At 36.8% G+C, this 268,219-nt stretch overlaps 21 protein-coding genes, 1 long non-coding RNA gene and 11 pseudogenes across 30 annotated transcripts; 18 read left to right on the top strand and 15 right to left on the bottom strand.

Moving 5' to 3' along the window:
* Positions 1 to 1,694: 1,694 nt before the first annotated feature.
* LOC117909111 lies at positions 1,695 to 12,962 on the top strand. Its single transcript, XM_034823012.1, has 15 exons — positions 1,695 to 3,274; positions 3,398 to 3,499; positions 3,753 to 3,952; positions 4,075 to 4,285; positions 4,409 to 4,643; positions 4,762 to 4,909; positions 5,073 to 5,375; positions 9,193 to 9,298; positions 9,434 to 10,663; positions 10,827 to 10,928; positions 11,185 to 11,384; positions 11,507 to 11,717; positions 11,839 to 12,073; positions 12,190 to 12,337; positions 12,501 to 12,962. The coding sequence occupies exons 1-15, from the start codon at positions 1,978 to 1,980 to the stop codon at positions 12,804 to 12,806; spliced, it is 5,034 nt and encodes a 1,677-aa protein (XP_034678903.1). The 5' UTR covers positions 1,695 to 1,977; the 3' UTR covers positions 12,807 to 12,962.
* An 8,620-nt stretch (positions 12,963 to 21,582) lies between these two features.
* Positions 21,583 to 25,559, top strand: LOC117908935 (receptor-like serine/threonine-protein kinase SD1-8). Its single transcript, XM_034822791.1, has 7 exons — positions 21,583 to 23,143; positions 23,267 to 23,368; positions 23,626 to 23,825; positions 23,948 to 24,158; positions 24,282 to 24,516; positions 24,617 to 24,764; positions 25,006 to 25,559. Exons 1-7 carry the CDS (start codon positions 21,847 to 21,849, stop codon positions 25,312 to 25,314), a joined length of 2,502 nt encoding a protein of 833 aa, XP_034678682.1. The 5' UTR covers positions 21,583 to 21,846; the 3' UTR covers positions 25,315 to 25,559.
* A 9,327-nt stretch (positions 25,560 to 34,886) lies between these two features.
* On the top strand, positions 34,887 to 36,062 carry LOC117909112 (S-locus-specific glycoprotein S13-like). The gene is made up of 2 exons (XM_034823013.1): positions 34,887 to 35,984; positions 36,052 to 36,062. The coding sequence occupies exons 1-2, from the start codon at positions 34,970 to 34,972 to the stop codon at positions 36,060 to 36,062; spliced, it is 1,026 nt and encodes a 341-aa protein (XP_034678904.1). The 5' UTR covers positions 34,887 to 34,969.
* Positions 35,980 to 38,638, top strand: LOC117908949 (G-type lectin S-receptor-like serine/threonine-protein kinase SD1-1). The gene is made up of 7 exons (XM_034822813.1): positions 35,980 to 36,152; positions 36,490 to 36,615; positions 36,706 to 36,830; positions 36,931 to 37,141; positions 37,288 to 37,525; positions 37,604 to 37,754; positions 37,871 to 38,638. Exons 1-7 carry the CDS (start codon positions 36,062 to 36,064, stop codon positions 38,177 to 38,179), a joined length of 1,251 nt encoding a protein of 416 aa, XP_034678704.1. The 5' UTR covers positions 35,980 to 36,061; the 3' UTR covers positions 38,180 to 38,638.
* Positions 38,639 to 40,513: 1,875 nt separating this feature from the next.
* Positions 40,514 to 41,092, top strand: LOC117909114 (S-locus-specific glycoprotein S13-like). Its single transcript, XM_034823014.1, has one exon. The coding sequence runs from the start codon at positions 40,514 to 40,516 to the stop codon at positions 41,090 to 41,092; it is 579 nt and encodes a 192-aa protein (XP_034678905.1).
* Positions 41,093 to 45,621: 4,529 nt separating this feature from the next.
* Positions 45,622 to 49,199, top strand: LOC117908941 (G-type lectin S-receptor-like serine/threonine-protein kinase At4g27290). Of its 2 annotated transcripts, XM_034822805.1 has the most exons (7): positions 45,622 to 46,942; positions 47,278 to 47,400; positions 47,467 to 47,588; positions 47,684 to 47,894; positions 48,041 to 48,278; positions 48,357 to 48,507; positions 48,652 to 49,199. In XM_034822805.1, exons 1-7 carry the CDS (start codon positions 45,649 to 45,651, stop codon positions 48,958 to 48,960), a joined length of 2,448 nt encoding a protein of 815 aa, XP_034678696.1. In that variant the 5' UTR covers positions 45,622 to 45,648; the 3' UTR covers positions 48,961 to 49,199. The 2 variants fall into 2 exon arrangements, with proteins under 2 accessions (XP_034678696.1, XP_034678697.1); XM_034822806.1 differs by lacking the exon at positions 47,278 to 47,400.
* Positions 45,628 to 49,947, bottom strand: LOC117908953. Of its 2 annotated transcripts, none has more exons than XR_004650296.1 (3): positions 49,289 to 49,947; positions 47,668 to 47,817; positions 45,628 to 47,577 (listed from the first exon to the last, which is right to left on the bottom strand). It is a non-coding gene; the product is annotated as an uncharacterized LOC117908953 (long non-coding RNA). The 2 variants fall into 2 exon arrangements; XR_004650295.1 differs by having other exon boundaries at positions 47,668 to 47,820.
* Positions 49,948 to 52,923: 2,976 nt separating this feature from the next.
* LOC117908951 lies at positions 52,924 to 57,225 on the bottom strand. Its single transcript, XM_034822816.1, has 3 exons — positions 55,898 to 57,225; positions 53,163 to 53,940; positions 52,924 to 53,055 (listed from the first exon to the last, which is right to left on the bottom strand). Exons 1-2 carry the CDS (start codon positions 55,905 to 55,907, stop codon positions 53,405 to 53,407), a joined length of 546 nt encoding a protein of 181 aa, XP_034678707.1. The 5' UTR covers positions 55,908 to 57,225; the 3' UTR covers positions 52,924 to 53,055; positions 53,163 to 53,404.
* A 1,205-nt stretch (positions 57,226 to 58,430) lies between these two features.
* On the top strand, positions 58,431 to 59,009 carry LOC117909115 (S-locus-specific glycoprotein S13-like). Its single transcript, XM_034823015.1, has one exon. The coding sequence runs from the start codon at positions 58,431 to 58,433 to the stop codon at positions 59,007 to 59,009; it is 579 nt and encodes a 192-aa protein (XP_034678906.1).
* Positions 59,010 to 60,348: 1,339 nt separating this feature from the next.
* LOC117908952 lies at positions 60,349 to 63,513 on the bottom strand (annotated as a pseudogene).
* A 4,363-nt stretch (positions 63,514 to 67,876) lies between these two features.
* Positions 67,877 to 80,784, top strand: LOC117909116. The gene is made up of 15 exons (XM_034823016.1): positions 67,877 to 67,925; positions 70,924 to 72,126; positions 72,493 to 72,609; positions 72,744 to 72,868; positions 72,948 to 73,158; positions 73,242 to 73,479; positions 73,549 to 73,699; positions 73,814 to 74,114; positions 77,168 to 78,469; positions 78,807 to 78,932; positions 79,023 to 79,147; positions 79,248 to 79,458; positions 79,605 to 79,842; positions 79,921 to 80,071; positions 80,187 to 80,784. Exons 1-15 carry the CDS (start codon positions 67,877 to 67,879, stop codon positions 80,493 to 80,495), a joined length of 4,857 nt encoding a protein of 1,618 aa, XP_034678907.1. The 3' UTR covers positions 80,496 to 80,784.
* A 9,406-nt stretch (positions 80,785 to 90,190) lies between these two features.
* On the bottom strand, positions 90,191 to 94,265 carry LOC117909117 (receptor-like serine/threonine-protein kinase SD1-7). Its single transcript, XM_034823018.1, has 8 exons — positions 94,187 to 94,265; positions 92,556 to 93,797; positions 92,335 to 92,436; positions 91,864 to 92,063; positions 91,495 to 91,705; positions 91,139 to 91,373; positions 90,892 to 91,039; positions 90,191 to 90,650 (listed from the first exon to the last, which is right to left on the bottom strand). The coding sequence occupies exons 1-8, from the start codon at positions 94,263 to 94,265 to the stop codon at positions 90,342 to 90,344; spliced, it is 2,526 nt and encodes an 841-aa protein (XP_034678909.1). The 3' UTR covers positions 90,191 to 90,341.
* An 885-nt stretch (positions 94,266 to 95,150) lies between these two features.
* LOC117909118 lies at positions 95,151 to 109,067 on the top strand. The gene is made up of 21 exons (XM_034823019.1): positions 95,151 to 96,418; positions 96,756 to 96,881; positions 96,977 to 97,098; positions 97,199 to 97,409; positions 97,556 to 97,793; positions 97,872 to 98,022; positions 98,140 to 98,418; positions 98,486 to 98,628; positions 100,645 to 100,704; positions 100,825 to 101,017; positions 101,142 to 101,246; positions 101,338 to 101,434; positions 101,594 to 101,727; positions 102,014 to 102,400; positions 105,722 to 107,069; positions 107,140 to 107,247; positions 107,337 to 107,551; positions 107,669 to 107,879; positions 107,958 to 108,195; positions 108,323 to 108,470; positions 108,553 to 109,067. The coding sequence occupies exons 1-21, from the start codon at positions 95,215 to 95,217 to the stop codon at positions 108,859 to 108,861; spliced, it is 6,027 nt and encodes a 2,008-aa protein (XP_034678910.1). The 5' UTR covers positions 95,151 to 95,214; the 3' UTR covers positions 108,862 to 109,067.
* Positions 100,788 to 102,630, top strand: LOC117908950 (translation initiation factor IF-2-like). The gene is made up of 5 exons (XM_034822814.1): positions 100,788 to 101,017; positions 101,142 to 101,246; positions 101,338 to 101,434; positions 101,594 to 101,727; positions 102,014 to 102,630. Exons 1-5 carry the CDS (start codon positions 100,868 to 100,870, stop codon positions 102,431 to 102,433), a joined length of 906 nt encoding a protein of 301 aa, XP_034678705.1. The 5' UTR covers positions 100,788 to 100,867; the 3' UTR covers positions 102,434 to 102,630.
* A 2,083-nt stretch (positions 109,068 to 111,150) lies between the features above and the next one.
* Positions 111,151 to 113,520, top strand: LOC117909119 (annotated as a pseudogene).
* A 1,430-nt stretch (positions 113,521 to 114,950) lies between these two features.
* On the top strand, positions 114,951 to 118,782 carry LOC117908944 (annotated as a pseudogene).
* A 356-nt stretch (positions 118,783 to 119,138) lies between these two features.
* Positions 119,139 to 133,646, top strand: LOC117909120 (annotated as a pseudogene).
* Positions 133,605 to 136,963, top strand: LOC117909121 (annotated as a pseudogene).
* Positions 136,960 to 140,080, top strand: LOC117909122 (annotated as a pseudogene).
* Positions 140,081 to 140,194: 114 nt separating this feature from the next.
* LOC117909123 lies at positions 140,195 to 143,858 on the bottom strand. The gene is made up of 6 exons (XM_034823020.1): positions 143,585 to 143,858; positions 142,185 to 142,397; positions 141,973 to 142,133; positions 141,349 to 141,411; positions 141,076 to 141,219; positions 140,195 to 140,221 (listed from the first exon to the last, which is right to left on the bottom strand). Exons 1-6 carry the CDS (start codon positions 143,856 to 143,858, stop codon positions 140,195 to 140,197), a joined length of 882 nt encoding a protein of 293 aa, XP_034678911.1.
* Positions 143,859 to 145,660: 1,802 nt separating this feature from the next.
* On the top strand, positions 145,661 to 146,706 carry LOC117909124 (annotated as a pseudogene).
* Positions 146,554 to 158,681, top strand: LOC117908947 (annotated as a pseudogene).
* Positions 158,682 to 159,243: 562 nt separating this feature from the next.
* Positions 159,244 to 171,091, top strand: LOC117909125 (annotated as a pseudogene).
* A 2,720-nt stretch (positions 171,092 to 173,811) lies between these two features.
* On the bottom strand, positions 173,812 to 178,027 carry LOC117908936 (G-type lectin S-receptor-like serine/threonine-protein kinase At4g27290). The gene is made up of 7 exons (XM_034822792.1): positions 176,724 to 178,027; positions 176,164 to 176,310; positions 175,625 to 175,782; positions 175,128 to 175,338; positions 174,566 to 174,803; positions 174,334 to 174,484; positions 173,812 to 174,263 (listed from the first exon to the last, which is right to left on the bottom strand). The coding sequence occupies exons 1-7, from the start codon at positions 177,994 to 177,996 to the stop codon at positions 173,955 to 173,957; spliced, it is 2,487 nt and encodes an 828-aa protein (XP_034678683.1). The 5' UTR covers positions 177,997 to 178,027; the 3' UTR covers positions 173,812 to 173,954.
* An 11,706-nt stretch (positions 178,028 to 189,733) lies between these two features.
* Positions 189,734 to 190,528, bottom strand: LOC117909126 (G-type lectin S-receptor-like serine/threonine-protein kinase At4g27290). Its single transcript, XM_034823022.1, has one exon. It carries the CDS (start codon positions 190,526 to 190,528, stop codon positions 189,734 to 189,736), a length of 795 nt encoding a protein of 264 aa, XP_034678913.1.
* A 1,021-nt stretch (positions 190,529 to 191,549) lies between these two features.
* On the bottom strand, positions 191,550 to 196,998 carry LOC117908943 (G-type lectin S-receptor-like serine/threonine-protein kinase At4g27290). The gene is made up of 7 exons (XM_034822810.1): positions 195,622 to 196,998; positions 195,375 to 195,506; positions 194,937 to 195,091; positions 192,961 to 193,171; positions 192,294 to 192,531; positions 192,064 to 192,214; positions 191,550 to 191,984 (listed from the first exon to the last, which is right to left on the bottom strand). Exons 1-7 carry the CDS (start codon positions 196,886 to 196,888, stop codon positions 191,700 to 191,702), a joined length of 2,439 nt encoding a protein of 812 aa, XP_034678701.1. The 5' UTR covers positions 196,889 to 196,998; the 3' UTR covers positions 191,550 to 191,699.
* A 193-nt stretch (positions 196,999 to 197,191) lies between these two features.
* Positions 197,192 to 201,330, bottom strand: LOC117908940 (G-type lectin S-receptor-like serine/threonine-protein kinase At4g27290). Its single transcript, XM_034822804.1, has 7 exons — positions 200,039 to 201,330; positions 199,640 to 199,783; positions 199,229 to 199,371; positions 198,737 to 198,947; positions 198,126 to 198,363; positions 197,890 to 198,040; positions 197,192 to 197,817 (listed from the first exon to the last, which is right to left on the bottom strand). The coding sequence occupies exons 1-7, from the start codon at positions 201,300 to 201,302 to the stop codon at positions 197,521 to 197,523; spliced, it is 2,448 nt and encodes an 815-aa protein (XP_034678695.1). The 5' UTR covers positions 201,303 to 201,330; the 3' UTR covers positions 197,192 to 197,520.
* A 4,599-nt stretch (positions 201,331 to 205,929) lies between these two features.
* On the bottom strand, positions 205,930 to 210,832 carry LOC117908942 (G-type lectin S-receptor-like serine/threonine-protein kinase At4g27290). 2 transcript variants are annotated; one of them, XM_034822808.1, is made up of 7 exons: positions 209,021 to 210,820; positions 208,610 to 208,741; positions 208,192 to 208,334; positions 207,520 to 207,730; positions 206,891 to 207,128; positions 206,656 to 206,806; positions 205,930 to 206,582 (listed from the first exon to the last, which is right to left on the bottom strand). In XM_034822808.1, exons 1-7 carry the CDS (start codon positions 210,285 to 210,287, stop codon positions 206,286 to 206,288), a joined length of 2,439 nt encoding a protein of 812 aa, XP_034678699.1. In that variant the 5' UTR covers positions 210,288 to 210,820; the 3' UTR covers positions 205,930 to 206,285. The 2 variants fall into 2 exon arrangements, with proteins under 2 accessions (XP_034678699.1, XP_034678700.1); XM_034822809.1 differs by lacking the exon at positions 205,930 to 206,582 and having other exon boundaries at positions 206,714 to 206,789; positions 209,021 to 210,832.
* A 638-nt stretch (positions 210,833 to 211,470) lies between these two features.
* LOC117908937 lies at positions 211,471 to 232,912 on the bottom strand (annotated as a pseudogene).
* Positions 232,913 to 238,013: 5,101 nt separating this feature from the next.
* LOC117908938 (G-type lectin S-receptor-like serine/threonine-protein kinase At4g27290) lies at positions 238,014 to 244,802 on the bottom strand. Of its 5 annotated transcripts, XM_034822794.1 has the most exons (10): positions 244,476 to 244,802; positions 244,241 to 244,374; positions 242,899 to 242,961; positions 241,453 to 242,829; positions 240,745 to 240,882; positions 240,339 to 240,493; positions 239,444 to 239,654; positions 238,787 to 239,024; positions 238,555 to 238,705; positions 238,014 to 238,479 (listed from the first exon to the last, which is right to left on the bottom strand). In XM_034822794.1, exons 4-10 carry the CDS (start codon positions 242,720 to 242,722, stop codon positions 238,174 to 238,176), a joined length of 2,469 nt encoding a protein of 822 aa, XP_034678685.1. In that variant the 5' UTR covers positions 242,723 to 242,829; positions 242,899 to 242,961; positions 244,241 to 244,374; positions 244,476 to 244,802; the 3' UTR covers positions 238,014 to 238,173. The 5 variants fall into 5 exon arrangements, with proteins under 5 accessions (XP_034678685.1, XP_034678687.1, XP_034678686.1 ...); XM_034822796.1 differs by having other exon boundaries at positions 241,453 to 242,961; positions 244,565 to 244,802; XM_034822795.1 differs by having other exon boundaries at positions 241,453 to 242,961; positions 244,241 to 244,370.
* Positions 244,803 to 248,734: 3,932 nt separating this feature from the next.
* On the bottom strand, positions 248,735 to 252,619 carry LOC117908945 (G-type lectin S-receptor-like serine/threonine-protein kinase At4g27290). 2 transcript variants are annotated; one of them, XM_034822811.1, is made up of 7 exons: positions 251,358 to 252,619; positions 250,917 to 251,057; positions 250,577 to 250,731; positions 250,042 to 250,252; positions 249,501 to 249,738; positions 249,267 to 249,417; positions 248,735 to 249,191 (listed from the first exon to the last, which is right to left on the bottom strand). In XM_034822811.1, exons 1-7 carry the CDS (start codon positions 252,538 to 252,540, stop codon positions 248,886 to 248,888), a joined length of 2,385 nt encoding a protein of 794 aa, XP_034678702.1. In that variant the 5' UTR covers positions 252,541 to 252,619; the 3' UTR covers positions 248,735 to 248,885. The 2 variants fall into 2 exon arrangements, with proteins under 2 accessions (XP_034678702.1, XP_034678703.1); XM_034822812.1 differs by lacking the exon at positions 248,735 to 249,191 and having other exon boundaries at positions 249,312 to 249,400.
* Positions 252,620 to 257,226: 4,607 nt separating this feature from the next.
* Positions 257,227 to 258,728, bottom strand: LOC117909127 (G-type lectin S-receptor-like serine/threonine-protein kinase At4g27290). Its single transcript, XM_034823023.1, has 3 exons — positions 258,541 to 258,728; positions 257,609 to 257,759; positions 257,227 to 257,526 (listed from the first exon to the last, which is right to left on the bottom strand). The coding sequence occupies exons 1-3, from the start codon at positions 258,726 to 258,728 to the stop codon at positions 257,227 to 257,229; spliced, it is 639 nt and encodes a 212-aa protein (XP_034678914.1).
* Positions 258,729 to 259,672: 944 nt separating this feature from the next.
* Positions 259,673 to 264,255, bottom strand: LOC117909128 (annotated as a pseudogene).
* Positions 264,256 to 268,219: the final 3,964 nt, after the last annotated feature.

Raw genomic sequence — 268,219 nt, forward strand, 5'->3', positions numbered from 1 at the left:
GAACACAAACCTCTTTTAAAGAAGAGAATGTAAAGATGATTATGAAAAATTAGGTGTTTGTTTTTTTAATTTTTTTTATGGAAAAATTATTTTGTTTTAGATTTCAAATAGTTTGTTTTTGTACATTTTGTTAATATATTACTTATTTCTTAAATTTTTTTAATATAAAAAAAGATATTTGACTTTTTCTTGATGCTAAAAGTAATTTATAGGTTTTTTTTTACTTCTTAAATATTTAATAAAAATAAAATATTTTAAAAAACAACTTAATAATTAACGTTATTAAATACTATTTAGTTTTAAATTCAAATTAAAATTAAGTAAAAAAAGAAAGTAAAACCACCTTAATATTAAATTTGGTTGAAAAAATAATCTCTTATGTTTTTCCTCCACCCATAAGTGACTTTGTGCCAGCGTACAAATAAGTAATGTGGGCCTAATGGGGGATTTTTGATATTTTCCTTTTTTTTAATAAGATATTTGTAAAAAAAATAGTAGTTATATAAATGATTTTAGACAATGTTGTATCCTAAGGGACCTATTTCCATATAAAAAATGCATGTGGTATTCTTTCAATTATTAAATTTTATCTAGCGAAAAGGTCAACGTGAAATTAAAAAAGGAGAATTCTCATTTAGGGTAAGCTATACCCAAAAGGGTCACCATATTTATAAATTCTTATCAAGAACTTTGAAAAGTTGATCATTTGAGAATTCTAATTGTACCTTTTTTTTTTTTGCATTTTCCCTATTATTCTCATTTAATTTTACCTTTTTTTATTGTTTTTCTTTTATACTTCTTTACACATTATTATGATTAATGTTAATATTATTATTTATAATATTAATATTTTGAATTATTCATGTTATTTATTAATATCATTCTTACTAATATTATTTATTTTTATGATTATTATTCATATTTTAAAAATAATAATTGAAAAATAAAATAAAATGAAGAAAAGACAAAATAGGGAAAAGGCAAAGTAAGGATAAGCTTGACTTTAAAATAAAAGACATAAGGGTATGTTTGAGTTTTTATATTTTAAAGCATATGAAAGATTATCAAGTTGATGACTCATTATCAATCAGAGCCCACCATCTTTGGTAATTCTCGTTTTGAAAAATGATAAATGAACAAACGGGTCAAACATTAGTAGTATGGAGCCCACCATCTTTGCTAATTCTCCCTTTGAAAAATGATAAATGAACTCTTCCGTGTCATACCTCTCCAATTATAATAAAGTTGCATCCGGTCAATTTCAATTTTTTGACCATATTTATTTTATTGAATTAGAATTATAATTTAATAAAAATGATAAGAATTATAACAGCCAATTCTATTATTTAAAGATAAATTGTCTAAATAAGATTAAAAATTAAAAATTAATCCATCTAACAACAAATTTAAAATGGATTTATATATCATAAAAAATCATGACCGAAGAAACCAATAACCATAAAAATAAAAGTAGAAAATCATCTATAAACAAATCAAAGAAAAAAAAGAATTTTTTTTTTTATGTTTGATTAACTCTATGAGTTGGATATCTTCCACAACAGCTGCAATGATGAATGTAAAGAGAAAGAAGAGAGACAAAATGAAGTATCAAGGAAAGTGAGGGCCGGTTATATATATTTTCATTTTTAAGATGCATGGTGAAGATCTCATCTTGCACATCCATTGGCGCAAGATATTCTTCAATTGCTACCACACAGTGCTGTAGAATTTTCCTACGGGAGGTCAGTGCAAAGGAGACGTGCAAGATGTTCTTCTATTGCTACCACACTGGTGTAGAATTGATATTCTTCGATTGCTACCACACAGTGCTGTAGAATTTTCCTAGAAGATATATTGAAAGGGAAGTCAGTGGAAAGGAGATTTCGCCTCACCAGTCGCTGGGCCACAGGTCTGCCACTGCCTGTTTTGGATGGCCATAAGATTATTGATGGGCTGCTTAAACGCTGCTTATGAGTAATGGGTAACATGAAAATTTCAACCAGAAGGTGGTCTGCTAATCTCGTTTTCTTGCTTATTTCTTCAGGCTTTCACTGGCAATTTGTTGATGCCTTTACAGATACAATCTTACAAGGTCAATCACTCACAACCTCTCAGACCATCATATCTGCTGGTGGTAACTTTGAATTAGGATTCTTTTCTCCTGGAAAGTCCACAAAATATTATGTGGGGATATGGTACAAGAAATTCTCAGAGCAAACCATTGTGTGGGTAGCTAACCGAGATTATTCGTTCACAAATCCATCCGTGGTTCTTACTGTCAGCACAGATGGCAACCTCGAGATTTTGGAGGGGAAGATTTCGTACAAGGTGACAAGCATATCATCAAACAGCAACACTAGTGCCACCCTGTTGGATTCTGGAAATCTTGTTTTGAGAAATAAGAAGTCAGATGTCTTATGGGAGAGCTTTGACTATCCATCGGACACGCTTCTGCCCGGAATGAAACTTGGATATGACAAAAGGGCTGGAAAAACATGGTCATTGGTGTCATGGAAGAGCAGAGACGATCCCAGTCCAGGAGCTTTCTCCATAGAACACGACGCGAATGAAAGTAGTCAGATTTTTAATCTGCAAGGACCCAAAATGTATTGGACTAGTGGGGTGTGGGATGGGCAGATTTTCAGCCAGGTTCCTGAGATGCGTTTGTCCGACATGTATAATTACAATGCATCCTTTAATGAGAATGAAAGCTATCTGACTTACTCTCTTCGTTATCCCTCCATTCTGACCAGAGTGGTGCTAGATGTGTCAGGCCAGGTTAGGAAACTGAATTGGCATGAAGGCACACATGAATGGGATTTATTTTGGCTTCAACCAAAAACAGAGTGTGAGGTTTATGCTTACTGTGGGCCTTTCGGAACCTGCACTCGGGATTCTGTTGAATTTTGTGAATGCTTGCCAGGTTTTGAACCTCGCTTCCCTGAAGACTGGAATCTGCAAGATAGATCTGGAGGGTGTGTGAGGAAAGCAGATTTGCAGTGTGTCAATGAAAGCCATGCTAATGGGGAGCGAGACCAGTTTCTTTTGGTGTCTAACGTGAGACTGCCCAAGTATCCAGTAACACTGCAAGCAAGGAGTGCTATGGAGTGCGAATCAATTTGCCTGAATCGCTGCTCTTGCTCTGCTTATGCTTATGAGGGAGAGTGTAGAATATGGGGTGGAGATCTTGTAAACGTGGAGCAGCTACCAGATGGTGACAGTAATGGTAGAAGTTTCTATATCAAACTTGCTGCCTCTGAGCTAAATAAGAGAGGTAAGAAAAAAGAGTCATAGTTGTTATTGTAGGAAGACATAAAGCATATGGGTCTTGTTTTATTTTCAATATAAAAAGGCCCTCGATTAAGCTAAATTTAATATGATATATTTCCTTCTACAGTTTCAAGCAGCAAGTGGAAGGTATGGCTAATTGTTACACTGGCCATATCTTTAACTTCAGCCTTTGTCATTTATGGTATATGGGGAAGGTTCCGAAGAAAAGGTCAGTATTTCTCATGGACAGACGTATGGCCAAGCAATTCAACAATTTTTAGGTTCCATCTACAAATACAAAACCAGTTCTTTTCTGAAATGAGTTCATTACCACTGTTATTGAATAATTAAGGTAACATTAGGATTTCATGTTCTGATTACATGTAAGTATGTATGTGGATCCAATGTGAAATAATTTATTCCCATGCCAGAATTCCTACATTCTTATGATATTTAATGTCTGTTAGTTCTTTACCAAGCAGGGGAAGATTTGTTACTATTTGATTTCGTTAATAGCTCAGAAGATACCAGCTATGAGCTTGGCGAGACAAATAGACTTTGGAGGGGCGAGAAGAAGGAAGTTGATTTGCCCATGTTCAGTTTTGCAAGTGTATCTGCTTCTACAAATAACTTCTCTATTGAAAATAAACTAGGAGAGGGCGGTTTTGGATCTGTTTACAAGGTGAGATTACAACCCCTGACAATAATGTTCCACAATAAGTCCTGGAATGTAAAGGCCCACTTGATATACACCAAATTTCTTTTACCTGGTGTAATTGTAGTCACTTGAAATTCCCATGACAGGGAAAGTCACAAAGAGGATATGATGTAGCTGTGAAAAGGCTCTCAAAAAGATCTAAACAGGGATGGGAGGAGTTAAAAAATGAAGCCATGCTTATAGCCAAGTTGCAACACAAGAATCTTGTGAAAGTTTTGGGATACTGCATCGAGCGGGATGAGAAGATATTGATTTATGAGTATATGTCCAACAAAAGCTTGGATTTCTTCCTCTTTGGTTTGTAACTTCCACATACATATACTTCCAGCTACTGTACATTCAATGAGAAAACTTTACACAATTATCATTCTTCACCACTTATTTGCTAACATCTATTTATTTGGTGTAAAATGGAAATAGATCCTGTAAAATGTGGGATTCTGAATTGGGAGACGCGAGTTCACATCATTGAAGGGGTTGCTCAGGGACTTCTTTATCTCCATCAGTATTCTAGATTGAGAATTATTCATCGAGATTTGAAAGCTAGCAACATTCTTTTGGATAAGGACATGAACCCTAAAATATCAGATTTTGGAATGGCAAGAATTTTTGGAGGAAATGAATCAAAAGCAACAAGACATATAGTTGGTACTTAGTAAGTGAATCCTAACGCATTGTAAAATATATGGATTGTCTCACAACTTGCTTTTTTCTGCATATATATATTTGTAATCATGCAGTTACTAAATAAATTGTTTTAATAATGAATCCAGTGGCTACATGTCCCCCGAGTATGTTTTGCGAGGTCTCTTTTCAACTAAATCTGATGTTTTTAGCTTCGGGGTCTTATTACTAGAGATTCTAAGTGGCAAGAAGATTACTGAATTTTATCATAATGACTCGCTCAATCTTCTTGGATATGTAAGTAACACAATTTTCCTCTTATGTAGCTAAAGTTATCATGTTTACTACTATATTTCAAGCTTTAAGTTACTTACTTGAATGCAATTGACCGAATTAGGACTATATATCTGTTTTTCTTTTTTTGGGAATGTGCATCAAAGCATAATTTTCTTTCCTTTAGGCATGGGATCTGTGGAAAAACTATAGAGGATTGGAGTTGATTGATCCAATACTGAATGAGATATCTTCGAGACATATTCTGTTAAGGTACATCAATGTAGCCCTTCTTTGTGTTCAAGAAAGTGCAGATGATAGGCCCACCATGTCTGATGTTGTCTCCATGCTTGGCAAGGAAAATGTACTTTTATCATCTCCAAATGAGCCGGCCTTCTCAAATCTATGGGGTATGAAACGACATGCATCTCAAGATAGGCTTGAAATTTGTTCCTTAAATGATGTAACACTTTCAAGCATGGGAGCACGATAAGTGTTCTAAATTTCAAATTGCATATGCTTAAATGTCTTCAGCATATTGTCTAGTATTATATCGGCCATCAAGTTGATTGTTGATGTACTGAACATGTGAACTTTTGTATGTATTTTTCTTTCAATGCAGTTCAATAATGTGCTTAATTTTACTCAATCCTCAAGGATTCAGACCTGTATCTCATCTTCCCATCTGTAATCATAGTTTAAAGTTGCGGTATTGGTCATTGACTCGGGAGGTCCTGAGGCACATTGGTCTTGGTATCTCGGATCGGTATCGGGTGATACGCAAAAAATCTAATTTAAGAGCTCAAAATTATTTTAAAAAATTATGAAAATGATTAAAAAGTTAAATACAAATAAGTAGAGTAAAAAATTAATAAAATAAACTTCTATTGTATTAAAATTATTCAAATTATAATAAAAGCATACTTTTAGGATGATTTATAATAATATTAAAAATCTCTAAAAATATTTTAATTTAATCACTTGATAATAAATGTTTCTTATTGAAGATGAAAATAATAAAAAGTAATTTTTTTTATATAAAAAATTGTTTAAATTAAATATTTTGAATTTTTAAAAAAATATTTTTAATTATTAAAAAAATAAAACTGTGATTCATCTTTAAAAAAATAAATATAATTTTTTTATAAAATATATTCATTAATTTTAATTTTTATATAAATATTCATTTCCTATTTATTTGATATAATTCTAATATTCATTATTCATTTTTTATCATTATAATTTTCATCAAATTATTTAAAATCCAAATCCCCACCAAATACTCATTATCTACTTAAAAAAACAAATACATACTATTTAAAATTCAAATCCTCATCTATACCCATAACCCTCAACCGGCAGTCAAACACCCATCACTTTCTCCTCTAAACCCACGAGTCTCCTCCGCAGGCCCGCTTTCTCTCTTCTCCCACTTTCATCAGCCACCTCATCGTCGTTCTCCGTCGACAACAACGATGTCAAAGTCCGGCGACTCTGCCTCCTCCTCATGTCGCTCAGTTCCATCTCTGGCGGGAACTTGGGGGGATCTGAACAAGCAGGCGTGCTTCTTCGACCTTGTCGGCGACTCCAAGATGCAGGGTTTTAACTCTCTGTAATATGTATTTTTCATTTTCATGGGTTTTGATCCTCTCATCTTCTCCACCATTTCTACTCCACTGATTTTGTTCACAAGCTAACAAAATATCCAACTTGGGTATCGGTCCGGTACCGGCCATGGTCGAGGCGGATATGACTTGGTCGAGTCGTACCGGTATCGACTGAGATTTTGAACCCTGTCTGTAATTGCTATTGAATCTACTTTTATGCATTTCCAATCCAAACAGTAAAATACAACCCTCAGAGCTCACTGCAAATATTCAACTAGTACTAGGAAAGACGAGCTTTTCCGCATGCTACGGCTAAGCATAAGTACTAATTAACATATAGGCAAGAGGGAAAGTGAGGAAGGAAAGCATTTGTAGATTTTTTTGCCTTTTAAGCTGTGATATCATCTAACATTTTTTTAAGAGAAGAAATATTATAATTGGAGGTTTACGTTGAGTACTCATAAAACCTTCTTTTCTTATCGGACATGGTTTCAATAAAATCCATTTGGTTGCCAAGAAATCTGAGGGAGTTCAAGATGTGGATGAGGAATTTGAAGTCTACCCTCGTCCCTATAGCTTAAAATGAAAAGGCATAGTTACAAACTAAGTTTACATCGTGGCAAAAACGTATATATTCCTTAGTGGGGCTTGCAGTAGGAGGTTGACCCAGAAGCCAACCAGAAAAGACATGCATCTATCGTTTAAATGATTTTCTAAACTTATTAAATTGATTTTCAAAAACTTGATAATTAAATACCTCATTTCTGCAATAAGGTGATTTCAAACGTTAGAAAACAATGAAGGAAAATGTGAAATCACTCTACCACCAAGCATAGATGGACACTCGAGAATAAATAGTAGAGCTGGATTTGAACACAAACCCCTTTTAAAGAAGAGAATGTAAAGATGATTATGAAAAATTATGTGTTGTTTGTTTTTTAATTTTTTTATAGAAAAAATATCTTTGTTTTAGATTTCAAATAGTTTGTTTTTGTACATTTTGTTAATATATTACTTATTTCTTAAATTTTTTTAATATAAAAAAAGATATTTGACTTTTTCTGGATGCTAAAAGTAATTTATAGGTTTTTTTTACTTCTTAAATATTTAATAATAATAAAATATTTTAAAAAACAACTTAATAGTTAATGTTATTAAATACTATTTAGTTTTAAATTCAAATTAAAATTAAGTATAAAAAAAAAAAAGTAAAACCACGTTAATATTAAATTTGGTTGAAAAAATAAATCTCTTATGTTTTTCCTCCATCCATAAGTGACTTTGTGCCAGCGTACAAATAAGTAATGTGGGCCTAATGGGGGATTTTTTATATTTTCCTTTTTTTTAATAAGATATTTGTAAAAAAAAAAATAGTAGTTATATAAATGATTTTAGACAATGTTGTATCCTAAGGGACCTCCTTCCATATAAAAATGCATGTGGTATTCTTTCAATTATTAAATTTTATCTAGCGAAAAGGTCAACGTGAATTTAAAAAAATAAGAATTCCCATTTAGGGTGAGCTACCGGTGATAATGACCCAAAAGGGTCACCATGTTTATAAATTCCTATCAAGACCTTTGAAAAGTTGATCATTTCAAAATTCTAATTGTACCTTTTTTTTTTTTTGCATTTTCCCTATTATTCTCATTTAATTTTACCTTTTTTTATTGTTTTTCTTTTATACTTCTTTACACATTATTATGATTAATGTTAATATTATTATTTATCATATTAATATTTTGAATTATTCATGTTATTTATTAATATCATTCTTACTAATATTATTTATTTTTATGATTATTATTCATATTTTAAAAATAATAATTAAAAAATAAAATAAAATGAAGAAAAGACAAAATAGGGAAAAGGCAAAGTAAGGATAAGCTTGACTTTAAAATAAAAGACATAAGGATATGTTTGAGTTTTTATATTTTGAAGCATATGAAAGATTATCAAGTTGATGACTCATTATCAATCAGAGCCCACCATCTTTGGTAATTCTCGTTTTGAAAAATGATAAATGAACAAACGGGTCAAACATTAGTAGTATGGAGCCCACCATCTTTGCTAATTCTCCCTTTGAAAAATGATAAATGAACTCTTCCGTGTCATACCTCTCCAATTATAATAAAGTAGCATCCGGTCAATTTCAATTTTTTGACCGTATTTATTTTATTGAATTAGAATTATAATTTAATAAAAATGATAAGAATTATAACAGCCAATTCTATTATTTAAAGATAAATTGTCTAAATAAGATTAAAAATTAAAAATTAATCCATCTAACAACAAATTTAAAATGGATTTATATATCATAAAAAATAATGACCGAAGAAACCAATAACCATAAAAATAAAAGTAGAAAATCATCTATAAACAAATCAAAGAAAAAAAAAGAATTTTTTTTTTTTTTTTATGTTTGATTAACTCTATGAGTTGGATATCTTCCACAACAGCTGCAATGATGAATGTACAGAGAAAGAAGAGAGACAAAATGAAGTATCAAGGAAAGTGAGGGCCGGTTATATATATTTTCAATTTTAAGATGCATGGTGAAGATCTCATCTTGCACATCCATTGGCGCAAGATATTCTTCAAGTGCTACCACACAGTGCTGTAGAATTTTCCTACGGGAGGTCAGTGCAAAGGAGACGTGCAAGATGTTCTTCTATTGCTACCACACTGGTGTAGAATTGATATTCTTCGATTGCTACCACACAGTGCTGTAGAATTTTCCTAGAAGATATATTGAAAGGGAAGTCAGTGGAAAGGAGATTTCGACTCACCAGTCGCTGGGCCACAGGTCTGCCACTGCCTGTTTTGGATGGCCATAAGATTATTGATGGGCTGCTTAAACGCTGCTTATGAGTAATGGGTAACATGAAAATTTCAACCAGAAGGTGGTCTGCTAATCTCGTTTTCTTGCTTATTTCTTCAGGTTTTCACTGGCAATTTGCCGATGCCTTTACAGATACAATCTTACAAGGTCAATCACTCACAACCTCTCAGACCATCATATCTGCTGGTGGTAACTTTGAATTAGGATTCTTTTCTCCTGGAAAGTCCACAAAATATTATGTGGGGATATGGTACAAGAAATTCTCAGAGCAAACCATTGTGTGGGTAGCTAACCGAGATTATTCGTTCACAAATCCATCCGTGGTTCTTACTGTCAGCACAGATGGCAACCTCGAGATTTTGGAGGGGAAGATTTCGTACAAGGTGACAAGCATATCATCAAACAGCAACACTAGTGCCACCCTGTTGGATTCTGGAAATCTTGTTTTGAGAAATAAGAAGTCAGATGTCTTATGGGAGAGCTTTGACTATCCATCGGACACGCTCCTGCCCGGAATGAAACTTGGATATGACAAAAGGGCTGGAAAAACATGGTCATTGGTGTCATGGAAGAGCAGAGACGATCCCAGTCCAGGAGCTTTCTCCATAGAACACGACGCGAATGAAAGTAGTCAGATTTTTAATCTGCAAGGACCCAAAATGTATTGGACTAGTGGGGTGTGGAATGGGCAGATTTTCAGCCAGGTTCCTGAGATGCGTTTGTCCGACATGTATAAGTACAATGCATCCTTTAATGAGAATGAAAGCTATTTGACTTACTCTCTTCGTTATCCCTCCATTCTGAGCAGAGTGGTGCTAGATGTGTCAGGCCAGGTTAAGAAACTGAATTGGCATGAAGGCACACATGAATGGGATTTATTTTGGCTTCAACCAAAAACACAGTGTGAGGTTTATGCTTACTGTGGGCCTTTCGGAACCTGCACTCGGGATTCTGTTGAATTTTGTGAATGCTTGCCAGGTTTTGAACCTCGCTTCCCTGAAGACTGGAATATGCAAGACAGATCTGGAGGGTGTGTGAGGAAAGCAGATTTGCAGTGTGTCAATGAAAGCCAGGCTAATGGGGAGCGAGACCAGTTTCTTTTGGTGTCTAACGTGAGACTGCCCAAGTATCCAGTAACACTGCAAGCAAGGAGTGGTATGGAGTGCGAATCAATTTGCCTGAATCGCTGCTCTTGCTCTGCTTATGCTTATGAGGGAGAGTGTAGAATATGGGGTGGAGATCTTGTAAACGTGGAGCAGCTACCAGATGGTGACAGTAATGGTAGAAGTTTCTATATCAAACTTGCTGCCTCTGAGCTAAATAAGAGAGGTAAGAAAAAAGAGTCATAGTTGTTATTGTAGGAGGACATAAAGCATATGGGTCTTGTTTTATTTTCAAAATGATATATTGTAGGAGGACATAGTTGTTATTGTAGGAGGACATAAAGCATATCGATTCAGCTAAATTTAATGTGATATATTTCCTTCTACAGTTTCAAGCAGCAAGTGGAAGGTATGGCTAATTATTACACTGGCCATATCTTTAACTTCAGCCTTTGTCATTTATGGGATATGGGGAAGGTTCCGAAGAAAAGGTCAGTATTTCTCATGGACAGACGGATGGCCAAGCGATTCAACCGTTTTTAGGTTCCTTCTACAAATAAAAAACCAGTTCTTTTCTGAAATGAGTTCATTAGCACTGTTATTGAATAGTTAAGGTAACATTAGGATTTCATGTTCTGATTACATGTGAGTGTGTATGTGGAATCCAATATGAGAAATAATTTATTCCCATGCCATAATTCCTACATTCATATGATATTTAATGTCTATTTGTTCTTTACCGAGCAGGGGAAGATTTGTTACTATTTGATTTTGGTAACAGCTCAGAAGATACCAGCTATGAGCTTGGCGAGACAAATAGACTTTGTAGTTGCGAGAAGAAGGAAGTTGATTTGCCCATGTTCAGTTTTGCGAGTGTATCCGCTTCTACAAATAACTTCTGTATTGAAAATAAACTAGGAGAGGGCGGTTTTGGATCTGTTTACAAGGTTAGATTACAACCCCTAACAATAATGTTCTACAATTTGTTCTGGAATGTAAAGGCCCACTTTATATATACCAAATTTCTTTTACTTGGTGTAATTGTAGTATGTTGAAATTCCCATGACAGGGAAAGTCACAAAGAGGATATGAGGTAGCTGTGAAAAGGCTCTCAAAAAGATCTAAACAGGGATGGGAGGAGTTAAAAAATGAAGCCATGCTTATAGCCAAGCTGCAACACAAGAATCTTGTGAAAGTTTTGGGATACTGCATCGAGTGGGATGAGAAGATATTGATTTATGAGTATATGTCCAACAAAAGCTTGGATTTCTTCCTCTTTGGTTTGTAACTTCCACATACATATACTTCCAGCTACTGTATATTCAATGAGAACTTTACACATTCATCATTCTTCACCACTTATTTGCTAACATCTATTTATTTGGTGTAAAATGGAAATAGATCCTGCAAAACGTGGGATTCTAAATTGGGAGACGCGAGTTCACATCATTGAAGGGGTTGCTCAGGGACTTCTTTATCTCCATCAATATTCCAGATTGAGAATTATTCATCGAGATTTGAAGGCTAGCAACATTCTTCTAGATAAAGACATGAACCCAAAAATATCAGATTTTGGAATGGCAAGAATTTTTGGAGGAAATAAATCAAAAGCAACAAAACATATAGTTGGGACTTAGTAAGTGAATCTTAATGCATTGTAAAATATGTGGATTGTCTCACAACATGCTTTTTTCTACATATATATTTGTAATCATGCAGTTACTAAATGAATTGTTTTAATAATGAATTCAGTGGCTACATGTCCCCCGAGTATGTTTTGCGAGGTCTCTTTTCAACTAAATCTGATGTTTATAGCTTCGGGGTCTTGTTACTAGAGATTCTAAGTGGCAAGAAGATTACTGAATTTTATCATAGTGACTCGCTCAATCTTCTTGGATATGTAAGTAACACAATTTTCCTCTTATGTAGCTAAAGTTATCATGTTTACTACTATATTTCAAGTTTTAAGTTACATACTTGAATGCAATTGACCAAATTAGGACTATATATCTGTTTTTCTTTTGTCGGGAATGTGCATCAAAGTATAATTTTCTTTCCTTTAGGCATGGGATCTGTGGAAAAACTATAGAGGACTGGAGTTGATTGATCCAATACTGAATGAGATATCTTCTAGACATATTCTGTTAAGGTACATCAATGTAGCCCTTCTTTGTGTTCAAGAAAGTGCAGATGATAGGCCCACCATGTCTGATGTTGTCTCCATGCTTGGCAAGGAAAATGTACTTTTATCATCTCCAAATGAGCCGGCCTTCTCAAATCTATGGGGTATGAAACGACATGCATCTCAAGATAGGCTTGAAATTTGTTCCTTAAATGATGTAACACTTTCAAGCATGGGAGCACGATAAGTGTTCTAAATTTCAAATTGCATATGCTTAAATGTCTTCAGCATATTGTCTAGTATTATATCGGCCATCAAGTTGATTGTTGATGTACTGAACATGTGAACTTTTGTATGTATTTTTCTTTCAATGCAGTTCAATAATGTGCTTAATTTTACTCAATCCTCAAGGATTCAGACCTGTATCTCATCTTCCCATCTGTAATCATAGTTTAAAATTGCGGTATTGGTCATTGACTCGGGAGGTCCTGAGGCACATTGGTCTTGATATCTCGGATCGGTATCGGGTGATACGCAAAAAATCTAATTTAAGAGCTCAAAATTATTTTAAAAAATTATGAAAATGATTAAAAAGTTAAATACAAATAAGTAGAGTAAAAAATTAATAAAATAAACTTCTATTGTATTAAAATTATTCAAATTATAATAAAAGCATACTTTTAGGATGATTTATAATAATATTAAAAATCTCTAAAAATATTTTAATTTAATCACTTGATAATAAATGTTTCTTATTGAAGATGAAAATAATAAAAAGTTTTTTTTTATAAAAAATTGTTTAAATTAAATATTTTGAATTTTTTTAAAAATATTTTTAATTATTAAAAAAATAAAACCGTGATTCATCTTTAAAAAAATAAATATAATTTTTTTTATAAAATATATTCATTAATTTTAATTTTTATATAAATATTCATTTCCTATTTATTTGATATAATTCTAATATTCATTATTCATTTTTTATCATTATAATTTTCATCAAATTATTTAAAATCCAAATCCCCACCAAATACTCATTATCTACTTAAAAAAACAAATACATACTATTTAAAATTCAAATCCTCATCTATACCCATAACCCTCAACCGGTAGTCAAACACCCATCACTTTCTCCTCTAAACCCACGAGTCTCCTCCGCAGGCCCGCTTTCTCTCTTTTCCCACTTTCATCAGCCACCTCATCGTCGTTCTCCATCGACAACAACGATGTCAAAGTCCGACGACTCTGCTTCCTCCTCATGTCGCTCAGTTCCATCTCTGGCGGGAACTTGGGGGGATCTGAACAAGCAGGCGTGCTTCTTCGACCTTGTCGGTGACTCCAAGATGCAGGGTTTTAACTCTCTGTAATATGTATTTTTCATTTTCATGGGTTTTGATCCTCTCATCTTCTCCACCATTTCTACTCCACTGATTTTGTTCACAAGCTAACAAAATATCCAACTTGGGTATCGGTCCGGTACCGGCCATGGTCGAGGTGGATATGACTTGGCCGAGTCGTACCGGTATCGACTGAGATTTTGAACCCTGTCTGTAATTGCTATTGAATCTACTTTTATGCATGTCCAATCCAAACAGTAAAATACAACCCTCAGAGCTCACTGCAAATATTCAACTAGTACTAGGAAAGACGAGCTTTTCCGCATGCTACGGCTAAGCATAAGTACTAATTAACATATAGGCAAGAGGGAAAGTGAGGAAGGAAAGCATTTGTAGATTTTTTTGCCTTTTAAGCTGTGATATCATCTAACATTTTTTTAAGAGAAGAAATATTATAATTGGAGGTTTACGTTGAGTACTCATAAAACCTTCTTTTCTTATCGGACATGGTTTCAATAAAATCCATTTGGTTGCCAAGAAATCTGAGGGAGTTCAAGATGTGGATGAGGAATTTGAAGTCTACCCTCGTCCCTATAGCTTAAAATGAAAAGGCATAGTTACAAACTAAGTTTACATCGTGGCAAAAACGTATATATTCCTTAGTGGGGCTTGCAGTAGGAGGTTGACCCAGAAGCCAACCAGAAAAGACATGCATCTATCGTTTAAATGATTTTCTAAACTTATTAAATTGATTTTCAAAAACTTGATAATTAAATACCTCATTTCTGTAATAAGGTGATTTCAAACGTTAGAAAACAATGAAGGAAAATGTGAAATCACTCTACCACCAAGCACAAATGGACACTCGAGAATAAATAGTAGAGCTGGATTTGAACACAAACCCCTTTTAAAGAAGAGAATGTAAAGATGATTATGAAAAATTATGTGTTGTTTGTTTTTTAATTTTTTTATAGAAAAAATATCTTTGTTTTAGATTTCAAATAGTTTGTTTTTGTACATTTTGTTAATATATTACTTATTTCTTAAATTTTTTTAATATAAAAAAAGATATTTGACTTTTTCTGGATGCTAAAAGTAATTTATAGGTTTTTTTTACTTCTTAAATATTTAATAATAATAAAATATTTTAAAAAACAACTTAATAGTTAATGTTATTAAATACTATTTAGTTTTAAATTCAAATTAAAATTAAGTAAAAAAAAAAAGTAAAACCACCTTAATATTAAATTTGGTTGAAAAAATAAATCTCTTATATATGTTTTTCCTCCACCCATAGGTGACTTTGTGCCAGCATACAAATAAGTAATGTGGGCCTAATGGGGGATTTTTGATATTTTCCTTTTTTTTAATAAGATATTTGTAAAAAAAAAAATAGTAGTTATATAAATGATTTTAGACAATGTTGTATCCTAAGGGACCTCCTTCCATACAAAAAAAAATGCATGTGGTATTCTTTCAATTATTAAATTTTATCTAGCGAAAAAGTCAACGTGAATTTAAAAAAATGAGAATTCCCATTTAGGGTGAGCTACTAGTGATAATGACCCAAAAGGGTCACCATGTTTATAAATTCCTATCAAGACCTTTGAAAAGTTGATCATTTCAGAATTCTAATGGTACCTTTTTTTTTTTTTTTTTTTTTTTTGCATTTTCCCTATTATTCTCATTTAATTTTACCTTTTTTTATTGTTTTTCTTTTATACTTCTTTACACATTATTATGATTAATGTTAATATTATTATTTATAATATTAATATTTTGAATTATTCATGTTATTTATTAATATCATTCTTACTAATATTATTTATTTTTATGATTATTATTCATATTTTAAAAATAAAATAAAATGAAGAAAAGACAAAATAGGGAAAAGGCAAAGTAAGGATAAGCTTGACTTTAAAATAAAAGACATAAGGATATGTTTGAGTTTTTATATTTTGAAGCATATGAAAGATTATCAAGTTGATGACTCATTATCAATCAGAGCCCACCATCTTTGGTAATTCTCGTTTTGAAAAATGATAAATGAACAAACGGGTCAAACATTAGTAGTATGGAGCCCACCATCTTTGCTAATTCTCCCTTTGAAAAATGATAAATGAACTCTTCCGTGTCATACCTCTCCAATTATAATAAAGTAGCATCCGGTCAATTTCAATTTTTTAACCATATTTATTTTATTGAATTAGAATTATAATTTAATAAAAATGATAAGAATTATAAGAGCCAATTCTATTATTTAAAGATAAATTGTCTAAATAAGATTAAAAATTAAAAATTAATCCATCTAACAACAAATTTAAAATGGATTTATATATCATAAAAAATCATGACCGAAGAAACCAATAACCATAAAAATAAAAGTAGAAAATCATCTATAAACAAATCAAAGAAAAAAAAAGAAATTTTTTTTTTTATGTTTGATTAACTCTATGAGTTGGATATCTTCCACGACAGCTGCAATGATGAATGTAAAGAGAAAGAAGAGAGACAAAATGAAGTATCAAGGAAAGTGAGGGCCGGTTATATATATATTCAATTTTAAGATGCATGGTGAAGATCTAATCTTGCACATCCATTGGTGCAAGATATTCTTCAATTGCTACCACACAGTGCTGTAGAATTTTCCTACTGGAGGTCAATGTCGAGATGAGAATCAATTATGATTTTTCCACTGATTTTCATTAACGGAAATAGAGTACATATACACAAAGGAATAACAAGATCACTCCTAAATACAAGAGGAAGACCTAGTCTTAAGGAAGACTCAACTACTCTGCTATATACAAAGAAATATTAAATACAAGAGGAAGTCCTAGTCTTAAGGAAGACTCAACTACTCTGCTATATACAAAGAAATATTAAATACAAGAGGAAGTCCTAGTCTTAAGGAAGACTCAACTACTCTGCTATATACAAAGAAATATTTGAATTTGAATAAAGATCGGATAATAGATCTTTGTTACATGCTGATATGCCCCCTCAAGATAGGCCACGTGGAAAGAGGCCAATCTTGACTTGTAATTTTTGGAATTGAGAATGAGGTAGAGGTTTGGTTAGAAGATCAGCAAGTTGGTCTGCAGATGAAACATGAGCCATGCGAAGAGCACCAGATTGAACTTGATTACGGAGGAAGTGATAATCAACTACCACATGCTTCATTCGAGAATGGAAGACCGGATTTGAACTTAACTGTGTTGCACCGACATTGTCGCAGTAGACAATTAGGGGGCTGACCAGATTGATGCAAAGTTCAAAGAGCAAATAGCAAACCCAGCAGAGTTCAGCAGCAGTGGCAGCAATTGAGCGATATTCTGCCTCAGTAGAAGAACAAGCCACATTTTCTGCTTCTTAGAGCTCCAGGAAATGAGATTGCTGCCTAGGTAAACAAGGTAAGCACCAGTTGAAGAGTGGTCATCCTTGTTACTTGCTCAGTCAGCATCAGAGAAGGCATGAATCGAGTTGGAGAAAGCATGAAGGGATAGCGGTGAGGTGCGATGAAGAAGAAGGCCATCATTTACGGTGCCACTGAGGTAACGCAAAATTCGTTTAACCAGAGTCCAATGTTCATCTGTTGGTTGATGCATAAACTGAGACATTTTGTTAACACAAATGAAATGTTCGGACGAGTGAGAGACAAGTATTGAAGGCTGCCCACTATAGTTCTGTATTCCGTGGGGTCAGAGAGAAGTGATCTAGATGATAACTTGATGGAGGACGAGCTGGTTGGTAAAGGTGTATGAATTGGTTTGGCAGCTTGCATATTAGTTCTAGTGAGCAGATCCTTTATATATCTCCTTTGTGAGAGTAGGAGGCCATGACAATGAGGAACAACTTCTACACCAAGAAAATATGATCGAGGGCCCAGATCTTTGAGAGAAAAACGCTGAACTAGACACTCAACAACTTAGGATACAAGATCATTACTATTCCCAGTGATTATAATGTCATCAACGTATACCAACAAATAGAGGAGGTTGGTTCCAACATGTAGAATAAACAAAGAAGTGTCAGAGTGAGAGTTCTTGAACCCAAAATCTATAAGAAATTGGCGCAATTCATGATACCAGGCCCGAGGAGCCTGTTTGAGACCATAAATGGCTTTGTGAAGCTTGCATATATGAAGGCGGAAGGCATTGTTTACATCTAATTGGCGAAGGGACCAGGAGGTTGTGCCATATATACTGTTTCTAATAGAGTACCTTGGAGGAAGGCATTGTTTACATCTAATTGGCGAAGGGACCAGCCATTGCTTATAGCAATACTGAGCACAAGTCTCACAGTAGTTGGCTTGATTACCGGACTGAATGTTTCAAGATAGTCCACACTTGGTCGTTGATGAAAGCCTTTGGCTATAAGACGAGCTTTAAACCTGTCAATAGAACTGTAAAAGTTTCTTTTAATGCGAAACACCCATTTACAGCCTACAAGGTTGGTGATGTCGGTTGGAGAAACAAGTTCCTAATCTCATTGCGAACAAGGGCATCATACTTCAGACATAGCTTTGCGCCAGTTTGAGTCTTTGAGGGCCTGAGCAACAGATGTGGGTTCAGAACTAGGGAAAGAGGCTAGGTGTGTGTGGAGATTGGGTTATTGGATAGGTTTGGTGATGTGGTTTTTGGCGCGGGTAGTCATGGAATGGCGAGGAGTTGGTGTAGAGACTTGTTGTGAGGCAGGTTCTAGTTGTAGTGTAGGTCCTGGTTGATGGGGTGGTGGAAACATGTGTGAGATGTGATCTGTAGCAGGGGCCAAGTCCAGAGCTTGTACTTTTGGAGTGTAAGAAGGCGGTTGTGTTGGAGGAGGAATGTGAATTGTGATAACTGGTGGAATCCAATTAGAAACTGTAGTGGTGGTAAAACGTGGTTGCTGAATGTTGAGTGTGGTGTAAGGAAATATCGATTCAACAAATTGGACATGATGAGAGACATATGTTTTAGAGGTGGTTGGTTCAAAATAGAGATAGGCACTTTGGGACAAAGAGTAACCAAGAAAAACACAAGGTGTGGACTTGGGGGCTAGTTTGTGGGATGAATAAGGACGAAGCCATGGATAACATAAGCATCCGAAGATTTTGAGTTTAGCATATTTTGGTTTTGTTTTGAAAATTAATTCAAAGGGAGTGGAGAGGTTGAGAGTAGGAGTGGGCATTCTATTAATTAAGTATACAACAGTACTGAATGCTTGAGGTCAAAAGGTGAGAGGTAAGAAGGCATGAGAGAGTAAGGTGAGGATAGTCTCGACAATGTGACGGTGTCTTCTTTCAGAGTAGCCATTGTGTTCGGCTGTATGAGGTGGACTAGTTAGATGAGATATACCAGCGGTAGAAAGGTAATCTTTGAGGCCCAAATATTCTTCCCCATTGTCAGAATATAAAGTGACGATTTTGTGGTTGAAGTAATTTTCAACAATGGTTTTATAGCGTTTAAACACTTCGTGAATATCTGATTTTCGTTTGAGAGGATAAAACCAGATATATTTTGTAAAGTGATCGACAAATATGACATAATATTTAAAACCAGTGGAAGACATAATGGGAGAGATCCAAACATCAGAAAAGATAATTTGAAGAGGGTGTGTAGACACAAGTGATGAAGTAGAAAAAGGTAATTTGTGACTTTTATTGCAAAGGCATGCAGTACATGAGAAATCTTTTGGCATAGAGGAATATGATTTTAAAAAAGAATTAGAGAGAATATGTTGTAAGATTGGAAGAGTTGGATGTCCTAAACGATGATGCTAGTTGATAGATGTTGTTTTGGTTATAGAGAATGCTAGAATCGGGTTTTTGGGAGCCGTCCATTCATACACTCCATCCTTAGTACTGCCCTGGAATAGAATTGCCCCCGAACGAAGATCCTTCACAAAAAAAGAAGATGGTAATAATTCAACTGATGCATTGTTAGTGATGCAAAATTGAGAAATGGAAATTAAGTTTTTTTTCATGGTTGGGACACAAAGAACATTAGATAAAGTGAAAGTTGATTGTGGAGAGGAGAGAGTAGTGGAACCCGTGTGTGTGATGGAGAGACCTGTACCATCCCCGATCATAACATCATTTATTCCGTTGTAAGGTGAGTGAAGGGACAGATTGTTTAGATCAGCTGTGACATGATGAGAGGCGCCACTATCGAGTAACCAGGTCGGGTTTGGTGATGTGGTGCTGGCAGCAAAGTTAACTCGTGGCTGCCAAGGAGCAGTTGAGTTGTTGGCGGATGAGGGTGCAGTGGTAGATGGTTGAATGGGAAACACTTGAAATGAGGGACATCTCTTGGTTGTATGTCCTTGGATGCCACAGATTTGACAGAAGCCTTGATAAGGTCTAGATGGAGGACGGTTGCTAAGATTTTGGAAGCGTTGATCTGAGTTCATTGGTAGACGGCCATTATTGGGTGCTAGTGGACGCCAATTCTGGTTGCCAACAGGTGCATGTGAGGGAGAGGGGGTACGCCAATTATTTGGTTTTTTTGGGCGCCATTGGTGGTTTGTTTTGTTTGTTAGATTGGCAATAATTGGAAGTGAAGTTTCTGAACTTGTGATTGCAGGTGCAGTGGCTTCATAGGAGAGTAGCTTCTTGTGGAGCTCATCAAATGTGATGGAAGTGTCACGATCTTGTACCACACGGACCAATTCCTTGTAGTCGTCGCCTAGGCCATCGAGGATCTTGTTGGTGAGGTCTTCAGGATCCAGTGGTGCACCTAGGATGGCTAGTTCATCAGCACAAGCTTTGACAGAATGAAGATACTCGGTTACATTCTGGCTGCCTTTTATTGGATTCTTAAGTTTGGTTTTGACTTGTTTGATGCGACCACGTGAGAGTTTGGCATAGGTATTGGAAAGGATGGTCCATGCTTCTTTGGCAATCTTGGTTTGGGTAATGAAGGGAATGATAGTAAGGGAAAGAGAGCCAATTAAGGCATTTAGCAGCAGTTGCTTTGATGAATCCAGAGTTTGTGAGAAGGATTGGTTGTGGCAGTGTTGTTTACTGTGATGGTGGTGGAAGGACATGATTTGGATCCATCGATATACCCAATGAGGTCATATCCAATGAATATAGTTTCAAATTGCAACTTCTAGGATAAGTAATTTGTGGAGGTGAGTTTGAGTGGTGCTTGAGCCGATATGTTGATGGTGATAAGAGGAATTTCAGTGTTTGGAGGACTAGCGGTAGAGGTAATGTTAGTGGAGTGTGGTGTTGTCATTGTGGTGTTTGATAGCAAGAGAGTAAGAGGGAAACAATAGAGGAAAGAAGAGAAGAAGAAGAAAAAAAATTAATGGGGAGGAATCGATATGGGCTCTGATACCATGCCGAGATGAGAATCAATTATGATTTTTCCACTGATTTTCATTAACCGAAATAGAGTACATATACACAAATGAATAACAAGATCACTCCTAGATACAAGAGGAAGTCCTAGTCTTAAGGAAGACTCAACTACTATGCTATATATAAAGAAATATTAAATACAAGAGGAAGTCCTAATCTTAAGGAAGACTCAACTACTCTGCTATATACAAAGAAATATTAAATACAAGAGGAAGTCCTAGTCTTAAGGAACTACTCTGCTATATACAAAGAAATATTAAATACAAGAGGAAGTCCTAGTCTTAAGGAAGACTCAACTACTCTGCTATATACAAAGAAATATTTGAATTTGAATAAAGATTGGATAACAGATCTTTGTTACATGCTGATAGTCAGTGCAAAGGAGACGTGCAAGAAGTTCTTCTATTGCTACCACACTGGTGTAGAATTGATATTCTTCGATTGCTACCACACAGTGCTGTAGAATTTTCCTAGAAAATATATTGAAAGGGAAGTCAGTGGAAAGGAGATTTCGACTCACCAGTCGCTGGGCCACAGGTCTGCCACTGCCTGTTTTGGATGGCCATAAGATTATTGATGGGCTGCTTAAACGCTGCTTATGAGTAATGGGTAACATGAAAATTTCAACCAGAAGGTGGTCTGCTAATCTCGTTTTCTTGCTTATTTCTTCAGGTTTTCACTGGCAATTTGTCGATGCCTTTACAGATACAATCTTACAAGGTCAATCACTCACAACCTCTCAGACCATCATATCTGCTGGTGGTAACTTTGAATTAGGATTCTTTTCTCCTGGAAAGTCCACAAAATATTATGTGGGGATATGGTACAAGAAATTCTCAGAGCAAACCATTGTGTGGGTAGCTAACCGAGATTATTCGTTCACAAATCCATCCGTGGTTCTTACTGTCAACACAGATGGCAACCTCGAGATTTTGGAGGGGAAGATTTCGTACAAGGTGACAAGCATATCATCAAACAGCAACACTAGTGCAACCCTGTTGGATTCTGGAAATCTTGTTTTGAAAAATAAGAAGTCAGATGTCTTATGGGAGAGCTTTGACTATCCATCGCACACTTACCTGCCGGGGATGAAGCTTGGGTACGACAAAAGGGCTGGAAAAACATGGTCATTGATGTCATGGAAGAGCGCAGAAGATCCCAGTCCAGGAGATTTCTCCCTGCAGGTCGACCCTAATGGAACTAGCCAGATTTTTGGCCTGCAAGGACCCAACAAGTATTGGACTACTGGGGTGTGGGATGGGCAGATTTTCAGCCAGGTTCCAGAGATGCGTTTCTTCTACTTGTGTAAGTGCAATATATCCTTTAATGAGAATGAAAGCTATTTGACTTACTCTCTTCATAATCCCTCCATTCTGAGCAGACTGGTGCTAGATGTGTCAGGCCAGATTAGGTCTCTGAATTGGCATGAAGGCACACATGAATGGGATTTATTTTGGCTTCACCCAAAAACACAGTGTGAGGTTTATGATTACTGTGGGCCTTTCGGAATCTGCACTGGGGATTCTGTTGAATTTTGTGAATGCTTGCCAGGTTTTGAACCTCGCTTCCCTGAAGACTGGAATCTGCAAGACAGATCTGGAGGGTGTGTGAGGAAAGCAGATTTGCAGTGTGTCAATGAAAGCCATGCTAATGGGGAGCGAGACCAGTTTCTTTTGGTGTCTAACGTGAGACTGCCCAAGTATCCCGTAACACTGCAAGCAAGGAGTGGTATGGAGTGCGAATCAATTTGCCTGAATCGCTGCTCTTGCTCTGCTTATGCTTATGAGGGAGAGTGTAGAATATGGGGTGGAGATCTTGTAAACGTGGAGCAGCTACCAGATGGTGACAGTAATGCTAGAAGTTTCTATATCAAACTTGCTGCCTCTGAGCTAAATAAGAGAGGTAAGAAAAAAGAGTCATAGTTGTTATTGTAGGAGGACATAAAGCATATGGGTCTTGTTTTATTTTCAAAATAAAATGGCCATGGATTCAGCTAAATTTAATATGATATATTTCCTTCTACAGTTTCAAGCAGTAAGTGGAAGGTATGGTTAATTGTTACACTGGCCATATCTTTAACTTCAGTATTTGTCAATTATGGGATATGGCGAAGGTTCCGAAGAAAAGGTCAGTATTTCTCATGGACAGAAGGATGGCCAAGCAGTTCAACAGTTTTTAGGTTCCATCTGCAAATACAAAACCAGTTCTTTTTTTTAAATGAGTTCATTACCACTGTTATTGAATAATTAAGGTAACATTAGGATTTCAATGTTCTGATTACATGTGAGTGTGTATGTGAAATCCAATGTGAGAATAATTTATTCCCATGCCAGAATTGCTACATTCTTATGATATTTAATGTCTGTTTGTTCTTTACCAAGCAGGGGAAGATTTGTTACTATTTGATTTCGGTAACAACTCAGAAGATACCAGCGATGAGCTTGACGAGACAAATAGACTTTGGAGGGGCGAGAAGAGGGAAGTTGATTTGCCCATGTTCAGTTTTGCGAGTGTATCTGCTTCTACAAATAACTTCTCTATTGAAAATAAACTAGGAGAGGGTGGTTTTGGATCTGTTTACAAGGTGAGATTACAACCCCTGACAATAATGTTCTACAATCTATCCTGGAGTGTGAAGGCCCACTTGATATATACCAAATTTCTTTTACTTGGTGTAATTGTAGTCACATGAAATTCCAATGACAGGGAAAGTCACAAAGAGGATATGAGGTAGCTGTGAAAAGGCTCTCAAAAAGATCTAAACAGGGATGGGAGGAGTTAAAAAATGAAGCCATGCTTATAGCCAAGCTGCAACACAAGAATCTTGTGAAAGTTTTGGGATACTGCATCGAGCGGGATGAGAAGATATTGATTTACGAGTATATGTCCAACAAAAGCTTGGATTTCTTCCTCTTTGGTTTGTAACTTCCACATACATCCACTTCCAGCTACTGTATATTCAATGAGAAAACTTTACACATTCATAATTTTTCACCACTTATTTGCTAACATCTATTTATTTGGTGTAAAATGGAGATAGATCCTACAAAATATGGAATTCTGAATTGGAAGACACGGGTTCACATCATTGAAGGGGTTGCTCAGGGACTTCTTTATCTGCATCAGTACTCCAGATTGAGGATTATTCATCGAGATTTGAAGGCTAGCAACATTCTTTTGGATAAGGATATGAATCCTAAAATATCAGATTTTGGAATGGCAAGAATATTTGGAGGCAACGAATCAAAAGTAACAAATCATATAGTTGGGACTTAGTAAGTGAAACTTGACAAATTATAAAATATGTGAATGTTCATACAACATTTGAAATCATGCAGCTACTGAATGATTTTTCTCATTAATAATCAAATCCAGTGGCTATATGTCCCCTGAGTATGCTTTGGAAGGTCTATTCTCCACTAAATCTGATGTCTTTAGCTTTGGGGTCTTGTTATTGGAGATTTTGAGTGGCAAGAAGAATACTGGATTTTACCAAACCGACTATCTCAATCTTCTTGGATATGTGAGTAACACAATATTTATTCACTTACATAACTATTTATGATGTTTTGATATGCTAATTCCTAGTTTTCAATTCCCTTGTTATATTACCTATCCGGTTGTCTTGGGATACTAGTAAATTTTCACATTATGTCTACCACTCAGTTTCAAGGCTTATTTTATATTGTTGGCTGATATAAAAAGAACTTTATTATCTTTTACTTTTCGGGAATTTGCATCAATGGATAATTTTCTTCATTTAGGCATGGGATCTGTGGAAAGACAGCAGGGGGCAGGAGTTGATGGATCCAGGGTTGGAAGAGACATTGCCAACACACATTCTGTTGAGGTACATCAATGTAGGCCTTCTTTGTGTTCAAGAAAGTGCAGATGACAGGCCTACCATGTCTGATGTTGTCTCAATGCTTGGCAATGAAAGTGTACGTTTACCTTCTCCAAAACAACCGGCATTTTCAAATCTGAGAAGTGGGGTGGAACCACATATATCCCAAAACAGGCCTGAAGTTTGTTCCTTAAATGGTGTGACACTTTCAGTTATGGAAGCACGATAGTGGTTCAGAACTTAATAAATAATATGCTTAAATTTCAGCATATTGTCTTGTATTGTTCTTGGTGAATTCATAGCTCATATACTAAAATAGACAAGTGACCTTATGTGTGTATTTTTCTTCCAAATCAGTTTAATAATCATCTTGTACTCAACCCCCCTATGGATTCAGACCTGTGTCTCAGCTTCCTATCTGAAATTGCTACTAAATCTGACTTTATCTGGTCAAATTTGGATTTAGTTTGAAAATGATCTGTTCCATTGTCGATCCAAAGAATAAAATACAACTTTTTTCATTGCTTAGTAGCTAACAAAAGGTGCCTCTGGGGCCAATCCAGCTATAGAGAATCAACCACCCACCTTCCACTTCCTCTCTTATGGATGTTTCTGAATGCCCTGGCATATGTATATCATGTACATATACACCACCAATTTGGCCTGGGATCAGTTTCATCGAGTATTTCAGGAGACAACATAAAACAAGTCAAAAAGTAGATAATTACGAACTAATTGGCCATCCAGCACAGAAAATCCATCACCCAATGGGGCCTTAAAGCACTTGAATTTACTGTTCTTTCCATCATTATTTTCATTCTGGGCATGGTCTAGATTGAAGAAAGGTCCGATACAAATTGGAAAAGTCATAGAAGGAAATATATCTAGGAGGGAATCCTAACAAAAGGTCTTTCAAAACTGCTACACCTTGCTTTGAATGGTAGCTGGTATCTACATTGAATGAGTGTTTTTCCTATGTCCCACCATTAAAATGAATGGGAGTCTTGCAAATTACATAGATTTTTTTTTTATAATGTATTATTTTATAAATTTCATAGAACTATTAATTTAGTATTTTAGCCCCAAAGTCCCTAAAAAACATTATTTGCTTGAGGGGTTCATATTATCATGCATTAATTTATTGAAATTCTACTATTTTTTCCTTAATTAAAAAGTGGATTTTTTATTTTATTATTTTATTTTTCTTTAACAAAAAAAGTCACTTTTTCTCTTTTTTCTTTGAAGTCCTCTAACTTCATAACACTTGAACTCATTTTCTCATACAAAATAAAATTAATCGAATTCAAATTTGAAACATTGAAAATTAATCAATAACATAAAAATGAATTTATATAATCAAAAACCTTAATTACTATCAAATTACTAACTTTCTAACTATTTACATGATTAATCATTATAAGATTTTTATTATGACAATAGATTTTGGTACTGATGATCTACAACCCTGATCTGTAGACACACAAGTCCCTGTCATCAAACCCTGATCTAGAACAGTATTTGACATCATGGAAATGCACTGATGATCCATCCACTAGAAACTTCACTTGGAGATTAGATATTCCCAGGCTGCCTCAACTGGCTGTTGGCATGGGATCAGTCAAAAAGTACCGCACAGGGCCATGGAATGGAGTTTGATTTAATGGTTTACCAGTGTTTCCCAATGAGGAGGTCTATTTACCATTAATGATTTTTAATGAGGAGAATGTATATTACTTGTCTCAGGCTGGCAACTACTCTGCTAATCTGAGAGTCACCATCAATCATTTAGGCTTGCTGCAATGGAATATATTGAATGAAAGCAATGATGAGTGGACTACTATGTACACTGTTACCATATGACCTATGTGACAACTATGGACAGTGTGGTATGATCTATGTGACAACTATGGACAGTGTGGTGCTAATGGCATTTGCAGGCTTTCCAGCATGCCAGTCTGTGAGTGTTTGAAGGGGTTCACCCCCAACTCAAAAGGAGAATGGGAAATGTTTGATTGGTCTAGTGGATGTGAAAGGGCAGGGACCTTGAATTGCAAGAGCAAAGATGACCTTATGAAGGTCTTAGGGGTGAAATTGCCTGACTTGTTGGAGTTTTGGTTGAACAAGAGTATGAGCCTCAAGGAATGTGAGGCAGAGTGCTTGAAGAACTGCTCCTGTGTGGCGTATGCGAATTCAAACATTAAAGGTGGAAGCAGTGATTGTTTGACCTGGTATGGAGATCTGATTGATATTGGAGGGTTCACAGATTGGAAAAGTGGGCAAGACCTTTATATCAGATGTCCAGCTGGGGAACTAGGTAAGAGTATTCGACACTCTTTTCACTTCCAAGCTCTTTTATTGTTCATCCATGAAGGTTTAACATGCATTGCTATCCGGATTGCATGGTTGATTATTTTCTCTAGGTGAGTTAGGATCTTTTTCATTTTTGGGATATGAAAGAAAGTTAGGATTGTTTGTCATATATCATAGTGGGACATTTTGACATGGAATAGCTAGTATCCTCAGTAATGGTTTCTATCTTTTAACTAAAGGCACAGAAACAATTGATGGCCAACTCTCTCTGCAGTAAGGTGCAGACAAGACTGAAGCAAGGATTTGATAACAAAAGTTTTTAGCAAAATGATTAAATTTCTTCCCATCTCCTGTTTCAGGGTCAATCCATGGTTCAAATAAGAAGAAAAAACTGGTTGCTGGCCTAGTTGCATCGACCATTTCTGGAATGCTAATCTTGGGCTTGGTGTTCTGGTGCATAAAAAGGAAAAAAAATGAGGTAATCCTAATTATTGGTCCATTCAGTGTTTCAACTTTCATCATTGAAAATCTATATCATACAACTGGATCCTGAGTACAGTAATGAAGTAGGCACTATCTCATCAATAGGCCTGGAAAGTGAGATGGAAGATTTGGAGTTACCTTTGTTTGATTTGGCTACCATTGATACTGCTACTAACAACTTCTGTGTCATAAATAGAATTGGCACAGGCAGCTTTGGTCCTGTTTTCAAGGTAACATTTGATTGTAAGAAAAAGTGTGTTTCCTATGAGACTATGCAGGGTAGTTTGTCAATAGAACAAGAAGTAGCAGTGAAGTGGTTGTCAAAGAATTCAGGACAGGGTCTTCAAGAGTTTAAGAATGAGATTTTTTTAATTGCCAAACTCCAACACAAGAATCTTGTGAAGCTTTTAGGCTGCTGCATTCAGGGACGAGAAAGGATATCACTCTATGAATATATGCCCAACAAGAGTTTGGATTATTTTATTTCTGTTTGAAATTCTCAACCCTTTATATCTCTTTGGACTGGTTTGGGTACATGATCATCCATACCATGCTCATGCATCTATAGAGTACAAATAGTTATAGTCGCAAAATTTGCAACGGTTGAAATGATGTGCAGATCAAAACAGAAGAGCGTTACTGCCATGGAAAAAGTGCTTTGACATTGTTATGGGGATCTTGCAAGGACTTGTTCATCTCCACCAAGATTCTAGACTTCAAATCATTCACAGGGATCTCAAGGCAAGCAATATACTGCTAGATGAAAACCTGAACCCCAAAATTTCAGACTATGGCTTGGCAATAATTTTTGGAGGGGGATAAAATGGAAGCAAAAACAGAGTAATTGTAACATAGTAAGTTCTGTACTTCAACTTTAGAAATGATGTGCTTTTCCCTTGAAATAACCTACATTTGAAATCTTCATGCAGTGGCTACACGTCCCCTGAGTATGTGATTGATTGCAAATCTTCTGTTAAATCCAATGTCTTTAGTTTTGGTGTGCTTCTGCTGGAGATTGTGGCTTGTATAAAGAACAGGGGGTTCTATCATTCAAACTGCCACCATAATCTTCTGGGACATGCAAGTAGAAAGAAAGAAAATCCACCTCTGTCACACACACACATCAAAGACGCATGCCCTCTCTTGCTTTTCTGACAAAGTATATGGCTTCCAATTGCTTTAGGCATGGTTGCTTTGGAAACAAGACAAGGCCTTGGAAGTAATGGCTGCATGTTTGGAGGACTCATGTATTGAATCCCAGCTACTAAGATGCATACAAGTCGGTTTATTGTGTTGAAAACCTCCCAGAAGATAGACCAGCTATGTCATCTGTGATTTTCACGTTGGGTACTGAGGGAGCAACACTACCTTAACCTAAACATCCTGGTTTCTTCACAGAAATAAGTACGATTGATACAGATGCAACAACAGGACGTGAAGAGTTACCTTCAGAAAATGTAGTAACCATCTCAGTGCCAGAAGGTAGATAAAGGATTCAAGCACTGTGTCAGCATGTGCAGGGTGCATCCAAGGTTTAATTCATGTAGGATATAGCACTAGGCTCTTCAATGGATGGGCACCAATTTCCTTAAGGTTGCAAAACTAGATTACAGCTTGGCCCCAAGGAGGCCAAGGTATTGGATTTACTGCACTAGAACCATATCTGCTGGGCTTCATAATCCTCTAAATGTATGAATAAAATGTGCTGGAGCGTGTCCTCTATGGCAGCTCAGGGCAGTGTGACTTGTAACTTAAAACTCACTAGTACAACTTTTGAAATTCATATTTTCACAGGATCAAGTTGGGTATATGCACAAGAATGTGGATTCTGCAGTCAACTTGGCTGCTTCACTTTCTTTTCCTCAGAGTTCACATTTATAGGGCTTATATAGATGCTGAGCTATACAAAAAATCTTGATTCGAAATCTCAACAATTTCTAGAGGTGTTCAAAATCCTTTGAAATGTCCTTGGGAAGTGCAATGAGCTTGCAACAAATTGGAGTGAATGGAGTTAAACAAATTGAAAATCAAATGAGAGGATTTGAAGCTTAAACAAATAAACACCTTCACATGATAAGGTGTGAATCTCTACTGTCTCTCTCAAGTTAGACATCTTTTAACTTCTTTTCATCTTCCCAGAAGCTTCAAAATTTTTTGCAAAACATTAACTTGAATACTATACAGTGGCAAACCTTAGTGGGAGCTTTCAAATTATTTAGGAGAAAGAATTCAAGAACTATGTAACAGATGATTCACATAGGTTCTTTCCTTAGGACTTCTGGTGCAAGGGCAAACCTGCCAAGCAACCATTGAGATGCTGCAAGCTCAATTCAGATAGTTTGATCTTGCAACATTTTTTCCAATTAATTGAGGGGGCATAAGAGAAGACACTGATTTTACATCTTAGTAACTTGTTTTTCATTGGAATTGGAAAATTCCAAGTTACCCTGTTCAGACAATTCTTCCAATTGAAATGATTGAGCCCTTGAACTTGCATATCACGGTACTCTGTTAAGATTCTGGAGTCTTTGAAGACTGCAACGTGATCCACTTGATGCTGTGTCATGGTTCTATTAACTAGCTGGTCATGTCTTAACCCCCAGTCATACCCCTAAAAAAATCTCTGCTTTAATTAGAATCTCTTACTATATTCTTCCTAAACATAATATTTTAAAAGAAATTAACATATTCCTATATGAAAATATTGTCATTGGATACCTTTTTTAAAATAATAGAAAATTTCTTACAAAAAATATATCTTAATAAGAAAATATCAAAGACTTACATGTTGACTCAAAAACAAATTTGATACACTTTCCACCACATGCTTTATTCAAACTCAAATGTTCTTAGCATACATATGAACACGAGGGGAAGTGAGGAATGAAGCAATTAAACCAAAGTGATTTAACAATATTTTTTTTTTGTGGAGAAGAATTTAGCATTTTAAGCTTGACTTTGACTCAAAACCTTTTGGTCATTTGGGAAAATTGAATGTGAAGCTGCCCATAAGCTAACCAGAAAAGACATGTATTTATTGTTCCTTTAATTATCAATTTTATTTTGGGCATGACCTAGATTGAGAAAGGTCCAATAAGGCTTATATATATAGAAGGGGATCTTAATATCCAAAAGTGATGGATGAAGTTCATTCGTCCGCATGAAAAGGAGTAAGATCCACTTCTTAATGGGAATTAGGTGGAGAATCAATGATGGCCATTTTTGCTACCTACCGCATTAGATTGTGCTTAAGGCTCATCTAGGAAAGGTAAGACCATTGCACTTTACTATGATCCACTACTTCATATTCGTCTGATGATTATGGTACAGGTGACACTTTTAATGTAAATTCAATTTTTTTGAATCTGTATCATTTATATAAAATGATGTAAAGTGTTTTCTCAAAAGACGCCTTTAAAAGTGATAAAAAGTATTGTAGATTTGGAAATAGTTTTCATTATATTGTATTTTAAAAAATTAATTTTAAATTCATTATACAATTATAAAAAATCTGATTGAATGTGGTATTCTTCCAATTATTAAATGCATCCAACGAAAAGGTCCAACGTGTTGCAAAAATCATAAATAAATGAACAGATCAAACTATCGGATTAGCCGTTAGGGTAGGGCTTTTTTAACTTGTACGGATATTTTAAAAAATAATTCTTCAAAAATGGTAATTTGAAAAATAATTCTTAAAATATGGTAGGTACAAAAATATTTTCAAATCTACGCACTTTTAGCCACTTTGAAAGGTGTTTCTTCAAGAGACACTTTCTATATTTTTCATATCAACCATAAATGTAAAAATTAAAAAAAAAATTGAATTTACACTATAGGTGTCTCTTGAAGAGACTCCTTCCGTATTTCTATAAAATTGAATTTATGTTAAAAGTGTCTCTTCAAATGACACTTTTCCATAATTTTTTTATTAGTCATACATATTAAAAAAAATTGAATTTATACTAAAGAAATATCATTTCTACAATACCATAAAATCAAATTAATACTAAAGATGTCTTTTGAAGAGACATCTTTGATAATTTTCATATCAGTAAAAAAATTGAATTTACATTAAAAGAGTCTATACAATTCCACAAAATTGAGTTTATACTAAATGTGTCTTTTGAAAAAACACTTTCCACAATTTTTATATTAGTCACCTATCGAAAAAATTAAATTTATAGTAAAAGTGTCTCTTGAAAGAAAACCTTTTAATATAAATTTAATTTTATGAAATTGTGAAATGTGCCTTTTGAAAATACACTTTTAATATAAATTCAATTATTTTAATGGATGACTGATACAAGAATTGTTGAAGGTGCCTCTTTAAGAGACACCTTTAATATAAATTTAATTTTGTGAAATTGTAAAAAGTGTGTCTTAAGAAGACATTTTTAGTATAAATTCAATTTTTTTATTATGCAACTGATATGAAAATTGTACACTTTTAATATAAATTCGATTTTGTAAAATTATAAAATGTGTCTTTTAAAGAGGCACTTTTAATGTAAATTCAAATTTTTTTAACGTGTGTTATATAAAAATTATGGAAGGTGTCTCTTGAAGAGATACCCTCAATGTAAATTCAATTTTTTTTATCGTGTATCATTTATATAAAAATGATGTAAAATATCTTTTCAAAAGACCTTTAAAAGTGACAAAAAGTATCGTAAATTTGGAAATAATTTTCATTGTATTGTATTTTAAAAAATTTATTTTAAATTCATCATACAATTATCAAATTAATTGTTTCAAAATAATTGTATTTATTTTAAATGTTTTCTACTTTTTTCTTCATTAAAAATAAAACTTAAAGCAACGTCATATTTTAAAGAAATAATTAATATTATAAAATTTGTTTTAGTAAAAAACAATTATTTAAATAAATTGACGTTCCATTTGAATAGTTTTTTTTTTTTTTTTCTTTACTTAGTTGAAAGCTAAAATTGAAGCAAATCATGATTTTTTGAACAAAAAACTATTATAAAAATTTCATGAAATATAAAAAACTTCTCAATAAAACTTTGAAACAACCTTTTTAAATACTTCCGTATTAAAAATTCCCTTCAAGGCCAGAAGCATAAAAGCTCTTATCGAGATTTTAAAAATAAATTTTAAAATTTTCAAAAATTGATCCAAATAGAACCTAAATTAAGAATATGTTTTTATAAAAATAAATTTTATATTTCTGTTTTAACTAATTTTCTTAAAATGTTAAAACTTTCTAACATAAATATAATTGATAATTAGTTGCATATTATGTAAAAAACATGTTTTGTTGATTTATTTGTTCTAATTTTTTTTATTAACTCAATCAAACATGATTTTTTTTTAAATAAAAATTATTTTCCAAAATTCAGTTCCCAAATACTTTTTTTTTTTTTTTTTTTTTCTGAAAACACTAAAATATGTTGTTCAAAACAATTTTAAAAAACAACAACCATAACCCTTAAATTTTATCTATTATATTATAACACAAATTGTGAAGTGTTAATTGAAGTTTGATATATATGTTATTTCTGTTTTTATTTTAATATAATGACAACAAATTTATTATTGAGAAGTAAAAAAGAAAACAAAAACTTTCTTTGTTTTCTTTTCTTTTCTCTCTCTCTCTTTTTTTTTTTTTTTTAAAAAAAAAAAGTGACATTTTTTTCTTTCATTCTCTTCTTTTACAAATGTACTCCTTTTCTTCTATATATTTCCGTATTTTACGCAAGTAAATGAAGGACAAAAGAAATAGATTAGGTGATAAAAAAGGATGAAATAAAAAACAAATTATTATCCATAAGAAAAATGTGTATCTTTTAAAAAAAATTCACAAAGATAATTATATTAAGGGTTATTTATATTATTTTATATATTTATATATTATTTCAATTGGTTTTAAAATATATAAAAATATTTTCTTTACATAATTTCCAAACAAACTACCTTTTTTAATAATGAATATATAAAATAAAATTTCAAATTTAATTTAAATTATTCAAAAAGTTTGAAACTAATAAGGTAATAGAATTATATAGAATGGTACAAGAAATAGAAATATTATTAATATGAAAGAAATATTAATATAAATAAAACACTATTTTATATATATATATTTGAAAACAAATATTATATATCTTATAAATATTTTTATTTATTTATTAGACTAAAGTATTGTAAATGAATATATTTTTATATTAAAATAATCTAGTTGATTAATTATAAATATATCATAATATTTTATAAGAAATGCACCTATTTGATGATAAATGCATAGAATGAGGATTCTGCTGTCCGATGGATGATGCTGCAGTCCCTGTTTCAGGGCTGCTGTATCCAATATAGCAAATCGATCTGTGGAAAAATTAATGTTTTATTGTTTGAGAGCCTTCAATTTTATTCATACTTCTCACCAATCTTATGGTATATAATCCTGTGAAGTTATCAGTTATCACTGAAAAGTACTACCCACCAGAGTATAACAGTCATCCAATCTTATACTAGTCAACAATGATTTACATGATTCCTTCTTTCGGACTACCATTGAAAGAATTCAGGTAAATGGAGATAGATGTTTATCAAATTAACAAAGACAAACCAGACATCGAGATTGGCATGCCAAGCAACCATTGAGATGGTAGCTACTTCCAGGCTCTAGAACACAAACTCATTTCAGATAGTATGATCTTCTGACATTTTTTTCAATTGGATTAGGGAACATTTGGGAAGACTCAATAATTTTGCATTTTGGTAACTTGTTTTTCATTGGAATTGGAAAATTCCAAGTCACCCTATTGAGACAGTTCTTCCAATCGAAATGCGCTACTCTGTTGGACTTGGACTGAAAGCCTGGCCAAGTCAAAAACTGCAACCTTATCCTCTTGATGCTGTGTCTTGGTTGCTGAAGAGGAGCTGTCTGACAAATTCTAGGAAAAACCTACGTTAGAGAAATTTTAGTATTTATTTTAACTAGTATATAGAAGTCTTCTTCTCATCTGTGAAAAACGTCGATGGAGACCCATCTTTTCTTCGCCTTCTTTTGTGCCTGGATTTGTCTCTCAGTTCCCTTGGAGTTCTGTATTGCAGCTGATTCCATAAGGATGCACCAATCCATAAGCAATGGTGAGACTTTAGTTTCCTCAGGCCAAAGCTTTGAACTAGGCTTCTTCTCTCCTGGAAACTCCAATAATTGGTACTTAGGAATATGGTACAAGAATACACCCCAGACAGTTGTATGGGTTGCCAACAGAAACAACCCCATCACAGATTCTTACCGAGTTTTAACCATCATCAACAATGGCCTTGTTCTTCTCAACCGGACAAAGAGTGTAATCTGGTCTCCCAATTTATCAAGGGTACCAGAAAATCCAGTTGCACAGCTCCTGGAGACTGGAAATCTTGTTCTTAGGGACAACAGTAATGAGAGTTCTAAAAGCTACATATGGCAGAGCTTTGATCATCCATCAGACACACTGTTGCCAGGCATGAAGATGGGAAGGAACTTAAAGACTGGTGTACAACGAAATTTGACATCATGGAGAAGTGCAGATGATCCATCCCTTGGAGACTTCTCTCTCAGAATCGATATTAATGTGCTGCCTTATGTTGTTCTTGGTACGGGATCGAGCAAAAAAGTCCGATCTGGGCCATGGAATGGAATTGAATTCAATGGTCTTCCGGCGTTGAAAAACGGGGTTTTCAAATCAGTTTTTGTTTACAAAGAGGATGAGGTATATGCGTTCTATGAGTCTCACAACGATGCGGTTTTTACAAAACTAACATTGAACCATTCAGGTTTCGTCCAGCGTCTTCTATTGAAAAAAGGGAGCTCTGAATGGGATGAATTGTACTCGATACCTAATGACCTTTGTCAAAATTATGGGCGGTGTGGTGCTAATAGTATTTGCAGAATGGGCAAGTTGCAGATTTGTGAATGTTTGACGGGTTTCACACCGAATTCAGAAGAAGAATGGAACATGTTTAATACATCTGGTGGATGCACACGAAGAATGCCTTTAGATTGCCAAAGTGAAGAGGGATTTGTAAAGGTAACAGGGGTGAAATTGCCCGACTTAATAGATTTTCATGTGATTTTGAGTGTGAGCCTTGGGGAGTGTAAGGCGTTGTGCTTGAACAACTGTTCTTGTACAGCATATGCCTACTCAAATCTTAATGGAAGCAGTGGCTGTTTGATGTGGTTCGGGAACCTGATTGATATCAGAGAGTTAACTTCAGAAAAACCTGCGGAGGACATCTATATCCGCATACACACTTCAGAGCGAGGTAAGACACTTGATTTTATGTAAATCACTTTTTGATTGTAAGCTATTGGGGTTGTCTCCAATAGCCTAAGCCCTAAGTTATCCTGGTAAATCAAGATGCAGAATTACTTAGATTCCAAAGTCAGAGATTCAATTTCACAAGAAGATTATAATCTAGTTAAAACCAAGACCCTATATTATATTCCAGAAGAACCATAGCTGTTAGGATTCAGGTTAACTAATGATGAACTGACTTGTAATAACCCTAACAAGCAGAAAGCAAACATCCAATTCATTTTCTGAAGAAACAGGGGAATCTGGGGAAATGGTTACTTCATTCTTGTTACTGTCCGTTCCAGGGTTAAACACTATTCAGAAGAAGAAAAAACTAGTGATCATCCTTGTTATATCTTCCTTTTCTGGAATCCTCACCTTGGGCTTGGCAATCTGGTTTCAATTTTGGAAGAAGAGAAGAATGGGAACAGGTATGCATACTTATCGACCTTGATGATTTTATTGAAAACCATGTGGTAGTGCTTTAAAAGCAGCTTCTAAATTATTATCCCATTTAACAGACCAGGAAAGCAAGAAGGAGAACTTAGAGTTACCTTTGTTTGACTTGCCCACCATTGCAACTGCTACTAATAACTTCTCTAACACCAACAAGATTGGAGCAGGTGGCTTTGGGTCTGTGTACAAGGTATGCGCCCTCTTATGCATCATTGCATCTTGGTAACCCAAAAATGATTTCAAAAGAAAGAAGAGAAAAATATCTGCATCTTACACATCATATTTTGCAGGGCAATCTACCAGAAGGAGTAGCAGTTGCAGTGAAGAGATTGTCCAAGAATTCAGCACAGGGTGTGCAAGAGTTCAAGAATGAAGCTGTTTTGATTGCGAAACTTCAGCACAAGAATCTTGTCAGGCTTTTGGGCTGCTGCATTCAAGGAGAAGAAAGAATATTACTCTACGAATATATGCCTAACAAAAGCTTGGATTATTTTATTTTTGGTTTGAGCTTCTTATCCCTATCTGTTAGGATTAGTTTCACTTTTTGATCACCCATATTACACCCATTCGTGTTCAACTCAATTCACACATCTAAGCAATGAATTAGGCCTAATAAAAACTTTTATAAAGGTGAATGTATTGTGCAGATCACAACAGAAGAGCATTATTGGCATGGGATAAGCGTTGCGAGATTGTTATGGGGATAGCACGAGGGCTTCTCTACCTCCATCAAGACTCTAGATTTCAAATTATTCACAGGGATCTCAAGACGAGCAATATTTTACTGGATGACCATCTCAACCCTAAAATTTCAGACTTTGGCCTGGCAAGAATTTTTGGAGAGAATGAAATGGAAACGAGAACAAAGAGAATTGTTGGGACTTAGTGAGTTATAAACCTTTATAATCTTATAAAATGGAATTTATCCCTTCAAAGAACTTATACTTGAAAATGTTGGTGCAGTGGCTATATGTCCCCGGAGTATGTGATTGATGGGCACTTTTCTATCAAATCAGATGTCTTTAGCTTTGGTGTTCTTTTACTAGAGATTGTCAGTGGTAAAAAGAACAGAGGGTTCTCTCATCCAGATCACCACCATAACCTTTTGGGACATGTAAGTAGAAAGAACGCAATGGTGTTTACTCTCTCTTTCTCTCTCTCTCAATTTGTCTCTACTCTCTAGCTTTTTCTGTCTTTTGTGAAAGACAATAAATATGATTTTTTCTCTAGGCATGGCTGCTGTGGGAACAAAACAAGGCCTTGGAATTAATGGATGCATGTTTGGAAGATTCATGTGTTGCATCGCAAGTATTACGATGCATACAAGTAGGTTTACTATGTGTTCAAAACCTTCCAGCAGACAGACCAGCAATGTCATCAGTGATTTTCATGTTGGGTAATGAGGGAGCAACATTGCCTCAACCTAAACATCCTGGTTTCTTCACAGAAAGATCTTCAGTGGATACAGATACAATGTCAGCAAAGATAGAGTTACATTCAGAAAATGCAGTAACCATCTCAATGCTAAAAGGTAGATAAAGAATTCAAACATCTGCTTAGTGAATTATTTATGCAGGTGCCAGCTTCTCTGACTAAAACGGGCTGCAAAGGTTCCTCTGTTGCGGCTCAGGGCACTGTAATCTGCAACTTAAGACTCACTAGTAGAATTTCTAAATTCAGATTCCCTCTGGATCTGGTTGGTAATAAGCAGAAGAACATGTATTCTACAGTCACCTTATGTGCTACTGTCTCTCTGTTTTTTTTTTTGTCTCCTCAGGGTGCATAGGACTTATAATTTGGTTCCAACCATTTACTTTCAATTATCTCGAGAATTTTTGAAGTTCTAAAGTCCTTTGAAATATCAATAGGAAGTAAAGATCAGACAATAAAAGCTAATCAAATAAGGCTTCTACTTGTGACTGTTATAAAGCCATAGGATGGTGGCTTGCAATAATTTCAGGTAAATAGGGGTAAGAATTGAAAATCAACAAAGACAAGTAGGAATCAGATGACTTCATATGAATTCTGTTGTCTTATTGTGTATACTGAAAATTACAGTTTACTCAGCAGTAGGTAATGTGCTTCTGCAAGATCTCTCTAACATGAAACTAAAAGAGTTCTTCATCCCAAAAACACACACGCACACAGAATCTTCATGTCCAAATGACAATTTTTCTTCAAGTTAGTATTGTTGGAACCAATGATTCATTTAATACCGAGGCTCAAAAAAGAATTCCTTGCAATGGAGATCAACACAACTCCCATACACTTAAGATGAATTGACATTTGTGAAAAATTTAAGAGGAACCAATGTTTTGAAAACCGGACCGTGGACTGGCCATCTCTCTGGTCCGGTTTGCCCCAGGGAACCGTTTTCATGTTAAAACGGTGTTGAACCGCTGAACCGTCCAGCTTTCTAAGAACCGGTCAAGCCCAAGCCTGGGCCAAACTTCCACTTCCCCTAGAAGCCCAATAGGGGCTACAGCCAGACACCCATTAAAAGCCCAAACCAGTTGAGCCCTAGAGGGTTTAAAGGAGGGCCAAAGCCCAATCCAATCTCAAAAGCCCAAACCAGTTGAGCCTGTGCAGAGATTTGATCCATTGACTCCAGCTTTAAAAGCAAGGGTGAGGCCATTGAGCTATATGACATGCTAATAAAGTAATAGCGTTGTAAAACTAAATATATAGCAAGATTAATGTTTTTTTTCAAAAATAATAATAATAATCAAATTAATATATATATAATTCATATAATAAATTTAAAATAATAAAATACAAAAACAAGGAGATAAAATTAGATATTTTGATTTTTTTTTTCGTCTTAAACATATCTTTATAGTTAAATATTATACATGTTCTTTTTAATAAAGTTTAACATATATATATAGTATGAAATTAAATATTGTTAAAATTTGTAATGATATAATTTAAATTTCTTATATTTATTTTTTTATTTTATATAATATATAAATTATATAATTATTACATCATTAGTTTGATTATAATTGAGTCATTGATTCGAATCGAAAATCAATAACGTTTTTTATTCAATAATCCATCCTATTCTAAAAACATTGGAAGGAACTTAAGAAGTTGTATCCCCTAGTTTGTTTTAAGAAACTTATCTACAACCAATTTTGTTAACTATTTTGCAATTTAAACATGCTTGAATTGGTCAAGTTGAGAAGTGTGGCATCCACGCACCTTAGTAGACTTGACATTGGACACACTGGAAAGTCCAAGTGATCCCTTGTCAGTTTTACACTGACGGGATGGATTCTATTGACCATAGTATGGTAGTTCTGCCACATGCTACACTAGAAACTACAGAATTCAATTATCCTACTTCACTTGTTCATGATCTATACCTATATATTTTCATCCATCTAATAAAATCTATCTTATCTGCAAGTAGAAATGTTGATAGACAACCGTATCATCTCCGCCTTCGTTTTTGCCTTGATTTCTTTCTTAATCCTCTTGGAATTCTCGATTGCATTTGATACTATAGTTAAGAGTCAATCCTTAAGTGATGGCGAGACTTAAGAATCCTCAGGCCAAAGCTTTGAGCTAGGCTCCTTCTCTCCTGGAAAGTCGAAGAATAGGTACTTAAGAATATGGTATAAAAGTACCCCACACACAGATGTTTGGGTTGCAAAGCAGATTCTTATGGAGTTTTAACTGTCACCGATAGTGGAGAACTTGCTCTTCTCAATCAAACAAAGAGTGTACTTTGGTCTTCAAATTCATCAAAGAGTAGCAGAAAATCCAGTTGCACAGCTCCTACAGACTGGAAACCTAGTTCTCAAGGATGATATTCAAGAGAGTTCTCAGAGTTATCTATGGCAGAGCTTTGATCATCCAACAGACTCAATGTTAGCAGGAATGAAGATAGGCAGGAACTTAAAGATTGGCTTAGAACGATATTTAAAATCATGGGAAAGTGTTGATGATCCATCTATCAGAGATTTCACTTACAGAATTCAAGTTCGTGGGCTGCCTCAAATGGTTGTTAGCATGGGATCTGAAAAAAGGCATCGCTCTGGGCCATGGAATGGAACTCAAAACAATGGTCTCCCAATGGGCCAGCTTTTGTATTTGCTGAGGATGAGTTGTTTATACTGCATGAGCCTAACAATGAACCACTCAGGTTTGCTCCAGCGTCTTGTTTTGCACCCAAGAAGCTCTGAATGGGTTGTCATGTACTCAAATCCCGATGACCCTTCTGACAGTTATGGGCAGTGTGGTGTTATTGACATTTGCAAAATCAACAAGTCACCAATTTGCGAGCGTTTGACAGGGTTTGCACAAAAATCACAAGAGAAATGGAAAGTACTTGATGCATCTGATGGTTGCATGCGAAGAATGTCGTTGGGCTGCCATGGTGGAGAGGTGTTCGTAAAGGTTGCAGGAGTAAAATTTCCCATCTTGATAAGAGTGTCATTTGCATAAGAGTATGAGCCTTAAGGAATGAGAGGTGGAGTGCTTGAAGAATTGTTCATGTACAGCATATGCTAATTCAAATTTTAATGGAAGCTGTTTGATGCGGTTGGGTGACTTAATCGATAACAGAGAGTTGACTTCAGAAAAGAGTGGTTATTCGGTTGCTTGGTGGCTTGGTGTGTGCAGGTCACAGATACTTGGGGCGTTGCTCATTTTTTTATGCGGTTCAATTTTCATATGCTAGTTAGGGAATGTTTGGTTTAGACGAGTGCTTGTTAAGATATTTGCATACTGTATTTGAGGGTATTGAGAAGGTTTATGTAATTTGTATTTTATCACAAAATGATTAAAAAAAAAGGGAGACTATTGGCACATTAGGCTATGTAGCTTAAGATTTGCGTACAGTTTTGTTTTATTCATTAGGATTTAAGATCTTTTTAGAGTGTCTTATTTTTCATTTAAGACTTGAGGTTGCTAGCTACTTGATTCAACTAGGGTGACACAGATAAACATAGAAAGTTTCGAAAAAAGGCAACTCAGTGATTGTTAAGGTGTGGGATACACCTAGGTTTTAAAATTGAGCTAAAAATTATTTTCCAGAGGACAGAGATTCAACTTCACAAGAAAATTATAATCTAGTTAAAAATAATACCCCTATATTATGCTCCTGAAGAACCATAGTTCTTAGGATACAGGTTAACTAATGATGAACTGACTTGTAATAATCCTAACAAGCAGAAGGCAAATATCTGATTCATTTTCTGAAGAAGCAGGGAAATCTGGGGAAATAGATACTTCATTCTTGTCACCGTCTGTTCCAGAGTCATACACTAATCAGAAGACCAAAAAAAATAGTGATCATGCTTGTTATATCCAACTATTTTGGAATCCTCGCCTTGGGCTTAGCAGTCTGGTTTCTATTTCTGAAGAAGAGAACAATGGGAACAGGTATGCATACTTATCCACCTTGATGATTTTGTTGAAAGAAAACCATGTGGTAGTGCTTTAAAAGCGACTTCGAAGTTATTATCCCTTTTAACAGACCAGGAAAGCAAGAAGGAGAACTTAGAATTACCTTTGTTTGACTTGCCTACCGTTGCAACTGCTACTGACAACTTCTCCAACACCAATATGATTGGAGCAGGTGGCTTTGGGCCTGTGTACAAGGTAATATGCGCCATCTTATGCATCTCGGTAACCCAAAAATGATCTCGAAACAAAGAAGAGAAAAATATTTGCATCTTACACATCATATTTTGCAGGGCAATCTACCAGAAGGAGTAGCAGTAGCAGTGAAGAGATTGTCCAAGAATTCAGCACAGGGTGTGCAAGAGTTCAATAATGAAGTTGTTTTGATGGCGAAACTTCAGCACAAGAATCTTGTCAGGCTTTTGGGCTGCTGCATTCAAGGAGAAGAAAGAATATTACTCTACGAATATATGCCCAACAAAAGCTTGGATTATTTTATTTTCGGTTTGAGCTCCGTATCCTTATCTGTTTGGATTAGTTTCACTTTTTGATCACCCATATTATGCTCTGTCGTGTTCAGCTCAATTCACACATCTAAGTAATGAGTTAGGCCTAATAAAAAAATTTATAAAGGTGGATGTATTGTGCAGATCAAAACAGAAGAGCATTATTGGCATGGGATAAGCGCTGCGAGATTGTTATGGGGATAGCACGAGGGCTTCTCTACCTCCATCAAGACTCTAGATTTCAAATTATTCACAGGGATCTCAAGACGAGCAATATTTTACTGGACGACAATCTCAACCCTAAAATTTCAGACTTCGGCTTGGCAAGAATTTTTGGAGAGAATGAAATGGAAACGAGAACAAAGAGAATTATTGGGACTCAGTAAGTTATAAACCTTTAGGCTATGTTTGGTTCCCGGAAAATTTGAGGGAAAATGCGAGGAAAAGAAAATACAAAGGAAAAGTAGAAGGAAAGAAAAAGTGAAGGAAAATAAAAAATAGATTAAAAGTTGATAAATTATTTTTTTTGTTACTTCAAACTCATTTTATTTATTTTAACTCATCAATATAAAGATTAAATAATTTAAAAATATATAAGTTTTTAATTAATTTTAATTATATTTGATTTTCTTTTATATTTTTTATAGGACAACCAAACATGAGAAAATCATTTTCCTTAGCATTTTTTTTCTTTCCTTTGTACTTTCCGGGAACCAAACATAGCCTTATAATTTTATAAAATGGAATTTATCCCTTCAATAACTCGTACTTAAAAATGTTGGTGCAGTGGCTATATGTCCCCTGAGTATGTGATTGATGGGCACTTTTCTGTCAAATCAGATGTCTTTAGCTTTGGTGTTCTTTTACTAGAGATTGTGAGTGGTAAAAAAAACAGAGGGTTCTCTCATCCATATCACCACCACAACCTTCTGGGACATGTAAGTAGAAAGAATGCAATAGTGTTTCCTCTCTCTCTCTCTCTCTCTCAATTTGTCTCTACTCTCTACCTTTTTCTGGGTTTTGTGGAAGACAATAAATATGATTTTTGCGCTAGGCATGGCTGCTGTGGGAACAAAACAAGGCCTTGGAATTAATGGATGCATGTTTGGAAGATTCATGTGTTGCATCGCAGGTATTACGATGCATACAAGTAGGTTTACTATGTGTTCAGAACCTTCCAGCAGACAGACCAGCAATGTCATCAGTGATTTTCATGTTGGGTAATGAGGGAGCAACATTGCCTCAACCTAAACATCCTGGTTTCTTCACGGAAAGATATGTTCAGCGGATACAGATACAATGTCAGGAAAGATAGAGTTACATTCAGAAAATGAAGTAACCATCTCAAAGCTAAAAGGTAGATGGAGAATTCAAACATCTGCTTAGTGAATTAGTTATGCAGGTGCCAGATTCTCTGACTGAAACGGCTTGCAAAGGTTCCTCTGTTGCAGCTCAGGGCACTGAAATCTGCAACTTAAGACTCACTAGTAGAATTTCTAAATTCAGATTCCCTCTGGATCTGGTTGGTAGTAAGCAGAAGAACATGTATTCTACAGTCACTTTATATTCCACTTGTTGTAGAAGCCCAATTGGGGCTACAGCCGAACACCCATTAAAAGCCCAAACCAATTGAGCCTAGAGGATGAGTGCCAAAGCCCAATGCAATCTCAAGGCAAGGTGTTTGTACCTTGCATTTGATCCACTGAGCTTTAAAAGCAAAGGTGAGGCCATTGAGCTATATGTCATGCTAAAGTAATAGCGTTGTAAAATTAAATACATAGCAAGATTAATGGTTTTTCTTCAAAAATTTTTATGTGAATATTTACATTCATGTTTATTTTTATAATAATAATTATCAAATTAATATAATAATTTTAAAATAATAAATACAAAAATAAAGAGATAAAATTAAATATTATGATTTTCTTTTTGTCTTAAACATATCTTTATATTTAATTATTATATATGTTCTATTTAATAAAGTTTAAAATATTAATATATTTATATTTATCTTTATAATTTAATTTGGCATGTGTAATATAAAACTAAAATATTATTAAAATTTGTAATTATATATTTTAAATTTCTTATAAATTTTTTTTTGTATAATATATAAATTATATAATTATTACTTTACCGGTTTGATCATGGTTGAACCATTGATTCGACCAGTGAATCGTGAATGCAACAACCTACATCCAATCTCAAAGGGGTTCTCACAACTTTAAAACATATTTACAAATTAAGAACTCATACATATATAGCATCAAAATAGAGGAGAAAGTTCCTAATACTATATAAGTATAAACTCTTCTTAACTGCGAAATTTTAAAAAATTTGTTGAAACATTAACTTGAATGCTAGACAGTGGCAAACCTTAGTGGGAGCTTTCAAATTTTTTAAGAGAGAGAATCATGGTTTAAATATTGGTAAATATGGAATATTTGTACCTAAATTTTACTGATATATTGGAAATATCGGTGAATATTTTGACAAAAATATTGGTAAGACAAAAATTATTTAAATTTTATAAAAATATTTAGAAAAATTAAAAAAATGATAAAATAAATAAAAATATACATGTTAAAGTTATTTTATAAACATAATTGATATAGATATGATCAAATAGAAAAATATCGATAAGTAAGGATAAATCAATCTTAATAATTTATTATTTATCCAATCAAATTAATTTTAATTTATAAAATATTAGAATTTTATTATTTTTTTAATAAATTTATATTTTTAATATTTTAAACACATATGGAAAATATCATCAATGGATACTTTTTAAATAACAATGAAAAGTTCTTACAAAAAATATATCTTAATAAGAAAATATCAAAGACTTACATATTATTTCGAAAAGAAATTTGAAACACTTTCCAACATATAAAGTGCTTTATTCAACCAATAGTAACAAAGACGAACTTTGACTTGGACTGAAAGCCTGGCCAAGTCAAAAACTGAAACCTCATCCTCTTGATGCTGTGTCTTGGACAAATTCCAGGAAAAACCTACATTAGAGCAATGTTAGTATTTTTTTAAACTTGTGTATAGAAGTCTTCCTTTCATCTGTCAGAAGCGTCAATGGAGACCCATCTTTTCTTTGCCTTCTTTTGTGCCTGGATTTGTCTCTCAGTTCCCTTGGAGTCCTGTATTGCAGCTGATTCCATAAGGATTGACCAATCCATAGGCGATGGTGAGACTTTAGTTTCCTCAGGCCAAAGCTTTGAACTAGGCTTCTTCTCTCCTGGCAGCTCCAAAAACAGGTACTTAGGAATATGGTACAAGAATACACCCCGGACAGTTGTATGGGTTGCAAACAGAAACAACCCGATCGCAGATTTGTATGGAGTTTTAACCATCTTCAACAATGGCGCACTTGTTCTTCTCAACCAATCAAAGAGTGTAATCTGGTCGCCCAATTTGTCAAAGGTACCAGAAAATCCAGTTGCACAGCTCCTGGAGACCGGAAATCTTGTTCTCAGGGACAGTAGTAATGAAAGTTCTGAAAGCTATATATGGCAGAGCTTTGATGATCCATCAGACACAATGTTGCCAGGCATGAAGGTGGGATGGAACTTAAAGACTGGTCTACAACGAAAATTGACATCATGGAAAAGTGCTGATGACCCATCCCCTGGAGACTTCTCTTACAGAATTGATATTAATGTGCTGCCTTACATGGTTCTTGGTGTGGGAGCAGGCAAAAAAGTCCGTTCCGGGCCATGGAATGGACTTGAATTCAATGGTTTGAATCCGTCGGAAAACTCGGTTTACAAAGCAGTTTTTGTTGCCAACAACGATGAGGTATATGCCCTCTATGAGTCTAACAACAATAAGATCATTTCAAGACTAACATTGATCCATTCAGGTTTCCTCCAGCGTCTGGTATTAAAAAAAGGGAGCTCTGAATGGGATGAATTGTACTCATTTCCCAGTGAACTTTGTCAAAATTATGGCCATTGTGGTGCTAATGGTATCTGCAGAATTGGCAAGCTGCAGATTTGTGAGTGTTTGACAGGTTTCACACCAAAATCACAAGAAGAATGGGACATGTTTAATATATCAAGTGGATGCACACGAAGAATGCCTTTGGATTGCCAAAGTGAAGAGGGATTTGTAAAGGTTACAGGGGTGAAATTGCCCGACATGATAGACTTTCATGTGATTATGGGTGTGAGCCTTAGGGAGTGCAAGGTATCGTGCTTGAACAACTGTTCTTGTACAGCATATTCCTACTTAAAAGCATATGCCTACTCAAATCCTAATGGAAACGGTGGCTGTTTGATGTGGTCTGGGAACCTGATTGACATCAGAGAGTTAACTTCAGAAAAAGCTGCGGAGGACATCTATATCCGCATACACACTTCAGAGCTAGGTAAGACACTTGATTTTCTGTAAATAACTTTTTGATTGTAAGCTATTGGGGTTGTCTCCAATAGCCTAAGCCCTAAGTTATCCTGGTAAATCAAGATGCAGAACTACGTATTTTCTGAAGTCAGTGATTCAAATTCACAACAAGATTATAATCTAGTGAAGTAAGACCTTATATTATATTCCAGAAGAAACATAGCTGTTAGGATTCAGGTTAACTAATGATGAACTGACTTGTAATAACCCTAACAAGCAGAAAGCAAATATCCAATTCATTTTCTGAAGAAACAGGGAAATCTGGGGAAATGGTTACTTCATTCTTGTTACTGTCTGTTCCAGGGTTAAACACTTATCAGAAGAAAAAACTAGTGATCATCCTTGTTATATCTACCTTTTCTGGAATCCTCACCTTGGGCTTAGCAGTCTGGTTTCTATTTCGGAAGAAGAGAACAATGGGAACAGGTATGCATACTTATCCATGTGGTAGTGCTTTAAAAGCAGTTTCTAAATTATTATCCCTTTTAACAGACCAGGAAAGCAAGGAGAACTTAGAGTTACCTTTGTTTGACTTGTCTACCATTGCAACTGCTACTAACAACTTCTCCAACACCAATATGATTGGAGCAGGTGGCTTTGGGTCTGTGTACAAGGTAATATACGCCATCTTATGCATCAGGATAACACAAAAATGATTTCAAAAGAAAGAAGAGAAAAATAATTGCATCTTACACATCATATTTTGCAGGGAAATCTACCAGAAGGAGTAGCAGTAGCAGTGAAGAGATTGTCCCAGAATTCAGCACAGGGTGTTCAAGAGTTCAAGAATGAAGTTGTTTTGATTGCGAAACTTCAGCACAAGAATCTTGTCAGGCTTTTGGGCTGCTGCATTCAAGGAGAAGAAAGAATATTACTCTATGAATATATGCCTAACAAAAGCTTGGATTATTTTATTTTTGGTTTGACCTTCTTATCCCTATCTGTTAGGATTAGTTTCACTTTTTGATCACCCATATTATGCTCAGTCGTGTTCAACTCAATTCACTCATTTAAGTAATTAATTAGGCTTAATAAAAAAATTTATAGAGGCAGATGTATTGTGCAGATCAAAACAGAAGAGCATTATTGGCATGGGATAAGCGTTGCGAGATTGTTATGGGGATAGCACGAGGGCTTCTCTACCTCCATCAAGACTCTAGATTTCAAATTATTCACAGGGATCTCAAGACGAGCAATATTTTACTGGATGACAATCTCAACCCTAAAATTTCAGACTTTGGCTTGGCAAGAATTTTTGGAGAGAATCAAATGGAAACGAGAACAAAGAGAATTGTTGGGACTTAGTAAGTTATAAACCTTTATAATCTTATAAAATGGAATTTATCCCTTCAAAGAACTTACACTTGAAAATGTTGGTGCAGTGGCTATATGTCCCCAGAGTATGTGATTGATGGGCACTTTTCTGTCAAATCAGATGTCTTTAGCTTTGGTGCTCTTTTACTAGAGATTGTGAGTGGTAAAAAGAACAGAGGGTTCTCTCATCCAGATCACCACCATAACCTTTTGGGACATGTAAGTAGAAAGAACGCAATGGTGTTTACTCTCTCTCTCTCTCTCTCTCTCTCTCTCTCTCTCTCTCTCTCTCTCTCAATTTGTCTCTACTCTCTAGCTTTTTCTGTCTTTTGTGAAAGACAATAAATATGATTTTTTCTCTAGGCATGGCTGCTGTGGGAACAAAACAAGGCCTTGGAATTAATGGATGCATGTTTGGAAGATTCATGTGTTGCATCGCAAGTATTACGATGCATACAAGTAGGTTTACTATGTGTTCAAAACCTTCCAGCAGACAGACCAGCAATGTCATCAGTGATTTTCATGTTGGGTAATGAGGGAGCAACATTGCCTCAACCTAAACATCCTGGTTTCTTCACGGAAAGATGTTCAGTGGATACAGATACAATGTCAGGAAATATAGAGTTACATTCAGAAAATGCAGTAACCATCTCAATGCTAAAAGGTAGATGAAGAATTCAAGCATCTGCTTAGTGAATTATTTATGCAGGTGCCAGCTTCTCTGACTAAAACGGGTTGCAAAGGTTCCTCTGTTGCGGCTCAGGGCACTGAAATCTGCAACTTAAGACTCACTAGTAGAATTTCCAAATTCAGATTCCCTCTGGATCAGGTTGGTAATAAGCAGAAGAACATGTATTCTACAGTCACCTTATGTGCTACTGTCTTTTTTTTTTTTTTGTCTCCTCAGGGTGCATAGTGTAAGAGTTTATACATGATATATTCAATTCAATGAACACTTACAACATGAATTCAATCTGTAAAAGACTTGTAGTCCACTTACCTCCAGCCATCGGATCAAGTTGCTGGAATCGGTTCAACCTTTGGTTTCCAAACTCTGATGATCTCCTATGGATGGTGTATTACTGAATAATGAAGATGGCAGATATCGAGTTCGGGACCATGAGAAATATATAACCGTGGCCTCCCATCATACCACGTTTCTGCAGATTTGCCACACCCTCTTTAAACGCAGCGGAAAAGTGGGATCATGGTGGAGGACGTGGGTGTTGGACCACTTCAGGAGCACCCCTTCATGGTGGTGAACGTGGAGACGACGTGGGGTGATAACATTCTCCCACTTGGTCCACACCTTTAACTTAATGTCCTATCTTAATCCATCAATTATCCGTATTAAGTAACAAATACTTGAATCATGGCGATAAGTCCTCTATATAACGAGTGTTATCTTCCATGTATTACAATGTATTCATATCTTAACATTTTACTTTATGAGGCAATATTACTTAATGAATAAACCCTATGTTCATTCTTGGTCCAATGAAGTTGAATTTTTTCTCAAAATTAAATAAAGGTGCACATCAATATGAGAAAACATCATAATAAGAGTCTGTACAATAAAAACTACATAAGGGAACTAAGTCCCATGTTCATTACATGATCCTTGAATTTCAACGGTGGCATGCCCTTAGTCAAAGGATCAGCAATCATCAATTCAGTGCTAATGTGCTCAATGACCACTTTCTTTTCTTTAACACATTCTCTTATGGCTAGATACTTAATGTCGATGTGCTTGCTTCGACTTCCACTTTTATTGTTCTTTGCCATAAAGACTGCAGTTGAATTGTCGCAATATATGCTCAATGGCCTAGATATTGAATCCATAACTCTAAGCCCCGAAATAAAACTCTTAAGCCATACACCATGTGAAGTAGCCTCAAAACAAGATATGAACTCAGCTTCCATAGTAGAAATAGCAGTCATGGTCTGCTTAACGCTCCTCCAAGATATAGCTCCACCGGCCAATATAAAAATGTATCCAGATGTTGATTTACGTGAATCAACACAGCCAGCAAAGTCTGAATCTGAGTAGCCAACAACCTCTAAATTGCTTGTCCGTCTGTACATAAGCTTGTAATCTTTGGTTCCTTGAAGATATCTCATCACTTTCTTTGCAGCTTTCCAATGGTCTATACCTGGGTTACTCTGATATCGTCCTAACATTCCAACAGCAAATGCAATGTCAGGTCTTGTGCAGACCTGAGCATACATCAAACTTTTGATTGCAGAAGCATATGGAATGTTCTTCATCTGTTCCCTCTCAAGATCATTTTTCGGGCATTGGTCCAGATTGAACCTATCACCCTTCACTATAGGAGAAACACTAGGTGAACAATTCTTCATCCGAAATCTCTCTAAAACTTTATTGATATAGGTTTCTTGAGACAAACCTAAGATACCTTTAAATCTATCTCTATGGATCTTAATGCCAATGACATAAGATGCCTCACCCATATCCTTCATGTCAAAATTTTTAGAGAGGAATTGTTTCACCTCATGAAGTAAACCGTTATCATTGGTTGCAAGTAAGATGTCATCCACGTATAAAACAAGAAAACAAACTTTACTCCCACTAACCTTAAGGTATATGCATTGCTCCATAACATTTTCAACAAAACCAAATGAAGAAATTATGTTATGGAATTTTAAATACCATTGGCGGGATGCTTGTTTCAAACCGTATATGGATTTCTTAAGCTTACAAACCAATTGCTCACCATCACTAGAGGGGAATCCTTCAGGTTGTTTCATGTAAACCTCCTCCTCTAGCTCTCCATTAAGAAATGCTGTTTTCACATCCATTTGTTGCAATTCCAAATCAAAGTGGGCTACTAATGCCAATATAATGCGTAAGGAATCTTTCTTAGATACAGGAGAAAAGGTTTCCATGTAATTGATTCCTTCTTTCTGAGTGAACCCCTTTGCAACAAGTCTGGCCTTGTATCTCTCAATGTTGCCTAATGAGTCTTTCTTTGTCTTAAAAACCCATTTACAACCAATGGTTTTTACACCATTAGGCAACTCAACAAGGTCCCAAACATCATTGCACTTCATGGAACTCATCTCATCCTTCATGGCATTATACCACAATTCTGATTCTTTGCAACTCATGGCTTGTGAAAATGATTCGGGATCATTTTCGGCTCCTATATTATAGTCAGATTCTTGTAGATACACTACATAATCACTAGGAATTGCTGACCTCTTAGTTCGAGCAGACCTTCTTAAGGTTGCACCAATATCTTCCGAGGAAGTATGAGGTTCAACTTGTTGTTCAGAAGTATTAGGCAACTCCTGATCAACTTGGTCTATTGGAATATTGTCAACAACTTGTGGAACTTCAATGACTGGTTGAACTTCATCGATTGTTCGTTCAACACCGGTTTGTACTTGAGGGGTGTTATGAACAATAAACAATCTATCGTTTGAAGTGGAAGGTTGAGACTCTGTATGATCAATATCAGAAACTATGTTTCTAAATTGATCGCTCCCACTGACCAAGTCATATTGAAGAAATTTAGCATTTTTTGATTCCACAATCCTAGTGCTGTGAGATGGACAGTAAAACCTATACCCCTTGGACTTTTCAGCATATCCAATGAAATACCCACTAATAGTCCTTGGGTCCAGTTTCTTCTCTTGTGGATTATAAATTCTCATTTCAGACGAGCATCCCCAAACACGCATATGTCGCAAACTCGGTTTCCAACCTTTCAATAACTCAAATGGCGTCTTTGGGACAGCCTTGGTTGGAACTCGGTTTAATATATACACAGCTGTCTTAAGTGCTTCAGTCCACAAGAATTTAGGAAGTTTTGAGCTGCTAAGCATACTCCTCACCATGTCCAATAAAGTTCGGTTTCTTCTTTCTGCTACACCATTTTGATCTGGAGAACCAGGCATGGTGTATTGGGGAACAATCCCATGCTCTTGAAGAAACTTCACAAATGGCCCAGGTGATTGTCCATCTTCCAAGTATCTACCATAATATTCTCCACCTCTATCTGATCTCACGATCTTAATTTGTTTACCATATTGTTTCTCTACTTCTGCCTTGAAGACTTTAAAGGCATCTAAAGCTTCATTTTTATTATGAAGTATGTAGAGATACATGTATCGTGAGAAATCATCTATGAAAGAGATGAAGTATTTCTGACCATGAGAGTCCATGTCAAGACTACATATATCAGTATGTATGATCTCTAGTATGGTGGAACTCCTAGTAGCACCTCTCGTTGACTTATTGGTCTGCTTACCCTTAATACAGTCCACACAAGTCTCAAAGTCAGTAAAATCTAGAGTACTAAGTACCCCATCATTCACCTATCTTTTGATTCTATCTATGGAGATATGACCTAATCTCCGGTGCCACAATGTAGAGGAATCCTCTTTTACAACACATCTCTTAATGCCAGTTTGGACATGTAATGAATTATGAGCGGTATCATTTTGTAAGAATATACAATAAAGACCATCAGACAAGATGCCATTCCCAACACATTTAGATTTATAAATCAAACTGAAAAATGTTTCTGAAAAATGAAAGGAATATCCAAACGGTACAAGTCTAGAAACTAAAATCAAGTTTCGTGAGAAACTTGGTACATAAAAGGTCCTTTGCAATTCCAAAATAAAACCACCATATAAAGTTAAATAACATGTCCCTATTGCTTCCACATGTGAGCCCATCTTGTTTCCGGATAAGATGAATTGCTCATTTGTCACTGGCTTCCTTAGGTTTTGCACACCCTGCAAGGAATTTGAAATGTGGATTGTAGATCCAGAATCAATCCACCATGTGTTGGTGTTTACATTAACCATATTAGATTCATAACAAACAAATGAGGTAGGGTTACCTTTCTTCTCAAGCCAATTCTGAAATTTCAGACATTTCTTCTTCACGTGTCCTTTCTTTTTACAGAAAAAACACTTTTCGTCTTTCTTAATGTTAGATTTGGGAGGAATTTGTTGCTTCCCTTTCTGACTAGCTTGAGATTTTCCTTTCCTTTGAGTCACCAGCATGGCACTTTTTCCCTGTTCCATCAATAACCTTCCTTCCTCTTGAACACACATGGTCATCAATTCATTGATAGACCACTTATCCTTGTGTGTTGTTAGAGATTTTGAAAGGTCCATACTGAGGTGGAAGAGTGTTAAGGATAAAGTGCACCAAGAAAGATTCAGACATTTCTACCTCGAGTTTCTTCAATTGAGCCACTATGTCCCTCATCTCCATGATGTGTTCGCGCACACCTCTTATACCAGTGAGCTTCAAGGATGTGAACTTCATAATCAGGGTGCTTGCCAAGGCTTTGTCTAAAGTGACGAATTGCTCGTCAATAGCCTTTAGCAATTCACAGACATTCTCATGTTGCTCGATTGAACCACGTATACCAACACTGATTTTTGTCTTAATGTACATCACGCTAAGGCAATTAGATTTCTCCCAGCGTTCGTACAATAAAATTTGTTCAGGTGTGCTGGTATCAGTGATCTTATGTGGTTCATCTTTCCTTATAGCATAATCTATGTCCATGCACCCTAATTGAAGAAGAATTCTCTCCTTCCATATCTTAAAGTTATCTCCTCTAAGTTCGGGAACCTCACAACGAATATCAGATATGCTAGGTAAAACTGCACAAAAGGATTACAAGCTTATTAAAAATTTGAGGCTTTAATATAAATTCATGCTTTACCCATGTAGAACATGCTTAAAATTGAATCTAATTTTATTAAAAATTGCCTGTGGGCTAAATCTTTAATTCAATCAGATTAATTATCTTTATGATAGACTTTATCAAACTATTTTATTGAATTATGAAATTTATTATGAATATAGTTTGATATTTTCTGTCTATAATCTTTATGATAAACCTATTAAATTAATTATTCCTAACTCCTATGGGTAAATTAGGAAAAATTAATTTTAATATTTTATCCTAATTAATTATATAAACATAATGAAAACCCTGTGGGGTAAAATCATTATATTTATATAGTTAATTACAATTAATGTCCATAATGTGATCCAGATTTACTTAATATATAATTTTTATATAATTAAGGTCGCTGTGGCTATTCCTTAATTATTAAAAAATTATATGGTTCACTAGACATTAAGATTATATGATATATATATTTTAATATATCTAACTAAATTTTAGGCAACAATTGCATGCATTAAAAGCTACAACTTTTAATTTATCAAACTCAAATTTAGGCTACATTTTTACACATACAAGCATATAAATTAAAATAAATAATTTAATTTGCATGTATAAAATCACATATAATTTAGAACAATTTAAAAGGTTTCGAATAATGAATGGGTGCCTAAACCCAGTAAAATTATTTCAAACAGGTCATAATTGCCTAAATTGGCCCAAATTTCACAATCAGTTACAAGCCCAATCATAATAATTTAAACCGGGCCATAAGAACCTAAATTGACCCAATTTTAAAGCCCAACACTTAAAGCCCCTTAATTCAATAAAATGGGCCACTGCCATGCAATAAGCTTCATAGGCCCAAAAGTCACTTATACCAAGGCCCAAAAACTTAGTAGAACCCAATCTCTCTCTAGTTTTATTATTATTATTATTATTATTATTATTATTATTATTATTATTATTATTATTATTATTATTATTATCAACTGCAACGAAAACCCACCATCCTAATTTTCCGCCACCCCGTGGACTACTTCATCACCGGTAGCCACGTACTTGCCGCCACTCACATGGATTGCATCATTATCAGTTAGCTATGGAGCCGCCTGCAACACATGCAAGAACAACCCCACGCAGTGCCTTTCAAGCAGCCTGCATCACCAGCGGATGAACGCCACTGCTGCTGCTTTTTCCGGCACCAAAATCCACCGCTGCTAGTCCAGGTCCGACCATGGCTGAACTAAGGCAATGACGGTGGAGACTAAATGCACCAGATAGACAACGCCTCTCCTCACAGGCAGTACCATGCTTCAGCCGCAAAACAGCCTGGCAGCGCTCCGGGAAAGCTTTGCATGACTCTCAGTCACAATGGCCTCTTAAACACCCACCAGATTGCTTCCTTAGCCCTTATCATGGTCACCTTTGGAAATGGGTGTACTGGAGGCAGACCCACTTCGGAAATGATGCAGGATTTCTGTCGGAAAGTCGTCGGATAGCGGCTTTCATTGGAGATAATTGGAGAAGTCGATCTCCAAGTTTGGCAAATGGGTTCTTTCAAGTAAAGCTATGGCTCATAAATTGGGTGGAGGCTCGCCATCCAGAGCCGACTTTATTAAAATTATACTACAATGGCAGTAACAATGATCCATCATTTGTGGTGTCAGTAAGCATGGGTATTTTAATTTTTAAGTAGTAATTGAGAGATCATAAAACGGATATTCCTATCAAGCATACTGTATGATTGTATTTTTTAACCAAGAAAGGAAACATTAACTAAACAATTCTGGTGCAAAATAGATACAAGGCAGAGGCAAGGTTTTCATGGCTCTGATACCAAATGTAAGAGTTTATACATGATATATTCAATTCAATGAACACTTACAACATGAATTCAATCTGTAAAAGACTTGTAGTCCACTTACCTCCAGCCATCGGATCAAGTTGCTGGAATCGGTTCAACCTTTGGTTTCCAAACTCTGATGATCTCCTATGGATGGTGTATTACTGAATAATGAAGATGGCAGATATCGAGTTCGGGACCATGAGAAATATATAACCGTGGCCTCCCATCATACCACGTTTCTGCAGATTTGCCACACCCTCTTTAAACGCAACGGAAAAGTGGGATCATGGTGGAGGACGTGGGTGTTGGACCACTTCAGGATCACCCCTTCATGGTGGTGAACGTGGAGACGACGTGGGGTGATAACACATAGGACTTATAATTTGGTTCCAACCATTTACTTTCAATTATCTCGAGAATTTTTGAAGTTCTAAAGTCCTTTGAAATATCAATAGGAAGTAAAGATCAGACAATAAAAACTAATCAAATAAGGCTTCTACTTGTGACTGTTATAAAGCCATAGGATGATGGTTTGCAATAATTTCAGGTAAATAGGGGTAAGAATTGAAAATCAACAAAGACAAGTAGGAATCAGATGACTTCATATGAATTCTGTTGTCTCTTTGTGTATACTGAAAATTACAGTTTACTCAGCAGTAGGTAATGTGCTTCTGCAAGATCTCTCTAACATGAAACTAAAAGAGTTCTTCATCCCAAAAACACACGCACACAAAGAATCTTCATGTCCAAATGACAATTTTTCTTCAAGTTAGTATTGTTGGAACCAATGATTCATTTAATACCGAGGCTCAAAAAAGAATTCCTTGCAATGGAGATCAACACAACTCCCATACACTTAAGATGAATTGACATTTGTGAAAAATTTAAGAGGAACCAATGTTTTGAAAACTGGACCGTGTACTGGCCATCTCTCTGGTTCGGTTTGCCCCAGCGAACCGTTTTCATGTTAAAACGGTGTTGAACCGCTGAACCGTCCAGCTTCCTAAGAATCGGTCAAGCCCAAGCCTGGGCCAAACTTCCACCTGCCGTAGAAGCCCAATAGGGGCTACAGCCAGACACCCATTAAAAGCCCAAACCAGTTGAGCCCTAAAGGGTTTAAACGAGGGCCAAAGCCCAATCCAATCTCTAGGCTAGGTTGCTTTTGGTGTTGCAAGGTATTTGAGGCTAGGTTTGGGCCAAACTTCCACTTGCTGTAGAAGTCCAATATTGAGCCCTAGAGGGTTTAAAGGAGGGCCAAAGCCCAATCCAATCTCAAAAGCCCAAACCAGTTGAGCCTGTGCAGAGATTTGATCCACTGACTCCAGCTTTAAAAGCAAGGGTGAGGCCATTGAGCTATCTGACATGCTAATAAAGTAATAGCGTTGTAAAACTAAATATATAGCAAGATTAATGGTTTTTTTATTCAAAAAAATTTCGTGTAAATATCTACATTCATGTTTATTTTTATAATAATAATTATCAAATTAATATAATAAATTTAAAATAATAAAATACAAAAACAACGAGATAAAATTAGATATTTTGATTTTTTTTTTCGTTTTAAACATATCTTTATAGTTAAATATCATACATGTTCTTTTTAATAAAGTTTAACATATATATATAATATGAAATTAAATATTGTTAAAATTTGTAATGATATAATTTAAATTTCTTATATTTATTTTTTATCTTATATAATATATAAATTATATAATTATTACATCATTAGTTTGATTATAATTGAGTCATCGATTTGAATAGTGAATCGAAAATCAATAACGTTTTTTATTCAATAATCCATCCGATTCTAAAAACATTGGAAGGAACTTAAGAAGTTGTATCACGTAGTTTGTTTTAAGAAACTTATCTACAACCAATTTTGTTAACTATTTTGCAATTTAAACATGCTTGAATTGGTCAAGTTGAGAAATGTGGCATCCACCTTAGTAGACTTGACATTGGACACTGGAAAGTCCAAGTGATCCCTTGTCAGTTTTACACTGACGGGATGGATTCTATTGACCATAGTATGGTAGTTCTGCCACATGCTACACTAGAAACTATAGAACTCAATTATCCTACTTCACTTGTTCATGATCTATACCTATATATTTTCATCTATCTAATAAAATCTATCTTATCAGCAAGTAGAAATATTGATAAACAACCGTATCATCTCCGCCTTCGTTTTTGCCTTGATTTCTTTCTTAATCCTCTTGGAATTCTCGATTGCATTTGATACTATAGTTGAGAGTCAATCCTTAAGTGATGGCGAGACTTAAGAATCCTCAGGCCAAAGCTTTGAGCTAGGCTCCTTCTCTCCTGGAAAGCCGAAGAATAGGTACTTAAGAATATGGTATAAAAGTATCCCACAGACAGATGTTTGGGTTGCAAAGCAGATTCTTATGGAGTTTTAACTGTCACCGATAGTGGAGAACTTGCTCTTCTCAATCAAACAAAGAGTGTACTTTGGTCTTCAAATTCATCAAAGAGTAGCAGAAAATCCAGTTGCACAGCTCCTACAGACTGGAAACCTAGTTCTCAAGGATGATATTCAAGAGAGTTCTCAGAGTTATCTATGGCAGAGCTTTGATCATCCAACAGACTCAATGTTAGCAGGAATGAAGATAGGCAGGAACTTAAAGATTGGCTTAGAACGATATTTAAAATCATGGGAAAGTGTTGATGATCCATCTATCAGAGATTTCACTTACAGAATTCAAGTTCGTGGGCTGCCTCAAATGGTTGTTAGCATGGGATCTGAAAAAAGGCATCGCTCTGGGCCATGGAATGGAACTCAAAACAATGGTCTCCCAATGGGCCAGCTTTTGTATTTGCTGAGGATGAGTTGTTTATACTGCATGAGCCTAACAATGAACCACTCAGGTTTGCTCCAGCGTCTTGTTTTGCACCCAAGAAGCTCTGAATGGGTTGTCATGTACTCAAATCCCGATGACCCTTCTGACAGTTATGGGCAGTGTGGTGTTAATGACATTTGCAAAATCAACAAGTCACCAATTTGCGAGTGTCTGACAGGGTTCGCACAAAAATCACAAGAGAAATGGCAAGTACTTGATGCATCTGATGGTTGCATGCGAAGAATGTCGTTGGGCTGTCATAGTGGAGAGGTGTTCGTAAAGGTTGCAGGAGTAAAATTTCCCGACTTGATAAGAGTGTCATTTGCGTAAGAGTATGAGCCTTAAGGAATGAGAGGTGGAGTGCTTGAAGAATTGTTCATGTACAGCATATGCTAATTCAAATTTTAATGGAAGCTGTTTGATGCGGTTGGGTGACTTAATCGATAACAGAGAGTTGACTTCAGAAAAGAGTGGTTATTCGGTTGCTTGGTTGCTTGGTGTGTGCAGGTCACATATACTTGGGGCGTTGCTCATTTTTTTATGCGGTTCAATTTTCATATGCTAGTTAGGGAATGTTTGGTTTAGACAAGTGTTTGTTAAGATATTTGCATACTGTATTTGAGGGTATTGAGAGGGTTTATGTAATTTGTATTTTGTCACAAAATGATAAAAAAGGGAGACTATTGGCACATTAGGCTATGTAGCTTAAGATTTACAGTTTTGTTCTATTCATTAGGATTTAAGATCTTTTTAGAGTGTCTTATTTTTCATTTAAGACTTGAGGTTGCTAGCTACTTGATTCAACTAGTGTGATTGTGGACCCCGTATTTTCGGCTCATGCGTTTTCCACTTGATGACGAGCTCGATTTAAAAAAAAAAAAATAATATATTGTTATTTTTTAGAACAATGACTTGGAGTCGCCACTTATTTTTGTTTTATTTTTAAAGGATAAACAAAATAAGAAAGAAAAACCCTAAGTGTGACTCCTTATTTTGGAAAAGGTGGTCCGTGAAAAACCGGATCGGGTTCAGGGATCAGGTTACTTATTGGGAAGGTATGGTAAAGACCGTAGCACCACTCTAAGTCTCTAAAGTCGGGTCTCTACTAATAAAATGAAGCAATTGTGGCAATTGATGAGGGAATCAATGAATACTCAGAGTGATCATGCACGTGTGAGAATCAAAACATGCATATAAAAAGACCAGAATGGGGATAGATACGTACCTGGGCGACGAGCCACAATGAGTTATCAAGAAGTGAGGTTAATGCACAATTAAGGAATAATTTCGAGCATATCATAGAACATAATAAAATCAATCATGCATGACAATTAAATCAATCAATCAATCAATCAATCAATTATAAAGTCACTTATATGGGGCCCCCACCAAAGCCCATTTATTTTTGCATGAATTAATTCCAATAAATCCATTATTCGGAATCACGGGATTAACTTCACGCTTATTTTTAAAATATTTTAAAAGACCAAGATAGATTTGAAAATTGCTTGCTAAATAGAAATTGGAAGCAAATTTTATTAAAAAGGCGATTTTGGGGACCTAAAAACCTTAAGGATGAAAAACTAAAGAGTGGAATTTTTTAAAATAAAAATAAAATAAAATAAAAAAGTAAAAAAAAAAAAAAAAAAAAAAGAAGTAAAAATTGGAGAATTATTTGCAAAATGAGGTGTGGGAAATTATTTTAAAATTCGAAGATGAAGAAATAATGAAGAAAATGAAGAAAGATGTGGCCTAAAGGTGGCCTATCAAAGGTGGCCATGCATGGTTGGTTTGGTCTCCTCTATTATCGGTGAGTGGACTGGCAGAAAACTTCGAGTTCAGTGTCATTGGGTTGGCATCTGGAGAAAATGGGTGCCTGCTCACAGCATTAGGGGCTGGCTGCTTTGTATTAGAGAACTCTCCTTTGTGAATAGTTTTCCCATGCCTCTCCATTTTCATGTTCTTGGGTATCATTAACCCCTTTTCACTCCATGCTTGAACTCTCTCTTCCATCCTTGAATGTTGAGGATCACTTTCATTGATGTTGGGAATCCCTTGAGAATTAGTTTTAATCATGCTTGATTAGACATATGTAAAGAAGGCAGAAGACTCGCCAACCTTCAGTTCACTCTTCTTTGGACCTGAAAGAAGTTGTCCTGTTCGCCTGTCACTAATTCCTGGAATATCAGGCCGACATTCCAACTGATTCACAACTGGAGGCTCAACAGAAACATCAGTGCTATCAATAGTAGCATTAGACTCATCTTCCTGATGAACTGAAACAACCATATCTGGATTGGCATTCTTCCGTGACCTGTTGCAAGGTAGTCAGCTGCACCAAGTCTCAAGCACTTCACAACAACAGAAACCTCGTCCTGTGCAGACATCATGATAATGGGTATGCGTCGCAACTCCTTATCCCGCATAATGTACTTTAACATCTTCATGCCTTTGGTCATTGGAAGGTCAACTTCAGCGAGTATGATATCCATATCATGTCCCTCAGCATTCAATGCATCAATCGCCTGTCTAGCTGACCTCACTGATGTTACCTGATAGGAGCACCTGCAGAGAAGAGTGAAGATCTCGTCCGAACTCTTGGTATCATTGTCACACAACAAAATCCGCACTTTACTCCTATCGATAAAGGAATCACCGCTCTTACTGTTACTTCCACCGCTGCCAATCTCATTCCGCGCCATCTTTTCTTTGCACGGGGTGAATAATACTCTGCCACAAATTTCCTCCAATAGGCAATAGTCTTGTCAGGTTGCCGCTGGTGATATAGGTATTGCATTAGCTGACGAGCACATACACCACTATCATAGGGGCGCTTCATGACAGATATTGGTTGCATGCCCTGTTGTTGCAGGTGGTGTCTCAACTGCAGTTGCTGCTACTGTTGATGCTGCAAGTGGGCTTGCTGCATCTGCTGAGGCATGGACTGCAACATCTGTTGTTGCTATCGTAGTCTTTGCTGTTGAATCAAGCTTTGGAACTAAGGATTGTGGCCTTGCAACTGCATTGGGTCCTGTCTTTGAAGTATTTGTTGCACAATCTGCTGTGGCAAAATGTCTTCCTGTTTGATAACCAGTCGAGCTTTCTTATGCACCTAGGATGGATTATTGGGTTCCTGAATGAATGAGGCAGGAACCCATGGATTCATGGAAAGTGAAACTTGGCCTGCTTGTGATGTGGGCAAGGATGTAGCACTTGAAGCTCCTTACTGGTGCTGACTTTGATTCGCTTGCTGAGAGCTTGGATCTTGATGAAAGCTCTGCTGCACTACAGAGCACCCATCCATGACTGAGGAGCCAGAAATACTAATATTATTCGATGAGAACGACATGGGTGACGCAGGCAAGCGCATGTAAGACTCCGTATTGATGTTTGCACTTCTCTGCAAGTGAAGACCTCCTGAAAGTGCCGAGTTGGCATCTGTAACCAACGAACTCGCCCCAACACTCGGCCCAGAATTTGCTACACTGTTCAAAACTGTGTTATTCACGTCCTCAGAAACCGGACCAAGATTAAAACGTCCCGTTCCAGGAACAGAATTTGATGAGTTCCCAAATGATGAACTCATGTGAGAGTTAACTACAGCCTGAGACGGCCCATTCAATATGTAGCCACTTCCAGCAGAGAACCTCGAGGTTTCAGTGCTATTATGCAAGGATGAACTAGCCAAAGGGAAACCCCCCAATGCCTGAGATTCATCTTCTCAAGCTCTGATTTAGCTCTGTTACATCTAGTGGACACTCGGACCTCTCTCTAATCCATCCAGATTCGATAATCAGACTTCCTTAAACAGAGTACCTTGAAGCTGACTGCAATCCCTCAAAGAAATACTGATGACTTCGAAACGTGATTTCAGTGTAGTGATTTTCATTTGCTCCCCAGCATCCAAAGGCCCATCTGCTTGATTTCTCCACAGCAGCAGCAATTACCACAAGCATAGCTTCATACATTTTTTTTTTTAAACCCCCAGATCGAACGACCAACCACAGCACAAATATAGGAAATAAACAACAACGACAACAATAAGAGTGAACACCGAGGATTGAGCAAATAGGAGGACATGAAACGCATGACTGTACAGGGCCCCATTTCAAGTAACATCCATAGGCTCATAACAGGTGGGATCAATGAAACAAAGAAAAACTCAAGAACAGAGCATGTATACAGAGGATTAAGTTCAACGAAAACAAGCAATCCACACCAAATCAATAAACTAATGCTTGTAACTAGAGCTAAAACGTCAAGAGGAGTTTAAATACGAGTTAAAACTAGGCTCCTCGAACATCAATCAGCAATCAACATTCAGGAATCAACAGAAATGACTGAACGAAGATCAACATTCAATAATCAAGATGATAAGAAAGTGATGGAGGATGAAATGTCTGATGTTCATACCTGCAGGTTGCCTCCCTACTAGCAAGACCAGCTTGGCTCTGCGTTGTTCTGCTTCAAACGCCCTAAATCCTCCTCCGAAATCAACCAAATTAATGAATCAACAGACCTTCTTCTCTTCACATGTACAGCTCTTTCTCTCTCACTCTGTTTACCTTCGAGTTGTTTTCCCGTGATTTTCAAACTCAACTCACCAGGGCCTTCCACTTCTCTTCCTCCTCTGTTTTCTCTCAGTTGCCTTTCCTCCCAAGCTCTCATGAAAAACTCTCAAACTTGCCTCTCAAGCCAACGAAATCCCCTCCTCCCTATCTTCATCCCACTAAATTATCTCTCTGCAACCTCCCTCTCAAGCTACCCTCCTAAAACTAGCCTGGAGACTCTCAGAAAAAAAAACCTCCCCCCAAGCAAAAGCAGCCTTTCAAAATATCTCCCGGCAGCACTCCAAAAAGCATCACCTCCTCTCACCTGCAGCTGCCAGAGACGCTCCTCCATAATGGCCTGAAGATTCTCATGCCACGCGTCAGCCGCTGATTGCCTCCAGAAAAGTTAACTGCCCATCAACCCTCTGATGCACGTGTTGCCAAAATTAAAAATAAAAAGGTAGCAAAGAATGCTTCCTAAAATGCCCTTACCTATAGACCAAAACGAGGGTCTACAAGTGGGATTTACGTAATTAATTCATGCAAAAATAAAATGGGTTTCGGTTGGGCCCGACGTTAAATAAATTTTCTTTAAAATGAAAATGGATTTGAATGAAATGTCATCCATGCTATTATTGGTTATTCCTCTTGTCCAGTGATATGAGTGACATATTTTGTGTTCATTGTTATACACTAACCCCCTTTTATGATAGTATGTTACCGTTTGTTGATCACGTACTTATCTTTTCTCACTCTAACCATCACCTATATATGTTTTGATTTTCAACATGTGATCATGACAGTATTCATTAATTTTCTTATTGATTGTCACGTCAGCTTTATTTTATTAGTAGAGACCCAACTTCAGGGACTTAGAGGGATGCTACGATCTTGACCGTATCTTCCCAATAAGTAACTTGACCCTCGAACCCAATTCAGTTTTTCACAGATCACTTTTTCCAAAATAAGGAGTCACACTTGGAGTTTTCTTTTTTATTTTGTTTATCCTTTAAAATAAAATAAAAATAAGTGGTGACTCCAAGTCATTTTTTTAATTAATAAATCATATTTCAAATAAAAATCGAGCTCGCCATCGAGTAAAGAATGCATAAGTCGAAATGCGGGGTCCATAGTGACACAGATAAACATAGAAAGTTTCAAAAAAAGGCAACTCAATGATTGTTAAGGTGTGGGATACACCTAGGTTTTAAAATTGAGTTAAAAATTATTTAATTGTGCTTGAAAACTCTTGAGTGCTCAAGCATTGAGAAGCACTCAAGCACTCGAGTCTTTTAAGGGCTCTCAAGCACTACGGAGCACTCAGGTACTCAAGTCTTCTAAGGGCACTTGCTTATGGAAGAATTCTCCTAAATTCTAGTGATTGGTCTTTTCCATTTTAAAAAGGCTTATTTTTAACAATTGTCTAGATTCATTCATGAGGTTTTCCTAGGCCCATATAAATTTTGCCTAAAAAGGTTCTTGGGTTGATGCTTTTGAGTTAAACAAATATATATATATATATATATATATATATATATATATATATATATATATATATAGATAAAATTTACCTTCATGTTCCCAAAACTCTCAAAGAAATTCATTGTTACTTTTAGGGTTGTGAAGCAGATCTACATTCCCTTGATCCACTAGGAGCACACGAGATGATGCGTCATTGACATGAAGTGGAGTGTACGTGCTAGAGAGTAAGACTTAGGAATAACTTACGTTACGTAAAATTGTGTATTGTACTTTCATATATTGGATTATCAATTTGAGATCTTTAACTCGGTGGCTTTTACAACCACACATTACTAATAGGCCCTTGTGCTTGGCTTAGGATCAATTTCATCAAATATTTTAGGAGAGACAACATATAACAAGTCAAAAAGTAGATAATTACAACTAATTTGCTTGTATGTTTGTGTTTTTATTAAACAATTCTAGTTTAAAAAGTGTTTTTGAAAAAAAAAATTCAGGTATTTGATAAAATTTTAAAAAACACTTTTATAAAGTTGAAAAATAATTTGTAGTGTTTCATGGAGAAACACTTTATAAATAATTTTTTAAAAAACACTTAAAAAAAATGTTTTCACTAAAAATACTATGATGATCAGAAAAACTAAAACACACTCTTTATCATTCCATCAATATTTTCATCCTTAGCATTCTAGGCTCAAGAAACTTCCTATACGAATTGGAAATGTCATAGAAGGAAATATATTTAGAAGGGAATCCTAACAAAAAGTCTTTCAAAGCCCCTACATGATGTTTGAGTGATACTTGGTCTCTACATTGAACGGGTTTTTTTTTCCTATATCCCCTAGAGACAAAAAAAAATCGGATATAATTTCAAATGGTTTTCCAAATAATGAATGGGAGGTTCCAAGACTTTAAGGGAAAGAAAAGCAGCAGCCCTGTTGGGGAAAATCACATTCGTCAGCATGAATAGGATGAGGGTGCTTGCTACTTAATGGTTCCACTTAGTAATTAAATTTAGTACAAATTTAATCATGTCGGGCTGATAGACCACAACTACACCAGCAACAAAAGGCGGTTGCAATAATAGAACTCAACAAAACCCAGATCACTCAAGAGCTGTGCAAGTAGTTAGGAATCTGGTAGTGTAGTTTGAATTGTGCAAGTAGTTAGAGTCTAGTAACGTAGTTTGCTACAATAAAAAATATAAATAGCAGAGTAAAGAACCTCTCCATGATATGTAATTTCTTCCTCTTAATATATAGAAACTAGATTTTCATCTTCCTGATACAAACTTTCATGGTATCAGAGTTGCCCCTCTTCATATCTCCCTCTCTTTGCATCAGTTTCATGATTTCACCATGACAATCTCAACTCAATCCTCTGGGATACAAGTTGGAGCTACCAATTCATCCTCAACCATAGCTTAGTCAATGCAGATGTTGAATCATGCACTGCCCATTAAACTTGATAAAGATAACTACATGTTGTGGATAACCCAAATGGAGAACTTGATCTATGCAAACGGCTTGAAGATCATGTTGAAGGTCCTACAGTCCGTCCTTCAAAAACAACAAGCAATGGTGAAACAAATCCAGAATTTATTCTTTGGCAAAGATTTGACTGAATGATCGATCCTCAGTTGGATTTACTCCTCACTTATTCCAGAAATTATGGGACGAAGAATAGGGTATCAAACCTCCCATGAAGCATGGTTTGCTTTGGAAAAGATTTTCTCGGCTTCATCCAAAGCTCGGGTGATGCAATTACAACTAGAATTTCAGACCATGAAGAAAGGATCTCTTTCAATGATGGATTACATCCTCAAGTTGAAGAATCTGGCTGACAACTTAGCTGCCATTGGAGAACCAGTACACAATAGATATCATATTCTGCAACTGCTAGGAGGGCTTGGTGTAGAATATAATTCCATTGTGGCCTCTCTTACAGTAAGAGAAGATGAAGTTTCACTACATACGGCGCACAGGATTCTGTTAACCTATGAACAATGCTTGAATCTTCAAAATTCAACAAAAGACAATGTAATCTCTACAAACCTCACTACCACGTCGTCATATCACCACAAAAACAGAAGGAATTCCAATCGAAATTTCCTAGGAAACAATAGTAGAATCTTCAACCCTGGACGTAACTCTCATGCAAACAGAAACTCAACCTCTCAAAATTGCCCTCAATGTCAACTTTGTGGAAAGTTTGGACATGTTGTGGATCAGTGTTATCATCATTTCGATATAAACTTCCTAGGGGTAAATAACAATTTTGAAACCAAGTCCCATGTAACTAACAATAACCAAGATCAAGCCCACGCCATGATAACATCTCCTACCCACTCATCAGCTTTCTCAAACCACCTCTCTGGACAATTTACAATCATATAATGGCAATGACAAGGTGACAATCGGGAATGGTACGCAACTTTCCATTCTTCATACTGGTACTAAAATTTTTCAGTCTCCTTCTAAAGTGTTTCAGTTAAAAAGAGTTCTTCATGCACCTCATCTTGCAACCAATCTTGTTAGTGTCTCTCAATTCTATGTTGACAACAATACATTTGTTGAGTTTCATCCTCAGTTCTTTTTTGTCAAAGAACAAGTTACCAAGAAAGTTCTTCTTGAAGGTCATCTTGAACGAGGATTGTATAAGTTTCCTACCATTTTTAGCTCATCTACAGATTGCTTGTTCTTCAACTTCAACAACTCTTCATCTTCAAATTCCACGACTGAGCTTCGGCATTCTCGATTGGGCCATCCTGCTGAAGATATATTTTGAAACATGCTCTCAACAATTGTAATATCCCTTATCAATATAATAAACTCCAAATTTGTTGTGTCTACCAATATGCCAAAAGTCACAAGCTACCATTTTCGTTGTCTATGTCAAGAGCATCTCATCCTTTAGCACTTGTTCATGCTGCTATCTGGGGTCCTGCATCCACTCCATCTACTTTTGGTGCACGATTTTTTCTACTACTCATAGATGATTTCTCAAGATTTTCTTGGATTTATCCACCACACACCAAAGATTAAGAACTTCCGATGTTTGTAAAATTTCGCACTTCAGTGGAAAAACAGCTTGACTTCAAAATTAAGAGCCTACAATCAGATGATGGTGGTGAATTCAAAGCATTTTCTTCCTATCTTGTTGCTCATGGCATTGAACACAGGTTTTCCTACCCATACACACCTGAGCGGAATGGGTGAGTCGAGCGGAAACTGAGACAAGTTACAGAAACTAGTCTTGCTCTTCTAACTAAAGCCTTCTTACCTCTCTCTTTTTGGTTGTATGCTTTCCATACTGCTATATTTCTCATCAACCGTCTACCTACCAAGATGCTTAAATATCAATCTCCCTTTCAAACTCTTTTTGGGAAAACTCCTGATTATCATTTTCTCAAGACATTCGGTTGTCTTTTCTACCCATATATTCGACCATATAATAAGCACAAATTGCAATATCGTTCTACTCTCTGCATTTTTCATGACTATAGCAACACTCACAAGGGATATTTATGTTTCGATCCAAAAACTACCAGATTATACATAACCAGACATGTTGTCTTTCATGAATCAATCTTTCCAACTCTATCACCTTCAACTTCTTCTAATCCTAATTTTTTTCCGTTTCCACTCCTGTTTTTATTCCCATACACATGTCTCCTTCTCATGCTTTACATTCTATTGATGCTCAACAACATAACCCCACACCTTTGTCTTCATCACTTCACTTATCTTTTGACCACATCCTTCCTACTATACATAACAATGTTCCTCAACATCCTCCCATTATTAATAGTCATCCTATGATCATGCGTGCCAAGGATGGCATTATAAAAAAGAAGGCCTTCTTGTCTCACATGCCCACGGAACTAGCAACATTTGCTTAGGCTTCCAAAAGTATCTACTGGACCAAGGCTATGCAACAAGAGTATGATGCTCTACTAAAAAACGAAACATGGAATCTAGTTCCTACTCCTCCAAATGCCAATATTATTGATTGCAAATGGGTCTAAAAATTAAAACATAACCTAGATGGCACCATTGCTCATTACAAGGCTCGCCTAGTTGCCAAAGGTTTTACCCAAACACATGGTCTTGACTACTTTGAGACTTTCAGCCTCGTTGTCAAAGCTTCAACCATCAGAATAGTGCTTGCTCTAATTATCTCATATAATTGGACAATTCGTCAGCTTGATGTATAGAACGCCTTCCTCAACGGTGACCTCCAAGAGCAGGTCTTCATGAGCCAACCGCCCGGTTTTATCAACACCTGGTTTCCTACTCACGTCTGCAAACTTAACAAAGCCATTTATGGGCCTAAGAAAACTCCTAGAGCATGTTACACCAAGCTCGGTCATGCTCTTCTTGGCTGGGGTTTTCAAGCTTCCTGTGCAAATAGCTCCATGTTTTTTCTTCACATTGCCAACGATGTGCTTATCTTGTTAATCTATGTTGGTGACATCCTCGTAATAGGTAGTGATCCTCATCGTGTTTCTTCATTTGCTTCTCGTCTTAATGCTACATTTGCTCTTTCGAGATCTTGGTCGTTTTCACTATTTTCTTAGTCTGGAGATTATGCAAGCAGAAAACTCAGTCCATTTAAATCAACACAAATATGTCCACGATCTTCTTCAAAGTACCAGTATGTTTGAATCCAAGTCTGCTTCTACACCTGGTATGGTTGGTCAAAATTTATCCAAACATGATGGAGATCATTTCCATGATGTCACACTATATCAGAGCATAGTTGGTGTTCTTCAATATCTCACTCTCATAAGACCTGATATTTCATTTGTTATCAACAAGGAGTGCCAGTTTATGAGTAGCCCCTCCAACACACATTGGCTTGCTGTAAAATGCATCTTACGCTACCTCAACTTATGGTCTTTCCATGTAACCGTCTTCCGCGTTGGACATTCAAGCATACATTGATGTCGATTGGGCTTCTTGTCCAAATGACAGAAGAAGCACTAGTGGCTATTGTATTTTCATTGGACCAAACTTGGTTTCATGGTCATCCACTAAGTAGAAAATTGTTTCAAGGAGCAGTGCGGAATCTGAGTATCGTGGACTAGCTGTTGCCGCTTTCGAGATTGCCTGGATTCAATCTCTACTCACCGAGTTATGTCTTTCTCCTACAATACCACCAATTCTTTGGTGTGACAACCAAAGTGCTACCCATCTTGCTGCCAATCCTGTGTTTCACACACAAACAAAGCATATTGAACTCGACCTTCATTTTATTCGTGATAAAGTTCTTCAGAACCAACTCCATATTCAGTATCTTCCTTCTTCCGACCAAATTGCTGACATCTTCACCAAACATATCTCAAGTTCTTAGTATTTTTAGCTTTCGGACCAAATTCTCTATTGTTTCCAAACCCATGAGCTTGCGGGGGGATGATAGACCACAACTACACCAGCAACAGTCACAACTGCACCAGCAACAGAAGGCGGTTGCAACAATAGAACTCAACAAGACCCAGATCACTCAAGAACTGTGCAAATAGTTAGGAATCTGGTAGTGTAGCTTGAACTGTGCAAGTAGTTAGAGTCTGGTAACGTAGTTTGTTACAGTAAAAAATATAAATAGCATAGTAGAGAACCTCTCCATGATATGTAATTTCTTCCTCTTAATATATAGAAACTAGATTTTCATCTTCCTGATACAAACTTTCACGGGCCAACCTAATGTTGTTTAATCTATTTAACCGTGGAAATTAGGGAAGTCTTTGAAGAAAATGATGGTCAACTTCTTCTACAGTAGATTATGCTTTACCTACGGAATATGCTTTTAAGTCTCAAGACATTTTGAGAGCCAATTTTGTTTTTTCTGTTAAGATATGGTTAAACCTTGATAAATTAATATAGGTTTGCTCTATGGAAAATCTATGAATTAAGCTAATATTACTTAATCATGTGAACTAATGCAGTTTGAACATGGCCTACCGAGTCAACATCATAATTAGGTATGGGTATAACAACCAAATACAGAAAGGGGTCCGAGTCCAATATAGACATACTAGTCCCTGTCACGAAAAAGATGTAGATGAAGTTGTCAAGGGTCAGTATAGAAGCTCCGATGCAAGTGTTTCCTCTTGGTTTTTTCAGAATTGTAAATGGAGGGGCTTCCTTTCTTCACCTTCTTTTGCTCTTTGTTTTCTTCCTCAATCTTCTTGAAATTTTGTGTCGCATCAGATACCATAACTCCAACCCAGTCCATGGTTGATGGTGAGACTTTAGTTTCATCAGGCCAAAGGTTTGAACTAGGCTTCTTCTCGCCTGAAAACTCCAAGAACAGGTACCTAGGAATATGGTACAAGAGTGCCCCACATACAGTTGTGTGGGTGGCAAACAGAAATAACCCCATCACAGATTCACATGGAGTTTTAACTATCAGCATAAACGGAACACTTGTTCTTCTCAACCAGGAAGGGAGCGTGGTCTGGTATTCGGGTTTATCAGGAATAGCAGAAAATCCAGTTGCACAGCTCCTAGACTCTGGAAACTTTATTCTGAGAGATAGTCTTAGCAAGAGTTCTCAAAGGTATCTCTGGCAGAGCTTTGATTACCCATCTGACACACTGTTAGCTGGCATGAAGCTAGGCAGGACCTCCAACCCTGATCTAGAACGATATTTGATATCATGGAAAAGCGCTGATGAACCATCCAATGGAGACTTCACTTGGAGATTAGATACTCCCAGGCTGCCTCAACTGGTTGTTGCAACGGGATCAACCAAAAAGTACCGCACTGGGCCATGGAATGGAATTCAATTTAGTGGTATTCCGGTGTTTCCCAACGAGCAGCACTATTCACACATAATGATCTTTGATAAGGAGAATGCATATTACATGCTTTCATTTGACAACTACTCTGCTAATACGAGAACAACCATCAATCACTCAGGCTTCATCCAATGGCTTCGATTGGATGAACACAATGCGGAGTGGGTTCCTTTGTACATATTACCATATGACCCATGTGACAATTATGGAGAGTGTGGTGCTAATGGCATTTGCAGGAATTCCAGAACACCAATCTGTGAGTGTTTGAAAGGGTTCACCCCCAACTCACAACAAGACTGGGAAATTTTCGATTTTTCCAGTGGATGTGTAAGGGAAGTACCCTTGGATTGCATGAGCAAACATGACTTTATGAAGGTCTCAGGGGTGAAATTGCCTGACTTGTTGGAGTTCTGGTTAAACAAAAGTATGAGCCTCAAGGAATGTGAGGCAGAGTGCTTGAAGAACTGCTCCTGCGTGGCATATGCCAATTCAAACATTAAAGGAGGAAGCAGTGGTTGTTTGACCTGGTTTGGAGATCTGATTGACATTACAGGGTTCACAGATGGGAAAAGTGGGCAAGACATCTATATCAGATTTCCAGCTGGGGAACTAGGTAAGAGTATTTGACACTCTCTCCACTTCCAAGTCCTTTTATAGTTCATCTGTGAGAGTTTTAACATGCATTGCAATTTGGGTTGTGTAGTTGCTTATTTTCTCTATGTGAGTTAGGATCTTTTTTTAAACATGAAAGAAATTAGGATTGTTGGTAACATATTATAGTGGGAAAGCTCAATATGGAATAGCTAGCATCCTCAGTAAATGGTGTCTATCTTTTAACTAGAGGCACAGAAACAATTTATGGTTAACTGCCTCTGCAGTAGAGTCTAGACAATATTGAAGCAAGGATTGATACATGTACCAGAAAACATAACAGAAGTTTTAAGCAAAATGACTAAATTTTTCTCATCTCCTGCTTTAGAATCAATCCAGGGTTCAAATAAGAAGAAAAGACTGGTGACTGTCCTTGTCGCATCGATCGTTTCTGGAATGCTAATCTCAGGCTTGGTATTCTGGTGTATACAAAGGAAAAGAAGAGGTAATCTTACTTATTGCTCCATTCTCTGTTTCTTCAATGAAAATCTATATCATACAATTGTATCCTGAGTACAGTAATCCAGTAGGATCATACTTAAAAAGCAGTTCCTAAAGCACGCACTATCTCATCAATAGGTCTGGAAAGCAAGATGGAAGACCTGGAGTTACCTTTGTTTGATTTGGCTACCGTTAATACTGCTACTAACAACTTCTGTCTCATAAATAGAATTGGCATAGGCGGCTTTGGTCCTGTGTACAAGGTAAAATTTTATTATACAGTTGATTTAAAAGTGTATGGGGTTGTTATGCATCAAGCTAATTGTATGTGACAATGTGCAGGGCAATTTGTCAACAGGACAAGAAGTAGCAGTGAAGAGATTGTCAAAGAATTCGGGCCAGGGTCTTCAAGAGTTTAAGAATGAGGTTTTTTTGATTGCCAAACTTCAACACAAGAATCTCGTCAGGCTTTTAGGATGCTGCATTCAGGGACAAGAAAGGATATTACTCTATGAATATATGCCCAACAAAAGCTTAGATTATTTTATTTTTGGTTTGAACTTCTCAACCCTTTGTATCTCTTTATACTGAAATAGACATAATCACAAAATTTACAAGGGTTGAAATGATTTGTAGATCAAAACAGAAGAGCATTGTTGTCATGGCAAAAGCAGTTTGACATAGTTATGGGGATTGTGCGAGGACTTGTTTATCTCCACCAAGATTCTAGACTTCAAATCATTCATAGGGATCTCAAGGCAAGCAATATACTGCTAGATGAAAACCTGAACCCCAAAATTTCAGACTTTGGCCTGGCAAGAATTTTTGGAGGAGATGAAATGGAAGCAAAAACAAAGAGAGTTATTGGAACATAGTAAGTTTCTGCATTAACTTTAAAAATGATGTGTTTTTGGAAGAACTTATACTTGGACTCCTCATGCAGCGGGTATATGTCCCCAGAGTACGTGATTGATGGCACATTTTCTGTTATATCCGATGTCTTTAGTTTTGGTGTGCTTCTGCTGGAGATTGTGGCTGGTACAAAGAACAGAGGTTTCTCTCACCCAAACCACCACCATAATCTTCTGGGACATGTAAGTAGAAAGAATGAAAATCCACCTCTCTGTCACACATACATTCAGACATTCACAAAGACACATTCCCTCTCATGCTTTTCTGACAAAGAATATTGCTCCCAATTGCCTTAGACATGGCTGCTTTGGAAACAAGACAATGCCCTGGAAGTAATGGATGCATGTTTGGAGGACTCATGTATTGAATCCCAAGTACTAAGATGCATACAAGTCGGTTTATTATGTGTTCAAAACCTCCCAGCAGATAGACCAGCTATGTCATCTGTGATTTTCATGTTGGGTAATGAGGGAGCAACACTACCTCAACCTAAACATCCTGCTTTCTTCACAGAAATAAGCACGATTAATACAGATGCAACAACAGGAAGTGAAGATTTACCTTCAGAAAATTCAGTAACCATCTTAATACCAGAAGGTAGATAAAGGATTCAAGCACTGTGTCAGCATGTGCAGGGTGCATTCAAGGTTTAATTCATGCAGGATATAGCACTAGGCTCTTCAATGGATCGGCACCAATTTCTTTAAGGTTGCAAAACTATATTACAGCTTGGCCTCAAGGACACCAAGGTCATGGATTTACTGCACTAGAACCACATCTGATGGGCTTCATAATCCACAAATGTATGAATAAAATGTGCTGGAGTGTGTCCCTCTGGGGCAGCTCAGGGCACTGTGATTTGTAACTTCAAACTCACTAGTAAAACTTTTGAAATTTATGTTTTCACAGGATTAAGTCGGGGATAGACATGAGAATGTGGATTCTGCAGTGACCTGGGCTGCAGGCCCTATGACGCAAACTCAATTCATATAGTTTGACCTTGCGACATCTTTTCCAATTAATTGAGGGAGCATTAAAGAAGACACTACAATTTTACATCTTAGCAACTTGTTTTTCATTGGAACTGGAAAATTCCAAGTTGCCCGTTCAGACGGGTTCTTCCAATTGAAATGAATAAGCCCTTAAACCTTGCATAACACTGTACTATGTTAGACTTCAACTGAAAGCCTGGCGTATTCAAAGACTGCAACCTGATCCACTTGATGCCGGGTCATGGTTCAATTAACTAGCTGGTCATGCTTGAGAGGAGCTGTCTGACAAATACCAGGAAAAATCCACATTAGCAACATCCTCTATAGAGTGATCCGTGGCATATCCTCTATAGCACCACCTTTTTCCTTATACACATTGATGATGAATAAGCTTTCATATAATAGATAGGGTATAAGCTCTAATTTGTGGTTTCTTTCTTTCTTCTAGTCCTTTCACAATTCTTTTTCTTTTTTGGTTTGACAGTCATAGAGGAAGAGTGTGGGAAAAGCACTTGGTAAAGTCAAGGATTTTGAAGATGTGAAAAAGTTTGTATTCACTTAATTCTTCCCTTATTTGCATTTGTCAGTGATGTGGATTCCATTCCCTTATTTCAAAGGGGTTACCTACCATCTTGAAAATTCTTAGAAAAATGTATCCATCGTGGTTGTATTAAAAACGATATAACATATATGACGTTTTATATGATTTAACCTAAAATTTACCGAAAAAAATGATGAAGAACCTTCAATATTGTACAAAGAGATTATAATTTTAAAGCTCTCAATTTTTTGAACCTCAATTATACACCGAAAAAAAAACTCTCCTTTAATCAAAATCTCTTACTATATTTTTCCTAAACATCTTAATATTTTATATAAAAAAAATAACAATAGAAAAATATTCCTATACGAAAATATCATCGTTGGATGCTTTCTTTATAACAATAGAAAACTTCTTATAAAAAATATATCCTAATAAGAAAATATCAAAGACTTACATGTTAACTCAAAAAGAAATTTGAGATACTTTCCAACACATCAAGTGTTTTATTTGACCGGTAGAAATAAAGACAAAGTTCTTCTGTCAAGCCCTGATTAATAAACCTACAAAATCCTTCAAATTGGATTTGATTAAACCCAGGTATCATAGACATTCCCTCATTCCCACCTCGGAACATTTTTTGTTTCCCATTTATCGAAAAAAATCCCATTATTGTAATTGGATTGGTTCATTCTTCATCAAATCATATGGATCGATCAAGATCTAGCAATGATGGAATTTATAATCCGTTTACTAAATTGCATGAAATTTTACCCAACTCCATAAATCTAATCTAATGTATGAAATACATATGAACGGAGGAATAAAGAGAATTTTCTAAGCATCTACGTTTCAGCTACTCATAAGTTCTGAGCACACATACAAACACAAGGGAAAGTGAGGAATGAAGCAATTAAACCAAAGTGATTTAACAATTTTTTTTGTGAAGAAGAATTTAGTATTTTAAGCTTTAGTTTGACTCAAAAAATTTCCGTTCATTTGGAAAAAATTGAATCTGAAGCTACCTAGAAGCTAACCAGAAAGGACATGTCATCATTGTTCTTTTAACTATCAATTTTATTTTGGGCATGGCCCAGGATGAGAAAGGTCCAATATGGCTTAGAAAAGTCATGGAAAGAGATATATATAGAAGGGAATCTCAATATATGAAAGTGATAGATCAAGTTCATTCGTCCGCATGAAAAGGACCAGGGTCGACTTCATAATAGTTCCTACTTTCAAAGCGTGGAAATTAGGGAAGGCAATTGCGGTCGTGTTCTGCCACCTAGGGTAGGTAAGACCATTGCATTTGACTATGATCTTCTACCTCATGTTCATGTGATGATTAACACGTAGGTGGACAACTGTTTTATCAGATTAGAAGCATAGAATTCCAAGAATATTGAAGACAAATCAAGGGCAAAAGAAGGCGAAGATTAACAGATGGATTATTACTCAGAAAGGGAACTAAGGGTGAATCTTCCCAGACAATGACACAGAAATGGGTGATGGGTGCTGCCGTCCCTGTTTCAAGGCTGCTGTATCCCATACAGTTAATCAATCTGTACAAAATTAATGTTTTATTGTTTAAGAGACTTCAATTTTGTTCAAACCTCTCACCAGTCTTATGGTGTATAATCCTGTGAAATTATAACTGAAAAAAGTACTACCCTCCACCTCCAGAGTATATAGTCATCCCATCTTAGACTCGGTAACAGATGATTCACATAGGCTCTTTCCTTAGGCCTAATATGGAATGAATTCAGGTAAATGGAGATAGATGTTTATCAAATTAACAGAGGCAAACCAGACATCAAGATTGGCGTGCCAAGCAACCATTGAGATGCTAAAGTTCCAGGCCCTATGACACAAACTCATTTCAGACAGTATGATCTTCTGACTTCCCTTTTTTAAAAAGAAACATTCAATTAGGGAACACTTAGGAAGACTCTACAATTTTATATTTCAGTAACTTGTTTTTCATTGGACTTGGAAAATTCCTAGTCACCCTGTCGAGACAGTTCTTCCAATTGAAATGCTTAAGCCCTTAAACCTACATAACGTCAGTACTTTTTTTTTTTTAAGTAGTGTATAGAAGTATTTCTTTCATCTCTGAGAAACGTCGATGGAGACCCATCTTTTCTTGGCCTTCTTTTGTGCCTGGATCTGTCTCTCAGTTCCCTTGGAGTTCTGTATTGCAGCTGATTCCATAAGGATGGACCAATCCATAAGCGATAGTGAGACTTTAGTTTCCTCGGGCCAAAGCTTTGAACTAGGCTTCTTCTCTCCTGGAAGCTCCAAAAACAGGTACTTGGGAATATGGTACAAGAATACACCCCAGACAGCTGTATGGGTTGCAAACAGAAACAACCCAATTGCAGATTCTTACGGAGTTTTAACCATCATCAACAATGGCGCACTTGTTCTGCTCAACCAGTCAAAGAGTGTAATCTGGTCTCCCAATTTGTCAAGGGTGCCAGAAAATCCAGTTGCACAGCTCCTGGAGACTGGAAATCTTGTTCTCAGGGACGGTAGTAATGAAACTTCTAAAAGCTATATATGGCAGAGCTTTGATGATCCATCAGACACAATGCTGCCAGGCATGAAGGTGGGATGGAACTTAAAGACTAGTCTACAACGAAATTTGACATCATGGAAAAGTGCTGATGATCCATCTCTTGGAGACTTCTCTTTCGGATTTGGTATTAATGTGATGCCTTACATGGTTATTGGTGTGGGATCAAGCAAAAAAGTCCGTACCGGCCCATGGAATGGACTTGAATTCAATGGTGTTCATGTGATGGACAACTTGGTTTACAAAGCATTTTATGTTTACAACAATGATGAGTTATATGCCCTCTATGAGTCTAACAGCAATGAGATTATTTCAAGAGTAACATTGAAATATTCAGGTATCCTCCAGTGTCTGGTATTGAAAAAAGGGAGCTCTGAATGGGCTGAATTGTACTCAATTCCCGATGACCTTTGTGAAAATTATGGGCATTGTGGTGCTAATGGTATTTGCAGAATTAGCAAGCTGCAGATTTGTGAGTGTTTGACAGGTTTCACACCAAAATCACAAGAAGAATGGGACGTGTTTAATAGATCTAGTGGATGCACACGAAGAATGCCTTTGGATTGCCCAAGTGAAGAGGGATTCGTAAAGGTTACAGGGGTGAAATTGCCCGACTTGATAGATTTTCATGTGATTAAGAGTGTGAGCCTTAGGGAGTGTGAGGTATCGTGCTTGAACAACTGTTCTTGTACAGCATATGCCTACTCAAAAGCATATGCTTACTCAAATCCTAATGGAAGCGGTGGCTGTTTGATGTGGTCTGGGGACCTGATTGATATCAGAGAGTTAACTTCAGAAAAACATGCAGAGGACATCTATATCCGCATGCACACTTCAGAGCTAGGTAAGACACTTGATTTTCTGAAAATCACTCTTTGATTGTAAGCTATTGGGGTTGTCTCCAATAGCCTAAGCCCTAAGTTATCCTGGTAAATCAATATGCAGAATTACTTAGATTCCAAAGTCAGAGATTCAATTTCACTAGAAGATTATAATCTAGTTAAAACCAAGACCCTATATTATATTCCAGAAGAACCATAGCTGTTAGGATTCAGGTTAACTAATGATGAACTGACTTGTAAAAACCCTAACAAGCAGAAAGCAAACATCCAATTCATTTTCTGAAGAAACAGGGGAATCTGGGGAAATGGTTACTTCATTCTTGTTATTGTCTGTTCCAGGGTTAAACACTAATCAGAAGAAGAAAAAACTAGTGATCATCCTTGTTATATCTTCCTTTTCTGGAATCCTCACCTTGGGCTTGGCAATCTGGTTTCAATTTTGGAAGAAGAGAAGAATGGGAACAGGTATGCATACTTATCGACCTTGATGATTTTATTGAAAACCATGTGGTAGTGCTTTAAAAGCAGCTTCTAAATTATTATCCCATTTAACAGACCAGGAAAGCAAGAAGGAGAACTTAGAGTTACCTTTGTTTGACTTGCCCACCATTGCAACTGCTACTAATAACTTCTCTAACACCAACAAGATTGGAGCAGGTGGCTTTGGGTCTGTGTACAAGGTATGCGCCCTCTTATGCATCATTGCATCTTGGTAACCCAAAAATGATTTCAAAAGAAAGAAGAGAAAAATATCTGCATCTTACACATCATATTTTGCAGGGCAATCTACCAGAAGGAGTAGCAGTTGCAGTGAAGAGATTGTCCAAGAATTCAGCACAGGGTGTGCAAGAGTTCAAGAATGAAGCTGTTTTGATTGCGAAACTTCAGCACAAGAATCTTGTCAGGCTTTTGGGCTGCTGCATTCAAGGAGAAGAAAGAATATTACTCTACGAATATATGCCTAACAAAAGCTTGGATTATTTTATTTTCGGTTTGAGCTTCTTATCCCTATCTGCTAGGATTAGTTTCACTTTTTGATCACCCATATTACACCCATTCGTGTTCAACTCAATTCACACATCTAAGCAATGAATTAGGCCTAATAAAAACTTTTATAAAGGTGAATGTATTGTGCAGATCAAAACAGAAGAGCATTATTGGCATGGGATAAGCGCTGCAAGATTGTTATGGGGATAGCACGAGGGCTTCTCTACCTCCATCAAGACTCTAGATTTCAAATTATTCACAGGGATCTCAAGACGAGCAATATTTTACTGGATGACCATCTCAACCCTAAAATTTCAGACTTTGGCCTGGCAAGAATTTTTGGAGAGAATGAAATGGAAACGAGAACAAAGAGAATTGTTGGGACTTAGTGAGTTATAAACCTTTATAATCTTATAAAATGGAATTTATCCCTTCAAAGAACTTATACTTGAAAATGTTGGTGCAGTGGCTATATGTCCCCGGAGTATGTGATTGATGGGCACTTTTCTATCAAATTGGATGTCTTTAGCTTTGGTGTTCTTTTACTAGAGATTGTGAGTGGTAAAAAGAACAGAGGGTTCTCTCATCCAGATCACCACCATAACCTTTTGGGACATGTAAGTAGAAAGAACGCAATGGTGTTTACTCCCTCTCTCTCTCAAAATTTGTCTCTACTCTCTAGCTTTTTCTGTCTTTTGTGAAAGACAATAAATATGATTTTTTTGTCTCTAGGCATGGCTGCTGTGGGAACAAAACAAGGCCTTGGAATTAATGGATGCATGTTTGGAAGATTCATATGTTGTATCGCAAGTATTACGATGCATACAAGTAGGTTTGCTATGTGTTCAGAACCTTCCAGCAGACAGACCAGCAATGTCATCAGTGGTTTTCATGTTGGGTAATGAGGGAGCAATATTGCCTCAACCTAAACATCCTGGTTTCTTCACAGAAAGATCTTCCGTGGATACAGATACAATGTCAGCAAAGATAGAGTTACATTCAGAAAATGCAGTAACCATCTCAATGCTAAAAGGTAGATAAAGAATTCAAGCATCTGCTTAGTGAATTATTTATGCAGGTGCCAGCTTCTCTGACTAAAACGGGCTGCAAAGGTTCCTCTGTTGCGGCTCAGGGCACTGTAATCTGCAACTTAAGACTCACTAGTAGAATTTCTAAATTCAGATTCCCTCTGGATCAGGTTGGTAATAAGCAGAAGAACATGTATTCTACAGTCACCTTATGTGCTACTGTCTTTTTTTTTTTTTTTTTTTTTTTTCTCCTCAGGGTGCATAGGACTTATAATTTGGTTCCAACCATTTGCTTTCAATTATCTCGAGAATTTTTGAAGTTCTAAAGTCCTTTGAAATATCAATAGGAAGTAAAGATCAGACAATAAAAGCTAATCAAATAAGGCTTCTACTTGTGACTGGTATAAAGCCATAGGATGATGGCTTGCAATAATTTCAGGTAAATAGGGGTAAGAATTGAAAATCAACAAAGACAAGTAGGAATCAGATGACTTCATATGAATTCTGTTGTCTCTTTGTGTATACTGAAAATTACAGTTTACTCAGCAGTAGGTAATGTGCTTCTGCAAGATCTCTCTAACATGAAACTAAAAGAGTTCTTCATCCCAAAAACACACGCACACAAAGAATCTTCATGTCCAAATGACAATTTTTCTTCAAGTTAGTATTGTTGGAACCAATGATTCATTTAATACCGAGGCACAAAAAAGAATTCCTTGCAATGGAGATCAACACAACTCCCATACACTTAAGATGAATTGACATTTGTGAAAAATTTAAGAGGAACCAATGTTTTGAAAACTGGACCGTGTACTGGCCATCTCTCTGGTCCGGTTTGCCCCAGGGAACCGTTTTCATGTTAAAACGGTGTTGAACTGCTGAACCGTCCAGCTTCCTAAGAACCGGTCAAGCCCAAGCCTGGGCCAAACTTCCACTTGCCGTATAAGCCCAATAGGGGCTACAGCCAGACACCTGTTAAAAGCCCAAACCAGTTGAGCCCTAGAGGGTTTAAACGAGCGCCAAAGCCTAATCCAATCTCTAGGCTAGGTTGCTTTTAGTGTTGCAAGGTATTTGAGGCTAGGTTTGGGCCAAACTTCCACTTGCTGTAGAAGTCCAATAGGGGCTACAGCCAGACACCCATTAAAAGCCCAAACCAGTTGAGCCCTAGAGGGTTTAAAGGAGGGCCAAAGCCCAATCCAATCTCAAAAGCCCAAACCAGTTGAGCCTGTGCAGAGATTTGATCCACTGACTCCAGCTTTAAAAGCAAGGGTGAGGCCATTGAGCTATCTGACATGCTAATAAAGTAATAGCGTTGTAAAACTAAATATATAGCAAGATTAATGGTTTTTTTTCAAAAAAAAAATTCGTGTAAATATCTACATTCATGTTCATTTTTATAATAATAATTATCAAATTAATATAAATAATTAATATAATAAATTTAAAATAATAAAATACAAAAACAAGGAGATAAAATTAGATTTTTTTTTTTTTCGTCTTAAACATATTTGAAAATTTTAAAATTTATTTTGAAAAACTGGATAAGAGCTTTTATGCTTTTGGCCTTGAAGGGAATTTTTAATACGGAAGTGTTTAAAAAGGTTGTTTCAAAGTTTTATTGAGAAGTTTTTTATATTTCATGAAATTTTTATAATATTTTTTTGTTCAAAAAATCATGATTTGCTTCAATTTTAGCTTTCAACCAAGTAAAAAAAAAAAAAACACACTATTCAAATGGAACCTCAATTTATTTAAATAATTGTTTTTTACTAAAACAAATTTTATAATATTAATTATTTCTTTAAAATATTACCGTTGCTTTAAGTTTTATTTTTAGTGAAGAAAAAAGTAGAAAACATTTAAAATAAATATAATTATTTTGAAACAATTAATTTATCACTTTGGTTATTATTATTATTATTAGTATTATTATTATTATTATGAAGTTATATTATAATTCATACCCATTTTCAAACCGACAATATGTCAATATTGGACAATGAAAACATAGTTCTAACATTTATGATAGCGTTTTGGGGGTGAATGGTTATAAACACAAATGGGCATTGTCAAAACCAAAACCAAAAGTCAATATAAAATAAATAAATAAATAAAATAATAGAGAATTTAGATACTTAGATGCTTGCTGAGAAACATGGTAGTGAGTCAAAGGCAAATGCAAACATCAAATGAGAAACTTATAAAAAAATATTTATTGAAAGAGAATTTATAAACAAATGGATTTGAAAAACTTTTCTTTAGTTATTTTTAGCTCTCAACTGTTATCATAGGAAAGAGTTACGACAAGAAAAGACATTTTTCGTATGAAAAGACAGGTTTATAAAGATATTTTTGGGTAGAAATGTTTTATAAGTGTCGTGTTTTTAATTTAGTATAGATTAATATTAGGTAAGATACATTAAATTATAATTTTTAATTAATAAAATAAATATTATAAATAAAATTGAAATGCATGATAGATGATATTCTAAAAACATTAAAAGTTGATGTGACAAATTACTAATTTTTATTATAATTGCTTTAGACTGATCACAATCTCACTTGTGACCATTTGGAGGTATGGCACCAAAGAGTTGTTTGCAGTAACCTATAAGGATTTTTTATAATTGTACGATGAATTTAAAATTAATTTTTTAAAATATAGTACAATGAAAATTATTTTCAAATATATGATACTTTTTGTTACTTTTAAAGGTTTCTTTTGAAAATACACTTTACATTATTTTTATATAAATGATACACGTTCAAAAAATTAAATTTACATTGAGAGTAACTCTTCAAGAGACACCTTCCATAATTTTTATATAACACACGTTAAAAAAATTTGAATTTACATTAAAAGTGCATCTTCAAAAGACACCTTGTATAATTCTATAAAATCGAATTTATATTAAAAATGTCTTTTAAATAAACAATTTTCACAGTTTTCATATCAGTTGCATAATAAATAAATTGAATTTATACTAAAGATGTCTTCTTAAGACACACTTTTTACAATTTCACCAAATTAAATTTATATTAAAGGTGTCTCTAGAAGAGACACTTTCAACAATTCTTATATCAGTCATTTATTGAAATAATTGAATTTATACTAAAAGTGTATTTTCAGAAGACACATTCCACGATTCCATAAAATTAAATTTATATTAAAAGGTTTTCCTTCAAGAGACACTTTTAGTATAAATTTAATTTTTTTTATAGGTAACTAATATAAAAATTATGGAAAGTGTTTCTTCAAAAGACACATTTAGTATAAACTTAATTTTGTGGAATTATATAGACTCTTTTAATGTAAATTCAATTTTTTTTCACTGTGTGACGAATATGAAAATTATCCAAAATGTCTCTTCAAGAGACACCTTTAATATTAATTTGATTTTATGGTATTGTAGAAATGATATTTTTTTAGTATAATTTCAATTTTTTTAACGTGCATGACTAATAAAAAAATTATGGAAAAATGTCTTTTGAAAAGACACTTTTAACATAAATTCAATTTTATGGAATTACGAAAGGAGTCTTTTCAAGAGACACCTTTAGTGTAAATTCAATTTTTTTTTTTTAACATTTATGGTTGATATGAAAAATATAGAAAGTGTCTCTTCAAAAAACACCTTTCAAAGTGGCTAAAAATTTGAAAATATTTTTATACCTACCATATTTTAAGAATTATTTTTCAAAGTACCATTTTTTAAGAATTATTTTGTAAAATAGTCGTACAAGTTAAAAAAAGCCCTACCCTAATGGCTAATCTGATAGTTTGATCTGTTCATTTATTTATGATTTTTGTAACACGTTGGACCTTTTTGCTAGATGCATTTAATAATCGGAAGAATACCACATTCAGTCAGATTTTTTATAATTGTACAGTGAATTTAAAATTATTTTTTTAAAATACAATATAATGAAAACTATTTCCAAATCTACAACACTTTTTATCACTTTTAAAGGTGTGCCTGAAAAAACACTTTACATCATTTTATATAAATGATACAGATTCAAAAAAACTGAATTTACATTAAAGGTATCACGTATACCATAATCATCACACGAACATGAGGTAGTGGATCATAGTAAAGTGCAATGGTATTACCTTCCCTAGATAAGCCTTAAGCACAATCTAATGCGGTAGGTAGCAAAATATGGCCATCATTGATTCTCCACCTAATTCCCATTAAGAAGTGGACCTTACTCCTTTTCATCCATCACTTTTATATAAGCCTTATTGGACCTTTCTCAATCTAGGTCATGCCCAAAATAAAATTGATAATTAAAGGAACAATAAATACATGTCTTTTCTGGTTAGCTTATGGGCAGCTTCACATTCAATTTTCCCAAATGAACAAAAGGTTTTGAGTCAAAGTCAAGCTTAAAATACTAAATTCTTCTCCACAAAAAAAAAAAAAAAATGTTAAATCACTTTGGTTAATTGCTTCATTCCTCACTTCCCCTCGTGTTCATATGTATGCTAAGAACATTTGAGTTTGAATAAAGCATGTGGTGGAAAGTGTATCAAATTTCTTTTTGAGTCAACATGTAAGTCTTTGATATTTTCTTATTAAGATATATTTTTTGTAAGAAATTTTCTATTATTTTAAAAAAGGTATCCAATGACCATATTTTCATATAGGAATATGTTAATTTCTTTTAAAACATTATGTTTAGGAAGAATATAGTAAGAGATTCTAATTAAACTGGGGTTAAGACATGACCAGCTAGTTAATAGAACCATGACACAGCATCAAGTGGATCAGGTTGCAGTCTTCAAAGACTCCAGAATCTTAACAGAATACCGTGCTATGCAAGTTTAAGGGCTCAATCATTTCAATTGGAAGAACTGTCTGAACAGGGTAACTTGGAATTTTCCAATTCCAATGAAAAACAAGTTACTAAGATGTAAAATCAGTGTCTTCTCTTATGCCCCCTCAATTAATTGGAGAAAAATATTGCAAGATCAAACTATCTGAATTGAGCTTGCAGCATCTCAATGGTTGCTTGGCAGGTTTGTCTCTGTTAATTTGATAAACATTCGTCTCCATTTACCTGAATTCTTTCCATGTTAGTCCTAAGGAAAGAACCTATGTGAACCATCTGTTACATAGTTCTTGAATTCTTTCTCCTAAATAATTTGAAAGCTCCCACTAAGGTTTGCCACTGTATAGTATTCAAGTTAATGTTTTGCAAAAAATTTTGAAGCCTCTGGGAAGATGAAAAGAAGTTAAAAGATGTCTAACTTGAGAGAGACAGTAGAGATTCACACCTTATCATGTGAAGGTGTTTATTTGTTTAAGCTTCAAATCCTCTCATTTGATTTTCAATTTGTTTATCTCCATTCACTCCAATTTGTTGCAAGCTCATTGCACTTCCCAAGGACATTTCAAAGGATTTTGAACACCTCTAGAAATTCTTGAAATCTAGATTTTTTGTATAGCTCAGCATCTATATAAGCCCTGCAAATGTAAACTCTGAGGAAAATAAAGTGAAGCAGCTAAGGTGACTGCAGAATCCACATTCTTGTGCGTATACGCAACTTGATCCTGTGAAAATATGAATTTCAAAAGTTTTACTAGTGAGTTTTAAGTTACAAATCACACTGCCCTGAGCTGCCATAGAGGACACACTCCAGCACATTTTATTCATACATTTAGAGGATTATGAAGCCCAGCAGATATGGTTCTAGTGCAGTAAATCCAATACCTTGGCCTCCTTGGGGCCAAGCTGTAATCTAGTTTTGCAACCTTGAGGAAATTGGTGCCCATCCATTGAAGAGACTAGTGCTATATCCTACATGAATTAAACCTTGGATGCACCCTGCACATGCTGACACAGTGCTTGAATCCTTTATCTACCTTCTGGCACTGAGATGGTTACTACATTTTCTGAAGGTAACTCTTCACGTCCTGTTGTTGCATCTGTATCGATCATACTTATTTCTGTGAAGAAACCAGGATGTTTAGGTTAAGGTAGTGTTGCTCCCTCATTACCCAACGTGAAAATCACAGATGGCATAGCTGGTCTATCTCCTGGGAGGTTTTCAACACAATAAACCGACTTGTATGCATCTTAGTAGCTGGGATTCAATACATGAGTCCTCCAAACATGCATCCATTACTTCCAAGGCCTTGTCTTGTTTCCAAAGCAATTGGAAGCCATATACTTTGTCAGAAAAGCAAGAGAGGGCATGCGTCTTTGATGTGTGTGTGTGACAGAGGTGGATTTTCATTCTTTCTACTTGCATGTCCCAGAAGATTATGGTGGTAGTTTGAATGATAGAAACCCTTGTTCTTTATACCAGCCACAATCTCCAGCAGAAGCACACCAAAACTAAAGATATCAAATTTAACAGAAAATTTGCAATCAATCACATACTCTGGGGACGTGTAGCCACTGCATGAAGATTTCAAATATAAGTTATTTCAAGGAAAAGCACATCATTTCTAAAGTCGAAGTACAGAACTTACTATGTTCCAATTACTCTGTTTTTGCTTCCATTTCATCCCCCTCCAAAAATTATTGCCAAGCCATAGTCTGAAATTTTGGGGTTCAGGTTTTCATCTAGCAGTATATTGCTTGCCTTAAAATCCCAATGAATGATTTGAAGTCTGGAATCTTGGTGGAGATAAACGAGTCCTTGCACGATCCCCATAACAATGTCAAAGTGCCTTTTTCTATGGCAATAACGCTCTTCTGTTTTGATCTGCACATCATTTCAACCCTTGTAAATTGTGATTATAACTATTTGTACTCTATAGATGCATGAGTAAGATATGGATGATCATGTACCCAAACCAATCCAAAGAGATATAAAGGGTTGAGAAGTTCAAACCGAAAATAAAATAATCCGAACTCTTGTTGGGCATATATAAAGTAATATCCTTTCTTGTCCCAGAATGCAGCAGCCTAAAAGCCTAACAAGATTCTTGTGTTGGAGTTTGGAAATTAAAAAAACCTCATTATTAAACTCTTAAAGACCCTGTCCTGAATTCTTTGACAACCTATTCACTGCTACTTCTTGTCCTGTTGACAAACTGCCCTGCATATTGTCTCATAGGAAACACACTTTTTCTTACAATCAAATGTTACCTTGAAAACAGGACCAAAGCTGCCCGTGCCAGTTCTATTTATGACACAGAAGTTGTTAGTAGCAGTATTAATGGTAGCCAATTCAAACAAAGGTAAATCTAAATCTTCCATCTCACTTTCCAGGCCTATTGATGAGATAGTGCCTACTTCGTTACTGTACTCAGGATCCAGTTGTATGATATAGATTTTCAATGATGAAAGTTGAAACAATGAATGGACCAATAATTAGGATTACCTCTTTTTTTTTTTCTTTTTTATGCACCAGAACACCAAGCCCAAGATTAGCATTCCAGAAATGGTCTATGCAACTAGGACAGCAACCAGTTATTTCTTCTTATTTGAACCATGGATTGACCCTGAAGCAGGAGATGGGAAGAAATTTAATCATTTTGCTAAAAAATTTTGTTATCAAATCCTCGCTTCAGTCTTGTCTGCACCTTACTGCAGAGAGAGTTGGCCATCAATTGTTTCTGTGCCTTTAGTTAAAAGATAGAAACCATTACCGAGGATAATGTCCCACTATGATATATGACAAACAATCCTAACTTTCTTTCATATCCCAAAAATGAAAAAGATCCTAACTCACCTAGAGAAAATAATCAACCATGCAATCCGGATTGCAATGCATGTTAAACCTTCATGGATGAACAATAAAAGAGCTTGGAAGTGAAAAGAGTGTCGAATACTCTTACCTAGTTCCCCAGCTGGACATCTGATATAAAGGTCTTGCCCACTTTTCCCATCTGTGAACCCTCCAATATCAATCAGATCTCCATACCAGGTCAAACAACCACTGCTTCCACCTTTAATGTTTGAATTCGCATACGCCACACAGGAGCAGTTCTTCAAGCACTCTGCCTCACATTCCTTCAGGCTCATACTCTTGTTCAACCGAAACTCCAACAAGTCAGGCAATTTCACCCCTAAGACCTTCATAAAGTCATCTTTGCTCTTGCAACCCAAGGACCCTACCCTTTCACATCCACTAGACCAATCAAGCATTTCCCATTCTCCTTTTGAGTTGGGGGTGAACCCCTTCAAACACTCACAGACTGGCATGCTGGAAAGCCTGCAAATGCCATTAGCACCACACTGTCCATAGTTGTCACATGGGTCATATGGTACTGTGTACATAGTAGTCCACTCATCATTGCTTTCATTCAATATATTCCATTGCAGCAAGCCTAAATGATTGATGGTGACTCTCAGAGTAGCAGAGTAGTTGCCAGCCTGAGACAAGTTATATACATTCTCCTCATTAAAAATCATTAATGGTAAATAGACCTCCTCATTGGGAAACACTGGTAAACCATTAAATCAAACTCCATTCCATGGCCCTGTGCGGTACTTTTTGACTGATCCCATGCCAACAGCCAGTTGAGGCAGCCTGGGAATATCTAATCTCCAAGTGAAGTTTCTAGTGGATGGATCATCAGTGCATTTCCATGATGTCAAATACTGTTCTAGATCAGGGTTTGATGACAGGGACTTGTGTGTCTACAGATCAGGGTTCTAGATCATCAGTACCAAAATCTATTGTCATAATAAAAATCTAATAATGATTAATCATGTAAATAGTTAGAAAGTTAGTAATTTGATAGTAATTAAGGTTTTTGATTATATAAATTCATTTTTCAATTGAATTTTATGTTATTGATTAATTTTCAATGTTTCAAATTTGAATTTGATTAATTTTATTTTGTATGAGAAAATGAGTTCGAGTGGTATAGAGTTAGAGACTCCAAAGAAAAAAGAGAGAAAAGTGACCTTTTTTAAAAAAAAAATTAAAAAATTAAAAAAATTAAAAATTCACTTTTTAATTAAGGAAAAAATAGTAGAATTTCAATAAATTAATGCATGATAATATGATAACCTCAAGCAAATAATGTTTTTTACGGACTTCGGGGCTAAAATACTAAATTAATAATTCTATGAAATTTATAAAATAATACATTATAAAAAAAAATCTATGTAATTTGGAGACTCCCATTCATTTTAATGGTGGACATAGGAAAAACACTCATTCAATGCAGATACCAGGTACCATTCAAAGCAAGGTGTAGCAGTTTTGAAAGACCTTGTGTTAGGATTCCCTCCTAGATATATTTCCTTCTATGACTTTTCCAATTTGTATCGGACCTTTCTTCAATCTAGACCATGCCCATAATGAAAATAATGATGGAAAGAACAGTAAATTCAAGTGCTTTAAGGCCCCATTGGGAGATGGATTTTCTGTGCTGGATGGCCAATTAGTTCGTAATTATCTACTTTTTGACTTGTTTTATGTTGTCTCCTGAAATACTCGATAAAACTGATCCCAGGCCAAATTGGTGGTGTATATGTACATGATATACATATGCCAGGGCATTCAGAAACATCCATAAGAGAGGAAGTGGAAGGTGGGTGGTTGATTCTCTATAGCTGGATTGGCCCCAGAGGCACCTTTTGTTAGCTACTAAGCAATGAAAAAAGTTGTATTTTACTCTTTGGATCGACAATGGAACAGATCATTTTCAAACTAAATCCAAATTTGACCGGATAAAGTCAGATTTAGTAGCAATTTCAGATAGGAAGCTGAGACACAGGTCTGAATCCATAGGAGGATTGAGTACAAGATGATTATTAAACTGTTTTGGAAGAAAAATACACACATAAGGTCACTTGTCCATTTTAGTATATGAGCTATGAATTCACCAAGAACAATACAAGACAATATGCTGAAATTTAAGCATATTATATATTAAGTTCTGAACCATTATCGTGCTTCCATAACTGAAAGTGTCACACCATTTAAGGAACAAATTTCTGGCCTGTTTTGGGATATATGTGGTTCCACCCCACTTCTCAGATTTGAAAATGCCGGTTGTTTTGGAGAAGGTAAACGTACACTTTCATTGCCAAGCATTGAGACAACATCAGACATGGTAGGCCTGTCATCTGCACTTTCTTGAACACAAAGAAGGCCTACATTGATGTACCTCAACAGAATGTGTGTTGGCAATGTTTCTTCCAACCCTGGATCCATCAACTCCTGCCCCCTGCTGTCTTTCCACAAATCCCATGCCTAAATGAAGAAAATTATCCATTGATGCAAATTCCCGAAAAGTAAAAGATAATAAAGTCCTTTTTATATTGGCCAACAAAATAAAATAAGCTTTGAAACTAAGTGGTAGACATAATGTGAAAATTTTCCAGTAGCCCAAGACAACCAGATAGGTGATATAACAAGGGAATTGAAAACTAGGAATTAGCATATCAAAACATCATAAATAGTTATGTAAGTGAATAAATATTGTGTTACTCACATATCCAAGAAGATTGAGCGAGTCGGTTTGGTAAAATCCAGTATTCTTCTTGCCACTCAAAATCTCCAGTAACAAGACCCCAAAGCTAAAGACATCAGATTTAGTGGAGAAAAGACCTTCCAAAGCATACTCAGGGGACATATAGCCACTGGATTTGATTATTAATGAGAAAAATCATTCAGTAGCTGCATGAATTCCAATGTTTATGAACATTCACATATTTTAGAATTTGTCAGGTTTCACTTACTAAGTCCCAACTATATGATTTGTTGCTTTTGATTCGTTGCCTCCAAATATTCTTGCCATTCCAAAATCTGATATTTTAGGATTCTTATCCTTATCCAGAAGAATGTTGCTAGCCTTCAAATCTCGATGAATAATCCTCAATCTGGAGTACTGATGCAGATAAAGAAGTCCTTGAGCAACCCCTTCAATGATGTGAACCCGTGTCTTCCAATTCAGAATCCCATGTTTTGTAGGATCTATCTCCATTTTACACCAAATAAATACAAACTTATGTTAGCAAATAAGTGGTGAATAATAATGAATGTTTTTTATTGAATACACAGTACCCAGAAGTTCAGATATGTAGAAGTTACCAACCAAATAGGAAGAAATCCAAGCTTTTGTTGGGCATATACTCATAAATCAATATCTTCTCATCTTGCTCAATGCAGCAGCCCAACAGCTTCACAAGATTCTTATGTTGTAGCTTGGCTATGAGCATGGTCTCATTTTTTAACTCCTCCCATCCCTGTCCAGATCTTTTTGAAAGCCTCTTCACAGCTACCTCATACCCTTTTTGTGACTTTCCCTGTCATGGGAATTTCGGCTAAGTACAATTACATCAAGTAAAAGAAAATTTGTATGTGCCTAGTGGGCCTTTGCAGTTAAGGGCAGATTGTAGAACAGTCAGAAGAATTTTCACATTTCTTTTCTGAAACGCATTGCTGTTAATGATACGAATCTCACCTTGTAAACAGGTCCAAAACCACCCTCTCCTAGTTTATTTTCAATCGAGAAGTTATTGGTAGCAGCAGATACGCTCACAAAACTGAACATTGGCAAATCAACTTCCTTCTTCTTGCTTCTCCATACTTTATTTGCCTCACTAAGTTCATAGTTGGCACCTACCGAGCTGTTACTTAAATCAAATAGTAACAAATTTTCCCCTGCTTGATAAAGAAGAAACAGATGTTAAGTATCATAAGAATGTAGGAATTCTGGAATGGGAATAAATTGTTTCATTATTGATTTTTATCACAATGTAGTGCCTGGTACACACTCACATGTAATCAGGAAATCGAAATCCTAATAAGGCCTTAATTATTCTACAACAATGGTAATGAACTCATTGCAGAAAAGAAATGGTTTTGTATGTGTAGATGGAATCTAAATGCCCTTGAATCGCTTGGCCATCTTCTATCCATGAAAAATACTGACCTTTTCTTCGTAGCCTTCTCCGTATCCCCCAAATGACAAAGGCTGAAGTTAGGGAAATGGCCAGTGTAACAATTAGCCATACCTTCCACTTGCTGCTTGAAACTGCAAAAAGAAATAAATGTTACTAATCTTTGATGAACTTCATCTTGTATTTAAGAAAAAGAAAATCATATGCTCTGTCCTTCTACAAAAAAAGTTTGACCATTCCCTACTTTTATTACCTTTCCCATTTAGCTCAGAGGCCGCAAGTTTGAGATAGAAATCTTGACCATTACTGTTGTCATCTGATAGCTGTTGCAAGTTTAGAAGATCTCCACCCCATACTGTACACTTCTCCATGTAGTAGGCATAAGCAGAGCAAGAGCAGTTATTTAGGCAATCTGACTCGCACTGCATGGCACCACTCGTTGGGAGTGTTAGTGGATAATCTGGCAGTCTCACATTAGACACCCGATGAAACTGGTCTCTCTCCCCATTAGCATGAGTACTATTGCCACACTGCAAATCTGCTTTCCTCACACACCCTCCAGATGTGTCGTTCAAGTTCCAGTTATTAGGGAAGCCAGGTTCAAAACCTGGCAAACATTCACAGAATCTATCGACTGCATGGTCATGGCAGATTCCAAAAGGCCCACAGTAAGCATAAACCTCACATTGCGTTTTTGGTTGAAACCAAGACATATACCATTGATGAGAGGCTTCAAGCCATGCCATTTGCTTAATCTGCCCTGACACATCCAGCACCAATCTGCTTATAATGGAAGAATTATAAATAGAGTAATTGAAATAGCTCTCCTCCTTACTAAACGAATAACTGAAATTAAACACATAGTTTAAGCGCATCTCACGAATCAAGTTGAAAACCTGCCCATCCCTGTTCCAGGTGCCACTAGCCCAGTACATCGTAGACCCTTGCAAGATAAAAATCTGGCCGGTTCCCTTAGGGTCGTACTTCAGGGAGAAAACTCCTGGACTGGGATCTTCTGCGCTCTTCCATGACACTAATGACCATGTTTTTCCAGCCCTTTTGTCGTATCCAAGTTTCATCCCCGGCAAGAAAGTGTGCGATGGATAGTCAAAGCTCTGCCATAAGATACTCGAGTTGTCATTTCTCAAAACAAGATTTCCAGAATCCAACAGGGTGGCACTAGTTTTGCTGTTTGATGATATGTTTGTCACCCTGTATGAAATTTTCCCCTCCCAAACCTCGAGGTTACCATCTGTCCTGACAGTAAGAACCACAGACGGATTTGTGAATGAATAATCTCGGTTAGCTACCCACACAATGGTTAGCTCTGATACTTTCTTGTACCATATCCCCACATAGTATTTTGTGGAGTTTCCAGGAGAAAAGAATCCTAATTCAAATTCACCACCCGCAGATATGATGGTCTGAGAGGTTGTGATTGATTGACCTTGTGAAATTGTATCTGTGAATGCATCGGCAAATTCCAAGTGAAAACCTGAAGAAATAAGCAAGAAAACAAGAATAACAGACCACCTTCTGGTTGAAAATTTCATGCTAGCCATAACTCATAAGCAGCGTTTAAGCAGCCCGCCAATAAACTTATAGCCATCCAAAACAGGCAGTAGCATATCTGAGGTTCGGCGACTCGGTCAAAGTCTCCTTTCCACTGATCTCCCTTCCAATATATCTTTCAGGAAAATTATAGGGTACTGTGAGGTAGGTACGAAAGAATATCTTGGGCCCTTGGATGTGGGGTACTGTAGAATTTTCCAAGTGGGGTCTTGTTAGGGTACCGAAAAGCACTTTTCGGTACCATACTCACTTTTTTGGGCTAATAGGGTAGGGACACATGCCATTTTAAATAAATAAAAAAAAACAAAGTACCGAAGGAGGTATTGTAGAATTTTCCAAGTGATAGATCAAGTTCATTCGTCCGCATGAAAAGGACCAGGGTCGACGTCATAATAGTTCCTACTTTCAAAGCGTGGAAATTAGGGAAGGCAATTGCGGTCGTGTTCTGCCACCTAGGGTAGGTAAGACCATTGCATTTGACTATGATCTTCTACCTCATGTTCATGTGATGATTATGACGTAGGTGGACAACTGTTTTATCAGATTAGAAGCATAGAATTCCAAGAATATTGAAGACAAATCAAGCGCAAAAGAAGGCGAAGATTAACAGATGGATTATTACTCAGAAAGGAAACTAAGGGTGAATCTTCCCAGACAATGACACAGAAATGGGTGATGGGTGCTGCCGTCCCTGTTTCAAGGCTGCTGTATCCCATACAGTTAATCAATCTGTACAAAATTAATGTTTTATTGTTTAAGAGACTTCAATTTTGTTCAAACCTCTCACCAGTCTTATGGTGTATAATCCTGTGAAATTATAACTGAAAAAAGTACTACCCTCCACCTCCAGAGTACATAGGCTCTTTCCTTAGGACTAATATGGAATGAATTCAGGTAAATGGAGATAGATGTTTATCAAATTAACAGAGGCAAACCAGACATCAAGATTGGCGTGCCAAGCAACCATTGAGATGCTAAAGTTCCAGGCCCTATGACACAAACTCATTTCAGACGGTATGATCTTCTGACTTCCTTTTTTTAAAAAGAAAAATTCAATTAGGGAACACTTAGGAAGACTACAATTTTATATTTCAGTAACTTGTTTTTCATTGGACTTGGAAAATTCCTAGTCACCCTGTCGAGACAGTTCTTCCAATTGAAATGCTTAAGCCCTTAAACCTACATAACGTCAGTACTTTTTTTTTTTAAGTAGTGTATAGAAGTATTTCTTTCATCTCTGAGAAACGTAGATGGAGACCCATCTTTTCTTGGCCTTCTTTTGTGCCTGGATCTGTCTCTCAGTTCCCTTGGAGTTCTGTATTGCAGCTGATTCCATAAGGATGGACCAATCCATAAGCGATAGTGAGACTTTAGTTTCCTCGGGCCAAAGCTTTGAACTAGGCTTCTTCTCTCCTGGAAGCTCCAAAAACAGGTACTTGGGAATATGGTACAAGAACACACCCCAGACAGCTGTATGGGTTGCAAACAGAAACAACCCAATTGCAGATTCTTACGGAGTTTTAACCATCATCAACAATGGCGCACTTGTTCTTCTCAACCAGTCAAAGAGTGTAATCTGGTCTCCCAATTTGTCAAGGGTGCCAGAAAATCCAGTTGCACAGCTCCTGGAGACTGGAAATCTTGTTCTCAGGGACGGTAGTAATGAAACTTCTAAAAGCTATATATGGCAGAGCTTTGATGATCCATCAGACACAATGCTGCCAGGCATGAAGGTGGGATGGAACTTAAAGACTGGTCTACAACGAAATTTGACATCATGGAAAAGTGCTGATGATCCATCTCTTGGAGACTTCTCTTTCGGATCTGGTATTAATGTGCTGCCTTACATGGTTATTGGTGCGGGATCAAGCAAAAAAGTCCGTACCGGCCCATGGAATGGACTTCAATTCAATGGTGTTCCTGTGATGGACAACTCGGTTTACAAAGCATTTTATGTTTACAACAATGATGAGTTATATGCCCTCTATGAGTCTAACAGCAATGAGATTATTTCAAGAGTAACATTGAAATATTCAGGTATCCTCCAGTGTCTGGTATTGAAAAAAGGGAGCTCTGAATGGGCTGAATTGTACTCAATTCCTGATGACCATTGTGAAAATTATGGGCATTGTGGTGCTAATGGTATTTGCAGAATTAGCAAGCTGCAGATTTGTGAGTGTTTGACAGGTTTCACACCAAAATCACAAGAAGAATGGGACGTGTTTAATAGATCTAGTGGATGCACACTAAGAAGGCCTTTGGATTGCCGAAGTGAAGAGGGATTTCAAAGGGTTACAGGGGTGAAATTGCCCGACTTGATAGATTCTCATGTGATTAATAGTGTGAGCCGTAGGGAGTGTGAGGTGTCGTGCTTGAACAACTGTTCTTGTACAGCATATGCCTACTCAAATGCATATGCTTACTCAAATCCTAATGGAAGCGGTGGCTGTTTGATGTGGTCTGGGGACCTGATTGATATCAGAGAGTTAACTTCAGAAAAACATCCGGAGGACATCTATATCCGCATGCACACTTCAGAGCTAGGTAAGACACTCGATTTTCTGTAAATCGCTTTTTGATTGTAAGCTATTGGGGTTGTCTCCAATAGCCTAAGCCCTAAGTTATCCTGGTAAATCAAGATGCAGAATTACTTAGCTTCCAAAGTCAGAGATTCAATTTGACAAGAAGATTATATTCTAGTTAAAACCAAGACCCTATATTATATTCCAGAAGAACCATAGCTGTTAGGATTCAAGTTAACTAATGATGAACTGACTTGTAAAAACCCTAACAAGCAGAAAGCAAACATCCAATTCATTTTCTGAAGAAACAGGGGAATCTGGGGAAATGGTTACTTCATTCTTGTTACTGTCTGTTCCAGGGTTAAACACTAATCAGAAGAAGAAAAAACTAGTGATCATCCTTGTTATATCTACCTTTTCTGGAATCCTCACCTTGGGCTTAGCAGTCTGGTTTCTATTTCGGAAGAAGAGAACAATGGGAAAAGGTATGCATACCTATCCACCTTGGTGATTTTATTGAAAGAAAAACCATGTGGTAGTGCTTTAAAAGCAGCTTGTAAATTATTATCCCATTTAACAGACCAGGAAAGCAAGAAGAACTTAGAGTTACCTTTGTTTGACTTGCCCACCATTGCAACTGCTACTAATAACTTCTCTAACACCAACAAGATTGGAGCAGGTGGCTTTGGGTCTGTGTACAAGGTATGCGCCCTCTTATGCATCATTGCATCTTGGTAACCCAAAAATGATTTCAAAAGAAAGAAGAGAAAAATATCTGCATCTTACACATCATATTTTGCAGGGCAATCTACCAGAAGGAGTAGCAGTTGCAGTGAAGAGATTGTCCAAGAATTCAGCACAGGGTGTGCAAGAGTTCAAGAATGAAGCTGTTTTGATTGCGAAACTTCAGCACAAGAATCTTGTCAGGCTTTTGGGCTGCTGCATTCAAGGAGAAGAAAGAATATTACTCTACGAATATATGCCTAACAAAAGCTTGGATTATTTTATTTTCGGTTTGAGCTTCTTATCCCTATCTACTAGGATTAGTTTCACTTTTTGATCACCCATAATATGCTCATTCGTGTTCAACTCAATTTACGCATCTAAGTAATGAATTAAGCCAAATAAAAACTTTTATAAAGGTGAATGTATTGTGCAGATCAAAACAGAAGAGCATTATTGTCATGGGATAAGCGCTGCGAGATTGTTATGGGGATAGCACGAGGGCTTCTCTACCTCCATCAAGACTCTAGATTTCAAATAATTCACAGGGATCTCAAGACGAGCAATATTTTACTGGATGACAATCTAAACCCTAAAATTTCTGACTTTGGCTTGGCAAGAATTTTTGGAGAGAATGAAATGGAAACAAGAACAAATAGAATTGTTGGGACTTAGTGAGTTATAAACCCTTATAATCTTATAAAACGGAATTTCTCCCTTCAAAGAACTTATACTTGAAAATGTTGGTGCAGTGGCTATATGTCCCCCGAGTATGTGATCGATGGGCACTTTTCTATCAAATCTGATGTCTTTAGCTTTGGTGTTCTTTTACTAGAGATTGTTTGTGGTAAAAAGAACCGAGGGTTCTCTCATCCAGATCACCACCATAACCTTCTGGGACATGTAAGTAGAAAGAACGCAATGGTGTTTACTCTCTCTCTCTCTCTCTCTCAATTTGTCTCTACTCTCTAGCTTTTTCTGCCTTTTGTGAAAGACAATAAATATGATTTTTTTCTCTAGGCATGGCTGCTGTGGGAACAAAACAAGGCCTTGGAATTAATTGATGCATGTTTGGAAGATTCATGTGTTGCATCGCAAGTATTACGATGCATACAAGTAGGTTTACTATGTGTTCAAAACCTTCCAGCAGACAGACCAGCAATGTCATCAGTGATTTTCATGTTGGGTAATGAGGGAGCAACATTGCCTCAACCTAAACATCCTGGTTTCTTCACAGAAAGATCTTCAGAGGATACAGATACAATGTCAGCAAAGATAGAGTTACATTCAGAAAATGCAGTAACCATCTCAATAATAAAAGGTAGATAAAGAATTCAAACATCTGCTTAGTGAATTATTTATGCAGGTGCCAGCTTCTCTGACTAAAACAGGCTTCAAAGGTTCCTCTGTTGCGGCTCAGGGCACTGTAATCTGCAACTTAAGATTCACTAGTAGAATTTCTAAATTCAGATTCCCTCTGGATCAGGTTGTTAATAAGCAGAAGAACATGTACTCTACAGTCACCTTATGTGCTACTGTCTCTCTCATTTTTGCTTTTTCTCTTCAGGATGAATAGGGCTTATATGATTGACTGTACACAAAACTATAATCCGGTTCTAACCATTTAATTTCAATTATCTCGAGAATTTTTGAAGGTCTAAAATCCTTTGAAATATTAATAGGAAATGCAGATCAGATAGTAAAAACTAGTCAAATAAGGCTTCTTCTTGCGACTGTTATAAAGCCATAGGATGATGGCTTGGAATAATTTCAGGCAAATGGGGAAAAGAATTGAAAATCAATAAAGATAAGTTAGAATCAGATGACTTCATCTGAATTCTGTTGTCTCTTTGTAAAAAGAACATTTAAAAGTATACTGAAAATTACAGTGTATTCAGCAGTAGGTAATGTGCTTCTTCAAGATCTCTCAACATGAAACTAAAAGAGTTCTTTCTTAAGTTCATTTTGGCAAGGTCAAAGGTTTATTTGGATTTGTAAATTTATCTTTGGTAGCTTTTGTGAATGGCTTGCCTTTCAGTTAGAAGCCTCCTATGTCAAAAAACACATACACACACACACACAAAGAATCATCATGCCAAATGACGATTTTTCTTCAAGTTAGTATTATTGGAACCAACAATTCATAAAAGAATTCCTTGCAATACATGATAATCCTAATTAATCTAATTAATATATCTCACCATGCTGTATATTTCAAACCTCTTCTTTTTCATGTTTCCCGAAAACATCAAAGATTTTTGGAAAATATTGACTGAATTAGTTAGTACACAGTGGGAGCACCATAGTGACAGCTCTCAACCTTACAAGAGAAAGGATTGGGGAAATATTTGGTCCCCATATAAGAACTAAGGATGTTTCAGAAATAATAATTAATTTAAAAAGCAAAGCACAGAATAAAGTTTCTTACTCCACAAGATATTTCTTATGTTGCAGGCATATTACAGCTGCACAAACATGGTGCACTTGTAGCTGTTTTGATCCATCTGTGAAAAGTACTATCTTTCCTAAACCCCTCATAAAAACAAGACTTCACTTGTTCATGATCTATACCTGTATATTTTCATCTATCTTCTAAAATCTCTCTTATCTGCAATAGAAATGTTGTCGGACAGCCATATCTTCGCTGCCTTCGTTTTTGCCTTGGTTTCTTTCTTAATCCTCTTTGAATTCTTGATTGCATTGATGCTATAGCTAAGAGTTAATCTTTAAGTGATGGTGAGACTTTAGTATTCTCAGGCCAAAGCTTTGAGCTAGGCTTCTTCTCTCCTGGAAAGTCAAAGAATAGGTACTTAGGAATATGGTACAAAAGTACCCCAGAGACAGTTGTTTGGGTTGCAAACAGAGACGACCCAATAGCAGATTCTTACAGGGTTTGAACCATCACCGATAGTGGAGAACTTGCTCTTTTCAATCAAACAAAGTGTAGCAGAAAATCCAGTTGCACAGCTCCTAGATACTGGAAACCTACTTCTCAGGGATGGCATTCAAGAGAGTTCTCAGAGTTATTTATGGCAGAGCTTTGATTATCCAACAGACACAATGTTAGCAGGAATGAAGATAGGCAGGAACTTAAAGACTGGCTTAGAACGATACTTAAAATCATGGAAAAGTGCTGATGTTCCATCTATCGGAGATTTCACTTATAGAATTGAAGTTCGTTGGCTTTCAAAAATGAAAAGATGGGTCAAGTTGAGATTGGGTCATTTGGGTTTCAAAAAGTTTGAAATTTCTTAAATCATAGAGTGGCAAAGAGAGTAGGGTGATGAACCCATTTGGTTGTGGAAGATTTCCTTCACTTGGGCATGTGTTTTATTCAAAACGATGCGTTTTACTCTGTAGAGGAAACGGAGAAAATGGAGTGCGCATTTGAACTGAGCTTTAAAGTGACCAAAACGATGCGTTTTGATGGAGGGCGTAGAAAACGGAGGAAATTTTGCATCTTGGTTTGTCACAGATAATTTTGATTTAAGAATTTTGGAATAACTAATTTTGCTTATGTGGCAGCATTTGGTTGGTCACTGCCATCTGCGGCAAAACACTCAAGAGTAGAGAAGCTAGACTCAGGTGAATTTCCCGCCGACTTGGCCGTTTATATATATAACCCCTAAAACCCCAACAACCAACTTATACCCAGTTAGAGAGAGATAGTTGGTGTTGTAGTTAGGACTCAGAAGTGATTTTCAGCTATAAGTTTTCTCGGGAACCAAACACCAAGATCACCGAGAAGATGGACTTCCACCCTTTGCAGGTTTCACCACTGCCAAGGAAAGATCAAGATCTCCAAGAATACATCAACGTAGTACCAGAAGAATATGTGGCCTTTGAAGACCACTTGGAGAATCCCAATTTTCAACTTCACGTCCGTGAAATCATAAAGGTGACGCCAATAATTAATAAGAACAATCTTCACTTCTTTTTTTGTTTTTTTGTTTTTTGTTTTTTCATAATCTTTTTAGTTCTGAATGCATGCATTTTTTATGTTCTTTCACTTCTTTGTACAGAGAAAGGTGGAAGATGCGGAAAAAAATCTCAAACCATTTGCTATCTGCTTTCTGAAAATTGCTTCAAGGATGGGGGACGACACCTTCTTGGTGCATGGATTCTTGGTAAGATAAATCCTACAAATTCTGACAAGTTAGTGGGAAATCAAACAAATCATTTTTCTCATACTTCTTGCTGTGGTCTGATCAAGAGCAGATGGAACCCAAACTCGGAACTTGCATAAGAAAGATACTTCAATCGGAGCTTCAGATTCCCAGAGGACTGAAATGGCCAGTTCAAGATGTTTCAAGCGGTAATTAGTCTCTTTATTCATCTATGGTTTTTCTTCTGACTTTTGTTTTGTCCTGTGATCTTGCCAAGAAGATGAAGGAAAAGAAAAAAAAAAGTTGGGTTTCATTTAGATTTTAAGGTTTGAGATTTTGATCAATGAAGAGTTTGATTACAATGGCAGATGTGGGGTTGACCATGTTGAAACCATCCAAAATACCAGCATCACTACTTCTTGATGCCCACCCCAAGATGTCGCCCCTGCTGCAACCCTCTCAATCCACTGGAGCAATTCCTTCTTCTGGATCCATTCTCCAGGTAATCAATAAAAGAACAGCCATAGTTTGCTGGGAAAAAACTTGCAAATAATCAATGTATATATCCCTACATTAATTATCAGTTTCTTTCCTTTTCTTTTTCCTTTTTCAATTCCAAAGATTAAAAAAAACTGGCACCAGATATGTCTTCTATCCGTTTGGTTTTCAGACACCGAAGCTAAGAAAGCTGTTGTGCCTTGATACTTCCCTTGGCTTCTTTTGCTTTCTGGGTCGCAAACCAAGAAAACAAACTCTTAGTTTTCTTTTATTTTCTTTTCTTTTCTCAGCAACCAAATGGGACATGTCAGGACGGTGGACTTCAATGCCTGGAGGAACTAGGGGCACAATACACAGGGGAGGAGGTGATGAGCTCAGAGGCACCAAAGCCAGACTCTCCACAACCTAGTGGTCCACCGAGACTCACCCCACCGAGGGTAGGTAGGATGAGGAATGAACCATATCCTCAACCATATTCGCCTAGACCAAACAGAAAGGCACCACCAAGCTCAGGCGGGGCAGCGGGTGAAGGAACATCAGGCTCAGGGACACAGGGAGAGGGTACAGGACCAACAGACTCAGGGACACAGGAAGGGGGTGAAGCACCACCAGGCTCAGGCCCACCGGGTTCAACGGGCGAGGCGGTAGGCCCAAGCAACCCAGAAACTCCAAAAGGGGTTTGTAGTTGCCAATATTGCTGCATAATATAGCGCGTTTGGTATTGTGGATGAGAGTATCTCAGTGTCATCATTGAATTGAATCCGATTCTTAATTTTTGGTCTTATCTTGAGTTTTTGTTACAACAAACACATACATGTATACTCAAATTCGTATCATTTTTCAATAATATAGGCTGCGCTTACAATAAATATTTGAAAGTGAATCTTAATAAACAAGCAATACTTTGCATGTTCGCTTGTTTTTTTTTTTCATTTAATAAATTTGCATTTTAGGCATGCAATGACATGTTTGTATAATTTTTTTGATCAGTAAATGAGATTTGTATTAAAAATGTCAAAAAGGGTAAACCAAAGTACACATAATGTATATAGCAGTAGCTAAAAAACGCCCAAAAAAAAAAAGACAAAACAAAAAAATACTCCCTCCCTCAAACCGATTCCAACCAATCAATGAAATCTACTATGAATATCAATATTTCACCTATAAACAGTTTGGTCTAAATTAACAAGTTATATAAAATTAAGTATTTCAACATTTGGATTGAGAGTTCCATATTTTCAAAAGATCTTCTATTTCTCTTTTTCCAAATAGTTCAAAAAATACTCAAGTATTTGTATAACGTACCTACAATTGTCTAAAAAAATAAGTATTTATTTTGACTTTTGAATTCTTTTTATTTTAAAATTTTTGGTTGAATGAAGGCAATGGTGATGTCATTGTATGGCGATTATTTTTTAAAATAATATTTTGTTCACTAAAAAAAACAGAAAATACAGTTTAGCAATCAACAAAAAAAATTTCAATATTTTAAAAAATAATTATATAAATATGAAAAATTATTTAAAATGTAGTATGGATAAATTTTATTTTTAAAACATATTTAAAAAAATAAAAATCAGTTAAAAAAATATTTTAGGTTCTCAAACAAACATTTATTTTACAAAACATCATAAAACAATTTAATTTTTTTTTTCCTAAAAAACCATTTTTTAGAATGATTTTCACTTTTCAAGTAGAACTTAAATCTTTTATTTTAAAATCACTAAGATCATATCCTTTTTGTTTTCACCTCATGAACGTTTGCTTTTAAATATAGCAATTATCGAAGAAAATATGGGAGCTCACTTATATACAATGTTCTTAAATATCAAACTAATGTATAGGACTAATTGCATTGTTGACTAGTCATGTTTGGTTCAATACACTTTCTAAGCCATTTTACGCATTAACCAACATTGAACCAAAACATCAAAACCTTTGGTTCGTTTTGCTTGTTGAGGTTTTTAAGCAATAATAAACTAATCATATATTAATGTTTAGTTCACTTTTTGAGCATTAACTAGTATTAAAAAGATCAAATGGCATAGAAAAATCGAAAGGGTAGGGATAGGGACATCTCTAGAGCAACAAGTGCTCCAAGAGGTCCTTCATTGGCAATTAGGATTATAGGATATTAGTCAGTGTCAACAAAATCTTCCCTAACAGCCCCATTGGGCCCCTCTTTTAATGATGAATGGAGACTCTTGGTTGGATTTATTTCTTAAGCCATTTTAAAGCATTAATCAATATTGAATTTGTAAATCAAATCGGTTCAATTCACTTTTTGAGATAACTAATAAAATTTGATTTCATTTTTTTTTATTGATATATGAAAATTTTTCTTAATAATTATATTATCATTTTGTTATTTAATAAAATTGAAAAATACTCATATATTTACATTTAATTATCATTATGATTTAGAGTTTACCTGAAAGATTCTGGTTAAAACCCATTTAGTCTAAAGTCTTTTTGTTAGTAATTTTTATTTAAATGATTTTCTTGATTTTTAAAAATTTATATAACAACTATAAGAAAGACTTCTAACTCTTTCAAAATTGCCTTTAACCGGGTTTATCAAATGTAAAAACATGAATATTTTAATCTTTTTAATCATTTTATAAATAATTTTAATTTAATAATTATTTTAAATTTTAATTTTAATAGTACATAAATGATCTATTTATGTTATTATGACATGACAATGTTGAAGGGGAGTTGAACTAATGATGGCATTAGTGAATAATGACTTGACAATTTTTCCAATTCAACAGCACCAAAAGGGTAAGAGTAAGACACATCTTGAGTCAATTAGATGGGTTTTAAGCACTCCATGATCTCAATTCACCCCACATTCCAATTAACTGATAGAATTTGTTTCAGGCATGAGACCCATCTGATGAATTATGGCCAAAATTATGTCTATAAACACAACTCTTCTCTGCTGATTACAACAGCAGTGGCCCTATAATTGTGTCATGATGCTTCTTTTGTCCATGTGCCAATGTACAAATCCACTTTGAAAAGACAATTTCTTCCCCTTTCTTGTCTTTGATCTCTTAATCTTGTTAGAAAAAGTTCTTTGATGACATTCCTACTGGAATTTCAAGAGGCTTCTCTATCTCCACCAAGACTGTGGATTAAGATTCATTGACTGAGATCTCAGAACAAGTAATATTTTACTAGGCAGTGAACTGCACCCTAAGATATCTAACTTTTGGCTTAGAAAGAATTTGGAGAGGGGGATCAGAACATAGTAGCCTGAAACACTTACACATGGTCTCAGATGAGCAGCTTTATTTTCATGGCTAGTGTTCATACAACCTATAAGTCTTTGCTTGCCCTTGTTAACTTATACTTTATATTCTCTGCAGCAGTGTCTGCTCAAGACATGGAAGAATTCTCCTCCTCATGTTATTTGATCCTGGTTTGAGATCACCCATTGTGTGTATTGAATAATACTTGCAACCCCACATGATTGAGTCTTCGGAAGCAGAATGGAAACCGCAGCGTAGACTACTCTGTCAAACTTCCATGCTTAGTGAAAAAAAAAAGAAAAGAAAAAAAGGCTGGTGGAACCTAATAGGAAAAGGTTGGGTGGGCAGGTAATGTAGAAAAAAGAGGCTGGTCTGTTTGCCCTCAAGCAAGGAAAACAATATCTGTTAGGATATAAAAAAGTTGTACAGACTGCCTGATCTTTAATGATCTAAAACTTAATTAAATCAGAACTTGAAATTAATAATTGATTCAAGTTCATACTGAACTCGAATTATTTCTATGCAAAGGGAAACATACGAGGAAGCATCTTCAAGAGCAGTTTATGAGTTCATCTTGGACACTGCAAGGTTGAAAAGTCAAAGAAGAATGTCAAAGTCTTTGCCAAAATGATAATATATCAAAGGAAGCTGTGATGACCAAAGATGCAACAAATCAAAGTCACCGTCAATGATCATGGCCGCCTCATGGTGCTGAAGAAAATTCGACCATCTGAGTAACTTAAATCATCAAGGACTGAGGTTTCTGCACAAGGCAGAATGGCTTACAGCGATGCTAACAAGTTAAATGAGAAAATTTCTCCTTTTATTTTCTTGTTGATTTTCTCTTCCTTCTGCTTGCAGTTCTCCAGTGCTGTTGATGCTGCCCCTGATACGATTTTTAGCGGACAAATGCTCAGACACACAGATACCATCATATCTGCAGGTGGGAACTTTGAATTAGGCTTTTTCTCACCTGGAAACTCCACAAGTTATTGTGTGGGGATATGGTATAAGAAAATTTCAGAGCAAACGGTGGTATGGGTTGCCAACAGAGATTACACAATAACTGGTTCCTCTCCTAGTCTTACCATCAATGACAATGGCAACCTTGTGATTTTGGATGGCAGAGTCACATACATGGTGACTAACATTTCATTGGGCCAGAATGTCAGTGCCACACTATTGGATTCCGGCAATCTTATATTGAGAAATGGAAACTCAAATATCTTGTGGCAGAGCTTTGATTATCCCTCGAATAATTTCCTTCCAGGTATGAAGATTGGATACAACAGAAAGACCGGAGAAGTTTGGTCACTTACATCCTGGAAAAATGCAGAGGACCCAGGCCTAGGGCCTGTTTCCCTGAAAATGGATCCTGAAACACACCAATTTGTCATCATGTGGCATTCTCAAATGGTTTGGAGTAGTGGGGTTTGGAATGGGCATGCTTTCAGTTCTGTTCCTGAAATGAGATTAAACTATACCTACAATTACAGCTACTTTGAAGACATGAGTGAGGCATACTTCACTTATTCTTTGTATAATGATTCTATTATATCTAGATTGCTTATAGATGTGTCTGGAAACATCAAGAACCTGGTGTGGCTTGAAGGATTGCAGAGCTGGACTCTGTTCTGGTCTCAACCAAGAAATCTTGGATGCGATTACTATTCTTATTGTGGTTCTTTTAGCAGCTGCAATAATCAGACCACTTCTATCTGTCAATGCTTGTATGGTTTTAGACCCAACTCTACAGGAGATTGGATGAAGAATCAATTTAGAGATGGATGTGTGAGGAGAACCCCCTTGCAGTGTGATGATCTCACTTCTGTTAATAGTGAGAAAGACAAGTTCCTCGAAATGGCAAATGTGAAGTTTCCTCAGAGCCCTCAGATTTTGGAAACACAGTCTATAGAAACGTGCAAAATGACTTGCTTGAACAAGTGCTCTTGCAATGCTTATGCTCATAATGGCAGTTGTTTAATGTGGGATGGAATTCTACTGAACTTGCAACAACTTTCAAAAAAGGATCCTGATGGAAGAACACTATATCTTAAACTTGCTGCATCTGAGCTCCAAAATTCCAGAGGTATGTCTTTTAATTTATCAGGATTGCTTCTAAGTTAACCATCTCTGATGAAGATTAATTTTGAATTCAGAAAGCAAACTGCCACGGTGGGCTATAGGGATGGTGGTTGTTGCTGTACTGTTGCTTCTTTTGGCCTCCTACATCTGTTACCGACGAATGAAAAGAGTCCAAGACAGAGGTAAACTTTTTGCCAAACTACTGTCAGCACAGGAGCAACTGTCTATATTGAAATTTCACTTAAATTTTCTTTCTGCTCTGTATAAACAGAGGAAATGACAACAAGCCAGGATATATTACTATATGAATTTGGTGTGGGTTCAAAAGCTACTGAGAATGAGCTCCATGAGGGAAATAGGGTTGGAAAAGACAAGAACAAGGATGCTTGGTTGCCATTGTTCAGCTTTGCAAGTGTATCTGCAGCAACAAAGCACTTCTCAACTGAAAATAAGCTAGGAGAAGGTGGCTTTGGACCTGTTTACAAGGTAGCACTTTTATCAATTGAAACAATTGAGAAAACCGGAACTTTTTTTGTACATTTTGCTTGGTGTATGCAACTTGAGGTGCATACCTATCCATGTGACTAATGATTTCAATTGCAGGGTGAACTATTTAATGGACAAGAAATAGCAGTAAAGAGGCTTTCAAGGAGGTCAGGGCAAGGGCTAGAAGAACTAAAAAATGAAACAGTGCTTTTGGCTGAACTTCAACACAGGAACCTTGTTAGACTCTTAGGCTGCTGCATAGAGCAAGGTGAAAAGATATTAATCTACGAGTACATGCCCAACAAAAGCTTGGACTCGTTCCTTTTCGGTATGTGATTTCACATAATTATAAATTTATCCATATTCAATACTTCCTATTACTATAGTTGACGTAAAATTGATGCAGATCCAAACAAAAGAGGCCAGTTAGATTGGGCAAAGCGCGTCAGTATTATTGAAGGAATTGCTCAAGGGCTTCTCTATCTCCATGAGTATTCCAGATTAAGGATAATTCACAGAGATTTGAAGGCTAGTAATATCCTACTGGATAATGACATGAACCCCAAAATATCTGATTTTGGCATGGCGAGAATGTTTGGAGGAAACGAGTCATATGCAAACACAAATCGAATTGTTGGGACCTAGTAAGTAACATATAGCAAATTCTAAGATCATAAACACACCATCTTCAGACAGATATTTTCTGCTTTTTATATGTCAAGAGTATTTTTATTTTGATACTAATTGATGTGATGGAATAATAAAATCTAGTGGTTATATGTCCCCTGAGTATGCTTTGGAAGGCCTTTTCTCCACAAAGTCTGATGTCTTTAGCTTCGGAGTCTTGATGTTGGAGATCCTGAGTGGCAAAAAGAATACAGGCTTTTATAATAGTGACACTCTTAATCTTATTGGATATGTAAGTGACTCAAATGTATATCTTTACTTAATGTTGTCTACTAATGGATTATGTTGTGTCTAATTATTTCTTTTTTGCTCAGGCATGGGAACTGTGGAAAAGCGATATGGCTATAAATTTGATGGATCCCATGTTGGAAGGCCAGTCCTCTCAGTATATGCTGTTAAGGTACATCAATGTGGGACTCCTTTGTGTTGAAGAAATTGCAGCTGATAGACCAACCCTGTCGGAAGTAGTCTCGATGCTTACCCATGAACTTGCTGTTCTACCTTCTCCCAAGAACCCTGCTTTCTCAACTGTAAGGAGCATGGAAAATCCACGCTCATCCATGAGCAGGCCTGAAATTTATTCAGCAAATGGTTTGAGTATTTCAGTTATGGAAGCTCGATAGCTCTTCGAGCCTCAATGGCCTAAATGTCTAAGTTTTAGTTCTTTATATTTCTTCCTATATACAGTTGCTTACTTAGTTGCCATATGCATCTTTCACCAGTTTATAGTTTCTCCTTGGATGTTCAGTAGGCATTCTTTTTCTAGATAAAGAAAGAGACTTTGTTATATCAACAGTCAAAGAGTTATTTATTACATTATTGATCAGAATGATGCAACTTCTGTAGTGATTTTTTTCTCATCATGTTCTCTTTCACTTTCTATCAGACCAATGAAGAAGAGAAAAATGTTCCTAATTTTCATGATTAATTCTCTTAATTCCTTGCTTGAAGTTGGTTTGCCACCTTCGACAAAGTATCAAGGTCTTTCCTCGGTACTATGAAGTTGACATGATATATATATATATATATGTTAAATAGAGAAGATGCCTTTGGTTGAGTACTGATTTTTCCATAACACGGCAAGTTTAAGACATACTTTCACATCATCTTCTCAGAGATGTGCAGTTAGTGTTAGTGCTTATATAACAAGCAATACATCAACATATGACTTAAGAATGATAGAAAAAAACCCCAGACATGTTACAGAACAAATTGTTTAGGAGTCAACCTATCAAGAGGGCCATTTTAATGTGTCACTACAAGCTCTGCCTTTTACTCACCATCTTTTTGTGCAAAGTCACATGGTCTTCTGCTGTTCTTGTATCATGGAAATATTTTTAGTTTGGGTTTTTAGTGCTTTCCACTTTTTGCAAAATCATGGAAGATGAATTCCTTTCTATTTTTGAGATGCCACTTTCCCGCAGAGCAAACTACAAGCAACAAATTTTGTCTTTACTATTCAATGATGAATTACGCATAAATCCATGAACATGTGCACCTCGTATAAAATCCATCTGGTTCATATTTTTATAACCATGCTGCTACCAAATGATCTGGTTAATAGATCCCAGCGGCTAAATGTCCCTGCAATATTATTTTGGACATTCTCTTCTCAAATAGGTTTGAAGTTTTAGATGTGGAGTCTTGGCCTATGAGGTACCATTTCTTTATTTTCAGACTTCTAATGGTGGACTCACCATGTCCAATTAATGGGTCAATTTGGAGCAATAAACCTGCAACCTTCTCCTTAAATGTGGTGGATCCACATTAATGAACTAGTAGGTTAGAAATTTGTTTGGTTAATCCTACACTCCAACAGAATCCATCAGTAGTGAGACCCTCATTTCCTCAAGCCAAAGCTTTGAATTAGGCTTCTTCTCATCAGGCAATTCCAAGAGCTGATGCTTGGGAATATGATATAAGAATTTTCCGAACATCTTTTTATGTGGTTCGAACAGGTAACAATGGAAGCCTACTCCTCCTTGATGAAACAGAGTATAATCTGCTCAGCTAGTCACTCAATTGTGGCTGAAAATCCAGTTTTGCAGCAATTAGAATATGGAAATGTTCCTAGAGACCAGAGCAATGCGGACCCAGAAAGCTATATGTTGCAAAGCTTTGATTTCCCATGCAACACACATCTACCAGGCATGAAAAGAAAACAATGCCAAAGTTTCTTAATTAGTTCTACTTTGTCCTTGTTATGACTTTTGGTATTCTACTTGTAATGCTGTATTCCCATGTTGATAAAAAAATTCAGATTACTTTCAGAGATGCCCAAGAATTCAGATTTGATTGTTTCATGTCGTAGGTTGTGAATGAAACTACAAATATGAGAACCACTCAAAATTTTCACTAGACAAGAGCCTTAACCTTTGTTTTTACATATAAAAGTTTAGGAAGGCAACTCGCTTCTCTTGTTTAGAAAAAAAAAAAAAAAAAGTTTATACTCCCAAAAATTGCTCATTCCATTTTTAAAAAATATTGGGTCAGATGGAGTCGGTCCACTTGGCATCCAAAACCCATTTCCAACATCCCATTTCTCGGTATCTCCTCAAAGTCAAGTCAACTTTAATGAAAGAATCATATTCCAAAAGGGACCCACGAAAACAAGAAATGGATGTTAATGTAATTAATTCTGAGAGCCATAGTCAGCCTTACCCCTTACATGCATCAATCCTAGTTTGAAATGACGTTTTTCAGTGACTAACTAGATTGTCAATGCTGTGTGTTGAAGTTTGTCATGAAGTTGACATTACTGACAAGTTGAGTAACGGCCCAGTCCCTCTGAGAAGATTTCTTTCTGGGAAGGATTTTTCATCTCCTGAAACTACATGCCTGCTCCCTTTAGTGGTCTGACTTTTGAGTCCTGGATGAAATTTTGGGTTGCATTGTTTCCTCCGTAAAGAAAAATGAAGAGGGAGAGCCATCCTCTCTGCACCTTCCTTTACACTTCGATCTCTTTCTCAATCTTCTTAGAATTCTGTACCGAAAATTATACCTTAAATTCTACCCAATCCCTCATTGATGGTGATACCTTGGTTTCCTCAGGCCAAAGTTTTGAATTAGGCTTCTTCTCTCCAAATGGGTCCACGAGCCGATATGTGGGAACATGGTACAGGAATTATCCGGACATCGTTGTTTTGGTGGCTAACAGGGAAAATTCAGTCACGGAGTCACGTGGAGTTTTAACCATTGCCAACAATGGAAGTCTAGTCCTCCTTGATAAAAAACAGAGGATTATCTGGTCATCGGGTTCTACAAGAGCCACTGAAAATCCAGTTGTGCAGCTGTTGGAATCTGGAAACCTTGTTCTTAGAGAAAAGAGTGATGTAAATCCAGAAAGCTATATGTAGCAAAGTTTTGATGGCCCCTACAACCCACAAATGCCAGACATGAAGCTGGGATGGAACTTTAGCACTGGCATGGAGCAATATTTGACATCCTGGAGAACTGCCAGTGACCCTTCCCCTGGAGACTTTACACTCAAATTTGATATTGTTGGGCTGCCTCAGGTTGTTCTTCAAAAAGGATCAGAGAAGAGTTCCGTAGCGGACCATGGAATGGACTTCGCTTTGGTGGTCTAACAGACGAAAGTCAGAGATTTTTTAAACTTCTTTTGTATAGAATGCAGATGAATTGTACATTTTTTATGAGCTTAGTGAAAACTCGACCATAACAAGAGTGGTTTTGAATGAACTGAGTTTGCTCCAGCGCCTTGTGTCTGAGTAAAGGAAGCACTGAGTGGACAACTATGTATACAGTGCAAAATGATTTGTGTGACGATTATGTATACTGTGGTGCTAACAGCATTGGTAGAATAGACAGAAGGCCAATTTGCGAGTGCCTAGATGGATTCATACCAAAATCAGACATTGAATGGGAATTTCTGAATTGGACCAGTGGATGCAATAGGAGGAACTTGTTGGATTTCCAAAAGGGTGAAGGGTTTTTAGAGCTTAAAGGTGTGAAACTGCCTGATCTGTTGGAGTTTTGGATAAACCGAAGGATGACCCTTGAAGAATGTCGGGCTGAGTGCTTGAAGAACTGTTCTTGTACTGCTTACACCAATTCAAATATTAGTAGAAAGGGCAGTGGCTGTTTGATCTGGTTCCGAGATCTGATTGATATTCAATAGTTCATCGATAATTCTTTCCAAACTATCTATATTTGGATATGAGCTTCAGAACTAGGTAATTTTATTTTATGCTCATCATACAAAAAATTTCACAAAAAAACCACATTATGACCTCAGCCCCTACTGTATTTTCTCTACTAGAAAAGTGGTTGAATGATGCCATTAGGCCAGTAATTCAGAGTCTTTATCATACTTAGGATTTGTGTTAAGATCAGAACTCGTTTAAAGACAGGATTTCATTTCTCTGTTTTATATTCTAGAACTGATGGGTGGTTCCAATCAAAAGAAGAAACACTAGCTGATTTTGGTGGTTGCATCAGGTAAGCATATTTCTGCACCCTTGCTGATAATACATTTCAAAAAAATAAAAAAAAAAAACTAAATGCTTGATTTAGAGCCTAATATACTATGTGCCCAAAACAATTCTCAGAATTGGTTTTTGTCCATGTGAAAAGGACTTTGTAGCTATCCCCTGATTTCCTGGGAAAAATTTTCAGAGAAAACAGGTGTTTCCTTAGATTAACATGGATCCCTAGTATAGGTTCCCAAATGAAATGTGCCATGTATATTTTTATAGTTAATTTTCTGTTGAAGGAACTGCTTTAAAGGTTAACAAAATCCAGTTACTCTTGAATGTACAGGTTCAGACACAGAAAAGGAAGACCTGGAGTTACCACTGTATGATCTGGCTACTGTTACAAGTGCTACTAATAACTTATCTTACACAAATATGATTGGAAAGGGTGGATTTGGCCCTGTTTACAAGGTAATACAGGTTGTATTCTATCTTTGAGTTCAGAAGAAAGCCGAATGCTATCATATAACAATTATATTTGACAATAGGACACACTGCCAGTGGGACAAGAAGTAGCAGTTAAGAGGCTTTCAAATAATACTAGACAAGGGCTTCAAGAGTTCAAGAATGAAGTCATTCTGATTTCCAAACTTCAACACCGAAATCTTGTTAGGCTCTTGGGTTGCTGTATTGAAAAGGAAGAAAGGATTCTAATCTACGAGTATATGGCCAACAAAAGTTTGGACTATTTCATTTTTTATCTAAGCCTCTAAACCCTTTATCTATTGTAACTAGTTTGATTTTCGTAAGTTGTCTTTACTTGCATATCATGAAATTTCTGAATCTATACATAGTCCTCTTATATGTGCAAGGAAGCAAAACTGAAATCCTAGTTATGTTGATGAAAATGCTGTGCAGATAAGTACAGAAGCACTATACTGCCTTGGCAAAAGCACTTTGACATTGTCATGGGAGTTGCATGAGGACTTCTTTACCTCCACTGGGACTGTAGATTTAGAAATCATCCATAGAGATCTCAAAACCAGCAATATATTACTCGACAGTGAGCTGAATCCCAAAATTTCAGATTTTGGCATAGCAAGAATTTTTGGATAAGCTGAAGCAAGAACCAAACGAGTGATTGGAACATAGTAAGTTCTATATTCATAAACCAGAAAAATCCATTCATGATTTCCAACTACTCAAGTCTGAAAATTTTATGCAGTGGCTATATATGTGAGTCCAGTTCTGCCAATGTCTGACTGATGCTTGTATAAATATGGATTTTCCTTTCTGTCTGGGCTGACCCTTGTACTCACTAACTGTCAATCAATGTCAACATCCATATTTTTATTTTAGAGGGAAACAATTCATTGTACCATATCGGTTTGCTCAACAGTATATGAAATTTAGACCTTGTATGTGAGTTACCAGTGGTTATCATCATTTGAATCATTTTAGCCTCATTTTACTATATATATTCTTCCTGATGATTTCAGGAACAACAGATGGTGATGACTGGGGATCAGGTGGAAGACTCACAAAAAGAGCTCATTCACTCCTTAAAAGTGGCAGGATTCGTCAGGAATATGTATATTGTTGCACTGATAGGGCTCGTTGAACCCGTGGAAGCAATTGGCTCAGGGGCAGGAATTTTGCTGTCAGACACAATAATTTACCATTACTTTGAAGCATTTGAGAAGGAGAGAGCGAGTGGCCTTGCCTTGGGTTCCTAAGTTGGCCTCTTGTTCTAAGCAATTTCGAGGAGTCCACTCCAGTTGATAGAGGGTGCAGGTTCATCCTATTAGTTTTGAAGGGTTTTTCTTGTATATAAGTAGACAACTTGCGATGTTTTCTCCCAATTTTTTATTTTTATTTTGCTTTCAAGAGCATCTGCCTTGCTTCAAAGGATTGTTCAGCCTTTTATCTGTTGATTTTGCCCCATGTTAGTGTCAACATTGACATTGTTTTCCCTATGGAAAGTTGGTCCTCACCCACCTTAAATGGATTGGCATGGATTTGACCAAAAAGTAATTGGTGTTCTGCCTACCTTTTCATCTTCCTCAAAAACATGAGAGCAGATTGTTATGCATTCAGTTGTAGAATTTCCATTTGAATCCCGTTAAAATTAATTTAATTAACTAATTTCCAAGCTTGAACTAGTTATTATGTGGGGCAATCTCAATTCACTTCAACAGTTTGAATGCAGTTCAAAAAATCATCACCACGAGCCGGACTTTCTGTCACAGTTGACTGGGTGATGCTACTGAACTAATTGTTGACTGTTGACAGATATAAACTTCAAAAAGAGATGACACTTGAATACCATCTCTATCCCATGTAGATCCCATATATGCTGAAGTTAAGGCTAGTTTTGAACAATCATTTTGGAGTTTGCAGACATCAACTGAACGTTCAGAAATGGTGTAAGGTTGACTTATTTCTTTCCTTCGCCTTTTCATTTTCTCTTTGTTCTTGGTAGGTGTTATCGCTAATTTTTTGTGTTGATTATAAAATCATGGTTTAAGCACCATGTGAATTTCATTACGCTTGGTTTCACATCTTAATTTTCCTCGTCTTCGATCGGATATTTGGGTCCTGAATGAATTCTTGACTTGGAGCTGGGAATAGAAATTAGATGATCACTTTAGAGGTTGCTTGACAAAATTTTTCCCTGCAGATGCTGAAATCCTTTCCGTCTAAAGGAAAATGAAAGGGCAGAGCCTTTCCTTCTTCACCTTCTTTTATACTTCCATCTCTTTCTCAATGCTCCTGAGGTCCTCCACTGCAGCTGATACCATAACCCCAAACCAATCCCTTGTTGATGGCATGACCTTAGTTTCCACAGGGCAAAGCTTTGAATTAGGCTTCTTTTCCCCAGGTGATTCCAATAGTCGGTATTTAGGGATATGGTATAAAAAATTCCCCAACACTATTGTATGGGTGGCAAACAGGGAAAAGCCAATAACAGATAGGTATGGAGTTTTAAGTATTGATAGTGACGGAAATCTAATCCTCCTTGGCCAAACAAAGAGAACTATCTGGTCATCAATTTCCTCAAGATTACCCAAAAATCCAGTTGCACAGCTATTAGAGTCTGGAAACTTTGTTCTTAGAGACGCAAGTGATGTAAATTCAGAAAACTATTTATGGCAAAGCTTTGATTTTCCATGTGACACAACGCTACCAGGCATGAAGATGGGATGGAATTTAAAAACTGGCCAGGACTGGTATGTAACATCATGGAGAAACGCCAGTGACCCGTCACCTGGAGACTTCACTTATAGAATTGATAAGGTTGGGCTGCCTCAAATTGTTCTTCGTAAGGGATCAGAGAAGAAGTACCGCACAGGACCATGGAATGGACTCCGGTTTAGTGGTACTGCAGTGATGACAAACCAGGCTTTTAAAACTTCTTTTGTATACAATGAAGATGAAGCATACTATCTGTATGAGCTTAAAGACAATTTAAGCATAACAAGACTGACGCTGAATGAACTGGGTTCAATCAATCGTTTTGTATTGAGCGAAAGTAGCACTGAGTGGGCCATAATGTATACAGTACAGAATGACCTGTGCGACAATTATGGACACTGTGGTGCTAATGGCTTTTGCAGAATAGGAAACACACCAATTTGTGAGTGCTTGGATGGCTTTGTTCCAAAGTCACAGAATGAATGGGAGTTTCTGAATTGGACCAGTGGATGCATTAGGAGGACGCCATTGGATTGTCAAAAAGGAGAAGGGTTTATAGAAGTTAAAGGTGTGAAATTGCCTGACCTGTTGGATTTTTGGGTAAACAAGAGGATGACCCTTAAGGAGTGTAGGGCTGAGTGCTTGAAGAACTGTTCTTGCACCGCTTATGCTAATTCAAATATTAGCAAAGGAGGCAGCGGCTGCTTGATGTGGTTTGGCAATTTGATTGATGTCCGTGAATTCCACGCCAAGGAGAGTGAGCAAACGGTCTATGTCCGAATGCCAGCCTCAGAACTAGGTATTTGTGCTTTATGCTCATAGCTTTCTACCATAGAACTCTGTTTTTCATTTCCTCAACTAGGAATCAATGTGCCAGCAAGTTGGGTCCTTGCATCACATTTTGGTATGCTAAAAATGAAATGAACCTTAGACCATAAAGAAGTTATACCATTAGTTGTACCCAATAATCAGGAAATCCTTTTACTGCATTATTTGATTTCTTTGTTCATGTGTTCTAGAATCAAGGCGCAATTCCAGTCAAAAGAGGAAACATCTGGTGATTGTGGTGCTTGTATCCATGGCTTCTGTAGTGCTCATTTTGGGTTTGGTATTCTGGTGTATAATTTGGATGAAGAGATGGAAGAAAAGAGGTAAACATACTCTGCACCTTATCAATATTTTGTAAAAAGAGCAATCTTTGATTTAGAGACTTGTATATTTTCTGCCCAAGACACAGGTCCAGAAATACAGAAGGATGAATTTGAGTCACCATTGTTCAGTCTAGCCACTGTGGCAAGTGCCACCAATAACTTTTCTTTTGCAAATATGATCGGAGAGGGTGGTTTTGGTCCCGTTTACAAGGTAATAAATGTTATATATGGTCTTCAGGTTGAGAAAATGATGAATGCTATCATTTGACACTTCTGTTTGACAACCTGTAGGGCACACTGGGAACTGGACAGGAAATAGCAGTGAAGAGGCTTTCAAATAATTCTGGACAAGGACTTCAAGAGTTCAAGAATGAAGTTATTTTGATTTCCAGACTTCAACACCGTAATCTTGTTAGGCTTTTGGGTTGTTGCATTGAAAGGGAAGAAAGGATGCTAATCTATGAGTATATGCCCAACAGAAGCTTGGACTACTTTATTTTTGGTCTATAGCTCTAACCCCCTCCATCTAATTTGGCTTATTTTGTTTACTTAAAGTTGTTTTCTTGCATGTAGTTTAGTTTTCTATATCTAAACAGAGTCATCTCTAGATATTATGCTTATGTGGAATAAAATATTGTACAGACCGGATGAGACGTGTCTTACCGCCTTGGCAAAAGCGCTTGGACATTATCCTAGGAATTGCATGAGGTCTTCTTTACCTCCACCAAGACTCCAGATTGAGAATCATTCATAGAGATCTCAAAACCAGCAATATCTTACTAGACAGCGAGCTGAACCCAAAAATTTCAGACTTTGGCATAGTGAGAATTTTTGGAGGAGATCAAATTGAAGCCAAAACAAAGCGAGTAATTGGAACGTAGTAAGTTCTATAATCATGTATGAGGACAATGTATTCATCATTTCCAACTACTAAGTACTTCAAAATTTGATATTTTTCTGTAGTGGTTATATGTCTCCAGAGTATGCAGTTGATGGTCAATTTTCAGTGAAATCTGATGTCTTCAGTTTGGGTGTACTTTTGTTAGAGATAGTAAGTGGCAAAAAGAACAGGGGGTTTTGTCATCCAGATCACTACCACAATCTTTTGGGACATGTAGGTTGAAATAACTAAAAGCTATTATATCTCTATTTTTCACCCACCCACATTCACTTATCTCGGTTTTAATTCATGAAGTTGAACATATGGTTGGCAATTATTTTAGGTGTGGTTACTGTGGAATGAAAACAGAGCCTTGGAACTGATGGAGCCATGTTTGGTGGACTCATATGTTGAATCTCAAGTACTAAGATGCATCCGAGTTGGTCTACTATGTATCCAAAAACTCCCAGAAGACAGGCCATCAATGTCATCAGTGGTCTTAATGTTGGTTAATGAGGAAATAACATTGCCTCAACCCAAGCAGCCTGGTTTCTTCATAGAAAGAGGTCCTGATATAAATGAAGGACACCGCACAGAAAATGCTGTAACTATAACAACACTAGAAGCTAGATAGAGGATGCATGCACCAAGGCTATGTTAGAGAATATGGTTTTATGAGACACTGCTGCATCTAGGTTTGTGTCTGTCTTCCTACTTATGAATTCTTCAATTTTAAAGTTGGCATTGTACTTCTAATAAGGCATTCCAATATTGTATTTTGTTTCTGAAACTCTATATCTAGATTCTATAGTTGATGAATGTACTGTAGTCTACAAATCTAAGATGCCTGACATCATCTTGAAATCAGGTCATCTTTGAATCAAATGACACTATCTTGAAGGTTTTAAAATGAATTTATCATTGGCTAATCTTATTTTTTCATACAAGTCAATGCCTTGCTGCCCACATTTGTTTTGAATTTGACATGATATATTATATATCTTGTTGAGGTTTTATCTAAGTTCCTCAATAAAATGAGATAGAACACCAATATAAGAAGACAGAAAAAAAAATACTAGAAATCAGAAAAACAGAGCAAGACAAGCAGAATTTACATGGTTTGAATCCAAGATTTGAATCCTACATTCATAGATCAAGATCACCTCCAAAAATCCACTAAGAATGAACCATTTTACACCCTTTGGAATCTTTGAGAATTTTCAAGCTCTCTCTACAATACAATGAAGAAGATTCAAACTCTGAAATCCTTCCACACCTGTTCTGTAATTCAGAAAACTCACACACATCTGTAACGTTTTTTTTTTTTTCTTTCTTCACCCTTTTATACAAGTACATGGAAAAACTAAATGAAATAGGTATACTTTCAGTTAGTTAATCAACTAACTTTGCTTACGTAGCCAATTAATTTTTGGACCACCAAATTCCACATATCTAAAAGAGAAGAAGTTTTTGCTTAGCACTTGGAGGGTCAAATACATTTCAAAATGTAGATATCACATATGAATATTTGATAATTACATATTCAACAACCTCAACATAAATACTAACTGGGAAATAATATATAAAATAATCAAACCTCAGCTGACCATATGCTTTCAAGACATTTTCATATAGTGTTGCTCTAAGCTCTTCCTTTTTAATTAGCACTTTCTATTGCAAATTAGAAACTTGCTTGTTGGGGATCTCAGGCCAATTCAACAACTAGAATTGGAGTCCCAAAAGCCTCACCAGCTGATCACAACTGTTTTTATGATTCCAACATTCAAAAGTTTTCCCCTATGGATAAATTAAATGCCTAAAATTAAAAGGGTACCTACATGAACATGGAGTATTGTTACCAAAGATAAAAATATTGGTAATTAGATATATATCAGTACTTCAATTTTATAGATATATCGACGAATATTTTGAAAAAAAATATTGGTAGGCTTAAAATTGATCAAAAGTTATAAAAATGTAATTAGAAGTATAATCGACATTTTAAAGCTGTTTTATTAAAAAAGTTGATATGTATAATATGATTTATCATATTTGATAATAATATCATATGCATCGATAAAAAATATGAATTTTATAAGTGTAAAATTATTATTAAATTACATCAAATATTATTTCATAATAATATTATGATATTTGATTATAATATGTCTAATTTTAAAATATATTTAATATTAAAATTATAATTCATTTAATTCAGTTGTACTAAATGATATAAAATAAATTGTGATATATGTAAAAATTTTTAATATTTAATTAATCTATTAATAATATTAAAAACACTATGAAGAAAATTATTATGATAATTTTTATATTTTTGGTAATCAATTAAAGAAATTTTTGTATATAATTATAAAATAATTATAATTAATTTGTTCTCTAGAATTTTTTTAATATTTTGTTTATGTGATGATTTTGAATATATATATTTGGTGTAATATATTTAATAAGGGGCAAACTTGTCACTGTGGTAAACTGAGCTCAAGTTTAAACTGAGCTTATATAAAAGAGCAAGAAGCTTCCTAAACCTCTTAGAATCATCTACATTAGGGAGAAGTGTGAAAGGTTCTAAAGAAATCTAGAGATGTATTTATTTGAGCAAATAGTCAGACCAATTGAACCAACGGGTTTGGTCCCATTTTTAAAACACCGTTTTTACTTGATAATATGAAATAAAATTATTTAAAAATATTAATTTATCATTTTAATTTAATAAAAATATCTTACAAATAAATGTATTATAAATTATAAGGTATAAATCATTATGAAAAAATTTTACATGATAAATAAAATTCTTTCTCATCTCGTATTAATAATGATTTTATATTTTATATTATATAAATCCCATAATCTTCTTATCCTTTTTAAATTGAATAAAAATTTTATTGATTGACATCGATAATAAAATAAGAAAATTTCAAAACAATAAAAGTTGAAAATATAAAAATAAAACATTGGTTTTCACTTCGTTACATAAGTACTACACTAGTTAAAAATATAGATATTGAGAAATTGAAATACAGAGTCGATATTTTATTTTCTTTTTTAAAATTTTAATTTTATTTTTAGTTGTACTTCATTTTTAAGTATTTAGTTTTAATTTTTTAAATTTCTTATTTTATTATTGTTCAATATTTCTAAGATGTTTGCTTCATGAGAGACAACAAAAATCAAAACTAATTATAAGGGTCATTACAAAAGTCGATTGTAACAACAAAAACCAACATTTGAAACTAGTGAGAGTTTGTTAAGCCTATAACTAATTACAATCTTCAAGAGCCCCTTTCAAACTCAGAGTTCGAGATTTCTTCTACTCTTTTAACTACTGTATTCGGGTTCTCTTTTATTTTAAACACCCACATACAACCGATCGCCTCTCCCTGGTGGTAAGAGGTATAAGAGACCATACCCTCCACTGCAGAGTCTGCCTTTCTTCAGCTTCTATTACATTTTGATCTCTGTCTCGATCTTCTTGGACTCCTCCACTGCAGTAGATACAATACTCCAGCCCAGACCCTCATGGATGGTGAGACCTTAGTTTCCTCAGGCCAAAGCTTTGAGCTAGGCTTCTTCTCTCCAGGTGATTCTGATATTCGATGTTTGGGAATATGGAACAAGAAATTTCCAAATACTGTTGTATGGGTTGCTAACAGGGAAAAACGAGTTGCAGGTAGAAATGGAATTTATATGTGGTAATGATGGAAATCTTGTTCTCCTCAACCAAACAAAGGGGATTATCTGGTCATCCAATTCTTCTAGACTAACTAAAAATCCAGTTGTGCAGCTATTAGAGTCTGGAAATCTTGTTCTTAGAGACGAGCACTATTGTTCCAACAAGCTGCATATGGCAGAGCTTTGATTTCACAGGCGACACATATCTGCCAGGCATGAAGTTCGGATGGAATTTGGAGACTGGCCAGGACTGGCATTTGACATCCTGGAGAAACGCCAGTGACCCTTCACCTGGAGAATTCACTTATCGAATTGATATTATTGGGTTGCCTCAAGTTGTTCTTCGCAGTGGCTCAGAGAAGAAGTTCCGTAGTGGGCCATGGAATGGACTTTATTTTAACAGTATGGCAACAATGAAAACCCCAGTTTTTAAAACTTCTTTTGAATGAAATGGGTTCAGTCCAACGCTTTGTATTGGGTGAAGGTAGCAATAAGTGGGATGTTATGTATACGGTGCAGAATGATCAGTGTGACAATTATGGACACTCTGGTGCTAATGGTATTTGCAGAATTGACAACAGGCCAATTTGTAAGTGCCTGGATAGGTTTGTTCCAAAATCAGAGAGTGAATGGGAATTCTTTAATTGGACCAGTAGCTGCATTAGGACACCATTGGATTGCCAAAAGGGGCAAGGGTTTATCAAACTTAGAGGTGTGGATTTGTCTGATCTGTTGAAGTTTTGGGAAAACACGAGTATGACTGGTAAAGAATGTGAAGTGGAGTGCTTGAAGAGCTGCTCTTGTACGGCTTATACTAACTCAAATATTAGTAGAGGAGGCAGTGGATTTTTTTATCTGGTTTGGAGATCTGATTGATATTCGAGAGTTAGTTCAAGATATTGAGCAACTCATCTATATCCGGATACCAGCTTCAGAACTAGGTAATTGTAGCACATGGTCTATCATATTATATTTTCTCATTTATGAATCTCCTTTGGAACTCAGCTGATAAAAGCCGTGAGCAGCACTGATTAATCAGAATGTAAAGCATCCAACTCAAGTGGTGCAGTGCTGCCAAAAGCCTAGTAATTAAGTATCCTTCTCATATTTTGGTATGCCCAAAATGAAATGGTTAGGATTTGTTCAAGAGGTGAACTATATTCATGCTTGGTAAAGATACATATACAACATATGTGTTGTTGCCTGGAGCAGTGATGGATCTTTCTCAGGGTTGAATTCTTCTGATGCATTATCCTAGTCGATCCCCAAGTTTCCTTAGCATGGCATGGGTTCATCTAACTATTAAGTCAGCTTCTCTGTTAGCTCAGCCCATTCTCGTGGTTCCCTCAATATGAACACTTTGAACTAAAGACTGACCCGATTTGTAATAAGTCAGACCATGGAGATTTGGTACTATTACATTTCTCTGAAAGAAAATGTTGGTCTAAGATTTAAACACTTATGCGGAATATATATTTTTTGGTTGCTGGAACACACGTTTTATTGATGAAGAGTGCTGAATTTATACATGAGTTTGTAATTGAAATGACATTAAAATAGTAGAAAATCAAGCTACTAGATAATGAGCAACTACTTCCTATAAAATAGAAACCAAATAACCAAAGCTTGACCAAATAAAAACAAGAAAATATTTGGATGTTGCAGATTTTGTTAAGGACTCCAGCTGCAATATTTAACTTCAAAATTCCAATTCCAGCAGATACTAAGTCAAATTCAACAGAAATTTTTTTAATTGCAAGATTTGATTTCTCTATGTTATATGTTCCAGAACTGATGGGTGATTCCAGTAAAAAGAAGCATCACTTTGTAATTTTGGTGGTTGCACTAATGGCTTTTGGAGTTCTTGTCTTTGGTTTGACAATCTGGATAATAGTTTGGAAGAAGAGGAAAGGGAAAAGAGGTAAGCATACTTATCCACCCTTGTTGATTGTTCCCAAAGAAAAAGTATGTCCTTGATTTAGAACCTATCATATTTTCTGCCCTAAAACAATGTTCATGTCTGATGGACTTTATAGCCCCAAATTCTATAAAAATCTAATTGAAGAAGATAAAATTTCCATGCATACATGGAGGCACAACATAAGTTTCCTAGTATATACACACAGACATTTATTTCTACAAAGGAGCTATTTTAGATGTTAAAACCATCCAGTTGCACTGACAATGCAACCTATACACTTTCCAATTTATAGGTCAGCAAAAGCAAAAAGAAGACCAGGAATTACCATTGTTTAATTTGGTTACTGTTGCAAGTGCCACTAATAACTTTTCTGATAGAAATATGATTGGGAATGGTGGTTTTGGCTTTGTTTACAAGGTTATGTGGATTGTATTTGGTATCTGAATTGAGAAAAAAGTGATTGTCATCATGTAATATTTCTATTTGATAATTTGTAGGGTATATTGTCAATGGGACAAGAAATAGCAGTGAAGAGGCTTTTGACTGATTCTAGACAAGGGCTTCAAGAGTTCAAGAATGAAGTTATTTTGATTGCCAAACTTCAGCACTGCAATCTTGTTAGGCTTTTTGGGTGTTGTATTGAAAAAGAAGAAATGATGCTAATTTACAAATACACACCCAACAAAAGTTTGGACTATTTTATTTTTGGTTTGAGATTCTTTATCCCTTAATCTATTTGGCCTATTTTAAATTAACTAAAGTTGCAGATCAGAAAAGAAGTGAATTAATGGCTTGGCAAATGCAGCTTGACATTGTTATGGGAGTTTCAAGAGGACTTCTTTACCTCCACCAAGACTTCAGATTGTGGGTCATTCATAGAGACCTCAAAACCTGCAATATATTACTTGACGGTGAGCTGAGCCCCAAAATTTCATATTTCGGCCTCCCAAGAATTCTTGGAGGACATCAAACTGAAGCAAAAATAAAGTGAGTGATTGGAACATAGTAAGTTTTATATTCGTATATCAGAAACCGATGTTGATTATTTTCAACTACTCAAGTTTGATTATTTTTATGCAGTGGATATATGTCTCCAGAGTATGCAATTGATGGCAAATTTTCAGCGAAATCAGATGTCTTCAGTTTTGGTGTGCTTCTGTTGGAGATAGTGGCAAAAAGAACAGGGGATTTAGTCATCCAGATCGCCACCACAATCTTTTGGGACATGTAGGTGAAAATAATGAAATGCTATTTTCTTCCCATTACATATGCATGGGTGCAGAGTCATAAAGTCCATGCACCTCTGGTTTTTTTTAACTCAAATGGCTAAGCATATTGATTGTAATCGTCTCTAGACATGGATGCTTTGGAATGAAGACAAGGCCTTGGAATTGATGGATGAATGTCTCAGGGATTCATGTGTTGAGTCTCAAGTCCTAAGATGTATTCAAGTGGGCTTATTATGTTCAAAAACTCCCAACCGACAGACGAACCATGTCATTAGTAATTTTCATGTTGGGTCATGAGGAAGCAGTGTTGCCTCAACCTAAGCAACCATGTTTCTTCATAGAAAGAAGTTCCGATGATGATGAAGGAAGATGCCATACAGAAAATGAAATTACTGTTACAATGCTTGAGGCTAGATAAATGATGTGTCATGTATGAATCAGGCAGGGCTGAAGGACAATAGATGCAGGTTTGTGGAATTGAAAAGGTTCTAATACGTTATACGCATGTTCCTTTTTGTGAGGCACCTGGGCCTAAACCTGGTGGCTTTGTATAAAAATCTGTATGATTCAGAAATTAAACTGGTAAAGAATGGTAGGGATTATGGTCCATTGGATTTCTCTTTTATAGTTCATAAGAACTTGTTTTGCAAGGATGACATTGTGGCAAGCCATGATGTTCTTGTTCACAGGAAATCAATTTTACTTTTTTCCTTCAGTTTATCACTATGGTGATTAGTTATGATTTATGGTGTTGGGGTTGATCAACTCGGCACCTAAACACAGAGATCCGGCCTATCGAACCAATCATATTCACAAGGTTTATATAGGTTTTAGAATCTAGAAGTGCTAGAAGCAACAACCAAAAGTTGTATTTGAGACAACGAAAATGCCTACTCTTATTGAATGATAAATGCAACATTTATACACAAGTTTGCAACAGAAAACAATAGAAAAGCAGCAAAAATAGCTGGAACTAACAACTATTTCCTATAAAATAGCAACAGCAGCATAACAGCTCTATGAAACTCTATCAGCCACATTGACTAAATTGTTCTATGGTTGGAGCCTCAATTTCAGCATCTCTTCACGCCTCAGCAGCCTTCTTAACAGATTCTTAAGCTTCCTCAATTCAAAACAACTTTCACACGTCTTCCAGTATGTTTGTAGCTACTAAGGCATTTTGCTCAACACTCCTCCTTGACTTGGAAACTACAAACTCCAAGTCTTTTTCTGAGAAATTCAAACCTAGCTCTTGGTAGAGCTTTTGTTAGAATATTAGCATTTTGTACTTCTGTTTTACAATGTACCAAAGTTACTTCTCCATCATGTTGTATTTCCCTTAAGAAATAAAACTTGATTTTGAAGTGCTTTGTCCTGCCATGGAATACTGGATTATTTGTAATTGAAATTACAACTTGATTGTCAACAAAGACTTGTGTGCTCCCAGTTTGCTCCATATTTAAGTCTGTTAGTAGCTTTCTTGTCCAAAGTGCTTGATTTGCAGCAGCAACAGCAGCAATGTGCTCTGCTTCAGCCGTGGATTGTGCCATGATATCCTATTTTTTAAAGCACCAAGGGAAAACACCTGAACCAAAACTAAAGCAATAACCTGATGTGCTTCTCATATCATCAACGCAGCCAACCCAATCACTATAAGAAAATCTATGAAAATGAAAATTATGCACTTGTTTGAACTTGATACCAAAGTCAATAGTGCCTTTTATATATCTCACAATACGTTTTGCTACCTGCAAGTGAATTTCACTAGCACAATGCATGTATCTTGAGAGTAGACTTATAACATGTACTATATCTGGCCTTGTTGCAGTCAAATACATTAAGCATCCAATCATGCTTCTGTATAACTCTTCATTTACTTTTTCAGCACCATCTTCTTTGCAAAACTTTTCTTTTTGATTCATAGGTGTGGTTGTGGGCTTGCATTCCTCCATCTTGAACTTTTTTAGAATTTCCTTTGCATACTTCTGCTGATAGATGAATATCTCATGCTGATTCTGATGCACTTCCATTCCCAGGAAATAAGACATGTCTCCAAGATCTGTCATCTCAAAGACATCCTCCATTTCAGCTTTGAATTTATCCATTAAACATTGATTGTTTCCTGTTACAAGCAAATCATCAATGTATAATGAAATAATAAGTATGCCAGCATTAATTTTTCTAATATAAAGTGTGGATTCACTTTGACTTTTTTTAAACCCCAGACTAAGCAGATGTGCATTAATTCTGTTGTACCAAGCTTTGGGGGCTTTCTTCAAGCCATACAAGGCTTTTTTTAGCTGATAAACCTTGTCTTCTTTGTCTTTTACTGCATATCCTCCAGGTTGCTCCACAAAGATTTCCTCCTCAACGTAGCTATTTAGAAAAGCCGATTTTACATCTAACTGATAGATTTTCCAACCCTTTTGAGCAGTCAAAGCTAGCAGCATTCTTATTGTATCCAACCTAGCTACAGGTGCAAAGGTTTCTGAAAAATCCACACCAAACATTTGAGCATAACCTTTGACAACCAGTTTGGCTTTATGTTTGTTTACAGAACCATTGGAATTGAGTTTGGTTTTATAAACCCACTTGACACCAATGACCTTTTTATGTGTTGGTCTGTCAACTAGCTCCCAAGTGTTGTTTTTCTCTATCATGCTGAGCTCCTCTTGCATTGCAACCCTCAAATTTTTATCCTCAATAGCTTCATTAAACCCTGCAAGCTCAAACACAGCCACATTACACCTTTGATAAATATCATAAAGTGATTCGGTGTCTCTTATAGGAATGTCATCAATATTTTCATCAAGGAACTCAAAATTCTGATTTTTTTTTAGCATCCCAACTTCTTTAATCATCCTCCATGAATTTGACATCTCTGCTAACAATGACTTTGTTAGCATGAGGCATATAGACTCTATAAGTCTTTGATTGGTTGTTGTATCCTACGAAGATCCCAACTTTTGCCTTTTTATCCAACTTGTCCCATTTCACCTGAGGCACATAACAAAAACAAAGGCAACCAAATGTTTTTAAGTTTAACAACAGAGTTTTATATCCAAACCAAGCCTAGAAAGGAGTCTTATTTTTGCAAAGCTTTGGTTGGGAGTCTGTTCAATAGAAACACTGCAGTGTTTGTAGCTTCAACCCATAACTTTTTTGGTAGCCCTTTCTCATGCAAAAGGCATCTTGTCATCTTCATTATAATCTTATTCTTCTTCACCACCACTCCATTCTGTTGTGGTGTGTAAGGTGCAGTCAGTTGGTGCTCTATGCCTGTTTCTTCACAAAAATTGTTAAATCTTTCAGAAGTATATTCAGTGCCATCATCTATCCTTATAACCTGCATGACGACACCACTTTGGTTTTCTACTAAGGCCTTGTATTTCCAAAATACATCAACAACCTCAAATTTAAATTTAGGAAAAAAATCCAACAATATCTGGTATAATCATCTATAAAGGCAATGTAGTACTTACTGCCCTTCAGAGATGGTGTTCTATGAGGTCCTCCAACATCGGTGTGTACAAGTTGCAGCTTGTGTGATGATCTCCATGTAGATTATTGTGGAAAGGAAGTCTAGATTGTTTTCCATACTGATAGGCTATGCAAGTAGGAAGATTTTGCTTCAGGTTAGGTAGACCTACTGCAAGTCGATTCTTCTTTATGTAGAGCACTCCATTATGATGAAAGTGCCTCAATCTCTTATGCCATAAAGCTGTGACATTATTTTCTTGAGAAATAGTAGTCTGCTCTTCCTCAAGCAAATTCAAGGCAAAGCTTTTGCCTCTCATCTTGATCTTGAACACATCTTTTCTATTTGCATTCTTGATCATACAGAACTTGTCCTCAAATAGCACCTTGAAACCTTTCTCAAGTAGCTGCCCAACACTTAAGAGATTTTGATCAATATTAGGAACAAACAAAACATCAGGGATAAGTTTCAGACCTGAGAGACTTTCAATGGCAGCAGTCTCTTTGCCCCTTGCTGAGATGTATTTCCCATTTCCAATTCTTACTTTGGAAACAGTTGTTTTGTCGAGTTCCCTGAAAAGTCCTTGATCATAAGTCATGTGGTTTGTGCAACCACTATCTATGAGCCAACTTTCAGACCTGTTTTTGTTGGCAGAACACGTGGCAACAAACAACTGTTCTTCGTGATATTGATCAGCAACTGCAGCCTTGATTTCTTCTTCTGGTTGTGTTTTGCATACCTTCTCCATATGGCCTAATTGACCATAATTGTTGCACTTGACATCTGGCCTCCACCAACACTTTTGTGGAGGAAGATTTGTTTTTTTGCAATGAGGGCAAGGTGGATGTGCTCATATCTGATTCTTTTTATTATTGCTTGACTTGTTTTTCTTGTTTTTCTTTATGTCTTTTTTGGAATCATTGTTTTGTGATTTGACTTGGAATGCTCCCTTAACAGATCCTTCTTGTCTCATCATTCTCCTTTGTTCCAAGGCCTGCAAAGCATTAACAATTTCTGCCAAAGATATAGTTGATAGATCTTTAGAGTTTTCCAAGGAAGAGATTGTGGCTTCATATTTTTCAAGCAGAGTTACTAAGATTTTTTGAACGATTCTTTCATCAGAAAATTCCTTACCATACAATCTTACCTTGTTTGCTATGCTAAGCAGCTGTTCAACATAATCTTTGATAGTTTGAGACTCTTTCATTCTACTCATTTCAAATTCTCAGATTAAATTCATTACCTGCATATTCTGCAGCAGACTCCATTTGCATGATTCTAGTGAGAATGGAAGGTGAAACTGCAGAGAAGAGGCAGGCCTTGGCTTTGGTTTTCCTTATTTTTCTTTCCTTGTGAATCTTCATTTGATTGATACTTGGATTGTCTCCAAGTGGTGGTACTTCATAATCTTCTTCTACTGCCTCCCAAAGATCCAAAGCTTCAAGGTGGACTATCATTCTAACAGCCCACGCCTGATAATTATCACCATTGAAAACTGGTACTGACAGAAAGCTTGTATCTCCATCCATTTGCTGTAGAATGATAGTTACAAGCTGTTAAAGGTTGTGTGTTTATGTTGGCTTTGGAGTTCAGTACGTGTGAAGGTATTTTGGCTTCACTCAATCCTCACAAGTCCCTCAACATAGATGGCTCTGATACCAATATGTAGGATTTAGAATCTAGAAGTGCTGGAAGCAACAACCAAAAGCTGTATTTGAGACAATGAAAATGTCTACTCTTATTGAATGACAAATGCAACATTTATACACAAGTTTGCAACATAAAACAATAGAAAAGCAGTAAAAATAGCTGGAACTAACAACTATTTCCTATAAAATAGCAACAACAGCATAACAGCTCCATGAAACTCTCTATCAGCTACATTGACTAAGTTGTTTTATGGTTGCAGCCTCAATTTCAGCATCTCTTCACACCTCAGTAGCCTTCTTAACAGATTCTTAAGCTTCCTCAATTCAAAACAACTTTCACACGTCTTCCAACATGTTTGTAGCTACTAAGGCATTTTGCTCAACAGTTTAAGAACTTGGGGGTTGTCATGATCAGCTCATATTTCCTGAATTTTAGGTTCTAGTTTTTGTGTTCCTATAAATATTAGTAATAAATTTTGGAACAATTATATTGCTCTTTTTTGAATCAAGTTTGCATAAGGCTTATGTCACTTTATTGAATTGGTCAATTATGACATAATTAAATTATCCATCTGGTCAATTTTGCACACCATAGTTTAATATGAGTTGAGGAAGCACTTGCTGACTAACAACTTCTTTCTTCCCTTTTCCTCGCATGTTGAAACAATTCAGGTTCATCGTGAATCACAATGTAAGTATTATATATTAGATGTTAGTGGTTCTACTGTTTGTAGGCATTGTATATTCTTTCTTTCCTTCTTTTTAATTTCCCAAGTCTACATATCTGCTGCTGTTGATGCCTAACTTCTTAATGAACTTAGAAGGAGAGGAAGACAAAGATTGGTTGGTGATAATTGTAATGGTGCTTGATAATTTTTTGATCCAGCCTCTTCCAAGAAAAATGAAAGTGAAGAACCTTCCTTTCTGCACCTTCTTTTACATTTTGATCTCTTTCTCAATCTTCTTGGAATTCTCCTCTGCAGGTGATACCATAAATGAAACCCAATCCCTAAAGGACAGGCAGACCTTAGTTTCATCAGGGCAAAGCTTTGAATTAGGCTTTTTCTCGCCTGGTGAGTCCAAGGGCCGGTATTTGGGAATATGGTACAAGAATTCTCCAAGCACCGTTGTANACAATTTAAGCATAACAAGACTGACGCTGAATGAACTGGGTTCAATCAATCGTTTTGTATTGAGCGAAAGTAGCACTGAGTGGGCCATAATGTATACAGTACAGAATGACCTGTGCGACAATTATGGACACTGTGGTGCTAATGGCTTTTGCAGAATAGGAAACACACCAATTTGTGAGTGCTTGGATGGCTTTGTTCCAAAGTCACAGAATGAATGGGAGTTTCTGAATTGGACCAGTGGATGCATTAGGAGGACGCCATTGGATTGTCAAAAAGGAGAAGGGTTTATAGAAGTTAAAGGTGTGAAATTGCCTGACCTGTTGGATTTTTGGGTAAACAAGAGGATGACCCTTAAGGAGTGTAGGGCTGAGTGCTTGAAGAACTGTTCTTGCACCGCTTATGCTAATTCAAATATTAGCAAAGGAGGCAGCGGCTGCTTGATGTGGTTTGGCAATTTGATTGATGTCCGTGAATTCCACGCCAAGGAGAGTGAGCAAACGGTCTATGTCCGAATGCCAGCCTCAGAACTAGGTATTTGTGCTTTATGCTCATAGCTTTCTACCATAGAACTCTGTTTTTCATTTCCTCAACTAGGAATCAATGTGCCAGCAAGTTGGGTCCTTGCATCACATTTTGGTATGCTAAAAATGAAATGAACCTTAGACCATAAAGAAGTTATACCATTAGTTGTACCCAATAATCAGGAAATCCTTTTACTGCATTATTTGATTTCTTTGTTCATGTGTTCTAGAATCAAGGCGCAATTCCAGTCAAAAGAGGAAACATCTGGTGATTGTGGTGCTTGTATCCATGGCTTCTGTAGTGCTCATTTTGGGTTTGGTATTCTGGTGTATAATTTGGATGAAGAGATGGAAGAAAAGAGGTAAACATACTCTGCACCTTATCAATATTTTGTAAAAAGAGCAGTCTTTGATTTAGAGACTTGTATATTTTCTGCCCTAGACACAGGTCCAGAAATGCAGAAGGATGAATTTGAGTCACCATTGTTTAGTCTAGCCACTGTGGCAAGTGCCACCAATAACTTTTCTTATGCAAATATGATCGGAGAGGGTGGTTTTGGTCCCGTTTACAAGGTAATAAATGTTATATATGGTCTTCGGGTTGAGAAAATGATGAATGCTATCATTTGACACTTCTGTTTGACAACCTGTAGGGCACACTGGGAACTGGACAGGAAATAGCAGTGAAGAGGCTTTCAAATAATTCTGGACAAGGACTTCAAGAGTTCAAGAATGAAGTTATTTTGATTTCCAGACTTCAACACCGTAATCTTGTTAGGCTTTTGGGTTGTTGCATTGAAAGGGAAGAAAGAATGCTAATCTATGAGTATATGCCCAACGGAAGCTTGGACTACTTTATTTTTGGTCTATAGCTCTAACCCCCTCCATCTAATTTGGCTTATTTTTGTTACTTAAAGTTGTTTTCTTGCATGTAGTTTAGTTTTCTATATCTAAACAGAGTCATCTCTAGATATTATGCTTATGTGGAATAAAATATTGTACAGACCGGATGAGACGTGTCTTACCGCCTTGGCAAAAGCGCTTGGACATTATCCTAGGAATTGCATGAGGTCTTCTTTACCTCCACCAAGACTCCAGATTGAGAATCATTCATAGAGATCTCAAAACCAGCAATATCTTACTAGACAGCGAGCTGAACCCAAAAATTTCAGACTTTGGCATAGTGAGAATTTTTGGAGGAGATCAAATTGAAGCCAAAACAAAGCGAGTAATTGGAACGTAGTAAGTTCTATAATCATGTATGAGGACAATGTATTCATCATTTCCAACTACTAAGTACTTCAAAATTTGATATTTTTCTGTAGTGGTTATATGTCTCCAGAGTATGCAGTTGATGGTCAATTTTCAGTGAAATCTGATGTCTTCAGTTTGGGTGTACTTTTGTTAGAGATAGTAAGTGGCAAAAAGAACAGGGGGTTTTGTCATCCAGATCACTACCACAATCTTTTGGGACATGTAGGTTGAAATAACTAAAAGCTATTATATCTCTATTTTTCACCCACCCACATTCACTTATCTCGGTTTTAATTCATGAAGTTGAACATATGGTTGGCAATTATTTTAGGTGTGGTTACTGTGGAATGAAAACAGAGCCTTGGAACTGAGTGGAGCCATGTTTGGTGGACTCATATGTTGAATCTCAAGTACTAAGATGCATTCAAGTTGGTCTACTATGTATCCAAAAACTCCCAGAAGACAGGCCATCAATGTCATCAGTGGTCTTAATGTTGGTTAATGAGGAAATAACATTGCCTCAACCCAAGCAGCCTGGTTTCTTCATAGAAAGAGGTCCTGATATAAATGAAGGACACCGCACAGAAAATGCTGTAACTATAACAACACTAGAAGCTAGATAGAGGATGCATGCACCAAGGCTATGTTAGAGAATATGGTTTTATGAGACACTGCTGCATCTAGGTTTGTGTCTGTCTTCCTACTTATGAATTCTTCAATTTTAAAGTTGGCATTGTACTTCTAATAAGGCATTCCAATATTGTATTTTGTTTCTGAAACTCTATATCTAGATTCTATAGTTGATGAATGTACTGTAGTCTACAAATCTAAGATGCCTGACATCATCTTGAAATCAGGTCATCTTTGAATCAAATGACACTATCTTGAAGGTTTTAAAATGAATTTATCATTGGCTAATCTTATTTTTTCATACAAGTCAATGCCTTGCTGCCCACATTTGTTTTGAATTTGACATGATATATTATATATCTTGTTGAGGTTTTATCTAAGTTCCTCAATAAAATGAGATAGAACACCAATATAAGAAGACAGAAAAAAAAATACTAGAAATCAGAAAAACAGAGCAAGACAAGCAGAATTTACATGGTTTGAATCCAAGATTTGAATCCTACATTCATAGATCAAGATCACCTCCAAAAATCCACTAAGAATGAACCATTTTACACCCTTTGGAATCTTTGAGAATTTTCAAGCTCTCTCTACAATACAATGAAGAAGATTCAAACTCTGAAATCCTTCCACACCTGTTCTGTAATTCAGAAAACTCACACACATCTGTAACGTTTTTTTTTTTTTCTTTCTTCACCCTTTTATACAAGTACATGGAAAAACTAAATGAAATAGGTATACTTTCAGTTAGTTAATCAACTAACTTTGCTTACGTAGCCAATTAATTTTTGGACCACCAAATTCCACATATCTAAAAGAGAAGAAGTTTTTGCTTAGCACTTGGAGGGTCAAATACATTTCAAAATGTAGATATCACATATGAATATTTGATAATTACATATTCAACAACCTCAACATAAATACTAACTGGGAAATAATATATAAAATAATCAAACCTCAGCTGACCATATGCTTTCAAGACATTTTCATATAGTGTTGCTCTAAGCTCTTCCTTTTTAATTAGCACTTTCTATTGCAAATTAGAAACTTGCTTGTTGGGGATCTCAGGCCAATTCAACAACTAGAATTGGAGTCCCAAAAGCCTCACCAGCTGATCACAACTGTTTTTATGATTCCAACATTCAAAAGTTTTCCCCTATGGATAAATTAAATGCCTAAAATTAAAAGGGTACCTACATGAACATGGAGTATTGTTACCAAAGATAAAAATATTGGTAATTAGATATATATCAGTACTTCAATTTTATAGATATATCGACGAATATTTTGAAAAAAAATATTGGTAGGCTTAAAATTGATCAAAAGTTATAAAAATGTAATTAGAAGTATAATCGACATTTTAAAGCTGTTTTATTAAAAAAGTTGATATGTATAATATGATTTATCATATTTGATAATAATATCATATGCATCGATAAAAAATATGAATTTTATAAGTGTAAAATTATTATTAAATTACATCAAATATTATTTCATAATAATATTATGATATTTGATTATAATATGTCTAATTTTAAAATATATTTAATATTAAAATTATAATTCATTTAATTCAGTTGTACTAAATGATATAAAATAAATTGTGATATATGTAAAAATTTTTAATATTTAATTAATCTATTAATAATATTAAAAACACTATGAAGAAAATTATTATGATAATTTTTATATTTTTGGTAATCAATTAAAAGAAATTTTTGTATATAATTATAAAATAATTATAATTAATTTGTTCTCTAGAATTTTTTTAATATTTTGTTTATGTGATGATTTTGAATATATATATTTGGTGTAATATATTTAATAAGGGGCAAACTTGTCACTGTGGTAAACTGAGCTCAAGTTTAAACTGAGCTTATATAAAAGAGCAAGAAGCTTCCTAAACCTCTTAGAATCATCTACATTAGGGAGAAGTGTGAAAGGTTCTAAAGAAATCTAGAGATGTATTTATTTGAGCAAATAGTCAGACCAATTGAACCAACGGGTTTGGTCCCATTTTTAAAACACCGTTTTTACTTGATAATATGAAATAAAATTATTTAAAAATATTAATTTATCATTTTAATTTAATAAAAATATCTTACAAATAAATGTATTATAAATTATAAGGTATAAATCATTATGAAAAAATTTTACATGATAAATAAAATTCTTTCTCATCTCGTATTAATAATGATTTTATATTTTATATTATATAAATCCCATAATCTTCTTATCCTTTTTAAATTGAATAAAAATTTTATTGATTGACATCGATAATAAAATAAGAAAATTTCAAAACAATAAAAGTTGAAAATATAAAAATAAAACATTGGTTTTCACTTCGTTACATAAGTACTACATTAGTTAAAAATATAGATATTGAGAAACTGAAATACAGAGTCGATATTTTATTTTCTTTTTAAAAATTTTAATTTTGTTTTTAATTGTACTTCATTTTTAAGAATTTAGTTTTAATTTTTTAAATTTCTTATTTTATTATTGTTCAATATTTCTAAGATGTTTGCTTCATGAGAGAGAAAAAAATCAAACTAATTATAAGGGTCATTTTAGGAAATAATTATTTTATGAAAACGAGTAACATCGTGCCTTTAAATAGCTGTCATTACAAAAGTCGATTGTAACAACAAAAACCAACATTTGAAACTAGTGAGAGTTTGTTAAGCCTATAACTAATTACTCTCTTCAAGAGCCCCTTTCAAACTCAGAGTTCGAGATTTCTTCTACTCTTATAACTACTGTATTCGGGTTCTCTTTTATTTTAAACACCCACATACAACCGATCGCGTCTCCCTGGTGGTAAGAGGTATAAGAGACCATACCCTCCACTGCAGAGTCTGCCTTTCTTCAGCTTCTATTACATTTTGATCTCTGTCTCGATCTTCTTGGACTCCTCCACTGCAGTAGATACAATACTCCAGCCCAGACCGTCATGGATGGTGAGACCTTAGTTTCCTCAGGCCAAAGCTTTGAGCTAGGCTTCTTCTCTCCAGGTGATTCTGATATTCGATGTTTGGGAATATGGAACAAGAAATTTCCAAATACTGTTGTATGGGTTGCTAACAGGGAAAAACGAGTTGCAGGTAGAAATGGAATTTATATGTTGGTAATGATGGAAATCTTGTTCTCCTCAACCAAACAAAGGGGATTATCTGGTCATCCAATTCTTCTAGACTAACTAAAAATCCAGTTGTGCAGCTATTAGAGTCTGGAAATCTTGTTCTTAGAGACGAGCACTATTGTTCCAACAAGCTGCATATGGCAGAGCTTTGATTTCACAGGCGACACATATCTGCCAGGCATGAAGTTCGGATGGAATTTGGAGACTGGCCAGGACTGGCATTTGACATCCTGGAGAAACGCCAGTGACCCTTCACCTGGAGAATTCACTTATCGAATTGATATTATTGGGTTGCCTCAAGTTGTTCTTCGCAGTGGCTCAGAGAAGAAGTTCCGTAGTGGGCCATGGAATGGACTTTATTTTAACAGTATGGCAACAATGAAAACCCCAGTTTTTAAAACTTCTTTTGAATGAAATGGGTTCAGTCCAACGCTTTGTATTGGGTGAAGGTAGCAATAAGTGGGATGTTATGTATACGGTGCAGAATGATCAGTGTGACAATTATGGACACTCTGGTGCTAATGGTATTTGCAGAATTGACAACAGGCCAATTTGTAAGTGCCTGGATAGGTTTGTTCCAAAATCAGAGAGTGAATGGGAATTCTTTAATTGGACCAGTAGCTGCATTAGGACACCATTGGATTGCCAAAAGGGGCAAGGGTTTATCAAACTTAGAGGTGTGGATTTGTCTGATCTGTTGAAGTTTTGGGAAAACACGAGTATGACTGGTAAAGAATGTGAAGTGGAGTGCTTGAAGAGCTGCTCTTGTACGGCTTATACTAACTCAAATATTAGTAGAGGAGGCAGTGGATTTTTTATCTGGTTTGGAGATCTTATTGATATTCGAGAGTTAGTTCAAGATATTGAGCAACTCATCTATATCCGGATACCAGCTTCAGAACTAGGTAATTGTAGCACATGGTCTATCATATTATATTTTCTCATTTATGAATCTCCTTTGGAACTCAGCTGATAAAAGCCATGAGCAGCACTGATTAATCAGAATGTAAAGCATCCAACTCAAGTGGTGCAGTGCTGCCAAAAGGCTAGTAATTAAGTATCCTTCTCATATTTTGGTATGCCCAAAATGAAATGGTTAGGATTTGTTCAAGAGGTGAACTATATTCATGCTTGGTAAAGATACATATACAACATATGTGTTGTTGCCTGGAGCAGTGATGGATCTTTCTCAGGGTTGAATTCTTCTGATGCATTATCCTAGTCGATCCCCAAGTTTCCTTAGCATGGCATGGGTTCATCTAACTATTAAGTCAGCTTCTCTGTTAGCTCAGCCCATTCTCGTGGTTCCCTCAATATGAACACTTTGAACTAAAGACTGACCCGATTTGTAATAAGTCAGACCATGGAGATTTGGTACTATTACATTTTCTCTGAAAGAAAATGTTGGTCTAAGATTTAAACACTTATGCGGAATATATATTTTTTGGTTGCTGGAACACACGTTTTATTGATGAAGAGTGCTGAATTTATACATGAGTTTGTAATTGAAATGACATTAAAATAGTAGAAAATCAAGCTACTAGATAATGAGCAACTACTTCCTATAAAATAGAAACCAAATAACCAAAGCTTGACCAAATAAAAACAAGAAAATATTTGGATGTTGCAGATTTTGTTAAGGACTCCAGCTGCAATATTTAACTTCAAAATTCCAATTCCAGCAGATACTAAGTCAAAATTCAACAGAAATTTTTTTAATTGCAAGATTTGATTTCTCTATGTTATATGTTCCAGAACTGATGGGTGATTCCAGTAAAAAGAAGCATCACTTTGTAATTTTGGTGGTTGCACTAATGGCTTTTGGAGTTCTTGTCTTTGGTTTGACAATCTGGATAATAGTTTGGAAGAAGAGGAAAGGGAAAAGAGGTAAGCATACTTATCCACCCTTGTTGATTGTTCCCAAAGAAAAAGTATGTCCTTGATTTAGAACCCATCATATTTTCTGCCCTAAAACAATGTTCATGTCAGATGGACTTTATAGCCCCAAATTCTATAAAAATCTAATTGAAGAAGATAAAATTTCCATGCATACATGGAGGCACAACATAAGTTTCCTAGTATATACACACAGACATTTATTTCTACAAAGGAGCTACTTTAGATGTTAAAACCATCCAGTTGCACTGACAATGCATCCTATACACTTTCCAATTTATAGGTCAGCAAAAGCAAAAAGAAGACCAGGAATTACCATTGTTTAATCTGGTTACTGTTGCAAGTGCCACTAATAACTTTTCTGATAGAAATATGATTGGGAATGGTGGTTTTGGCTTTGTTTACAAGGTTATGTGGATTGTATTTGGTATCTGAATTGAGAAAAAAAGTGATTGTCATCATGTAATATTTCTATTTGATAATTTGTAGGGTATATTGTCAATGGGACAAGAAATAGCAGTGAAGAGGCTTTTGACTGATTCTAGACAAGGGCTTCAAGAGTTCAAGAATGAAGTTATTTTGATTGCCAAACTTCAGCACTGCAATCTTGTTAGGCTTTTTGGGCGTTGTATTGAAAAAGAAGAACTGATGCTAATTTACAAATACATGCCCAACAAAAGCTTGGACTATTTTATTTTTGGTTTGAGATTCTTTATCCCTTAATCTATTTGGCCTATTTTAAATTAACTAAAGTTGCAGATCAGAAAAGAAGTGAATTAATGGCTTGGCAAATGCAGCTTGACATTGTTATGGGAGTTTCAAGAGGACTTCTTTACCTCCACCAAGACTTCAGATTGTGGGTCATTCATAGAGACCTCAAAACCTGCAATATATTACTTGATGGTGAGCTGAGCCCAAAATTTCATATTTCGGCCTCCCAAGAATTCTTGGAGGACATCAAACTGAAGCAAAAATAAAGTGAGTGGTTGGAACATAGTAAGTTTTATATTCGTATATCAGAAACCGATGTTGATTATTTTCAACTACTCAAGTTTGATTATTTTTATGCAGTGGATATATGTCTCCAGAGTATGCAATTGATGGCAAATTTTCAGTGAAATCAGATGTCTTCAGTTTTGGTGTGCTTCTGTTGGAGATAGTGGCAAAAAGAACAGGGGATTTAGTCATCCAGATCACCACCACAATCTTTTGGGACATGTAGGTGAAAATAATGAAATGCTATTTTCTTCCCATTACATATGCATGGGTGCAGAGTCATAAAGTCCATGCACCTCTGGTTTTTTTTAACGCAAATGGCCAAGCATATTGATTGTAATCGTCTCTAGGCATGGATGCTTTGGAATGAAGACAAGGCCTTGGAATTGATGGATGAATGTCTCAGGGATTCATGTGTTGAGTCTCAAGTCCTAAGATGTATTCAAGTGGGCTTATTATGTGTTCAAAAACTCCCAACCGACAGACAAACCATGTCATTAGTAATTTTCATGTTGGGTCATGAGGAAGCAGTGTTGCCTCAACCTAAGCAACCATGCTTCTTCATAGAAAGAAGTTCCGATGATGATGAAGGAAGATGCCATACAGAAAATGAAATTACTGTAACAGTGCTTGATGCTAGATAAATGATGTGTCATGTATGAATCAGGCAGGGCTGAAGGACAATAGATGCAGGTTTGTGGAATTGAAAAGGTTCTAATACGTTTATACGCATGTTCCTTTTTGTGAGGCACCTGGGCCTAAACCTGGTGGCTTTGTATAAAAATCTGTATGATTCAGAAATTAAACTGGTAAAGAATGGTAGGGATTATGGTCCATTGGATTTCTCTTTTATAGTTCATAAGAACTTGTTTTGCAAGGATGACATTGTGGCGAGCCATGATGTTCTTGTTCACAGGAAATCAATTTTAATTTTTTCCTTCAGTTTATCACTATGGTGATTAGTTATGATTTATGGTGTTGGGGTTGATCAACTTGGCACCTAAACACAGAGATCCGGCCTATCGAACCAATCATATTCACAAGGTTTATATAGGTTTTAGAATCTAGAAGTGCTAGAAGCAACAACCAAAAGTTGTATTTGAGACAACGAAAATGCCTACTCTTATTGAATGATAAATGCAACATTTATACACAAGTTTGCAACAGAAAACAATAGAAAAGCAGCAAAAATAGCTGGAACTAACAACTATTTCCTATAAAATAGCAACAGCAGCATAACAGCTCTATGAAACTCTATCAGCCACATTGACTAAATTGTTCTATGGTTGGAGCCTCAATTTCAGCATCTCTTCACACCTCAGCAGCCTTCTTAACAGATTCTTAAGCTTCCTCAATTCAAAACAACTTTCACACGTCTTCCAGTATGTTTGTAGCTACTAAGGCATTTTGCTCAAGACTCCTCCTTGACTTGGAAACTACAAACTCCAAGTCTTTTTCTGAGAAATTCAAACCTAGCTCTTGGTAGAGCTTTTGTTAGAATATTAGCATTTTGTACTTCTATTTTACAATGTACCAAAGTTACTTCTCCATCATGTTGTATTTCCCTTAAGAAATAAAACTTGATTTTGAAGTGCTTTGTCCTGCCATGGAATACTGGATTATTTGTAATTGAAATTACAGCTTGATTGTCAACAAAGACTTGTGTGCTCCCAGTTTGCTCCATATTTAAGTCTATTAGTAGCTTTCTTGTCCAAAGTGCTTGATTTGCAGCAGCAACAACAGCAATGTGCTCTGCTTCAGCCGTGGATTGTGCCATGATATCCTGTTTTTTAAAGCACCAAGGGAAAACACCTGAACCAAAACTAAAGCAATAACCTGATGTGCTTCTCATATCATCAACGCAGTCAACCCAATCACTATAAGAAAATCTATGAAAATGAAAATTATGCACTTGCTTGAACTTGATACCAAAGTCAATAGTGCCTTTTATATATCTCACAATACGTTTTGCTACCTGCAAGTGAATTTCAATAGCACAATGCATATATCTTGAGAGTAAACTTATAACATGTACTATATCTGGCCTTGTTGCAGTCAAATACATTAAGCATCCAATCATGCTTCTGTATAACCCTTCATTTACTTTTTTAGCACCATCTTCTTTGCAAAACTTTTCTTTTTGATTCATAGGTGTGGTTGTGGGCTTGCATCCCTCCATCTTGAACTTTTTTAGAATTTCCTTTGCATACTTCTGCTAATAGATGAATATCTCAAGCTGATTCTGATGCACTTCCATTCCCAAGAAATAGGACATGTCTCCAAGATCTGTCATCTCAAAGACATCCTCCATTTCAACTTTGAATTTATCCATTAAACATTGATTGTTTCCTGTTATAAGCAAATCATCAATGTATAATGAAATAATAAGTATGCCAGCATTAATTTTTCTAATATAAAGTGTGGATTCACTTTGACTTTTTTTAAACCCCAGACTAAGCAAATGTGCATTAATTTTGTTGTACCAAGCTTTGGGGGCTTGCTTCAAGCCATACAAGGCTTTCTTTAGCTGATAAACCTTGTCTTCTTTGTCTTTTACTGCATATCCTCCAGGTTGCTCCACAAAGATTTCCTCCTCAACGTAGCCATTTAGAAAAGCCGATTTTACATCTAACTGATAGATTTTCCAACCCTTTTGAGCAATCAAAGCTAGCAGCATTCTTATTGTATCCAACCTAGCTACAGGTGCAAAAATTTATGAAAAATCCACACCAAACATTTGAGCATAACCTTTGACAACCAGTTTGGCTTTATGTTTGTTTACAGAACCATCGGAATTGAGTTTGGTTTTATAAACCCACTTAACACCAATGACCTTTTTATGTGTTGGTCTGTCAACTAGCTCCCAAGTGTTGTTTTTCTCTATCATGCTGAGCTCCTCTTGCATTGCAACCCTCAAATTTTTATCCTCAATAGCTTCATTAAACCCTGCAGGCTCAAACACTGCCACATTACACCTTTGATAAATATCATAAAGTGATTCGGTGTCTCTTATAGGAATGTCATCAATATTTTCATCAAGGAACTCAAAATTCTGATTTTTTTTTTTAGCATCCCAACTCCATTAATCATCCTCCATGAATTTGACATCTCTGCTAACAATGACTTTGTCAGCATGAGGCATATAGACTCTATAAGTCTTTGATTGGTTGTTGTATCCTACAAAGATCCCAATTTTTGCCTTTTTATCCAACTTGTCCCATTTCACCTGAGGCACATAACAAAAACAAAGGCAACCAAATGTTTTTAAGTTTAACAACAGAGTTTTATATCCAAACCAAGCCTCGAAAGGAGTCTTATTTTTGCAAAGCTTTGGTTGGGAGTTTGTTCAATAGAAACACTACAGTGTTTGCAGCTTCAACCCATAACTTTTTTGGTAGCCCTTTCTCATGCAAAAGGCATCTTGTCATCTTCATTATAATCTTATTCTTCTTCACCACCACTCCATTCTGTTGTGGTGTGTAAGGTGCAGTCAGTTGGTGCTCTATGCCTGTTTCTTCACAAAAATTGTTGAATCTTTCAGAAGTATATTCAGTGCCATCATCTATCCTTATAACCTGCATGACGACACCACTTTGGTTTTCTACTAAGGCCTTGTATTTCCAAAATACATCAGCAACCTCAAATTTAAAATTTAGGAAAAAAATCCAACAATATTTGGTATAATCATCTATAAAGGCAATGTAGTACTTACTGCCCTTCAGAGATGGTGTTCTATGAGGTCCTCCAACATCGGTGTGTACAAGTTGCAGCTTGTGTGATGATCTCCATGTAGATTTATGTGGAAAGGAAGTCTAGATTGTTTTCCATACTGATAGGCTATGCAAGTAGGAAGATTTTGCTTCAGGTTAGGTAGACCTACTGCAAGTTGATTCTTCTTTATGTAGAGCACTCCATTATGATGAAAGTGCCTCAATCTCTTATGCCATAAAGCTGTGACATTATTTTCTTGAGAAATAGTAGTCTGCTCTTCCTCAAGCAGATTCAAGGCAGAGCTTTTGCCTCTCATCTTGATCTCGAACACATCTTTTCAAATAGCACCTTGAAACCTTTCTCAAGTAGCTACCCAACACTTAAGAGATTTTGATCAATATTAGGAACAAACAAAACATCAGGGATAAGTTTCAGACCTGAGAGACTTTCAATGGCAGCAGTCCCTTTGCCCCTTGCTGAGATGTATTTCCCATTTCCAATTCTTACTTTGGAAACAGTTGTTTTGTCGAGTTCCCTGAAAAGTCCTTGATCATAAGTCATGTGGTTTGTGCAACCACTATCTATGAGCCAACTTTCAGACGTGTTTTTGTTGGCAGAACACGTGGCAACAAACAACTGTTCTTCGTGATATTGATCAGCAGCTGCAGCCTTGATTTCTTCTTCTGGTTGTGTTTTGCATACCTTCTCCATATGGCCTAATTGACCACAATTGTTGCACTTGACATCTGGCCTCCACCAACACTTTTGTGGAGGATGATTTGTTTTTTTGCAATGAGGGCAAGGTGGATGTGCTCATATCTGATTCTTTTTATTATTGCTTGACTTGTTTTTCTTGTTTTTCTTTCTGTCTTTGTTGGAATCATTGTTTTGTGATTTGGCTTGGAATGCTCCCTCAACAGATCCTTCTTGTCTCATCATTCTCCTTTGTTCCAAGGCCTGCAAAGCATTAACAATTTCTGCCAAAGATATAGTTGATAGATCTTTAGAGTTTTCCAAGGAAGAGATTGTGGCTTCATATTTTTCAAGCAGAGTTACTAAGATTTTTTGAACGATTCTTTCATCAGAAAATTCCTTACCATACAATCTTACCTTGTTTGCTATGCTAAGCAGCTGTTCAGCATAATCTTTGATAGTTTGAGACTCTTTCATTCTACTCATTTCAAATTCTCGGATTAAATTCATTACCTGCATATTCTGCAGCAGACTCCATTTGCATGATTCTAGTGAGAATGGAAGGTGAAACTGCAGAGAAGAGGTAGGCCTTGGCTTTGGTTTTCCTTATTTTTCTTTCCTTGTGAATCTTCATTTGATTGATACTTGGATTGTCTCCAAGTGGTGGTACTTCATAATCTTCTTCTACTACCTCCCAAAGATCCAAAGCTTCAAGGTGGACTATCATTCTAACAGTCCACGCCTGATAATTATCACCATTGAAAACCGGTACTGACAGAAAGCTTGTATCTCCATCCATTTTCTGTAGAATGATAGTTACAAGCTGTTAAAGGTTGTGTGTTTATGTTGGCTTTGGAGTTCAGTACGTGTGAAGGTATTTTGGCTTCATTCAATCCTCACAAGTCCCTCAACATAGAAGGCTCTGATACCAATATGTAGGATTTAGAATCTAGAAGTGCTGGAAGCAACAACCAAAAGCTGTATTTGAGACAATGAAAATGTCTACTCTTATTGAATGACAAATGCAACATTTATACACAAGTTTGCAACATAAAACAATAGAAAAGCAGTAAAAATAGCTGGAACTAACAACTATTTCCTATAAAATAGCAACAACAGCATAACAGCTCCATGAAACTCTCTATCAGCTACATTGACTAAGTTGTTTTATGGTTGCAGCCTCAATTTCAGCATCTCTTCACACCTCAGTAGCCTTCTTAACAGATTCTTAAGCTTCCTCAATTCAAAACAACTTTCACACGTCTTCCAACATGTTTGTAGCTACTAAGGCATTTTGCTCAACAGTTTAAGAACTTGGGGGTTGTCATGATCAGCTCATATTTCCTGAATTTTAGGTTCTAGTTTTTGTGTTCCTATAAATATTAGTAATAAATTTTGGAACAATTATATTGCTCTTTTTTGAATCAAGTTTGCATAAGGCTTATGTCACTTTATTGAATTGGTCAATTATGACATAATTAAATTATCCATCTGGTCAATTTTGCACACCATAGTTTAATATGAGTTGAGGAAGCACTTGCTGACTAACAACTTCTTTCTTCCCTTTTCCTCGCATGTTGAAACAATTCAGGTTCATCGTGAATCACAATGTAAGTATTATATATTAGATGTTAGTGGTTCTACTGTTTGTAGGCATTGTATATTCTTTCTTTCCTTCTTTTTAATTTCCCAAGTCTACATATCTGCTGCTGTTGATGCCTAACTTCTTAATGAACTTAGAAGGAGAGGAAGACAAAGATTGGTTGGTGATAATTGTAATGGTGCTTGATAATTTTTTGATCCAGCCTCTTCCTAGAAAAATGAAAGTGAAGAACCTTCCTTTCTGCGCCTTCTTTTACATTTTGATCTCTTTCTCAATCTTCTTGGAATTCTCCTCTGCAGGTGATACCATAAATGAGACTCAATCCCTCAAGGACAGGCAGACCTTACTTTCATCAGGGCAAAGCTTTGAATTAGGCTTTTTCTCGCCTGGTGAGTCCAAGGGCCGGTATTTGGGAATATGGTACAAGAATTCTCCAAGCACCGTTGTATGGGTGGCTAACAAGGAAAAGGCAATTATTGATTCCTATGGAGTTTTAAGTTTTGGAACTGATGGAAATCTAGTTGTACTCAACCAAGCAAAAGGCATAATCTAGTCATCAAGTTTGTCAAGAATAATTGAAAATCCAGTTGTGCAGCTATTAGAATCTGGGAACCTTGTCCTTAGAGAAAAGAGTGTTGCAGATCCAGAAGGGTATATATGGCAAAGCTTTGACTTCCCATGCCACACACTGCTACCAGGCATGAAGTTTGGATGGAACTCAAAAGACCAGCCAGGACTGGTATCTGACATCTTGGAGAAGTGCCAGTGATCCATCTCCTGGAGACTTCACTTGGCGAATTGATACTGTTGGATTACCACAAGCTGTTCTTCGCAAGGGATCAGAGAAGAAGTTTCGTGCTGGTCCATGGATTGGATCACACTTTAGCGGTTATCCATCAGCTAAAAATATATTTATCAAACCTTCTATGGCAATTAATGAAAATGAATTTTACTATTTTTATGAGCTTATTGACAATTCAATTATAACGAGACTTACTTTGGATGAACAGGGTTCCCTCACACGCTTTGTATTGAGGGAAAGGGGACCAGAGTGGGATCTTGTGTTTTCAATACAAGCCAATCAGTGTGATGATTATAGACGTTGTGGTGCCAACAGCATTTGCAGAATTCATGATAAGCCAATTTGTCAGTGCTTGGATGGGTTTGTTCCTAGATTGCAGAATGAATGGCAATTACTTATTTGGACCAGAGGATGTGTTAGGAGGACACCACTGGATTGCCAAAAAGGGGAAGGGTTTGTAGAAGTCAAGAACGTGAAATTGCCCGACCCCTTAGAGTTTTCAGTGAACACTAGCATGACCCTTAAGCAATGTGAGGCTGAGTGCTTGAAGAACTGCTCTTGTATGGCTTACTCTAATTCAGATATTAGAAAAGGAGGCAGTGGCTGTTTGATATGGTTTGGAGATCTAATTGATATCCGAGAGTTCATTGGAGATGCTGCGACTGATATCTATATTCAAATGTCAGCTTCAGAACTAGGTAATTCTGTTTTATGCTTTATTATACAATAATTTTCCACTCATAAAAATCAACTGGAGCTCAGCCCACAAAACCCCTGAGCAACATTATTAATCAGGCTACAAAGATGCATACTTCCCCTACTTGGAAAGTTCCCTGTTGCCACTAGACCAGTAATGCAGGGTTCTTATCATATTCTGGTGTGCCCAAATGAAATGATTAGGATTTGTGTTAGGATGAAAACTCTATTATGATGTGGTTAGGGTATATACAGCATATAAATCCTCAGGACTAATCCATTTTCCATGAATGGTATTATCACATTTGCCAATTAAAGTGGGAAACTATTTAACTGCACCTCTATTTCATCTACTCCAGAATTGTTGAGTGATTCCCATGGAAAGAAGAAACACCTATCGACGGGGGCAGTTGCATCATCTGCTTCTAGAGTTGATGTCTTGGGTTTGTTACTCGGGTGTTTATATTGGAAACTTAGAAGGAAAACAGGTAAGCATTCTTCTTCACCCTTATCCATACTTCTCAAAGAAAAGTTATATCCTTTATTTAGACCCTAAAAGGAACTACTTTAAATGTTAAAACCGTCCAGGTATACTGATAATGTATCCTATACTCTTCTCAATTCACAGGTGTAGACAGGAAAAAGGAAGAAGACTTGGATTTACCACTGTTTGATCTGGCTATTGTTGCAAGTGCCACTAATAATTTCTCTAAAGCAAATATGATTGGAAAGGGTGGTTTTGGCCCTGTCTACAAGGTACCACGGGTTATATTTTTTCTGAGTTAAGATATGAATTCTATGATGTAACATTTGTATTGACAATTTGAAGGGTATCCTATCAACGGGCGAAGAAATAGCAGTGAAGAGCCTGTCAAATAACTCAGGACAAGGGCTCCAAGAGTTCAAAAACGAAGTAATTTTGATTGCCAAACTACAACACCTTAATCTTGTTAGGCTTTTGGGTTGTTGCATTGCTGAAGAAGAAAGGATGCTAATCTATGAGTACACTGCCCAACAAAAGCTTGGACTATATTATTTTTGGTCTGAAACTTGTAATGCTTAATCTATTTTGATGAATTTTCATTACCTGAACCTGTGTTGATTTGTGAATAGTGTGATATCTGAACCTTTTCATACTTCTCTTTTTTATGCAAGGACACAAAACTGAAATAGTATTTATATGGATGAAATTTCTCTGCAGACCCAAAAAGAAACACAACACTGGCTTGGCAAAAGCGCTTTGATATTGCCATTGGAGTTGCACAGGGACTTCTTTACCTTCACCGAGACTCCAGATTAAGAATCATTCATAGAGATCTCAAAACCAGCAACATATTACTTGACAATGATTTGAACCCCAAAATTTCAGATTTTGGCATAGCGAGAATTTTTGAAAGAGATCAAACTGAAGCAAAAACAGAGCGAGTAGTTGGAACATTGTAAGTATTATAATCATATTCCTGAAACTTATGTTCATGATATTCAACTATTTGAATCTAATACTTAAGTTCTATTGTTGAGAGTTATGCCTTAGTAGCTGCTGAGGGAAAGGCTGAAATCGTCAACCACATGCAATTGAAGTCAACGAGATTGCTAGAATGCTGAAGCTATTTTTATGTTTCTGTTTTTGCTGTTGCTATTTTTATGTTTTTTGCTTTTAAGTTAAATTCTGATGTCATTTTGTAGGAGGTAGTTGTTTGTTCAACAAGTAGCTTGATTTGATGCTTTTTTTGAGGTCATATCTGTTACACAATCTGTATAAATTCAGCCTTATGATCAAATAAAAAAATCAGATCAGTAGCAACATCTCTGTTCTCTGTTGCTTGGTGTGTTAACCTCCCCTGTTTTCAACAGTTTGGTATCAGAGCATTTTTGTCTTGAGGGACCAGTGAGGTGTGTGAGCCCAAACACCGTATACCAAACCTGAATCTGAAAACCTTGCAGAAATGGAAGAAGCGAGCTTCATAGCAGCACCACCAGTCTTCTATGGAGAAAATTACCAAACTTGGGCTGTCAGGATGACTGTTCATCTACAGGCTCTTGATGTCTGGGAAGCAATAGAGGAAGATTATGAAATTTCTCCACTTGGAGCCAATCCAACTGTGGCACAAATGAAAAACCATAAGGAGAAAAAGACGAGGAAGGCTAAGGCCAAGGCTTGCTTATTTTCTGCAGTCTCACCACTAATTCTCACTAGAATCATGCAACTTGAATCTGCTGCAGAAATCTGGAAGCATCTACGGGAAGAATATCAAGGCAATGAAAGAGTCAGAAATATGCAGGTGATGAATCTGATTCGAGAATTTGAAATGGTGAGGATGAAGGAGTCTCAAACCATAAAAGATTATGCAGAACAACTTCTTACCATAGCAAACAAGGTGAGGTTGCTAGGTAAAGAGTTTTCTGATGAAAGAGTTGTTCAAAAAATTTTTGTCACTCTTCCTGAAAAATATGAAGCTACAATTTCTTCTTTGGAAAACACAAAAGATCTGTCAAGTATCACCTTGGCAAAACTACTAAATGCTTTACAAGCTTTGGAACAAAGAAGACTCATGAGGCAAGGAAGTTCTGTAGAAGGAGCTTTTCAAGCAAAGACATGGACCAATGAAGGCAACACAAGAAGGAGGAAGAACAAAAAGAACAACAATAAGCCAAGCAACAACAACAATAAAAAAACTAGAACCTATCCACCCTATCCTCATTGCAAGAAAACAAACCATCCTCAACAAAAATGTTGGTGGAGACCATATGTGAAATGCAACAAATGCGGTAGACAGGGACACATAGAAAGGATCTGTAGAACTCAGCAGCAGCAAGAAGAAACCAATGTAGCAGCTGAACAATACCAGGAGGAGCATCTATTTTCAGCAACATGTTTTGCAAGTGGAAGCACCTCTGAAAGCTAGCTCGTGGACAGTGGTTGCACAAACCACATGACATATGATCAAGATCTCTTTAGGGAGATTGATAGGATAGCTATTTCCAAAGTCAGAATTGGAAATGGTGAGTATATTCCAGTAAAAGGTAAATGAACAGTAGCTATTGAAAGCCTAACAGGTTTAAAGCTCATTTCTGATGTTTTGTTTGTGCCTGACATTGACCAAAATCTGCTAAGTGTTGGACAGCTTGTTGAGAAAGGGTTTAAAGTTTGTTTTGAAGACAAAAATTGCATAATCAAGGATGCTGAAGGCAGAGAGGTGTTCAACATAAAAATGAAAGGCAAAAGTTTTGCCTTGAATATGTTAGAAGATGAGCAAATTGCTGCTGCACAACATGAGAACAATACAATGCTTTGGCATAAAAGATTAGGGCATTTCCACCACAATGTCGTGCTCTACATGAAGAAGAATCAGATTGTAGAAGGACTCCCTGATTTGGAAGAAGAACTTCCTATATGTGCAGCCTGTCAATATGGGAAGCAAACAAGACTTCCTTTTCCTCAAAAAGCAGCATGGAAATCAACACAGAAACTACAATTGGTTCACACAGATGTTAGTGGACCTCAAAAGACACCATCTTTGAAAGGGAGTAAGTACTATATTGCATTTATTGATGACTTCACAAGATTTTGTTGAATTTATTTTCTCACTTACAAATCTGAGGTTGCTGATGTGTTTTTGAGATATAAGGCCATGGTTGAAAATCAAAGTGAATACAGAATCAAGGTTATAAGGTCGGATAATGGTACAGAATATACTTCAGAAAAATTCAACAAATTTTGTGAAGATGCAGGCATAGATCACCAGCTCACTGCACTATACACCCCACAGCAAAATGGGGTGGTGGAAAGAAAAAAATAGAACAATAATGGAGATGACAAGATGTCTTTTGCATGAGAAAGAGTTGCCAAAAAGTTTCTGGGCTGAAGCTGCAAATACAACAGTATTTTTGCTAAATAGACTACCAACAAAAGCATTGCAGAAACAGACACCTTTTGAGGCTTGGTTTGGTTATAAGCCTATGCTAATGAATTTAAAGACCTTTGGTTGCTTGTGTTTCTCTTATGTTCCTCAGGTGAAAAGAGACAAGCTAGATAAAAAGTCAGAACCAGGAATTTTCATTGGATACAGCAGCACCTCAAAAGCTTACAGAATCTACTTGCCACAAAATTGTAAAATTGTGGTAAGTAGAGATGTTAGGTTTTTGGAAACGGAGAAATGGAGCTGGGATGAGCAGAATCAGCAATATATTGATGAAGATGTTGATGAACTTCCAGTTAGAGGTTTTAGGACACTTTTTTATATTTATCAAAGGTGTAATATAGCTGTTCTTGAACCTGCAGGGTTTGTTGAAGCTGCTGAAAATAAAAGATGGTGGGTTGCAATGCAGGAGGAGCTAAATATGATTGACAAGAACAACACTTGGGAGCTAGTAGATAGACCTTCACACAAAAAACCTATTGGGGTTAAGTGGGTTTACAGAACCAAACTCAACTCTGATGGTTCTATAAACAAACATAAAGCAAGGCTGGTTGTCAAAGGGTATGCACAAATGTTTGGTGTTGACTTTTCGGAAACCTTTGCACCAGTAGCTCGTTTGGATACAATCAGGATGTTGTTGGCTCTTGCAGCTCAAAGAAAATGGAAGATTTATCAACTAGATGTGAAGTCAACATTTTTGAATGGCTACCTGGAGGAAGAGATTTTTGTCGAACAACCAGAAGGTTTTGCTATCAAAGGAAAAGAAGAAAAAGTATACCTTCTTAAGAAGGCCTTGTATGGGTTAAGACAAGCCCCTAGAGCCTGGTACAGCAGGATTGACACTCACCTGCTAACTTTAGGCTTTCACAAGAGCTTGAGTGAATTTACACTCTACATTAAGAAGATTGAAGAAGATATATTAATTGTTTCTCTATATGTTGATGATTTGCTTGTAACAGGAAGTAATGCAGGGTTTGTGAACAAATTCAAGGCTGAAATGGAGCAGGTCTTTGAGATGACAGACCTAGGTGAGATGTCTTACTTCTTGGGAATGGAAGTACACCAGAAGCAGAATGAGATTTTCATCTGCCAACAAAAATATGCCAAAGAAATTCTGAAGAAATTCAAAATGGAGGAATGCAAACCTACATCTACCCCTATGAACCAGAAAGAGAAGTTCTGTAAGGAGGATGGTGCTGAAAAGGTAGATGAAGGACTTTATCGAAGCATGATTGGATGCTTAATGTACTTGACTGCAACAAGACCCGATATAATGCATGTTGTAAGTCTACTTTCGAGATACATGCATTGTGCTAGTGAAATTCATTTCCAGGCAGCAAAGCGTGTGATAAGATATGTTAAAGGCACTGTGGATTATGGCATTAAGTTCAGTCAAGTTCAAAGTTTCAATTTTCATGGATTTTCTGATAGTGATTGGGCTAGTTGTGTTGATGATATGAGAAGTACTTCAGGCTATTGTTTTAGTTTTGCATCTGGTGTTTTTTCATGGAGTTCAAGGAAGCAAGAAGTCGTGGCTCAATCCACAGCTGAGGCAGAGTATATTGCTGCTGTTGCAGCTGTAAATCAAGCCTTATGGCTTAGAAAGTTGCTAACAGATTTGGATATGAAGCAAGAAGTGAGTACAAAGGTGTTTGTAGACAACCAAGCCACTATATCTATTGCAAATGATCCAGTTTTTCATGGTAAAACAAAGCACTTCAAGATTAAATTGTATTTTCTGAGGGAAGTACAGAAAGAAGGAGATATACAGCTAGTCTATTGCAATACAAAAAGTCAAAATGCAGATATTCTGACTAAAGCTCTTCCTAAAAAAAGATTTGAGTTTCTACGAGAAAGACTTGGAGTTTGCAGCTCCTAAGTCAAGGAGGAGTGTTGAGAGTTATGCCTTAGTAGCTGCTGAGGGAAAGGCTGAAATCGTCAACCACATGCAATTGAAGTCAACGAGATTGTTAGAATGCTGAAGCTATTTTTATGTTTCTGTTTTTGCTGTTGCTATTTTTATGTTTTTTGCTTTTAAGTTAAATTCTGATGCTATTTTGTAGGAGGTAGTTGTTTGTGATAAGGATATACAATCAAGTTGAGAAAGTCAAGGGAGAAAATCAAGGGATTTCCACGTTTGAATATATGCAGTTATACCATTTATTTAGATAGTTACTCAATTTGTTTTGTTTCCTATTTCTTTGTAATCAGTTTCCTATTTTCGTGCTCATGCAATCTGTATATATGCTAACCATATCAATGAGAATCACAAGCCATAATTCTTCAATCTCTCTCTTCCAAAAATCCTTTATGGTATCAGAGCAAAGGTTTGCTCTTTAATTTTTTTTTCCCTAGCCACGTTCTTCAATCTTCAGCAAGCCTTTCATCCTCCTCATTCCAATGGCTACTGAGAATACTCAAATCATCATCCCTAATGCCCAGGAACCCACAAAACCACTAACCATGATTACTATCCATAACTCCATTAAACTCACACCCACCAACTATTTTTCTTGGAAAACCCAAATGGAAGCCATTCTTATCGGCTATGATCTACAACAATTCATTGATGGATCCCACCTTGCTCCTCCGACCACCATCACCACCAATAATGTTGTCTCTACTAACCCTGCATACCAAACATGGCTACGTCAAGACAAACTATTATTTGGAGCCCTTGTCGGCACTCTCTCACCTACTCTAGTTCCTCTCATCACCCAATCAAAAACCTCTTATGAAGCCTGGCAAATATTGGCTAACACCTATGCTCGCCCATCTCGTGGCCATATCAAGCAACTCAAAGACCATCTTAAAAACATCACCAAAGGTTCTCAGTCCATTACAGACTACATGCAGTCCATTAAAACCCGGGCCGATGAACTTGCTGCTCTTGGTAAGCCTCTTGACCAAGAAGATCTGATTGAAAAAGTACTTGAAGGCCTTGATGAAAATTATCAGTCCATCATTGATGCTGTCAACGGTCGTGATTCCACCATCTCTTTTGATGAACTCCATGAAAAACTCATCAACAAAGAATTGTCTCTCCGCAATAAGATAAGCCCCTCACCCCTACCGGCATCTGCTCATGCCACCAATGTTCGCTCCACTCCATGGTCTGTCACCAATCGCACTCCTCGGCTACCTGGGTCCACATCCACACCCACTCAAGGTATCATAAGAAATTCTCCCACCAACACCCGCGACAACCGTTCTCCTGCTCGTCCATTCCTTGGTCGCTGCCAATGGTACAGTACTCAAGGTCATGTAGTCTCCCGCTGTCCTCTTTTTTGACAACAGTTTCCGCAGGTGCAACCACCTCCTCGTCCCGGCAATTCATCACAATCTCGACCACCAGCTCATTGGCAAGCTCAAGCACATGTTGCAACCACCATTCCCCCAACACCACATGGCTACTTGATAGTGGAGCCTCACATCATGTCACCACTGACCTACACAATCTTGCTCTCCACAGTCCTTTTGATGGCACAGATGAAATTATGATCGGCGATGGCTCTGGTTTCCCCATATCTCACACTGGTTCCACCTCTCTTACCACTCCCTCTCACTCCTTTACTCTATCTAATGTTTTATGTGTTCCCACCATGAAACGTAATCTTATTTCTATTTCTCAATTTTGCAAGTCTAACAATACTTCCATTGAGTTCTTACCCTCTTCTTTTCTTGTGAAGGATCTTCGCACGGAGGCAATCCTTTTGCAGGGTCGAACTAAGGATGGTGTGTATGAATGGCCACTCTTCACTACCCAGTCACGTCCTTTAATTGCGTTTTCTAGTGTCAAGACCACTTTGTCCGAGTGGCATCATAGGCTAGGTCATCCTTCTTTGTCAATCTTCAAAAATATTATGTCTTCGTTTCATTTAGATGTCTCTCGTCCGTCCAATTTCAATTTTAATTGTAATTCGTGTCAATGCAATAAAAGTCATAAATTACCATTTTCTACTTCTACTCTCTCTACCTCTTCCCCTCTTGAAGTTATATTTACTGATATATGGACATCACCAGTCTACTCTACTGATAACTTCAAATACTATATCATCTTTGTCGACCATTTTACAAAATATATCTGGCTTTATCCCCTCAAACGCAAATCCGACACTCATGATGTCTTTGTGCGCTTTAAGGCCCTAGTCGAAAAATTCTTTAACCGTCCAATTATAACTCTCTACTCTGACAATGGGGGGGAATATCAAGCTCTCTCATCATTCTTAACAATCAACGGAGTCTCACATCTTACTTCTCCACCTCACACTCCTGAACACAATGGGTACTCTGAACGTCGTCATCGTCACATTGTCGAAACGGGTCTTTCTCTACTTACCCATGCATCCATGCCTCTATCATATTGGCCTTTTGCCTTTTCTACTGCCGTCTACCTCATCAATCGTCTTCCTACACCAACTTTAAACCACCTCTCACCATATTTCAAACTCTTTGGCACATTCCCTAACTACTCCAAACTTCGAAGCTTTGGATGTCTCTGCTATCCTTGGCTTCGCCCATACACATCCCACAAACTCGAGTCTCGTTCCTCCCCTTGTGTCTTTGTCGGGTACTCTTCCACTCAAAGTGCCTATCTATGTCTTGACACATCCACCGCTCGTCTATACACTTCCCGTCATGTCCGCTTTGTTGAGTCAATCTTTCCCTTTGTCACTTCTCATACTTCTCTTCCTCGCGCCACTTCATCCACCATCTCTGAATGGTGCTCTATGACTTTACCAGTCGTGGCCACACCATCCGTGAATGTCGGCTCTGCTCCCCCATCAAGTCTGCCCACTCCTACTGCCCCAAGCCAATCCCAAGACCCAAGCCAAAATAATACCACCTGTGCCACACCTACACCAGAGCCCGATAGCCATTCCAGTGCGCCAGTACCAGAAACCAAGTGCGACTGTGCCAATAACCCACCCCTCCCGCCTACTCAAAATGACCCTAATCAACCACCCGACCTCTCACCCTCACCTCATGTCATAGTCACTCGCTCCAAACACAACATCCATAAACCAATTCAAAAGCTTAACCTCACAGCCCAACTCCAACAACCTACCCTTGAACCCACCACTATTACCCAAGCCCTCAAGGACCCTAAGTGGCGACAAGCTATGTCTGCAGAGTTTGATGCTTTACTACGTAATGGGACATGGGACCTAGTGCCATCTCATCCCACTCAAAATTTGGTTGGTTGTAAGTGGATCTTTCGCACTAAATATTTACCTAATGGCTCCATAGACAGGTACAAAGCTCGATTGGTTGCTAAAGGCTTCCACCAACGCCCTGGTGTTGACTACTCTGAAACCTTCAGTCCGGTCATCAAACCTACCACTGTCCGCCTTGTTCTCAGCCTTGCGGTCAGCCAGGGTTGGTCACTAAGACAACTTGATGTCAACAATGCCTTTCTTCAGGGCACTCTCACTGAGGATGTGTTTATGTCTCAACCACCGGGCTTCATTGATCGCGATCATCCTCATCATGTCTGCAAGCTACGCAAGGCTATCTATGGCCTTAAACAAGCCCCACGTGCTTGGTATCATGAGTTGCGCCAATTTCTTCTCCAATTTGTCTTCATCAATTCCATTGCCGATACCTCCTTGTTCATCTTCAATAACCGTGGCACCATTCTTTATCTTTTAGTCTATGTCGACGATATCATTATCACTGGGAATAATGTTGAAGCAGCGCGGACTTTCATTCAACAACTTTCTCAGCGCTTCTCTCTCAAGGACCTTGGCCCCCTGACATACTTCCTTGGAGTGGAAGTTACCTCCCACACCAATGGTCTTTTCCTCAGTCAACGCAAATACATTGCCGATCTACTTAACAGAACTCACATGACTGAAGCCAAGCCTGCTCCTACACCACTAGCAACTAGTCCGATTCTCACTTTACAATCAGGAACCCCACTATCTGACCCGACCGAGTATCGAACAGTGGTTGGTAGCCTCCAGTATCTCTCTCTCACTCGGCCGGACATTGCCTATACGGTGAACAAACTCTCTCAGTTTATGCATCAACCGACAAGTGACCACTGGAATGCAGTTAAGCGTCTGCTGCGGTATCTCTGTGGAACCTTAGACCACGGCATCACACTTCGTCGGACCTCCCCACTAGCACTTCATGCCTTTTCTGACTCTGATTGGGCAGGTAACAAAGATGATTTCACCTCCACCAGTGCATACATAATCTATTTGGGTCACAATCCTATTTCTTGGAGCTCTAAGAAACAGCGAACTGTGGCTCGCTCTTCCACTGAAGCTGAATACCGATCGGTGGCCTCTACTGTTGCGGAAATTCGTTGGATTTGCTCTCTCCTCACCGAACTCGGTGTCACTCTTCCCCAACAACCAGTTATTTATTGTGATAATGTTGGTGCAACAAATCTCTGTTCCAATCCGGTCTTTCACTCGCGCATGAAACATGTTGCCCTCGACTATCACTTTATCAGAGAACAAGTTCAAAATGGTTTGCTACGAGTGTCACACATCTCTGCCTCTGATCAACTCGCCGATGCTCTTACCAAACCTCTTGCTCGTCCTCAGTTTGACTCACTCAAGGCCAAGATTGGACTTGCTCCACGGCCGTCCATCTTGCGGGGGCATGATAAGGATATACAATCAAGTTGAGAAAGTCAAGGGAGAAAATCAAGGGATTTCCACGTTTGAATATATGCAGTTATACCATTTATTTAGATAGTTACTCAATTTGTTTTGTTTCCTATTTCTTTGTAATCAGTTTCCTATTTTCGTGCTCATGCAATCTGTATATATGCTAACCATATCAATGAGAATCACAAGCCATAATTCTTCAATCTCTCTCTTCCAAAAATCCTTTAGTTTGTTCAACAAGTAGCTTGATTTGATGCTTTTTTTGAGGTCATATCTGTTACACAATCTGTATAAATTCAGCCTTATGATCAAATAAAAAAATCAGATCAGTAGCAACATCTCTGTTCTCTGTTGCTTGGTGTGTTAACCTCTCCTGTTTCCAACATCTATGCAGTGGTTATATGTCCCCAGAACACGCATTTTATGGCAAATTTTCTGTGAAATCTGACGTCTTCAGTATGGGTGTGCTGTTGTTAGAGATAGTGAGTGGCAGAAAAAACAGGGGATTCCATCATTCAGATCACCCCCAAAATCTTTTGGGACATGTAGGTGAAAACAGTGAAATGCTATTCTCTCTCCATCAATTGCTCACACAGAGGGATGAGAATTATGCATCTCTATCTTTTAACATGAATGGCTAAGCATATGGTTTGCGATTGTCTGTAGGCATGGCTGCTTTGGACTGAAGACAAGGCCTTGGAACTGATGGATCAATGCCTTAAGGATTCCTGTGTTGAGTCTCAAGTACTAAGATGTATTCAAGTGGGCTTACTATGTGTTCAAAAATGCTCAGCTGACAGGCCGACCATGTCATCTGTAGTTTTCATGCTGGGTAATGAGGAAGCTGTGTTACCTCAACCTAAACAGCCTGGTTTCTTCGTAGACAGCAGTTCTGATGGCAATGGAGGAAGGTGCCAAACAGAAAATGAAGTTACTGTAACAAGGCTTGAAGCTAGAGAAACACGTATGTACCATGTCAAGGTTGAAGGAGAATAGAATCAAGTTTGTGGGTTGAAAAGGTTGTAATACATGTCTACCTAATTTCCTTTTCAAGAGGCATCTGGGTCTGAAAGTGGTGGCTTGGCATACACATCTGTATAACACAGAAATTAAACTGGTAAAGAATGGTAGGGATGATGTTCAATGAGTTTCTCTTCTCAAGTATTAAAAGTATTTTTGAAAATTCATTTGTATCACTTGCTTTTCATGTCCAATTACAGGACTAGCACTAAATGTTGAGGTTTGTTCCAGATTATGCTGTCTCAACTTCTTCAATTATGTCTTTTTATTGATTTTCTAAATTAATATCAAGTACATGTAGAGGAGCACAAAGAGCAATCTTTGTTCTCTCTTGTTGACCTTATTTTGCTTTTTTGTATCTGTTTGATCTTCTTGGAAGACTACACTGCAGCTGATGCCTTCCCAACCTAACCCTTCACCAGAGCTGAGTTTCCTGAGGTCAAAATTAGGCTTCTTCTCTCCCAGTGAGTTCAATACAGAACACCTTTAGAGTTGATCCCGTTGAATCCTGAAGGTTACTGGGTCTGGTTTCTAACAGCATAAGGTAGCTTACTTTCTCTACTATGGAGGAGAATAAAAGCTGCCAATAAGCCAGCAACCATGATAAGTCCTGATCAATGGTGGGACAGTTGTCAAGTTTGATCTTCATGGCACCCCAACATGGAATCTCTGTACAACAAAAGAGCACATTTTGATGAGGTCTTATGACAAGGGATTTTGTCACATCACTCGATGTTTCGGTAGTTCCGTGTTATGACTTACTGTCTAGCATTATTCTCTTCTTCACTGTTCTTTAATGATGTTTTTGGATGGTTTATATGGGTCTTCAATTGATTAAAATTTGTCAACAGCATGCAAATAAATTAGGCATGTAGTCAATTCTGTACAAGTCAATGTTTATACGTGATGTGGATTGGCCACCTTACCAATTCTTCTCACTTACCCCCTTTCTGTCTTCATTTCCTTCTTTGGAATTAATGGCTTCTCTTTCGTCAGCCCTATATTTTTTAAATCCCGGAACTTCTCATCCACCCAGTTTAGCCATCCGACGAGTGAATTCCTGAAAGAATTTTCAAGTTGTAAATAGAGATGGGGATAATTGTAAGGATGCTAATCTTTCTTCACTGAAAAATGGAGAGCCTCCCTTCCATCACCTTCTTTTACACTTTGATCTCTTTCTCAATCTTCCTGGAGTCCTCCACTGCAGCAGATACCATAACTCCACCCAACCCCTCAATGATGGTGAGACCTTGGTTTCCTCAGGCCAAACTTTTGAATTGGGCTTCTTCTCCCCTGGTGATTCCAAGAGCCGGTATTTGGGGATATGGTACAAGAATTCACCCAATACCACTGTATGGGTGGCTAACAGGGAAAACCCAATTGAGGGTTCATATGGGGTTCTAAGTATTGGAAATGATGGCAATCTAGTGCTCCTCAACAAAACAAAGGGCATTATTTGGTCATCAAGTTCTTCGAGAGGGGCTGAAAATCCAACTGCACAGCTATTAGAGACTGGAAATCTTGTTCTTAGAGACGAGAGTGATGTAGATCCAGAGATCTATACATGGCAAAGCTTCGATTTCCCCTGTGACACACTGCTTGCAGGCATGAAGCTTGGATGGAACTTGAAAGATGGCCAAAATCGATATCTAACGTCTTGGAGAAACGCCAGTGACCCAGCACCTGGAGACTTCACTTGGCGAATTGACATTGTTGGGTTACCTCAAATGGTTCTTAGGAAGGGATCAGAGAAGAAGTTCCGTAGTGGGCCATGGAACGGATTAAGTTTTAATGGTCTTCCATTGACTAAGAAGACATTTTTTAAATCTTCTTTGGTGGACAATGCAGATGAGTTCTGCTATTCGTACGAGCTTGACGACAAATCGATCATAACAAGACTTACTCTGGATGAACTGGGAATCTACCAGCGCCTGGTGTTGAGCAAAACCAGCAAGAAGTGGGATATTGTGTATCCACTGCAGGATGATTTGTGCGATGACTATGGCCGCTGTGGTGCTAACAGCATTTGCAGAATTAACGATAGGCCTATTTGTGAGTGCTTGGAAGGGTTTGTTCCAAAATCACAGGAGGAATGGGAATTTCAAAATTGGACCAGTGGCTGCATTAGGAGGACACAGTTGGACTGCCAAAAGGGAGAAGGATTTATGGAACTTGAAGGGGTCAAACTGCCTGACCTGTTGGAATTCTGGGTGAGCAAGAGCATGACCCTTAAGGAATGTAAGGAGGAGTGCTTGAGGAACTGTTCTTGCACAGCTTACACTAATTCAAATATTAGTGAGGGAGGCAGTGGTTGCTTGATCTGGTTTAGGGATCTGATCGATATCCGAGAGTTCCATGAAGATAATAAGCAGAATATCTACATCCGAATGGCAGCTTCAGAACGAGGTAATTGTAGTTTATGCATTATCATACCATATTTTTTCCAGATAAAGCAGGAAATTTTTTCAACATGTTTTACTTTCTTCATTCTACATGTCATAGAGTTGATGAATGGTTCCAGTCAAAGCAAGAAACGCTTGGTGGTTGTGGTGGTCTCATCTACTGCTTCTGGATTTTTCATCTTGGGCTTGGTACTCTGGTTTATAGTCGGAAGAGAAAGAAAAGAGGTAAGCAATCTTCTGCAGTCTGATGTATTTGTGCTCAAAGTAATTATGCCCATGTGAGTGGACCTTCTAGCTAATCCTTCTAGCTCAAAGTGTCGATATTTTTAGTTCATTTTCCATTGAAGGAAATGCTCCAAAGGTTAAAACCATCTAATTAAACTGATGATGTATCCTGTACTCTTCCAAAATTACAGGTTCAGAAACAGAAAAGGAAGACCTGGAGCTGCAGTTATTTGATCTGGCTACTATTTCAAGTGCTACTAATAACTTCTCTGATTCAAATTTGATTGGGAAGGGTGGTTTTGGACCAGTTTACAAGGTAATATAGTCTATATTCTGTGATAATTAAGAAAAAATGAATGCTGTTATGCAACATTCCATTTCAAAATTGTAGGGTACCCTGGCATCAGGACAAGAAATTGCAGTAAAAAGGCTTTCAAACAATTCAGGACAAGGCTTTCAGGAGTTCAAGAATGAAGTTATTTTGATTGCCAAACTTCAACATCGCAATCTTGTGAGGCTTTTGGGCTATTGCGTTGAAGAAGAAAGAATGCTGGTCTATGAATATATGCCCAACAAAAGCTTGGACTGTTTTATTTTTGGTCTGAAACTCTTAGTCCTTTGTCTATTTTGGCTACTTTTCATTAAGTGAAGTTGTCTCCACTTCTGCTCAATGGAATTTCTGAATCTGGAATAGTATTTATATGGATGAAACTGCTGTGCAGATCAGGAAAGAAGCATGCTACTGAATTGGCCAAGGCGATTTGACATTGTCATGGGAGTTGCTCGTGGACTCCTTTATCTCCACCAAGACTCTAGATTGAGAATCATCCATAGAGATCTCAAAACCAGTAATATATTACTTGACAGTGAGCTAAACCCCAAAATTTCAGACTTTGGCATAGCAAGAGTTTTTGGGGGACAACAAACGGAAGCAAAAACAAAGCTAGTAATTGGAACATAGTAAGTTCTATACTTATTCATAGTAAGTTCTATACATATTCATATGCCAAAACATATCTTCATCATTTCCAACTACTCAAATTTGATATTTCTATGCAGTGGTTACATGTCTCCAGAGTATGCAATTGATGGAAAATTCTCAATAAAATCCGACGTCTTCAGTTTTGGTGTGCTTTTGTTGGAGATAGTGAGTAGCAAAAAGAACAGGGGGTTTTGTCATCCAGATCACCACCACAATCTTTTGGGACATGTAGGTGAAAAACAGTGAAATATTGCTATCTCTTTCCATACCCTTTAACAAGAATGATTGAGCATATTCATTGCAATTGTGTGTAGGCATGGCTGCTTTGGAATGAACGCAAGACCATGGAACTGATGGATGCATGCCTGAAGGATTCATGCATTGAGTCTCAAGTACTAAGATGCATTCAAGTGGGCTTATTATGTGTTCAGAAACTCCCAGTAGACAGGCCAACAATGTCATCTATAATTTTCATGTTGGGTAACGAGGAAGCAACATTGCCTCAACCTAAACAGCCCGGTTTCTTCTTTGAAAGAAGCTCTAAAGAAGATGACAAAGGATGCTACACAGAAAATACAGTTACACTGACAATGCCTGAAGGTAGATAGACAATTTGTGCAGCAAGGCATGGTTGAACTACATACTAAAAACATAGATGTCGGATGAAGGTTCATGGTAAGGCATGCAATTTTTGTAACATGGAAGCTAGACAGATAAAGACTGGAAAGTATAGTGATTCATTGGATTGAATATTCAATGTATATATCTTAATAATTTGGAAAATTCCTTTGTATGATTTGTTTAGCAGTCTTAGATATAGGATAAGCACTGATCTATAGTGTTTGTTCCAAACCATGTACAGAAAAGCTTAAACTTTGGATTTAAGTAGAGATGCTTGTGAAGAGCTGTCCAAATAAAGAGAGTAGAGAAGAAGTTGATTTGAGAGTTTTGGGTGCATTAATGTCACAAAATCCTCTTGTACTGAGTTACTGTCTTCCTCCATTGTTCTTCTTAACGTTTTGGGCTTTAGATGTGTTTAGGTTCACATGATATCCATATATTTGGTCCATTCTCTGGCAATCTAGGCTTTGAGGTCAAATCCATGGCATAACAGGGGATCAAAGCCCTTCATTTTTAGAGGTCATGAGCTCAAACTGCAATGCTTATTCATGTCCCTAATTTTTTGACCCCATATATAAGATTACAGAAGATGGTCTGAGAGATCTAAGATTGATAAGGTGTCTTTGATTTTTGGTAACATGACAACTTAACATGGCGTTAAAGCTTTGATTCTTGGGATCGATGTCTGGAATTTGAACTTACTTATGGTATTAAGGGTTGGTTTTCATGAGGCTGGAGGAGTTGCCTGTTCATCGGCAACCCTTCCGGTCTGATTGGACCCAATGAACCGTTTTATTGTTGAAACGACATTGAACCGATAAAACCCAAAATAATTATGGGTTCCTAATCCTTAATTAACCTCTCGTTTCTAATAGCCTAATTCTCCACCAAGCCCAACCCATTAGTAAGCTTGGTCAAGCCCAAAATAATTATGGGCTCCTTTAGCAAACTTGCATGACAAGGTAACCGCTCGTTAGCCTAATGCTCCACCAAGGCCAACCCATTAGCCTAATCCAAAGTTCCAAACCTTGCTTTCTGCCTTTTGTCTACTTTCAGATTGGTGGTAAAGGCAGTGCTTTTTGGGATTCTCCGGCAAACGTGATGCCATCACGGTAGGGGATTTTGTCTATGGTACGTAGTGTTGCCTCCTCCATGTCATTGCGACTTCTTCAAGTCTCCCTATCAACCCTAAACTTCCTCTTAAGCTGATTGCAGTTGCATTTTTTTTTGTTTTCTGTTGAAGTTCCACCAACTTTACATTACTCAGCCTCTTTTCTGTCTATTTTTGTTGACAGGCCGGTTCAACCGTTGAACCGTCAACCGGACCCTGATCCGGTCTGGTTCAGCTTTTGAGCCGAAAGGGGCTTTGGACCAGCATCAAACTGGATGGACCGATGGTTGAGCTGTCAAACCGGACGAACCGTCCGGTTTTCTATGAACCGGTCAACGTGTGGGTCAACCATTGGGCCCAAAATCTTCCTAGTCTTCCACCATGGTTAAGCGAAAGGAGCATGGAGTGGGCTATTGCATAATGACCTGTGTAATAATTATGGATGCTGTGGTGCTAAAAGCATTTGCAGAATTAACAAATGGCCATTTGTGAGTGCTTGGATGGTTCATTTGAAAATCACCGAATCAATGAGACTCTCTTCATTGGACCAGTGGATGCATTGGATTACCAAAAGGGAGAAGGGTTTGTAGAAATCGAATTTGTGGAATTGCCTGACTTGTTAGATTTTGAAGTAAAAAAGAGAATTAACTTTGAGAAATGTGAGGAGAACAGTTCTTCAAGAACAGTTCTTGTACAGCTTACAATAGTCAACACAGTACTGAAGGCAACAGCTGTTTGATCTGGTATGGATATCTGATTGATGTCTGAGAGTTTATTGAAGATACACAGAAAAACATCTTCATCGGATTTCAGCTTCTGAATTAGGTATGTGTAGTTTAGAGCCTTCTACCATGTAAAGTAGTGTACTTTCTCCACTAATAAAGTGGTTCCATGCTGCCACTAGGCCAGTCATCAGGGTCCTTTTCACAGTTTAATATTCCTAAATGAAATTGGTAGGATTTGTGTGAAAATGTGAATTCTATTAACCATTAATTCTTTTTAAGGCATGAAGAACACATGGATCCCAGGAACTAATACTTGTTCAATTTGTGAAAATTCCATACCATGAAGAAGTGGTACTATTACATTTTTAAAAAAATAAAATAAAGCAAGAATATTTCTCAATTGCAAAATTTTTTTTCTCTGTATCATACATTCAAGAATTGATGAGGGACTCCAATTAAAAAAGGAACACTTGGCAATTGTTGTGGTGTTATCATCAGGTATATAGTTTGAGGTAGAGAAGGAAAAGAGGAAAGCATACATCTCCACCCTTGTCAATATTTCTAAAAGGAAAAAAGTGGATCCTTGAGCTAGAGCCTAATATGTTTTATGCCTAAAACAATTATTGGAATTGATCTTTGTCCATGTCAAATGGACATTTTGTCTAACTCCCAAATTCTTAGGAAAAGTGTTAAGAAGACAGGCTTTCTTATGCCTAAACCAAGTATTGGAATTGATCTTTGTCCATGTCAAATGGACTTTTTATCTAACTCCCAAATTCTTAGGAAAAATCTTAAGAAGACAGGTTTTCCATGGATTAACATGGAGACACAACATAGGTTCTCTATTAGAGTGTTACATATCTTTTTCTTTAGCTTACTTTCTGTTTAAGGAGCCACTTTAAAGATTAAATCCAGTTACACTGATCAATATCTTATTCTCTTCCCAATTAACAGGTCCAGACACTCGCAAGGGCTTCAAGAGCACAAGGATGAAGTTAATTTAATGTCCAAGCTCCAATACCTTGATTTTGTCAGGCTTTTGGGTTGTCATATTGAAGAAGAAAGGATGCTAATCTATGAATATGTGCCCAACAAATGCCTGGACTATTTTATTTTTGGTTTGAACACTTAACCCTTCATCTACTTTGACCAATTTTCATTACCTGAATTTGTCTTGACATCTGTGTAATTTAATTTCTGAATCTATACAGAATCCTCTTTTATGTGCAAGAAAAGAAAACAGGAATAGAATTTATATGGATGAAAATGTTATACAGATCAGAAAAGAAGTGCACTATTGGCTTGGCAAAAGATGCTTTAAGATTGTCATGGGAGTTGCAAGAGGACTTCTTTACCAGCAATATGTTACTTGACAGTGAGCTGCACCCCAACATTTCAAATTTTGGCATGACAAGAACTTTTGAGAGAGATCAAACTGAAGCAAAAACAAAACAAGTAATTGGAATGCACTAAGTTCTATAGTCATATGCCAGAAACATATGTTCATCATTTTCAACTACTAAAATTTTATACGATCTATCAAAAAAAAAAAAAAAACTACTAAAATTTTATACTTTATGCAGTGTTTATATGGGCCCCAGAGTATGCAGTTGATGGAAATTTTTCAGTAAGATCTGATGTCTTCAGTTTTGATGTGCTTTTGTTAGAGACTCTTGAGTGGCAAAAAGAATGGGGGGTTGTCATCCAGACCTTTACAACAATCTTTTGGGGCTTGTTGGTGAGAATGTTGAAATGCTATTCTACTTGTGTGTGCTTAGACACAAAATCATGCATCTCTATCATTTAATGCTAGTGAACAAATATGTTGATTGCAATTAGCTTCAGGCATGGTTGCTTTGGAATGAAAACAAGGCTTTGGGGCTGATGGATGTGTCTGAAGGATTCATGTGTTGGTCTCAATCACTATTCAGGTGGGCTTATTATGTTTTCAAAAGCAGACTGGCCAACAATGTTCTCTGCAGTTCACATGTTGGGTAATGAGGAAAGCAGTGTTGCTGCAACCTAAACAGCCAGGTTTCTTTATAGAAAGTTGTTCCACTGATGGTAATGACAAAAGATGCTACATGGAAAACGCAGTTACTAGAACAATGCTTGAAGTTATGCATGCCCCTAGGCAGGGTTGAAGGGTCAATATATGTGGATATTCATGTTTCTTTCCTCAAGGCACCTGACTCCTGGAGTTTGGTGGTTTGGCATCAATCCTACATATTGCAGAAATTATACAGATAAGGAGAGGGATAGGTTCAATGCTTAGTTGTGTTGACTTTGTGAATATCTTAGTCTTTTTGAAATTTCATTTGTATGATTTGTCTTATATTCTCAATTACAGGACTACTGCTGATCTAAGGATTCAGGTTTGTGCTGAATTACTGAATCAGGTTCAGCTTAACTTGAAAGGGTTTAGGTAGAGAGGCTTGTCAAGCTACCAGACAAGAAGACTTGAGAAAAAAAAGGATATTCAAGAGCTTTGGTTGCATGAAAGTAGTAAAAAATTCTTCTTACATTTAATTAATATTGAGTTTCATCATTTCTTTTTCATGTTTCAAATTTACATCACACACTGTTTATTTTATAAACCCTTGAACATTTTCAAGGATGTCTTTCCTTATTTTTTCTTTCAACTGTTTAAAAAATCTTCATACCTTTGAAAATGGTTATGATTTCCATGAATAAACAGGCCGCCATTGGGTTTTGAGCAACTTGGCACCCCATGATCCCTGTTTTGATACAACAATGAGGTATGAGAACAAGGGGTTTGGTCATGATCACTGCTACAGTTCTTCAATTTTAGATTTTCTGATGAAGTTTACATATGATTTCAGTCAATATTCAAATGGTTGGACTTGGTCATATGCTCAAACTCTTCATATTGTCATACCTGTAACATTCACATTTATTTTTAATTTTTAATGTTTTTTTTTTTCTACAATAATGGATATGATGGAAATTTCTTTTCTCTTTTGATATTCTTGTTGAACAAAATTAAATAAAGCCATGTCACTGTTAGATTTTGTCAACCATGGTGCCACAGTTAAGCAGAAAATGATACCTCCCACATAAGCTGATGATTAGTTAAAATTTGTAACGACTTTGACGAGCAAAATTTTCCATTTCAACAGATAAATACAAAGTAATGACTAAGCTGTTATTAGTTCCCTCCATTAGCATGGAGAAGTGAAGTGAGAATTGTCAATGGAGAACATTAGTTGGCTTCTTTTCTGCTACTATTTGTTATCATGTTTATCAAAAGCCTCACTACCAGCTGATACTTTGACAGCTAACCAGTCTATCAGTGATGGGCAGACCTTAGTTTCATCAAGACAAGTGTTTGAGTTTGGCTTCTTCAGCCCTGGTAATTTGAAGAATCGGTATGTTGGGATATGGTACAAAAATATCCCAGATACCTTTGTTTGGGTTGCCAACAGAGGATATCCAGTCACAGATAAGTCTGGGACCTTGAACTTCAGCAGAGATGGAAATCTAGTTTTGTTCAATGGAAATGGGAGTGTTGTCTGGTCCTTGAATTCTGAAGAAGGCTCAAAGCATCCAATTCTACAGATATTAGATTCTGGGAATCTGGTCTTGAGGGATGAAAGTTATGGTGGCAGCTCGAGCTAAATATGGCAGAGCTTTGATCATCCAACTGACACACTTTTACCAGGCATGAAGCAGGGATGGGACTTGAATACTGGCCTGAATTGGTATCTGACTCCATGGACTAGCGCAGATGACCCTTCACCTGGCAATTACTATTATGGTGTAGACCTTCAAGGTCTTCCCCAGCTAGTTCTACGGATGGGATCAAACAAACTGTATCGAAGCGGGGTATGGTATGAAAATCGATTCAGTGGTGGTCCTGTTCTTGTTGCAAACTCTCTGTTTAAACCAACTTTTGTTGCTAATAAAGAGGAAGTATATTATGCATTTGAGGCTGTGGATTCTGCTATTTACTCAAGGATTGTTATTCTTGAATCTGGCCTTGTTCACCACTTCTCCTGGATTGGTGACTTTCAGTGGGCAGTTCTGTATGGAATCCAGAAAGATCATTGTGACGCTTTTAATCTTTGTGGACCTTTTGGGGTATGCTACATTATTAATCAATCACCCAAATGCGAATGCATGATAGGGTTTACTCCAAAATCACCCAAAGATTGGGAAGTGTTCAATACATTTGGTGGATGTGTCCGGATAATGCCCCTGGAGTGTCAGAGAGGAAATGGATTTCTTAAGTATCCAGGGATGAAGTTGCCAGACTCATCAAACTTATGGGTGGCACTAACGAGTGCAGGGCAGAATGCTTGAAGAACTGTTCTTGTACCGGTTATGCTGAAATGGATACACATGGGAAGGGAAAGGGCTGCTTGATGTGGTTTGGGCCTTTGATAGACATTAGACAATCAACTTCTTTTGGGCAAGATCTCTATGTGCACATGTCTGCATCTGAACTGGGTATGCATCATTCATAAACTTGGTTTGTTCATTTGTTTTCAGTCTTTAATTAGATTATAACGAGGGTTATTAAAAACATGCTCCCCCATTGAACAGGGCTAGGCAGTCCTAACCCCAGGATTACAATTGTAGAACATATTTATGCAATATATAGGATGATTTTCACTGACCATTTTCGTTATGCTGGTTGTTCAAAATAAATTGCTGATTCCTAGAAGAGGAGAAGACTGTTGAAGTTGCTGTTACTCTTGTTAGCATTTTTTGCAGTGCTTATCTCAGGCTTGCTTCTCTGGTAATAGCAAGGAAAAAGAAGAGGGCACATGGAAGAGGAACTAGAACACCCTATGCTTTATTTTGTTATCTTTCTGAAGCATAATATCATCTCTGAGAACTAATAAATCATGAACACTTGCTTACATGGTTAGCATCCTCATGAAATACAATTTGTAATCTGCAGATGACAAGAATGAAAGTCTTGAAGATGAAGAAGAGGGGAAATTTCCTTTGTTTGATTTGACTACAATTGTGGCTGCCACTAAGAACTTCACTTTTGCCAACAAAATTGGAGAGGGAGGTTTTGGTCCTGTTTACAAGGTAATTTCCATTATGCCAATTGTTTTTTATTATATTGGGTACAATCATTTTGTTGATTATATGCTACCCTGAATATGTAGGGCGTATTACCAACTGGAGAAGAAATTGCAGTGAAGAAGCTCTCACATACTTCTAGGCAAGGCCTTAAAGAATTGAAGACTGAGGTCAGTTTGATTTCAAGACTTCAGCATCGAAACCTTGTTAGGTTACTGGATTGTTGCATTGAAGCCAAAGAAAGAACGCTAATCTACGAGTACATGGCCAATAGAAGTTTGGATGCCTTTATATTTGGTTTGGCCCCTCAACATTTTGTACATTCTCCCCATCTTCTGTTTGGTTGCAGGGAAGGAAAAGAAAAGAAAATTTGGAGTCTAATTACAACTATTCAGACAATTTTCTGTTCTTTTCCTCATCATATCTTTTTAATGGGTATGAGTTAACTACCTTCAAAACTGTCACATATAAAGCAGACACAACACAGCGGGAAAATGTGTGTTGAAATTATTGTGGGAATTGCTCGGGGACTCCTTTATCTTCATGAAGATTCAATATTGAGAATTATCCATAGGGATCTCAAAGCCAGCAACATTTTACTAGATCATGAGATGAATCCCAAAATTTCTGACTTTGGAATGGCAAGAAGTTATGGTAGAGACCAAACTGAAGCAAATATATCAATGGTGGTTGGAACATAGTGAGTACCACAATAAAGAATAGTCATCAGTGATTCAATTTCATCATTAACTGTTATTCATGTTTCAAAATGGCATGCAGAGGTTACATGTCTCCAGAATACGCTGTTGACGGACACTTTTCAGTTAAATTAGATGTGTTTAGCTTTGGAGTTCTCGTCCTCGAGATTTTGAGTGGCAAAAGAAATAGAGGGTTTTATCATTTTTATCATCCTGAACATGACCTCAACCTTCTGGGACATGTAAGTATATTGGCTTTTATTTTAAATTCTACCATCTCCACTCATTTTCATAGCTTGTTGATCTCTAAGTTTTAATCATTGTAGGCATGGAAGCTATGTGGTGAAGGAAAGGCAGTGGAACTGTTGGATGCATCCTTTGGGGGTCAATTTCCTGTATCTGAAGCATTGAGATGTATCCATGTCGGTCTTTTGTGTGTGCAACAACGGCCAGAAGACTGGCCAATGATGTCATCTGTGCTTTTAATGTTGGACAGAGAGACAGCAGTGCTGCCTGAACCAAAACAACCTGGATTTTTCACAGAAAGAAGCCTTAATGAGACAGATTCTTCATCTCGAAGAAGAAAATATGCTTACTCAAATGAGGTAACTGCAACAGTAATGGAGGGTCGATGAAGAATATCTTTTGCTTTGTATCAATAGGTTACAAATGCTTTCTTATTTCTGCCATATATTTTCTGTAAAAACTCAAGCCTTCCATCCAAAATTTCAGAGTATAAGCTTATCATCATTTTGTACCTTCCAAGCACCCTGTTTAATTCTGTTGTCATCATTGTTGCTTTCTTATACTCTGTACTTTGGCACAAATGGCATCCTTTTGAAAAACAAGGCGAATGCTAACTTACGAATCTAGAGGTATTGTCACACCCCGGTTTTTTTTTTTTTTTTTCAAACTGAACAATTGATACTCAAATACAGTATAAGTGCTCTCAAAGATATGAGGATACAAAAATTTAAATGTTGAGTTCCTGCTTGATTTTATGCAAAAAGAGAATATACAAAACATGTTATAAAGAGTACATTTTGTATTAAACTTTGTAACTATTAGTTAACAAAATATGTTTCGTTTCACAAAAGAAACTTGTACTACATTAATTTACATATGCCAAAACCCCATGGTTCACTAGGAGTAGCCCATACTACAAGTGTATTTGACAAATATATATATTACATCATTCCTACAAAAAGATTCAATCTTTAATACCAATGTAAAGCCTCAAAACACTTTCAATGTGATCAAACAACATCGAATCACAGTAAAGTAATGCTCAAGCATTATTTACTGCATAGGTCTTCTGACTTACATCTAAAGGTGAAAGGGATAGGGTGAGTTCACAACTCAATAGGAAATTTTATAACTATCCTAAGCATACCCTTAAAAACCTTGAATTAAATATGTAATAGCATGCATGATAAACATTTTATAACCATTAACAAATATGCAATCATGTCAAACATGTATGCATATGTTTACTGGTTTCATCTTTGCTTTTCCTTGTCCATCCTTTCACGATTGATAAACTGCTCACCCCCACCAATCTATGTATCAGATATCAATGCTCCACAAGATGCACAATCAATATAATAATGACTATTGTGGGACATCACCCAAGGGCAAGTCATATCCCATGTCTTTTGGGACTCATACCCAAGGGCAGGACTAACCCCGTGTCTTTAGGGACTAAAACCTAGGGGTAGGACCAACCCCATACACCCACATCGGAGTGTCTTCCTCGAGGGCTTTAGGGACTTTCACCCAAGGACCCACGGTCCCACATAAACAATATATCAAAGGATAATATCTGTAGCATCACATAAATACTTCCCACCAATCAATTCTCTGAATATCATCTATGATTATTCCATATCCTTCTTGCAATGCACCCACACCATGAACCATTTCCACAACATAGAACCATCATACCAATATACATTCCAATATCAATGTAACATTTCAACACAATAAACCGAGATGCAATGACACATTAAAACATTTTATGAAATCATAGAAATGATATTAAATTTCCAATAAATGTTTCTAGGAATACACCCTGGGATAGCATAAAATTCCCTACCTTACACGAACTTTCCCTCTGTGATTCTTCTATGTAGGTGATCTTTACCTATTACAAGGAACTGAAATGAAACACATAATTTAGACTTCTTAACGATGAAAATTTATACAATTTACTGTTGCTAATTTTTAATTCTAATATTCTTTAATCTACATGCCTACAGGTTTTCAAATCAAATTTGAATTGAATTAAATAATATTTACAATGCATATTAATATTCCCTAATTAATTACCAAACACTAATTGTTTTGATTTTTTCTTAAAGCCTAACCCATTAACAAATCCCAAGTATCCAAATAACCTAATTAATCACATGTTTACTAATCTATTTTTCAATTAAACCAAATTAAACAAATATTTATGCTGATCTTACCATTAATAAAATATTTAAGCTAAAATGCTTTAATCCTTAATTAATTGTGATTTTTAACTAAAATATGTTTATAGCTAATTACACTCAACTTTTACACAAATTTTACCGTTAATTTGTTTCAACATACCATTAGGAATCAAAATAAACCAAAATTAATAAATTAAACAACTTGCTTACCTCAAATCTACACTTTCTCTCTCTAGATCCTCTCTCTAACCCAAGCTGCTGCAGGTAAAATGGTGCAAAACAAGCTGCAGGCCCTTAGATAGGGTTCTCCATGCAGCCAAGTAGGAGGTGGTGGGACACATGGCTGCCACTAACCCCAACTTTCCAATTTTGCACTTTAGTCCTTTAGGTTTTCATAACTATAATCAACCCCTAAGAACCTAATAAACATGGTTGAGTCATTAATTAATCCCACTTAATCTTAATTAAAATTTAATTCATAATTAAACAGGATTAACACTAAACTAGTTTTAACATCTAATTAAGCACGTTTAAAGTTAAGTACTAAGATAATCATTATTTCCTATTTAATTCATTAGTGCTAGGTATTACAAGTTGTACATATGATTAGTTGAATTCATTAACTATATTGCTATTTGACCAGAGTATTGGCATACATATATTAAGAAGTCCAATTTTGAATCAGTTCTATTATTCTCAAGTCTAATATTGAAACAGAGTTGGCTTTTTTCAAAGAAACTAATATACTGTCGGTCAAACTTTCATGGCTAGTGCCCTAAGTCTTTATAAGAAAACAAAGGGATTGTTGAATGTCATCCAAGTGATGCTGCTAAATTAACCCAATACCTTAGAGCTTAAGGCTTTCATAAAAATAATACTCGAAAGTGAATTTATCAGACATGGACTGATAGGAGAAGAAGCTTCCTGGTAGTTGGTCCATCAGAACAACTATAAAGAAAAAACAACACTAGGAATTTTTTTCCCCTCAGTTATGAATGTTTGGTGAAGTTGGGTCTTGTCTGTGTTGCTGCTAAGCATTGTTTAGGTTAGAACAGTAGGCCTATGTATAACAAGTTTATTATGAGCAAACAACCAGGTATGCTTTGCCAAGTATCTGTTAAAGTAGATACATATTGAAAATTGATGGGACTTTACAAGTTTGAAGCATCTGAAAATGAAAATGAAAAATCTTCTTATCGAGCAGCTAAAAATGTAACAGTTATATCATTGACTGAACATGGCTCATATATGCCTGAAGAAGAATCTGCTGCTTCAATCATTCTCCTTGCAATGAAAAAACCAGGCTCTCTTGGTTGAGGCAATGCAATCTCACTACCCAACATCATAACCACAGATGACATACTTGGCCTATCATCTGGGCTTTGTTGCACACACAATAGTCCCACATGGATTGATCGTAGCACTTCGAGTGGATTGCATGATTGCTGTATAGATGCATCAGTCAGTTCGATAGACCTGCCTTTTCTGTAGAGTCTCCATGCCTGAAATTTGTACTCATTATCAGCAGAATGTTTTTAGATATAGAAATAAGAATACTACTCAGAAGCTTACATGTCCAAGAAGGTTGAGGTGGTGATCTGGATCACAGAATCCTCTATTTCTCTTTCCACTCACAATCTCTAGCACCAAAACCCCAAAGCTAAAGACATCGGATTTTACTGAGAAGAGGCCATCAACTGCATACTCTGGGGACATGTACCCGCTGCCAATGATAAGAGAGAAATTAACTTATGATCAATGGAAGTCAAGAATTAATATATATAACAGCTCTAGGAGTTCTTACTAGGTTCCCACTACTCTAGTTGTATTTGCTTCTGTTTCATTTTCTTCAAAACTTCTGGCCATGCCAAAGTCTGAGATCTTGGGGTTCATCTCCTGATCTAATAAAATATTGCTGGCTTTGAGATCTCTATGGATAATTCTCAGTCTGGAGTCTTGATGAAGATAGAGAAGTCCACGAGCAATCCCTTTGATAATGTGGAAACGCTTGGGCCAATCCAGTAACATGCTTTGTGTTTGATCTGCACATTTTTTTCCATCAGAATTAATGCAGACTGCTGAATCAATTCTTGAACATAAATGAAAAATAAATCTATAAAAGAACAGAGTCATGGATAATACATAAAAGCAAGATCCTGCAGCCATGTGTATGACAGCAGTACCAAAAAATGCAAGTTTTCAAGTGATTGAGAAGTTTAAATCCAACATTACTGACTGGTAGAATTGCCAATCTCTGTGTGTTCCTGACTTTGAGAAACCATTTTTCAAGACATGCTAAAAAAAAGGTCGGATGATTTTGGAACTTGTATGAGCAAAATAATGCCAAGGTTTTAAAAGAGCCAAACCAAAAATAAAGGAGTTCAAGCTCTTGTTGGGCATGTACTCATAGATCAGCATCTTTTCTTCATATTGAATGCAATATCCTAGAAGCTTCACGAGGTTCCGGTGTTGAAGTTTGGCAATGCATAAAACTTCATTCTTGAACTCATCGAGTCCTTGTCTTGAATTCTTTGAGAGCCTCTTCACAGCTATTTCTTGTCCCCCTCTCAACATACCCTAAGAATTATCATTTATGATAGTGGTCAAGGAAGCGCCTTTTTCAGGACATAATATTATTAAATGTCTTCCATGAGAACTGTTAGCATTGAACAAATTGTTCAGTTTTAGAAGCAGAAGATGACAATTTCTTCATAAAAATCCAACTGTCTTAGAAAAAATTTGCGATTGAGAACTGTTTGTAAAAGTGCTAATCTTTCATGCCTTTGGTTGTCACCATGTGGATATGCCACCAGAAACTATTTTCAACAAGAAAAATAGCAGTATATCCATATAAAATAGATACCTTGTAAACAGGTCCAAAACCACCCTGTCCAAGTTTATTGCTTCTGGAAAAGTTGTCAGTGGCTTCAGCTATTGTGTCAAAGTCAAATAATGGTAACTCCAAATCTTCCTTCTCACTTTCATTTGTGTGATCTCTCTCTGGATTGTGCCCCATTGTTACTGCAAAATAGGAAAGAAGGTGAAAATAATTCAAACAAAGAACTGCAGGACAATGAAGAGAAGTCTGTCTGCATTACACAATCCAACGAGTTAGCTCCATCATTCAATTAGTCACCTAGTAGTACTTGTCAAAATGCTATTCCCAGCATCCTCCCCATCCCAGTTCACCATCCCTACTAATGATTCAGTAAAACTTCTCCCTTTTTCTCATGTTGAAGAGCCAAGGTAGGGAATACATCAACTGGGATGCAGAGATGTGATGGTGGTCTTTAGCATATTGAAATAAAAATGTGATCTCCCTTTGATGGACCTTGGGGTTTCCACTTTAAAGGTTTGAGTTTTCACTCAATGAACAAAATGTATTTATCTGAGATGAGTTACCTTCTCCCAAAGGGGCCTTCTTCTTAAGTCTCTTCCTCTTCAAGACATGCAAGATCACAAATATGACTAGGAGAATGAGTCCTGCAAGACCTATGGGGATGACTATGATCTTCACTAGTTTCTTCTGGTCAGAGCTTTCATATTCCTCTGCATAGCATTGCCAGTTATCTAAGCATATAAGCAATTAAAAGCAGGAAATCCATAATCCAAAAGAGCAGGGGAAAAAGCAAGAATTTCTGATATCCATGGTTGTAATCAGGGATTGCTGAATCTTCCAACAAGGGAAAACATTAACTTTTCCCTGAAAGCATGACCATGAGATTGGAAGTAAAATGTTGTAACCTCAACAAGTTCAGTGCAACTGAAGCATAAGTAAACAGATTTCTAAGTTATTGCCATTGAGGGCATTGCATTGCACTGCATCTCAAGAATTGTATCGAGAATTCTCCTGAATAGAACATTTTAGATCATTTTCTTTGGAAATCTTCCAGAGAACTGGATTTATGGGTAGGGAAAAATGAGAAAAAAGACATTTAGTTTGTGAATGGATGAAGTCATACCTAATTCTGAGGCAGCCATCCTTACATAAAGATCTTGCCCATTTTCATTGTACTCTCTAATATCAATCAGGTTGCCAAACCAAAGCACGCATCCACTCCCTCCATTTCTGATATCTGAATTTGCATAAGCTGTACAATTACAGTTCTTCAAGCACTTCATCTTGCATTCCTTAAGATTCATTGTCATATTAAACCAGGACTCTTGTGTGTCTGGCAATTTTACTCCAGGATACTTCAGAAAACCATCTCCATTTTGACAATTCAGTCGAGTCCTACGAACACAACCACCTGACCAATCTGCAACATTCCAATCATTTGGGTGTTTCGGCACAAAGCCTTTCAAACATCCACATGCAGGGGAGTTGTTGATGTCACAACTACCATATGCACCGCATAATGCATAGCGGTCACAGTTATCCATCTGTGCAGTCAAGTATAGGAGCCAGCCCTGCCTGCGATCAATCCATGTGTAGCGCTGCAGAACACCATTTGGACTCAATACCATCCGTGTCACAACTGAGCGGTTGATAAGTTCATAAGTGTAGTATATCTCCTTTTGATTCAAGACAAAATGAAAGGTATAAATTGAATTCGGTTTTAAATTAGGCATACCACTAAACCGAAGACCATTCCAGGGACCTGATCGAAACGTCACAACTGAACCCTCCTTTAGAAACATTTGTGGAAATCCTCTAGGATCAAGCCTGTTAGTGAAATCACCAGTTGAAGGATCATCTGTTCTCTTCCATGATGTTAGATAACTATCCAGGCCAGTTACCAGGTTCTTTCCATACTTCATTCCTGGTAGAAAAGTGTCCCCTGGATAATCAAAACTTTGCCAAAGGAAGTTTTCTGGGTCACTATCATTTTCATTTCTCACAACAAGATTTCCTGTATCCAAGAGCTGTGCAACTGGGCTTTGTACTGACCTTGACGAATTGGAAGACCAAATGGTCATGTTGGCTTTATTGAGAAGGACTAGAGTTCCCCGTTCATCAAGCTTTAAAATTCCAGATGAATCGTTTAATGGGACATCTCTGTTGGCCACCCAAACTACTGTCCCAGTAGATATCTTCTTGTACCATATTCCCAGGTACCGATTCTCAGAACTGCCAGGGCTGAAAAAACCCAGTTCAAAATCCCCACCAGCTGAAACAATGGTCTCCCCATCATCTATAGATTGAGCTTGAGTTATGGTGTCTACTGCAGCAGAGGTTCTGAAGATGGACAGTAATGTGGAGGAGAAGAAGAAAAGAATGGTGAAGCCTCCCATTGATGTCCTCAACCTTCTTGGGCTAGTGCATTTCTTTTATTCAAGCCTCCATTCAGGAATAGCTAGAGGAAAAAGAAAAAGAGGATGAACACCCCATAAATTTCAGTTCACAAGTCAATAGCAGATTTCTCTGAAAACAACCCCGTTGAATTTGGAAGTGGTGGGTAAAGGACCTCAAATTCAACGCCGTGAGTCTCCACGTATAAAAGTGGCGTGGTTGTAAAAGAATGCCATTCACTCATTCTGCTTTACCTCATATAAAGTCTTCTGCAGATTGCCATAAAAGTGAGTCATTCTTGATTTACTTTGATTTATGGATATAAAGATTTTACCAATGAGAAAATTGCCAAGAAAATCCATTAATCATGTTGTTTATGGCATCTTGGGGATGAGTGGCTGGCACTATTGCAAGAGTCAGCAGGCCAGGCTGAAAGGTACGGCTGTGGAACTAAGGCCATGCTCTTCTTGAACTTTAGTTGAGATCCATTTTTCTGTCACACCAATAAAGAGCTGGCAAGGAATGTCTACATACCAACACACTGGATGAATTGTTTAGAACCAGAAACATGGGATTGGCCTACAATAATGACACATTCTTGTCCAAAATGATTATTTTTTCTGGAAAGGTGACTCTGGGTATGTTTAGGACCAGGCACATGGGATTAGCTTTCAGGATTTTTCTTAAAATGTGTGCGGTTCTTGAGCTCAAAATGAACAATATCTAATTTGAAAAAACAGATAATTACCGATGTCATCGAATTTACCCAGGTCCCAAGATTCAGCTCAATAGGTCAACTATTAAGGAATTGGTTCAATATGTACACATGAGCAGGAGGTGGTTACAAATGTCAACCAATCTACTCCAGATCCCACAGAACCAGTTTAAGGAATTGGTTTGAGTTTGTAGGCAGGCTCAACTTTCCAAACCTAGGTGGTATGTCCACTAGTGATTTAATTGTTTTGTGGTAGGGCCTATATGAAATCCAAACATATGAAAATGTGCCAAATTTTCTCCTCAATAACCCAAAGTCAAATTTGTGCTTTATGCATAATAATGTCTTCCATAGTGTGGTTGACCTATGACCTAAAGGCAATTGCCATCAGGTGTCTTCCCCTGGAAAATTTAAAAATTGTACTATGTTGAATAACAGAAAAATCATTACCAATATGTCCTTGCTTCATTTTTAGAGGTGTTGAACCTCTAGAATGGAAATAAACAATCCCAATCACTTGATTGGGTTATTGTCTCTTTTCTTTTGGTCATGCTGGCATCATATGCATGCATATATGATGTTGTATTTTGTTGAACAAGCAATTTAGAAATTTGTTTCTCAAAATCTTGTCATTGAATTTATCAAAGGGATGATAATAATAATTTTCCAGTTTACCCTTTTTGTAACAGGGAGCACTTGCAGAAGTTTATGCTTTGATGTATTAAGAAAACGAGGCACCAAGAAGAGTACCATATTATATAGTCTATTTTTTTTTCCTTAATCTAAATACCAGTCAGCACATTAGTAACCATTAAAATAACCAGTCAGGTCTTGAATTAGGTGCGTTTGGTTGTTTGTAACCATCAACAAATGATGAAGCAAACTTTTCCGGTCAATTTTCAGATCTTTAGCATGTAACGTTTGGTTTTGAATGTCTTAACACTGGCCTATTAGCAAATGAAGAGACACCATGACTTATTAATTTGAGTTGAAAACTTGTTTTTGTTTTGGTCAGTTTGAAAAAGATCCATTGGCCCAGTTGATATTATAGAAAAACCAACCCAGAATATCGTTGACTTTATGGAATACTAATTGTTTAATTCTAGAAATGTGGTGGTTGGCAGAGGAATGGAAAGGAAGGCTAAGCCTGATAATAAATGTAGGGTGTGGTTTGAAAGGTTCCTCCAAGTTTTAGATTTGAATTGACTTTTGATGCTTCTATGATATGCAAGATTAGAGGCAGTAATTGATCAACTATATAATGTATATCTCCATTCATTACCCTGTACAAAGCCCTAATAAAAATTAGGAATGTTCCTTTTTCCATGTCCTAGGATTGATCCTGAGGATACTAGGATAGATCCTGGGAGTTCCACCACTCTAGGGTCTATCCCAGGAAGTTCCCAGCTGAGGTGGTATTACTCCTAGGCATGTGAACAGTGAACTTGACCTCATTGATCTGAGAATCAATAATTGGATCATAGGCCATTCTTCTCCTAATTTGGATGATATGGGGTTTCTACATAGGTCTGAATTGAACTCAATAAACCATTCAACAAATTATGCAGGCTGGCCAGTCCTTAAGAGTCATGTGAATGAGAGCTACTCTTGGTGGCTAGTAAGTTATAAAACTTTTCAGTTGGTGTTTGTATCTATATTCTTTTCAGATGTAATAGTCATTTATAAGCTTTAATATCCTGGAAACCTTGGCTAGGAGAAAGGGTTACTTCTGCTATTTCTATTCGGTTCGTCCCCCATTTCAGTTCTTCCCAAGCTGGGTTAGCTTCTCCCTAGCAATCTCTACTGACCATCAAGTCTTAACATGTCAATGTGGAGAAAGAAGCAATTTGACCAATGTTTTATCCATATCTCATGTGCCTTATACAGTGCACAAAGAGAAACACTATGGATAAGTTGGTTAATTTTACTGTGCAATGTGCAATTTATGAATATATAAGGACAGTGGAAGTGCTTCTCATGCTGCCTAATTATTCTCTGGGTTTTATGAGAGATTTTTTAGCTGCAAATCCATATTCACCTTGTTGCACCCATGTCTCATACAGGCAAAATTTCATTAAGTGCATGCAAATTACATTGGATTGTGAATGGAGGTCTTGTAGATTGTGATTACATTTGGGACACTAGCTTAGGGGCAATAACTCTGTGACATCAAAAGATATATGTAGCAACCACAACACACATCAAGCAAGACCTTTTCTAGTTTTCCAATGTGGAATCAACTGGCAAATATGAGCTTTAGACACATTCCTATTAACAAAAGGGTCTGGCAGAGAAGGACCTGATTCATACACTCTTCATAGCATAAACTACAATAAGACACTGTGTATAGAACAGAAGAGTTTGTTCTTACTTAAAAATGATTATGCAGTCATAGGCCTTGAGACAAGACAAAACATCAACATAAAATGTCTTCTACCGACCCTCTAGTAGTGTAATGGCTTTGGTGCCTGAAAATGATATGCAATTCCTTGAGGATTCCAGTCATTGAAAAAACCAGGCTCTTTCAGCTGAGACAATGGAACATCACTGCTCAACATCACAACCACAGAAGACATGCTTGGTCAAGCATCCACACCATACTGTACACATAATAGGCCAGCCTTGATTGAACGCAACACCTCAGTTGGTTGGAATGTGTCCCCCATTGATGCATCCATCAGTTCTAAATACCTATTTTCAGTATAGAGTGTCCATGCCTAGACATTTGAAAACAGGATTAGCAATTTAGCAGCAGTTTACAGTAGAGGAACAAAGAGATAGTAATCAATACTTACATGTCCGAGAAGGTTAAGGTGGTGGTCTGGGTGTGAAAATCCTCTGTTCTCTTCCCACTCACAATCTCCAGAACCAAAACACCAAAGCTAAAAACATCAGACTTTAATGAGTATAGTCCTTCACTTGCATACTCTGGGGACATGTAACCACTACAGCAAAATTGCAAAAAGAGATGAATTTCGAAGAAATTGAATTAGACTGAGTATAACATCACTAGATTTACGTACAATGTTCCAACCAATCTTTCTGTATTTGCTTCAATTTGATTTGCTCCAAAACTTTTAGCCATGCCAAAGTCTGAAATTTTTGGGCTCATCTCACTATCTAGCAAAATGTTGCCTGCATTTAGGTCTTTATGGATTATTCTGAGTCTAGAATCTTGATGAAGATAAAGAAGTCCCCGAGCAATCCCATTGATAATGAGGCAGTGATTAGGCCAATCTAGTTCCATGCCTCGCCTTTCATCTGCCCAGTTTTTTCTCACTCAAGTTAATCCATTCTATAACTCAGAGAGAAAATTGTTAACTGATTGTAGAGAACTAGAAGTGGGAATTCTCTAAATGCATGTTTTGCTTCTGGTCTTGTTGTCAACAATTCTTTATGAGACCATGCATAATGAAGAGAGGACAGAAAATTACTCAAACAGACTAGTAAAACTAAGTGTAGTGCAGTTTTAGAGAGTCAAACCAAAAATAAAGGAGTCCAAGCTTTTGTTAGGCATGTATTCGTAAATCAACATCTTTTCTTCGTTATGAATGCAATATCCAAGAAGTTTCACTAGATTTCGGTGCTGAAGTTTGGCAATGTATTCGACTTCATTTTTTAACTCATTAAGTCCTTGCCTAGAATCTTTTGACAACCTCTTCACAGCTATTTCTTGCCCCGTTTCCAACATTCCCTGAAATTATCGTTCAACATGATGATTACAATTTAGAATATTACACACTCTTCACAATGCTGCATTATATTCCGGAGTTGGGAACAAGTGAAGGTGGGATCATGTTTTTTTTTTTTTTTTTCTTATGGGTGTTTCTAAGGCCAAATATAGATATCATCCACGTTTCTTTATGAGAGGTTGTGTTAGACCTTGGGATGGGTCAGACTGATTGGCCTTCCCGTGTGCACCTATCATCTCACCCCCTCTACCGGCTTTTATGGGTGATTCCTTCAATTTTGCATGTGGAGGTTCTCTTTTCAACTTTTTGTGAGAGCTCTTGTAGTATAATCTCTCTAATGAAATGATAGATTTTCATCTCAAGTATTGATATATTTCCACTAATCTCTTCATATAGAAACTAGAGTGAAAAATCATATTATCATTTTTATTAAAATGAAAAAAAATCTTTTCTATCACTTTTTTTCCTCTTTTAGAAATAATTTTTTTACATTATATCGAGTGTCATCTTTTTTTCTTTTTTTTTTCCCCATAGTTTTCACCGATTATTAAATAAAGTAATTATTTTAAGATTCATGTCACGAAAAATATAAATTAAAAGATAAGTGTTTGTTTGAATTTTGAATATATTTTTTATTTTCTATTTTTAAAATTAGAAAAATAGTAAAAACTTCTATATAAAATATAATAACTTTTATATAAAAAATATATAGATTTATGTTATATTCTTAAAAATTATGTAATTTCTTAAGATAGTTAAAATTTTTAAATATCTCTTTTTTTTATTTTAAATAATTTTTTAAGATAAGTCTATATGAGACACTATCATTTTTTAATTTTAAAATAAAAAATAAGAAATACATTCGAAAGACACTTAAATCTATCAAATTATAAATTATATCTATTAATTACCAGTTTAACATAAATGATAACCCATAAACTCATATTTCAATATTTTAAATTACTTTAACAATCAAACAAAAATGATAAACTCATTAATTTAAGATAATTAAAAAGTAATACACCATAGTCTAAGATAACTAAAAGGGAAAATGTTAGAGTTTATTTCTTATCAGTTTTATATTTTGAATAAAATAATAGATAATATAATTAAAAATAATAAATAAATAATATGCGGGTTTTGATTACAATTGGTTGTCCAAACCTTTAACTCATTCATTCATACCACCACTTGTTTTAATTTAAACCCTATTGAGAATATAGACTTGCCATAATTCTTTATTAGCAGATTCTCTTATTACCATTATTTCTTCTCCTCCCCTTCTAAAGTTTGTTAACCCGACTTTTTTAACGCAAATAAAAATATTATTTTTTTATAAAATAAATTATAAAAGGTTATAATATTTCTTTATTTATAGATCATATTTTTTTTTTTTTAAAAAGTAAAATTTTAAAAATAAAAAATATTGAAAAAAAATAAAAATGGAATTCCAATAAAAAAATTTTGGATAGAAATGACAATAAATACGAATAAACAACATAAGGTTGGAATGAGATGACCTGTCTCCAACCTGTCTAGATGTCATGATAGGGGTAGGAGAATATCGTTGATGATGGTGTACTTGATTTTGACATGAAACCAACAAAATACATACCACCTCTTCTACTGAATCGGACATAGATTAAGCATAATTTCTATAATATTTTATTTTGAAAAGACCTCGTAGCACTTCTATTCATGCAACATTCCACTTGCAAGCCAACTTATGATATTCTTGTTTGTGTTAACTTATATTAATTGTTTTATTTGCTAACACATGCATCATCTTTATTAAAAAGAGTGAAGATATTACCGAAAAAACCAGAATGGATAAAAATATTAAAAAGAAGTGTTGCAATGTCAATATAAAGGAAGAACACATCCTTAACTTGTAGACAGGTCCAAAACCACCCTCTCCAGCCTTGTTCGCTATCCCAAAGTTATTGGTGGCATTTAATATGGTAGCATAGTCAAATAATGGTAACCTTAAATCCTCGTTGATCTGGCCTTCTGCTGAATTGTAATGTTAATTTGAATATTCTTCCTGTAAAGTGGAGAATGCATGGAGTCGATATCCATTAGACCAGTGTTAATTAAAATGTTGGGTTGTAGGTAGGGATGGCCATGGATCCATTAATTTTAGAGCCAGTACAATGTACTGAAAACCTGAATCCAATGGCAGCCCGAGGTCATTGTTTACCTTGAAATTATACTGAGTTGTTTACCTTTTCTTCTTAGCTTCTTCTTTTCTTCTTAAGAACGCACAAGCCATACTTATGTACAACTTCTGACCATTTTCAGCCAAAGTCACCAAACTAGAGCAGGCATCCACTTCCTCCTTCACTGATATCTGAATTTGCATAAGCAGTGCAAGAGCAGTTCTTCAAGAACGCTGCTGCGCATTCTTGAGGTCCATGCTCACATTAAACCAGCTGGAGTTATGTGTCAGGCAGTTTAATGCCTGAGTACTTCAAAAACCCATCTCCATGCTGACAATTCAATGGCGTCCTTCGAACGCATCCACTCGACCAATCTGCCATGGCCCAATCGTTTGGATATTTTGGCACAAATCCTTTCATACACTGACATTTTGGAATGTCATTTATGTCACAGGTCCCATGTACACCACACGATGCATAACTGTCACAGCTGTCCACTGGTACGGAAGAGAAAACTATCCAACCATGTGTCCCATCAATCCATGTTAAACGTTGCGCATAGCCATTTGAGTTCAACACCAACCTTGAAACTGTTAGAATTCATGAGAGTTTGCCTTTGAAAATGTCTTAGTTAGACTCAGTCTCTGTAAGACTTAGTCTCTGTTTTGCTCCTTAATTTTCAGTTTTTCTGTTAGTAGAAGTAGTCATAGCAGCTGAGAGATTTTAGCATTTTCAGTTTGGTTGTAAGCCTATAAATAGGCATTCTCATTGGTGAAATATAGTGTGCCTTTCTCCAACTCAATACTCTAATATTTTCTTCAAGTTTTTTAGTTCCTTATTTCTCTCCAGATTTTAACAGTGGTATCAGAGCATTATTCCTACGGGCTGTGAGGCAAAGTTTTTTGAGTGTTTTTAGTATTAAACACAGTGAGGTTGAGTGCAAACACTAGTGAGGTTGAGTGATCTATTTTTTTTTAAGCAACTGTGGTGCAAACATGTCTCCTTCTACCAATACTTCCTCTGTAATTCCAGTGTTTAATGGTGAACACTATCACATTTGGGCTGTAAAGATGAGGTTTTATTTAAGGTCTCAAGGTTTGTGGAATGTTGTGATGTCTGAAGCTGATCCACCACCATTGGGAGCAAATCCTACAGTTGCTCAGATGAAAGCATATGAGGAAGAAAAACTCAAGAAAGACAAAGCCATCACCTGCCTACATTCAGGACTTGCAGACCACATCTTCACCAAAATCATGAACTTGGAAACACCTAAACTGGTATGGGACAAGCTCCAAGGTGAATTTGAGGGCAGTGAAAGAGTCAAAACTGTTAGACTCCTCACATTGAAGAGAGAGTTTGAGTTGATGAAGATGAAAGACAACGAATCTGTCAAAGATTATTCTGGCAGGTTAATGGATGTTGTAAACCAAATGCGGCTTCTTGGTGAGGCATTTACAGATCAAAAGGTGGTAGAAAAGATCATGGTTTCAGTGCCTCAAAAGTTTGAAGCCAAGATTTCTGCAATTGAAGAGTCTTGTGACTTGCAAACTCTCACAATTGTAGAGTTAACCAGCAAGCTTCATGCACAGGAGCAAAGGGTCTTAATGAGAGGTGATGAAGCTACTGAAGGTGCTTTTCAAGCAAATCACAAAGGAAAGAATTCTGGAAACTTGCAAGGAAAGAAGTTCTTCAAGAACAACAAAGGAAAAGCTGAAGGGTCTTCAAGAAAAGGAAATTTTCCATCTTGCTCTCATTGTAGAAGAACCAACCATGCTGAGAAAGATTGTTGGTACAAAGGTAAACCTCTCTTTAATTGTAATTTCTGCAATAAACTTGGCCACAGTGAGAAGTATTGCAGAGCCAAGAAAAAACAATCTCAACAGCAACCAGAACAAAATGCAAGTGTGACTGAAGAAGACAAAAATGATGATGAGCATTTATTTATGGCATCACAAGCACTCAGTTCTCATGAACTGAATACTTGGCTCATTGACAGTGGCTGCACGAGTCACATGACCAAATATCTGTCAATATTTACCTCCATTGATAGATCAATTCAACCAAAGGTCAAGTTGGGAAATGGTGAAGTTGTGCAGGCCAAAGGAAAAGGGACAATTGCTATCAGCACCAAGAGAGGTACAAAAATTGTCACTAATGTTCTTTACATTCCAGATTTAGATCAGAATCTTCTTAGTGTTGCACAAATGCTAAGAAATGGATATGCAGTCTCTTTCAAAGAAAATTTTTGTTTTATCACTAATGTACACGGAAAAGAGATAGCAAAAATTAAAATGAATGGAAATAGCTTTTATTTGAAGCTTGATTTAGTTGAAGGTCATGTCTTTAGTGCCAAGATTGATGAGAGTGTTGTTTGGCACAAAAGATATGGTCATTTCAACTTGAAGTCACTGAGGTTCATGCAAGAAGCTGGTATGGTTGAAGACATGCCTGAAATCTCAGTTAATGCTCAAACTTGTGAAAGTTGTGAGCTAGGGAAGCAACAACGACAACCATTCCCTCAAAATATGTCCAAGAGAGCTACTCACAAGCTGGAATTAATTCATTCAGATATTTGTGGACCAATGAGCACAGCCTCATTGAGCAACAATGTGTATTTTGCATTATTTATTGATGATCTCAGTAGAATGACTTGGGTTTATTTTCTAAAAACCAAGTCACAAGTGCTCTCTGTGTTCAAAAGCTTCAAGAAAATGGTTGAAACTCAAAGTGGCCAGAACGTTAAGGTGCTCAGAACTGATAATGGAGGTGAGTATATCTCAAAAGATTTCAATGTCTTTTGTCAAGAAGCTGGAATTGTACACCAGCTAACAGCTCCATACTCACCACAGCAGAATGGAGTCTCTGAGAGGAAGAACAGAACCGTGATGGAGATGGCAAGGTGCATGCTATTCGAGAAGAGGCTACCAAAACTTCTATGGGCTGAAGCAGTCAACACCTCAGTATATTTGCTTAATAGACTACCAACTAAGTCTGTTCAAAGCAAAACACCAATAGAGGCATGGTCTGGTGTAAAACCTTCTGTTAAGCACCTGAAAGTTTTTGGCTCATTTTGTTATCTTCATGTGCCATCTGTCAAGAGAGGGAAGCTTGATGAAAGAGCTGAGAAAGGTGTTTTTGTTGGGTATGCAGCTGAATCAAAAGGTTACAGAATTTATAGCTTGAGTAGAATGAAAATCGTGATAAGTAGAGATGTGCACTTTGATGAAAACTCCTACTGGAATTGGGACTTGAAGAAAGTTCATAAATGTGATCAAACCACTCCATCTATTCTTGAACCAGCAATAGCCACTTGATGTTGAAGCAACTTCAGACACACCCGTGCTTAAGATAAGGCCATTATCTGATGTGTATGAGAGGTGCAATCTTGTACATGCTGAGCCTACATGTTACTCGGAAGCTGCAAGATTTCTAGAATGGATTGAGGCCATGAAAGCTGAAATTGATGCTATTGAAAGAAATGGAACCTGGAAGTTGACAGAACTACCTGAAGCTAAGAATGCAATTGGTGTAAAATGGGTTTTCAGAACCAAATTTAATTCAGATGGTTCAATCTTCAGGCATAAGGCTAGATTGGTTGTGAAGGGTTTTGCTCAAGTTGCTGGAGTGGACTATGGTGATACATTTGCACCAGTAGCCAGACATGACACTATAAGGCTACTACTTGCACTTGCTGGTCAAATGGGATGGAAAGTGTACCATTTAGATGTCAAGTCAGCTTTTCTAAATGGTATACTTCTTGAAGAAATTTATGTTCAACAACCAGAAGGCTTTGAGGTTATTGGCCATGAACATAAAGTGTACAAGCTACATAAGGCTCTCTATGGTTTAAAGCAAGCACCAAGGGCCTGGTATAGCAGAATTGATTCTCATCTGATCCAACTTGGATTTAGGAGGAGTGAAAATGAAGCTACTTTGTATTTGAAACAAAATGATGATGGTTTGCAACTTGTAGTATCACTTTATGTTGATGACATGCTAGTGACTGGAAGCAATGTAAAATTGCTAGCTGATTTCAAAATGGAAATGCAGGATGTATTTGAGATGTCTGACCTTGGCATCATGAACTACTTCCTTGGAATGGAAATATACCAATGCAGCTGGGGTATCTTCATTTCACAAAGAAAATATGCTATGGATATTCTCAAGAAATTCAAGCTAGAATCATGCAAAGAAGTAGCAACTCCGCTGGCACAAAATGAGAAAATTTCAAAGAATGATGGTGAGAAACTTGAGGAACCCTCTGCATATAGAAGCTTGGTGGGCAGCCTACTATACTTGACAGTAACCAGACCTGACTTGATGTTTCCAGCTAGTTTGCTTTCAAGGTTCTTGAGTTCACCTAGAAATGTTCACATGGGAGTTGCAAAGAGGGTGCTAAAGTATATTAAAGGTACAACAAATCTTGGCATTTGGTATTTAAAGACAGGAGGAGTTAAGCTAGATGGTTATGCTGATAGTGATTGGGCAGGAAGTGTTGATGATATGAAGAGCACTTCAGGTTATGTATTTACAATTGGTTCAGGTGTCATATGCTGGAATTCAAGAAAGCAAGAAGTAGTGGCACAATCAACTACAGAAGCTGAGTATATCTCCTTAGCAGCTGCTGCAAATCAAGCAATATGGTTGAGAAAATTGCTTGCTGATTTAGGCCAGGAACAAAGCTCACCAACTGAGCTTTACTGTGACAATAAGTCAACCATTTCCATTACTCAAAATCCTGTCCAACATGGCAGAACCAAGCACATAAATGTAAAATTCCACTCCATAAGGGAAGCTGAAAAGAATTCACTTGTTAAGCTGCATTATTGCTCAACTGATGAGCAACTTGCTGACATAATGACTAAAGGACTTCCTAAATCAAGGCTGGAGTTCCTAAGGTTGAAGCTTGGTATGTCCAAGGCAAATCTCAAGGAGGAGTGTTAGAATTCATGAGAGTTTGCCTTTGAAAATGTCTTAGTTAGACTCAGTCTCTGTAAGACTTAGTCTCTGTTTTGCTCCTTAATTTTCAGTTTTTCTGTTAGTAGAAGTAGTCATAGCAGCTGAGAGATTTTAGCATTTTCAGTTTGGTTGTAAGCCTATAAATAGGCATTCTCATTGGTGAAATATAGTGTGCCTTTCTCCAACTCAATACTCTAATATTTTCTTCAAGTTTTTAGTTCCTTATTTCTCTCCAGATTTTAACAGAAACAACAGAGCTGTTAATAAGCTCATAAGTATAAAAAATCTCCCTGTCGTTAAAAATAAAAGCATATTTGTAAATAGGGTTCGGCCTTAATGCAGGAAAGCCACTGAAACGTAGACCATTCCAGGATCCAGAGCGAAATGTCGCAGCTGAGCCATTCCTCCGAATCAGTTGAAGAAATCCACTTGGATCAAGCTCATATGTGAAATTACCCATAGAAGGGTCACCAGTGGTCTTCCATGATGACAGGTACCGATCCAGGTCTGTTACTTTGTCTCTCCCTAGCTTCATGCCTGGTAGAAGAGTGTTGCCTGGATAATCAAAACTTTGCCATAGGAAGTTTTCCGGGTCACTGTCACTCCCATTTTTCATAACAAGATTTCCAGACTCCAAAAGCTGGGCAGTTGGATTCTGTGCATATTGTGATGCATTAGAAGACCAGATGATGGTATTAGTACCATTGAGAATAACCAGAGTTCCCTGGACGGTGACCTTCAAAACGCCGGATGAATCAGTGAGTGGGATGTCTCTGTTGGCAACCCACACCACAGTCCCAGTAGCCAACTTCTTGTACCATATCCCCAAGTATCGGTTTCTCGAATTCCCCAGACTGAAAAAACCCAGTTCAAAGCTCCCTCCAGCAGAAGTTATTGTGTCCCCATGACGAATAATTTGATTTGCAGTAATGGTGTCTACTGCAACGGAAATTTTTAAGATGAAGAATACAGAGGAGAAGATGATCACAAGTCTTGTAAGAGCATCCATTGATGTCCTAATGCCTCAACACATGGTTATATATTCCCTAGACTAATGATTCATTTGAGCTGATGCCTATAAAGAACACTGGAAACCTCATGTGTGCTTCTTCTCGTCTCCTTATGCTTCTTTTTCTACATTATAAGAATCAGCACAGATTTTTCTTTCTTATTTTCTTTTTCAATGAGGAAAGACAAGGTCACTATAGGTTCCTTCAAACTTCATAAGGAAAGTAGTTTTCAGTTTTAGTTATTTATTTATTAATTTGATTCTTGCTTTTACCAATAAGAGGAAAGAATCAGCATAGGTAGGGCTACAAACAGCAAAATGAAGGTAGTTTTCAGTTCATTTTTCCCACCAATTTAAATATATAGATGGAGTATATCTACCCTGCAGATTACCTTGGATTCAATAGCCTTTTTATTTGTACAATGTAGAGAACAACATCAACCTCCAGGCACAAAAAGAAGTGACAGTATTCTTATAATGGGCCGGCCATCCAACATTGGACTTTAGTTGTTGTCATCATCTGGTGCACTCAAATTTGATTTGCTAGGCTTCTTAAAATTGATACGTATAAAATAATCTGAAGGATGCCATGAACGGATAACCTGGTCACTGATAAATGGCTTGATTGAATTCCCTGTAGACTGGTCTTTAGACAACAAGACATCAACATCAAATGTCTTCCATGGAGTGTCTAACAGTACCTGGAAATGGCCCCAGCTTGCTTGAGGAAGAATTTGCTTCCTACTCGATGAAAAACCAGGCTCTTTAGGCAGAGACAATGCACCCTCACTACTCAACATCAGAACCACAGAAGACACGCTTGGTTGATCATCTGGACTACTCTGTATACATAATACTAATAGTCCCAGATTGATCAAGCACAACTCTTCTGACAGATTATGTATGTCCCCAATCAATGCATCAAACATTAATCAAGCAAGACCTCTGGTAGTTTTCCAATTTAGATGCTACCTTAATGACTACATCTTCCTAAACTGAAAAAAGATATAACAAAAAGGTCTGGCAGAGAAGGAACTGGTTAATATACTCTGATAGAATAAAGTATAAGAAGACGACATTGGGCATTAAACACAAAATTTTGTCCTCATTTAACAATGATTATACAGTTATAGGTCTTGAGACAAGACAAAACATCAAAATGAAAGGTTTTCTACCGACCCACTAATAGTGTTATGCCTTCAGTGCCTGAATATGATCTGCAATTCCTTGAGGAATTCCAGTCACAGAAAAAACCAGGCTCTCTTGGCTGCGGCAATGCAACCTCACTGCTCAACATCAGAACCACAGAAGACATGCTTGGTCGATCATCCGCACAATGTTGTACACATAATAGGCCCACATGGATCGATCGCAACACTTCAGATGGTTGGAATGTGTCCCCCACCATTGCGTCCATCAGCTCTAAATACCTACCTTCTGTATAAAGTGTCCATGCCTGGGCAGGTCAAAACAGGATTAGCAATTTAGCATCAGTTTTACATTAGTGGGACAAAGAGATACTAATCAACACTTACATGTCCAAGAAGGTTAAGGCGGTGGTCTGGGTGAGAAAATCCTCTGTTTCTCTTCCCACTCACAATCTCTAGCACCATAACACCAAAGCTAAAAACATCGGACTTTACTGAGTACAGTCCTTCACTTGCATACTCCGGGGATATGTAACCTCTATAGGAAATCAATGAAAAATGAGATGAACTTCAAGCAATGGGGATGGAGTACTTGCAACATTACTAGATATACTTACAATGTTCCAACTACTTTAGTTGTATTTGCTTCAGTTTCATTTCCTCCAAAACTTCTTGCTATGCCAAAGTCTGAAATTTTTGGGCCCATCTCACTATCCAGCAAAATATTGTCTGCTTTTAGATCTCTATGAATTATTCTCAGTCTGGAATCTTGATGAAGATAAAGAAGTCCTCGAGCAATCCCATTGATAATAAGAAAGCGCTTAGGCCAATCTAGTTCCTTGCTTCGCCTTTTATCTGTCCAGTTTTTCCTGGTTCAGGTTAATCCATTCTACTAATAGGATGCTTGAATATAAATTGAAAATAATTCTAGATATCAAATCATTCATGGATTTTACTCGAAGAGTGATTCGGGTAGCAACAACATGTGTAGCAAAAACAAGAAGTGCAACATATTCCCATTTTCAATGACTAAGAAGATTTGCCAAGGGTGAAGAATGGTTAATGGATTGTAGTAGAAGGGACCCAAACCCTTGATGGTTAAAAGGAAGAACCAAATGGATGGTGAAAAACAGAAGCGAGGATTCTCTAGATGCATGAGTCGCAAATTCATCATGTCCCAACAAAAGTTTTCTTAGACCATGCATAATTGAGAGAAGAAAAGAAAAATCACTATAGTTAACCAGTTCAACTGAATATATTTGAGGTTTCTTTAGAGATTCAGACCAAAAATAAAGGACTCCAAGCTTTTGTTAGACATGTATTCGTAGATCAGCATCTTTTCTTGGCCATGAATGCAACATCCAAGAAGCTTCACAAGATTTCGGTGCTGAAGATTTGCAATGTGTATTACTTCAGTTTTGAACTCAATAAGTCCTTGTCTGGAATCTTTTGACAGTCTCTTCACAGCTACCTCCTGCCCTTGTTGCAACAGACCCTGAAATTATCACTCAGTAAAATGGTAAACATATTCTATATTCTACCATTAGGAGAAGGCATGTTTTTATGCTATTGTCTTTGCATTTTTTTTCTCAGCTATCTTTAAAATGCTTCAATATGCTGTGTAGTGACATGAAACATGTGAAAATCACATCATTAATCTGTATTATCATGACATATGAACAAAGGATTCATGTTTCCTAACTGGCAAATATTTTGTTTGCTGTGCTTCACAGTGATTTGGAACCTTATGTGTAAAGGGTCTTGCGCCCTTTCAAGGAGTACCATTGAACCCTTGGAGAGAGTGACTCAGAGTCCTTTTCAGAAATTGGAGTCCTATCACAAGTTATCAGAGCAAGATGACAAGGTTGGCACATATGATGGCCTTGTGTCAATGTATAAATTACTAATTTTGTTGTGGCATTGGAAATTTGTTTCCACAAACCATGCTAAATCTCACAAGAAGAAGAAACAAAATTGCATACAAGGATATTTGTGGTTGGGCTTATAGGTGATTTCCACAGATAAAGAAAACAATGGATGAGGAAGTTCCAAAACCTCCTAGTCCCCTAAGACTGGATCTACCCTGCCTCTTTATAACTTTCTATGCAATCACAATGTTCCTCCCAATAATGAACTCTAACACCATTACATATTTGTGGTTACAAGAGAAGAAGATATTATCTAAGGAGTTGTATTTCCCATTTCAGCATCCCACAATAGCTTAGGACTAATCCTATAGGTTTGAAAATTGACTGCAGGATGTATTCTGCTAAGGACAGTACAAAACTAATTTGCCCAGATTAACCTACGATAACCAGGACAGATCTTAGGTCATTCTTCTCTTTTTTTTTATATGAATCAGGTCTTTAAAGATATTCCAGGTTGAATTCAAGACACAACCCAACAAATCACCTTGGCTCATCCAAGCCTTACAAACAAGAAGGTTTTGTTTGTTTAACACTTTAATCATGGACTTGCAGAGCCATGAGATACAAGAGACTCCAATCAAGTCTAGGAAATGCTTTTTCATATCTTTTGGATTCTCTGTTGTAGGAATCTGTATTCTGTGTGATTGCATCTCTGTTCAAGTCCACAATGACATCAAAATATTTGATCATGAAATATCTGATTTTTGGTCAAATTATAGCATTCTGGCTATCACAATACACAAGTCAACTCTCCCTTTAAACCCAGATGAAAACCAACCACAAACCACAAAGTCAAATAGTTTGTTTCTGTGTATCTGACTTGTCCTTAAAGTGACTCTATACTGCAAAGTTGCTTCTCTAGTCAATAATGCTGCCAAAAAGAGGAAAGATATAACCAGTCATAGACCTCCTTCTAAGCATCTACAGGTAAAGATGGTGGGTGAAGGATTACAATCTTAGAACTCCCAGAAAAATTGTCCCAAATACACCTTGAAACCCTCTTGATTTGCCAAAATCTCAATTCCCAACATCCAACTTTCTTATATATTTAGGTTACAAGAGAAGAAGAAATGACATAAAAAGATGGAACGGACTGATCCTGGGGGTTTCAGGATTTATCTTAAGTCTTCTTCTCCTTAGGATGGCTACCAACAAAGCTATAACCACTGTCTAGGCATATTGACTTAGCCATTCTTCTTCAACTTTAAAGAAATGATAGAATTTGAATTCAAGACAGAAGTCCGACAAACTTGTTGGCTTTCTTCACTATAAAAAAAATAAATAAAAAGAAGAAGAAAAAGGGAGAAGGGAATAGAAATGACATGTTCTAACCTTGTAAACAGGTCCAAAACCACCCTCTCCAAGCTTATTCTCAATTGAAAAGTTATTGGTGGCATTCAATATTGTAGCCAAGTCAAATAATGGTAATTCTAGATCCTTCTTCTCCTCTTCATTTTTGTTTTCTTCTGAATTGTGTACCAGTTCTCCTGCAAAGTGAACACTGGGATCAATATAAACTTAAAAAGCTAAAAATTGCCTAGCATGTTGGAATGTGAATAGAGATGATCATGGTTGAGGCTCCAACTGATTTGAAGCCATCCCTGAACAGAAAATAGTCAAATGCATGAACTGGATCCATTATCAACTCCAGATCAGTGTATCAGTCATATAATTGAGCTAGGTCATTCCCTTACACCCTTGTTTCAGAAAACAGATCCAGACAAAAGGTGGAATTTTCTATGCAGTGATACAAGTAACAGAGATCTTTACCCTCTCGCTTTTGTTTCTTCTTCTTCAGAACATACCAGGTCAGGGATAGGCCTAGGAGAATGACTCCCATGATTGAAACAGAAGAGACAATGACCCGCCTTCGTTTCTTCCCCGTGGAGCTGCTATTTGTGTCTGTAGAGCCATCAAAACCCAAGAGCAAAGCATTAAGCAGTCCACCAAGGTATCAAAATAAGAAGAGTACATATTCCTACTAGCTAGTACATAAAAGGAATAGATAGATTCTTACTTAATTCTGAGGCAGCCATCCTTACAAAGAACTCTTGTCTACCATCAGGCATATCTCTGATATCAAACAAGTCCCCAAACCAGAGCAAGCATCCCTTTCCTCCTTTGGTATCTGGAGTTGCATAAGCAGTGCAGGAGCAGTTCCTCAAGCATTCCGACTTACATTTGTTAAGGTTTATGCTTTCAATATACGTTGAATTCCGAGTATCTGGCAGCTTCACACCAGAGTACTTTTTAAACCATTCTCCTCCCTGACAATCCAACGGCCTACTGCGAAAACATCCATTTGACCAAACCCCCATCTCCCAGTTGTTTGGGAAATTTGGCTGAAAACCGTCCAAGCAACCACATTTTGGAACTTGGTTTATATTACAGAAGCCATGCACACCACAGAATGCATAACCATCGCAGTCATCCATCGGCATGGTTGAGTATTTGGTCCAACCAGTAACATCTGTCCATGTGAGGCGTTGCATATCACCATTTGAATTTAGCACCAACCTTGAAACAACAGAGCTGTCAAGAAGTTCATATGTATAATACATCTCCTTTTCATTAAAAGTAAAAACATGTTTATAAATTGATTTCCCTGCTAATGCTCGAAACCCGCTAAAACGGAGACCATTCCATGGTCCAGAGCAAAACGTCAGAATCAGCCCATTCCTCTTGAGAAGTTGAGGATAGCCATGGGGATCAAGCCGATAAGTAAGATTACCCTTGGATGGATCATCGGTACTCTTACTTGATGATAGGTACCATTCCTGGCCTGTTGACTTGTTCCTTCCAAGCTTCATGCTTGGTAGAAGAGTACTGCATGGATAATCAAAGCTCTGCCATAAGAAATTTTCTGGGTCATCATCATTTCCATTTTTCAATACAAGATTTCCAGACTCCAAAAGCTGGGCAGTTGGATTCTGTGCAGATCGTGATGCATTAGAAGACCAAATGATGCTATTAGTGCCATTGAGAATAACAAGAGTTCCCTGGTCTGTGACCTTCAAAACTCCCAATGAATCAGTGAGTGGGAAGTCTCCGTTGGCAACCCATACCACTGTTCGAGGAGTCACCTTCTTGTACCATATCCCCAAGTATTGATTCTTCGAATTCTCTGGTGTATAAAAACCCAGTTCAAAGCTCCCACCAGCTGAAATTATGGTTTCACCATATCTGATGGGTTGATTTACTGTTATTGTATCTACAGCAATGGAAATTGGTACGATGAAGAGTACAGAAGAGAAGATGATCACTAGTCTTGCAAGAGCATCCATGGATGTTCTAATGTTTCAACACATGGTTACACATATCCTTGACAGATGATGCTATGGAGAGAATGCTTGAAAGCTCATGTGCTTCAAAGTTCCCTCTTGTTCCATTGTAAAAAAATCATTACAATTCCCTTCAAACATCTCAATTAACGTAGTTTCCAGGTCATTGACCACAGCTCCATAATTTTATTAATATGAGCAATCAATCATTTTCTTTCAATATATATAGTGTATATTGGGGCTCAAGTATCTTGAATTCAATAGTTTGATTTGTATAATGTACAGAACAACATCACTCTCCACGTCTACAAGAAGTGACAATATTCTTTTAATAGGCCGGCCATCGATTACAAGACACTGCCCGTCCAGTTGTCCTCGTCTGGTGCACTCAAATTTGATTTTCCACGCTTCTGAAGATTGACAAGTATAAAATAATCTGAAAAATGACACCAAGAAGATAACCTCAAATCCTGTAGATGAGACTACCCTTTGGGATGTTTATTATATAAAACAAGTACCTGACCTCGATACAAATTCCCAAGTCTTCAATTCTAAATCTAACGAAAATTTGAATAAGCCTATTGAATCACCTGAAGACCGGGTCTTTAGACAATGAACATCAACATGAATGTCTTCTATCGACCATCTAACATTGTAATGGTGACCCCATTGCCTGAAAATGGCCCCTGATTGCCTGAGGAGGACTGTGCTTTCCTTCCAGTGAAAAAACCAGGCTCTTTAGGCTGAGGCAGTGCACCGTCACTACTCAACATCAGAACCACCGAAGACATGCTTGGTCTATCATCTGGACTACACTGTACGCATAAGAGTCCCACATTGATCGAACATAACACTTGTGATAGATCATGCATGTCCCCAACTGATGAATCAATCAGCTCCATAGACCTGCCTTCCATGTACAGTGTCCATGCCTAGAAAATTCAAAATTATGTCAACAGTAGATTTATCATAGTGAAATGAGGTCAATACTACTCGATACTTACATGCCCAAGAAGGTTAAGGGAGTGGTCTGGGTGAGAAAATCCTCTGTTTCTCTTCCCACTCACAATCTCTAGCACCAGAACACCAAAGCTAAAAACATCCGACTTTGTTGAGTATAGTCCATCAATTGCATATTCTGGAGACATATAACCACTGTAGGAAACCATTGAACAAAAAAAACAGGAATTTACAACCAATATAAAGAAGAATACTAAACAAAATTACTAGATATACTTACTATGTTCCAACCACTCTTTTTGTATTTGCTTCAGTTTCATTTCCTCCAAAACTTCTAGCCATACCAAAATCTGAAATTTTTGGAGCCATCTCCTCATCTAGCAAAATATTGCCTGCTTTTAGATCTCTATGGATTATCCTGAGTCTGGAATCTTGATGAAGATAAAGAAGGCCTCGAGCAATCCCATTGATAATCAAGAAGCGCTTATTCCAATCCAGTTCCATGCTTTGTGTTTTATCTGCCCAGTTTTCCTCAGTCAAGTTAATCCATTTTACTGATTGCACATTGAACATGAATTAAAAATAATTCCATCAACCAAACATTCATGGATTTTCCTGAGAGTGTTCAGATAGCAACAACATGTGTAACAATGGAAGAAACTGTGACTGATTCCCATTTTCAATTGATAAAAAAGTTGAAAGGAATGCAATGGTTATACAAACCTCTGTTAGTATAAAGTAGAAGTGGGAATTTTATAGATACATGTGTTGCTTCCTGATCTTATTTGCAAAAAGATTTTCATAAACCATGTATATTGAAGAAAAGAAGAAAAACAATCACTCAAACAGATTAGGTTAACCTAAATCTACTGGGGTTTTAGAGAATCAAACCAAAAATGAAGGAATCCAGGCTTTTGTTAGACATGTACTCATAGATCAATATCTTTTCTTCACCATGAATGCAACATCCAAGAAGCCTCACGAGATTCCGGTGTTGAAGTTTGGCGATGTATATTACTTCATTTTTTAACTCATCAAGTCCTTGACCAGAATCTTTTGACAGTCTCTTCACAGCTATTTCTTGTCCCTCTTGCAAGATACCCTGAAATTGAAACTCAATATAATGGTTAGAATATTCTACCATTAGGAGAAGATTGTGTTTGTATGCTTTGTTCTTTACACTCCCTTTTCTTCCCCCCTACATTAGCTAGCAGCAGGTCTAGGCATACTAGCTCGGAATCAATCTGACCCCAGGATGAAACCCGGGCCATTCTTAACCAATTTTAACCAATTTTGAACATGTCTAAAAGATGATCATAGTTGAATTTAAGACGAGCAACAAAACTGGTCATCTTCAGCCCAGCAAAAAGCACATATTCTTACCTTGTATACAAGTCCAAAACCACCCTCTCCAAGCTTATTATCAAATGAAAAGTGATTGGTGGCTTTTGATACTGTAGCAAAGTCAAATAATTGTAACTTTGAATCCCCCTTGTGTCCAACCTCTAAATTGTATCCCATTGTCCCTGCAAAGCAAAGAATCAAACGGATATAAATTTTGTCAGAATGTTGGGATGTAATTAGGATGCATGACCATGGGTGAAGCGCAATCCACCTTGGGGCCAGTTCAGTACACTGAAAACCTGAACTTGATTCATTACCAGCCTTAGATTAATGGATCAATCATGAAATAGAACCAGATTGTTCCCTTGCTTCATTTTCTCAGAAAACAGAAACACACAAGTTCATCTTTTTACTACTGTACATAGTGATGCATGTAATATGGGTTGTTACCTTTTTTCCTTTGCCTTTTCTTCTTCAGAAGATACAAGGTCAGGAATAGGCTTACGAGCATAATTACCACACTTGACACAGAGCCAACAATGATCCACTTTCGTTTCTTCCCTTTGAGGTTGCTACCACTCTCTTGAGAACCACCTGCACCCAAGTGGAAAGCATTAGACAGGTAAACAAGGTATTAAAATAGAAAAAAATGCAAATTTCTGCTAGGTGGGACTATTGATCCTAAGAAAAATTGAAGTTGACAACCATGAAATTAGGAGTTTAAAGAACTGCAGTTGCAGCAGGAATAAAGGGCATGATTCAGTTGGCATGTGTGCATTGTCAAGTGTTTTCCCCTTGAAATTTTGCCCAAAAACATGTTTTTCAGGTAAGGAAAAGAGCGATGCATACCTAATTCTGAGGCAGCCATCCTTACATAAATCTCCTGTCCATTTTCATTGAACTCTTTGATATCAATCAAGTCACCAAACCAGAGTAAGCATCCACTTCCTCCATCTCTTATATCCAAATTTGTATAAGCAGTGCAAGAGCAGTTACTCAAGCACACCGCCGCACATTCCATAAGGCCCATGCTTCTATTAAACCAGGAGTTCCGTGTGTCTGGCAGTTTCACACCAGAGAACTTTACAAAACCTTCACCATTCTGACAATCCAGGGGAGTACTCCGAACACATCCATTAGACCAATCTGCCATGTCCCAATCGTTTTGGAATTTTGGCACAAAACCTTTCATACACTCACATTTGGGAGAACGGTTAATGTTGCAGCTTCCATACACACCACATAACGCATAACTGTCACAGCTATCCACCGGGGCGGATGAGTACAGGATCCAACCATTGGTTCGATCGATCCAATTGACACGCTGCTTGGAGCCATCAGGATTCAACACCAACCTTGAAACAACTGAACTGTTAACAAGCTCATAACGAAAATACATCTCCTTTTCATTAAAAACAAACTCATACGTATAAATGGGGTTTGGCCCCAACTCAGGAAAGCCGCTAAACCGAACACCATTCCATGGTCCCGATCGAAATGTCACAGCTGACCCTTTCCTCAGAATTAGCTGAGGATACCCACTAGGATCAAGCCGGTATGTAAAATCACCTTTAGAAGGGTCATCAGCGCTCTTCCATGCTGACAGGTACCGGTCCAGGCCAGTGACTGTGTTCCTTCCAAGCTTCATCCCTGGGAGAAGAGTATTGCATGGATAATCGAAGCTCTGCCATAAGAAATTTTCTGGGTTGTCGTCATTTCCATCTTTCATGACAAGATTTCCAGACTCCAAAATCTGGGCAGTTGGATTTCGTGCAGATCGTGAAGAATTAGAAGACCAAAGAATGGTATTAGTACCATTGAGAACGGCAAGAGTCCCCTGATCAGTAACCTTCAGAACCCCTGATGAATCAGTGAGTGGAGTTTCCCTGTTGGCAACCCACACAACAGTCCTAATAGAAACTTTCTTGTACCACATCCCCAAATACCGTCTGCTCGAATTATCCGGTCTGAAGAAGCCCAGTTCAAAGCTCCCACCAGCTGAAGTGAGGATCTCGCCATCTCTAAGAAGTTGATTCAAAGCTATCGTGTCCACTGTAAAAGAGATTCTAAAGATGGAGAAAACAATAACAAGGGTTAATGTAAGGGCACCCATGATGATCTCTCAGCGTGGAAGAATAGTTTTATTTACGAGAAGAGATGCCCAGATGAAGAATGCCTGAGACCTTAGTAAGCATGGAGATAGTTTTTCTCCCAAGCCATGGTCGCTGATTTCTACGACCATGATCAATAAATCATTTTCTTTCAATCTTCCTGTTAGGTATCGTAGCCCTTGAATTCAATATCGACTCCGACATGTATACATATTTGACTACAATGGTCCGGTGGTCGTAGGCTCATGCATTCATTCAGATTCTAATCATATCGTGTTTTTTTGAGAAGGAAAAAAAATTGAATCCAAAGATTCCGAATTTTACGGCGAAGTATGTCTGATCTCATGAAATCTAGATCAAGGATTGAAATATCGGTTTTTATGGATATATCGGTACTTCAATTTTACGGAAATATCGGAGAAATATGGTGGATATTTTTTCATAAATATCGGTAAATATTTTTTCATAAATATCGGTGGAGTGAAAATTATTTAAATTTAATAGGAATGTTTGAAAAAACTTCAAAAAATGATAAAATAAATAAGAATACACATTTTAAAGTTATCTTGTAAGTGTAATTGATATATATATATAATTAAGAAGAAAAATATCATAAACAGAGATATATTGGTAGATTCAATATTTGAATTTTAAAAATAATATATATGAATTTTAAAAGTGTATAAAGTTAAAATTGAGTTAAGAAATATTTAATTTTATTAAATAAAAACAATTTATATATAAATATAATACATATGAGATTGCAATAGTCCTTATACTAAGGAAGATATCGATGTGGTTTCTATATTATTAGATGAAGGGAGTTCATTTGTCGAAGACAGTATTTATTTTAAAATTTTTAAAATACTTTTATTAAAACATATTTTATTATATTTTAAATGAAAAATTAAATTAATTTATATATAATATCTTATTTGAGATTTAATTTTTAAAATTTTATTAAAAATACGTGATAACAATTTTTTTTATTAATATTAATTTATTTAATAATCAAAATAAAGGTTGATAATTAATAATTATTTATATAGAGAGTGGAAAATTGTTCTCATGATTTTTTTATTTTTTTATTTTTTATTTTTTTATCTCCACTAAATCTAAAAATAAAAAAATAAAAAAGTCACCCACTTCTCTCTCGGGCATCAAGAACCCTTTTCTGAAGTTATCCTCCAACGAGAGAATCCCTAAAAAAAAAGCCCTATTTTCCTCTCCTACTCTCAAATCTCAATCCTCGCAGGTACTAATCTAATCATGTTATTATTATTATTTTTTTTGCAACCCCCGTTTGATTCCCAAGAAAATCCATTCCCCATTCGATTTCCGGGAAAATTCATCCTCGTTTGATTTCCGAGAAAATCCATTCAAAACCCCCAAAGAAAACAAAAAAAAAAAAATTGCTTTTCTTTTGCTACCTATGTTTTCTGGATCTTTTTTAGGGGTCTCTTTGCTGTTGTGCCATTGGATTTAAATTTCACGAACCCTAAATCCACGATTTTTGAGCCAGGCTGAAAAACACAACTGCGCGGGCTGGACTGGTAGGAAATATCGGGAAAATTTTCGAAAAATCGATAAAAATACCTCCGGTTGCTCCGCGCGTCAGATTCACTCGCGATTTTTCTCCGATTTATTGGTGCTTCATCGATATTTCGCCGATATATCGGCGATTTTGCCCATTTTTTGGCGATATTTCCATGGATCGATAATCGGTGGCGATTATCGTTTCGGTGACGATCAATATCCGATATTTCTTCGAAATATTGGCGATATTTCCCGATTTTTCAATCCCTGCTCTAGATATTGTTGGATTATAAGGTCAAAGTTAGTTTTGTTATACTTATCTTCAGATGTCTGGGGTTAAATTGTTCACTCAACTCACAAGGTCGAGCTTCACAATCGTAACTTTTTTTAATTCATTTTTATTAATGAATTATTGAATATTGATAGACGTAAGAGTTACATTGATCATTAAATTATATTAAAAAATTTATCTCTTTTTTATATATATATATATATATTTTACTCATGTGTTAACGTGATTTGGTTAACAGCCATAATCTTAAAACAAAACAATCCATTTCGTAGACATCCATTTTTCTTTTTTCTTCTAAGCGTTTTCCCACTCAAACAGCCATATTACGCACCATTCAGATTATATATTTATAAAATTATATAATTATTTAATACTACAATTATAATAATGCTAGAAGTGTTTCTAGGTTATGAAATTCAATTTCATGATTTAAATATAAATCAAAGACTTTTTCTTTCCATTTCTTTTAAATTATAATTGTCATTTTCACTTTTTTTTTTCTTTTAATTATGAATTAGTATGATGAGAAAATAATAAAAATTTGATGAAAATTAAATTTTATCCTTTCTTATAACAAAAATTCATTTCTAAATATTTAATAAAATTATAAACATTCTAAAATTATTTATATTTTTCATAAACATAAAAAAAATATAAAGAATTATTCAAGTAAATTAAAAAGAGATTTCAATTTATTTATTAGCAGGAATTATACAAATATATAAAAAAAAAATGAAATTTTCAACAAAACCCAAGCTGCTGAGATGGCATTTTTCTCAATAACCATGAAATTAATGGGAATGGGAACACAAGAAGGCTGCTAAAAAAAGATGATGTAAGATCATATGATTAGACCTATTTTTGGTCCAAGTGGCCCGAATGTTATCACCATGGTTTTAAAAACCGGACTGGATTGGTCGAATGATCGAATCAGAATCGGATCGGGTGAATCGGCAGTTTGATAGATGAATTGGACGAACCGACCGGTTCCTCCAAACTGCTCAGTTCAATTTTTTATTTATTTTTCCTCCCCGCCACCCCAGCCCAGCAACTGCAAAATTCCCTCATAGCACCCCTCCCCAAAACGCTGCAAAGCCTCATCACCGACCACTCAACTCTCCCACCCCTCGCCACGCGCCCCCAAGCCCGATTGGAAAATTCTCCCATCCCCCCTCCTCTCCTCTCCCAAAATCCCCCTACGCCTTGCCATCCTAGTTCCTATCGCCTTCCATTTTTGTTTTTTAAAATTTAATTTTTATTTTTGATATTTAATTTCTTAATTTTTTGTTGATTATAATTATAATAATATGTTTAATATTTAAAATTTTCATTTTTATTGCACATTGAAAATTTAATTTATTGAAATAATTGGATTAATTGACATCTACAGGTAAAAAAAACTTTGTGAAAAAACTCAACAAATGAAGTAGATATTATCAAAATTTAGATAGAATTTATTTTTTTTATTTTTAATAATATATAAAATATATATTTATGATGTCACCGGTTCGATTACGATTCAACCGTCGATAACCAGTAACTTTTTCAGTTTCATGACCATTTAGTTCTGAAAACATTAGGTATCACCATATATGCTATTCCAAATTCACTTGACCTTCGATTCGATTAATGCATCATTTGACCTTTTGATTGTTTTTTTTTTTTTCAATCATATCCAAAAGTTAGTTTCATGGGTAACACAAAAATGCTAGTATGCGTTGCTGAAGCGGGCCGTGGTGCATAGTACTCCCTCAACTCCAGGACCTCCCTCAGCTCCATGACCATGCAAAGGTGCGAATGCCTAAGCCCCAGCCTTTTGATGGTGTATGGAACATCAAGGATTTGGAAAACTTTCTATGAGGCATAGAGCAGTTTTTCAGTGCTGCTCATATCCATGTGAATGAACAAGTAACAATTATTTCATGTATCTCTCGGGATATATATAAAGCTTTGGTGGCATACAAAAACAAGCGATGATGTTGCCACAGGAATACGAAGGACCAACACTTGGGAGATATTAAAAAAGGAACCGAAGGATCAATTCCTTCCCATAAACACAACGTGGATGGCTCGAGAGTCCTTGAAAAATTTAAAGAAAACGAACTCTATCAAAAACTATGTCAAGGAGTTATCTCACAATTTTATTTTATTTTTTGCGGTTTGGCTTAATAAGATCGGTTTCCTAATGTGAATGAAGAACTCAAATATTTTCTACCATTTATTTGTTAAATTAAGAATTATTTTCAACTATTTTATTTAAATCTAAAAGAATTAACTTTTATATAAATCTCAAATATGAGCCGTGCTTTTGTATAAATTTCTATACAAATTGTATGAAATTAACTAAGGTATTATTTGGAATATTTTTTTGCTTTTTGTGATAAGAAATTGAAACCGAATTACAATTCTTCAAAAAAACAAAAAAAAACGATATTATAAAAAAATTATCCTCTGTAGTTTGGTCAATTGTGAAATATCACATGGTCTACCTAGTTGGTCTCATTCCCACATGCAACCCATAAGATGCATGAGATGTACATTCCTTCCTGTCTGTTCCTGGAGCTAACATGTGAGGGTTTGGTTTAATGTTACGGTGTCTACTGCAATGGAAATTCTTAAGAAGTGTACAGAGGAGAAGATGATCACAAGTCTTGTCACAGCATCCGTGGATGTTCTAATGTTTCCACACATGGTTACACATCTCCTTGATGGTTGATGCCATGAAGAGAATGCTTAAAAGCTCATGTGCTTCCAAGTCTGCTATTTTTCCATTGTAAAAATCTGCACAAGTCCCGTCAAACTTCTGAATTAACGTAGCTTTCAGACCATTGACCACAGCTCCATAATTTTATTAATATAAACAATCAATCCTTTTCTTTCAACATATGTAGTGTACATTGAGGCTTGAGTATCTTGACTTCAATAGTTTTATTTGTATAATGTACAGGACATAATCAATCCCCCAGTTGTCCTCAGAGAAGACGGCCTCAAATCTTGTAGATGAGACTACCCTCTGGGATACATATATATAAAACAAGTACCTAGCCTCTATACAGATTCCCAAGTCTTCAATTCTAAATCTAACGAAAATTTGGATAAACCTATTGAATCGCCTGAAGACCGGGTCTTTAGACAATGAACATCAACATGAATGTCTTTATCGACCATCGAACATTGTAATGGTGATCCCATTGCCTGAAAATGGCCCCTGATTGCCTGAGGAGGAAGTTGATCCCCTTCCAGTGAAAAAGCCAGGCTCTTTAGGCTGAGGCAGTGTACTGTCACTACTCAGCATCAGAACCACTGAAGACATGCTTGGTCGCTCATCTGGACCACACTGTACACATAATAGTCCCACATTGATCAAACGTAACACTTGTGACAGATCATGTATGTCCCCAACAGATGAATCAATCAGCTCCATTGACCTGCCTTCCATGTACAGTGTCCAGGCCTAGAGAATTCAAAATCATGTCAGCAGTAGATTTTTCATGGTGAAATGAGGTTGATATTACTCTGATACTTACATGCCCAAGAAGGTTAAGGGAGTGGTCTGGGTGAGAAAATCCTCTGTTTCTCTTCCCACTCACAATCTCTAGCACCAGCACACCAAAGCTAAAAACATCCGACTTTGTTGAGTATAGTCCATCAATTGCATATTCTGGGGACATGTAACCACTGTAGGAAACCATTGAACATAAAAACATGAATTTACAAGCAATATAAATAAGAATGCTTAACAAAATTACTAGATATACTTACTATGTTCCAACCACTCTTTTTGTATTTGCTTCAGTTTCGTTTCCTCCAAAACTTCTAGCTATGCCAAAATCTGAAATTTTTGGGATCATCTCTTCATCTAGCAGAACATTGTCTGCTTTTAGATCTCTATGGATGATCCTGAGTCTGGAATCTTGATGAAGATAAAGAAGGCCTCGAGCAATCCCATTGATAATCAAGAAGCGCTTATTCCAATCCAGTTCCATGCTTCGTGTTTTATCTGCCCAGTTTTTCCTCGGTCATTTACTAATAGCATATTGAACGTGCATTAAAAATAATTCCATCGACCAAACAATCATGGATTTTCCTGAGAGTGGTTCAGATAGTGACAACATGTGTAACACTGAAAGAAACTGTGACTGATCCCCATTTTCAACTAATAAAAATGTTCAAAGGGATGAAATGGTTATCCAAATCTCTGTTATTATAAAGAAGACCCAAATGGGCAAGGGAAAATAGAAGTGAGAATTCTATAGATCCATGTGTTGCAGTGTTGCTACCTGACCATGTTTGTAAAAGATTTTTCATAAACCATGCATAATGGAGAAAAAAAGAACAATCACTCAAGGAGATTAGTTAAACTAAATCTACTGGGTTTTAGAGAGTCAAACCAAAAATGAAGGAATCCAAGCTTTTGTTAGGCATGTACTCATAGATCAACATCTTTTCTTCATCATGAATGCAACCTCCAAGAAGCCTCACAAGATTTCGGTGTTGAAGTTTGGAGATGTATATAACTTCATTTTTGAACTCATTAAGTCCTTGACCAGAATTTTTTGACAGCCTTTTCACAGCTATTTCTTGTTCCTCTTGCAACGTACCCTGGAATTAAAACTCAATATCATGGTTAGAGTATTATACCATTAGGAGAATGTTGTGTTTGTATGCATTGTTCTTTACACTTCCCTTTTTTTTACCCTACTTTCTTCATAATGCTGCAATATCTATGTCATGATTTATGAGAAAGAAATGCACTCTTCAAATGAATGCATTCTTCATGTTTCCTTTGCAAAACCTTTATTTCAATTTGGTAAGAATATCTCTAAGAGTTCATAAACCTTTTACAAGGGTTATCATTGGATCTTTGCAGGATGGATCCCCACATAGCGCATCAACCCTAGGCATGCTAACTGGAGATCAATCTGACCACAGGATGGAATCTGAGCTATTCTTCACCAATTTTAATCAATTTCGACCATGTCTATAAGATGATCATAGTTGAATCTAAGACAAGAGCAACAAAATTGGTTGTCTTTAGCCCAGAAAAATGCACATATTCTTACCTTGTACACAAGTCCAAAACCACCCTCTCCGAGCTTATTATAGATTGAAAAGTGATTGGTGGCTTTTGATATTGTAGCAAAGTCAAATAATGGTAACTCTACATCCTCCTTCTGTCCTCCCTCTAAATTGTATCCCATTGTCCCTGCAAAGTGAAGCAAATGAAAACAAATTACATATTGTATAAATCGTCAGAATGTTGGGATGTAATTAGGATGACCATGGGTGAGGCTCAATCCACCTTGGGGCCAGTTCAGTACACTGAAAACCTGAACTTGATTCATTACCAGCCTTAGATTAATGGACCAATCATGCAATTGAACCAGATTGTTCCCTTGCTTCATTTGTCCAGAATAAAGAACCACACAAGTTGATCTTTTTACTACTGTATATAGTGATACAAGTCATATGGGCTGTTACCTTTTTTCCTTAGCTTTTTCTTCTTCAGAAGATACAAGGTCAAGAGTAGACAAAGGAGTATTATTCCCAAACTTGACACCGAGCCAACAATGACCCACTCTCGTTTCTTCCCTTTGAAGTTGCCACTCCTCCCTGTAGAACCATCTCAACCCAAGTGGAAAGCATTAGACAGGTAAACAAGGTCGTAAGATACAAAAATGCGAATTCTACTAGGAGGGACTATTGATCCTGAGAAAATTTGAAGTTCACAACCATGAAATTAGTACTTTACAGAGCCGCAGTTGCTGCAGGAATACAAAGAATGGTTCAGTTGAACAATTGATCAAACAACAAAAATGCAGTGTTTCCCCCTTCAAATTTTGCACCAAAAACATGTTTTTCAGGTAAGGAAAAGATCGATGCGATGCATACCTAATTCTGAGGCAGCCATCCTTACATAAAGCTCCTGTCCATTTTCATTGAACTCTCTGATATCAATCAAGTCACCAAACCAGAGTAAGCATCCACTTCCTCCATCTCTTATGTCCAAATTTGTATAAGCGGTGCAAGAGCAGTTACTCAAGCACACTGCCGCACATTCCTTAAGGTCCATGCTTCTATTAAACCAGGAGTTCCGTGTGTCTGGCAGTTTCACACCAGAGAACTTCACAAAACCTTCACCATTCTGACAACCCAGTGGAGTACTCCGAACACATCCATTAGACCAATCTGCCATGTCCCAATCATTTGGGAATTTTGGCACAAACCCTTCCATACACTCACATTTTGGAGATCGGTTAATGTTGCAGCTTCCATACACACCACATAACGCATAACTGTCACAGCTATCCATTGGGGCGGATGAGTATAGGATCCAACCATGGGTTCGATCAATCCAATTAACACGCTGCTTGGAGCCATCAGGATTCAGCACCAACCTTGAAACAACTGAGCTGTTAACAAGTTCATAACGAAAATACATCTCCTTTTCATTAAAAACAAACTCGTAGGTATAAACAGGGTTGCGCCCTAATTCGGGAAAGCCGCTAAACCGGAGACCATTCCACGGCCCAGATCGAAATGTCACAGCTGATCCTTTCCTCAGAATTAGCTGGGGATACCCACTAGGATCAAGCCGGTATGTGAAATTACCTTTAGAAGGGTCATCGACGCTCTTCCATGCTGACAGGTACCGGTCCAGGCCAGTGACTGTGTTTCTTCCAAGCTTCATCCCTGGGAGAAGAGTATTGCATGGATAATCGAAGCTCTGCCATAAGAAATTTTCTGGGTTGTCGTCATTTCCATCTTTCATAACAAGATTTCCAGAATCCAAAAGCTGGGCAGTCGGATTTCGTGCAGATCGTGATGAATTAGAAGACCAGAGAATGAAATTAGTATTGGAACCATTGAGAATGGCAAGAGTACCCTGATCAGTAACCTTCAAAACTCCTGATGAATCATTGAGTGGAATTTCCCTGTTGGCAACCCAGACCACAGTCATGGTAGACACTTTCTTGTACCATATCCCCAAGTACCGTCTGTTTGAATCATCCGGGCTGAAGAATCCCAGTTCAAAGCTCCCACCAGCGGAAGTGAGGATCTCACCATCTCTAACGACTTGATTCAAAGCTATGGTGTCCACTGCAATGGAGATTCTAAAGATGGAGAAAACAAGCAAAAGAGTTGGAAGGGCACCCATTATGATCTACCAACATGGAAGCATAGTTTTATACACCTTTCTTTCAACTGTGACTCACTTGAAGAGATGCCCAGAAAAAGAATGCCTGGTTGGGAGCTCAGTCAGAATGCGGATGGTTTCTCCCAATCCACTGTTGCAGATTTCAATGACTATGATTAAGAAATCACTTTCTTTGACTATTCTTGTTAGGTGGCATTGCCCTTGGGTTCAATGACACTGACATGTATGATGCGGTGGCATCGATCAGATGCAATCCATACCACATGCGTTCAGATTTTCCTTTCTATGCTTCTTTTAAAATTGGCAATATAAAAATCAAGAAAAGAATCAGAGAAAGGCTGCTAAAAAAGATAACCTCAGATGACGTGATGAGACCTCCTATTTTTTCGTCCAAGTGGACTAACTGCCATCACCATATGCCATATTCCAAATTCACTTCACCTTCAATTAATGCATCCTTTGACCTTTTGATCTCATTGTCGCAATTCACAAAAGGTTGGGTTTTTCAACTGTATCCAAAAGTTAGTTTTCTTGGTACCAGACAGAAAATGTTGAATTTTGGGTCAAACCCACCTCCCGTACATACATAGTAATATCGACTATGGATTGCTTTTAAAACTTATACGGCAGACTAACCTTTTGGATGCGTATCACCTAAATTTTTATTTTTATTTTTATTTTTATTTTTATTTACTTTATCTTCCCCCACCTCTCCATCCCGTCCTCACTCTTTATAAAAAATGAAGCCTCGATAAACCTTAATTACTAATTATAACATCAATTAAAAAGAGGTGGAGGTCAACAAGCGACTTTTCCAATAGCCGATCCATGCCTAATCTTTAACTGCAATCCATGTGACACTCTGGAGTATCATCCAACTCAGCGTCATTAGGGGTAGTCAAAGCTTCCATAAAAAACAGCATTTTCTTAAATTTTATATTAAATTCTTTTTAAAATCATAAATTAATCATACAAACATAAAAAATGTTATCAAATCCTTATTTACCTTCTAGAGAATTTGATACAAATCAGGGTGTAAGTCACATTCAAACTTGAGATAAGACAGCTAGCTACATTAAAGTCAATGTGAATTAGCCGCTTAAGTTCCACATGTCCTAAATAAATAGGCACCCTCGTCGGCATTTCCGTGTTCCTCTCTAGTTGTTGTCAATTTTGAAATACATAAAAGAAGCCATCATCACATAGTCTAACGAATTGGGTTCTTATTCAGACATGCAACCCATAAGATGCATGAGACGTAGATCCCTTCCTGTCTGTTCTTGGTGCCATCATGTTAAAATTTTACTACATTACTCTCATTTAAAGAATACTAGAGAGGCCAAACCTCCCTTCGAAATAATTGAAAGATGAGAGAAAGACCAAACCTACTGATGGCTGGTATTTTTTTAAGAAAATACCCCTTTTCCCACCTATGTCAGGATAATTCATATTGTCAAGCTTGCATCTTAGCTTACACTCAGAATTGGAATATAATCCGAGCATGAGAGAAGAAAATGAGCTGCATCCTTGAGACCAAAGAGAACATAAAGATGAAGGGTTTTCTATCGAGCCTCCAATAGTGTGATGGAGGTTTCATTTCCTGAAAATAGCATGTGCTCGCCTGGGAAAGGGTTTGCTTCCACTACATTCCTTTCTGTGAAAAAACAAGGCTCTTTAGGCTGAGGCAGTGCACACTCACTCCCCAACATCAGAACCACATAATGCATGCTTGGTCGATCATTGGGGAAACGTTGTACACACAATAGGCCCATGTTGATTGTGCGAAGCACTTCAGATAGATTGCTGGTATCCCCCATCGATGGATCGATAAGTTCTAAAGACCTACCTTCCATATAGAGTGTCCATGCCTAGACAATGCAAAAAAGGATCAGAAGTATTATCATTTATCATTCTGAAATAAGGAAATATCATTCGATTCTTACATGTCCAAGAAGGTTATATCCGTGGTCTGGATGAAAAAATCCTCTGTTCCTCTTCCCAGTTACAATCTCTAGCACCAAAACACCAAAGCTAAAAACATCCGATTTTGTTGAGTACAATCCTTCAGTTGCATATTCTAGGGACATATAACCTCTATAGGAAATCAATGAAAAAGGGAGGTGATTTTATGGACCATAAAAGTAGATTATATGCAACATTACTGGATATACTTACAATGTTCCCGCCACTCTCGTTGTATTTGCTTCAGTTTCATTTCCCCCAAAACTTCTTGCTAAGCCAAAGTCTGAAATTTTTGGACTCATCTCATTATCTAGTAAAACATTTTCGGCTTTGAGATCTCTTTGGATGACTCTTAGTCTGGAGTCTTGATGAAGATAAAGAAGCCCCCGAGCAACCCCATTGATAATGACAAAGCGCTTAGGCCAATCTAGTACTACACTTCGCATTTGATCTGTCCATTTTTTTTCATCCACATTAGCCCATTCTTCTAATTGGATTCTTGAATATAAATTGAAAATAACTCAACAAACAAATGGATTTAAAAAAATTTCTTGGTTCAGGTAGCAATAACGTGTAAAAATGAAATAAATATGATCCATGCCTATTTTCAGTGACTAAGAGAAATTGTTGAGGACTAAATAGATAATGGATCTTAGTCTAGGGGTCCAAAACCCAAATATTTTAGAGAAGACCTGAAAAGTTTGGAGAAATGGAAGAGAAAATTTTCTAGATACCAGGAGTCCTTACTTGGTCTTGTTCCCAGTTATTAGTCCTCAGCATTTGGTAAAAACAATGTGGAGAAAGAGTTTGTCTAGCATGCAGAGGAGAAAAGAAAAATAAAATAAAAATCATTGGGATTTAAGAGAGCCAAACCAAAAATGAAGAAATCCAAGCTTTTGTTGGGCATGAATTCATAGATCAACATCCTTTCATTGTCATGAATGCAGCATCCAAGAAGCTTCACAAGATTTCGATGCTGAAGTTTTGCAATGGATTCAACTTCATTTTTGAATTCATTTAGTCCTTGTCTAGAATTTTTCGACAGTATCTTTATAGCAATTTCTTGTCCCTCTTGCAATATTCCTTGAAAATAGAACTCAATATGATACACCAATAACCAAACTCACAGAGTTTTAAAACGTACAACTTTCTGTTATCAGAAACAAAACATTCACTCCATGAATGAAAAAGATGTACACTAGAGAAGAGTTATCTTCTAGAAATATACTAGATTCAAAATGCTCTCACTTTACTTTGTAGTACTCTAGTTAGTTTACCAATTTATTTTATGTCCTTGTTCACCATCCCAAGATTAGTAAAGTTGAGATTAGAGAAGATTCCAAGGGATTTTTGTGGGGAGGAGGGCCTTAGAGAAGAAAGTACATTTAGTCAAGTGGTCAATCGTTTGTAAAGCAAAGTCCAAAGGAGGGTTAGTTGTTCGTTCTCTTTCATTGTTTAACAAGGCTTTTCTTTGTAAGTGGTGTTGGCATTTTGCTAGTGACAGAGATTCGTTGTGGAAGAAAATCATAAAGGGAAAGTTTGGGGAGGAGGAAGGGGGGTAGAGGTCAGGAGTGGTGAGAGATTCCTAGGGAGTTGGGGTATAGAAAGAGATTGGGAAGCAATGAGAGCTCTTTAATTAATTAACATGAGCGAGAGAGAGAGAGAGAGAGGGTTAGAGTGAGAGAGGGTGAGAGCGATGGAAGGGAGCGAGGTGAGCGGCAAGCTTCAGAAGGGTTAGAGGGCGAAACAAGTAAAGGTGCAGAAGGTGATGGCTTTGTGGGGGTTAGGAGCAGGGCCAAAAAGGGAAGTTTTGGAGTGGAGTCGAAATGGTTTGATGTAGAGGTGATGGAGCAGAAAGGCAAGGTGCAAGCCACAATTGTAGAAAGGAAAGGAGGAGTCTCCTCGCGGATTAGGCTGGAACTGAAGAGCATTAGGTGCTTCATTGATGGTCTGGATTCTTGTATTAAGATCGCGGTATCTAGTATTTGGGAAAGGAAGTGGAAGGAAAGTGGGAGGTCCTACTTTATGGTGTGGGATCAAAATAAGGGGGGGCTGTTTATGCGAATAGGGGTCACGGATCTGGAAAATAAAAGGTTTTGCATATTCATTCCAAAGGGCAAAGGAGATAAGAGTGGTTAGGTGCTAATGGTGGAGATGCTATGTCGGTTGGGGTGTTATGTCAGAGAAGAGAGCTTCCAAAAAAATGGTGCGCTGTTGCTGAGTTCATCCATGGGGAAAACCTATGCGAAAGTGGCGAAGCAGCCAAAAGGAAGAGAGACAGCAGTGGTGAGGGTGGAGTTATGCAAGAAGGAGTTGAGCTGAAATCTGGAGAAGTTGGCTCATTGCTTGGTGGGGAACTGGAACCCTAGCTCTAGGAAAGGGGACGACCTAAGAGGATGGGGGACACACTTGGCGAAATTTTGGAGTCTGAAGGGTAATTTAGGAATAGCGAAGCTAGAAAGGGGTAAAGTCCTATTAGAATTTGAGGTATTGGCTGAAGCAGAGAAAGCCCTAAAAATTGGGGGTTTCTCATGCGGGTGGTCTACTCTTAGTTTGGAGAAATGGAGGCCAGAGAGGGGATGTCTACTGGAGGGGGAAAAGAGGAGCGAGGCTTGGGTACGTATTGTGGGACTACCAATTTCTCTATGGGAGTGGGACATTCTAAGAAGAATAGGGGATGCCTGTGGGGGTTTTCTCGCTATCGACTCTCAGACGGAGACGTTGGAAGATTTGCAGTGGGCGAGGATTTTGGTGATGCTCAACGATGAGAAGCCCCCCAACGTGGTAGAAGTATGGGCTGAAGATGTTTGCTATGAGATTACTCTTTGGTGGGAGATCAGGCCTGCCCTGAGAATGGCAAGGGAAAGAAAGGGCAAAAACAAGGATGTTTCAGAAGGTAAGGTTGGGGGGTGAGGCCATCGCAGGCGCGGCTGGGCGCGTGAGGGGGAAGGATGGTGGTCTAAGTCTCGAGGTCCTGCTACGGACTGACGATGGGACGAGGGGGCAGTCCTTTGGGTCAAGTCAGGCTGAGGATCCTGGTTTGGGCTCGGATTTGGTTGGGCCCCACGAGTCGTTTGGGACGACGTCGCAGTGGGCCTCTGGGCCTTCTGATGTCTTTGGGCCCTATCCGCCCACGACCTCTCCTCGCGAGTTTGGGCCGTCTTATCTTGGGCTGCCGCATGATTATGGGCGGGCCTCGAATAAGCTTCTTGGAGGGTCTAGGTTGGGCGTCCGAGGCCCGGCCTCGTCTTTGGATTTGGACTTGGACGATGCCTAACTAAGGGGGGGGGGGCGTCCCTTAAATTGGTCAGGTCCAAGTTCTTTGGGGGGCCCTGACCAGTCCAGGTCTTTTCTATGGGTGGTTGATGGACTGTGGAGACCTTCAGCCGAGAAGCAAAGCTTGGAGGAGAACTCGAAGACAGATGATGCTCTAATGGAGGAAGCCTCGAGGTATGGGAATGCCTCTAACTTCTTTGGGCCGTTGGTGTGTGTTTCTCCTTCTCCCCCTTCCTCTTTTTCTGGTCGGACTCCATCGGGGGAGTATTACGACCGTTCTGGGGTGGTTTTGGACGCATCCCAAAGGGAATCTCCGGACCGGAGGATGATTGGAAGGGAGTCTTCAACGCTGGAGACTGTGACTCGCTGGGAACTATTGGAAGATAATAATGGTGCTATGGGAGCTAGTGGAAAGGAACTTTGTCTAGCTAGCGAGTCGTTCCCTGAAGTCAGGGGTTGGGGGGAGGCCAACTAGGAGGAGAGTGAGTTGGCAAGGTTCAGTTAGTTTTTGGGGTTTTCAACAGTGGGACTAGAAAAGGATATCTTGGAGTTCATGGTCAAAATCAAAAAACGAAGGGAAAAAGTGCACAACAAATCTCTTCTGGAAAAATCGAAATTTGAAAGGGAATTGAAAAGACTTAAATGTTCCATCAATTATGAAGTGGGGAGGAAACAGAAAGGTATTTTGCAAGGAAGAGGGTGTCAGACTTCAGTTGTCTAATGAAGTTAAGACTGGTGAGTTGGAATGTTCGAGGAGCTAATGATAGCTCCAAAAGGAAAGTGATCAAGGCCATGATCAGAAGTCAGAGGGCGGACCTTTTTTGTATTCAGGAGACGAAAATTCAGACAATGACAGAGGGGGTGGTGAGGAGTTTGGGTTCTGGGAGGTTTCTTGACTGGGGAGCTATGGGTGCTCAAGGTTCAGCAGGTGGTATTTTGGTTTGTTGGGATAAGAGATCTTTGGAACTGTTGGTGATGAAGATGGGTAATTTCTCTATTTCGTGTAGGCTAAAGAATGTTGAAGATGGGATGGTTTGGATTTTTACTAGAGTTTATGGGTCGTGTAACAGGAAGGAGAGGGAGGCTTTGTGGGAGGAGTTAGGGGCTATAAGGGGAATATGGGACGAGCCTTGGTGTTTAGGAGGGGACTTTAATGTCACTTTATCCCAAAGGGATAAGAGCAGGCAGGGTAGCCTTAATGGAGCAATGCGAAGGTTTGCTCAGGTGGTGGATGATCTAGTCCTCATTGACCTCCCTTTGCAGGGGGGGTGTGTTTTCTTGGAGCGGGGGTAGGAGCAATTAGACATGGGCTAGATTGGATCGTTTCTTGGTAACTCAGTGTTGGCTAGATAATTTCAGGGGGGTTGTCCAGTGTAGGCTTCCTAGGCCTACCTCTGATCATTTCCCCATATTGTTGAAAGAGGGCGGGATGAGCCGGGGACCCTCTCCGTTCAGGTTTGAAAACATGTGGCTCAAGGTTGATGGGTTTAAGGATCTCCTTCGGGATTGGTGGCAGGGAGGGGCAAGAGACGGGAGGGCCAGTTTTAGAATGGCTGCTAAAATGAAGGTGATGAAGGAGAAAATTAAAGCGTGGAATAGGGATGTTTTTGGTAGGCTGGAAGTGAACAAAAGCTCAGCCCTTCAGCAAATTGAATTTTGGAACAGGGTGGAATGTGATAAGGGCCTCTCAGAAAGAGAAACAAATCTGAAAAATGAAGCCAAGGAGAATTTCAAAAAGTGGGCTCTTTTGGAAGAAATCCATTAGAGACAAGTGTCTAGGGAGCTGTGGCTAAGAGAAGGGGATAAGAATACAAGGTATTTTCACAAGATGGCTAGTGCCCATTGGAGAAACAACTTTTTGGATATAATTAAAATTAATGGGGTGGAGTTGGTTGAGGAGCAAGAGGTGAGGGAGGGGATTGTGAATGCCTTTCAGCACCAACTAAGGGAAGACCCAGGTTGGAGAGCCGATATAGAGGGACTGCACCTTCAAAGTCTTAACCTTAGTGAAGCTGAAGCTCTGGAGGTTCCCTTTACTGAAGAAGAAATATTCTCAGTTTTGATGGATATGAACGGCGATAAGGCCCCAGGCCCGAATGGGTTTACCGTGGCTTTTTGGCAAGCTTGTTGGGACTTCGTTAAGGAGGAGGTTGTAGAGCTATTCAAGGAATTTTATGATCAAAAGTCTTTGGCCAAAAGTTTGAATTCTACATTCTTGGTCATTATTCCAAAAAAAGGTGGGGCTGAGGATCTAGGGGAGTTTCGGCCCATTAGCCTGTTAGGGGAATTGTACAAGCTTATGGCCAAAGTGCTGGCCAATAGGCTGAAACAGGTGTTAGATAAGGTGGTTTCGGCTTATCAGAACGCGTTTGTGAGGGGGAAACAAATTCTAGACGCCTCTCTTATAGCTAATGAGGTGGTTGACTATTGGCAAAAGCGGAAAGAGAAGGGGCTAGTGTGCAAATTGGATATTGAGAAAGCCTACGATAGCATTAGTTGGAACTTCCTTATGAAGGTCTTGAAAAAGATGGGCTTTGGGTCTCGTTGGATGGAATGGATGTGGTGGTGTCTTTCAACGGCAAAATTTTATTAACGGGGTGCCAAAAGGCTTCTTCTCCAGCTCTAAGGGCCTGCGTCAAGGAGATCCAATTTCTCCTTATCTTTTTATCTTGGGCATGGAAGTGCTGAGTGCACTCATTAGACGGGTTGTGCAGGGGAATTTCATTACTGGGTGTAGGCTAAGAGGGAGGGGGTGCGGAGATGAATGTGTCTCATCTGCTCTTCGCCGATGACACTATTATCTTCTGCAAAGCTAGAAAGGATCATTTAACTCATTTTGGCTGGATATTGGCGTGGTTTGAGGCGGCTTCTGGGCTTAGGATCAATCTGGCCAAGAGTGAACTTATTCCTGTTGGGGAGATTGATAATATTGAGGAAATGGCGGTGGAATTAGGCTACAGGGTAGGGAGCCTTCCGGTTAAATATTTGGGACTGCCCCTTGGGGCCCGACACAAAGCCTTGTCCACGTGGGATGGGGTGGAGGAAAGAATGAGGAGAAGACTTGCTCTTTGGAAAAGACAATATTTGTCTAAGGGCGGGAGAATCACCCTTATTAAGAGTACCTTGGTCAGCATTCCCATCTACCAAATGTCCATCTTTAGAATGCCCAAGTCAGTGGTTAAAAGGCTTGAGAAATTACAAAGAGATTTTTTTTGGGGAAGGGGAAGCACGGGTAGGAAAATCCATTTAATTAATTGGGAGGCGGTGTGTACTCAAAAGGAGAAGGGGGGTCTTGGTATTAGGAAGATTGGGTTATTGAACAAGGCCTTATTGGGCAAGTGGATTTGGAGATTTGCCTTTGAAAATGATGTCTTGTGGAAGAAGGTGATCGGGGTGAAGCATGGTTTGGAGGGATGTGGTTGGAGATCTAAGGAAGTTCGTGGGCCCTTTGGAGTGGGAGTTTGGAAGGAGATTTTGAAGGAGACGAGCTGGTGTTGGGATAACATGAAGTTCAGGGTGGGAAGGGGAACTAAGATTATGTTCTGGATTGATCATTGGTGCGGCAACGCAGCGCTGTCCCAAGCGTTTCCCCAGATTTTTGCCTTGGCAGTGTGCAGTAACGAATCGGTGAATGAGGTGTGGGACCCAAGGCTTGGCCAAGGAGGGTGGAATCTCAGATTGTCTAGAGATTCTAATGACTGGGAGCTGGTGTTAATAGAAGACTTGTTTTTTCTGCTAAGGGACATCAGGTTAACCCTAGAGGAGGACTCAGTGTTATGGAAATGAGGGGATTTTGACATTTTTCAGATTTGGGTGGCTTACAATCTGTTGGCAGCCCCTAACCCTCTCATTTTTCCGGGAAAAAATATTTGGGTGGACAAGGTCCCAACCAAAGTTGCATTTTTTGCGTGGGTGGCAGCTCCCTAATCGTTGTTTTTTGTGTGGTTGTGAAGAGGAAAATGTAAATCACATTCTTTTACACTGTACAATGGTTAGGGCCCTATGGGAGATTGCCTTTGCCTTATTTGGGGTTCAGTGGGTGTTTCCAGAGAAGGTCAAAGAGGCGTTATTCTATTGGCGGGGCCCTTTTGTGGGTAAAAAAAGGAAAAAGATATGGAATTTCATTCCGTTATGTATTTTTTGGACGGTTTGGAAGAAAAGAAATAGGTTAGCTTTTAGAGGGGGTTCTTTGGTTATTCAGACTCTTAAGAATTCTTTTGTATGTAGTCTGTGGAGTTGGGTTAAGGTGTATAGGGGAAAGGAGTCCTCTTCACTTTTAGGCTTCTTGGAGTGGGTAGCGGTTCCCTAAGGGCTAGTGAGGTGTTCCTGTTTTTGCACTTTTGGCCTTGTGGCTGCTTTGTATACTTCCTGTATGCAATGCAGCCTTTCGGCCTTTTTTAATATATTTTGCTCTCGCTTATCAAAAAAAAAAAAAAAAAATGAGAGCTCTTTAATTCAATGATTTCCTTTACAATGGGTAATGGGAAGAGGGTAAAGTTTTGGAATGATAGGTGGTGTAGCAAGGAGCCATTATGTGAGACTCACCCATCCTTGTTTGCCTTATCTGATTCTAAAAAGGCGTGGGTAGCTGATCTGTGGGAGCATTGAGAAAGAGGGAATTGGAACTTCCGTTGTAATGAACATAAATGATTAGGAGTTGGGTTGGCCTAAGATTTAGAGGAATCTTAAAGGATTCATGTAGCTAATCTAAAAAAGTTGGGATAAAGTTTTTAAGAGTTGAGTTTTATTATTTTCTACTAATTTGGTGATCACTTTTTCAGTCTCCCTCCTTTACCATTACTGGTATGTTTGCTGACTGTGGGATGAAATGAAGGGAGGAGGCAGATGTTGGTTTGCAGTGGATTCAAAATCTTTTGAAATCTCTGTAGAGGTGAGTGGGGAGAGATGTAGGGGAATCATTGTGGAAAGGAGTAGAGGCTTTACTTCGTGGGTCAGGTTTGGAAGTCTCAGCTTGTGCTGCTTGCTGGAAGGGGTGGAGGCTTGCTGTAGGGGTGTTGTTGTGCAGGGTCTGGTCAAAAGGTGGGAAGATGGAGGAAGGAGGTTTAAGTTGGAAAGTAGAGCTAATGAGGCAGGTAGGTTTTTATTGTGTTCCGTGGTAGACCTGGAATCAAAGAGATATTGCTTAGTGTTTCCAGAAGGGAAAGGAATTCTGGGAGGATGGGTTCTGTTGGCTGAAAAGCTTCGCTCCCTGGGGGTTATGTCTCGGGTTGAGTCTAAGGGAAATGCTGGTTCCTATGGGACAGGGAATACAGTAGGGGAATCTGAAGATAAAGCCCCAAAATCCTATGTCGATGTGGTGAATTCAAGAGAGAAAAAGGTAGGGGAAACACTATGGTTACAGTTGGGAGAGAAAGACATCTCAAGTGAGAGGAAGTTAATGGACCGATGTCTGGTTGGCAGATGGGGACTTACTCCACTGTTGGATTCAGATATGTATGCTCTTGAAAGTTGGGGGAGAACCTGTTGGAATATTAAAGGAGGACTGAAGTTTGCAAGGATAGGGGGCCCTCTCTTGCTGATCGAGTTTGAGAATAAAGATGAGGCAGACAAGGTGCTTTTAAGAGGGAACAGATGGTTCAAGGAATCGACTCTGCATTTGGACAGGTGGGACCCAAAAGTGGGGTGTTCTCGAAATGGCGAAAGAGCCGAGAATGCTTGGGTAAGAGTCATGGGATTGCCGTTGCATCTTTGGAGTCGGGAAGCCCTTAGAAAGATAGGGGACTGTTGCGGGGGGTTCGTTGAAGTGGATGTAAACACTGCAAATCGTAAGGAACTAAGGTGGGCCAGAATTTTAGTGAGATATGCAGGTGTAGATTGGCCGAGTACCATGCAAGTAGTAGTGGGATCTTTTTGTTACGCTCTCCAGCTATGGTGGGAGGTGAAACCAGGCTTGTCGGAAGTGATCCCGGCCATTAGAAAAGAAAAGGGCAAGGAGCGGGAGGTTAGGGATGACGGAGAAGGAGAGACACGCGCTGGATTCAAAAGGGTGGGAGAAAAGGCGTATGGGGAACCTGCAAAAGTGGCTGAGCAGTACAAACAGACGAAGGAAGCTGCAGCACGAAAGTTCAGTCTTCTGGTACTGTGCCGAGAGCAGTATCAGAGGCTGACGGGTCAATAGGAGACCGATTTTCAGCTGGGGAGAGGAGTTTGTCTTCTGGGCCTGGAGAATATATGCCAGTGGGCCGGCAAGGTGAATCGGGCTGGGTAAGTGAGCCCGCTGAGGAGGGCCAAGGGATTAAAAATCAGAGATAATGGGCCGGCCCAATTTGAAGCTTTTTAAAGGCCACGTGGGGGAGGTAAGACCCATTTTGGAGATTGCAAAAGGGGTTAGGGCTCCCGATGGGCGTCGCAGTGGTGGCGGAGAGCAGGAGGGGGATTTGTTTGGGTTTAAGCTAGGATCGTCTCATTCGGCCGCCAATTCCTCAGAAATCACTGACGAGGCGTTATTGGAGGAGGCCTCCAGGTATTCCGTTCAAACATTTTCTCCTCTCTCATCTCTGGGGAAACGGGATATCTCTCTCTTTTCTACTCCTTCTGGGTGGGACGGGAAAGGTGTAGTCATGGCTAGGAATTCCGTCCGGGGAATAGCTTCAGATGACGAAGGGGAGTAGTTATGGACCCGCTACGGATGATTTTGGCGGACGGAAGGGAGGCTGAGGTTTCGGAAATGGTGGGCAGAGAGGCTGGGAATACTGAGGAGTTATCAGTAGGGGCTTTGGGAAGAGTCTCCCATGAGGACAAGGAGGAGAGGGGTAAAGAGGGGGAGTGGTGTTGGCAGTCTAGTAGTCTGGCTAATTTTAGCCGCTATCTAGGAATGCCGACGGAGGGATTTGAAGGGGAAATATTGTTCTTGCTCAAGAGAATGAAAGAGAGGAAGATTCAAAAAGGTAAGTTGGATGGCACAAAGAGGAGAAAATTAGAGACATCAAAATTCGAAAGAGAATTGAGAAAATTGGAGTGGACTGTGAACTATATTGGAGGTGGAGGAGGAGGTGAAGGAGGGGGAAGCACAAGTAGGTCTAAATGAAGCTCAGAATGCTCACCTGGAATGTAAGAGGGGCTAATAATTGTGACAAAAGGAAGGTGATCAAAGCCTTGATTAGGAAAAATAGGGTGGACTTGGTCTGCCTACAGGAAACCAAGATTCAGGAAATGTCCACGGGCATTGTTCGGAGCTTAGGAGTGGGTAGGTTCATTGAATGGGGAGCTATAGATTCAAGGGGTGCAGCCGGAGGAATAGTGGTGATATGGGACAACAGGTTGCTGGAATTGATTGACATGCAAAAGGATTGTTCTCCATTTCGTGCACTTTTAAGAGTTGTGAGGATGGTTTTATATGGATGTTTACAGGGGTTTATGGGCCAACTTTAAGGAGGGAGAGGGAGAGTTTTTGGGAAGAGCTGGGGGCCATTAAGGGGCTCTGGAATGGACCGTGGTGCATTGCCGGGGACTTTAATGCCATACTGAGACCGGAAGAGAGCAACAGAGGAGGGAGATTGAACTCAATTATGAGAAGGTTCGCAGAAGTGAAAGAAGAGCTGGAGTTAAAGGACCTGCCCATGGTGGGGGGCCCTTTTACATGGACTGGAGGAGCGGGCAATCAGTCTTGTTCAAGGTTGGACCGATTTCTGGTTAATGAGGAGTGGGATAGCCATTTTGGAGATGCGAGGCAGTTTCTTCTTCCAAGACCCGTGTCAGATCACTTCCCGATTCTTATGGATGGTGGGGGTATGAGAAGAGGCCCTATACCGTTTAGATTCGAGAATATGTGGTTGAAAGCAGAAGGTGTAAAGGATCTATTGAAGCAATGGTGGGAGGAAGGCAGATTCAGTGGATCTGCAAGTTTCATCTTGGCTGAAAAATTAAAATTTATGAAGGCTAAGCTGAAGGAATGGAACAGAAACAGTTTTGGAAGGGTTGAATATAGAAAGAATACGGCACTGGAGCAGATGGAGTATTGGGATGAAAAGGAGAAAACCAGCAGGCTGTCTTTGGAAGAGCTGGAAGCCAAAAACGAAGCGAAAGAAGAGTATAAAAAATGGGTATTACTTGAAGAAATCACGTGGAGGCAAAAATCCAGGGAAGTGTGGCTGAAAGAGGGAGATAGAAATACCGGTTTTTTCCACAAAATGGCCAACGCACATAGGAGGAGGAATAATGTGGACAGAATTAAGATCAACGGAGTGTGGCTCACGGAGGAAAATGATATTAGGGAAGGGGTCGCCAATGCTTTTAAGATGTTGTTGTCTAACCCGGGGGATTGGAGACCTTCTGTTTCTGGGCTGCAGTTTGAGATGTTAGAGCCTTTGGACGTCAGTGCATTGGAGTCTCCTTTTATGGAAGAGGAGGTGTTTGACGCCCTAGTGGGATGTGATGGGGATAAAGCCCCGGGGCCAGATGGATTCTCTATGGCATTTTGGCTTTTTGCGTGGGATTTCGTGAAGGCTGATGTGATGAGATTCTTTAAGGAGTTTCACGAAAATGGCAAGTTCGTTAAAAGCCTCAATGCGACATTTATGGTCTTAATTCCTAAAAAAGCAGGGGCTGAAGATTTAGGGGATTGTAGGCCTATAAGTTTGGTGGGAAGCTTGTATAAGTGGCTGGCCAAGGTATTAGCCAATAGGCTAAAAAAAGTGGTTGGAAAGGTGGTCTCCAAAGCTCAAGGGCGTTTGTGGAAGGTAGACAAATCCTAGATGCAGTGTTGATAGCCAATGAAGCCATTGATTCGACCCTGAAGAATAATGAGAGCGGCATCTTGTGCAAATTGGACATAGAGAAGGCGTATGATAAAGTGGACTAGAATTTTATTCTCACAATCATGAAGAAAATGGGTTTTGGGGAGAAATGGATTAGGTGGATTCGGTGGTGCATTTCCACTGCAAGTTTCTCAGTGATGATCAATGGTACCCCTACGGGCTATTTTCAAAGCTCCAGGGGTTTGAGGCAGGGCGATCCACTTTCCCCCTACCTCTTTGTCATTGCTATGGAGGTCTTCAGTATTTTCATTAAAAGGGCAGTAGAGGGAGATTTTTTATCTGGTTGTAGGGTAAAAGGTCGGAGCGAAGAAGAGGTCCTAATTTCCCACTTGTTGTTTGCTGATGATACACTGGTGTTCTGTAAACCTTCACAAGATCAGTTGACTTACCTCAGTTGGCTTCTCATGTGGTTTGAGGCTGTTTCAGGATTGAGGATAAATTTGGAAAAAAGTGAATTAATTCCAGTAGGGAGGGTGGAGTGTATGGATGATCTTACTGAGGAGTTTGGATGTAGTATGGGTAGTCTTCCAACCACCTATTTGGGGATGCCCTGGGTGCTCCTTTTAAGTCAGTCACAGTTTGGGATGGAGTGGAAGAGCGCTTCCGAAGAAGGTTAACTATGTGGAAGAGACAATACTTGTCCAAGGGAGGAAGGGCGACTCTCATTCGTAGTACTTTATCGAACTTACCCATCTATCTAATGTCATTGTTGTGCTTACCAAGCTCAGTTAGACGAAGATTAGAGAAAATCCAAAGGGATTTCCTATGGGGTGGGGGCAACCTGGAACATAAGCCCCATTTAGTAAGATGGGAGCTGGTGTGTTTAAGCAAGGCGAAAGGAGGATTGGGGGTCAAAAGCCTATCCCTCCTTAACAAGACTCTTCTTGCTAAGTGGAATTGGCGTTTCGCAAATGAGAGAGAGGCTTTGTGGAATCAAGTGATTAGAGGGAAGTATGGAGAAGCTAGAGGGGATGGTGCTCGCGGGAAGTGAGAGAGGCTCATGGTTTGGGTTTGTGGAAAGGAATTAGGGCGGATTGGAAGTTGGTGAGTGATAGGATGGCTTTCACAGTTGGTAATGGAAAAAGGGTGAGCTTCTGGAGGGATAGATGGTGTGGGGAGTCTCCTCTATGTATGACCTTCCCTTCTCTTTTGCTTTGACGGTTGAGAAGGAAGCGTGGGTGGCAGACATTTGGGATCCCTTGGCTGAGGGGGGTTGGGGGGGTTGGAACCCCTGTTTTTTAAGAGCGTTCAATGACTGGGAGGTTGAGGAGGCAGAAAGATTTATGGAGAGGATTCAGAGTAAAAGAGTTATTGAGGATGTGGAGGATATGGTATCTTGGACTGAAACAAAGAGCGGTAAATTCTCGGTCAAGTCACTTTATATAGCTCTTGAAGCGGGTGGTTCGTCTTTATTTCCTTCAAGCTTTATTTGGAATGCGAATGTGCAGCCCAAGATTGGTTTCTTCGCATGGGAGGCCACGTGGGGCAAAGCTTTAACATTGGATCTAGTCCAGAAAAGAGGATGGGCCTTGGCGAATAGATGTTTTATGTGTCTTGAGAATGAGGAGACCATAAACCATCTCCTTCTTCATTGTCCCAGGACGAGGGTATTATGGGATCTTCTCTTTGCCTTATTTGGGGTGTCTTGGGTTTTGCCCTTTTCAGTTAAAGAGACACTTCTGAGTTGGAATGGCTTTTTCATGGGCAAAAATCGCAAGAAGGTGTGGAAAGCTGCTCCTCTTCATATTTTTTGGACGGTTTGGAAGGAGAGGAATCGATTGGCTTTCAAGGATGAGTCGGTGTCAATTCAGAGATTGAAACAATCTTTTATTCTTACGTTATGGGCTGAGGCTAAATTGTTCATAGACGACTGCCCTCTAACTATAGCTAACTTTATTGATTGGTTGGGCTCTAAGTAGGCTTGTGGCATTAGGTGTTTTGTCTTTTGGCCTTTGATGGCGGGTGTATAGGTTTTGTATACTTAGAGTCGCTATTTTAGCGTCTCTTTCTCCCTTTTTTCTTTAATGAAATTCATTTTCTTATCAAAAATAAATGATTAGGAGTTGGGTGTCATAGAGCGTTTTCTTTCTAAACTCCAAGGACATTCAGTTAAGGGGGAACAAGAGGATAGAGTTGTTTGGAAGGGCAATAGCAAAAGGGTTTTCTCTGTAAGGGGGCTTTATTCTTTGTTGGAGATTGATGGTACTATCCATTTCCCTTTGAAGATAGCTTGGAACACTTGGATTCCTTCAAAGGTGAGTTTCTTCACTTGGGAGGCTTATTAGGGAAAGGTTTTGACTTGGTTCAGCTTCAAAAAAGGTGGATTTTGGCCAATAGGTGTGCTTTGTGCAAAGGGAAGTCAGAGTCCATTGATCATAACCTTCTTCATTGTGACAAGGCAAGATTATTATAGCAGTTGGTGTTCTCCACTTTTGGTGTTTAGTGGGCTATTTCTGAGTCAATTAGGGAAACACTCCTAGGGTAGCATGGTTCTTTTATAGAGAACAAATGTATTAAGGCTTGGAGAGTTGCTCCTTGCATTTTTCAAACAATTTGGAAACAAATAAATACCAAATACTTTGATAGCAAGGAATTGTTCGATCAAACGCTAAAAAATTTATTCCTAAACAATTTCCCTATATGGGTCAAGGTGTCTATAGGTGGTGGCTATACGCATATAATTGATTTCATAGATTGGTTGGGTATTGGTTGAGAGAGGAAGTATTTTTTGTACCCTCTTTTATGTTTTTTGCTTGGTACTCTTTGTATACAGCTTGTATACTCTTGCACACTTTTTGAATTTTTACTAATACAATCTCTTACTTATCAAAAAAAAAAAAAAATCAAATGGACCTTTGGAGTGTTTTTTTTTTATTCTTTTTTCATAATTTTTTAATGGAGACTTAACATTCTATGTTTCTTCTCAAAGTTTTGCAAATTAAAAGGAGCCACTAAACATTTTAGAACCAGAAAGCCTAGCACAAGTTAATAGAACAAACTAGTGACACACGTTTCCACATATGTTAGCATCAAAATGACATGGGCATGTATAGGCCTTGATGTCTATTGCCTACATTTAGGTACTATGAAGATTAGGGCAAAGACTATTTCTCAAGTTGCATAGTGTATCTATCATGTGGGGGTGGTGAAGCTTTGGTGTAGAAACCGCATCTTGTTAGGTAGAACATGGTTTGCTTGAAAAAAAGGAAAGGTGGTTTGGGTGTGAGAAATCTAGCTCTGATGAATATAGCCCTCTTAAGCAAGTGGAATTGGCGGTTTGCAAATGCCTTTTGGAAGCAAGTCATCAGTCACAAGTATGATGAAGAGGATGGAGGGTGGCGCTCCCGTGCAATGAGAGATGTATGGTGTGGATTTGTGGAAAGCAATTAGGAAGGAGCGGATTTATTTGAGTGGTAGGTTGGCCTACCAAGTGGGTAATGGGCAAAGAATGAGATTTTGGATGGACAAGTGGTATGGAGATGAGCCACTTTGTGAGTCATTCCCTTCCTTATTTTCCATTTCTTCGTCTAAAGAAGCTTGGGTGTCGGATGTTTGGAACCCTAATGGTGATGGGGGTGGTTGAACCCCTCTTTTCTCAAGGGCATTTACTAATTGGGAGGTAGAGTTGGTGGAGCGTTTTTTGCAAAAGATCCAAGCTTTTAGGGTGCATAGGGAGGTGGAAGATAAAGTGATTTGGGCAACTTCGAGGTGTGGCACCTTTTCAGTCAAGTCTCTTTATTCTATCTTAGAGATCGGAGATTCTCCTTTGTTCCCTAGTAGTAGTATTTGGAGGGTGAGTGTGCCTCCTAAGGTGGCTTTCTTTGCTTGGGAGGTTTCTCGGGGGAAAGTCTTAACTTTGAACCAACTTCAAAGGAGAAAGCACTTTTTGGCTAATAGGTGTTTTTATGCCTCTCTGAAGAAGAGATGGTGTATCACCTTCTTCTTCATTGTGCAAAGACTCGGTTTCTTTGGAATCTTCTCTTCTCCCTCTTTGGTGTGGCTTGGATTCTTTCTTGTTCAATGAAGGAAACTCTTCTGGGGTGACATGGGGCTTTTGTGGGTAAAACTCATAAAAAAGCTTGGCAAATGACTTCTTAATGTTTATTTTGGATAGTATGGAAGGAAAAGAATATGTTAGCGTTTGGTAATGAGGAATTTTCGCTCCAAAAATTGAAAAATTCTTTTGTATGTAACCTTTGATCTTGGGTTAGGATGTCTATAGATTTGAACCCTTATTCACTTGTAAGCTTCATTGATTGGTTAGACTCTAAATAAGGGTAGGTGATGTTTTTGGTTCTTTCCCTCCCCTTATGGTTTGAGACTTTTGGCTTCTTTTGTATACTCCCCGTATACTTTGAAGGCACTACGTTTGGTGTCTCCTCTTTTCTTTATATACATCTTTTTTTATCTATCAAAAAAAAAAAAAAAAAATAGTGTATCTATCATGTGTTATTAACTTGAAGATTAAACTCAGCCCAGAAAAAAGATGATAGTCTTACCTTGTAGACAGGTCCAAAACCACCCTCTCCAAGCTTATTGTCACTTGAAAAGTTATTTGTAGCACTCAACAATGCAGCCAAGTCAAATAGTGGTAATTCAAGATGCTCATGCCTTTCATTGGCTTCACCTCCTTCCAAATAGTGTTTAATTTTTCCTGCATTAAGATACAAATAATTGACTCAGAATGTTGGATTTTAAGTAGGAATTGCTCATGGGTTAGGCTGGGGTCATCCAGGGCTATTCAGGTACACAGAAATTCTTAAATTAATCCATTACCAGGCCTAGATCAATTCACTAATCATACAATCAAACAACGCCATTCCCCTTCTCCCTCAGTTGAAGAATGCATGACCAGACAACATGAAGAACATTTTACTACTACATATGATAATACAAGTCCTATGAGTACTTACCGTTTCTCTTTAGCTTCTTCTTCTTCTTCACAACATACAAGGTCAGAATTACAATTAGGAAAAGCACTCCCAAAATTGATACAGAGTTGATAATGACCTGCTTTCGTCTTTTCTCAGAGCTGCTATTTGAGCTAGAAAAGGCATCTTGACCCAGGTAGAAAGCAGTTAAGCAGGGGAACCAGGTATTAAAATATGAAGACTATAAATTTCTGACAAGGAGGAATTGTTGATCTGAAACACATTAGTAGTTCAGAACCATGAAAGCAGGAGTTCAAAGAACTGAAGTTGCAGCAAGATTAGAAGGCACAATTCAGGTGTTGTATTTATGTGTTATACCTTTTATATCACTGCAATTGGAATCTAAAAGAACAAAATATGGAAGGCACAGGTCAGGCAGTGTATACCTTCCATTTAACCGCAATTGCAAGCTAAAGAAACAAGTTTAAGCATTGTGAGGAGCAGTTGTTTAGACCCTAGTCTTCAGAAAATAAGTACTCCACTTCAAGAAAGGATGTGCCTTGGTAGTTGGTTCACAAATTTTTCATATTGGTTTTATTTCAGAAAGAGGTGAAGTTTTAAGTTACAACAGTAAAGGATAAGAAGGAGAGGCACTAATGCACAGTGAACATTGATGAAAGCCTTGTCATAAAGAAAAGTAGAAGTTTTCCTTAAAATGTTATACCAATTTATGTTTCTGAGGTAAGGAACAGGTACATTCTTACCTAATTCTGATGCAGCCATCCTCACATACAACTCTTGTCCATTTTCAGCAAATTCTCTGATATCAATCAAATCACCAAACCAGAGCAAGCATCCACTTCCTCCATTCCTGATATCTGAATTTGCATAGGCAGTGCAAGAGCAGTTCCCCAAGCACATAGAGGCACACTTCTTGAGACTCATGCTTTCATTAAACCAGGAGTTTTGCGTGTCTGGCAGTTTCACACCAGTGTACTTTACAAACCCCTCACCCTTGTGGCAATCCAGCGGAGTGCTCCGAACACATCCATTTGACCAATCCACCATGCTCCATTCATTTGGGAACTTTGGAACAAATCCTTTCATACATGTACATTTTGGAGAATGGTTAATGTTGCAGCTGCCATATGCACCACACAATGAATAACTGTCACAGTCATCCTTCTGTGCAGACGAGTAAAGGATCCACCCACGTGTTCAATCAATCCATGTGAAACGCTGAACGTATCTATTTGGACTTAACACCATCCTCGTAATAACAGAGCTGTTAAGAAGCTCATAAGTATAATAAATCTCCTTTTCATTTAAAACAAAGGAATATTTATAAACTGGATTCGACCTTATTTCAGGAAACCCACTAAATCGAAGGCCATTCCATGGACCAGAGCGAAAAGTCACAGCTGAGCCACTCCTCAGAATAAGTTGTGGAAATCCACTAGGATCAAGCCGATATGTAAAATTTCCTTTAGAAGGGTCATCAGTGCTCTTCCATGAAGATAAGTACCGATCTAAGCCTGTCACAGTGTTCCTTCCAAACTTCATGCCTGGTAGAACAGTATCACAAGGATAATCAAAACTCTGCCATAGAAACTTTTCCGGGTCACTATCATTACCATTCTTCACAACTAGATTTCCAGACTCCAAAAGCTGTGCATTTGGATTCATTGCAGGTTGTGAAGAATTAGAAGACCAAATGATGCCATTAGTACCATTGAGAATGACAAGAGTTCCCTGGTTCGTGACCTTCAGGACTCCTGATGAGTCAGTGAGAGGAAATTCTCTGTTGGCAACCCAAACCACAGTTCTAGTAGACACCTTCTTGTACCATATCCCCACGTATCGATTATTGGAATCATCCGGGCTGAAGAAACCCAGTTCGAAGCTCCCACCAACTGAAGTTATGGTCTCTCCATCTCTAATTACTAAATCAACAGTTATGGTGTCTCCTGCATTGGAGACTCTATAGATAGAGATTACATACAAGAAAACGACAAGTGTTGTAAAGGTATCCATTGATGTCCCAGAAAGAGACTGTCTCAAACCTTATATCCTTCCCAAGTCAATTTTAAATTCTCTTCTCCCCCCCTCCCTCCCCCAAAAAGATTTGGTCTAGTTTCCATTAAACTGCACAGTTGATGCTGTTTTTAGTTGATTGGTCAGATCTCAAGAAGTCCACAAATAGGAAAATATGCCTCCATCTTATGTGCTTCCCAAGTAATCTTATACTTCTCTTTTCCCACCCTAAGAATTGGCATAGTTTCCTTCAAACTGCAAAATGAATATAGTCTTCAGTTCACAGGCCATAGTTCAAAAGTCTATGGATACAATCAATTATTCGTTTTTTGTTGACACATGATCATTAGTTGGAATAGTCCCTTGACTCGAATAATGGTTTGATAGGGTGATGTAGAGATTAGCATCCACCACCAAATACAAAATTAATAACTTTCAATATGTCATGCATCCATCATTAGGATGTAATGATCCAGTATTCATAACCTTGTGCATCTGATTTTCTTTCCTTTTTCAAAATTGTCAATCATATAAAACAATCACACAAAGGCTAGAAAAAAGGTCACTTCAAATGATAAAAATAGCACAGATGTTAGCCCCATCAGCGTGATCTTTAAACCAAATTCCCGGTAATTTTAATTCACCAAATGACATTTTGCTCTCTATGAAGCAGAGGTAACAATGTCAATCCTGAATTCCAGAAAAAATCTCATGCTTAAATCCCTTGTGTGAACACTACTAAATAATTAAGCATTAAATGCCGACATGTGGAGGTATTAAGCTCATTAAAATATGCTAGAGTGAAGACAAACCCCTATTCAAAAGAATTGGAAGGAGGAAAAACCAAAAACAGAGTCAAGGTTCTCCACGATATTCCAATTCACAAATGAGAGGTACATTTGAGAAAAAAGAGAAACAAAACTTGTAAATGGAAATTTTCAAACACTGACCAGAGTGCGTAACATGAATGACAAGCCACCAAAGATGACCATTATTTGGATGCCTTTATGTTTGACCAAGTCCAAGTCTACCATCATCCAATCAATTAATTCTTAATTATATATGTGTATGAACAGTTTATATCTTACACTAGTCTTTAATTGGAATCTAATCTTAACAATTTAGAGGGTTGAAACCCCAACAGTAATTATACACTCACAAGTCCAGAGACAAAACAAAATATGGACATGAAATTTCTTCTATTCAACCTCCAATAGTGTGAAAATGGCGCTTTCCTGAGGAATAATTCGCATTGAGCGTATGCCTTCGATTGAGGCAATGCACCGTCACTCCCTAACATAAGAACCACGGAAGACAAGCTTGGTCAATGCATGAAGAGACAATGCACAAGGAATGAAAATAAAATCTTGAACAACGTTTCTCAATGTACTCACGTTCCAATCAAACTTTCTCCTCCGTATCTAAATCTGCAAAAGCAGGGCAAGAGCATTTCCTCAAGCAAGCTGAGGAAAGCAACACTGGCCTGCTGATCGCTCCACCGCCGCCCATGGTTACCATTTCTCTACCACATTGTTTCGGGATCCTTGAAGAGGGGTTCCGCTCTTCAATCAGAAGCTGCAATGGAAATTGCGGTATAAAGGGAGCCATGGCCTTGTTCATTGGGACTGAGGAAAAGAGAAATAGATTTATGAGCGAGTGGAAGAAAGGGGATTAGGGCTTGCCTAGGATCAGTGTGGCTGTGAAGAAGAAATTTGCACACAAAGAATTCAATTAAGGCTTTATACATACATACATACATATATATATATATATATATATATATATATATATATATATATATATATATTATATATATATATATATATATATATATATATATATATATATACATTTTGAAGGTATCTTATTGGAAGTACCTTTGACACTAAACTCAACAATATCGTTGATTTTTTTTAAATATATTTTTTTTCTCAAAATGGTAGGTGAATAGGAACAAGAACAAGAATTTCCATGCTACAAACGTCAAGAATCAAAATCCTTTAGTTAGGATTTGGTGTCCATGTCATGTCAAACCTTACATATTCCTATTACATAATTCAATTCAAACCTGACAAGAATAATATTCGTGTCAAAAATATAAATTTAAATACTATTTAATTATTAAACAAATAACATGTCGTGAAATGCATTTAATAATCATATTCAATTAAGTTTTATTACAACTCAATTAACCTATTTATTTAAAAACAAATTTAAAATGAGTCAAATATGATGATTGTTATTCTTTATTGTCTAAAATACTAAGTCTTGTACATAGCGACTTTAGCTAATAATACTTAGAAAAAGAATAACTACGGCTTTTGTAGTACTCTCGGTATCGTTTTCAAAGACTGACCTATGAAATTTGTTAAACTAGGTTTAAAAGACTACTTAAATCAAATTCTTTAAATTGAAAATATTTGAAAATCTATTTGAATGAAAATGAGTTTGCTAAATAAATCTAAATTTAAAAAAATGCAAGAGTATATTAACTTTGATTCAAATATTCAAAAATGAGGTCTCCACAATCCAACTTTAAGTATAAACCTTTCGGCGAAACAAGAGTATATAATTTAATAGTTTTATGGTAATCCCAATACATGGTCTAACGAGATCAACCTGAGTTTCACATCTCAGAGTTGATTCATATTCTAACTTTTAATATTTTATTTTATTAAATTACCTAATATATGAATGAATATGAAATCAAAGTTTAGGTTTAAGGTTTTTAGGTTTTTACCACTTTGTGTAGATTTGTCTTTGGGTAGATAACAATAACGAAACCTTTTATAACTAGGAATAAAAAAGGACAAAGAATCCTTAATATCAAGGAATATGCAATTGTACCATCTCCTAAGTTAAATTAACTTTATAGGGTATTTTGATATTAATACTAGCATTCTAACATTTCATTTATTTTATTATTAATTTGATTTCACCCATTATTTCCTTTTGAATCTAATCCTAGGTTTCATGTTTCAACCCCAAGATGGATTCAGCCTCTTATGGGCATGTTCTCACATACATAGGTTATGAAAGAATAAAAAAGAATCATTCTTGATAAAGAACTAAAAAATAATATATTAATTAATAAAAATAGGGAAGAAAAAAAAACCCAACTAATATCTTGATTTTGTTTTTTTTTTCTCCAATCTAAAAATAATAAAAAAAAAATCCAAAACTCCTAGAAAATCTAAAAATTGAATTTTTATAGTTTACACGACATGTTCTTATTGACCACTTATTTTTCAAGTAATTACCTAAAAAAGATTTTTAAAAAAATTATAAAATCATGATTTCTAGTCGTGTAAGGCTCACTTAGGGCAAATGGGGTGCCCGAGATGCAATTCTCGAAGTAAAGGAGGTGAAACATTAATGTAGTAGTGTGCAATTTCGAAATTTGGGTCATTTAGAAATAGATTTCAAATTCATAAGTTGAATTTCGAAATCATTCCAAAATGGTTCTTCAACTTTATGCAGGTGTCTTCAAATGACCATAACTTATTTGTTTTAACTCCGATTTACACACCTTTTGAAGCATTGGACTTCTAATTTCTCAAGCTTCAAAACATATAGCATGCACAAAAATGATATAGGGAAGTGTTCCAAACTCCACCTCAAATTCATAGTACATATTGTAGCCGAATTTTAAGTTCCAAATTTCCATATCAACTTGATTGCATTTGCTTCAAACCTCGTTCATTATGGTTTCATGCCCTCTATCTCATTTCATAACAACCATTGCTAGTATTTCATGCCCATGACTCACTTATTTCAACCTTTCTTAGACTTTTTATGGTTCACAAGTTATGAGTCTCTCAATTATGTATGTTTCTTCCTTAGTAGATAATGACTTTTACACTTATTATTATTTTTCATCCCTTAAACCTAGAATTATACTCAAAATAAAAGTTAGATCCATAAATAGGGTCTTAACATCAATTTGAGTTAAGTTAAATTATTTGAGATTTTTATATTGCATAAATCATATCATATCTATGCTATTGGAGCCCATATTTTGGCTTCAATCAATAACGTGTTGTTTTGGATTTCCCTTTCTGTCAAATGATTAAAAATTTGGAGATTGATAACCCATGATATACATATGTTATTAATTCTCTTAATGTAGAGTTTAAAGCACATGAGTGTACTTTGTGAGGGTCTATCATGTTGCACTATGTTAGTTATCATGTCTTAAAGTTGTTAGATAGATAATGACGCCACCAAGGTAAATTTCGTTGTTCGTCTCTTAACTTGCACCATCTTAGATGCATGTGGTGTATCACCAGGAAAAAGTGCAACATTTGAAAGGTGATTTAGTCTCTAACTTGACTGACCCATATTTTGTGTTTGTGTCGTGACCTTGTTCATGAAGGAGGCTATCTATAGATCTTTCCTATCGATTGTCTTAGAGAGTTTGGCAATAGTATGGGCCATCTCAGCTAATTTTTCTTCCACGGATGTGGCACTCGTTGTCATTACTAGCATAGTCATTGATAAGGAAGAAGTAAACGAATCAAAACGATGGGAATTATTCTCCTTTGACACCTTGGTTGGTGATCCAAAACGTGAGCTGGTGTTGGAGTTGGCATCAATAACAAAGTAAGGAGACTTATCCCCGGAGTTCTTTAAAGCTGAAAAGGGTTTTTCCTTACTATAAGGACTATAACCCTTGACCCCTAAGGAGGCTTAGGTGATAAATGGTTAGTGCTCGTCATAGGTCCTTACTAGTTTTAGCAAACAAGTATGCTTGCTTGCTTGTTTTGCTGAAAAATGTAGTAGTTGATTTTGCTTTACTACAAGTCATGAAGCCAATAACAGTGTTATGTGTCGATTGAGTAATGACGATCTTGTCATTGCTTTTATTGACACGCGCAACTTGAGTCATTTTGGATGCTATTGATGTAGTACTAATAAGTTGTTTTAATGAAAGAGGTTAAAGGCAAAGATGTCCCATCGAGTGCGCTAGAAATTTCTAACAATAGAAAAAAATGTAAAAAAAAATGTATTAAAATTAATTAATGTGGGTTACAAACTCAAATATAATCTTCTTTATAAAAAAAATATTTTCCATTTGATTTTTTCATTTTGATCACAATTCAAAGAACAATGACAAAAGTGTTTTTATAAATTTGAAGGTCAATCGAGGGCGTAAAGTGACTTTTTTTCGAATAAACTTGTTAAATGGAGAATAATACGTGTGTAACACTTAAGTCATTTATTAGACTTTCAAGAAGATTTTATAAAGCCTTTTTTTTTTTTTTTTTTTTTTTTTTTTTTCTCTATGTAGCTTCTTTTACCATGTGAAGTCGTTTTGCAAATCTCATTTTCCTGATCTCGATTTTCTAATCTTGTTTCTTTTTTTTTTTTAAAGAAGACATTTTTATTTATAGGTAAAGATAGGGAATTGAATTTTCAATTTATGATATTTGGTTGCTTAATTTAAGGAATTTGGTTTCTTATATATATATATATAATATTTAGTTGGAGAATTGTTTTCTTTTTGGGTTTATTACACTTTACCCCTTAACCTATATCGTGTTTTTCATAATGTCTCCTTATATTTAAAATCGAGCAATGTAGATTTTAACACGTAATGTGTTTAAGGGAGGGCAAAACCATCATTTCATTTAAAAAAAACCCCCAAACCCCCAACCCAACCCCCTTTCTTCGATCGTTGATTGGAATTTTCCTAAATCCCCAAATTGCAACCAAAGCCCTAGAATCCCAAGCAAGCTAATGCAAGCATGAAAGGGCTGACATAGAATATGTGGAGTTCAATAGTATGTTTTTGTGTTTTGCAATGTAAAACTTGAGTTTTTCTTTAATGGCTATAAAAATCTTGGCAAAGAGGATTATGGCTAGGATTTTATTTTGATGTTTCAAAAAAATTGGGGAAAATAAAACTCAGTGAAGTAGATGAAAGTTTGACCTAGCTATTTAGATCTCCAATCTCTTCTAGAAAGCCAAACTTTTGTATCTTTATATATATACGTGTGTGTGTGTGTTGTATACATGTATTGTATAATCTAGATGTTGTGTTAGGTTTGTTTGATTGTTGTTGTTTTTGTAGGTTTTTGCACTTTGTTTAGTTAACAAGAAAATCAATCAATTTGTTTTTTTTTCCTTTATAAATTTTGAATTCGAGACTTTTTGCATTAGTTTAAGTGATTTTTTTTTTAATTAATATTGTTATTTTTTGTAAAAATTTTGAATTTGATTCCAATTACCATAAAATTCATAATCATGTTTGCCAAAATTCTAAGTTTTTAGGTCAGAATTCTATGAAAATTCCAACCAACGATTGAAGAAGAAGGGTTGGGTTAAGGTTTTGAGGGTTTTTTTAAAATGAAATGACAATTTTGCTCTCACTTAAACATATCACTTGTTCAACACATTTAGTTTCTATACAACTAACACCGTCACACAACAAATGCACATTGCAAGTATTTATAATGTATGAAGGGCATATTACTCAATTTTAAATGTGATAGAGCAATGTGAAAAACACAATATAGGTTGATGGGAAAGTATAATAAACCCTTCATTTTTTTTAGGAAACTTATCAATGAGAGAATTGGTTTCAGCATTTCTGCATTACTCTCTGGTTTTTGTTAATTGTGAAATACATAAAAGTAGACATCACAGTCTAACGAATTGGTTTCTTATTCACACATGCAACTCATAAGATGCATGAGATGTGGATTCCTTCCTCTCTCATTTAAAGAATGCTAGAGAGAGGCCAAACCACCCTTCGAAATAATTGAAAGCTGAGAGAAAGACCAAACCTACTGATGGCTAGTACATTTTTTAAGAAAATACCCATTTTCCTACCTATGTCGGGATAATTCGTATTGTCAAGCTTGCATCTTAGATTAAACTCAAATTGGAACATAAATCTGCGCATAAGAGAAGAAATTGAGCTGCAACCTTGAGACCAAAGAGAATATAAAGATGAAAAGTTTTCTATCGAGCCTCCAATAGTGTAATGGAGGTTTCATTTCCTGAAAATAACATCTGCTCGCCTGGGAAAGGGTTTGCTTCCACTAAATTCTTTTCTGTGAAAAAACAAGGCTCTTTAGGCTGAGGCAGTGCACCCTCACTCCCCAACATTAGAACCACAGAATGCATGCTTGGTCGATCATTGGGGAAATGTTGTACACACAATAGGCCCACGTTGATCGAGCGGAGCGCTTCAGATAGATTAGAGGTATCCCCCATCGATGGATTGATAAGTTCTAAAGACCTACCTTCCATATAGAGTGTCCATGCCTAAACAATGCAACAAAGGATCAGGATTATTATCATTTATCATTGTGAAATAAGGAAATATCACCCAATTCTTACATGTCCAAGAAGGTTATATCTGTGGTCTGGATGAAAAAATCCTCTGTTCCTCTTCCCAGTCACAATCTCTAGCATCAAAACACCAAAGCTATAAACATCCGATTTTGTCGAGTACAATCCTTCAGTTGCATATTCTGGGGACATGTAACCTCTATAGGAAATCAATGAAAAAGGGAGGTGATTTTATGGACCATAAAAGTAGATTATATGCAACATTACTGGATATACTTACAATGTTCCCGCTACTCTCGTTGTTCTTGCTTCAGTTTCATTTCCCCCAAGACTTCTTGCTAAGCCAAAGTCTGAAATTTTTGGACTCATCTCATTATCTAGTAAAACATTTTCGGCTTTGAGATCTCTATGGATGACTCTTAGTCTGGAGTCTTGATGAAGATAAAGAAGCCCCCGAGCAACCCCATTGATAATGACAAAACGCTTAGGCCAATCCAGTACCACACCTGGCATTGGATCTGTCCATTTTTTTTCATCCACATTAGCCCATTCTTCTAATTATATTATTGAATATAAATTGAAAATAACTCAAGAAACAAATGGATTTCAAATTTTTTCATGGTTCAGGTAGCAATGTGTGTGGAAATGAAATAAATATGATCTATGCCTATTTTCAGTGACTAAGAGAAATTGTTGAGGACTAAATAGGTAATCGATCTTAATCTAGGGGTCCAAAACCCGAATATTTTAGATAAGACCCAAAAGGTTTGGAGAGATGAAAGAGAAATTTCTAGATACCACGTGCCATTACTTCATCTTGTTCCCAGATATTTGTCCTCAACATTTGGTAAAAACAATGTGGAGAAAGAATTTGTCTAGCATGCATAGGAGAAAAGAAAAACAAAATAAAAATCATTGGGATTTAAGAGAACCAAACCAAAAATGAAGAAATCCAAGCTTTTGTTGGGCATGTATTCATAGATCAACATTCTTTCGTTGCCATGAATGCAACATCCAAGAAGCTTCACAAGATTTCGATGCTGAAGTTTTGCAATGGATTCAACTTCATTTTTGAATTCATTTAGTCCTTGTCTAGAATTTTTCGACAGTCTCTTTACAGCTATTTCTTGTCCTTCTTGCATTATTCCCTGAAAATAGAACTCAGTATAATATGCCAATAACCAAACTCACAGTTTTAAAACGGACAATTTTCTTTGATCGGAAGCAAAACACTTCCACACGATGAATGAAAAATATGTATATCAGAGAAGTTATCATCCAGAAATATACTAGATTCAAATGGACCTTTGGAGTGTTTCTTTTTTTATTTTTTATTTTTTAATTCTTTTTTCATAATTTTTTATGGGAGACTCAACATTGTTTCTTTTTTTGATAGGTAAGATAAAAAAGTGTATATATAAAGGAGAGACGTCAAAACAACACCCCCAAGTATACAAGAAGTATACAGCAGAAGCCTAAAGGCTCATCCAAGAGGGAAAGGGGAAGAAACAAAAAACATCACCTGCCCTTACCTAAAAAGGGAGACTTAACATTCTTTGTTTCCTCTCAAAGTTTTGCAGATTAAAAGGAGGTACTAAATAATTTCGAATGAGAAATCCTAGCACAAGTTAATAGAACAAACTAGTGACACATGTTGCCACATATGTTAGCATCAAAATGACAGGGGTATAAACTGGCCTTGATGTCCATTGCCTACATTTAGGTACCATGAAGATTGGGTCAAAGACTACTTCTCAAGTTGCACAGTGTACCTGTCATGTGTTATTAACTTGTAGATTGTCCTCAGCCTAGAAAAAAGAGGACAGCCTTACCTTGTAGACAGGTCCAAAACCACCCTCTCCAAGCTTATTGTCACTTGAAAAATTATTAGTAGCACTCAGTAATGCAGCCAAGTCAAATACTGGTAATTCTTGAAGCTCTTGGCTTTCATTCGCTTCACCTCCTTTCAAATGGTGTTTAATTTTTCCTGCATTAAGAAACAAATAATTGTCTCAGAATGTTGGATTCTAAGTAGGAATTGCTCATAGGTTAGGCCATTTTGGGGCTATTCGGGTATACGGAAATTCTTAAATTAATCCATTACCAGGTCTAGATCAATTCACTAATTATGCAATCAAACCAGGGCATTCCCCTCCTCCCTCAGTTGAAGAATGCATGACAAGACAACATGAGGAATATTTTACTACTATACATGATAAAAGTACTATGAGTATTTACCGTTTCTCTTTAGCTTCTTCTTCACAATGTACAAAGTTAGGACTACGATTAGGAGGAGCACCCCCAAAATTGATACAGAGATGATAATGATCTGCTTTCGTCTCTTCTTGGGGCTGCTATTTGAGCTACAAAAGGCATCTTCACCCAGGGAGAAAGCAATTAAGCAGGGGAACCAGGTATTAAAATATGAAGACTATAAATTTCTGACAAGGAGGAATTTTTTATCTGAAATACATTAGTAATTAAGAACCATGAAAGCAGGAGTTCAAAGAACTGAAGTTGCAGCAGGATTAGAGGACACAATTCAGGTGTTGTACCTTGTATGTCACTGCAATTGAAATCTAAAACAACAAAATATGGAAGACACAGTTCAGGTGGTGTATACCTTTTATTTAACTGCAACTGAAAACTAAAAAAACAAGTTGAAGCATTGTGAGGAGCATTTGTTTAGACTCTAGACTTCAGAAAACAAATAATCCATTTCAAGAAAAGATGTTGTGCCTTTGGTGGTTGGTTCACAAATTTTTCATATTGGTTTTATTTCAGAAAGTGGTGAAGTTTTAAGTTACAACAGTAAAGGATAAAAAGGAGAGAGGCATATGCACAGTGAACACTGATTAAAAACTTTATATAAAGAAAAGTAGAAGTTTTCCTAAAAATTTCATACCAAATTTATATTTCTGAGGTAAGGAACAGGTACATTCATACCTAATTCTGATGCAGCCATCCTTACATACAACTCTTGTCCATTTTCAGCAAACTCTCTGATATTAATTAAATCACCAAACCAGAGCAAGCATCCACTTCCTCCATTCCTGATATCTGAATTTGCATAAGCAGTGCAAGAGCAGTTCCTTAAGCACATAGAGGCACACTCCTTGAGACTCATGTTTTCATTAAACCAGGAGTTTCGTGTGTCTGGCAGTTTCACACCAGAGTACTTTACAAACCCCTCATCCTTGTGACAATCCAGTGGAGTGCTCCGAACACATCCATTTGACCAATCCACCATGTTCCATTCATTGGGGAACTTTGGCACAAATCCTTTCATACATGTACATTTTGGAGAATGGTTAATGTTGCAGCTGCCATATGCACCACACAATGCATAACTGTCACAGTCATCCTTCTGTGCAGATGAGTAAAGGATCCACCCACGTGTTCGATCAATCCATGTGAAAAGCTGCACATATCCGTTTGGATTTAACACCAGCCTCGAAATGACAGAGCTGTTAACAAGCTCATAAGTATAATACATCTCCTCTTCATTCATAACAAAAGCATATTTATAAACTGGATTCGGCCTTATTTCAGGACACCCACTAAATCGAAGGCCATTCCATGGACCAGAGTGAAAAGTCACAGCTAAGCCACTCCTCAGAATATATTGTGGAGATCCACTAGGATCAAGCCGGTATGTAAAATTACCTTTAGAAGGATCATTAGTGCTCTTCCATGAAGATAAGTACCGATCTAAGCCTGTCACAGTGTTCCTTCCAAACTTCATGCCTGGTAGAGCAGTATCACAAGGATAATCAAAACTCTGCCATAGAAACTTTTCCGGGTCACTATCATTACCATTCTTCACAACTAGATTTCCAGACTCCAAAAGCTGCGCATTTGGATTTATTGCAGGTTGCGATGAATTAGAAGACCAAATGATGCCATTAGTACCATTGAGAATGACAAGAGTTCCCTGGTCCGTGACCTTCAGGACTCCTGATGAGTCAGTGAGAGGAAATTCTCTGTTGGCAACCCATACCACAGTTCTAGTAGGCACCTTCTTGTACCATATCCCCACATATCGATTATTGGAATCAACTGGGCTGAAAAAACCCAGTTCGAAGCTCCCACCAACAGAAGTTATGGTCTCCCCATCTCTAATTACTAGATCAACAGTTATGGTGTCTCCTGCATTGGAGACTCTTAAGATGAAGATCGCATAGAAGAAAACTACAAGTGTTGTAAAGGTATCCATAGATGTCCCAGAAAGAGAATGTCTCAAACCTTATGTCCTTCCCAAGTCAATTTTTAATTCTCTTCGCCCCCCCTCCCCTAAAAAGATTTGGTCTAGCTTCCTTCAAACTGCACAATCGATGTCATTTTTAGTTGATTGGTCAGATCTAAAAATGTCTCACAGATAGTATAATATACCTCCATCTTATGTGCTTATACTTCTCTTTTCCCACCCTAAGAATTAGCATAGTTTCCTTCAAACTGCAAAACGATTACAGTATTCAGTTTACAGGCCACAGTTCAAAAGTCTATGGATACAAGCAATTATTCATTTTTTTAACACATGATTTGCATTGGGTGTGGATGACTTGCTTTGGTGGAGAGAAAACAAGAATGAGACCTTCTCAGTCAAGTCTTTTTATAACTCGTTCTCAATGGGGCATTAGACCTCCTTTCCTGACTAGAATTATTTGGACGCCTTGAGTTCCAATTAGGGCTAGCTTCTTTAGTTGAGAGGCGGCTTGGAGCAGGCTGCTCACCATTGATTGCCTAAAGAGAAGTGGGTGGAGCATCCCCAATAGGTGCTATTTGTGCAAAAATGAAGAGGAAACCACAGATCACCTTCTTTTGTTTTGTGAGAAGGCCAAAATGTTATGGCTTCTGATCCTCTCCCTTTTTGGGGTGCAATGGGTGATGCACTTCTCTGTGAGGAGGAACCTCTTGGGATGACATGGTTCCTTTGTGGGCAAGAAAAGGGAGAAAGCTTGGAGAGCTGCCCCTCTCTGCTTGATGTGGACTATTTGGAAAGAAAGGAATAGGAGGGCCTTCGATGATGTTGAGAGGAATGACCAAGAAATTAAATCCATTTTTTGTACACTTTTGTGAATTGGGCTAGGGTGTATATAAAGGATCACACTTTCTCTTTGATTGATTTTGTAGACTGGTCAGCTACCAAGTAAAGGTCAGGCTTGTTGCCTTATTGTCTTTTGTTCTTTTGTTCTTTGGTATACTCCGTGTATACTCTTTTCAGTCTCTTTGGCTTTTAATGAAATTTCCTTTACCCATCAAAAAAATGATTTGCATTGGGTGGAATAGTCCCTTGATTTCAATAACAGTTAGAAAGGATGATGTAGAGATTAGCATCCACCACCAAATATAAAATTAATAACTTTCAATATGTCATGCATCCTTTCTAACTGTCAAAAGAAATGAAAGAAGGCAAAACCAAAAACAGAGTCAAGGTTCCCCACCATATTAAAATTTACAAATGAAAGGTACAATTGAGAAAAAAGAGGTCCAAAATGCGCAAAGGGAAAATTTCAAACACCAACCAGACTGCATAGCGTGAATTAGAAGCCACCAAAGATGACCATTATTTGGACTCCTTTATGTTTGACCAAGTCCAAGTCTACCATCATCCAGTCAATTAATTCTTAATTATATAGGTGTATGGACAATTTATATCTTAGACTAGTCTTTGATTGGAATCGAATCTTAACAATTTGGAGGGTTGAAACCTCAACAGTAATTATATACTCACAAGTCTCGAGACAAAACAAAATATTGACATGAAATTTCTTCTATTCAGCCTGCAATAGTGTGAAAATGGCGCTTGCCTGAGGAATAATTCGCATTGAGCGTATGCCTTCGATTGAGGCAATGCACCGTCACTTCCTAACATAAGAACCACGGAAGACAAGCTTGGTCAATGCATGAAGAGATAATTGACAAGAAATGAAAATAAAATCTTGAACAATATTTCTTAATGTACTCACGTTCCAATCAAACTTTCTCCTCCGTATCTAAATCTGAAAAAGCAGGGCAAGAGCATTTCCTCAAGCAATCTGGGGAAATCAACACTGACCTGCTGATCGCTCCACCGCCGTCCATGGTTGCCACTTCTCCACCACATTGTGTCCGGATCCTCGAAGAGGGATCCCGCTCTCCGACCATAAGCTGCAATGGAAATTGCGGTAAAAAGGGAGCCATGGCCTTGTTCATTGGGACTGAGAAAAAGGGGATTAGGGCTTGTCTAGGATCAGTGTGGCTGTGAAGAAGAAATTGAAGAAGGCGGAGGACTGTTTGGATGAATGTCTTCGTTTTCGTTTTAAGCTGCGGGTAATTTGCACAGTTTTTCACAAAGAATTCAATTAAGGCAGCAAATTTATTTTATTTTATTTTAAATATTACAATTCAAAAAATATTTTTAAATGTCCCACATTTTAAAGGAGTCTGATTGGAAGTGCCTCAGGCCCTAACCCGAAATGGTCTCTTTTAACAAGTTTGTATTGTAGATTTAAAAATAATTTTAAAATTGTTATATTTTAATAAATATTATAAAATGGAATTTTTTTCTCAAAATCCTAAGGAAGCACAAGGAAAACTTTTATTTCACATTTAAACTTCATTTTATTTAAAAATATGTATGTTATTGCATATTATATAATTGTTCTAATGAAACATACAAATCATTGAAATTCGGGGTATGTAATCGGTAGCTATTGAAAAGTGCAACTAATTAGGTTGCTTCGTATTATCACGTGCTTGTAGTTTTGTACCTCAATATCATTTTTTTGTATCTAATCTTATTTTTTATACCTTGATTTTGTTGTACCTTTACAAACGGTTTAGGTTTCTTTGTATAATTTTAATGGTAGAAATAGAGAGTCCGATTAATACTAAATTGGTACCTTAGCTTTTTTTCAAGTAATTGATTTTCCATGATGATGAGACACTATCCGAGATCTATAATATATTTATATGACTTTGTATCTTAATCTTATTCTTTTGTATCGGAGTTTTATTTTTTGTATCTAACATTATTATTATTATTTTTTACTTTGCATTCCATTGTGCCTTCATCAAATGACTTAGGTTTCTTTGTGTAGTTTTGATGATGGAAATTGAGAGTTTGATAAACTCTAAATTGGTACCTTCTTTTTGAACTCTCCATTTGGTAAAGTTGTGTCATCGAATACTTCATTGGTAGTTTGGAGTTGGGTGGCAACTTCAATGGCAATGTGACCCATGGTTCAAAGTATCAGTTGATATTGATATGTATGGACTGAGTCGTATCCGTCTTGATCATGACCGAGATGAGTTCAATGCTCGAGTTGGTATCAACTTATTCATCAATAACTTAATTTCAATTCAAGTATGAATGACTCGATCAATTCATGATACAACTCAAAATTACAATACAAAAATTTCAAACTAATTAATTTTGAAATTAATTATTTTTACCCGTCAACTTTAATAATTTTTATTTTAAATATTTAAGATATAACGTTATTTAAAAATAGTACTTAATGTGAAAATAAATATGGTAGGATTTTAAATTTTTATAATTCTTAACATTATTATAAAATAATTCTAAAAATCCTTTTATAATTATTTAGATCATGTTAAATGCGATGTTATTTTTTTTTATTCCATCTAATTATTTCTTAACTAGCATATTATGTGTATCGTTCGATACCAATACGAGATACCGAGGCTGATGCGTTTTGAGACTTGTCGAATCAACATTCGATACCGACTTTGAACCATGGTATGGCCATGTGATTTGCAGGTAAAATGTAACTTACTGCTTTATCAACGATTATAAGTTACAGATCCTGACACGAAATAGGACATAAAAAATGTAGTCCCTTCTATCTGGCCTCTAAAACGGAAATGGAACTTTCATATCCTGAAAATGTTGCATGTTTGCTTGGCAAAGGATTTGATTCCTGAATGTTAGTCTCACTGAAAAAACCAGGCTCTTTTGGTTGAGGCAATGCACCCTCACTACCCAACATCTGAACCACAGCAGACATGCTCGGGCGATCATCTGGAGAACGTTGCACACATAATATTCCCACATTAATTGACCTTAGCACTTTAGGTAGATTTCAGGTGACCCGTATAATCAACCAGCTCCAAACACTGATCTTCCATAGAGTGTCCATGCCTACACCATTCAAAGCAAGATGACTAGCAGTTTTATCGCAGCGAAAGAACGATACTCAAGTGCCCAAGAAGGTTAAGGTCACGGTCAGGGTGATGAAATCCTCTGTTTCTCTTTTCACTCACAATCTCAAGCACCAAAACACCGAAGCTAAAAACATCTGATTTTACTGAGAAAACTCCATGAATCGTGCACTCTGGAGACATGTAACCGCTGTGGAACACGATTAAAGGAAGAGATTAAATTAAAATAATGAAAATAAGTTAACTACTGAAGGCATTTCTACGTGTACTTACTATGTTCCAGCCACTCTTTTTGTACATGCTTCAGTTTCATCTCCAGAACTTTTAGCCTTGCCAAAGTCTAAAATTTTCGGGTTCATCTCACTATCTAGTAAGATATTGTCTGCTAGCTTTAAGGTCTCTATGGATTATTCTTAATCTCAAATATTGATGAAGATAAAGAAGTCCTTGTGCAATATCATTGAGAAGGACAAGCCTTCCCCGGTCGGTGACTTTCAAAACTCCGGATGAACAGTGAGTGGGTGTTCTCTGTTGCAACCCATCCACAGTCCCAGTGGCCACTTTATTGTACCATATCCCCAAGTACCGTTTGTTTGAATTAGGCGGCCACCTGAAGAAACCCAAACTACGCCAGCTTGAATTATTGGCCCCATTGAAATTTAAGCTCTCCACTTGAGAGAAGCCAGCAGCAGCTAGCCGGTGATCATGCATTGTGGAGTCTAGTGCTCCAAATTCAACTAGCCAGCTTTCACAGGCAGTCAAAAGCGTCCACTGGTGTCAAATCAAAGCTTAATCTTTTGGAACAAATAGTTATGTTAACGGAAAGGAAATAATTGAGTTAGTGGAAAAGGATCTCACTATTTACTTAATCTAAAAGACAAAAAAAAAAAGGAAAAAAAAATCAACCACAGGCATGTGCATGTATATACAAAATTTTAGACCTATTTATTTATACTTTGACTCTACTGCACATATTTGTAAAACCAAAATTGTCATGACGGTTGAAAGCAATTTTGAAATTGATTGAAAATCACTCATATCAATGTTGATTCTATGGCACTTCAAGTAAAATCAAAGTTGTCTATGTTAGTTTTAGAGTAAAATTAAAATTAGCTTAAAGCCATTGTAGTTGACGGTAATTTTAAGTCAATTTCAAAATTACTTTAAAACCAACATTAACAACTACAAATTAACTTAGTTAATATATTAGAGCCAAGAGGCATTAGTTTGACGAATTATTTTGTATACAATCTATTTCCACTATCAATTTAGAAGTAAAAGTGTTATTTGTTTTTCTTTCCAATTTTTTTTTTGCCTTTTATAAATGTGCTACTTTTTTTTCCTTGAAGTACAAATAATTTACAAATAGAAGAAATGGAAAGGAAAGTTGGTGATGGGCAGCTTTTATATGCCTGCTTGAATTGTAAGAAAGCCCCACAAACAAACTGAATGGGGGCACCACTACTTGATTAGTTTTAGAAAACTGAATTATTTGGATTAATTAAAAAGCTTTCAAAGGTAAAGGTATGAAAAAGAAAAGACCAGATCTCCTCAAAGTCAAATAGCTTTTCTTGAAGTTAATTAGTGCCTTACATGTAAAAATTAACCTAATTTTTAAGAATTCAAATGAAATGTTCGAAGTAATCGGTTTGCATATCTGAAACTTTTATCAATGATTATAAGTTACCATTCATAAGATAAAACAAGACATAAAAAATGAAATCCTTTTTATCGAGCCTCAAAAAATGTAATGGAACTTTCATTTCTTGAAAATGTTGCATGTTTGCTTGAAGAAGAATTTGCTTAATGAACATTTGTCTCAGTGAAAAAACCAGGCTTTTTTGGCTAAGGCCTCCTCACTACCCAACATTTGAATCACAAGAGACGTGCTTGGGCAGTTAGTTGGAGAACGTTGTACACATAATAACCCCACATTAATTGACCTTAGCACTTCAGGTAGATTGCAGGTGACCCTTATGGATTTATCAATCAACTCTAAATACCTATCTTCCATATAGAGTGTCCATGCCTATAACATTCAAAGAAAGATGATCGACTTCATTACTCAACTTCATTTTAATTGTTTGTGTTTCTCTATCAACTTCATTACTCAAACAAATTAGTAACAATGCTTCCACATAGCCAAAACTTTTATCAACGATTATAAGCTAGAGATCTTGAGATAAAACAAGACATAAAAAATGAAATCCCTTCTATCGAGCCTCCAAAAATGTAAGGGAACTTTCGTTTCCTGAAAATGGTGCATGTTTGCTTGAAGAAGAATTTGCTTCGTGAATATTTGTCTCAGTGAAAAAACCAGGCTCTTTTGGCTGAGGCAATGCACCCTCACTACCTAACATTTGAACCACAGAAGACATGCTTGGGCGATCATCTGGAGAACGTTGTACACATAATAGCCCCACATTAATTGACCTTAGCACTTCAGGTAGATTGCAGGTGACCCCTATGGATTTATCAATCAACTCTAAATACCTATCTTCCATATAGAGTGTCCATGCCTATAACATTCAAAGAAAGATGATCAATAGTTTTATTATAGTGAAATAATTAATGAGATATTACTTGATACTTACGTGCCCAAGAAGGTTAAGGTCGTGGTCCGGGTGACGAAATCCTCTATTCCTCTTCCCGCTCACAATCTCTAACACCAAAACACCGAAGCTAAAAACATCTGATTTTATTGAGTAAACTCCATGAATTGCATACTCTGGAGACATGTAACCACTGTGAAAGACGATTAAGGGAAGAGATTCAATTAAATCAATGAAACTAAATTAATCATTAAAGACATTTCTACATATACTTACTATGTTCCAACCACTCTATTTGTACTTGCTTTGGTTTCATCGCCTCCAAAACTTCTAGCTATGCCAAAGTCTGAAATTTTCGGGTTCATCACACTATCTAGTAAGATATTGTCTGCTTTAAGGTCTCTATGGATTATTCTTAATCTTGAATCTTGATGAAGATAAAGAAGCCCTCGAGCAATACCATTGATAATGACAAAACGCTTAGGCCAATCTAGTGTCGTGCTTCTCATTTGATCTGTACATTGGTTTTTTTATTAAAGTTAATCTATTATACCTCTCTGATTCTTGAACATAAAATGAAAATAATTATAGCATAAATGAATACCAAATTTTCTATGTGAGTGGTTAAGGTTGCTAATACATACATTGGGTAATGGCTTTTTGGAATAACAGTTCAAACTCCCAATTGTTTTGAGAAGACCCAAATGGATTTGGAAAAAGAACAAAGAATTTTTTCAGGCATACACAAAAGTCATAGAAAACAAGAGATAAAGTAGACTAGCGAAACTAGGTAAATTGGGGTTTTCAAGTGTCGAACCAAAAATAAAGAAGTCCAAGCTTTTGTTGAACATGTATTCATAGACCAACATCTTTTCTTCCCCATGTATATAGCATCCAAGTAGCTTCACCAGATTTCGATGTTGAAGTCTTGAAATAAATACAACTTCATTTTTAAACTCATGAAGTCCTTGTCTAGAATTTTTTGACAATCTCTTTACAGCTATTTCTTTCCCATCTTGCAACATACCCTGAAATTTTATAAACCAAATTGATAGTTAGAATATTCTACCATCAGGAGAAGGCAAGTTTACATGATTATTTTTTTATTGTCCTCATAATGCTTCACCGTGTGAGACTTGTTTGGAGCATGTACAACTCAGAACATCTGTTTGTATTCAATTATCAGTTTCCTGACCTATGAACAAAGAAGTATACTTTTCAAATGAACACATTACTAATTTTTCTTTCTGAGAAGGGAAGTATTTTGCTTAATGCTTCAGATCACTCTAGTAAGCCTATCTGTAGAAAAACTTGTAGGTGTTCTTCTGCCAAAGAGAAGGCTAAGTGCTTACCTTGTAAACAGATCCAAAACCTCCCTGTCCAAGCTTATTGTCAATAGAAAAGTTATTGGTGGCATTACATATTGTAGCCAAGTCAAATAATGGCAAGTCTAGATCCTCCTGTCTCTCATTGGTTTCACTTCCTTCCAAATTGTATAACATTGTCCCTGCAATTGGAGAATGCAACAAATACAAATTAAACAAGATATAAAATGTTTCAGAATTTTGGATCCTAAGGTAAACTTATATGGCCAGGCAGATGCATAGAAAAACTTCACTCGACCCATAGCCAGGCATAGATATCAATCATCAATAAGCCATGTGGACTTGTTAGTTGTTACTACTACATTACCTTTCCTCTTTAGCTTCTTCTTCTTCTTCTTCAGAATGTACAAGCCTAGGAGCAGGCTTAGGAGAATCAGTGCCACAATTGATGCAGAGATCGAAATGACCCACCTTTGTTTCTTCCTTTTGGAGCTGCTAGCAAAAGCATCTTGACACACAGAAAATTAACTATAAGCATGAAGATGATTTTTAAAAATAGGAAAACTATAAATTTTACACAAAGGACAGCTGATCTGAAATATATTTGTTGTTTACAATCATGAAAGCAGGGACGGCAATTTCAGAAGGATTAGATGGCAGCATTCAGTTAGTGTGTCCATCCTTAGACCATCATTTTAAGTGCAATTAGGAGCCAGAAAACCAGAATTTGAAACTTTTTTTTTTTTCCGGTAAAACAGTGGGCAGATTAAATAAAGCAGATTTTGAAAGAAACAGATAAATTTCATACCTACTTCTGATGCAGCCATTCTTACATAGAACTCTTGTCCATCATCAGTAAAATCTCTGATATCGGTCAAGTTATCAAACCAAAGCAAGCATCCGCTTCCTCCCCGGCTGATATCCAAATTTGAATAAGCAGTGCAAGAACATGTCCTCAAGCACAAGGACTCACATTCCTTAAGATTCAGGCTTCTATTAAACTCGGAATTTCGCGTGTCCGGCAGCTTGATGCCGGAATACTTAAGAAACCCATCACCATTCTGACAATTCAGTGCAATATTCCGGTCACATCCACCTGACCAGTCCATCCTGTTCCATTCATCTGGAAATTTGGGCACAAATCCTTTCATACACTCACATCTTGGAGAATCGTTAATGTTGCAGGTGGCATACCCTCCACATAATGCATAAATGTCGCAATCATCCATCTGGGCGGTTGCATAAACTGTCCAACCTTGTGTTCGATCAATCCATACGAGACGCTGCAGGTCGCCATTAGGATTTAACTCAAGCCTTGTGATAACAGAGCTGTTAACTAGGTCAAAAGTAAAATACATCTCCTTCTCATTAAACACAAAATCATATTTAAAAACTGGGTTTGGCCTCATTTCAGGAAACCCACTGAACCGAAGACCATTCCATGGTCCAGACCGAAATGTCACATCTGACCCTTGCATCACAATTAGCTGTGGAAACCCATTTGGATCAAGACGGTATGTAAAATTACCTCTAGAAGGCTCATCAGTGCTCTTCCACGATGATAGACGCCGATCCAGGCCTGTTATTATGTTCCTTCCTAGCTTCATACCTGGTAGAAGAGTACTGCTTGGATGATCAAAGCTTTGCCAGAGGAAGTTTTCCGGGTCACTGTCATTTCCATTTTTCATAACTAGATTTCCGGACTCCAAGAGTTGAGCATTTGGATTCTGAGCAGATCGTGATGAATTAGAAGACCAAATGATGGTATTGGTACCATTGAGAAGGACAAGCTTTCCCTGATCGGTGACCTTCAAAACTCCGGATGTATCATTGAGTGGGAGTTCTCTGTTGGCAACCCATGCCACAGTCCCAGTAGCCACCTTCTTGTACCATATCCCCAAGTACCGTTTGGTCGAATTAGCCGGCCTGCTGAAGAAGCCCAATTCAAAGCTCCCACCAGCTGAAGTTATGGTCTCTCCATCTTGAATCATTTGATTTACAGTTATGGTGTCAACTGCACTGCAGATTCTTAAGATGGAGACCACATAGGACAAGAGAATCACAAGTGTTGTAAGGGCATCCATTGACGTCCTTCCCCACCAGCTTCTCGACTTTCTTTATACCCTCTTCCCCTGTAGATTCCGCATAGTTTCCTTCAGATTGCATCATCAGTGATGATTTCGCTTGGTAGGCCATAGTTCCAGAATTCTTTAAAGATATATTCAGTCAACTGACGTGCATTGTGGATGCAGTGCTCCAAATTCAACTAACCTGCTTTCACCGGCCATCGAAGAGTCCACTGGTGTCAAATCAAAGCTTAATCTTTTGGAACAAATAATTCAGATGATGAACAGGAAAAAATTGAGCCAATGAAAAGGATCTCACTATTTACTCATTTAAAAAATAGGATCAATCACAAATACATCTCATTACTTTGTATCATTATCTTGCTGTATATCTTTAATAGTTGATATTATAAGGTTTTGCAGGTATTGAATTAATAGCTTAGAGTTTTCCTAATGAAAAAGGTAACATTTTATTAATAAAAACAACGGGATTAAATATAAAATTATTTTTCAAAATAATGTTTTTGGATCATGTGGAAAGCCACGTGAACATGACTTTTTCTTTCTTTTTTGTCATAAAATCATAGTTACCATTGTTGATTTTAATATAAAGTTTGATAAAACTTAAAATCGGCATTGACAATATTGGTTTTAGTATATTTATTAAAACCACAATTCTAATGTCTTTTCTTAATAAAACTTAAAATTACTATTGATTATATTGGTTTTAGCGTATCATATAAGAAAGTGGTTTAAAACCATCCTTGAAAGTGTTGGTTCTAGTACATAGATAATACAACCATAATTGTCACTGTTGAGAGCAATTTTGAAATTGGTTTAAAATCACCTGTATCAATATTGGTTCTATCACACATCAAGCAAAATCACAATACTTGTCTATGTTAGTTTTTAAGTAATATTAAAAATTTTGCTTAAAATCACTGTTATCAACGATGAATTTAAATCAATTTCAAAATTACCTTAAAACTAACATGATCAACTTCAATCTTAGTTAATATATTAGAACCAATATTGATAATTGCAGTATTATGACAATTTTTATTTTTTAAAACATAGTTTACATAAATGTGGCTTAGAAGTATTAATTCGATGAATAGTTTCACACATGATTTTATATGCCTTAAATTGTAAGAATGCCCCGCAAACAAACTGAATGGGGCACCACTACTTGATTAATATTAGAAAACTGAATTATTTGAATTAATTAAAAGGCTTTCAAAGGCAAAGGTATTGAAAAAAATGACCAGAACTCCTCAAATTCAAGCAGCTTTTCTTGAAGTTAATTAGCTTCTTAAATACGGAATTAACTTAATTTTTAAGAATTCAAATGAAATGTTGAATATCAGCCTGTCAAAAGTAGCTGATTAAGCTTAAACAATGCCACTAGTCTATTTCAAAGACTGGCCATTTAGAAAACGAACCAATCAATTCAAAAGTGAGCCATAATTAAAACAAAGACAAGGAACAAAGTGTTTGATCATTAATATGAAGCTTTGACTCTCATTGAAATATTTTAGGGTCATAGTCAAATTTGGGGGTGTTGGAAGCAACCCAAGCAGCCTTAAAAGTCAGTGTTCCAAGCAACTATTATTTATTATTGGTAGTGGTAAGTAAGACGATTGTGTTCTTGTTGGTCATGGAGCTTTTCAATAGTTTGAACAACTCCATTCTTTTTGTTAGGAATGTTTACATTTTTAATTTGTTTTTCTTTTCTTTCTTTCTTTGTTTTAAGAATAAGTGTGAGTCCATCCTTTATTTTCCTCAGAAATTATAATATTTCAGATACTATAAATGTCATACTTAAAGACTTTCGTTAAAGTTAATTTATTATGCTCATATGATCCTTGAAAATAAATTGTAAATAGTTTAGAAACTAAACGAATTTCAAAAATTTCATGATAATAGCATTATGTTTAACGACAAAAGAGGTAGGATTCATGCCCACTTTCACCAAGAATGAAAAAATTTTCAAGGACAACAAAATGGGTAATAGAATTTTGTCCCCAATAATTTTTCCTTGGATATTTGGTTATAGATCATAGTCTTCTGGATAAAGGAGGGATTCTTCTAGCATGCATAGAGCATAGGAAAACCAAAATAGAAGTCACTCAAGTAAAATACTGAAACTCAACGTATTGGGTTTTTGATAATTATCAGGCCAAAAATGAAGTAGTTCAAACTTTTGTTGGCATGTATTCATAAATTAACAACTTTTCTTCTCCATGAATACAACATCCAAAAAGTTTCACAAGATTTTGGTGTTGAAGATTGGACATGTATGTAACTTCAGTTTTAAACTCATTATGTCATTGACTGCAATGTTTGACGGTCTCTTCACATCCATTTTCTATCAATTTTCATAATGCTGTGCCATGGTGGAGTATATTTATTTCATGATCTATCAACAGAGAAGTATACTTTTCAAATCAACACACCATTCCTTCTGAAAAGGCAAATATTTTGTTCAATGCATGCTCCACATTGCTTTGCCAAGCATATCCCGTAAAGACTGCCCCTTTTGTAAAAGTTCATTGTTAAGCATATTTGCCTCTTAAGACATTTCAATCAAGAAAAAAGAGTGCTATTAATTAAAGGATGACAAACCAGAGACCTATGATGTTGAGGCATGAAATACCGTGGTGCACATAGGCCTTAATGCCTAGGATTCGGTAGAATAATGGATACCATGTAGGTTAGAGGGACGTGGATTGTCGTCCAAGTTGCATGCATGTAGTGTGCGCATCTGAAAGGGGCATATTCTTACCTTGTAGGCAGGTCCAAAACCATCATCTCAGAGCTTATTATCAGTCGAAAAGTTATTAATGACATCAAATATTGTGGCCGGAACTAATAGTAGCTCTAAATCCTCCTGTCTCACATTGGTTTAACCTCCTTCCAAATTGTGTGACATTTCCCCTGAAGAAGTGGATATTCCATGTATTTAAATAATGTTGGCCATGGTTGACACTGAGGTGGTTTAGGGCCAGTCAGGTGTTGAAACTTTGAACTTGACCCATAAGGCCTAGATCAACTTATCAATTGTGCAATAGAGCCTGGCCATCCCCTTGCTCCCTTAGTTGAAGAATTCATAACCATACAGACATCTGGAACTTTTTGTACTGCTTATATGGTGATACAAGATGAGTTGTTACCTTTTCTCTTTAGCTTCTTCCTCTTCAGAACATACAGAGTCAGGTATAGGTATAGTTGACACAGCTGACAATCACCCACAGTTATTTCTTCCCTTTGATCCTGCTACTTGTCCTTGCAAAAGCATCTTGATCCAGATTGAAAGCAACAGAGAAAGTTAGAAAATGGCAGTTATCCTTGAAATCACAGTTTTCCTCAAAATTTTGTGTAAAATTTATCTTTCTCAGGTAAGGAAAGTTTATAACCTAATTCTGAGGCAGCCATCCGTACATAAAGCTCTTATCCATTTTAGGTGAACTCTCCAATATCAATCAAATCACCAAACCAGACTAGGCATCCACTTCCTCCTTCTCTGATATCTGAATTTGCATAAGGAGTGAAAGAGCAGTTCCTCAAGCACACTGCATTTCTTGAGGTTCGTACTGTCATCACATCATGAACCCATCATTACGAACACAGCCATTAATTTGGCCAATCCACCATGTCCCAAGTGCTTTAGAACTTATGTCACAAATCTGTTTATACACTCACATTTTAAAGAGTAGTTAGTCTTATGGCTGCCATACACCACTTAATACACGACTGTCGAGAGTCATCTGTCTGCGCAGATGAGTAGCCGGTAGTGTCACCTATTTGATCAATCCATGTCAAACGCTGCAGGATGCCATTAGGAGGTAACACCGCCTCGTTATAACAGAGCTGTTAAATAGCTCTTATGTTGAATACGTCTGCTCATTGAAAACAACAATTGGGTTGGGTCTTAATTGAGGAAACCCGCCAAATCAAAGACTATTCCATGGCCCAAAGTGAAATGTCACAGCTGAGCCATTCCTCACAAGGGGCTATGGAGATCCACAAGGATCAAGCCCATATAAGAAATCACCTTTAGAAGGATCATCAGTGCTCTTCCATGATGATAAGTACCAATCCAGTCCTGTTACTCTGTTCCTTCCAAATTTCATGCCTGGTAAAAGAGTATGGCATGGATAATAAAAAATCTGCCATAGGAATTTCCTGGATCATTATGATCAACTTCTATTATATTCAATACTCTGCATAAAACCAGTGCCACGAGGGATTGACTAGATTAAACAACATGAATGATTAATCTGTTTTTTTTCCTGTATGAACAAGTTCTTAACCTTGAATATGACCTAAATGTTTTCAATTGTGTGGTTGTTCCGGATTTAACATGTCACTGCGATTTCTTTTTAATAATCTTTCATGTAATTATATAGGTGATTACATTTTATTTACTTATTTGATTATACTGATATTGTCTGCTTCCTAATTGATTGCCAGAGGAAGTAACCAAACAATGCAGTCTAAAACCGGCTTTGCTGCAGCTCAAAGACATTCATCCTGTCTTTGTTACAGTAGTGTGCTACAATTTAATTTATAATAGCAAATCTACAGGGTCATCAGACTTTGCCTTGTGCTTCAAGCGTCTAATATTTTACTGATGTCTTCATTGCCTGAAAACGATGTGGCCTCTCGATTGGAATTTGCTTCTAGCACATGTCTTTCACTGAAAAAACCAGGCTTCCCAGGCTGAGGTAATACACCCTCACTACCCAGCATAAGAATCACAGAAGACATGCTTGGCCGATCATCTGGACAACGTTGCACACACCACAGACCGACATTGATTGAACGTAGCACTTCAGATAGATTGTAGGTATCTCCCATTGACGCATCAATAATTTCGAAAGATCTACCTTCCATATAGAGGGTCCATGCCTAGACAATTCATAGCAACATCAGCTGTGGTTTTTGGTTATTTTTATGACAAAGAAAGGAGGAGATATTACTTGATACTTACGTGTCCAAGAAGGTTGATGCAGAGGTTTGGGTGATAGAACCCTCTGTTTCTCTTCCCACTCACAATCTCTAGAACTGAAACACCAAAGCTATAAACATCTGATTTTGTAGAGTACAATCCAACAATGACATATTCTGGAGACATGTAACCACTGTAGGGGACCATTGAAGAAAGAAATGAAAGTTACACACACCCAATGTAGGAGATTATTGAATAGAGAGATGCAGTTACAAGCAATGAAAATAAAACTATTCACAATGGTTCCAAATGTACTTACTATGTTCCAACCACCATCGTATTTGCTTCAATTTCATTTCCTCCAAAACTTCTGGCCATGCCAAAATCTGAAATTTTTGTTACATCTCACTATCTAGTAAACTGTTGTCGGCTTTAAGATCCCTATGGATTATTCTCAATCTAGAATCCTGGTGAAGATAAAGAAGTCCTCGAGCAATACCATTGATAATGAGAAAGCACTTGGGCCAATCTAGAACCACATTTTGCTCTTGATCTATCCATTTTTATTATATAAAGTTAATCTATTTTGCTTATTTGATTCTTGAAAATAAATTGAAATTTTTTCCTCAAATAAATGAATTTCAAAATTTCCATGAAAGTGATTCAAATCAAAGCAACATGTGTAACAACAAAAGAAGAATGATCTATGCCCATTAAGTAATAATGGAAAATTGTTGAGGACAAAATAAGTAATGAGTTTTAATAGTAGGGGTCCAAACTTTGAATATCATGGACACAAATGGATTTGAAAAGAATAATTGTTGAGTGCCTTACCTTGACTCATCTACCCTTCCCCTTCCCCCCTCTCTTGAAGAGCAATTTAATTCATTTTGGAAATTTCTAAAAGAAACATTTTATGGATTTATTTATTAAATAAATAAATAAATTCCCAAAAGCCTCACATTGGGTCTGACCTGTTGTTGTGTGGGTGACTAGGCGCACATCCTGGTGTTGTGTGTGCATAGGGTGGGTGTGCAAGAGTGAGTGCATAGGGGCATGGGAGTGTGCGTGCATGAATACGTGGGGCATTGAGCGTGTCACCTAGTACGGGCAAGTGCATGGGCATGGGCGCAAGCAAGTGCTCAGGCAAGTGCTCGGGCATGTGCGCAGGTAAGTGCGTGGGTGTGTACATTGTTGCTACCAACCTAAGTGTTGCCCCAACACTTTGCCTTCTAAGTGATGCCGACCAAATCTCCATGTCCTCCTTGCTATTGTCCTAAGGTCCTCATGGATGCAAGGCCTACCCATGAGGCCCTTAATGCCACTATCTGAGTCGAAGGTTAAGGGGCTAACAATTAGTATGGCTTATCCCTCTTCTTGATAATATATATAAGAAATGGTTGTCATGACCTTAAATGTCCATTACTAATGATCATGTCAGAACAATGCAAGGGAAAAAAGAAAAAAGGCAAGTAGTAAGTAATATCAATTTTTTCCAACATGGAAAATAACCAAGTTGTAGGTAATTAAAATTTTTTCAACTGTGATTGTATTTGAACAATATGAGAAAAATGGGCATCGGAAGGAGCTTTGAGGATGAACCCTAAAATATCTAATAACACATCTAACTTGGACAATGCCCTAAGGATAAGGGCCGTTTTGAAAATAGGATGAATTGAACAAGCTGAACACGAGTGAGATTCCCAAGTAGGTAAGTATACAAATAGGTAACAATATCACAATCTCACATAAAATGTGAGACAAAAGATAGTTCTACTCGTACTTTTTCTCTCTCTATCCCCCCTCTCTCTCTCTCTTTATATATATAATTTAAAAAAACATTATTAAAATATTGAATATGATCTGAATGTCTTCCATTTTGTGGCTATGCCTGATTTAACATGTCACTGCAATCTCTGTTGAATAATCGTTCATGTATATGATTATATGGGTGATTCCATCATACTGATATTGTTTCTTTCGTAATTGATCACCAGAGCAAGTAAGCAAAAAATGATGTCTAAAATTGGCTTTGCCGCAGTTCAAAAACACTCATTGAACCAAAGTATCTCTATTGCAGTCATCAGAATTTGCATGTCTTGTGTTTCAAACCTCTAATATGGTATCGTGGTCTTCATTGCCTGAAAATGATGAGGCGTCTGGGTTAGAATTTGCTTCCGGCATAGGTGTCTCACAGAAAAAACCAGGCTCTTTGGGCTGAGGTAATGCACCCTCACTACCCAGCATAAGAATCACAGAAGACATGCTCGGCCTATCATCTGGAGAACGTTGAACACATAACAGACCAACATGGATAGAACGTAGCACTTCAGATAGATTGCAGGTATCTCCCATTGATGCATCAATAAGTTCCAAAGATCTACCTTCCATATAGAGGGTCCATGCCTAGACAATTCAAAGCAACATCAGCACTAGTTTTTATTTTTGATTTTGATTTTTATACATAATAGTGAAAGGAGCAGATATTATTTACTTGATACTCACATATCCAAGAAGGTTAATGTAGTAGTTTGGGTTGTAGAATCCTCTGTTTCTCTTCCCACTCACAATCTCTAGAACCAAAACACCAAAGCTAAAAACATCAGATTTTGTCGAGTACAATCCAGCAATTGCATATTCTGGAGACATGTAACCACTGCAGGGGACCATAGGAAGAAATGAAACTTTCAAAACACCTAATGTAGAAGGAAGAGATGCAGTTGCAAGCAACAGAAGTAAAACTATTTACAACAATCCAAATGTACTCACTATGTTCCAACCACCGTGTTTGTATTTGCTTCAATTTCATTTCCTCCAAAACTTCTGGCAATGCCAAAATCTGAAATTTTTGGGTTCATCTCACTATCTAGTAAAATATTGTCTGTTTTAATGTCCCTATGAATTATTCTCAATCTGGAATCTTGATGAAGATAAAGAAGCCCTCGAGCAATACCATTGATAATGAGAAAGCGTTTAGGCCAATCTAGTACGATACTCTGCTCTTGATCTGTCAATTTTTATTCCATTTAGGTTAATCCATCTTTATTATTTGATTCTTAAAAATAAATTGAAAATTTTCCTAAAATAAAATGAATTTAAAATTTTCCATGAGAGTGATTCAAACTGCAACATGTGTAACAACCAAAGAATAACAATTTATGCCCATGAAGTAATAAAAATACATTGTCAAGGGCAAAATAAATAATGGGTATTAGTAGTAGGAGTACAAGCTTTGAATAGCTTAGGCACAAATGGATTAGAAAAGGATAAATGTGGAGCTACTTTCATCTTGTGCCCAATAAACTTTCTATAGGCATTTGGTTAACAATCATACTTTCCAATATAAAGAAGGAATACTTCTCTAGCCTTGACAAAGGAGTGTTGATGGCTCAAATTCTAGAAAAAGAGGGACTTCGGTTTTTTAAGTTATTTTCATTAGAGCCAAGAAAGAGTAGAATCATATTCAGAGGTATATTTGGGAAAAAAATATCTAACATTAATCTTACTAGAGTTATTATATTAGGTTTTAGAGAGTCAAACCAAAAATGAAGCGGTTCAAGCTTTTGTTGGGCATGTATTCATAGATCAACATCTTTTCTTCCCCATGAATGCAACATCCAAGAAGCTTTACAAGATTTCGATGTTGAAGCTTAGACATGTAGATAACTTCATTTTTAAATTCATCGGATCCTTGAATGGAAAATTTTGACAGCCTCTTCACAGCTATTTCCTTTCCATTTTGCAGTGTACCCTGAAATTATCCTTAATATGACTATTAGAATTTCAACTATTTGGAAAGAATAATGTTTATGTTTTTTTTTTCCAATTGTCTTTGCAATAGGCTAATCAACTTGAGTTCTTTTAGAAAATGTTGAGAGTCCATTTTGCAATGATTTTGAGAGAGTTAAAAAGTGTATCTTAATTCTTGAGATTATTTTCTTGTAGAATTATATGTTTATTTTTTTTTAAAAAAATTGGAGAATTATTTGAAGTGATTCCTAGAGAATTACTTGGCAATTGATTCTTTCAAAAATCACTTTCAATTCAAAATTCTTTAAATAAAAGGACTTTAATCAAAATCACTCCCTAACAAACTCTATGTGTACTTTACAAATAAAAACAAATATAAAAGAATTATATAAACAATAATAAAATAAAAAGCAATTAACAAAGGAAACCCTCAAATATATTACATAAATCGCATTAAAAATAGAAAGAATTAACAAATAAAACCTGCTTTTTACCTTTACACACATATTGCACTTTATTCTTTAAAAGAGTTAACATTAGTTTATCTTTCTAAGCCCCTTTCTTTTTTTCTTTATAACATGTTTATTTTTTTAACTAGTAACATATGTTACTTATACATAATTTGTCAATAGACATTTGAATATAGCATTAAAAGTGGTTAGTGATAGAAAGGTTGTTCATTAAAAAAAAAAATTATGAGTGATGCAAACATATGCCATGTTGTCATTCTCAAAGGTCTTAAAATTTGGCCCTTTTTCTTATAGGTAAATGAATATATATATATATATATATATATATTAGAAAAGAGGGTATTTTGGAATATATATATATGTGTACTATTAAAGTTTTTTAGTGGGGATTATGTAGTAAAAAAAGCTAATGTCTATATGAAGATGAAAAGTGGTTACCCTTTTTTTTTTTGAACATTTTTTTTTTAAGTGCATGAAAACATCATTTTTCTATAAACATTGAAAGAAAAATATTTTAAATGCTTCTCATCACTTCAAAAATTGTTTGAAAGAGCATAATATTACCTTGTAAACAGGTCCAAAACCACCTTGTCCAAGCTTATTACAGCTCGAAAAGTTGTTAGTGGCGCTAGATATTGTAGCCAATTTGAATAATGGTAACTCTAGATCTTCCTCACTTGCGCTTCCTTCCAAATTGTATATAAATTTTTTTCCTGCAAAGTGGAGAATGGATGATATAAAAATCGAACAAGATATAAATTTCCTAACAGCTTTTCACTACTATATAGAATGATACAAGTAATATGAGTTGTTACTTTTTCTCTTTAGCTGCTTCTTCTTCTTCTTCAAAATGCACGTCAGAACTATGCTTAGGAGAATGATTCCTATAGTTGACACAGAGCTGATAATCGCCAACCTTCTTTTGCTGCTGTTTATCCTTGCAAAAGCATCTTCATCCAGAAGGAAAATCATGTATGAAAGAGGAAAAATATAAATTCCCAGGAGGGACTTTTGATCCCAAATATATAATATTGCAGCATGATTTGAAAGGTAATTCAAAGCTAAAACACCAAATATCGAAATTATGGACTAGTGCATAACACCAGTACTGTAGAATTTAGAAAATATTTCATAGATTTTTCACATTGGAAAATGTTTCAGAAAATTTTGTATCAGCAGGTAAGGAACAGATGAGTTCATACCTAATTCTGATGCAGCCATCCTTACATAGAGCACTTGTCCACTTTCATGGAACTCTCTGATATCAATCAAATCACCAAACCAGAGCAAGCATCCACTTCCTCCTCCTCTGATATCTGAGTTTGCATAAGCAGTGCAAGAGCAGTTCCTCAAGCACATCGATGCTCATTCCTTGAGATTCATGCTTTCATTAGACCACGATTTCTGTGTGTCTGGCAGTTTTAGACCAGCGTGCTTTACAAACCCGTCACCATTGTGACAACCCAGTGAAGCATTCCGAACACATCCGCTTGACCAATCCCCCTTGTCCCAATAGCTTTGGAACTTTGGGAAAAATCCTTTCATACACTCACATTTTGGAGAGAGATTAATCTTACAAATACCATACACACCACACGTTGCATAATTGTCACAGTCATCCATCTGTTTGTTTGAATAAGGGTTCCAATAATGATCAATCCATGTGAAACACTCTGTGTAGCCATTAGGACTTAACACTAGCCTTATGATAATTTTGCTGTTAACAAGCTCATAAATACCATACGTCTCATTTTCATTAAAAACAAAGGTACGTGTATAAACCGGGTTGGGTTTTAATAGAGGAATCCCACTAAATTGAATACCATTCCATGGTCCGGAGCTAAACTTTACAGCTAAGCCATTCCTCACAAGTAGTTGTGGATGTCCACCAGGATCCAGCTTATATGTAAAATTACCTTTAGAAGGGTCATCAGAGGTCTTCCATGATGACAAGTACCGATCTAGGCCTGTTACTTTGTCTCTTCCTAGCTTCATGCCTGGTAGAAGAGTGTTGCCTGGATAATCAAAACTTTGCCACAGGAAGTTTTCCGGGTCACTGTCATTCCCATTTTTCATAACAAGATTTCCAGACTCCAATAGCTGAACGTTTGGATTCCGAGCTGATCGTGATGGATTTGAAGACCAAATAATGCTATTAGTACGATTGAGAATGGCAAGAGTTCCCTGGTCAGTCACCGTCAAAACTCCTGATGAATCAGTGAGTGGGATTTCTCTGTTGGCAACCCATACCACTGTCCCAGTTGCCACTTTCTTGTACCATATCCCCAAGTATCTATTCTTGGAACTTCCCGGACTGAAAAAACCCAGTTCAAAGCTCCCACCAGCTGAAGTGATGGTCTGACCATCTCTAATAAGTTGATTGACCGTTATGGTGTCTACTGCACTGCAGATCGTTAAGATGGAGATTAAATAGAACAAGAAAATTACAAGTGTTGTAAGGGCATCCATCCATGTCCCAGAAAGTGAGAATTCTCGGGCACCTTATATTTTTGCCCAGTCTTCTTGTTCTTTTTTTGCTTCGCCTGTAAGAAACTGCAAATTCACTGTAGTCTGACATTAGGTGGCAAATAATCCCTTGAATTAAACAACAAAGTCAATCCAGATTTGCAGATAAAATATTGTTGCAGTCCCTTTTTTTACTAGATGCAGACGTGTAAAATAAAATAAAATTCTTCAATTATTCTAGAAAGAAGCCAAAGCCCTCGTTAGCAGAATTGAAAGATGTGGGGAAGGCCAAAAACCGAGTCAAGCTTTCCAGGATATTACAAGAATACATAAAAAATATACGTTAACTCAGATTTATATGGCCAGCTTGAATACTGACAAATAAATTTAGTCATAAAAAAGGGTGAGAAAATTTGACCAGGCTGCACAACATGAATGATTAGTCTTTGTTTGAATGGTTCCTAACACTTGATGGACTACTTACATCTCAGATTAGTCTTTCATTGGATGTAGGCTGTGTGGTTGAGAGAAGCCTCCAAAATGAGATGAAACGTTAAGGATGTAAACAGTGATTACTAGACATATTTACAATCTTCCCGTCACTCTTGCTGTTCCAAAGTCTGAATTTTTGGGCTCAATGCATCATCTAAATATTTTCTTCTTTCAAAGCTCTATGGATTTGGAGTCTGGAATCTTGGAATCTTCCAGTCAGGGTACGTTGTGTCATATACTTTGTGTAAACCAGGTTGTTCTTTATCAATGGACGAAACCGCTAAATCATTTGAATTCAATGTAAACTACATAAAAAAACTGAACTCATCTTTTTAAAATGCAAATTTAGTATAAAATTAAATTTTTTATATAGATATCGCATTCTCAAAAGAAGAGAATTACTTTTATTTTGAATTCATCTTTTCAAGGGATGAGTTTCGTATGACAATTTTTGTTGTAAAATTTTCAATATTTTGCAAATTGTCATATTTAATAATTTTTTTTTTAAAAAAACTCTCTTTCCTTCCCACTCTTTAGTAATAAAAAAATAAAACATTTTTGACACTTATTCTAGCAATAACTAGAATATCAATAAATGAATACAAAATGAAACAAAACTACCTACTTGGGGGTATTCCTACTATCTTAAGAACTTTTGCGGTCAATGCCTCTTAAATGTCTTGTACACTTGGATTCTTAGGTTTCAATGGACCTTTTCAACTTCTTACATGTTACTTAAGTACAAAAAGAAAATAAATGAAGAGAACTATCTCAATGATTAGATATAAAAAGATGAAGAACTTCTAGTGTAAGTGCTCTTTAATGAGGATGAGCAAGTTTGGATGCAAAGCACTTGTTTGAATTTAAGAAGATTGAATAAGCAATAAATGTGATTTTTGGATTCTTGTTCCACTTTAAATGCATCAAAGGTGGGGTTTAAATAGGTTTTGGAGTCAAACTAACCAATTTCCAACAAACATATTCAAAACTTGACTAATACTTTGGAAATATTTTCAAAGTTGAGAGTACCTTGGTTAAGTTGAGAATTTTAATGATGAACTTGAGGTTTCTCCTATGCTAACTAGGTACCTTAAATCATCCTCATGTACAACTCAAATACTTGAAATACAAGCAAGAAAAATCAAATAAACTCTCTACTAAGATCTTTGTAAAAAGTTACAAAATCCTCTTGGACCTTCTTAAATCGTGCATTTTACTTCTTAAATCATACTAATGGTATATAAAATGATAAAGCTCTTTCCAACCAATGCACTTGAACAAATAAATATATTAGTATCCTTTAACTTTAATTTTATTATCATCAAAATTAGGATTACCTAACCCTTAGGTGAACAATGTCCTTTTCTTTTTTATAGAAATAAAATTAAAGTTGTCAATAAACTCCCCCTAATATTTCCTCCTAAATAAAATTAAATAGAATACATTTTAAGTAATAAGAGAATATTGAGGTTGGATGTCTCCTATGATATGGAATAAATTTAAAGTATTAGGCAAGATGATAAAGCTTCATCCATACATATCAATACAAATATGGTTTGAGCATAGCTTGCATATTGGCCATCTATGAGTCACTTCACGCCTCCATAGCAACATGTGCATCAACAATCATGCCCAATACAATCTCATGGCGATCAACAAAATAGACGTGCAAGTCATCCATTATTTGGTTTTTTCTATTCAACTAAAAATATCTTGTTAATATTAACCAAAATAACTAAAGTGAACTTGTTATCAATAAGTTTAGTTTAGTTATATTAGTTGATGTCAATGAGTTATTTTTAACTGAATGGAAAAGTCAAATATTTTGGCTTTTTCTATTTAGTCAAAAAACAAACACCACCTATAATGTTGCTAACTGTCTAGCTTTCAAAATTGCAGGTGAGAGTTAGTGCTATCAAGTCAAGGATAGGTCCACGAAACCTTATCATCCATCAATCATAACATTTGATGAAAATTGTTATTCAAACATCATGACTTACTTGTCCCACAAAGGCCAATCTACATCTTGTGGTGGTAATACTTTTCTTAGTTGGTATCTAAAATACACCATTGGTTGAGCAAGTGATGTCATGAAAATACACCATTGGCCGAGCAAGTGATGTCATATAGATATTTTTAAGTCTTGTGGTTTGTGCTTTTATTTGCATATATTTTTCTACGTTGATTTCATTTATTTATATCAGGATCAATATCTTATTATATATATATTTAACGGTTCACATTTGAACCTCGGTAAATACCATTCCCATATCTTAGCATTTTTCAAAAAAAAATTTGACAAAAATTACCAGCTTTTTAAAAAATATTTATTAAAATATAGTAATTTTGAAATTATCTTTAAATTTACAACACTTATTATAACATCAATTAAAAATTGTCTTCCAAAGAGAATTTTAGTTTAAATATGAAAGTTGTCTTTTCAATTGAAATTGTATTTTCTTAATATAATTTTCAATTGGATGTTTAGATTAGTTGATTAAAAGAGATGGAAAGAGTCCAAAATTGTAAAACTAATTGCTTCTATTTTTTTTTAACTTAAAGGATAACTCATTTTTAACATAAATTCCCTTTAAATTTTTTTATTATTTGCATGTCTATTTTAAAAGAAAAAAATTATTTTTGCAAGAAAAAAATTAGGACATTCTTGTCCAAAATAGACATTTTTTAAGGTGAAAGAAGGTGGAGGGTTAGATTTATAGATGGGGGATGATTTCATCCCTTTTAATCAAATAACCTGCAATTTTTTTGAAATTATTTTAGATATGAAAATATTATATTTTTAAAATGTCTTTTAAAAATTATTATTATTTTTCAAAATCCTACATTTTTTGCTGCAATATAATTATTATTATTATTATATGATGACATAACTTGATTGGCCATATGATTACTATATGTTTTCATGAAAAAATGGTGGCATTTTAGATCCATCTTATATTTTTTATTTTCAAATTATAAATTATTAACTATGATAGAATTTTTTTTGTCTTTTTTTTTTTTTACAAAAAATATAATACTCAGTGAAAACCGTTTAAAAATATGTAAGTATAAAAAAAATTATTATCTCAAATGGTAATAATTATAAATTTCTATATTTTTTATTACAAAATCTTTATATTTTATAGAAGAGTTATTACTATTTTTTATTTTTAAACATACTTTAAATAGTTTTGTCTTTTTTAAAAAAGATAAAAAATAAAAAATTAATCATATCAATAATATATGTTTGATGAATACTTTCTTGCTTCATTCTTAAGTTGCAATTGTTGTTAAATTGTTTCATTCAGATAAATTTACAATGATGGTGAGCTAATGAAAAGAAACGGGAAAAATGCACATGCAAATTGGATAGATCTAACCCACTTAACTCACCTCCAAAAAGACATGGATAATATTGGAATGAGTTAAAATCAGGGATTAATCTAATTTTTAAAATATTTTGATAGTTGAAGTT

This window comes from Vitis riparia, chromosome 19 (genome assembly GCF_004353265.1).
Source record: "Vitis riparia cultivar Riparia Gloire de Montpellier isolate 1030 chromosome 19, EGFV_Vit.rip_1.0, whole genome shotgun sequence".
NCBI classification, from domain to species: domain Eukaryota; kingdom Viridiplantae; phylum Streptophyta; class Magnoliopsida; order Vitales; family Vitaceae; genus Vitis; species Vitis riparia.

Bases quoted from the DNA above. Each gene is read 5' to 3' on its own strand.
- LOC117909111 (XM_034823012.1), top strand. From the start codon at position 1,978: ATGGGTAACATGAAAATTTCAACCAGAAGGTGGTCTGCTAATCTCGTT. The intron at 3,275-3,397 runs GTAAGAAAAAAG...TTCCTTCTACAG, and splicing joins CTCTGAGCTAAATAAGAGAG to TTTCAAGCAGCAAGTGGAAG. The intron at 3,953-4,074 runs GTGAGATTACAA...TTCCCATGACAG, and splicing joins GTTTTGGATCTGTTTACAAG to GGAAAGTCACAAAGAGGATA.
- LOC117908935 (XM_034822791.1), top strand. From the start codon at position 21,847: ATGGGTAACATGAAAATTTCAACCAGAAGGTGGTCTGCTAATCTCGTT. The intron at 23,144-23,266 runs GTAAGAAAAAAG...TTCCTTCTACAG, and splicing joins CTCTGAGCTAAATAAGAGAG to TTTCAAGCAGTAAGTGGAAG. The intron at 23,826-23,947 runs GTGAGATTACAA...TTCCAATGACAG, and splicing joins GTTTTGGATCTGTTTACAAG to GGAAAGTCACAAAGAGGATA.
- LOC117909112 (XM_034823013.1), top strand. From the start codon at position 34,970: ATGCACCAATCCATAAGCAATGGTGAGACTTTAGTTTCCTCAGGCCAA.
- LOC117908949 (XM_034822813.1), top strand. From the start codon at position 36,062: ATGTGGTTCGGGAACCTGATTGATATCAGAGAGTTAACTTCAGAAAAA. The intron at 36,616-36,705 runs GTATGCATACTT...CCCATTTAACAG, and splicing joins GAAGAGAAGAATGGGAACAG to ACCAGGAAAGCAAGAAGGAG. The intron at 36,831-36,930 runs GTATGCGCCCTC...CATATTTTGCAG, and splicing joins GCTTTGGGTCTGTGTACAAG to GGCAATCTACCAGAAGGAGT.
- LOC117909114 (XM_034823014.1), top strand. From the start codon at position 40,514: ATGTTAGCAGGAATGAAGATAGGCAGGAACTTAAAGATTGGCTTAGAA.
- LOC117908941 (XM_034822805.1), top strand. From the start codon at position 45,649: ATGGAGACCCATCTTTTCTTTGCCTTCTTTTGTGCCTGGATTTGTCTC. The intron at 48,279-48,356 runs GTAAGTTATAAA...ATGTTGGTGCAG, and splicing joins AAGAGAATTGTTGGGACTTA to TGGCTATATGTCCCCAGAGT. The intron at 48,508-48,651 runs GTAAGTAGAAAG...TTTTTTCTCTAG, and splicing joins ACCATAACCTTTTGGGACAT to GCATGGCTGCTGTGGGAACA.
- LOC117909115 (XM_034823015.1), top strand. From the start codon at position 58,431: ATGTTAGCAGGAATGAAGATAGGCAGGAACTTAAAGATTGGCTTAGAA.
- LOC117909116 (XM_034823016.1), top strand. From the start codon at position 67,877: ATGGCATTGAACACAGGTTTTCCTACCCATACACACCTGAGCGGAATG. The intron at 73,700-73,813 runs GTAAGTAGAAAG...CAATTGCCTTAG, and splicing joins ACCATAATCTTCTGGGACAT to ACATGGCTGCTTTGGAAACA. The intron at 79,459-79,604 runs GTTTGAGCTTCT...TGTATTGTGCAG, and splicing joins CTTGGATTATTTTATTTTCG to ATCAAAACAGAAGAGCATTA.
- LOC117909117 (XM_034823018.1), bottom strand. From the start codon at position 94,265: ATGACGTCGACCCTGGTCCTTTTCATGCGGACGAATGAACTTGATCTA. The intron at 93,798-94,186 runs GTACTTTGTTTT...TTATTTCTTCAG, and splicing joins ATTCTACAATACCTCCTTCG to GTTTTCACTTGGAATTTGCC. The intron at 91,040-91,138 runs GTAAGTGAAACC...AATCAAATCCAG, and splicing joins AATCATATAGTTGGGACTTA to TGGCTATATGTCCCCTGAGT.
- LOC117909118 (XM_034823019.1), top strand. From the start codon at position 95,215: ATGGACCAATCCATAAGCGATAGTGAGACTTTAGTTTCCTCGGGCCAA. The intron at 96,882-96,976 runs GTATGCATACCT...CCCATTTAACAG, and splicing joins GAAGAGAACAATGGGAAAAG to ACCAGGAAAGCAAGAAGAAC. The intron at 97,099-97,198 runs GTATGCGCCCTC...CATATTTTGCAG, and splicing joins GCTTTGGGTCTGTGTACAAG to GGCAATCTACCAGAAGGAGT.
- LOC117908950 (XM_034822814.1), top strand. From the start codon at position 100,868: ATGGACTTCCACCCTTTGCAGGTTTCACCACTGCCAAGGAAAGATCAA. The intron at 101,018-101,141 runs GTGACGCCAATA...TTCTTTGTACAG, and splicing joins ACGTCCGTGAAATCATAAAG to AGAAAGGTGGAAGATGCGGA. The intron at 101,435-101,593 runs GTAATTAGTCTC...TTACAATGGCAG, and splicing joins AGTTCAAGATGTTTCAAGCG to ATGTGGGGTTGACCATGTTG.
- LOC117909123 (XM_034823020.1), bottom strand. From the start codon at position 143,858: ATGGAGAAGGTATGCAAAACACAACCAGAAGAAGAAATCAAGGCTGCA. The intron at 142,398-143,584 runs GTCTGAAACTTA...GTAATGTGGCAG, and splicing joins TGCCATTGAAAGTCTCTCAG to TGTTTGAGCCTGCAGGGTTT. The intron at 141,220-141,348 runs GTGCATAATTTT...TTTAAAAAACAG, and splicing joins TTGGTATCAAGTTCAAGCAA to GATATCATGGCACAATCCAC.
- LOC117908936 (XM_034822792.1), bottom strand. From the start codon at position 177,996: ATGGGAGGCTTCACCATTCTTTTCTTCTTCTCCTCCACATTACTGTCC. The intron at 176,311-176,723 runs GTATGACTTCAT...AATGCTATGCAG, and splicing joins GATGGCTGCCTCAGAATTAG to AGGAATATGAAAGCTCTGAC. The intron at 174,264-174,333 runs GTAAGCTTCTGA...TACAAATTTCAG, and splicing joins ACCTCAACCTTCTTGGACAT to GCATGGAGACTCTACAGAAA.
- LOC117909126 (XM_034823022.1), bottom strand. From the start codon at position 190,528: ATGGATGCTCTTACAAGACTTGTGATCATCTTCTCCTCTGTATTCTTC.
- LOC117908943 (XM_034822810.1), bottom strand. From the start codon at position 196,888: ATGGATGCTCTTGCAAGACTAGTGATCATCTTCTCTTCTGTACTCTTC. The intron at 193,172-194,936 runs GTTAGAACATGT...TGATAATTTCAG, and splicing joins GTTTTGGACCTGTTTACAAG to GGTCTGTTGCAACAAGGGCA. The intron at 192,215-192,293 runs GTAAGTATATCT...GATTTCCTATAG, and splicing joins ACTAAAGTAGTTGGAACATT to AGGTTACATATCCCCGGAGT.
- LOC117908940 (XM_034822804.1), bottom strand. From the start codon at position 201,302: ATGGGTGCCCTTACATTAACCCTTGTTATTGTTTTCTCCATCTTTAGA. The intron at 198,948-199,228 runs GTAAGAATATGT...TTTCAATTTCAG, and splicing joins GTTTTGGACTTGTATACAAG to GGTATCTTGCAAGAGGGACA. The intron at 198,364-198,736 runs GTTTGATTCTCT...AAAACTGGGCAG, and splicing joins CCTGGATTCCTTCATTTTTG to ATAAAACACAAAGCATGGAA.
- LOC117908942 (XM_034822808.1), bottom strand. From the start codon at position 210,287: ATGGGTGCCCTTCCAACTCTTTTGCTTGTTTTCTCCATCTTTAGAATC. The intron at 208,742-209,020 runs GTATGCATCGCA...ATGGTTCTACAG, and splicing joins GATGGCTGCCTCAGAATTAG to GGAGGAGTGGCAACTTCAAA. The intron at 206,583-206,655 runs GTAAGTATCAGA...TGAATTCTCTAG, and splicing joins CCCTTAACCTTCTTGGGCAT to GCCTGGACACTGTACATGGA.
- LOC117908938 (XM_034822796.1), bottom strand. From the start codon at position 242,722: ATGGATACCTTTACAACACTTGTAGTTTTCTTCTATGCGATCTTCATC. The intron at 240,883-241,452 runs GTATGAATGTAC...CCCTGGGTGAAG, and splicing joins GATGGCTGCATCAGAATTAG to ATGCCTTTTGTAGCTCAAAT. The intron at 238,480-238,554 runs GTAAGAATTGGG...TGCATTGTTTAG, and splicing joins GATATAACCTTCTTGGACAT to GCATGGACACTCTATATGGA.
- LOC117908945 (XM_034822811.1), bottom strand. From the start codon at position 252,540: ATGATTCAAGATGGAGAGACCATAACTTCAGCTGGTGGGAGCTTTGAA. The intron at 250,732-250,916 runs GTAATGTAGTAG...CTCCAATTGCAG, and splicing joins GAAGAAGCTAAAGAGGAAAG to GGACAATGTTATACAATTTG. The intron at 250,253-250,576 runs GTAAGCACTTAG...ATAAAATTTCAG, and splicing joins GTTTTGGATCTGTTTACAAG to GGTATGTTGCAAGATGGGAA.
- LOC117909127 (XM_034823023.1), bottom strand. From the start codon at position 258,728: ATGCCCGAGCACTTGCCTGAGCACTTGCTTGCGCCCATGCCCATGCAC. The intron at 257,760-258,540 runs GTCAGACCCAAT...GGTCCCCTACAG, and splicing joins AGTCACCCACACAACAACAG to TGGTTACATGTCTCCAGAAT. The intron at 257,527-257,608 runs GTAAGTATCAAG...TGAATTGTCTAG, and splicing joins GCATCAACCTTCTTGGACAC to GCATGGACCCTCTATATGGA.